This window comes from Schistocerca serialis, chromosome 2 (genome assembly GCF_023864345.2).
Source record: "Schistocerca serialis cubense isolate TAMUIC-IGC-003099 chromosome 2, iqSchSeri2.2, whole genome shotgun sequence".
NCBI lineage: Eukaryota > Metazoa > Arthropoda > Insecta > Orthoptera > Acrididae > Schistocerca > Schistocerca serialis.
The window spans coordinates 662515265-662803622 of NC_064639.1; the positions used below are offsets into that span (position 1 = coordinate 662515265).

The window sequence follows — 288358 nt, forward strand, 5'->3', positions numbered from 1 at the left end:
GCTGAGTTGGTGACAATTCGCTCTCAGCTTCAGGCTGTGATAGGTTCGGTTACACAGCTTGAGGCTGCAGTGGATGGACACCACTGTTGCGGGCCGGCCGTGCGGATCCAACGAACGTCAAGCGCGTCAGAGTCCTCCGATCGGTCCTCACCGGTGGCCAACCCAGTTACTGCTCGCACTGAGGCTGACCCCTCACCTTTGGTCGAGTGGGAGGTCGCTCCAGGGCGAAACTGGCGGCGAAAGACTTCCCAGGCAGCCCCACGTAAAGCCTCACCGGTTTGTCTGACAAACCGGTTCCAGGTGCTGTCTGTGGCTGACACTGTCACTGAGCCGGATGCTGTTGCCTGTCCTGTTTCAGAGGAAACCACTCAGCCTGCAATATCCGGGCAATCGCAGAGGGTCAGACTATTGGTAGTTGGGAGCTCCAACATTAGGTGCGTTATGGGGCCCCTTAGGGACGTGGCTAACAAGAAGGGTATGAAATCCAATGTGCACTCCGTGTGCATACCGGGTGGAGTCATTCCAGATGTGGAAAGGGTCCTCCCAGATGCCATGAAGAGCACAGGGTGCAACCAAATGCAGGTGGTTGCTCACGTCGGTACCAATGATGTGTGTCGCTTTGGATCAGAAGAGAGCCTCTCTGGTTTCGAGCGGCTAACGGAAGTGGTAAAGGCTGCCAGTCTTGCTTGCAAGATGAAAGCAGAGCTGGCCATTTGCAGCATAGTCGACAGAACCGATTGCGGACCTCTGGTACAGAGCCATGTGGAGGGTGTGAATCAGAGGCTCAGACTGTTCTGCGACCGTGTAGGCTGCAGATTCCTCGACTTGCGCCAAGGGTGGTCGGGTTTCGTGTTCTGCTGAATAGGTCAGGTGTCCACTATACGCAGGAGGCAGCTACACGGGTAGCAGGGGCTGTGTGGCGTGGACTGGGCGGTTTTTTAGGTTAGAGGATCTCGGGAAAACACAAGATGGGATTCGGTCACAAAGGGTGCAAGCTGAACACAGGAAGAACATAGATACAGGAACCATTGGTATAACGGTTATAAATTGTCGTAGCTGTGTAGGGAAAGTACCAGACCACTGATGCTCAAATCGTTATAGGCACTGAAAGCTGGCTAAAGCCGGATATAAGCTCAGCCGAAGTTTTTGCGAAGAACCAAACGGTGTTCCGAAAAGACAGGCTAAACACGGTTGGCGGTGGTGTTTTTCTTGCTGTTAGAAGTAGTTTAACTTGTCGCGAAACTGTAGTAGATACTTCCTGTGAGTTAGTAAGGGCAGAGGTCATTGTTGGCAACCGGAATAAAATAATAATTGGATCCTTTTACCGACCTCCCAGTTCAGATGATACAGTTGCTGAAACGTTCAAAGAAAACTTGAGTTTGATTTCAAACACGTACCCGACTCATACGGTAATAGTTGGTGGTGACTTTAATTTACCGTCGATATGTTGGCGAAAATACATGTTTAATTCCGGAGGTACACATAAAATATCATCCGAAATTGTGATAAACTCATTCTCTGAAAATTATTTCGAGCAGTTAGTTCATGAGCCCACGCGAATAGTAAACGGTTGTGAAAACACACTTGACCTCTTAGCAACAAATAATCCTGAGTTAATAACCAGCATCAAAACCGATACAGGGATGAGTAAACAAAGGGTTGTCGTAGCGAGTCTGAATACTGTAATCCCCAAATCCTCGGAAAATATGCGAAAAATATACCTATTCAAAAAAGCAGATAAAAATTCACTTGACGCCTTCCTGAGAGACAATCTCCACTCATTCCAAATTAATAATGTCAGTTTAGAGCAAATGTGGCTTAAATTCAAAGAAATAGTATCAGCAGCAATTGAGAGGTTTATACCAAATAAACTAACCAACGACGGAGCTGATCCTCCTTGGCACACAAAACGGGTTAGAACACTGTTGCAGAAACAACGAAACAAACATGCCAAAATCCCCAAGATTGGCGATCCTTTACAGAAGCTCGAAACTTAGCGCGAAGTTCAAGGTGAGACGCCTAAACAGTTTCCACAACGAAACTTTGTCTCGAGACCTGGTAAAAAATCCAAAGAGATTCTGGTCGTATGTGAAGTATGTTAGCGGCAAGAAACAATCAATGCCTTCTCTTGCGCGATAATAATGGAGATACTATAGAAGGCAGTGCTGCCGAAGCTGATTTACTAAACACAGCCTTCCGAAATGCCTTCACAAAAGAAGACAAAGTAAATATTCCAGAATTCGAATCGAGAACAGCTGCCAACAGGAGTAACGTAGAAATAAATATCCTCGGAGTAGTGAAGCAACTCAAATCACTTAATAAAAGTAAGTCTTCTGGTCCAGACTGTATACCAATTAGGTTCCTTTCGGAGTATGCTGATACTCCATACTTAACAGTCATATACAACCGTTCGCTCGACGAAAGATCTGTACCCAAAGACTGGAAAGTTTCACAGGTCACACCAATATTCAAGAAAGATAGTAGGAGTAATGCACTAAATTACAGGCCCATATCGTTAACGTCGATATGCAGCAGGCTGGCTCTACCCTCACGAGAGTATTACAGCCGTTGTTCCAGATTTCTGGAGAGAAACAAACTGCGTTCAAACTAGCGCAAAATACGATGACATTTCTGCTGTAGTTTGGCTGTAGAGTGATCAGCAGGTGCAGAAATAAATTCGGATGTGCCCCAGGAGAGTGTGCTGAGACCCTTGCTGTTCATGTTGCATTTTCATGACCTTGCAGACAATATTAACTTCTACATTTTCGTTGATGGTGTAGCTATTTATAATGAAATACTGTCTGAAAGAAGCTGCACAAATACTCAAATCCTGATAAAATTTCAAAGTGGTGCAAAAACTGGCAAGTTACTTTAAATGTTCAGAAATGTAAAATTGTGCACTTCACAAAACGAAAACACATAGTATCCTATGTCTACAGTCAGTAACAGTTGGAACCGGTAAGCTCACACTATTTCCAGTCTCCGTCATAGGTAAAACAGGTGCACACTGTGCTTCATTGGTAGAACAATAGGGAGACGTACTCTACAAAGGACACTACTTACAAAAGACTCATGAAACCCATCCTCCAATATTCGTCAATAGCATAGGACACTTACCAAAGAGTACTAACACAGGATGTTAACAGATACAAAGAAGGGCAGCACGAACAATCACAGGTTTGTTCTGCCCATGGGAGGAAGATGCTGAAAGAACTGAACTGCCAGACACTCGTGCAGAGGTGCAAACTATCGCAAGCAAACCTAGTTATAAAGTTTCTACACCCAACTTTAAGTGACAAATCTAAGAATATATTACAACCGCCTATGTATCGCTCCCTTGGGCATCGGGAAGACAAGGTTAGATTAATTACTGCAAGCAGAGTCATTTAAGCGATCGTTCTTCCCGCGATCCTTGAATAATCGGAACAGGAAAAAGCCCTTGTAACTGGTAGAATGAGATGTATCCTGTTACGCTCTTCATAGTGATTTGAGGTGTATACATATAGTTTATGATTTCAAAATTAAAGTGTGATAAGGACTTTGATAGAGTGATTAGAAAATTGATTCTGCTTTATGCACTTATGCCTTACTAATTCATTCCATATCGTGAAAAACTGTGCCATTAGTTGCAGCAGAAATATAATCCGCACTTATGGATAGTACATGTGTGTATGGGATTATTCGTAAATATCTCTGGGGCTTCAGAAGACGACTGTGCGGAGAAAAATGAATAGAACATCTGTCTCTGGTTTGGATTCATAATACGCGCTATGGCATAGCGACAAGAGTGTCAGCAGACGACGTAGAGAAATCACCCGCACTGTAGTGTCGCATCAATTTGGTTCGTGTCTGGAGATAGACAACCTAGTAAATAGTTTTCCAAAGCTATCATAGGAGCAGCAGCAACATCAATCAATTGCACGCACATGCTCTTCCTTCCCCGCACCCCTTTCTCCCCCTCAACACCATCTCTCTCAAGCAAGCACCTGTAATACGAGTTAAAACCTTGGAGAGATGTTCTGTTGTTTGATTTGGTATGTCTCTGTTTTACATCCGCCGATACCAAGGAGGAATTTTCAATTAAGATGCTCTACCCTGTATGGGAATCATACAGTGTGTGTACAAGTACAGGTTGTGACGCAGGAACGACGACATATTGAAGTTTTGATCTCGTTGTGAGGGGTTAAGGCAACTGCTCACTTTAAGTGGGAAATCCATTCATTGTCGTCACTCCCTTGTATTCGCAACTGTGAATACATTCGACGTATTTTAAGAATGTCTTACAGCTTTAGCGAAGTTGCCTTCTGAAACTCTGGAGGTTCTTATGAATAACCTTGTACTTTAAGACCAAGGAAATGTGTACAGTATGACATGTCATGGATTTCGGGAATAATGTTGCAAATGACTTTTCGTTCTGTTGGATACACACAGAAAATACATCTTCTTAATTTTGATTAATAAATTAGTCATAGTTATCTCTATCCATTTACAGGAAGAAAATTTCAAGACTAATCGCAGAATTCTTAACTCGTGTGAGGGAACTGATTAATCTTGATATGTGAAAGTTATCAAATCATGTATTGAAATATTGTGCTAATCTGATAGTTCTGTGCTTCAGACTCCGTTAAAGTCAATAAAATCCGGTTTGCAACTAGGAATAAAGAATACTACCTCTTGATGCACAGACTATCGGAAACGTTTTGGCTAACATGGCAGAAGACAAGAATTTGCAGTCGTACTAAGATTGTGTGTTCGCAGAGCAGAGTTCTACATGCAGTGATAAAATTACAATTACTATTCCTGCTTCACTTTCTACCTAGCTTAAACGTGCACCAAGACTGGAGCATAGAGATGTCTTAATTTTACGATGTGTGTTAAAGTACAGTGTCTGCTGACAGCTTCAATGAAGCTGTGACCTACTGTTTGATCACCAGCTGTTAAATACTGAGAAAAAATGCGACTGTGAAAGATTTCACGTTAAAGTCAATAGTTAATCCATTCTGTTGGTAAGTTGAGAATGAATTGCGCTGCCTGCGACGCAGCTGACTTATTTATACTAACAAATACATAACCAAATAAATATAACTAAATAGTGAATTGTCGAAACTGTCATCTTGACGTACTGAACAGTAACTTACAGCTTTAGGTTTAAAATACCAATTTCCATTTAGTTGTTCTGACTTGTCACCTTTTGTGTACACATTTTTTTATAAGATACCATATTGGATGAAATGAGTATGTGTTCTGGTGGAATTCCAGGACTGTAATTTTATTTATCATGAATTCGTCTAGTGTGTCGCATACAGTTTGTTTCATCCATGTCCTGACCAACTACATCTACCTAATCCACTGTTCGTATTAAGATAAATATATTTTTCACCTTCACGTGAGTTACTGTAGAGGTGTTCTTGCCGTCAGTATAATGGCACTGTAACATTGTCTTGTAACTTCTCCTTAAACTGTATGACTAATACATTTATGACCAAATTAAATAATTACTTGAAACAAAAAAGCAATATTTTCAAGATAATAGGAGACTAACGATTCTTTAGGCAACAAAAAATTTGTAAAGCTAAATGGAAAAATTATTAAGGAAATAGTAACTGTGGAGGTACAGCGATTAGAATGTTGTAGCAATTGTGAAATGGCAGTAACAAATACATGAATAGTAGCTCCTCACACTTAACCACATACATGGAAATCACCAGGAGATAACAGCAACAGCATGTAAACTGTATTCTATCTAAATAAAGGAACAGGAACAAAATTAAATCGAGTCTTTTATTTAACACTACATTAATAAAAAGGCAACCTAAATTTTGTGTAGAAAGACTTAAATCATGACACAATAAGGGAATACAGGACTTTGACAGTCAGCATGAACAACAGACCATAATCTTGATACACTAATAGAATGAATTACCAAAACAAAATGGAACATTCAAAAAAAGAATATTGAGCCACAAAGATCATTTGACCCAAAAAATATTGAATCGTGTAAGACAATGAAATAGAGATGGACGAATATATACTGCACTTGTTACAAAAAGTTAAAATGGCACTGAAGTACTATGCAGCAAAAGATAAGTATAAGATACAAATAACTAGTGAAGTTGCAGAAGGCCAAACGACAGGGAACAAGTACAGTGTTCAGAGCTGCAGTATCACAGTAAAAGATAATTGTATAAAACACGGCAAATAAAAATGTGGAACTGTAGGAGAGATGATATACTCTTAAGAAAAAAAATAAACGATGCACCACGAAAGCATTAATCAAATGGGACGGAAATCGGTAGATGCGTTGTACATTTACAGACAAAGAGATGATTACATTTAAGAAAAATTGTATGATGTATTCAAGAGAAAGAGCTTCACAAATTGAGTATGTCAATGGTATGTTGGCCCAGCCCTTATGCAGGCAATTATTCGGCTTGGCATTGATTAATAAGAACAGTAGGATCACCTCCTGAGTGATATGATGAACAAATTGTCAGACTGGTATGATAGAGTGTCAAAGTACTGAGTTGTTTGTACAGACCTTCCCACAAGGCTACAAACATTCCAAATTAGGGACACATCCAACGACCTTGCAGCCTGAGGTAGAGTTTGGCAAGCACAAAGACACGCAGTGGAAACTCTCGCCATGTGTGTGGGTGGGTATTGTCTTGCTGAAATGGATAACCAGGATGGCTTGGCATGAAGGGGGAAAAAAAGCATATCGACCACGTAGTGTTGTGCTGTAAGAGTGCCACAGATGACAAACCAAAGTGGTCCTACTGTTAAAAGAAATTGCACCCTCAACCAACATTCCAGGCTGTCAGGCCATATGGCTGGCGACAATGTGACTGGTATCCTGCCATTGTCTACGGCGTCTCCAGACACGTTTTTGGCCTATCTCATTGACTACAGTAGAATTGTCTTCAATGATGGGTCGCACATCTAATGGAGCCTCAGTGAACAGCGAACAAGTGGTAGTGGTGGGATACCAACCTGCCACCCACCAAACAGCCCTACAACCAGTATCCTTGGTCTGGAGTACCATTTGATTTCATCGAAGGACCCCTTTGGCTGTCACTCATGGCAACCCCATGGAATAGTGGTATATCTACATTATTATGCGCCAAGTTTTGTAGTCCTCCATGGCAAGCTATCCTGGAGTTACATTTCAGCATGATAATGCCCACCTGTACATGACGAGTTTCTACTGCTCGTCTTCATGCTTGCCAAACGACAATTTGGCCAGACAGGTTGCCAGACCTTCCTGCAATTAAGAACGTTTGGAGCATTATGGACAGGGTTCTCCAAACAGCTCCGGATTTTGACGATCTAATGCGTCAATTGGACAGAACTTGGCATGACATCCCTCAGGAAGGACATCCAACAACTCTGTCAATCAGTGACAAGGCGGATTACTGCTTGTATAAGGGCCAGAGATGGACTGATGTGTTATTGACTTGCTCAATTTGTGAAGTTCTTTCTCTTGAAGAAATCATACAATTTTTCTGAAATTGTGATCATTTGTTTGTCTGTACATGTAAATCACCCAATTTACATGCCATTTGGGTAACTGCTTCACGGTACGTCTTTTTTTTTTTGTCTCATGAGTGTGTATTCTGGAACTGTATGAAGAAAATTGTTAACACCTCCAGAGAAGTAAGACTATAATAACAATAAAAAAGAACAAATTATGTAAAGCACATCACCTTGGAATACTTAAATATCCAGACAAAATGCCTATAGAATATACCTTGACAGCTATTATGGAATGCCAAGATAAGACAAAAGAACAGATTAATGAAGCAATATGAATTTTTGGTAGAACTTATGAAATTAAGGTATCACCATAATGTAAAATGAAAACACTAATCATTGCTCAAACCATAGGAACCTGCCTGTAATATTATATTCTTAAAGATTTAACTGAAGGCTGTTAAAGAAAAAATAGCAACTAAAACTGACATCTTTCAGAAGACGAAATTTGCGTTTTGAAAGTGGAAGGCAGTAATAGTTATATAATAGAACTGGAGAGATCAAAGGTTGGAAAAGAATGTTTACAAAAAGCAGAGTATGCAAAAGGGATGAAAATACTCAAAAGTGTAAAAACAGTACTGCCCTCTCTGAACCTACCTACTTAATACTGATACAGACAACATAGTAGTATAACTAAAAAAACAGAAGGCTAAAACTTGGCAGTAATTTCATTTCACTTTTTGAGATTATTTTAGTGTATTGAGCAAAAGTACTGTTTCATACACCAAAACTGAAATATTTGCCACAGATAAATTAAATATCAAAGCAAACCTCAAAATTCTGACACACTTTTGTAAAACAAGTAAATGCAATGTGTTATTTGGACAGCACAGTAGCAAACAACGTTAGTCCAACATATATTAAAAAAGAGTTGCTGAGGCAAAACAAACTTTTTAGAAGCAACCTAATCTACTGAAACAATAGCCACAAACCAATAAATACCAAGGGGTATTGTCAGGAGAGTTGAAACTAGATAAGAGTCATGAACAAATACTATGAGATGTTTTAGGAGGGTTGTGGATATGAGTTGTGTACCCTTGGAAACAAGAATGGAAAATGAAAGTAATAGATATGTTACACTACAGAAGATTCCAATAAATATTTTGGAAGAAGTTAAAGTACAATGAGATAATTTGACTGGAAACTGACATGGAAGAGACACTGTATAAAACATTACCAGCATTTTCAGGAAAAGGTCAAGGCAAACCAGTTCATCCAGATCACTGCTACCAAGTGTGATTAGTAAAAGGAAGCACAGCAATATGATAATTCTGTTTTATTCACTGATCTGTTACATTTAATACACTTAAAAAACGTAAAATATGTAGAAAATTGTTAAAACAGTCTAATTAAAAAGATACAAACTTTTGCACTATAGTACACATTGCAGTAAATAATTAGATTACAGCAGTTTATATGAAATTACAATTTAGTGCAATAACACCATTTTATTTTTAGAAAATTTCATTTTTAACATTGTATCAGTCTTCACACATTCACCACTAGCATAAATTAACAATTATATACCTGCAACAACCAGTACACTGTCACTGAGTAGGACTGCATATGTATTATGGATAAACTCATTACATCAGTTGTTTAATCATCAATATATCGACCCATTCCATGTATTTTTAGACAGTATTGTTAAGCTCAAAAATAAAATCACATTGCAGAATTTGCTATAATATCTGGCAACTAAGATGTATGAGAATTGCTCTAATTTCTGCATGAACGAGACTTTTATAACAATTCAGAGCTGCTTTACGCATTCTTTCTTAATACAAGCAGATTTTATAAACCTCATCCATAGTGTTTCACCATCCACACTATGGAAATAGTGTCCATTAACTGACTCATTGTTTTGATATATAAGTGGTATTATTGCAAGTAATATTACATCACTCAGAAACGTCTATTGCTTTTTTTATGATTCCTGCAAGGTCATAAAACATTTTGCCAACAATGTAGCTTTAAAACTTGGAAAGTACCTTACTTTCTGTGTGGTTCATTACATGCTGCAAGCTGTTTGCTTCATTATGGCGTCAGACATGTATTTTTGGTGTATGTGATGAGTCGTTGAAAGGTGGCTACACTGAGCCACTGCGCCAGAGATTGCGCCAAAGAGTGTGATTTTCATCAATATAAATGAGGTAACTAACTCCGTTTGTTTTTAATTTCAGTATCCTAAATAATGGGTCATTACAGGTTCAGTCAACAAAGCATATGGCGTGTGTTCTTGTATTAGAGTTTAATCTGCTTTCCTTACGCAATTGTAGTATTTGTAATTTTCTTTTATCATGTCAGTAAAATTGGTATTTAAAAATTCTTGTCTTGTTGAAGAAGAACCGTGCCAGATGTGCGTTGAGTCATACTTCCACATACAGAACAGTTATACTTGTGCTTTGGTTTAGTAGGTTTTATAGTTGCTGGGGACTTAATTAATTAATTGTGTTAACGAAAAATTTCATTTCATTCTTGTTGTTGTTCTTTGCAGTCAGATAGCGTAATAATACTAGTCAGGGCCAACCGATTACGAGACACAGCGTAATCGGACTTACAGCTACTAAAAACAAAACAAAAATATTTTCAATCATATTTAATTAAGCCCCCATGCACGTGGCGACCGCTGCTTCGGATCGTCCCTTGGAATTCTTCTGATTGTAAAAATAGTAGACGGTAGTATTGTTGTAGTAATTTCTAGTTTAGTAATTGTAGCCTATTTTGCATGTGTAGATTTGGTAATTGGCATTCTTCTAATGGTATTTTTCAAAATTTATTTTTTTTGTTGTCTTGTCTACGGGTTTGACAATTTAGTGCAATTATTTCAATTGTGCGATTGATCGTGTTTGAGGGAGACATTGCATGTAAATGGTATTGTTGGAGATAAGGAGGCATTGTGTGTAATTTTCGCACAGTGACGAGTTTTGTATGTCTTGCAAATGATTACGCGATCGATGAAAAAGGCAAAAATGATGGATAGTGAGAATGACGAAATTGTTAACATGGCGAACTCGCCAACAGAGGAAAACAGTATGATGGATAATGAAGTGGAAAACAATGTAATAAGTCGGGAAAATAGTCCGGAACCATTTCAAAATTTTTCTCAATCAGAAAATTCACAGAATACGAGATTAACGATAGAAGATTCTGAAATAGTATCGAACACAGATAGCTTTATGGCTATGCAGAAGGAAGTTAGTTTTGCGGGAAATGTTCGGGGCGAAAAGAATTTTGAACCATTAAATATGGAGCAGTTGATGGGTGCAATATTAAATTTGGGATCTGAATTAAAAACAGTGGCAACACGTTTAGAAACAGAGATGGGAACAATTAAAACTGAGATGGGAACAATTAAAACTGAGATGGGAACAATTAAAACTGAGATGGGAACAATTAAAACTGATATGGGAACAATGAAAACACGGTTAGGATCTGAATTAAAAACAGAGATAGGAACAATTAAAACAGAGATGGGAACTTTGGAAACACGGTTAGATTCACGAATTGGGACATGTTTCAAAAATATGAAAGATGAATTAAAGAAAGAAATCAGAGAAGAAGTACAACCGATTCTGAATTCTCACAATAATAGATTAATTGCAGTAGAGATTAGACAAAGGGAACAGGATAGCGAACAGGAAGAAAGAGATCGCGTGATAGTACAGAAATTTTCAGAGTTAAATTTACAACATGCAAAAGATAAGGAAGAAATATTTGAGAGAATCGAGGAATTCGTACCGAATGACAGATTAAATAACCTAACACAACAGTATGAACAATTAACTACTAACTGTGTTAATACTGAAACCCGAGTCGCGACACTTACGGAAGTCGTAAATAAACAGAAAGAACAAATAGGTGATTTATCGGACAGAGTTGAGGAGATTTCAGACAAATTGACAAATCTTAGTTTACATGGGGACAGAGATTCGGATGATACAGCTCCATTACCATTTGCAGAAACCGAAGAGTATCAGAACATAAATAAGCATGTTGAGAATCAGGGAAAATTTAATGAACGCGTGAAAAGGGAATTTGAGGCATTAAAAAAGCAAGTCAAAGAAATTGAAGGCGAAATCGTAGGAAAAGACGGCAAAAGAAATTTGGAATCACAGATAGCAGAGGGGTTTGAAGAAAATAATTTGTTTCCTTTACGGGATGCGACAAGAGAGCGCCAGGCGCGCGAACTTGACAATAATCGTCATTGTGACTGGCACAGACGTGGTAGATCTTTGTCGCCACGAGGCGAAAACTTTGATTATAAACACTTTTTGACCGTTCGGAAATTTAAGATCTTCCGTAACTCTAAGAATGACATACATCCATGTGCATGGTTAGATCAATTTACGTACGCACTTCCGTCAGATGTGCCACTAAATCACAAACTTGAAATTATGTGCGGCTATTAGAGTCCTCAGGGGATTCACTACTCTAAGTGAATATGTGCCGTAGTGAGCATAGGGCCCCGAGCTGTAGTGGTGCTGTTTCTCTTTTAGTTTTCTGTACCGCTGCCTACTCTTTTACTATTCTTTGCATCTGTCAAAACAACTCTTCGACTATCAATCTATCTAGAGAATCGTTAAAGAATAACCGGATATGACTATTTTACCTAAAAGTGATTTCGGAAATTACCATTTGGACTTACTGTATCTTCAGCAGCATTCATTCGTAGCTTAAACGAAATTTTACCTGTTTATCTTCGTGACAATATTACTTCATATGTTGACGACATTCTTATTGCTAAACATTCTTGGAGTGAGCACAACAAAATTTTGGATTCATTATTACGTATTTTTGCACGAGTTGGCATTACAGTGAACTTGGAAAAATCTGAATTTGGTCGTTCTCAGGTGAAATTTCTCGGTCACATTATTTCTACAGAAGGTATTCTTCCTGATCCAGAGAAACTAGACGCTATTCGTAATTATGCTGTTCCTTCCACAAAACGTGATGTTCGTAGTTTCCTTGGTGTCTGTAATTTTCTAAGACGCTTTGTTAGATTGGACGATTTGGCCACACCTCGTTTATGTGAACTATCTGTAAAGAAATCTAATTGGTGTTGGGATGAGGAAGCTCAGTCAGAATTTGAACAGCTTCGTGATGCTTTAGTTGCTGCTCCACTTCTTTCACATCCGGATGTATCTAAAGAATTTTGTTTGGCAACGGACTCATCATACAAGGGCCTAGGTGCACATTTATTTCAAGAGATAGAAGAAAACGGCGTTGTAGTACAAAAGACTATTGCATTTGGAAGTCATGTTCTTTCTAAATCAGAAAAGAATTATTCGATTACGGAACTTGAAGCTTTGGCTGTTGTTTGGGCTTTTACAAAATTTCGCACATTTTTGTTTGGCAGACATACTAAGGTTTACACCGATCATCGAGCTCTGGAATTTCTTATGTCGGCAAAATTAACTCATGGCAGATTGTCACGATGGGCGTTGTACCTACAGGAATTTGACTTTAGTATTGTTTACATACAGGGTTCTTCAAATATTGTTGCTGATGCTTTATCACGTGCACCTATGGGTTTGAAACAAAGTGCTGAAGAGGACTGCATAGAAAACAATTATTGTTTGATGTATATTCAAGGTGTTGCGTTTGAGAACTTTATTTCGTCTTCGCTCCAGGACATCGCTAAGGAGCAAAATAAGGATCCAATCTGGAAGGACATTAAGGAGAAGTGGAGGAGAAAGGAAAGCGTAGCGATTAGACAGCATTATTTAGTTCGCAATGACATTCTTTTTAAACGAAAATCGGTCGACAACTTTGTTTGGTTAGTTTGTATCCCTGATGAGTGGGTTAATAAGCTGATTTGGTATACGCATTTCAGTTATGCACACTTTGGTCCCAACAAATGCTTTCATAAATTACGAGAAAATTGTCATTTCAGTAATATGGAAAAACGTATTCGATCTGTTCTGGCCAAATGCAAATTATGTCAAAAGGCTAAGCCGCCAACAGTTTCTCACAGAGCACCGTTGTTTCCTATCATTCCAGCGAAATTAAAGGAGATGGCTGCAGTCGATTTGTTCGGTCCAGTGGTTCGTTCTACTGATGGTTTTGCGTACATTTTCGTAGCAGTGGAGTTGACGTCAAAATATGTATGTTTTACACCTTTACGCAAAGCAACAGCTCGTTCAGTATCTAACGCTTTTATCAAACATTTTCTTAAAGAAGTTGGTCATGTTGATAAGGTTATATCAGATAATGGATCACAGTTTCGTTCTAAAATTTGGCTTCGTACTCTACAGCGTCATAAAATTAAACCAATCTTCATTTCATTTTTTCACCCTCAATCTAACGCTTCAGAGAGATGGATGAAGGAAATCAATAAATTGTGTCGTCTTTATTGTCATCAGAATCACAGAACTTGGGTCAGTATCTTCATATTTTTCAAAACATTCTGAATGAACTCCCTAATGATTCAACTTCTTTACCACCTACATTGACATTAAAAAAACAAGGCACCGACAAATCGCATATCTGAAATCGTTCCTTTTCCACCTTCACGGAAACTGCGGCATTCTGAAGTTGTCGACCTGTCTCTGCAAAATATTGCATCTGCGGCTGCTAGAAGAGAAAAATCAGCTAAGCGTCCTGGTCGTTCAAAAATCTTGTCAGTTGGTCAAAAAGTGTTAATTAAGTCTCATCGTTTGTCGCACAAAGGAAAAGGCTTGTGTCGCAAATTTTTTCTGCTTTATAACGGTCCATATAGAATTCGTAGAATTATTCATGATAACACTGTCGAAGTAGAAACTCTTAAATCTCGACGCTCTAAAGGAATACATCATATATCTAACGTAAAAATTTTTGTGGAATGACATACTTTAGAGAAACTAACAGCTAGATGTAAACATGCGGAGAGTACAAGGATACCGCGCTGTGTTTTGGCGGCGGCACATACTCAAAGCAACAGTCAAGTCTGCGCGCCGCACAAGGCAGTCGTTGACCGCGGACAATTGCTTCCTACGTCACGCGCCTACAGCTGATCGAGCGCTCGGTGCGAATGCACTGACAGCCGTAAACAAATACACAGTTTAATTTCTCCGATTAAATTCAGTATAAAGCTATAGTGACTTGATGAATTATGTTATTAACATTCAGTATTTTTCAGGATACGGTTCTATAAAATATTTAAGAACTTCAGGTAAATTCTGTGTGTCTCCGACGTTAAGAGCACTTACTATCGAGAAATTTTCAGGAAGAATGTAATTTCGAAGAAGAAACTAATAAACTAAAAAAGGGTAACTATTAATTGAGTTCATTTTTCAGGTGACATATTTCCACTTAGGTACGTACTTTAGACGTAATTTGCTGCTCGCGATTACGTGATTCATACTTTGTGCTAAATTTCATGTTCTATGAAATTACTTGTGAAGCGACGTGCTTGCGTACGTTAACTGATTTTGACAATGATTGATGATTGAACTGGGTTTAACTTGTGTATATTATGCATCGCTTGGCTGCTATGCTTTTTCACTGATGTCATATCTTTTTTATTATGTGCCTGCTGTGCTTATTTATTTAAATTATAATTGTAACCTGATTAATTGTGCTGACTGTGTTTATGTATGTAAGTTATACTTTGTGATTTATCTGCTTGCGCCTTCATGTTTACTTATTAAGAGGACATATGAACATTTATTTGCTTATGCTGATATGATGCTAATGACCTGTTTGCTGCTATGCGTATGGATTGCATATTTATACATTTCTGTTTGTTGTCGCAACTACTCTTTAATTTGGTATATAGCAATGCTGATGTACAGTGTACGAACATAGAGTTTAGGTCACACTATTGGATTAATTATAGATTGTTCGCTTGGCAGAGCCTCGTTGTAGGATTTGTGCTGCATCCACTTTTTGACATTCTGTTCTCTACTGGTATATTTACTCGCTATTGCTTGTTTTGCTTACGCTAAGTGCCTTATATTTTTAAGATAAGAAAATGAACTGCTGTAGTTCGACGAACGACATTAGTACAAGAAACTTCATAGAAGTCACATGAGCTGGAGGTTTTATGGAAGCTGTATAACTTTATGCTAATAGGAAGGAAGCTAAGGACATGACATACCATTACTAGGTTTCGTGAGCAATTGAAATAGGAAGTGACACTTGACACAAGAAATACTCCACATGTTTGCTTCTGTTTGCCATAATTCTTGAAGTGGTGTACACACTGTGAAATATTATGATCATTCACACTCCGTAATCGTACTTAATTACTGAGAGTTATTCGAACTAAGTCTGTTAGAGGTCATGTATGCATTTCTTTTGTTTATAATTCATAATGAGTAGAAGATTTGGGTCAGACGGATTACACAGAGGTTGTGTGTTGACAATGTGTCTTCAGATTGTATGGGATGATGAACTGAAGTTTGCACTAGGATTTTATCTGTACTTGTTCGAGGAGACTGACTAGAGGAAAGAGTTGTGTTGGAAGTGAGATGATATTGGCAATAAGGTTCATATGTATCGACGTATTGAAGAGGCATTATTGAGGTATTATTGAGATTATGTGAAGTTGATGATTATTGGAGTTTTGGTGGACAAGAGGTAAGGTAAATGCTATTAATAATAAGGTTTATATGTATCGACGCATCGAAGAGGTATTATTGAGGTATTATTGAGATTATGTGAAGTTGATGATTATTGGAGTTTTCGTATATAAGAGGTAAAGTAAGTGAGATGCATATTTTTTTTGTTGGTCTTATGGAACAAGGAGGATGAAGATAGCAGACTAGAACACTAAAGTAGAAGGAAGATAGTCTATACACACACTTTGGTAAATCACTAAGCAGTATATACTTTTTTTTTTTTTTTTGAAGAGAGGAAGTATTTGCATATCTTGGCTCACTGACAGTTGTTCAACAACAGTACATTTGATCTGGCTTGGCAAACATTGGTCTTGACATGATGACTATGACGTTGACCTAACTATTATTGACTGTTATACATTGCTGCCACTACTACTTGAGACACATGATGAACATCAGATTTTGACAGAATTACATTTACACAGTTAACACCATTCAACTACACAGTAGTGCTTAATGTGGATGAAAGATGAATGAGTGTGTTTTGTGTGTTTTCCTTTCCTAATCCTACCCACCTATCTCGTAAATATTATTTTATTTGTTTGTAGTGGCTTGCACTGACACCCATAAATATTATAGGTTTACTGATATTTGAGTATTTGTAATAGTTAATATGAAAATTATCTGACATCATTTGCGTGTTTGTTATGATTTGTATGTTTAGTGTAAAAGCATTTGTATGTGCATTCAAACTATTGTTCATGCCTGAACTGTCTGATTAGTGATAGTTAATATTATGAACTGTTACCTGCTCTTTTTCAACAATGTGTGACACTTAGGAATGATTAACTTCTGCTGGTGAACTGTGTGATCAGTGATAGTGAATATTATGGACTGTTACTTGTACTTTTTCTACATGATTGGTGCCACTAGGACATGTTTAATTTGTGCTTATATACTCTGATGAACAGTGTGATCAGTGATAGTGAATATCATGGACCGCTCTCTGGACCTGCTCATCATTGCTAGGTGCAACTGATGGACTACTTGTATGGAAATGAAGTCACTTCTTGCTGTCTGCACCTACTCAACATTGCTGGGTGCCACTGATGAACTGATTCTACTGAAATAATGTGACTTGTTGCTGTGTGTACCTCTTCAACATTGCTGGGTGCCACAGATGGAACTGCTTCTACTGAAATGATGTCACTTGTTGGTGTCTGCACCTGCTCAACATTACTGGGTGCACAGATGAAGCTACTTCTATGGAAATGATGTCACTTGCCGGTGTCTGCACCTACTCAACATTGCTGGGTGCCACTGATGAACTGATTCTACTGAACTAATGTGACTTGTTGCTGTGTGTACCTCTTCAACATTGCTGGGTGCCACTGATGGACTGCTTCTACTGAACTAATGTGACTTGTTGCTGTGTGTACCTCTTCAACTTTACTGGGTGCCACAGATGGAACTGCTTCTACTGAAATGATGTCACTTGTTGGTGTCTGCACCTGCTCAACATTGCTGGGTGCAACTGATGGACTGCTTCTGCTGAAATGATGTCACTTGTTGGTGTTTGCACCTGTTGACCATTGCTGGGCTGGAATTATCAACTATTTGTTTTTTTTTGAACAATTAAAAGTATTTTATGTGAACATTTGTATAAACTGATTTTTTGTGTATTGTGCAAACTATTATGTAAAGCCACATGTATGAAAAGAATTTGTATTGCCTACTGTATTTTATATATTAGGTTATTGAAAGGTCAGTGCAAAGCCAAAATTTTAACTAATTATGTGATATTTAGGTATTAATATTATCTTTTATTTTTGTCTGTATTTTTCTGGACGAATTTGGTGGTATTTTCACCACCAATGCTGGCAAAAATACCATCAAATTCTGGCCTGTGGAGGAGGGGCATATGAAAGGTGGCTACACTGAGCCACTGCGCCAGAGATTGCGCCAAAGAGTATTATTAAGCCGCCTCCACAGTGCTTGGAGATAACTCGTAGAAGTCAGTGCTTGGAGAGAACTCGTAGAAGTCAGTGCCTGTCGAGGTCTCGTGGTAGTCTGTGCTGAGATGTTGTAGCAGAGAGTGTTTGTTGAGATGTGCTATTAGGCAGTGCTTGCTGAGATGTGATATTGGAGAGTTCTGGTTGAGATATAATGTAAGGATTAGAGTGATTTTCATCAATATAAATGAGGTAACTAACTCCGTTTGTTTTTAATTTCAGTATCCTAAATAATGCGTCATTACAGGTTCAGTCAACAAAGCATCTGGCGTGTGTTCTTGTATTAGAGTTTAATTCTGCTTTCCTTACGCAATTGTAGTATTTGTAATTTTCTTTTATCACGTCAGTAAAATTGGTATTTAAAAATTCTTGTCTTGTTGAAGAAGAACCGTGCCAGATGTGCGTTGAGTCATACTTCCACATACAGAACAGTTATACTTGTGCTTTGGTTTAGTAGGTTTTATAGTTGCTGGGGACTTAATTAATTAATTGTGTTAACGAAAAATTTCATTTCATTCTTGTTGTTGTTCTTTGCAGTCAGATAGCGTAATAATACTAGTCAGGGCCAACCGATTACGAGACACAGCGTAATCGGACTTACAGCTACTAAATACAAAAAAAAAATATATTCAATCATATTTAATTAAGCCCCCATGCATCGTGTAGGCTGTAGTGTTGCACTTTTGTGTTGTTGTTGTTGATGATAATGGCAGGGCAGCTATAAAAGGAAACTGCTAGCATCACATAACATGTTCCTCTCGCATAAAAGAACTACTGCCTCAGCTAAAGTCCTCATCCTATGACAACATTAATGATACATCTGAGAGAAATTTTGAACTTAAACTAGGTCCTTTGGTACGATGTGTGGTGATAGTGAACTTTATGCCTCCATCTGTCTTTCCCTTGTCAGCCAAATTCTAATGATGGAAATTTCTTTCAGTTCCAGGATTTGAACCAGATAGCTCCTCACTAAACAGCACCACACACAGGAGCATTACCAAATGTGGTTATGGAGACCAGTATCTCTGATCCACTAATAAGCTGAATGAATAAAGCAGGTGACATATGTAACTGTAATTCACTCATAGCCATGATTTCCAAATAAAGCCTAATGTATAAGCTGAAACATACCAATACTGAAAATAGAAATCAATAACGTATAAGAATTTTATGCTATATAAAAAATTATAACTTGTATTTTATTGATTCTCAAATATATTTTAGTCATATTACAACAGTATGCTCAGTCTGTTTTCATTATTAATAATATTTGTTCCAAATATGAAAGAAAGTCACAACCAATGTGCTATCACAAAATAAAAGATTAAACTTTTCACAGAAAGTGTCATGTCAATTATATTATTTATGCACACCCCTGAATCGATTCCTTATGTATTCTTCCCATGCACACATACACAAATGGGGCAGATCAAGAGTATTGCATGCAGCACAACACAGGTGAAGCACTGTAAACTTAATATAAGACAAACTCACAACACAAGTCACACGTACAATAATTGTCTTACAATGACAGAAACCTCACGTGACATCTCTCAGGAATAACAACTGTTCACTTTAGCATGAGCAACAGAAATGCACACACACTTCATGTATATTTTAGTATGCTGTCAGACACTTCATTCACCAGTTCCTCTCTTAGCAGGGAATCTTGGACGCAGGAAATATCTTTTGGCCTTCAGCTTTTCAGCAATCCGAACACTTCGTCTAGGCTCACCTTCTCTCCGCTGAATCCAAATGTGGCGTGGCAAGCTAAAAGCAAAGGAAGCAACAAACCTAAATAGGCCTTTGTGGTCCCATGGCTCTCTGCTCCTCTTTACAATCGCTTTAGATTTTGTCGCTACTCCACTCAGTTCAGGTGACCGAGGATACAGTAATGACATTGAAAATTCAGGTAACTGCAGAGGAGAGTCTTGCCCCACAGCCTTAGGTGGAGATTGGACCTGATGCTCTGGTGATGAAAATTCCGGTAACTGCTGAGGAGAGTCTTGCCCTACCGCCATAGGTGGAGATTGGACCTGATGCCTCCCAGCAGGTGGACTAGCTGTGGGAGGCTGTGAGGAATTTGCTTGTGAAGATGGAGTAGTTGGGCTTGATGTTGAAGCTGATGACAGCTGTGTAGCTGATGTACTGTCATCTGAGACTTGATCCCTTTTTTTCTGCGTTGGGGATGGAATTGGTGAAACAAGCAGTTGCATAGATGGCTCTAGTGATTTATCACACACTGTAGTGATGGAAACAGATGGTACTGGCTGGTGCTCAGCTTGATCTAGAGGCAAGTCATTTGTCACTGCTGATGGTGCCGGCTGTACCAACGGTGAGTGTGGCAGTGCAAGCTGTATGGGCATAGGCTTGCCAGACAATGGCAGAGAGTTCGCGTTCTTGACTGCATGGTCCTTCGATACGGAAGTACATGATGGATTTGTCTTGATTGACGACTTTCGAGCAGATGACAAATCTGATCTCCCTGATGATGTGCTTGCTTGCACAGCTGGTGGTGATATTTGTGCGGTCTGTACATCAGGTCCTGGAGACTGTAGAGGGTTAGACTGTTTTTGTAACAAGTGTGGAGGTGATGCGTTTTGCTGTACATAAGCTGGAATTGGTTGCACAAGTAATGGTCGGTTTGCTTCAGGTGAGTTATACAGATCATTGGACAAAGTAGGAAGCTGTATAGATGGCGAGGATGCCTGTAAAGATGATCGTGCCACTTGTGGCTGCTCAGTGTGTCGCAGCTCATTTAGAGGCTGCGATTGTTCTGGAGGTTTATTGATAGTGGATGAAGTTGATTTTACTGTTGGGAAACACGATTCCCCAGGTGGAGACGACAGCCGTATTTGTGACTGTGCAGCTGGCAAAATTATTTGTTCAGATGGTATGCCCAGATGTTTAGGTGACGCTGCTGCCTCTGCGGGTGATGATGACAATTGCAAACCCTTAATGAGCACAACTCCCGATGGCCCAGACTGTGGTTGGTCAGTACATGACTGGTTTACTTCTTTCTGCTCCTGCAACTGGTCCCCATTTTGTGAATGTCTATTTTGTGCACCATCTTTTTCATCATTATTCGCGTCATGCATAATTTCTTTTCCTGCAGCAGCACATTCTGCATCACCGTTTTCTGAATTCTTTCGCACTGGTTCATTTTGCACAGCTTGGTAATCTATTGCCAGTAGTTCGTTTTGCACAGCTTCACCATCTTCTTGAAGTGGTTCATTTTTCAAAGGCTGGTAATCTATTGCCAATAGTTCATTTCGCACAGCCTCACCATCTTCTTCCAATGGTTCATTTTTCACAGCATGGTACTCTATTGCCAATAGTTCGTTTTGCACAGCTTGGCCATCTTGAATCTCGATGATTTTTGGTCGGTGGTTCTGTTCGAGCTCATCTTCATCAGACACATCACTGAACTCATATAGCACAATCTCCTCATGCAGGACGTTAGAACCTCCCTCACACATTTCAGGTTGCCAGACAGGGAATGCTAATGGGGTAACAGGTGGAGGGACTACTATGCTGTGCAAAACCACAAAACTTCCGTCTTCTCCAACCATTACTGCACTGGATTCGTGATATGACGGTCCCATTACCACAAATGAAGGATATCCTTGTGGTGGTATTTGCTGATATTGGTAGTTCTCCGTCATGTTAGGATCAGGACACGGTGTAGGAGGTCGCTGATTGCCATGGACGTCGTCCTTTAACTTATTAGAAACATTTGGCAGTTTTTTGGATGTCGGAAAATCAGCTGGATGGTCGTGATTGGAATCTTTTTCTGTTGCATGTACAGGTTCCACATCTCTCGGCACTATTTTTGGCAGTGATAAATCAGTTGGCTGATCATTTTCGAAAAATTCACCTCCACCACTGACTGTATTGCCAATCAGGGAAGGTGGCATGTAGCATACGGATCTGGACGATGTTTGGGTGCTGCTTCCAGCGATGGGAACGTCGAAGACAGAGCTATTGCGGGAAGAGTGTGCTCTGTTTAGATCATCCAGCGTCTGCAGCGGGCAACTGGCTTTTTCTGTACTAGGAAAAGGGGTAGCATACGTCGAATTTCGTGTACTGGGAGCAGAGCTCCCGGCCACTGGAGGAGGACCAGTCCATGCAGCTGACATCTCGGTGTCCTGTTGAGGTTGACCGTTTAGTATGGAGACGGTGGCGCGAAGTTGATTGCCGAACACAGACTCACTGGCACTGATGTTGAGCGGAGACGTTCCGCTGCCTTCCCCGTCGTCTGTGGTGGAATCTGGCTCCTGCGTCGACGCGTCTTCGGCGTCCTTGTCGCACCTGGGCGCCCGCCACCTGCTGCGGTAGGCCAGAACTCCAGTGTCGTCCGCTCCAAAGTCGCGGGCCTCCGAGGGCCACTCGTTGCCCGCCGTCTCGCGGAACAACAACAACAGCTCGTCGAAGCCCTCCTCCTTGTTTGAAGGGACCGCGTCGAATCTGGATCCCAGCATAGGCGATGTATGTCCTAAAACGCCAAACATGAAAAGCATATTAATGATACACTTTGGTATACTGACACGACAACTGATGTTAAGATGCGGCTACACGATGCCTTTTTTCTGTTCAGCTTTGCGCATGCGTTTACATTTCCACCAGCGCAAATACGAATAAGCATTTGTTAGAATTCGAAAGGGTGCCCCCCCAGGTTAGATGGCGGTCTCTCGCGCTGTTTAGCAGACGACGGGGTACTGGGGGCCATTTGTGTTGAGTTGTGTGTTGAGGTTACTCTTTAAGGTGATTTATGTGCAATGTCTGTTGACTCCAAAGACAGCACGCTGAAATTTATAGATGATAAGAGATAAAAGGAAGTCATACTAAAAGCGACTCCTCAAAATTTTTAAAATAAATATTTGAGATGTGATACCTTCAGCATCTAGTATTATATAAGAAATATGCTATCATATTACTGTATATAAGAAATGTCCCATCATATTACTGTAAAGAATAAGATAAGTCTCGAAGCAGTAAATATGAGAAGAAGCACACTATAAATGTGTGAGAAGTGTGTAAGAAAACTGTTGACTGTTGGAGACTTAACAGCACAGCTCTTAAGGGCCGTGACATCTGAACGAAAGAAAAGAAGGGGTATGTGCAACTCCTCAACAAATAACTACAAATTGAAATGATGCAAAAAATACAAAACTGGAAAATGCAGCCTCTATTCTAGTGGGTTCTGGGGTTTGTGACCCTCCCCAATTCGTTGAATCCGAGGATAGCAACATATATATAATAATGTATGATCAAATTTGTTTAAATAACTTTTTTACAAAATAAAATACAGATGACGTATTGGAAGTCTATTAGACTTTACGTAACAACTAGGAATCTTCGTTGAGTATTTCTCAGTTTCAGAAATAATCACTGAAATGCCTCGTTTTCAAATGCGAAATAAATAGTTCAAATTGGTATGTAAGTCGCCAGTTACCAGCTAATTACATGTTATTGCCAGCATTTTTGCTGCCCCAGTCAGAAAATTTCAAATCTCGTTGTGACTTCACTAAATTTTGAAGGAAAATTTGGCCGTCATTTGGTATTTCTCGTACTTCTGTTATTTAGATAATTTTCTTATCCACAGTCCCTTTGTGTTTTCTTTTTCTGTTGCCATTTAATCACACGAAATAGAGGACAAACGTCCGAGCAAAGAAGTGGATGCATAGCAGGCTGCTTGCGCAATAATGCAACGTGTGCACACGAGAACGCGCTTGCAAATGTGCGTTCTTTCCCACTAATTTTTATGCATGGTCTCTGTTCTGGTAGATGGTCCACAAGTTTCTGCAAGTGTATCATATCCAACTGCAGCCACTCATCTATAATTAGATCCCATGAAGTTACCAAATTGTGGGGTGGCTGACAAGTTGCAGCGCGGGATTAGCCGAGCGGTCTTCGGCGCTGCAGTCATGGACTGTGTGGCTGGTCCCGGGGGAGGTTCGAGTCCTCCCTCGGGCATGGATGTGTGTATTTGTCCTTAGGATAATTTAGGTTAAGTAGTGTGTAAGCTTAGGGACTGATGACCTTAGCAGTTAAATCCCATAAGATTTCACACACATTTGAACATTTTTTTTGAGCTGACAAGTTACATCCGTTGTTTCAAATGACCCCATGCATTTCCTGTGCGATTCAGATTGGATGATTTAGCGGGCCAGTAGCACTAACATTGTTCACTGAAATTAATAGAGTTATAAAAATTCTAAAAATACAAAAGCTCATGAGATGTTGACAGAATTTCAAACAGAATTCTGAAAACTTAATAGATAATTTCCTCAGTGGTGTGTGAAATGCACCACTGACACAGATAATTTTTTCAGAAAGGTTAAAATATACAGCTGTTAAACCTATTCGTAAGACAGGTGATAAGACAGTCTTAAAAACATTTATCGTCCAGTTACCTTACCGACAATTTTATTCCAAACTGTTCGAAAAAGTAATGTAAGGAAGAGAAATCTCACTCTTAATCAGATAAAATTTACTTAGCACATCACAATTTGGATTCCAGAAAGGTAGCTCGACTGACAACGCTCTTTATATATGACTCATCAAACAGTACATCACTCATCAAACAGTACACACCTTAAAAAATGAAATATCGCCAGTGGTATTTTTTGCGATCTTCCCAAGGCGTTTGGCTTCGCTGATAACGTTACTACCTCGGAAAAACAATAGTTTTATGTGATTTCTTCATACACTACTGGTGTGCATGATACTCAAGCAGAATTGGTGTTTTTTGCAGACGATATTAGTGTTATAATAAATCCATTTAGAGAGAAAGCAGTAGAAAGGATTGGAAATGACGTGTTCCAAAGAATTATTAAGTGGTTCTCAGAAAATGGACGCTCCCTAAAGATTGAAAAAGTACTCTATATTCAGTCCTGAACAACAAATATTCATACCGACAAGCAATGTCTTCGAAACTGCACCACTGATATTATGAATTGTACAACTAAAGACTTTCTCAGCTGTAGCAAGGGATATACAAATTTCGTCAGTATGACCAATACTTATTTTAAGACATTAGCAATCAAACTTGAGCCATTAGTACATATTTATTATGTAAAGTGTTAGCCTGCTTTTGAACTTAAGCTACACAGTAGTAGTGGAGCAAGGGGGCTCCCGCCCCAAATCCAATAAGGCGACCGTGACGCAAGTACTCGGTGTTACATGACGTCAACTGATGACGCGATTGACGTCAGCTGATGACGCGAGTACCGTTATCCAAACATGGCTGGAAGATAGGTCAACTGGGCTACATCCACTAACCCAAGTCACTCCATCCTACGAACTCACGAGAAGTTCGAATTTTTGGCACGAAGGTAGGTCAGTTGAGCTACCTAAACTGACCTAAGAAAATGGTGGGAAAGAAAGGGCACTTGGACTACCTCCACTAACCTGTCACATCGTCCTAGGAACTGGCAGGAAGTTTGAATTTTGATGGGGAGATAGGTCAATTGGGCTACCTCTACTAAGCTAAGGAAATAGCGGCAAAGAAACGGTACTCAGGATACCTGTACTAACCTAAGTCACCTCCTCCTAGGAACTGGACGTAAGTCTTTCTTTAAACAATTACAAGCAGTACCACCATCAATTTTACTAGCCATCCTCTTGGAAAATTTTGTTGAGCAGAGTTGCTATGCAAAGGGGTTCGCTACGCTTTCGACTACCTAGTTTCAACTACTTTTCAAGGTTATCCAACCACATTTCCTACATACATCGAGGGACGTATGTAACCTTGTTTATTACGCTGATACAAAACACTCACCCTGCCGGCGGTCTGGAGGGAGGGAAAATAGTTGTTAAAAACGAATCTGCATGTTCTGGGCTGCTGGAGAGAGGAAGGGGTGCACTTTATTTATTTTTTGGGTAATTTATTTAGCTACTAATTTCTCCTAATTTATTCATTACGCTCTTGCAAAACACTCACCCTAACATGCTTGGAGTCACAATATCCAGTTTACCGATCTCGAAAGTACTCCTAAATAACGCATTACGCTGATGTTCAGAGACGCAAACAACTTGTAAATTACGAGGTCGTGCAGTGGCTAGCACACTAGAGTCACATTCGGAAGACGCTGACAACGTTTAAACACCTGAAAATAATTCAACGCACAAACACTCAGTGCAAGTGAAACTTATCAACCACTCGAACTCTGATTCTACTGGGTGGAAAACTTAACGCCTGGAAACTCTCCAGATGCGGAAACTGACCCAAATGCTCATCCTAATTACATAATTAATCACAAAGGTCGGTCCTGATTACACAACTATATGCATAGCGCTGCATAAGGACGGCTTAAAATCGCAAAAACTAACTATACAACTCACCTTATCATGCTTTAATTACACAACTACATGCATAGCACTCCACAAGACCCGCAATACTTCGCAGAAAACTGACAAATCGTTTTCTCCTGTTTGGGAAAGAAATTATACAGTTCGAAACCAGCGACAGAAACTCTCAAACTCTACACTACATCTACAAGCTATGGGGAAAATATTCGACTCACTAGATCCTGCAGTTCGACTGAGACGAGTTCAAAAAAGTCTATTAGCTCCAAGCATATACCATCTGTCCCTGTTTGACGTCAGAGTTCACTACACCCGCCTACTAAAAAACTACCCTAACCGGAGCCAGTGGGAGATCCCTGTCCGAAAAGACTGCCTTCTCATCCATATACAATCACAAACTACGTGATCGAGCTACTACGCTAACAGTCTCGTGGTACCTGCCTCCCCGAAATGCCTCGCCGCGAAAGACCCGCTTTCCCCTTCAAGTGCATCCTGTTCGTCCCTAATACCTACGAAACATAGCTAGCACAGCCCCACAACGGCTCGCGTTCACAGGCTTTGTTTTTACGTCACGTAGTACGCTCGAGCAGAGCCGGACGAGAGTCACCGTTCAGCGTTCGATTATTATTATTATTTATTTAACAACAACTTCGCTCCTATGATAAAGCAAAACATTTCCGATCACAATAAATGTCCTAGGAAATTACCCAAAAAATAAATAAATTGCACTCCTTCCTCTCTCCAGCAGCCCAGAACATGCAGATTCGTTTTCAACACCTATTTTCCCTCCCTCCAGACCGCCGGCAGGGTGAGTGTTCGTGATAAACCTTTTGCATTTCCTTTATGTTATCGTCTTCTTTAAAGGCAAAGAGAGAAAATGAAGCGGTAGCACATCATAGAGTCTATGCCTACCGTCATGCATTTCTTACTTTCAGTTGTTAAAAAACAGAGGATTTTTTCTGGTACCAGTAGGAGGAAGGAAGGATTCGCGCTCAGCTAGTGAACGAGTGAGAAGCATGCCATTTTTGGCGAGTAATTGTAGACCGCCATTTTGGGGTCGCTATGAATAAGTGAGGAGTATGTATTTCATATGTGCACCGTTTAGAAAAATACGGTATTGTTTTATTAACAGAAAGGTCGTGTGAGTTGTTATTTCAAATAGTGCAATATTTACAAGAACTGAAGCCCACCTGTGTACTTTGGAAAATTACGAAGATCCGATAAGCTTGATGGGAACACGGTCAAGACTTCAAAGGTGATCACGGCGACCAAACGTAGCATTATAAAGAATGGTAAGCACAAATCTACAGCGGAGAAAGAAACTACTTCACCCTGCAAAATAATATGAACTAATACGAACTTATTTCCAGGCATAGCTCAGCTTATTGTGCTTGTCATTCATGCCGAAAAATTAATCTCATTAATTCAATACATTTTAAAAAGCCTCGCATTTCAACATTTTATTATCATCTATTCCATTATTTTATTATATTATAAAGTGGCGACAGGTGACAGGCACGATACGTAGTGGGCAAAACTGTGAGTACTAGTATTTTTAGGAAAATGAATATACATGTATGTTAACAATTTCTTTATGTTCCATGTACGCTGATGATGTGTCGGAGACGGTGATGTGATACTGAAGAAATACTATAAAAAGGAAATAATAAATAAATTAGAAGGAAGAAGGCGACAATATCAAGAGCACACAACAAAGCGCAATAGAGGAAGTACCATTTACAAGACAACAATCAGTTAGGACCGCGCAATGCATATAGAGAATGCGTTCCCAGTAGACCTATTAGAAGGCCCATCCACCTATTTCCTAAAATCCAGAACCTAAAGCTTCAGAGATTAACGCTATTGTAGTCAAGTAGAGATAATGACATTTCTTTATTAGTACGGAAAATATATTGATTGAAGAACAGTTGAGACTACAATTACATACAACTGTATATGCATTTTTTCGCGTGAGAAGTAGCCCGGAAGTAAAATCTTAAAAAAGAAAATTTTTATTTTGATAACTGCAGTGGTATAAGGATTTCTATAATGGAGGATCAAAACAATAAGGAAATGTCATTCGAAAATCAAATGCCAATGTAGTGGATGTTCATGTGCAAAATGCAACCATGAGTGGTTTGGAACCGTTTAGCGGTGATTATTTGGATGCTGGACGCGACATGCCATTGTTGCATTCGACGCCCGTGAATACAGAACATTTAATTACAAGCAATACGTTAATTACAGTAGATGTAACTAATGGCACCTCGAGGCAAGAGAATATTTTAAATGAGAGCAGTACGCGTAGTACGGACGCAGATGCTGACAGGCGTAGGCCGGAAGCGAATATGGAAGACATGCAAGCCTTATTTCGAGCCTTAACAGAATCCATACAAACAAGCATGAATGCAATGAAAGCAGACATAAACTCAAAAATGTCGGGTTTAGAGACTAAAATCCCAAGTTTACAAACGATACAAGCAGACATGACTAATATGAAAGCAGACATGACTAATATGAAAGCAGACATGACCACAGTAAAGTCCGAGATCGAGAAGGTTAATACAAACTCGACACACATTTCAGACGAGGTAAAAAAATTTGCGCACAGAACTCAACAGTCTGGACACGAAGTTCACACAGCAGATTTCACAAATCTCCACGGAGGTGGATAGGAAAATTAATGAACAAGTACAAATTTCGGTTCAAGATATGGGTGAGAAATTAAAAGGCATAATGGGCGAAAAATTTGAAACACTAACACACACGTATCGACAGGAGCTATCCGGAATTAGAGAAACCCAAGAGAATTTACACGCAATGCAAAAGAATACGCAGGTCAACTTAGACAATATACAATCAGAAGTAGCGAAACTACATTCTTTCTTGACGACCTGCCAGAAAATGTAGAAAAAATCACATTGGAGGTAGGATTACTCAAGTTAGAACACAAGAGGATCAACTCAGACATTGTGCAGCTTTATGAATCGGTAAAGAGCAATGCAAAGGACGAAAATACAACGTTCGCAGAAAAATGCGTACGTGAACAGCGTACCTATGTGGAAGCGGTAAAGGAAATAATTGGGGACAAAGAAGAAGAATTCTTAAAACGCGTAGGACATGATATCAGACAGTTAGAACAACGGTTAAGAGACGAAATAGTTAACCGCCTGGGGCGGTAAGCGGAGCGATAAACAGCCATCCGCCAATGGGAGAAATCAGTGGCGCGCACAACAGTGCCCAACCCACGCTGCGCGACCGCATGTCGACGGGCGACGCGAGCAGCGGGCAAAACTTTGCTGAAACAAATATACCATCACCGCAGGGAAATGCTTTTCCGCCGTGCTGGACAGCGTTGTTAATGGATGAGAGCTTAATAAAACATCGACAGTTTCCCGTATTCTCAAATGAGAAAAAGCGAACGCACCCGGTAGTGTTTGTCCGAGCCTTCAGAAATGTACTGCCCAGGACTTGTACAGAAGCTCAAAAGATTAAATATGTAGTAGGACACACCGAGGGTGATGCCCTCTTGTGGGCTACGGAGATGTCAGAACTTTGCGAGACATATGATCAGTTTGAGAATGCATTTTTAGATAAATACTGGTCAACAGCTATCCAGAAGAGGTTAAGACGAGAGGTATTTAACCCAGTACCATATCGTTCAAAATTCGGGGGGCTAAGATGCTATTTTGAAAAATACCTAAACAAGACCCGTTACTGGAATAATCCGATATCTCATGTCGATGTACTGAAAATCTTAAAGAACAAGTTACCTGCAAATGTTGGGGAAAAATTAATAACTGTTCCCGAATATGATCTCGAGTATTTTCTTTCAGCGCTCGACTCAATAGATCTGATTCATGAGGATGGGCAAGCCACGCCTAGTTATCGTAACGGTAATGGGCACAACCCAAACGGGAAGAACTATGGTAACGGCAATGGCTTTGGAAATTATAACGGTCGTGTGCGTATGAATGAATGGCATCCGTATGCACCGTCGTGCCACAACGGAAATCCGTACAATCGGTCTACCCATCAGCCACAGAGTGACCGAGGGTACGAAACTAAATATCAGCCCCATAGGTACGGTAATGGCAGAGACAATAGAAATTCGAGGGAAAACTTCGATAATAGGCGACAAGGAAATGCAAACTACCAGGAACGGAATATGCAACACCGGGATCCGAGAGATAACAAAATGGTTCAAATGGGTCTGAGCACTATGGGACTTAACAGCTGTGGTCATCAGTCCCCTAGAACTTAGAACTACTTAAACCTAACTAACCTAAGGACATCACACACATCCATGCCCGAGGCAGGATTCGAATCTGCGACCGTAGCAGTCACACGGTTCCGGACTGCGCGCCTAAAACCGCGAGACCACCGCGGCCGGCCGAGAGATAACAGGCAGCCCGTACAGTCACATCGAAACAACCGGGACACGAACTGGCGAGCACGCGAACATACGGTAAACATAGCAGAAGTGACGGCAGAAAATGAAACAATACCTTTACCGGCCCCAGGAAATAATAATCGAGCGTGACTAAAGGAAGAAGGTAATGAACTGTCAGTGTGCCACAGTACTAATATGAGCGACTTAAACACTAAAACGAACAGGAACGGAAAGGAGGAAGCAGACACTGAAACAAATCTACACATACAGCATATCCGGAATCTATTTTTAAGGTATGATAAGGACGCAGAAATGAAAGAAGACTTGTTTATCGAAGAGAAAGAAACAACACGCAAGGTAAGTGAAATTATTCAAACAACAATAAAGGTAAAGGTGGGAAACATATACTTACTAGTTGTTTTGGATACTGGCGCGTCGACAAGCCCAATGTCTACTAGCTTGTTCAAAGAGATAGCGAGGGAAGTAAATGTTCCCACACTACCTGTAGAGAACTGTAAGATCGTAACAGCGATGGGAAGTAAATCTAAAGTTATAAAATTACAGGCCAGCATACCCATTAGCATATGTGGTGTAATTTTGCAGTGTACTTTCTTGTTGGTAGACAAACTTATAGTGAATGTATACTTGGTATGGAGGTGTTCAGAAGATATCGGATAAAAATAGATATCGGCAGCGGGGAATGCCAATTTCATGTAGGGGAGCGCACACTGACTGTGGACTTAATAAGAACTACAATGACAAATCAGATTAGGCCGATACCAGACATTAATGTTAAACTTGTCTACCCTCAATCCTTAATGGCAAAGGAGATTGAACTTGATGACTCTGGTAGGGAGATCCTCGATGAGCAAATCGTAGACAGTAAAATAAGTCAATCCACTTGTCTTAACAATGAACAGCTAAGTGAACTGACGAAATTACTCTTCAAATATCATAACATTTTTCGTAAACAACCTAGTGTTATTAAGGGATATGAGTATAAAATGGAAGTATACCCGCATGAAACATATTGCAGAACGTCATATGGCACCCCTTGGGCAAAGAAAGAGGCAGTAAGAAAAGAAATAGAGCGTATGATTAGGTGGAGGGCTATTGAAACATCGCACTCACCTTACTGCAGTCCAATTCTCGCAGTTGGTAAAACTGACGGAACGGTGCGGTTGGTGTTAGACGTGAGGAAAATAAACAAAATCATCGTTCCTATAAGAACAAGGCCAGAGAATCTAGAAGAGCAGCTATTAAAGTTTCATGGCGTTAAGTATTTAACATCCCTTGATTTGAAAGCTTCGTACTGGCAAATTTTATTACATGAAGAGAGTAGAAAGTATACAGCTTTCATAAATGCCGGGAGGAGCTACCAATTTAGGGTGCTGCCTTTCGGATTAAATGTGAGCGCTGGTGTATTTATTGAAGCATTAGACAGGGTACTTGGACCGGAACTGCTTAGCCAGGTTACACTCTACGTTGATGATCTATTAATTGCAACTCAAACATGGGATGAACATGTAAGTATTTTGGAAAGGATTTTTCAAAAATTTGATGAATACAACGCCACAGTTAACTTTAAAAAGTCTGAATTCGGAAAGGAAAAAATAAAATTCTTAGGGCATATTATTTCACCAGTAGGAATTCTACCTGACCCCAGTAAACCAGATGCGATACGGAACTTCCCAACACCTTATACTAAGAAACAATTAAAAGGTTTTCTAGGAATGGCCTCGTTTTTCAGGAAGTTTCTGCCACAACAATTGTTGAACAGTAGTTCACTATTAAACTTACTGCGTAAAAACGAGAGTTGGTTGTGGACTAAAGAATGTGAAAATGATTTTCAGCAGATTAAGCAGGCGCTGATTAACGCGCCTATCCTGAAACACCCAAATATGGAATTGGATTTTTGTTTAAGCACCGATGCTAGTTATCAGGGGCTCGGTGCGTGCCTGTTTCAAATAATAATAAAGGATGGTAAGGAAGAAGTCAATGTAATCAGTTTTGCCAGTAGAACCCTCACAGAATGTGAAAGATCTTATTCCGTAACTGAGCTAGAAGTGTTAACAGTAGTTTGGGCGTTTCGTAAATTTCAGTATTACCTTTGGGGAAAACATACCAAAGTTTACTGTGATCATCAAGCTTTGTCCTTTCTTCTGACGTGCAAGTTGTTACATAAGAGAATAGCGAGGTGGTGCATGTGTGTCCAAGAGTTTGATTTTGAGATAGTGTACATAAAAGGGGAACAGAATGTTTTGGCAGATGCACTATCACGGTTACCTCACGGTCTTACCGATTTCCACGAGTTAGAGGAACAAACATCAGACTTCAAGGTGCTTTTAATAAATGATGCAACTTTTAAACCATATTATATTAAAATGTGCAAAAACATGCAACGTTTACAGGAGAAGACCCGAGATGGAGCAAGGTAAGGAAAAATTTGCAGGCTAGAACACACGAACGTTTAGAGCAGTATTACATTATACATTATGGCGTCCTCTTTCACAGAAGAGATCGAGGAATGGATAAGTGGTGTGTGTGCATACCTCAGGAATACGTGGAAAACTTAATTCAACACACGCACCGCACATGGGGGCACTATGGAGTGCCAAAGTGTGCCGCCAAAATTTCTACGTATTGTTATTTCCCTAATATGAGGCGACGTATAGAGCAAGTAATCAGACGCTGTGCGGTGTATCAAAAGGTCAAACATCAGAATAGGACATGTCTTAACGTACTAAACCCAATAATACCAAAGCAACCAAGAGATCTTGTATCTATTGACGCCGCAGGACCTTATCCCCAAGCCCGCGGTGGAGTTAAATACATCGTAGCCCTGTATGATGTTTTTAGTAAGTATCTCCAGCTGTACGCAGTCAAAACTGTTAGGTCAGGGCCAATTATAAGGCGAATTCTGGAAGACTACATACCAGGCATTGGGAAACCCCAAGCAGTCCTAACTGATAACGCCTCAAATTTTACATGTGACCAATGGAAATCATTTTTAAAATCACAAAACATACGTCATATTTTAGTATCCAAGTTCCACCCGGAAGCAAGTCCCGTCGAACGGTGCTCCCGTGAATTTAATAGGTTTATCCGCACATATATACCACAGAACCAAAGGAAATGGATAGAATACTTGAGTCCGTTTCAGCACATAGTAAATCACCTACCACACACATCAACAGGGCACACACCGGCCGAGCTAATGTTTGAAAAGGTGGAACTAGATGAATGGGCAAAACCGATACCTAAATTACGGCACAAAGACGTAGTCTTAGATGAGAAAGTACGGCGAGCGCTAATAACATTGGAAGAGCAAGCTCAAATAAGGAAAGGAATTTACGACAGGAAATTGAAAAACGTAACAGAATTCCAGATTGGACAGGAGGTACTACTAAGAACGCATCCGAAATCGAAATTAAAGGCATTGAATAAAAAATGGCAGTTGTTATATGTTGGTCCGTATATCATTGTTGACAAGCCACATCCGGGGTGCTACTTGATAGGAAATATAAAAAATGGTAAAATAAAAGGCATGTATCCACATAAAGATTTGCGGAAATTTATTAAATGAAAATTCAAATCTCATTCTGTCCTTATCTGTTGCATCAGTAAAGCGCAAGAAGGTAGGAGGTTTGTCGCTCTTTGACGAATAAACCGACTGGCGCTCGGTTCCTCTCCAGCTAGGCGGTACAATATTTATATTTCCGGTGCCCTTTCCCTCTTCTACTATCCTGCTTAGTCAATAAGGAATGTTCAATTTTCTTTTACCATCTAACATGCAGAGAGTGAGATGCAGCCTAGTGAAAATAAATTTTCCTTGTGTTTTGATATTGTACTTTCTTAAGACTTAATTCACAGCGCGCGAGCTTTAAGCGAGAGGCTTGAGCGATGAGGTATACTGAGCCGTGCTGCCGCGCTTAAAGCAGAGCGTACTTCAACAATTATATACGAAGCGGCTAACAGCTGATCGTAGGGGCCAAGTAGGCAAAAAGCAAGGTTGAGTTCAGTGTCCCCTGTACGATGCGCAAAGACACACTGCGCACAGCGACGGAAACCATTCTAGAATTTAAGCGAATCAGCATCCACACCGCCCAACCAGCTGGACAAAACGGAAGCGACACGAAGTGGGGTACCTATCAGCTAGTTAATCTGACGTAGATGAGCAACACAAACTAAACGAATAGAGACATTTATTCCTAAGTCGACGACTATACTGTAAAGAGCACTAATTTTAAGAGTATATCAGTAAGTTAAGCATATGCAGCTTTAAGAAAGTGAGCGCATTGACGCAAGTAAAATATAAGGATAGTAGAATATGCTATATTTGTGAACTTAACACAATCCATTGAACGTACATAGTAATACTTATTTCTCAGTATTCAACGTAAGAGAGAATAAACACAGGAAATGACCTATCCGACTATATACGACCTATCCGACTATATACAACAGGATTAAGACAAGTTGAAAAGGGAAGTAACAACATGTACACTTGAAAGAACGCGATTAGCACATAACTTAAGAACTAAGCGACTTACATAGAACACATAAGTGAGCGACGATGTGAAAGGTAGAATGAGATATAGACATAGAGAAATGCGTGTGACTGAGACGTAAACTATAAAATTACATATCGTACAAGATTTAGCGAGAGGAGCAGTTGTAAACTTATAGAACTACACTTCTTTACAGACAACATTAGAAGTAGTGAGCTTAATGTACAGGGAGAATACATATCCACAAATTTGTTATTACAGAACTCACCTATGTTATTTGCTATTAATTACACGATACCTTATAGTATAAGCAGCAAACTAAAGCTGTAAACATGAATTGAACAACACGCGGGAGATAAGCTAAGTAAATACAAAAACCAACCAATACGCACACAACTTAATTACATGAACTTAAAACAAAAGAACTGAGGTAAGTACTGTATGTTTACAAAAGCGATATGGAGAAATAAATGAAATTTCACTGCTGGATAATATTTTGAAGTAGAGAGAGTGAAAGGTTTTATTAGATTCGATTGAAGGTATTAATTAGTTAATCTACGTTTGTGGTGACGTACCGTGCATGGAGTGAATCTAGGAAGAGAATGAAAGTGTATTAGAGTAATACGAGTTTATTTATATTTGAGGGAAGAAATAAATAGGGCGGTGGCTCTAGTGTAAGAACCCTGTAAGTAGTACATGGGTATAAATGACGATTTATGTGGAAGATTTATAATGAATAATTATATGGGTATACGGGGATGAACATGAAGATTAATATTACAAGAGTACCTAGGAAAGGACCACGAAGCCGACGTAAGAAAGAATACACTATATTGTTTTATGTCTTAGAATGAATGGTTGTATGAGTGTGTAAAGCAAAGTATGATGATACATGTACGGTAAGTAATTATGAAAACGAACATCACGAAGAAGCAGTGAGGAGTATAGAAGAAACAGTGAAGTCGATAGTAACAATGGTACATGATAACATTTAAAACACACCACAGCACAGTGATTTGCTACACAGACGTCAGAATGTAAAACAACCTAGTATGAAAAATATTTCCTTAGAGACTAACTGTTACAGCTCGAGAAACTATAAGGTTAATATAAATGAAAATATGATACACGATTCGTAATGAGGAATGAACACAAAATGCAGTGAAACAATGTTTTCTACACAGAGTTCTTGACGCACGCAGGAGCGAAAGCATTACTTTATCATAAGCGCGTTCTTATTTAGTGGTAATGAATTATGAGTGGAATTGCACATGACAAAAATACGGTAAAATTATCGGTTACACATCACAAAGGTAAACATGTACGTGTCGTCGCATCAATAAGGCAGAAATATGGCTTGAAATACGTGTTTACGAATGTGGAATATTATGACGATTGCCGGCCGCAGTGGCCGTGCGGTTAAAGGCGCTGCAGTCTGGAACCGCAAGACCGCTACGGTCGCAGGTTCGAATCCTGCCTCGGGCATGGATGTTTGTGATGTCCTTAGGTTAGTTACGTTTAACTAGTTCTAAGTTCTAGGGGACTAATGACCTCAGCAGTTGAGTCCCATAGTGCTCAGAGCCATTTGAACCATATTATGACGATTAACAAGGAGTGATGAAGTCAGGATTGTCAAGGGATAAAACATCCCCCACACTCGCTCACAAACGAGCACTTGTAAATATTATACATAGTATGAAGATTCATCAAATGCCAAGAATAGAATAAGTACACTAACGACGCACTACAAATAGCAATCCTAGAAGTAGCTTGATCTGTGAAGCAGACCTTAGCGAATCCTGTTTTCCATGTAGTGAGTAGTGCTGGAACGTATTTTCCATGTGTATTTGTGATGGTAAAAACACGCAGGTGGTTGGGCCTGCAAGTCAAGAGAAAAGCAAAAATTCAGAACAAATGAGAGATTCCTTCTAATTTACTTATTAGTGTGTAAGATGGATGATGCCTAACATGGAACCCATATATTAAATGTGAATGTGACTTGTACATTTATGTGTCAACTTTACTATTGCCAATGTCGATGTCTATGAAAATATGCGTGTAGTATTTTCTATTGTATTTGTGGAAGTAAAAACGCGCAGGAGGTCGGTCCTGCAAGACAAGAATAGAAAATGCCAAAACAAATGAAGGATACCTCCTGATTTGCAGATGGCTCTGAGCACTATGGGACTTAACATCTATGGTCATCAGTCCCCTAGAACTTAGAACTACTTAAACCTAACTAACCTAAGGACATCACGCACACATCCATGCCCGAGGCAGGATTCGAACCTGCGACCGTAGCGGTCACGCGGTTCCACACAGAAGCGCCTAGAACCACACCGGCCGGCTCCTGATTTACATATTAGTGTGTAAGAGGGTGCATGTCATGGAGTCCGTATATGAAATGTGAATGTGGATTGTAAATTTATGTGTCGACTCTATTATTGTCAATGTTTATGTCTATGTATGCACTATTATCAATTTTATGTGAGATTTTATACTTGAAGAAGAACAACTTATGTATGTATGTGAAGAGCAACGCGACGGACGAGTAAAATACCCGCACGTGTGAAGTGATACAAAAATATTAAGGCCTAATAATATTGAAAATAACGGCTCAGCCGTAATATGAGTAAACTCTACAGTCTAGCAAAGTGAATACAGAGAGTGTGATGCGTGTGCGACGGAGATATCAGAGGAAATCCGTATAACCACGAGTTGAGGTGTGAGAACCGCTGAACTATAATGCACGACGGAAGATAATGACATATCCTGCAGTGCGGCTCTCTTAACAATACCTTCCAGCTACCGATCCTAGACTCTTGTTGGCTTGGTTGATTTACGTAAAAATACCTCGAACTCTATCCGTCTGATGCTACATTACGCATAAAAAAATCACCCTTTCCTAGTTATTTTCCTTCTTGACGGTCTGCTGTTAGATCACAACACTTTCAAATCTGTTACTGTACATTGATAAAGAGTGGTAACCTCCTCGACATGGACACATCTCGAGAAATCCTGTACACTTGGATGTGCGAGGGCTCAGCGAGCTCCAGCCATTCACGAGACGTGAAATGTAGCTGACTACTTCTGGTCGGTTGCATATTAAATAGCTAGCAGTGGCGCAGGGCGGGTTGGTCGATGACAGCATAAGACTGTGCGGATGCTCTGTGACTCTCATCTGCGTAGACACAGATCGTAAATTAAGCAATATGCTGTAGGTGTTAGAAATATGTAGGGTACTGTCTAATATACTTTAATGATGTATGTGTTCGAGAATTAACAATGAACGGTCGTACAGCATAGTCATATGTCCAGACTCGAAAAGTGGAGAAGGGGTGGTTTAACTATGATACTGAAATTGGGAAACATGCTTTCACATGACTGGTCGGAGTTGAAATTAATTTAGAATTGGTAAAATTCTTCATATAATCAATTGTAATGCTTATTATTTCAGTAGATCGTCGGTGTCTTTTCCGTCCACTTGCACGTTGTTGGTTACCACACAATGATTGACTGACAACCCTTGTTCGAGTTGGGGAAGCAGTTTTGTTATGGGGCGACACCTTCCGGGGGATGCTAACACTGGATCAGTAACCGCGTGTATGACTGCAATATGAGGAATCAGTCGAAACAGGATGCATAGCACTCAGATTCGGACTGTAGTTTGCAAACCCTCGCGAGTGCGTTAAAACTATTCCTATTTCGTTGTCTTGTAAGTTAATTTTATTTAAAAATCATCGAGTGTGTGTTTTAGTAACAGCAGTAAAAAATTTATTTACGCTGTGCGAAGTCTAGGGCTGTCCCAACTGATTTATCTAACCTCCAAAACTCAAACTTCCTGCAAAGGGAGGTTTGGTAGGGAGGTGCGGCACTCTCCCGTGGCCTTGGATAGTGGTACTCACGTCATCAGCTGACGACAATCGCGTCACTGCGGGAGGTCTAATTTTCTGCGATAGACTGTTTTAATGTCAGTTTAGAACTTGAGATAGACCTCGAAGCCGCGGTAGGGAAAAATAAATAAAATGTTTGAAAGTGTACAAAGCATGTTAGAGCAGAAAAATTAATGTTTCAAACAATGAGACAGGGCCACAGGATGCATCTCTTGCGACTTACAGTATCATTGTCCTACGGTACAGGTGGTGAAACTTTAAACTGAGGTGTGCAGTTGATAAGACCTTGTATATTTAATAGGATAGTGGCATCTGCTCGATGACTGTACACATGCAGTACTTGATATTCGATATATGGTAGGAGAGAGATGTGGTGAAAATCTTATCGAGTTGTCTGTTGGATGAAGCTAGTGGAGCTTTTATAGTTGGTGACATTTCTTTGTTGGATGGTACAGAATAACGAAGATAGATGTGAATGGATGCGGATCTGTAGTACTTGTACATGGTTTGAGAGGGCACGGTAGAAAAAATCATTGTCCTTCTAGCAGTTCCGGTTTCCATTGAATGGTTAAAACACTGTCCTGTCGCAGTAACACAGCTTATCTTGTTTCTACACAGGTTGCAGAAGGTGGTAGATATATTTTCCCCACGACTCCTACTCAGTTGCGATTTAAATTGGAACGATCAGATTCGTAAAGCTGGAGAAATGGCTGCAGTTGCATGGGAGCTAACTAAAACGAGATTGGGTTTTAGCTGTAGTAGCCGGCCGGAGTGACCCAGCGGTTCTAGGCGCTACAGTCTGGAACCACGCAACGGCTACGGTCGCAGGTTCGAATCCTGCCTCAGGCATGGATGTGTGTGATGTCCGTAGGTTAGTTTCGTTTAAGTAGTTCTAAGTTCTAGGGGACTGATGACCTCAGAAGTTAAGTCCCGTAGTGCTCTGAGCCATTTGAACCATTTACTGTAGTAGATCGGCTCGACAAAGGTGAGTCGTTTCGAGATATAAGAGTGATAGGAATATGATTCATTAGTAGCTGTAATAAAGGACGTCTCCTTAGCCTCCTACGCAGGTATGTGCTTGAATGCGAGGACTTGATTCAAAATCGGATACTGCATTTCTAGCGTAAAGTGTAGCACTACAGATCTGAAAAGCTAGTGTACATTTCTTCCGACGTCATCCACTGCTTGCGATCCTTCGCAATCAAGCACCGCCTGTAACCCAGTCGATATATCATGGAATCTCTGACATGGAATAGAGAGAGAGAATGCTTTACATATACTGGATAAATATGTAGCCGCCGTGGTTTGAGGAGTTTGAAAGTACCGGTTTCATAACACGTTTCTTAGCAGAATAATTTTCTTAACTGGGAGCATCTGGTTTATGAAGTATGTGCTTATGTTCTGAGATGTTTGTAAAGTATATGACTATGTCCAGTGGTAAGGAAGGCTTGGATTTGAAGTGGAATACTGTGATAGCAAAATGTCAAGTGATAAGAAGGGTACAGATATTTCTATTTCCAGAGCCATAAGCAGGGTGTATTACGGATACTTAGCTCACTGTCGAATGTCATTCAATTGTTGTTATAGCGATGAAATATATATGTGTTCGACTTGGTTGGATGATTCTGTCCATGTGGGGTCTGTGTTGGGGATGATTCAAGTTTCCTGCTGACAGTGAGAGGCCATCCGAACGGAGAGGGCTGTTGCGGGAATGTATTTGACTTAACTGTGTAGTCGTCTAGATGGCCGATTAGCGAACTAATACTTAGTATGTGCTGGACAGCTTTCGTGATCAAGTGGTAATTTGACAAGATTGAATATGGATGTGTGTTTGTGTTGGGACTTTATTCTGTTATCTTGTCAATTGTTCGGTCGAGTGCTTCTTCGCATTTGACTTCTTTATTTAGTTGAGAGGAGGTCGATTGTGGTGCGTGCATCTAGCAGGTGGAAGACACGTTTGCCGGTTGTCTAGATATGAGAAGGACGTTATTTGACTTAGTAAATTACAGGGCGTGATTTGGAATCTGCTAAGTCACGGAAATCTGTATTCGTGAGTGGATATATCGGTTTAGATGTAAATGTGTTCAAAGAGGTTATGAGTTTCTAAGTCCAACGTGAGAAACTATATAGATTTTTGCTCGCAAAACTGCACTTTGTCTATTTTCGAGAAAAATAGGACGTTTATTGTGATCGGAAATGTTTTGCTTTATTATAGGAGCGAAGTTGTTGTTACATAAATAATAATAATAATCGAACGCTGAACGGTGACTCTCGTCCGGCCCTGCTCGAGCGTACTACGTGACGTAAAATCAAAGTCTGTGAACGCGAGCCGTTGTGGGGCTGTGCTAGCTATGTTTCGTAGGTATTAGGGACGAACAGGATGCACTTGAAGGGGAAAGCGGGTCTTTCGCGGCGAGGCATTTCGGGGAGGCAGGTACCATGAGACTGTTAGCGTAGTAGCTCGATCACGTAGTTTGTGATTGTATATGGATGACAAGGCAGTCTTTTCGGACAGGGATCTCCCACTGGCTCCGGTTAGGGTGGTTTTTTAGTAGGCGTGTGTAGTGAACTCTGACGTCAAACAGGGACAGATGGTATATGTTTGGAGCTAATAGACTTTTTTGAACTCGTCTCAGTCGAACTGCAGGATCTAGTGAGTCGAATATTTTTGCCATAGCTTGTAGATGTAGTGTAGAGTTTGAGAGTTTCTGTCGCTGGTTTCGAACTGTATAATTTCTTTCCCAAACAGGAGAAAACGATTTGTCAGTTTTCTGCGAAGTATTGCGGCTCTTGTGGAGTGCTATGCATGTAGTTGTGTAATTAAAGCATGATAAGGTGAGTTGTATAGTTAGTTTTTGCGATTTTAAGCCGTCCTTATGCAGCGCTATGCATATAGTTGTGTAATCAGGACCGACTTTTGTGATTATGTAATTAGGATGAGCATTTGGGTCAGTTTCCCGCATCTGGAGAGTTTCCAGGCGTTAGGTTTTCCGCCCAGTAGAATCAGAGTTCGAGTGGTTGATAAGTTTCACTTGCACTGAGTGTTTGTGCGTTGAATTATTTTCAGGTGTTTAAACGCTGTCAGCGTCTTCCGAATGTGACTCTAGTGTGCTAGCCACTGCACGACCTCGTAATTTTCAAGTTGTTTACGTCTCTGCACATCAGCATAATGAATTATTTAGGAGTACTTTCGAGATCTGTAAACTGGGTATTGTGACTCCAAGCATGTTAGGGTGAGTGTTTTGCAAGAGCGTAATGAATAAATTAGAAGAAATTCGTAGCTAAATAAATTACCCAAAAAATAAATAAAGTGCACCCCTTCCTCTCTCCAGCAGCCCAGAACATGCAGATTCGTTTTTAACACCTATTTTCCCTCCCTCCAGACCGCCGGCAGGGTGAGTGTTTTGTATCAGCGTAATAAACAAGGTTACATACGTCCCTCGATGTATGTAGGAAATGTGGTTGGATAACCTTGAAAAGTAGTTGAAACTAGGTAGTCGAAAGCGTAGCGAACCCCTTTGCATACCAACTCTGCTCAGCAAAATTTTCCAAGAGGATGGCTAGTAAAATTGATGGTGGTACTGCTTGTAATTGTTTAAAGAAAGACTTACGTCCAGTTCCTAGGAGGAGGTGACTTAGGTTAGTACAGGTATCCTGAGTACCGTTTCTTTGCCGCTATTTCCTTAGCTTAGTAGAGGTAGCCCAATTGACCTATCTCCCCATCAAAATTCAAACTTCCTGCCAGTTCCTAGGACGATGTGACTTAGGTTAGTGGAGGTAGTCCAAGTGCCCTTTCTTTCCCATCATTTTCTTAGGTTAGTATAGGTAGCTCAACTGACCTACCTTCCCGCCAAAAATTCAAAAACTTCTCGTGAGTTCGTAGGATGGAGTTCAAAATGGTTCAAATGACTCTGAGCACTATGGGACTTAACATCTGAGGTCATCAGTCCCCTAGAACTTTGAACTACTTAAACCTAACTAACCTAAAGACATCACACACATCCATGCCCGAAGCAAGATTCGAACCTGCGACCGCAGCGGTCGCGTGGTTGCAGACTGTAGCGCTTAGAACCGCTCGGCCATTCCGGCCGGCTACGATGGAGTGACTTAGGTTAGTGGAGGTAGCCCAATTGACCTATCTTCCAGCCATTTTTGGACAACGGTACTGGCGTCATCAGTTGACGTCAATCGCGTCATCAGCTGACGTCACGTAACGTCGAGTACTTGCGTCACGGCCGACATATTGGATTTGGGGCGATAGACCCCCTTGCTCCACTACTCACAGTTTCAACATTAACTACTTAGTCAGGGGTCCCAATAATATATTTTTTCCTCGCAGGTACCTTCAAAAATAAGCTGTGGAACCATGTGCAACATTTAGGGGATTGAATCGAATCTTCCTCCTGCTCAACTTCGCTGATTTCTCGACTAAAGTTGAAGATGTATTGCCACCTTTCACTGGCACGGTTGGTTTCTGCTATTTTAGTTATGTTAGACCTACTTTTGTATTCCTCGGGTTCATTGTCAAGGAAGAACCTCTTCTGAGGACTACCAACGATCTCTACAGCAGATGATACTGCTCTACTTCTGTGTCTTTTTTTGTAGGGTTGGGATAGGGCAGATATCTTATGGGCCTACTGACATTCCTATAACTGGCTTGTTTTGCAGGAGGTGAAGAACTAAGGAATGCATAATTTTTATTAGTTTTTCCTCATTTTTATGAGAATTCTTAACTTGTCTGTCCACTCATTTCTCGTTCCTCATTTCTAACTTCTGATTCTGGATTGGATTTAGTCGCCACGAAGTCCAAGTCCCGAAAAATGTGTGGAACCAATGGCCGGATTCCAGTTTTGGAGAAGCCACTAGTAGCTGTTTGCTCGGTTGCAGCCCTACCATAAACTCTGCTAAAAGCTGAGCAATACTTGTCTGACTAATATTTCTGTCAGGGTTTGAGCAAAGCCATCTGTGTACTGTTTGGCTGTAATAAGCTACAAGTGGCTTCGAAATTATAAAAATTGTGTGTGTGTGTGATTTCCTAAGGGACCAAACTGCTGAGGTCATTGGTCCTTAGACTTACACACTGCTTTAAGTTATGCTAAGAACAACACACACACCCATGGCCGAGGGAGGACTCGAACTTCCGGCAGGAGGGGCCGCGCAATCCGTGACATGGCGCCTCAAACCACGTCTTATAAAAAGTATCGTGGCTGTAGTCTGTGAGTGGTGTGCAGAGGCAGCCAAAAAAACGATTGCACTATTATTATTGGCTAAAGTTACAACTCATAGATTTATTTGTCCCTTGCATGTGCGCCTAATATGAGTAGCATCCTTCTGTTATAGAATCATTATTTACAGTTCGAAAAGCTGCCCCACCCCGTGAAAAAACAATTCGCTACTCATCCTAATCGATGGCAGATGCAGCTCCAGGTGTTAAATAATAAGAAACTCGTTTTCTCTTTAGTACTTGCACTGGTGGCATATACACGCCAGCAGCATCGAAAAAAGAAACACATTGTCCTTACTTCTGAATTTGCCGAACTCGGTGCTTCCCTCTTCTTGTAACGACCTTTTCGGTCCCTGCACTATGGATAGGCTGGTTTCGTTCATATTAAATATCTGCATAGCCTGAAAACGATGTTTGTCCACTGAATCGTAGAGAAAAACCAAATGTTCTAACTGAGGAAGAAACTTGTGGTTGGTGCAGAGTTCGTTCAGGATGCCGGAATATGAAGCTATAATACCATAGTTTACCTGTCATCCTACTTTAAAATCTATGTGTAACCCTATTTACTACTGTCAAATCAAAGGTTATCTTTTGCGTTTCAGCTTGGGAACTTCCAAACATGTGGGATCCAAGCAGCGGAATGTCACCCAGCAGTTCGTCCGTTAGCTCCACAAGTAGGTGCGTAACAGAACTAAATTTCGTCAAATCATCACGTAATTTCACGTTTTTATTCTCCAGGCTTCTCTTCAAAGTGGGCTTCGGAACGCCGTACATCCTCCACATTTCGTTTATGCCACTGTATACATTTTGGAAAGCATTAATAGCTCTCTCAATGTGTCCTTGGGACCAGAAAACAAATTTCTTAGGGGACCCTAGCTGAAAAAAAAACCTGATAATTTTCTAAGAAAACTGGTAACCTAACAACTATTAATAAAAATACCAACAGTAATATTTGTATTTACTAATTAACTCTAACTCCGTCACTGGGGCTCTAGTAGCTAAAGAACAACGTTTTTATTCCGACTACAAAGTCGATAAATTTCGTACCCACCCTTTATTTATTTGCTAGACTGCCAACTAAAATGTCTTACGTTTAAGTGTTTCAATAAAATGATGCAGCAAATGAAATGCATTGAGACAATATTTGAAGACTGTAATTATACACTCCTGGAAATTGAAATAAGAACACCGTGAATTCATTGTCCCAGGAAGGGGAAACTTTATTGACACATTCCTGGGGTCAGATACATCACATGATCACACTGACAGAACCACAGGCACATAGACACAGGCAACAGAGCATGCACAATGTCGGCACTAGTACAGTGTATATCCACCTTTCGCAGCAATGCAGGCTGCTCTTCTCCCATGGAGACGATCGTAGAGATGCTGGATGTAGTCCTGTGGAACGGCTTGCCATGCCATTTCCACCTGGCGCCTCAGTTGGACCAGCATTCGTGCTGGACGTGCAGACCGCGTGAGACGACGCTTCATCCAGTCCCAAACATGCTCAATGGGGGACAGATCCGGAGATCTTGCTGGCCAGGGTAGTTGACTTACACCTTCTAGAGCACGTTGGGTGGAACGGGATACATGCGGACGTGCATTGTCCTGTTGGAACAGCAAGTTCCCTTGCCGGTCTAGGAATGGTAGAACGATGGGTTCGATGACGGTTTGGATGTACCGTGCACTATTCAGTGTACCCTCGACGATCACCAGTGGTGTACGGCCAGTGTAGGAGATCGCTCCCTACACCATGATGCCGGGTGTTGGCCCTGTGTGCCTCGGTCGTATGCAGTCCTGATTGTGGCGCTCACCTGCACGGCGCCAAACACGCATACGACCATCATTGGAACCAAGGCAGAAGCGACTCTCATCGCTGAAGACGACACGTCTCCATTCGTCCCTCCACTCACGCCTGTCGCGACACCACTGGAGGCGGGCTGCACGATGTTGGGGCGTGAGCGGAAGACGGCCTAACGGTGTGCGGGACCGTAGCCCAGCTTCATGGAGACGGTTGCGAAAGGTCCTCGCCGATACCCCAGGAGCAACAGTGTCCCTAATTTGCTGGGAAGTGGCGGTGCGGTTCCCTACGGCACTGCGTAGGATCCTACGGTCTTGGCGTGCATCCGTGCGTCGCTGCGGTCCGGTCCCAGGTCGACGGGCACGTGCACCTTCCGCCGACCACTGACGACAACATCGATGTACTGTGGAGACCTCACGCCCCACGTGTTGAGCAATTCGGCGGTACGTCCACCCGGCCTCCCGCATGCCCACTATACGCCCTTGCTCAAAGTCCGTCAACTGCACATACGGTTCACGTCCACGCTGTCGCGGCGTGCTACCAGTGTTAAAGACTGCCACGGCAAACTGGCTGACACTGACGGCGGCGGTGCACAAATGCTGCGCAGCTAGCGCCATTCGACGGCCAACACCGCGGTTCCTGGTGTGTCCGCTGTGCCGTGCGTGTGATCATTGCTTGTACAGCCCTCTCGCAGTGTCCGGAGCAAGTATGGTGGGTCTGACACACCGGTGTCAATGCGTTCTTTTTTCCATTTCCAGGAGTGTAGATTTAACATTATCTGTTTCGTCTCGTGACTGAAATTATAAAATGTAAGAAATTCAATCGTCGATATGTAACCTGAATTACGAGGGTAGTTCAATAAGTAATGCAACACTTTTTTTTTGAATCCAAGTTGATTTTATTCAAGATTCCAATACTACACATTATTCTCCAGTCTTCTGAATACAAACCCCTATTTTTTCAACATAATCTCCGTTCAATGCGACGGCCTCACTCCACTTTACTGGGAGCAGGGTGCACAAGAAATACGGCCTGCTACGAACTTGCGACGCCATCTAGTCGGTTTGTCCGCCACACTTGATGAACGCTCGGCTCCGAACAGGACCCATGGGAAAGCAATATTTAATTGAAACGGTAACCCCTGGAGGTCTTAACTTTGCTATGTATTGTCGAGAGCTTGCATGCATTCAAACGCGCAGTCAAGAATTGTTAAACTCTTCTGAAATAGTTACAATCTCCCCAAGGTAAATGGCAGGTGGTACTCGTAAGACGTGCAGTGTTACATGCTGTGACGTAAGCACCACGGCTTTTCTTTCTCGTGGGCCTCGTTGGGAGGATCTTTATGCCCGTATGGTTCCATACTGGTGATCGACGTTGGAGCCAAGTTTTGCTGCATCAATAACCTCACCATCATCCAAGTACTGTCGTAGGTCAGTGTTTCGAATTCTAAGAGAATCTTTTAGACATTCGATCTGCTGCGTCTCTGTGTTTCTTTCTTTCACGACCTGTTGTGGGTTTCGAAATGTGTCATAAACTTTTAGATATGCAGATGTTCCGATTTTCCCGTCCTTGCTTAGACACCAGTTTGGGTTTCTCATTGTAGAACGGTGCTTCTAAAAGTGAGGAAAGTAGAAAGTAAGTGTCTTAACATCCCTGACTCCAGCAGCAAAAATAAACTAATCCTCTAAGCGTTTCAGAAAAGCGATGAGCACCACAGTAGTTGTAGCACTCCGCAATTTTTTTCCTGTCTGACAGTGGCTCCAAAAAGCAGCTGAAACCTGAAAAATGGGGGAGGGGGGGGGGGGGTGGCGGGAAGTGCGGTGGGGGTTGCTGTAGTATAGTTTTGAGCACTCTCTGATGGCGTTTTCGAGAACTAGAGCAGTGTGTCTTCAAACTTCGAGGCAAACGTACACATCTGCGATCGGAAAAAGTGGTGGCGGAACGTGGGGTGGAGGCAACAGAATGTGGAGGTCAATCCACCAACAGAGATAACGCCACCAAGAAGACATTTCCTGCCAAAATAAGTACCTTATGTCCTTCCTCTCCTGCAGCTCAGACACACTAAGTCTTTTCCCGCCGAGCCGGCCGGGGTGGCCGAGCGGTTCTAGGCGCTACAGTCGGGAACCGCGTGACCGCTACGGTCGCAGTTTCGAATCCTGCCTCGGGCATGGATGTGTGTGATGTCCTTAGGTTAGTTAGGTTTAAGTAGTTCTAAGTTCTAGGGGACTGATGACCTCAGAAGTTAAGTCCCATAGTGCTCAGAGCCAATTGAACCATTTTTTTCTCGCCGATTCAGAAGTAGGGAGGGATTGAACGGGGTGGGTGATGTCATAGGAGTGGAGGAATACCTGGGGGGAGTTAGGTTAGTGAAGGTAGTCGAAAGACCTATTTCCCTCCAAAAATTTCCCGCCATTTCCAGGTGGTGGAGGGGGACGTGACGTCATATTATGCTGTCAGACCACCACCTTCTCGTGTAGTGCAGCAACTATATGTGGCATGGGCTCGACAAGCCATCGGATGTCCCATGCGGGTATATTTAGCCTCGCTGCCTCCATAGCCGTCCATAATTGCGAAGGTGTTGCCAGTGCAGGATTTTGCGCACAACTGACCTCTCGATCATGTCCCATAAATATTTGATGGGATTCATGTCGGGCAATATGGGTGGCCAAATGAGTTGCTCGGACTGTACAGAATGTCATTCATACCATTTGAAAACAGTTGTTGCCCGGTTACATGAGCATAAGAAGTCCATTGTTGTTTGCGAATGTGAAGTCCATCAATGGCAGCAAATGGTCTCCAAGTAGCCGAACATAACCATTCCCATTCAATGATCGGTTCAGTTGGACCAGAGGACCAGTCCATTCCTTCCAAACACAGTGCGCACCATTATGGAGCCACCACCATCTTGCACATTGCCTTGTTGACAACCTGGATCCATGGCTGGGTGGGGTCTGCGCCACACTCTAACCCTCGGACTCATCTGACCAGGCCACGGTTTTCCAGTGTCTAGGGTCCAACCGATATGGTCATGAGCCCAGGAGAGGCGCTGAAGGCAATCTCGTGCTGTTAGCAAAGGCACTCGCGTCGGTCGTCAGGTACCATAGCCCATTAACGCCAAATTTCGTTAGCACTGACCTAACGAATACGTTCGTCTACGTCCCACATTGATTTGTTCGGTTACTTCACCCAGTGTTGCTTGTCTGTTAGCACTGACAGCTTTACACAAACGCTGCAGCTGTCGGTCGTTAAGTGAAGGCCGTCGGCCATTGCGTTGTCCTTGGCGAGAGGTAATGCCTGAAATGTGGTATTCTTGTCACACCCTTGACGCGGTGCATCTCGGAATATTGAATTCCCAAAGCATTTCCGTAATGGAATGTCCCTTGCGTCTAGCTCCAACTACTACTCCGGGTTCAAAGTCTGCGGCCATAATCACGTCGGAAACGTTTTCACAAGAACCACTTGAGCACAAATGACAGCTCTGACAATGCACTGCCCTTTTATACCTTGTGTACGTGATAATACTGGTACCTCAGTGTATATGAATGTTGACAAGTTTCATAAAGCAATTGATTGGTAACAGAGATACATTTATTATGTTATAAGTTACTGTACACATTGAGGTATTCTTGTCGCTTGAACATAAAATTTTGAACTGCTCCATGCAGTGTAAAAAATGTTAAGTAATTTTGCAACTTGTCTTTGTGTACCACCGAAGTTTCAGTGCCAACATTTGGCGTCAGTTGTCACAATTAACGCTGTTCTCAGCGTAATGTAAGATACTGCCAACAATTAATTCAGATTCATCAAGCTGTTCTGTGGCTTCTTACTTAGTCAGGGATAAGTAACATCCATACTGCACCACAGGTTTATAGTGAAGCAGATATATCACGTCATATTGCTTCTTATGCCATATACGAATGGGGGTACGATATATCGGTGTTAAGAACATCATCCATGATGTATGAGAATAACAGTCAAGCTTCTCGACATGAATTTCACTGAAGTCTCCGTGAACAGTGAGCTTCAGGAAAACTGAATCAGAATTCGAAAGGATTCAAATGGCTCTGAGCACTATGGGACTTAACTGCTGTGGTCATCAGTCCCCTAGAACTTAGAACTACTTAAACCTAACTAACCTAAGGACATCACACACATCCATGCCCGAGGCAGGATTCGAACCTGCGACCGTAGCGGTCGCGCAGTTCCAGACTGTAGCGCCTAGAACCGCTCGGCCACTCTGGCCGGCTCAGAATTCAAGGCATAACAAATGAACACTATACAACTTCGAAAAGTTAATAGGAGGTCCATCCGTTGTTGTATTTCTTTTTTCATGTTAAGAGTTAAGTCTTCCTCCTTACAGAAGATACAAAAAATGCAAAATTTCCACTTGCATGCCTCAATAAACAGACACTGTTGAAGGTAGAAAGCCTAGCCGTCTTAAATTACTTCCAAATAAATTCGGTAAATGTGGAAAAACCATCCATTTGTGACATATGAAAATTTGAGCCGGATCGGGGCTCGAATTCAGATTTACCGCTATCGCGAGCAGTCGCCTTAACCATTAGGTTATCCGTGCACACCTCCCAGACCGACGCAAACTTCCATTCGTATAGCACAGAATCCTACATTTATCAGTAAATGCTCGCATCTGTTCTCTGTATTCCTGTAGCTGTGAGAATGAGACTATGAGAAATCGAGACCTATGGTGTTAACGTCTTTTCGCGCTTCTATATTTACTTGCGCATCTGGATGAACAGACACTGTTGACGATTGACAGTCGTCAGAAATTCATTTCGAAGTCAAAATGCAAAAATTACTAATAGCATAACGCTACGAGGCTACACTGAACAATAGAACAAATTAAGAAGCCACCATAACTCCATAACGGTCTCCTAGTGATGCTCATCACAAGTATAACTATGGCTTACGGTTAATGTGCTCCAGATAAATATCTAAGAAATTTTCCCATAGTTAATGTTTCCATTAAATATTAGTATTATTAAAGAGTGCTACATATCACGCTGTCATGATAAGTCGTATAGTAACATGCTGTGCCGCGCGGGATTAGCCCAACGGTCTCAGGCGCTGCAGTCGTGGACTGTGTGGCTGGTCCCGGCGGAGGTAGGCCAAACATATGGAAGTCGGAGTGTGCAAGATCCAGGCTGTAAGATGGATAAGGAAGGACAGTCCAATGAAGTTTTGTTAGGACTAGCAATAGCGACGCCCAGCTGCGCAGTGAGGTGCTTGATTGTGACACTCGATCACCTCGAATGAGACTGTCCGCACGTTCCAACATGCAGCAGTCACAGCTGTGTGCGTCCAGCTGGCACGCGGGGGGTAGGACAGGTCTGCGCGACCTTGTTGCGATGATGTCAGACGCTCCACCGCGCTTTTCTCCACTGCCAGGTCCGCATAGACATTTTGCAAGCGCCTATGAAAATCTATGGCGCTCTAGTTTTCCGCCAAAAGAAACTCAATGACAGCTCTCTGTTTGCAACGGATCTCCATTACAGACGCCATTTTGATGGCTACATACAACGCCGCCACTGAACTCCATAAAACTGTAGGGGCTGAAGTGGGAATATGCCATGATGTCCCACAACAAACCCGTATTTTTCCACCGACACAGGCCGAGAAAAAATATTTTTGCATTGCTTGTGGAACGCCCCTCGTAGGTGTCCTTTATTTACACTACTGGCCATTAAAACTGCTACACCAAGAAGAAATGCAGATGACAAACGGGTATTCATTGGACAAATATATTATACTAGAACTGACATGTAATTACATCTTCACGCAATTTGGGTGCATAGATCCTGAGAAAGCAGTAACCAGAACAACCACCTCTGGCCGTAATAGCGGCCTTGATACGCCTGGGCATTGAGTCAAACAGAGCTTGGATGGCGTGTACAGCTACAGCTGTCAATGCAGCTTCAACACGATACCACAGTTCATCAAGAGTAGTGACTGGCGTATTGTGACGAGCCAGTTGCTCGGCCACCATTGACCAGACGTTTTCAATTGGTGAGAGATCTGGAGAATGTGCTGGCCAGGGCAGCAGTCGAACATTTTCTGTATCCAGAAAGGTCCGTACAGTACCTGCAACATGCGGTCGTGCATTATCCTGCTGAAATGTTGGGTTTTGCAGGGATAGAATGAAGGGTAGAGCCGCGGGTCGTAACACATCTGAAATGTAACGTCCACTGTTCAAAGTACCACAATCCGAACAAGAGGTTACCGAGACGTGTAACCAGTGGCACCCCATACCATCACGAAGGATGATACGCCAGTATGGCGATGCCGAATACACGCTTCCAATGTGCGTTCACCGCTATGTCGCCAAACACAGATGCGACCATCATGATGCTGTAAACAGAACCTGGATTCATCCGAAAAAATGACGTTTTTCCATTCGTGCACCCAGGTTCGTTGTTGAGTACACCATCGCAGGCGCTCCTGTACATGATGCAGCGTCAAGGGTAACCGCAGCCATGGTCTCCGAGCTGATAGTCCATGCTGCTGCAAACGTTGTCGAACGGTTCGTGCAGATGGTCGTTGTCTTGCAAACATCCCCATCTGTTGACTCAGGGATCGAGACGTGGCTGCACGATCCGTTACAGCCATGCGGATAAGATGCCTGTCATCTCGACTGCTAGTGATACGAGGCCGTTGGGATCCAGCACGGCGTTCCGTATTACCCTCCTGAACCCACAAATTCAATATTCTGCTAACAGTCATTGGATCTCGACCAACGCGAGCAGCACTGTCGCGATACGACAAACCGCAATCGCGACAGGCTACAATCCGACCTTTATCAAAGTCGGAAACGTGATGGTACACATTTCTCCCCCTTACACGAGGCATCACAACAACGTTTCACTGGGCAACGCCGGTCAACTGCTGTTTGTAAATGAGAAATCGATTGGAAGCTTTCCTCATGTCAGCACGTTGTAGGTGTCGCCACCGGCGCCACCCTTGTGTGAATGCTCTGAAAAGCTACTCATTTGCATATCACAGCATCTTCTTCCTGGCGGTTAAATTTCGCGTCTGTAGCACGTCATCTTCGTGGTGTAGCAATTTTAATGGCCAGTAGTATATGTTTTAACAATCGGCAAAAGGTGTAATTGTATAATTATTAGATCAAATCAATTCTTAAAACCTGTGTAGTGAAGTTTGTTTTAAAACTATATGGAACTTGGTGGTACAATGCGTGAGAAGACGCCATACTATTTAAACTTCCTTTATACGGCACAGAGGCTATGATTTCAAATACTTCTAAGATATATTATCATTGGATATGTGTAGTATTATGCTCTATAAATTACAAGTAGGCTGTACGAGTACGTACCTGTACGAGTGCACACGCTTAGCTTCGAACAGAAATATCTACTTACTCAGAGCACAAGGTAAACTTTAGCCACTACACGTCAAAATTCTCAACGACCCAACGAACTCGTTGTGTGCAACAGCTAGATAGAAGCCTATACACATTCTTTCTAACAGGCGACGTCACCGTGCAGAAGATTTGGTAGATATATTAGTGGTACGATTTAAAAAGCGATACAATTCATTAAGACTCACCCCTATTCGTCATGAAGACAGGGCCAAAAGGGATCACCGAGAAGCTTCAAATAAACATCCTGGTTAATGTCCACGATAATCGTAATGAATATGCGAGTACCCTAGTCATGGTGCAAGAATCATTATGTAACCACTTTCGATATAATTGGGGAGTGTGGAAGCCCGGCGGCTTGTACCGTTGGAAATGAGGCAATTAGACGGCTCCGCCCACACTACTAGTTTCTATTCAAGTATTGTCCACTTTCTGTGTCGTTTGGCCCACTGAAGACGTGCAACTTTCCGTACCGCTGTCTGCAACGGATGCTTGCGAAGCACTGGAACTACAAATCAGGCGTTCGGGAATAGATAACGATAAACCACACACTGAGCAATATTAAGATTTGTACGCTTTCCATATCTGCTAGAGGAGGGAAAGCGATTGGTGTAGTAGAATTTGAAGAAAGTAAGAGAAGGCAGCACATCCTTCTGTTGTTATGTATTGCACCAAAACACAGCACGCCGTTTTTGTGTTGTATTGTGGTATGCCACAGCAAGACATCGTCTTCCAGAGCAAACAGCGTGAGCTATTTCGATAAAAAGAAAAAGAAGTATGGAACCGATACGGAAGGTGACTGTTTTGATGGTGAATCCTCGTGTAATAATAGGGTTGTAGCTGTGTATTATCGGCCATATCCATATGATATTGCATCACCGTGGGAGGTAAGCATCAACAAAATGTAATCACGTGGCCAACAGCATTACAGCATGTTACTAAAAATGTTCAAAATGTGTGTGAAATCTTATGGGACTTAACTGCTAAGGTCATCAGTCCCTGAGCTTACACACTACTTAACCTAAATTATCCTAAGGACAAACACACACACCCATGCCCGAGGGAATTTTCGATGTCCTACCACTGCTGGTCTGGTGATACTTTAAAGCCACAATGGTGGTTGGGGGACAGCATCTCATCCGTCTGAACTAGAGGAGGCTGGTCTACCTGGACTTGTCTCTGAACACTTGAACAAAGAAAAGATCACATGACTCTCTGACTCATGGAATTTTCCGTAGATGCCTTGTTCTGCCCCCGTCTTGTTCAAACCAGTCTTTAGAGACCGTTAGAGGCAATATGGCTGCAATATCATGGATACACAGAACGTTCTCTCCTTGGCTCTCATGCTCATAAATTAAGGATAATTGCAGAATGTGGTGCCACACAACGTGGCACTACACAAAACTGGCACTAATAGCATAGGCACATGGGGAACACACACGACACAAATCTATAAGTCCACGGTACTGGTGATAAGTTGAGAAAACCGTCCAGAAACACATGTGCTACAAAACGCCACTGTTTCCTGCACATGTACCCCGACATCAATATGGGATATAATCATCATGCACATGTGCAAAGGCCGCACAATGGGTTGGCATACTCTGGATCAGGTGGTCGAGGAGGTGCTGGGTTATAGCCTCCCATTCTTGCACAAGTGCCTGTCGGAGCTCCTGAAGTGTCCTAGGGGTTTGAAAACGTGCAGCGATACATCGACCGAGAGCATCCTAGACGTGCTCTGGAGAACAGGCGGGCCTCTCCATTCGCCTGATATCTTCCTCCACGATGGCAGCTCGGTGGGGCCTTGCGTTATCATCTATCAGGAGGAAGGACAGACCCACTGCACCCCTGAAAAGGCGGACATACTGGTGCAAAATGACGTCCCGATACACCTGACCTGTTACAGTTCCTCTGTCGAAGACATCCAGGGGTGTACGTGCACCAATCATAATCCCACCCCACCCCATCAAACTACGACCTCCATACAGGTCTCTTTCAAGAACATTGAGGGGTTGGTATCTGGTTCGTGGTTCACGCCAGGTAAAATCCCAGTTAGAATCATTGGTCAGATTATACCTGGTCTCGTCCGTGAACATAACCTAGGACCGCTGTTCCAATGACCATATACTGTGTTCTTGACACCAGGCTTTACGGGCTCTCCTGTGATCAGGGCTCAGTGGAATGCACCTTGCAGGTCTCCGGGCGAATAAACCATGTCTATTCAGTCGTCTGTAGACTGTGTGTCTGGAGACAACTGTTCCAGTGGCTGCAGTAAGGTCCCGAGCTAGGCTGACTGCAGTACTCCGTGGCCGTCTGCGGGCACTGACGGTGAGGTATCTGTCTTCTTCTGGTGGTGTACACTGTGGACGTCACGTACTGTAGCGCCTGGACACTTTTCCTGTCTGCTGGAATCGTTGCCATAATCTTGAGATCACACTTTGTGGCACATGGAGGGCCCATCCTACAACCTGCTGTGTTTGACCAGCCTCCAATCGCCCTAGTATTCTACCCCTCATAACGTCATCAATATGTATTCTTTGAGCCATTTTCAAGAGACAGTTACCATTAGTACGTCTGAAAACGTCTGCGCACTCACTCGCTGCACCGTACTCTGACATGCACCAACACACCTCTGCGTATGTGGACTGCTGCCAGCCGGCCACGGTGGCCGAGCGGTTCTAGGCGCTTCAGTCCGGAACCGCGCGACTGCTACGGTCGCAGGTTCGAATCCTGCCTCCGGCATGGATGTGTGTGGTGTCCTTAGGTTAGTTAGGTTTAAGTAGTTCTACGTTCTAGGGGACTGATGGCCTCAGATGTTACGTCCCATAGTGGTCAGAGCCATTTGAACCATTTGACTGCTGCCAGCGCCAAGGTGCGACGACCGCAGGTCAGATGCACCGCATGGTCATACTCCGAGGTGATTTAAACACGCAGACCGTCCACCAGAACTTTGCTTCACCATGTATCAGCATTATCCTTAATTTATGAGCATGAGTGTAGATGCTCACATGTTCTTTTTGGACTGCCGACTGCGATGTACATTGCTGTACAACAACACACATCGGTGATGTCTTTCCAACCCTCTCGTCCGCGGAAGAGCTATTGATTACTACATTGTGCCAGACGCCTGTGCTTTACAACATTTATTTGAGAGAGTCTTTGTGGGATGCAGCACATTCCAGAAGCGCTGACTGAAAATACCTGCAGTGTATTCAGGAATCTGACTGGCTGGAAGACCTAAATGTAAAATAATTTCCTAGAGCTGAGAAGAATCAAGACACATAGCGGTGTGAGTGGGAGCATACATTAATTTTTTTCTGACGCTACAGACATAGAAACGATAATTTCTCTGCTTGTCTGAAATGTGTATGTGTTGGACTGTAAAGTTACTGTGGTCAGTGTCAAGACATCTGCAAAGAAAATCATGTGGGTTAGGGAGTATTGATTTGACATGTAACATTGCGATTTAGGACATTGATAGCTGCAAGTGGTCTGAAAGATTTTACATGGAAAATTATGCCCAGTCATAACGAGAATACAGATTTACGTGAGAAATTGGTATTTCCAGTCATCAGGAGGAGCTATTTCCGATACTTCGCTCATGGTCGAATGTCACCATATTGGCACTGTGATCATAATATTTTATTATATTCATACAGATAAATATGTGGCTGGTTTCCTAGGACGACTCTGCTTTGCATCCAGGCGACTGGCGGCGGTAGCCGGTGGCCGGAATGAATGGACATATCCGGCTTGAGGCGCAAGCCACTGCTGAGCCTCGCGAACTGGACAGGTGGTGTACGAGGGTGCAGTTGACCTAACCGTGTCGCCCTCTGGGTGGGTGAATAGCGAACTAATACTCGATATATGGTGGGCAGCCTTCACCATCTCGTGTGTTGTTAGATCTTCGATTTTTTTGTGAAAATTTGAGAAGACTGAATAAGGCGAATGTTTGCGCTGAACGATTATTCACCCCATGTAAATTGACCAACTGTATGCTTGGCAGTCGTGGTAACAAGTCTCTCCTGCCTCTGAGCGTTTAATAGGGCTGGATTCTGAACAGGAAAGATTATTTTCAGTAACCAATAAGATTCAAACTTTGCAAGAAAGTTCCAGAAAAACTTGTTCGACTGTGAGGTGGTGTGATCCATGATGTCACACTTCTTTTCGGGGTGGAAACTGCACGGAAACAAGTAATTACAACTCTTTCTCTTTGGTGACGCCAGTCCAACTGGACCGAGAATTCCAGTGCCTCTTTTTCGGCTGTGAGGTATATTGCCATTCTACACATTTCCCGTCTTTATTTGGTTGAGAGGTTATCGATTGCGATATGTTGTTTGCATCAGAATAGTGAAACATCAATGGAAGAGACATTTGCTTGTTCTCTAGACATGAGAAACACATTCGATTATGAGTGTTAAAACCTTAGTTGACTTTGTAAAGTACAAGGATGATCTGGAATCTTTTATGTCATTGACATCGATACTCCTTAAAAAATATGAGTGGAACTACTAGTTTCCTCAGTTTTCGAGTTTTCACGTGGAAACCTTTGCAAACGAGATATGTTTCTAGTTACTCAATAGTTTGCAGCACATCCCACGCAATGACATCACTGAAGTTTTGGCTGTCTGTAAATATAATTTCCACTTTCTATCTTCGGAATTATACTCTGCTAGCGATCGGTAAGATACTGCTAAGTAGTTGATACTGGAATGAATCGAGTAAATGGTACGATATTCCGACAAACCATGTGAAAACAGATGAAATTCTGAAAATGTTCAGATGCTACTCGATGATTTCAGCATAGAAGTGTTACTAATATCATCGTTTTTGGCGTGTAAAGTAGGATATTGCAGCTGATCTCCGTTTCGGGATCAGTAAATTAATTTTAATTTGTCAAAGCATTTCTCATCGACAGAGCTCAGAAAGTAAATATTCTTGTTATCCCAGAGTCTGGATATTGTCGCAACTCGTTGCAGAAACTATGGTACCAAGCAGGCCAGACCGGAAACAGTACCATTCGCAGATATCTTTGCACCAGAGGAGCCAGCCCAGCCTTTGTACACCAGTTCAGTGAGTAACCGCTGTCTGCAGTGGGTGCCCCAATCACTCATCAAGCCAGCGCGTGCGCAGGGTTGCAGCTGTCTCGTCACCACTGGCGGCTGTGAATAACAGACCGACCTCATGGGGGATATCTAGCACTGCGACAATATACAGTGAATGTGCTTCTGATTTTGAGATCTTTGTGTTTTTGCGATATATGTATGAGTGTCTCGTGATCGACAGCCATATGCATGCTGCAGAAGAGATAATTTCATATCGTGTAGAATACGAATAACGTTTACTACAGCGATGTGGTATAGTGGTTCAATCGCTGTGGTGGTTCGGCCTGGTTCTAGACCGGTTTCACGGCGAAAAGTTCAAGCTTTCCTCGACAGTAGCAGGGCAATATGACTAAGGGCCTTTGGCTATAGTTTCTGTACTTCGTGACCTGTGGACCACTTTTGCAGGGTTTAACTGTCAGTGCAATATGACTGCTGTATGCTTTTCGATCGGTATAAAAATAGTTTTCCGCTGAAATTCTCGTAATTTGTCCGACTGTAGAAAGTGGCAGAGAGTGCTCCCCCACCGGCAGCAGCATTTTGGCAGGTGGAGGAGCATCTGCAAACTGGTTCGAACAAGACAGGGGCAGAATAAAGCATCTATGGATAGTTCTGTGATGTCAGAGAGTTACATGATGTCTTCATTTTCAAGTGTTCAGAGACAAGTCCAGGCAGACTAGCCTCCTCTGGTTCAGACAGGTAGGATGCTGTCCCCTACCCGCCATTGTGGCTTTAGAGCGTCACCATCAGCAGTTGTAGAGCATAGAAAATTCCCGCAATTTTTTTCATCTGTAGGGTAGTGACTCGAATTCTGAGAGATCTCAGACATCTGATCTACTGTGCGTTTGTGTTTTTTCACGATCTGTTGTGGATTTCGAAATATGTCATGAACTTTTAGATATGCCATTGTTCTGATTTTCCCAACTGTGCTTGGACAACAGTGTATGTTTTCCATTATAGAACAGTGCTTCGAAAAGTGAGGAAAATAAAAGTAAGTGCCTTAACATCCCTGATAGCAGCAGCGAAAATAAACTAAGCCCACTCAGCGTTTCAGAAAAGAGATGAACACCACAGTAGAACTAACACTCTGAAATTTTTGCTCTCTAACAGTGCCTCCGACCAAGCAGCAGAAACTCTAAAAGTGGTAGTGCGGAAGGGGGTGGGTGGGGGTTTGGCAGAAATCGTGCGCCGGGGGTGACGGATTGTGGAAAATAACACCACTAAGGACACATTTTCAGCCAAAATAAATAAATAAATACCTTATGTCCCTACTCTCCAATAGTTCAGCACTGATTGAGTCTTTTCTTGTCAATTCAGATGTGGGGGAAGGGGTGGAGGGGGTTGGTTGATGTTATAGGAGTGGGGGAGGGGAGGGGTGGGGTGCGTTAGGTTAGTGGAGGTAGCCTAACTGACCTATTTCTCACAAAAAAAACCACCATTTCCAGCACGTGGAGGGGGATGTGACATTATGGTCAATAGGGGGAGGGGAAATCTAGCCACCATTTTTAATAAATTATTTGGGCTCGTAGCCGCTTATCCCATGACTTTTGTCATCTCAGTGTGTGTCTCCTCTAGAATTTACTTCATGTGGCTTACCACTATGTAGCCCCGAACATCCAAAACTCAATTGCATGCATTCGCTTCGCAGTGTTTGTTCGGAAACGGTTATTCAGTCACAGCAGCAACTGCTGTCTGTCTTTTAGTCGATTGTTATTAACGGGGCGGGACACTCGCCTCCAGTCTCTGTTGGTTATCGTCTCTTTACGACCGCTGTGCTTAAGCCGTGTTACATGGCTGCGAGTGGTGCACCATAACTTGTAAACATGTTGGTAGACCAAGTAATCGGGCAACTTTGTGTATGTGTGTGTGTGTGTTTATTTCTATTTATTAGAAACCTGTCTATTAACAAAAGAGGCTATTGTTTTTAAGCATGAGTTACTAATAATGTCATTGATCTTTTGTGTTTTAAATTCGTCGGAAATTATAGAAAAGATGGATTGATTTTTTCAAAGGATACGTAGCACCGTTAATATCGACTGGCTGCATAGATGTGACCAGAATCCAATAAATAAATAAAATTACGCAATTTCATTCACGGCGTGTTCGTGGGCACGAACAAACGCCGTAGCTTCCTTCTGTCGTCCTATCACATCTCCACGTTTACCAATCTGACTGCTCTAGTGTTCACATCTCGTGGTCTAGTGGTTTGCGTGTCAGAGGGTTCCCTGGTCGATTGCCGGCCAGGAAAATCCCCAGAAGGCTTCTTCCGGCCAGTATTGCCACACGATCATTCCATTTACTGCATTAATTCCATACAACCAAGTGGCAGATGTACATCTCTTTCCTGGTGGTACTGACGTCAGAGGTGGAGCGTTACATGCCCGCCTGATACAATATCGACACTTTCTACACTGATAGAAGGCGAACAGTGTGTTCTGTTACGGAAGTGGCTAATATTCTATGCAGTGAGCGTATTTCTTTCTTTTTAATGGAGTGAGAAGGTGTTGTTAATACGTATGATACAGGAAACAGTGGTACCCAAACACTGTGAGTTAAGCAGGATGATGGACTCCCAGTCTTCCTCGTTCTCAGCTAGTGTTTACCTCCGATATTGTCATAAATTCCTTTCTGATTCATCGACTTGATTTGCAACATTGCAACGCACATTTTCTCTCATGTGTTTGTATGTGTGTTTCTGTATATCTTATCAAACAAACACCGTTTTGCTTAAATTTATATCGTTGGAAGAAAAGATATACGGCTTAGCCACAGTCTAGGGGTTCTCACCGGAACGAAACTTTCCTTTGTACGCAGCTATGTAGAAGTATTGTAGTGTATGGAACACAACAAGACAATAACTATTCAAATAAAAAACTTTTTAATTTAACTTGGACAATTTAAAACGATAAACGTGTGTACATGCAATATATAACGGTAAGGAGGTGAACTGTTCATGCCGGCCGGAGTGGCTGAGCGGTTAAAGGCGCTACAGTCTGGAACCGCACGACCGCTACGGTCGCAGGTTCGAATCCTGCCTCGGGCATGGATGTGTGTGATGTCCTTGGGTTAGTTAGGTTCAAGTAGTTCTAAGTTCTAGGGGACTTATGACCACAGCAGTTGAGTCCCATATTGCTCAGAGCCATTTGAACCATTTTTTTTGAACTGTTCATGCATCAATTACGTATTGCATGTGCTCCACGAATTTCGTTTTAAATTCTACGAGTATTTTCATAGCTATTAAAAATTCCAAGAGCACAACTTTTTAGGTCTCTATGTATTGGGTTAGGAATCGGTACGGATATATCAGCAATTATTTTATAATTTTAGTCAGTTTTAAAACGTGTTATATTAAAAAAAATTATGTAAGTAATTACTTTTTGCTTTTTAGCCTTGTATGTGTCAAATTTTTCAACGGACTTCAAACGTTTTGATGAGATCTCAAAAGAGAGATGTGGTAAACTTCAGGATTCTCTCAGTTTCTCTTCGCCTGTGTCAACCAATACATGGCGTCTTCCTACGAAAAGACCTCGAAGGTAAACATTAGAGAGAAATGAGCTCACAGGGGGACTTAACCAACAACCGTACTTACCTCCAAACATCTGCAAGTGTAACATGAAAAGGGGAAACTAGCAGTGGTACATAAAGTTCTCCCCACGACACACCAGACACGGAAGTGGGTTATTATTGAACTGTATCTAGTTCTGAGCTTCTTCTCGGGAAGTAAGTTTAAAATCAACTGCAAAATTTATGTAGCCTCTGAAGACCTGTATACAGCACGGGTGGGCAACAAGTGGCGAGCAGTTGATTTCAGAAATACGTGAGAGGGAGAGGGGCGCTCGCATTGTACTCCCCTGTGAAGCATTTTCAGATACTCGCCATTCTGTTGTTCACATTTTGTCAGTTTGGTTTCTGTATAATGCGGCCGATGTATACTAAGTTCAAGCGATCTAGGCTTTCAAACTTTTTAAAGTGAACGAAGAAATGATGGCTTAATTTATTTAGTGCTACAGAAAAAACCCAGGCTTTTGGGATCAGTTATCAAACGTATTTGTGGACAAATAATTAAAAAATTCTTACTAATAGCTTTTGTGGAAATTTATACATTAAATTTCAAAAACTACAAAGACGTGCCTGTGGCGAAAAATCGCAAAATTAGTACTAATGGTTTGTCGACTAGGACCGCCTGTCTCATTGCGGGTAATTTGTTTGTATTTTGTATTAACATTACTTACTAATTTTTACCGATTTTAGATGTATTAGAACACTGCAAATGTTGAAACTGAAGCTAGTTTAAACAGCTGCAAGCAGCTGTTTTTTTGACTCTTGTTTTTCCGTGACGACGTTTCAAGATGCTTGGCACTCCATCTTCAGGTGTCTACATTTATTTACGTGTCGTGAACATTTTTCACTAACGACGCTGCAGAATTTTGCGATGGAAGTTTTTAAGACAGCTATTGCAAAACGTCGTAAGTAAAGAAACCATGTTTATAGATGGGTAGCTCACATAACTAATGAGGAAGTACTGAATAGAATTGGGGAGAAGAGGAGTTTGTGGCACAACTTGACTAGAAGAAGGAACCGGTTGGTAGGACATGTTCTGAGGCATCAGGGGATCACAAATTTAGAATTGGAGGGCAGCGTGGAGCGTAAAAATCGTAGACGGAGACGAAGAGATGAATACACTAAGTAGATTCAGAAGGATGTAGGTTGCATTAAGTACTGGGAGATGAAGAAGCTTACACAGGATAGAGTAGCATGGAGAGCTGCATCAAACCAGTCTGAGGACTGAAGACCACAACAACAACAAGAAATAAATGTAAACATCTGAAGATGGGATGGACATGAATAAACTCTCAAAAACGCGAATTTGAAGGCATAATTTGTTGGCGTAGCATGTCGAGAAAGAGATGTCGATCATATTGGTGCGTTATTCAATAAGCATTCAAGTCATGGACTCTGTGGTTTTGACTTTACGTGCTATGAGCCCTGGTGTAGTGTCGCCTGACGAGCCAGTCCGCGAGCTTAAGTAAGTACACAGTCCGCGAGCTTAAGTAAGTACACTGACGGAAAAAAATCGAAACACCAAAAAATAATTAGAGTAATGAAATTTCTGGAATACATTTCTTCAGGACACACATTTTAGTGGTTAATATCGCAAGATCAGAGGTTAATGTAAGATCGACACACGCCACTGCAACTAAAATGCTGGTACATCACTTACGGTGTAAGCGCCAGAATTTTGAAAACAGGCATCTAAATGTGAATGCACTGTGTTGTAAAGGCGCCGTATGTCAGTTCACGGGATGGTGCTCCATGTTTGTCGCAGTCGGTCGGTCAATACAGAGACGGTTAATGCTGTTCGTGGATGACGCTAGAGTTGTCGTCCGATGATGTCCCATATGTGCTCGACTGGCGACCGATCTGGTGATCGAATAGGCCAAGGCAACTTTCCGACACTCCTTTGAGCCTGTAGGGTTACAACAACGATACGTGGGAAAGCGTTATCCTGTTGGAAAACACCTCCTGGAATGCGGTTGGTGAATGGCAGGACAACAGGTCGAATCACCAGAGTGAACTACAAATTTGCAGACACGGTGCGTGGGATAACGACGGCAGTGCTTCTGCTGTCATACGAAGTCGAAGCCCAGAGCACATCTCCACGTGTAGGTCCAGTGTGTCTAGCACACAGACAGGTTGGGTGCAAGTCCGCAACTGGCCTTCTTCTAAACAACACACGACCATCACTGGCACAAAGCCAGAAACAGCTTTCACCAGAAAACACAAGCGACTTTCACCCTGCCCTCCAATGAGCTCCAGCTTGACAGCAGTGAAGTCGCAAATAGTGGCGGTTCGGGGTCAGGGAATGCACGCCACACGGCGTAATCGAAGCGACAGAGCCATACGCCGAATACGATGGTCTTCACTCTCGGTAGCACCACGTACCGTCCGGTCTTCTTGCTACAGTGCATTCCGTGACAACCGTTGCCAGCAGTCGTGTACAGTGCCTACATTCCTGCCATGTCTTTCTGCAATAAAGCAGAAAGAACATCTAGCTTCTCATAGGCCTATTACACGATTTCGTTCAATCTCACTGAGAAGTTGATAGTGATGTCTTTGTCACCTTAAAGGTATTCTTGACTGACATCAACTCTCCAAGTCCAGTCTCAAAGGGACACTACTGGCCGTTAAAATTGCTAAACCAAGAAGAAATGCAGATGATAAACGGGTATTCATTGGACAAATATATTACACTAGAACTGACATACGATTACATTTTCACGCAATTTGGGTGCGTAGATCCTGAGAAATCAGTACCCAGAACAACCACCTCTGGCCATAATAACGGCCTTGATACGCTTGGGCATTGAGACAAATAGAGCTAGGATGGCGTGTACAGCTACAGCTGTCCATGCAGCTTCAACACGATACCACTGTTCATCAAGAGTAGTGACTGGCGTTTTGTGACGAGCCAGTTGCTCGGCCACCATTGACCACGCGATTTCAATTGTTGAGAGATCTGAAGAATGTGCTGGCCAGGGCAGCAGTCGAACATTTTCTGTAGCCAGAAAGGCCCGTACAGGACCTGCAACATGCGGTCGTGCATTATCCTGTTGAAATGTAGGGTTTCGCAGGGATCGAATGAAGGGTAGAGCCACGGGTCCTAACACATCCGAAATGTAACGTCCAGTGTTCAGAGTACCGTCAATGCGAACAAGAGGAGACCGAGACGTGTAACCAATGGCACCCCATACCATCACGCCGGGTGATACGCCAGTATGGCGATGCCGAATACACGCTTCCAATGTGCGTTCACCGCGATGTCGTCAAACACGGATGAGACCATCACGATGCTGTAAACAGAATTTGGATTCATTCGAAAAAATGACGTTTTGCCATTCGTGCCCCCAGGTTCGTCGTTGAGTACACCATCGCAGGCGCTCCTGTCTGTGATGCAGCGTCAAGGGTAACCGCAGGCATGGTCTCCGAGCTGGTAGTCCATGCTGCTGCAAACGTCGTCGAACTGTTCGTGCAGATGGTTGTTGTCTTGCAAACGTCCCCATCTGTTGACTCAGGGATCGAGACGTGGCTGCACGATCCGTTACAGACTTGCGGTTAAGATGCCTGGTATCTCGACCGCTAGTGATACGAGGCCGTTGGGATCCAGCAGGGCGCTCCGTATTACCCTCCTGAACCCACCGATTCCATATTCTGCTAACAGTCATTGGATCTCGACCAACGCGAGTAGCAATGTCGCGATACGATAAACCGCAATCGCGATAGGCTACAATCCGACCTTCATCAAAGTCGGAAACACGAGGCATCACAAGAACGTTTCACCAGGCAACGCCGGTCAACTGCTGTTTGTGTATGAGAAATCGGTTGGAAACTTTTCTCATGTCAGCACGTTGTAGGTGTCGCCACCGGCGCCACCCTCATGTGAATTCTCTGAAAAGCTAATCATTTGCATATCGCAGCATCTTCTTCCTGTCGGTTAAATTTCGCGTCTGCAGCACATCATCTTCTACATCTACATCTACTTCTATACTCCGCGAGCCACCTTACGGTGTGTGGCGGAGGGTACTTATTGTACCACTATCTGATTCCCCCTTCCCTGTTCCATTCACGAATTGTGCGTGGGAAGAACGACTGCTTGTAAGTCTCCGTATTTGCTCTAATTTCTCGGATCTTTTCGTTGTGATCATTACGCGAGATATATGTGGGCGGTAGTAATATGTTGCCCATCTCTTCCCGGAATGTGCTCTCTCGTAATTTCGATAATAAACCTCTCCGTATTGCGTAACGCCTTTCTTGAAGTGTCCGCCACTGGAGCTTGTTCAGCATCTCCGTAACGCTCTCGCGCTGACTAAATGTCCCCATGACGAATCGCGCTGCTTTTCGCTGGATCATGTCTATCTCTTCTATTAATCCAACCTGGTAAGGGTCCCATACTGATGAGCAATACTCAAGAATCGGACGAACAAGCGTTTTGTAAGCTACTTCTTTCGTCGATGAGTCACATTTTCTTAGAATTCTTCCTATGAATCTCAACCTGGCGCCTGCTTTTCCCACTATTTGTTTTATGTGATCATTCCACTTCAGATCGCTCCGGATAGTAACTCCTATGTATTTTACGGTCGTTACCGCTTCCAATGATTTACCACCTATGGCATAATCGTACTGGAATGGATTTCTGCCCCTATGTATGCGCATTATATTACATTTATCTACGTTTAGGGAAAGCTGCCAGCTGTCGCACCATGCATTAATCCTCTGCAGGTCCTCCTGGAGTACGTACGAGTCTTCTGATGTTGCTACTTTCTTGTAGACAACCGTGTCATCTGCAAATAGCCTCACGGAGCTACCGATGTTGTCAACTAAGTCATTTATGTATATTGTAAACAATAAAGGTCCTATCACGCTTCCCTGCGGTACTCCCGAAATTACCTCTACATCTGCAGATTTTGAACCGTTAAGAATGACATGTTGTGTTCTTTCTTCTAGGAAATCCTGAATCCAATCACAAACCTGGTCCGATATTCCGTAAGCTCGTATTTTTTTCACTAAACGTAAGTGCGGAACCGTATCAAATGCCTTCCTGAAGTCCAGGAATACGGCATCAATCTGCTCGCCAGTGTCTACGGCACTGTGAATTTCTTGGGCAAATAGGGCGAGCTGAGTTTCACATGATCTCTGTTTGCGGAATCCATGTTGGTTATGATGAAGGAGATTTGTATTATCTAAGAACGTCATAATACGAGAACACAAAACATGTTCCATTATTCTACAACAGATTGACGTAAGCGAAATAGGCCTATAATTATTCGCATCTGATTTATGACCCTTCTTGAAAATGGGAACGACCTGCGCTTTCTTCCAGTCGCTAGGTACTTTACGTTCTTCCAGCGATCTACGATAAATTGCTGATAGAAAGGGGGCAAGTTCTTTAGCATAATCACTGTAGAATCTTAAGGGTATCTCGTCTGGTCCGGATGCTTTTCCGCTACTAAGTGATAGCAGTTGTTTTTCAATTCCGATATCGTTTATTTCAATATTTTCCATTTTGGCGTCCGTGCGACGGCTGAAGTCAGGGACCGTGTTACGATTTTCCGCAGTGAAACAGTTTCGGAACACTGAATTCAGTATTTCTGCCTTTCTTCGGTCGTCCTCTGTTTCGGTGCCATCGTGGTCAACGAGTGACTGAATAGGGGATTTAGATCCGCTTACCGATTTTACATATGACCAAAACTTTTTAGGGTTCTTGTTTAGATTGTTTGCCAATGTTTTATGTTCGAATTCGTTGAATGCTTCTCTCATTGCTCTCTTTACGCTCTTTTTCGCTTCGTTCAGCTTTTCCTTATCAGCTATGATTCGACTACTCTTAAACCTATGATGAAGCTTTCTTTGTTTCCGTAGTACCTTTCGTACATGATTGTTATACCACGGTGGATCTTTCCCCTCGCTTTGGACCTTAGTCGGTACGAACTTATCTAAGGCGTACTGGACGATGTTTCTGAATTTTTTCCATTTTTGTTCCACATCCTCTTCCTCAGAAATGAACGTTTGATGGTGGTCACTCAGATATTCTGCGATTTGTGCCCTATCACTCTTGTTAAGCAAATATATTTTCCTTCCTTTCTTGGCATTTCTTATTACACTTGTAGTCATTGATGCAACCACTGACTTATGATCACTGATACCCTCTTCTACATTCACGGAGTCGAAAAGTTCCGGTCTATTTGTTGCTATGAGGTCTAAAACTTTAGCTTCACGAGTTGGTTCTCTAACTATCTGCTCGAAGTAATTCTCGGACAAGGCAGTCAGGATAATGTCACAAGAGTCTCTGTCCCTGGCTCCAGTTCTGATTGTGTGACTATCCCATTCTATACCTGGTAGATTGAAGTCTCCCCCTATTACAATAGTATGATCACGAAACTTCTTCACGACGTTCTGCAGGTTCTCTCTGAGGCGCTCAACTACTACGGTTGCTGATGCAGGTGGTCTATAGAAGCATCCGACTATCATATCTGACCACCTTTGATACTTAACTTAACCCAGATTATTTCACATTCGCATTCGCTAATAACTTCACTGGATATTATTGAATTCTTTACTGCTATAAATACTCCTCCACCATTGGCGTTTATCCTATTCTTGCGGTATATATTCCATTCTGTGTCTAGGATTTCGTTACTGTTCACTTCCGGTTTTAACCAACTTTCCGTTCCTAATACTATATGCGCACTATTTCCTTCAATAAGAGATACTAATTCAGGAACCTTGCCCTGGATACTCCTGCAGTTTACCAATATTACGTTAACTTTTCCTGTTTTTGGTCTCTGAGGACGGACGTTCTTTATCAACGATGATAATGTCCTCTCTGGTAAGCCGTCAGGTATTTTATCGTTTCGCCCAAGGGGGGGTCCCTCTAACCTAAAAAAACCCCGTGTGCACGCCACACGTACTCTGCTACCCTAGTAGCTGCTTCCGGTGTGTAGTGCACGCCTGACCTGTCTAGGGGGGCCCTACAGTTCTCCACCCAATAACGGAGGTCGATGAATTTGCAACCATTATAGTCGCAGAGTCGTCTGAGCCTCTGGTTTAGACCCTCCACACGGCTCCAAACCAGAGGACCGCGATCGACTCTGGGCACTATGCTGCAGATATTAAGCTCAGCATGCACTCCGCGTGCGATGCTGGTTGTCTTCACCAAATCAGCCAGCCGCCGGAAGGAACCAAGGATGGCCTCAGAACCCAAGCGGCAGGCGTCATTCGTTCCGACATGTGCTACTATCTGCAGCCGGTCACACCCAGTGCGTTCAATAGCTGCCGGAAGGGCCTCCTCCACATTACGGACGAGACCCCCCGGCAAGCACACCGAGTGCACACTGGCATTCTTCCCCGACCTACCCGCTATCTTCGTGGTGTATGTGTTTTAATGTCCAGTAGTGTAATTAAAGCGCACGACCGTTATAGTATGTATTTAAAGCAAACCTGTTTTGGATTATCATATTGGCGCTACTAGCGCTACTCTTATGCGACTAGCTCGAAATTTCAATAGATATCTACCAACTTCCGTTAATGTCGCGCGACTCCTTTTTCGTGTTGCAATTCTTTTTCCGTCAGTGTGTACGTAGTAGGCCCGCGGGTCACCAAAGGTTGGCCATGCCTGGTGTACAGAGATGCTACCCCTGGCAGAAACACTGTCCCCAAGTCGGCAGAGCGTCAGGTCGAACGTGTCGGGATGACATGGGTACGTCGTTATATGTTGCTCTGACTCTATGCGACAGTTCCCCGAGTGGTGGCGGGCTGATCTCTCGGCAACACCTGGCCACATGCTTTTAGCGGGCAATGAATCTCGAAAACATGTTGACCAGGTCTAAAGTTGAGCACCCTTTGTAGTGATGTAGGCCAAGGCAGCTAGAAAAATGTGGCTTAACACGTCACGTCTTCTGTCTAAATTACCGGCTGTACGAACCAGAGATGATCGTACTGTATACCCGGTTGCACTCAATATTATCACGCCAGGCGCTGGCCCCGCAAGGTGATGACGCATGTGACTGGCGACGTTCATTTTACCCAGCTGCCGAGTACTTCAGCCGTGATGCTGTACACAAAACCATGTTCGTCTATGTGGACGACATTGTGTCACTTCCTTGTGCGGTGTTGTTGGGCACACCACTGTCGCAGCGCCTCTGTCTGCAGCTGCGCCAAGCGAAGAGACGACAATGGTCGTCGTGCTAATATTGCATGGGATTCTAGACGCGAACCACGGCGAGAACTTACTGATGGGACAACAAAATGTTTTCAACAACTGACTGGCCAGCTGATTGATCTTTCGTACAGTTTTTTTTTTTTTTTTTCAATCGAATGAAGCTGGAATGAAACTAGCCTGTGGCCGTACCACTACTGACGCCTAACGGCAAATCATGACACTAACGCTACTAACATCGCATCCTGCAGCGCACTATCTGACGAGTCGGCCCGCGAGCGTAGGTAAGTTCACTGACGGAAAAAAGTCGCAGCACTGAAACATAATTCACGTAAAATAATGAAGTTCCTGGAATACACTTGCCTAGGTAACATATTTAAGTGATTAACATTGCAAGATTTCATGTACATGTAAGTGCGAGTTACGTTACTGCAACTGTGAAATACTGGTACGTTAATAACCCGTGTAGCCGCCAGAATGTTGAATGCGTGCATGCAAGCGTGCATGTACTTCTTATACAGGTGTTGGATGTTAGTTTGTGGGATGGAACGTTGCATGCTTGTTGCACTTGGTCAGTCAGTACAGTCACGGTTAATGCTGTTTGTGGATGCCGCTGGAATTGTCATCTGGTGGTATCCCATATGTGCTAGACTGGAAACTGCTCTGGTGATCGAGCAGGCCAGGGAAAAATGTCGACACTCTGTAGAGCATGTTGGGTTACAATAGCGGTATGTGGGCGAGCGTTATCCTGTTTGAAAACCCCTTGGAATGGTGTTCATGAATGGCAGCACAACAGATCGAATCTCCAAATTGACGTACAGTTTTGCAGTCAGGATGCGTGAGTTAATCTCTACAGTGCTCCTACTGTCATACGAAATCACATCCCAGACCATAACTCCAGGTGTAGGTTCAGTGTGTCATGATAGAAGGATGCCCTATTTTCAGCTGATCTGCGCATCCCCCACCATTAAATCCTAGCAGCCAATAAGATTCATTCTCTTTCCGAGCGGCTAGCCAAGAGTTACAAACTAAACTGCGCTGTTGCCGTATTTTGCAACAATGCTGTTTCATTCACAGAGCAACCGAATTATTCATTCAGATATCGATGTCACTTTCTTGTAGCAGTATGGCTGTTAATCTGTAAACAGTCTAGTGTGATTTCCAAATGAAAACGTCATGTGACGGCGATAAACGTGAAGTTCCATACAAGCAACTTTAATTAAACTGCGTGCCTATTCAGTAGTTGTGCGACTGGATTCGTGAGTTCCTGTCAGAAAGATCACTGTATGTAGCAATCGACGGAGAATCATCTAGTAAAACGGGAATTATATCTGGCGTTTGTAAGGAAGTGTTACAGGCGCTCCTCTGTTTCTGATATAATAAACGATTTAGGAGACAATCTGGGCAGCCCTCTTACACTGTTTGCAGATGATGCTGTGATTTACCGTCTTATAAAGTTATCAGAGATTAAAGAAAATTAGAAGACGACTTAGACAAGATACCTGCATGGTGAAGAAAGTGACAATTGACTCTAAATAATAAAAAGTCTGAAGTCATCCACATAAGTACTTAAAGGAATCCGCTAAATTCGGTTTACAGGATAAAACACACGATTCTAAAGGCGGTAAATCAACTAAATACTTATGGATTACAACTACATATAACTTAAAATTCAGCTATCACTTGGATAACGTTGTGTGGAAAGCAAACCAAAGACTTGGTAGAACACTTAGAAAATTCAGAAGGCTACAAAGAGACTGCTTACGCTATGCTTTTCCGCCCACTTTAGTATTGCTGCCAGGTGTGGGATCCACAGCAGATAGGACTGATCGAAAAACATCAAAGAAGGGCAGCTCATTTTGTATTTTCGCGAAATAGGGGGAAGACTGCCATGGATATGATAGATCAAAAGAAAGGCGTTTTTCGTTGTGGCAGGATTTTCTCATGAAATTTCAGTCGCCAACTTTCTCCTCAGAGTAGGAAAATACTTTGTTGGCGCCCACCTACATAGGGAGGAAAGATCACTATAATAGAATAAGAGAAATTAGAGCTCGCACGGGAAGATTAAAGCGTTCGTGTTCTGCGCGCTGTCCGAGAGGGGAACGGTTGAGAAATAGCTTGAAGGTGATTCTATGAACGCTCTGACAGGCACTTAATTGTGAGATTCAGAGTAATCATGTAGATGTAAATGCTTCACAAGAAGTCGAGGAGTTTTATGTCTCGCATTTATAACTTCTTCGAATGTGAATCTGAAAGCGATACCTCTATTTCTGACATTTTGATGACTCAAGAACGAACTGCGGAAGCACGTGTCGGCAAAAGAACTGTACAGAGAATAGTAAACAAAAGTGTCGGAGCTGTAGAAACCTCAGGAAAAATTGTTTTCGTGTCGCCTGAAAATCATCGAAATTCCAAGAAACCTGTATCACAAATAGATGGTTTTGACAACGATTTTTTAAAGCGCTCCGTCTTTGAAATATGTGTAAAAAGGGAATACCAAACATCACAAAAACTTGTTACAACTATGGCTGAGCAAACTAGTTTCAAAGTGTAGCGCTTCATCAATGCAAAGAATTTTAAAATATGTAGGTTTCAAATATGTTAAGAAGAGAGTTCTTAGTTGAAAGAAGCGACACAGAAGTAGCACAAAGCTCGTCCGTTATAAAGATGCACGATACAGAAGAAGGAGGTATTCTCAGTCTATTACCTTGATGAAACGTTAGTGAATCAGAATCATTCCATGAATACCTGCTGGAAAATGAGTGATGGTAATGACGGTTTTAAAGTTTCCTTAGGAAAAGGTTCTCGGATAAAAGGTTCAAATGGCTCTGAGCACTATGGGACTTAACATCTGTGGTCATCAGTCCCCTAGAACTTAGAACTACTTAAACCGAACTTACCTAAGGACATCACACACATCCATGCCCGAGGCAGGATTCGAACCTGCGACCGTTGCGGTCGCGCGGTTCCAGACTGAAGCGCCTAGAACCGCTCGGCCACACCGGCCGGTTGATTCTCGGATACTTACTCTGCATACTGGCTCTTCTTCTGATTTGGTTCCTGAGAGTAAACTTGTATTTAGTTGTAAGAAATACGGTACTGACTACCATTGTGAAATGAACGCTGTTACTTTCAAAAGTGATTCACTGAACAATTCTTGCCGTACCTAGCTTCGAAGTCGGTCATTGTAATTACCGTGCCAGTTATCATTCAGCTGTTACAGAGAAATGATCAAGTACGAGCTCCGACTGAAAAATAAAAATATTCCGGACAATATAAGCCAGACCCTTGCAGAACTCCTGCAGCTCCTTAATTTATAAAAGTCACGCGACAGAATGTAGAAATTTGACTTTCTTCCATGTGAATATGGTCAGACCATTTTGCTTTTAACCATATATTACTGCCAGTATAATCCAATAGAACTAATTTTGCGCACAGGCTATGTGAAAAAAAAACAATTAAGATGACAGACACTGAAAGGCATGTGCATGAAGCAATAGACAGCATCCCCCTTCAGCGTGGGCACACTGTGTGTCACGCTGAAAAGTTTCAGAAATAAGGCTTTCACAGAGCCGTGAAGATGGACAAAAGCCTTGAACGTATCATCCTAAATTTACAATCAGATTGTTTGGACATAGACTCAGGTAGCAGATGGTATTACGCTGTAGACTTTGAAACAAAGTAAAGAAATTATCTGTCTTGGTTTTAAAGACACGTAGTTTAAAAACGTTTTTTGTCAATATATCAATTGCATACACTGTACTGGGGAACTTCCTCGCTTTTATTGATTAGGAAAATGTAGCCTGTGACGCATTCAGACTATAATGCTCAACCCATTTCCCAAGGAGAAATTAAGCTTTCCCCAGCCTGTTATATTCCTCGCGAGAACGCGCTTAAATAAATTCGTCAAAAACTCAAGTATTTTAACACGTAAACCCCTGTCATTTTCATGGCACGAATTGGAAAATGCCTTAAAATGAAAGGGAGGGCTACCTGTCGAGATATCGGTGGTTTTCGACGTTATCGGTCAGCATTCCGTCGAATTATTCACAGCAGATGGCTATTATTAGCTTTCTCAATGGAGCATAAATGCGTACTCCCGTGGACAAAAACATGGAAAAAGAACAACATGTTACCATGCATAAACGAATGGAGGAAAACCGCTGGTATTCTAAAGAGCATGCTGTCGTTTCGAAATGGATAAATACGGATCCTCTATGGTTTTTAAGACAATCTCATACCACTCTTCCTGCAAAATAGTGGCGAGGTCAGGTAGATACGATACGAGGTGGATAGCAACCATGCACCCTTCTCTCCAAAGTATACTACAAAGGATCAGTAATTCCTCATGCCTACAAAACCAGTCCTCGACGATGCGAAGTGCCTGAACAGGGGTTGTGTCGTCTTGAAACACACCATCACCACAGGGGAACAGACACTGTACCATGGGATGGACCTGATGAGCCACAATCGTCACATAATCTTTGGCAGTAATGTGATCTTGCAGAGCACCCATGGGGTCCCCGGGATACCACGATATGGCTGCCCATATCATCATCGAATCCCCGCCATGTTTCACACTTGGAACATTAACTCGGCCAGAAATTAGAAACGGTGTGCAACAAGACACGTCCTTCCAAATTATTTTCTTCCATTCCTCCATAGTCCAGGTTTTGTGACTTTGTCACCACGCCGGCCGCTGTGGCCGAGCGGTTCTAGGCGTTTCAGTCCGGAACCGCGCTGCTGCTACGGTCGCAGGTTCGTATCCTGCCTCAGGCATGGATGTGTGTGATATCCTTAGCTTAGTTAGGTTTAAGTAATTCTAAGTCTAGGGGACTGATGACCTCAGATGTTAACTCCCATTGTGCTCAGAGCCATTTGAACCGTTATTTTGCCACCACGTTTTCCTGAAACGGGCATTTCCATCACTCATTAGTGCTTTTGCAGTTACAGCTCTCCCTTTAGTTCTCTGAATCCTCTTCAATGCCTCTGTCACTCAACACATACTATTGTCCGCGTTGTGACTTAGTGGTTGGTGTTTTTCCGCTTTCCCTGTATGCAATACAAATCTTCGATATAGTGCCTCTAGAAACACCAAACACTTTGGCTACCTCGGGTACGAAAATAACCCCCAAAAGGCACCAACAATTTGCTCATGTTCGAATTCACTTAGCTCCGACGTAATATACTCAGAACTTCACTTAACTCTGCTATGACCGCGTCTAACACTTGCGACGTTCTGAGGAATTGCACAGGTCACGTTCGTGGCCGAATACAGCAGCGCAACCTGCGGACTTGGCTAGCATCTGCATGGCATGTTCAGGCAAGCATTTCTCGCTGCGTATCCATACTTTTGAACAACCGCTCTATACGAGTATAGCTTGAGGCATCGCAACTCAGCGCATACACAAATCCAGTATATATCCACCCTCAATTTGGAAATGAGAGCTCTCAGTGACTTGCAACAAATTTTGCTCATAATTTTTAACCTTTGCGAAACATTTTCTCGCTGACAGCTCCCAAAAAATGATGAAAGGAATAAAGTTCATCGCTTATTACATTTTCGCTGTTCACGTAATAAAAGTGCCGCATCAGGCATGACGTTTTAATTTATAGCTTCATCTACATCTACATCTACGTGATTTCTCTGCAATTCACAATAAAGTGTCTGGCAGAGGGTTCAATGAACGACCTTCAAGCGTTCTCTCTATCGTTCCACTCTCGAACTATGTAGCAAGTGCTAACAGAATGTTTTCGCAATCGGAGGAGAAAACTGGCGATTGAAATTTCATGAAAAGATCCCGTCGCAACGAAAAACGCCACTCCAATTCACGTATCATATTTGTGGCACTATCTCCCCTATTTCGCGATAATACAAAACGAGCTGCCCTTTTTTGTACTTTTTCGATGTCATCCGTCAGTTCCACCTGATGCGGATCCCACACCGCACAGCAATACTCCAGAATAGGGCGGACAAGCGTGGTGTAAGCAGTCTCTTTAGTAGACCTGTTGCACCTTCTAAGTGTTCTGCCAATGAATCGCAGTCTTTGGTTTGCTCTACGCACAACGTTATCCATGTGATCGTTCGACTTTAGGTTACTTGTAATAGTAACCCTTAAATATGTAGTTGAATTTACAGCTTTCAGATTTGTGTGACTTATCGCGGATTTCTTTTAGTTGTCATGTGAATAGCTTCACACTTTTCGGCATTCAGGGTCAATTGCCACTTTTCACACCATACAGATATCTTATCTAAATCATTTTGCAATTATTTTTGGTCATCTGATGACTTTACAAGACGGTAAATGACAGCATCATCTGCAAACAATCTAAGACGGCTACTCAGATTGTCTTCTATGTCGTTAATATAGATCACGAACAATAGAGGGCCTGTAACACTTCCTTGGCGAACACCGGATATTACTTCTGTTTTACTCGATGACTTTTCGTCTATTACTTCTTCACTACTTACTGTACTCATAACGCATTTTGCAGAAAATCTACGTATACCACTGAATGTACCTGCAAAATTATATCGTCCTACGACACATAGTTTAGGAGGTATGACATCATGAACATAGAGACTGGTTTAGAACAAGCTTTTAGTTGTAAACTGTACATATGTGTTAGGCAACAGTCCTAGACTATTAACGCAGTATTTGAGAACGAGGGAAATTATTGACTTGAAACAAACTATATACATAATTTCAAACATTTTCTCGCCAACACCGCCCAGAAAATGATGAAAAAAAATTAATTGATTAATTCATATTCGCTATTCCGCAATATGATCTTGCTCTCCGTTTCTAGCTGCGGGAGCGCAAATTACCTAGAATATATTCATGCACGGTTTGATAACGAGAGCACTTGGTAACTTTGAATACACTTTAAACATATCAATTGAAGACCCAAAGTCTGAAAATGAGTCCGTGATCACATTTTTGGCACTTTATTTTACAGGTCCTTCTTGATCACACAGACTTTTACATTTCACTATTACCGGTTTCGGCTACTGCCATCTTCAGATCTGTTACAAACAAAAACAGTGTGTTCAGTTTGTTTACGTTAAATCTATAAAAGTCCTGGCGCTACACAAGAAAGATAAAAAGTCTTTACATGGTTAACAGCATACATACCATAAAATATTCTGGTGTAGTATCGACGTCAAATTAAACATGTAGGTACACAGTAAGTGGTGGTCATGATGAGAATGCGCCTATTATTTATACAAGCAAACTGAGGCCAGCAGAGAGCACTGTAGATAGGGTACACGATTAACCAGTATCCCAAATGTAATGATTAAAATTGATACTACATGAGAATATTTTATGGTATGTGTGGCCGGTATACATGGCTGTTAATCATATAAACATTTTTTGTCTTTCTCATGTAGTGCCAGAACTTTTATAGTTTTAGCGTAAGCAAACTGAACACACTGTTTTTGTTTGTAGCAGGTCTGAAGATGACAGTAGCCGAAACCGGTAATAGTGAAGACTAAAAGTTTGTGTGATCAAGAAGAACCTATAAAATAACGTGACTTTAAACATATTTACAAACCTTTTCTAAACTTTGCCTCACGTACAACGTCAAATGTTTAATACATTAACTCATTTGTAAAGTAATCAGAGATTGGAAGCTTTTTTATGTATGGTAGTTTGATTCGTTAAGGAATAATGCATTTACTGGTCTTTTATAATCAGTTATGCCCTGAGAAGTGGCAGGGTGTAGGCACTCAGCAGCATTCGTATGTAATGTGTGTTGCCAATCATTCAGTCTCCTGCTCGGCATGAAATGGGATACGTCGAATGGTCCGAGCCACTCATACTTAAGGTTTTCTTGTTAGAAAATCACTCTATCAGTTTACTGGGATGAGTGCTATACAAATGCAGCACTCCTCATAGTAGACCCTGCTAGTTCTGTGAAATCTCTTCATCTCGGGGCCGGCAACTTCAATAAAACGACACGTAGTGTCTGGGAAACGTCAGTGAACATTTTGTCTCTAACAAAATGATGTTCCTCCTGTCGTGATGTATCACCTCCAGACGTTTGATGTAAAGACTTTGAAATACCCAGTATATACAGGACGTAAATGGTGTATGTGAATATATTTCTAATGTTAATTGGGGACGGTGTACTGAACTACGTTACTAATTTTAAGTCGGTTAGTATCTCCAAGTATGTATGGCAAGAGCAAGCCATTAATGCGTATTTTCCCAGGTCAGGTGTTGAAGTGTGGACGCGAGGGCGCAAAATGGTTAATCTGTACAACATTAGTAGTACACCTAGTGGTGCGCCTACGACTGTGCAGGAAACCTCACGTCATAAAGTTTGTGACCTGTTTGTAGTAAGAATGTTCGACGTAGAGGAAAACAACCAACACCCTGATATGTGTGCGTATTAAGTGACCACATATCAAAGTAACTGCACTTATAGCCGTTACTCCCTGCATAACTAGTGACCTGCCTTGGGTTTGTACGGGTAGTACTAAACATCTATGACCGGACGACTTGTCTGTTGTAAACATTTTCGGTCGTATACACCAACGTATTTCCACGTCGACGAAAATAAAAAAAAAATAAAAATTAACACACGGCAGTTACTGAACCCTGAAGCCCAGTCGGGTCAGTCAAGCACCATAGACCTTCGACTACCTCTTTAATGCAAACATCATTGCCATTTTCATCAACGGTGCGTAAATTTATGTCGTTCATTTTCTCTAGTTCTTTCTGTCAAATTTGTTTTTGAAACAAGTTGTAATGTACGAACAACATAAATAGTTTCAAAAATGGCAGATTAAATCAGAATTGTAAGAAAGAATGGAGCATAAGAATAAAAGCGGTCGGTGATTTTCTTATCCAGACTTCAAACGGAGCGTATTAGGTAGCAGATTCACAACAGTGCTGTTACATCGTTAGTATGGAAGTCGCTGTTTCGTTTAGTTAACGTGAACTGGGTTCCATTATTCTGGGTTCATCTTCCGTAAAAACACATCAGTAGAATTCTGTCCGCGTCGCGAGAATATCCACGCGATTACTTCCACCACTGCAATCACGTGCGCTCGCAGCTGCCTTGGTGAGCTGCCTACGCATCATTCTCTGTATATAATGGCTTGCCGCCATTTCTGTTCGAATCTTTCGTCTCTCATGCTCATAAACAATATCTCCTGTACGTTTCTTACGATGGTTTCGCACGTTTCACTAATTAGAACTTACTCGGGGCTGGACGAACATCTACTTCTGGATGGACTGTTGTTTTCTTGTTAGTTATATTTCCTGCCGGCTATCCGACGAGTAGTCCAGAATTGTGATTCGCAGCCGTCTCATGCTGCACCAAGGCAGTCTCGCATTTAAACTTGCTTTTGAATAAAATTTTCCTACTGTCTTTTACGAGTTTGTGGCATCACACTGTCCCTCATCATATAGGTTAATTCAGCTGCCCCGATGTCGTTTTATGCAACCCCACAGACATAACAGTATTGTTGGGCAGATCGCTCTGGAGATGCGAAGCACACTGTCTGCATGTCGCAGAACACCTGGTGAAGTATACGAAGTCACTTTACACCTATTGTACAAATTTTGTAGACACTTGGATAAGTAAGGCAGAAGTAAGGTATATCGTAGTCCAAAAATACCGTGTAACTCATTGGTCCAAAAATACCATGTAACTCATCGCCAATCCTAAATTGTATTTTTCACAGTATAATTCCGTCTACTAAAGTCGCCCAAAGCTCTGAAAAGGAACTTATATCGATTACATGCCTATCGCTTCTCCGGATACAGTTCCTAATACAGATATAGTGTGGGTTGCATAAAACGACATCATCAGGGGCAGCTGAAACACCCTGCTTAATTATTTCTGGCGGAAACACCTGCTGTAAGGTCGACCCCCGATGCTACCATGGTCAGGGGACAGAAGACCTGCAGGTAAGAATTCTTTTACAGACAGGACAGTTAATTTTGTGTAATTGTTCTCCACTTCGACTTACCCCTACCACGCTAAATTAAAAAAAATTAAGACGTGGGTCCTTGAGATTTCGTAGTAAAAACATTACACCTTACATTAACACAGTCCCGCAGACAACGATGTTGGAGTGCTCTTTCTGCAGTACAGCTTGTTATCTTAATGGAGTAATAGCATTACGGTACTTTTATTGTACTTGATTTCATAGTCAAGCTCTACCCAGTAAACATAACAGAAAATTCGTGTGTGACGCAGCCAGCAGTGAACAGGAAAACTTAGTTTGCTTAATTTTGACAATTCAGCTGAACCCATTATCTTCTGTTTATCTAATTAATAACTGCTTTCTTTACCACTACGGGTATAAGATGAGGAAATTAGTTTAAATGCAAACACTTCTGCGCGCTCGTCGTTTATTATCTGTCGTTTTAGGGTCGTTGTTTAAAACAGTGCAGGCTGGTACCTCCCAATTGCTTTTTTGCCCCCTATTAACAATTATTTTTTCAGTCATGTTTAAATATTTATTCTAATATCTACGACATACTTGAATAATACGTATTAGAATTAATCAAAACTTTAATTAGAGTTTGCCTCATTTAAATTCGTTATCTAAGATTTTCTGTTTAATGCGCTGATTTCTTTCTCTTCCTCTACCCTCGCGAATTAGGTAGTTCACCTGATCCAGTCAAAGAAGTCCAGCCGTATCCTCTGCAGCCTTCCCCTCTGGCTGTCTCTGTACGTTCGTAGTCAAGAGTTTGTTTCGAAAGTCTATTTTCAGGCATTGTATCTACATGTTCTGACCGTGTGTTTCTGTTTGGACCTATTTTCTTGTGCACTGAATCAACCTGTAATTCATTCCTAACGTCTTCATGTCCAAAGCGATCTTCCCTGGTACACCCTTTAACACAAACGGAGAAAACTCATTTCCGCAGCCTGTATGCTGCTCATAACTTTTTATGTTAGACTCCAGATATCAAATCCATAGAGGTTAGTAGGTACTGCCGTGACTACGTAAAACTTCATCTGTGTCACTCTCGTGTCTTGCTTTTGTAGCTTATTTTTAATTGTTCCAAAAATTGCGTTAAATTTTATGATCTTGCTGTCAATTTCATGGTCCAAATTTAATACCATGTCACAGCCCCGATACTGAAAGTGGGTTAACTGTTCCAATATTTATTGCGGTTTTCGATCGTATAGGAGATTTTCCCTTAAATGCCATTTGCAGAAACGGTGACATTTATTGTAAGGTATCATTTTTTATTTTTGACTCAATTTTTTTACGATACTGACATAACCTGTTACAGCCTGCAGTGACATCTTTGGTTTCACTAATGGAGATTTTCGTGTTATATTTAGAGGCCAACAGATCGAAATGATGGCTCTTTGGAGATTACCTTCATTTTCTTTAATTATTGTTATATCTCCTGCGTACAGTACGATAACATTTCTCTCTATTGATTTTTATGTCGTAGGTAATATTAGTGTAATTAATTTGACAGAAAACAGAGTTTATTAAAAGTTACTAACAATGAATACTTTACTATAGTTAGCGACAGGGAACTCTGACTGAGCTAAGCAGTCGAACAAGGTTATTTGATACCACTCGTCAGAAAGACCAACATTCATACTTTATGATAAGATACTTTGATTTCCCTGAAACTCATTAACCTGAGAGATAACTTTAGTCAAAGTTCGAATACACATAAAATTACTTTTTCCATTTGTACCATTATACCTGCAAGACTCCAGTTTTTTATCATTCTAACGTTGTTGCTCTATTTTTTCCGAATCAGGTGACACCTTTCAATAATTTATTAAGCCATTAATTAAGAATTTCCATAAATGTGCATCGATGATTCTAAATCTAACAATGGCACCTGTACACGTAAATTTGTCATTCCAAACGGGGGCGCATCAAATGGTTTCATGATCTTTTGCATTTTCCTAAAATAGTAAAAATTTGCAACCCAAGTAACTGTCCTAACGTAACAGCTCATCCAAATTAACAAAACCTAACATTTCCGTTTTTGTAGTTTCTGAAGTTACGATATGTTCTTACGCCAATCTTCATAAAAAGAATCCCAACCCCAAAACAGCCAGTCCCGAACGAGCTAGTAAACAAGCGATATCTCTGGCGGTATCCGTAGTAATGTTATAAAGTCTATGGCCTCAAGCAATCGCATAACACCATATATGTAAAGTCTTTGTATCTGAATATTAATGTCATTTAATTACATTTGTCGTATTTTTGTGAACCTCTCTGGCCCAAGTTTAGTTCGCACTTATATACTAATCGTGCACTACGTCTGGACTCCCGTTTGCTTATAATCTATTAACGTTCAGTGTCAACCAACTCATCGTGAATCTTACTGTGCAACCTAAAGCCAACTTTGATATTCAACTGTACGCTTTCGCAGATAAAAGTGCACTGTCACTGTCAAACCACATTCAAACTGTTTCGTAGGAATGGGGAAATATCTACCCGTAAAACAACTGATACATGTGTAAACTGGAACTGGGCGTTGTTCTGCTTATAGAGACAACGAAAGTTGGAAAAGTCGCATTAATAACAACTTGTAGGGTGAATATTATTGGAAACTAGCCTGTAATTCCAGCTTTACAGCCACTGAACAAATTTTCTACAATGAGACAGAACGCAGAAGAATGTTTAGCAGGAAAGTCATCCCACAACCTCCACAACAGTGCATTTCCGACCTGTGATTATCTGGTGCGACGTCTGCTATCCTGCTCCCACATTAATTATCTAGTTATTTTTCTTCACCCTTTATACACTGACGTAGGTTTCGTGAACGAACAGAGCTTGCTCTGCTACACACCATTGGTTCTAGCTGACTACGTGTTGAATATTACGGAGAGAAGTTTCTCTGGTTCCAAGAAAGGCCATGGCAATAGTAAACTCGTATGTGCAAAGTTATCAGTAATGTACGTCTCACCACTCGTCACAGAAGGGAGCGATTGTAACTAGTACGCCAACAGGCACGTCTTCCGTGATGCAAACAGAATGTCGTTATCTTTGTAACTGAATTTCAGTTCAGGTTGAAAAATGAAACCTGTTTCCTGTAGATCGAGAGGTTGGGAGGTAGGGAGCTATCCACATTGTACATGAAGGTTTATTATCCCTTGACCATTGTTACGATATTTGTAAAAATATCTTCTTCAGAAATAATGGTCCTAAAAATGGATACACCAGTTACAAAATAATTTTTAACAACATAATAAAATATTAATAGAAAAATATTTGTGGAGTAAACGTACTCACTTATTACACACATGATGGCACAATAGATTAGATGAAGTCCAGCAGCTCTTTGCCATAAACGAAAAGGATGAAACAAGAATTATTGCAAGTCGTGGCTTAATGACTACTCATTAGTAAATGGCCGCAGGTAGAGGCTCCTGTCAACACATAAATGTAATAGACGTCACAGGATAAAATATTTGCGGAAGTTACATGTGCCATATGCCAGAGACTAAGGCCAACTCCTACAAATATACAGGCTCAAGCGACCAGTAAAAATTGGGCTACAGAGGGCGCTAAACAAATGCGTGTAAGAACTGCGCCTTGGTTGTGTTGAACAACAGCTTTTTATAATACAATAGGTACGAAATTTCCTCTACAAGGCTATTAAAATGTAATAATTTCGCAAGTGTACATTACGTATAAAATTATTAATACATTTGCTGACTGAGTAATATTGTACATGAATTCAGCGTGCAGAAGGTAGAGTTCTGTTTACAAAAGATCACTGTTACAAATGCGTGCGGAACGAGGAGCAAATATAAGCTAAAACAACTTCACTAACAGGAAAAAAATTCCGCTTAACAGTATGAAAGCTTAAGGGATAGGACAAATGGGAAAGCAGTGGCCCCTATATACATGCGCGTAAACACTGCGTCTTGCTGGTGTTGTTGTTGTTGTGGTCTTCAGTCCTGAGACTGGTTTGATGCAGCTCTCCATGCTACTCTATCCTGTGCAAGCCTCTTCATCTCCCAGTACCTACTGCAACCTACATCCTTCTGAATCTGCTTAGTGTATTCATCTCTTGGTCTCCCTCTACGATTTTTACCCTCCACGCTGCCCTCCAATACTAAATTGGTGATCCCTTGATGCCTCGAAACATGTCCTACCAACCGATCCCTTCTTCTGGTCAAGTTGCGCCACAAACTTCTCTTCTCCCCAATCCTATTCAATACTTCCTCATTACTTATGTGATCTACCCATCTAATCTTCAGCATTCTTCTGTAGCATGTTAAGTATCATAATTTTACATTAAAGCAATATGACAATTCGTTATAGATGGACACTAACAAATGCAACAATTTTAGAGGTATACATTAAATATGAAATATGTAATACATTTATGTAGCACAGTGATATTGCGCATAGCTTTAGTGTGCAGAAGAAAACAGATAACAAAGCTTACTTCTGTTACCAGAACAGTGGAGGACATAATAAATGGATAAAGTTATATTACGACATAAATAGTTACATCACAACATGAAGTTACATCACAACATGAAAAAGAGAATCTTTTGTTAAACCATACCAGTACCATTTTTTGGAATATCAACTGCATGAACATGTATTGATAAGGCCACGAAAAATGAAACCCAGTGACAGGAAATGTCAGGAGCTCAACAGCACAAAAAATATAATTTGAGGAAAACGGCATGTTCACCGACATGGTGTAGATCGTATACACATATTATGTGGCTGTAAGCAGCGGTTTATATCGATCAAGGAAGTGCTTACTTGCGAGTTGCAACTGATCGTTCAAATTGTTACCGTCTCCCTCGGCATAATGTTAATAAATTTCTAATTCTTCTAATAAATCCAATTTCAAACCTTTTTTCTTTACGTAAAACAATGGTTTCTTCTAACACTCTCATAGAATGGTCAATAAGTAAATATTCAGCAAATGAAGAATTATGCACATATCCCCCTTTCTTACCCAACAGGGCCATTTTCCTCAAAATATGTTTTTTCTACTGTTGAGCTCCCGACATTTCATATCACTGGGTTTCATTTTCCGTGGCCTTATCAATATATGTTCATGTTCATGCAGATGATATTCCAAAAAATGGTATTGGTATATCTTAACAAAAGATTCTCTTTTCCATGTTGTGATGTAACTGTTTATGTTGTAATGTAACTTTATCCATTTATTATGTCCTCCACTGTTCTGGTAACAGAAGTAAGCTTTGTTATCTGTTATCTTCTGCACACTAAAGCTATGCGCAATATCACTGTGCTACATAAATGTATAACAAAGTTTATAGTTAATGTATACCTCTAAAATTGTTGCATTTGTTAGTGTCCTTCTATAAAAAATTGCCATATTGCTGTAATGTAAAATTATGCTATTTAAGAGCAGCAAGACGCAGTGCTTACGCGCATGTATATAGCGGCCACTGCTTTCCCATTATTCCTATCGCTTAAGCTTCCGTAGTGTTAATCGGACTTTTTTTTCCTATTAGTGAGGCTGTTTTAGCTTACATTTCGTCCTCTTTGCCCATGCATTTGTAAAGTTATCTTTCGTAAACACTTCTGCACGCCGAATTCATGTACAATATTACTCTGTCAGCAAATGTATTAATAATTTTGTACGTAATGTACACCTGTAAATATATTATATTTTTAATAGGCTTGTAGAGGAAATTTCATACTTTATCATAAAAAGCTGTTGTTCAACACAACCAAGGCGCAGTTCTTACGCGCATGTGTTCAGCGGCCTCTCTAGCCCAATATTTACGTCACTTGAGCCTGTATATTTGTTTCTGTTGGCCTTAGTCTCCGGCATAAAGTACGTGTAAGTTACGCAAATATTTTATCCTGTGACGTCTATAACATTTATGTGTTGACAAGAGCCTCTACCTGTGAGCATTTACTAAGGAGTAGTCATTGAGCCATGATTTGCAATAATTCTTGTTTCATCAGTTTCGTTTATGACAAAGAGCCGCTGGACTACAAAAAAATGGTTCAAATGGCTAGCACTATGGGACTTAACTGCTGAGGTCATCAGTCCCCTAGAACTTAGAACTACTTAAACCTAACTAACCTAAGGACATCACACACATCCATGTCCGAGGCGGGATTCGAACCTGCGACCGTAGCGGTCGCGCGGTTCCAGACTGAAGCGCCTAGAACCGCTCGGCCACTCCGGCCGGCCGCTGGACTACATCTAATCTATTATGCCATCATGTGATGTAATAAGTGAGTACTTTTACTTCACAAATATTTTTCTATTAATATTTTATTATGTATGTAAAAAATATTTTGTAACTGGTGTATTCATTTTTAGGGCCAGTACTTCAGAAGAAGATATTTTTACAAATATCGAAACAGTGCTCAAGGGATAATAAGCCTTTATTTGCAACCGGTTGGCTGATTTTTCAATCTCTTCAGAATTACATAGTTGCAGTTGCTTTTTCGCAGCCGTGTTTAAGACCTGTGAAAGACATGTTAACGAAAAACGTAGCGGCTGTGTGTAGGTGTGTGGTGTTCTACATCTTGTCACTCCGTTTTACTGTGCAGATCAAGAGATTTGTTTTCCCTGTTGCTTGTGTATTCTCTTACACCGGTGCAGTACGTAATGATTTCATCCTGCAAGACAAAAGCACTCTACCAAGGTCTCACTCCTGTTCGAATATATTCAGACACCAAACTAATCAGTACATGGAAATGTCAACTCTATTTCCCGTCTTCCAACATGCTTCATGTCTGGCATGCACTGAAGCAGCTTTGCGAGCACAAAGGTCGTCAGAAAGAACATCAGAGATCGCTGTTATTGTTTTACAGGTGCTCCAGGTAATCACATTCCAGCGATCGTACTTTAGTAATATGATACACACACATTTGTTTCCTATCCCTCAGTCCTGTTATAAAAATTCGAGAAAAATGCTATCTCTGTAACATTTATTTCACGTTTCAATTGTGCCGTTTTATTTTCTCCACAGTAAGTTTAATTGCATTTGAGGCAACACTTTTGCAATTATTTCTTCTTGATTTATAGAAATTTTGAGACATGTGACTGTAGCTTTTGTAAAACTGATGTATGCGGAAATCACTGCGAAACAACCTATTATTTACCCACGTCAAAGAAACAAACGAACGGTCTGAGAGCAAACAGTGAAAAACAACAGAGTCTGAAAGCTGGCGGGAGCGATTTAAGTTGACTGTCGGAACATGCCGTTGAGCGTGCCCCGAGGCGGCTATAACTGCCTTGGAAATGTATTGTGCCGCCGACATTACGGGTGCGGGGCTAAGAGGGAATGACGCGCGCCTTGGCGACCGTAAACGGACCGGCAACGCCGGAAGCAACCGGCAGTGGTCGAGCGACTGCTTGGCGCGATAGCAGCGCCCCAAGCGGGGGAGCCGGCCTGTGCGTCAGTACAGAATGCAAACAAAGCAGACGCTAACGTTATACGGCGGAAGCCATTAGAACCTTAACAAAAAAATCTTAAGTTCTTTACAATCCAAACACTCTGATTATGTTGGAAAGTTACACTACCGAGTCAGATTATTATGAATACAAGAGAACTCTGATATTTATAATACAACGTCCGTGATGCATTTTACGTGATGTGCACTCATGAATTACAAAATCTTGTACATGGCTGCACGTTCAGAGACCGTGAATAGTTAGAATCGAAAGAAAATCAACCCTCGGTCACTATTTTTAACAAATTAACCTAGTTTCGACACTGCTAGGAGTGTCTTCCTCAGAATTTAAATCAAAGAAAGGTCTATATTCTATAAGATGGTCACAGAATTATGACTAAAAACGTATGGTAGAATATAAGCACGGAATCGTGTTGAACGACTGGCAGTACTTATATATCAATTATAAAATAATAAATATGCCAAAAGTGCATTAGTCGTACAGAAATTTAATACGACTAATGCCCTTTTGGCATATTTATTATTTTATAAATGACATATAAGTACTGCCTGTCTTTCAAGACGAATCCGTGCTTATACATACGTTCTTAGTCATAATTCTGTGACCATGTTATAGAATATAGACCATTCTTTGATTTAAATTCTGAGGAAGACACTCCTAGCAGTGTCGAAACCAGGTTAATTTGTTAAAAATAGTGACTGAGGGATGATTTTCTTTCAGTTGTACTCATGAATTAGATATGCCGCATGTTTCAGAAGGAATGATAAACATTTCAGAATGTGGTTGTATTTATCACAACGAGGTATAAAGTTTTTGTAAATGAGTCCTGTGATATTCCGGTGGTCGTTTGCATGCTTTATGTTGACGCATCAGGGATTTTCACCTGCCTCGAGATGACTGGGTGTTGTTTTGTCGTCTTCATCATCATCATTCATCCCCATTACGGTTGGTGGAAGACAATGGCAAACCACCTCCAATAGGACCTTGCCTATTACGGCGGTGCGGGTCTTCCGCATCGTTCCCTACACTTTATTGCGGAGTATGGGACTTCATCATCATCATGTTGACGCATAGAGTCGAAGACAGTAGCGACTGAAGCGAAGCCTGTCTCTTAAGCTTATTTCAGGCATCCGTACCGGACCTTTCATAAAGCGAATGCTACGCAATGTAGTAGACTTCTGGAATGGTAGCTAAGATAGCCTTAATTTATCACGTGAGAATTTCCATTCATTTCGTGCTGCTGTTTCCGAAAAGCGGAACAATATTTGATTAATAATACTTTTCTCTTCAAAATCTCAGCGCGTAATTATAAATACACGAAATATTTTTAGAAAAATGCATTTACTTTAACGAATTTTTGTCAGGTATCTGTCTACTGGTCAGTCATTTAGAAGTCAAGCGTTTTATTTTCGTGTTGAGGCAGCAAATGTTGTAGAAATAATAAGCGAGCTAAATAAAGTTGTAGGAGAAATATCAAAAATTAAAATTGCAGACGTCGACGATTTCCAGCAAAAGTTTACGAGTAGCACAATATTCCGAATTTTCTGATTAGCTAGAAAGGGCAGATGGAATATGCATTTTAACTGTTTGCTCTGCCCATTCTGGCTTTATGTTAAAAAACAACGAACAGCAAATTCTAATGTGTCACGAGTGCTCATTGCTGATTATGAGTTTGTAAACATTTATTTTGACGGTCATAGAAAACAAAGCCGATCTACTAATACCCAGGTTGTTCATACTATACGGAAGGCGTCGATTAGATGCCGAGAAGAAAACCTCAACATTTAGTTATCATGAGCTCTAACAACACTGTTGCGCGTTCATTTGCCGTAGCGTATTCTCAATGGGGAATAGCGGCCGTAACAATACAGAGGCCTGTAGATCTGGCTGACAATATTGTTAAACCCATTTCCTTTCTACATAATTTGATAATTCCCAAAAAAGATAGTGAATGTTACGAGAGGAAACAGTTTCACAGCCAGTAAATCGGTCACTTAACCAAACTTCTGCAATAAGACTATATCAAACGGCAACAAATATTCGTAGTCTCTTGAAAAATTTGTCGCTGTCGGAATATAATATTTCTTATTTAGCTTCAAAAAGTATCCAAAATGAACTGAATTAGTGTGGTCTGCGTCTTTCTGGGCCCGCTATGCACAACTCGCATGTATTTCACCAATATCACTTATGACATCCATATTCGATGCCAGCGAAGAAAACTCAAGCAGGAATTATAGACACTCTTATTTCATAAGCAGCGTTCACAGCGGCAGCGACAAGGGCCGCCAGACCTCGTCGGCACGCCCTGTAACATCGTCTGACACCTTGGTCACAGTGCGTCCGATCTCTGTCAGTTTTTTGACAGGAGCTTAGGTTATGTTAGGGAAGATTAGAATCAATTCTGTCGAGGAGTTTAGCATCTCTGTCCTCAGTTTTTGGAATAATCAGACAAGTATTAGGAACATATGAGATGAAGATGGAAACTTTCTATTACAAACTCGAAATCATTCGTGGTGACACTGAGAAGCACACTCCGCACAACTTCAAAAAAATTCAGCAAGAGAGACATACGTCAATCAAACTTCAGTGATGTCATTTAGCAGACTAGTGAAAAACAAACAAATTTTAGAATATGGTACTCTGAACAACTCAGCCATTGAAATGTGGAAACACACAGCTACATTTGCAGATCACCTCTAAACAGAGTCACCACCCTACTGGCATAAAACGCAGATAAGCAGCAATAATAATTCGTGGATAGTTAATACCCACCACCACACCGAAAAAAAGCTAGAGAAACATTAAGTACCATAATGGACATACCTCATCCTTCTCACATTGAAACGTCTCCATGTGAGTGGTTTCATTGGTTTCGTTTAGCTGACTTAGATTTTCCTACAATTCTTAGCACCTATGATTTTCGGTGCTCTATGCTTTAAACTTGAGAGAAAGATGAACAGCACAGTGATTTATTTTGATAGCCATAGTGTCATTTCATTACACAGATCTTGTGATTTTCGTGATTCACACTCCCTTTCCGACTATGTGTTTCTGTACTTCAAAAATCAAATTTGTTATGTACTTCTTAATCTATGGATCGATACCTTAAGAAGTTAAGATGATTATCGTTGCCTTGTCATCATTTTATCTGTGCATTATTATCTTTGGGAATCAGTAATGTACTTGAAAATTGGCTTATAACCCGAACCCTGGGTTGTGCAGTAACATCGATAATAAAGTTGTGAAACGAGGCAGAAAACAGTGTTTGTTTAGTTAGTATCTTGTTTCTTTGTCTTTACCCTCTGCCGTACTGCATCTTAGCGATGGGAAGGTGTTTTAGCCAACCTGTCTAAATTCAATTAGTTTGTGACCTTTATGTGTGAATGCGTTGCGTGTTCTCTTTATGTTCATGCAAGAATTCTTTTTCTGTCGTTCGAGTTCATAACATTTCCCGGGTTTCGCGTTTCTTGTAGCGTGTAAGATCGTGTGATCGCATTAACGCGCTTCTTATATGATGTACTGGGCCCTGAGCTCCGGTAATCCATCTCCTTTTTCTGTGGCCGTTGTAATAACCTTCCGTGTGAGTGTGGTTCCATTTAATACGAGTATCTTTCGCGAGTTCAATGTTTTCTTAACTGAGTTAGACTACGTGTTTTCCCGAACCGTGGCGAGCTTTCAACACAATATGATCATTTCTTGCTTGCTCTGAATATTAAAAGCATCTTCTCTGTAAATATGTTTCTGATAGTATTTAACGACATATGAGTGTTTGTACACGAGTTTACTGAAGTAGGACTTTGTTTATTGCTGAATCGTATAGTTTTTGGTGTATTAATTTTTTCGTTTCTTCTAAATCATGTATCGTGTGTCAAATTACTTTTGTTCACGATGTTTATGTATTTATCGTATTCCCGAAGTTGGGAATTTCTATGTTAAGTTTCTGATAATGTGGTCGACCATTAAACCTAGTTACTTTCTGGTCCAAAGCGTAAAGTTTGGTATATCGAGCTATCCCTATAGTTTCTGTTCTTCTTTCTATGTCGACTGTTAGTATGAATGTACGTGTGCGTATGATTTGATGAACTGCTTCTTTTCTTATCCTACGTATTTCAAATATTCCGTATAAGCTCCCTGAGCTGCTGTAAAATTGATTATTTACGCAGTCAGTTTCAGTCTATTGTCCATTATCAGGTTCATAAAAGTATTCTCCGCTTCGTGTTAGGGGAAATATAAAATCATTATCGTCAAATGATAAAACCACGAATTAGAAACTGTTGCGCCATAATGTAATATAAATTACATTGTCAATCTATAGAAACTATATGTACTCATTTATTACAAATGTAATCGGCGTGAAGAGCTTACACTATGTACTGCAGACTGCACAGCTGGTTAGTGTTTACTGTTTATGACGTGATAAAAGTGTTTAATTCATGGTTGTATCATCTGACGATAATGATTCTATATTTCACATAACGTGAAACGGCGAACACTTTTATGAACTTGATGACGGCCAGTTGACAGAAACTAGTTGTGTAAATAATGAATTATACCAGCAACTCAAGATGGTAATATTAAATATTTCGAATATGTAGCTGAGGGGCACCACATCCTGGAAATTATCCTACATACTTTACATGTGTTGAGGCACAATTCATGAGATACTTGCTGTATTGTGTAGTAAGTATGAGGCACCAGCATTCCCTTGCGATTAAAATTTGATATCTTCTGTACTTTGAATAAAATAACCAGAAAGTAAATACAATTATTTCTTAACTGCCATTCTAATGTCAGTTCAAGCAATTTACCCCACCTTTCCAGTTCGGGCTTTTACAAAGTCATTCACTTATCAGTTCCCACCCTCAATGCCACCTATATGAATTTAATTTTTTTATGTGTTTGATACAATAGTCTCTATCATGATTTATAATACTGTCAACGCTAATCAACGAGGTAATGCTGCAACAGTTCATTTTAATTTTCATTGAATTAAGTATTCACCTTTTGTTTGAGACTCATTCAGACTAAAGAGGCACCAAGCTTTCCTTCATCGTGACCAATGAGTACAATTTGTTAAGTGAAATCTGGTCAGTATGGCTTTAATAGAGAATCATTTGACTTGAATATATAATTTATTGACGTTATAATCTAGACCTAAAATATCCGATACAGATTTTGCTGTGTTGCAGATGATGTGCTGCACTACGTATAGCTAGACATGAGGCTGAAATGGATAAACACCCACATAACATGCATATGTAATATAAGGTAACGTTCAATAAATTATCATTAAATCTGTGGGTTGTTCGAAACTTGTGGTTTCCTATGAAACAATGGTTTCAGACCACAGATTCAGAAACTGACCCCTTCTATTCTCTTTCTCTTCCTCAGGATGAAACAAACTCCTGCTTCTTGCATTACACTTAAAAATTTCTCACAATCCATGTTTTGCGTAAAGCTTGGCTCAGAGCGGTGCTTCGATATGCATGCTGCACCAGGTAGAATGGTCTGTATTCAGGGATACGACAGGAACGATCATTCGAACCAAAATGAGCTCTAAAATCTTAAGATCTATGAACACTTGTTCATCTTCACTACTGTGAAACACATCTTTTCCAGTGAACAAGTGCTCATAGCTCTTCAGGTATACATTTTAGAGCCCAAGTTTACTAAACTGTTTTTGATTCGAATGATTGTTCATGTCGTTTCCCTGAATATTGGCGATTCCTCCTGGGACGTACTGTAGACACTGTTGTTGACACTTTCCGTCGCTACACTAGTATTATTTTTCTCTTCTAAGCTAACCATTAATCAATTTTTTTTACATTTTTACATGATGAATTCTTGCTCATGGGCTTTGTAAATGAGACGCTGTTCCGGCTGTAAAGATTATCATACCGGAGACAGGCACAAGCTGACGGGTGGAGTAAGAGGAATAATCGCTTAGTCTCCGTTCATACTTTTAGGCGGTACCATTATACGGGTATCACTCATGCTTCACAGGATAAGGCACTACAAGATCACGTACGAAAACTGCTACCGCCAGTCCACTATGCGTTACATAACTGCCGTGTAGATTGCTTGGCGTGTTATTATTTTCTAGACATTCAGTGTAAGCTCCTGTGGAATAACTGGTAAGATAAGATATTTGGTTATTACTTGTACACACGTGTATGTTACACAGTCTACGGTTCACAGTCGTTATTTATTCAAGTCTGATCCTTATTTATCCGACTAGAAAAATTAAACTATTTTAACTTAAGGGCGGTAGGACGCGAAACGGACCGACTTGGAGCAGGAGAGGCACCACAGGACATTTTAATTTACACTGTGTATACTTTTACAAATAAATTCATAAAACTTTGCTAGCATGACCAGGAAGGACTCAGGATTCACACTCATAGCAGAGGAAGTTCAAAAACATAACAAAACAATTCCTTTTCACATGTGAAATTTCATCATTTTTTCACTTGGTATTGGCTGCATTTGTTGCTGTAGGTACACTTTTATCCATAAGTAAGAGAGATTCTTCGATGAATTTTGCACAGCATACAAACCATACTTACAGGCGTATGAAACTCTAGAATTTCCCAAATCTGTTAAAAACTGTGGTAGAAATTGAGATAATTAACTATAAAATTCGAGTTTTCTCTAAACACGAAGTTTAAAACGTAACAGCCCATTCATTTTTCCATAGATTAAATAAATTGTAGAGTTTCATACACCTGTAAGTATGGTTTGTAAGCTGTGCAAAATTCATCGAAGAATCTCTCTTACTTATGAAGAAAAGTGTACCTATAGCAACAAATGCAGCCAACAGTAAGTGAAAAAAATCATGAAATTTCACATTTAAAAAATATTATTTTTTCGTGTTTTTGAACTTCCACTGCTATGAGTGAGTCCTGAATCCTTCCTGGTCATGCTGACAAAGTTTTATGAATTTATTTGTAAAAGTATAGACAGTGCAAATTAAAATGTCCTGTGGTGCCTCTCCTCCTCGAAGTCGGCCCGTTTACGTCCTACCCCCCTTAACCGACTAGGGCAAGCTGACTGGGAAAGTCATGACTTCTTCGTCTATTCAGCACTGCACGTATGGTTTCAAAGGAAGCTTGATCGAATCGTTTGTTTTTTTATGAGCATTATTTCTCTGTGGCGAAAACCACAGGTTGTGTTGTGACAATACGCCTGCTCAGGCTGCAGGGAAAGGTTAACCTGCAGGAACGTCTAAGTAATCTTCTGATGAACACCACGTTAAGCATAACGAAGAATCAGGACCTTCCAAAACTACTGCTCTGTCTAAAGAGAGGTCATGTTTGAAAAAAACGGAGAAGTCTCAATACACAAGGCACCAGTGTTTTAATAAGCTTACCAATGAAACAGATGTTGACTGATATGGGAGCATAGAGGGTAGAACAGGAGCATTTAAATTAACAAAGAAAAACTTCTAAGAAACGTTTAGTGCGGTATCCTGCATGTGATTAAATCTGTGTTGACCCTCCAAGAGAAGTCTGGGTGCAGATGCCACTCATGATGGGATGAGGACTGTTCAAATCTGTGTGTATTTCTGTTAATGAGTAATACTTATATAGAATTAATTTTGAACAGAATAGTTCTGTCAATAAATACTATCCAATAACAAATACGCAGCAATTATTTTCTAAGAATAAAAATATTTTCAACTTTTATCAGTATAATCATATTGCCCTGTGGTCAGTCATATTGTCCTGTACAACATAGTAAAAGGCTAGTGGCAAGGCGGCTGAGACCACGCGGCTACTGCGCGCGGCAAAGGAAAGAGGACGGCAGAGAGAGGAGGAGCAGATGGATGGGGAGAGAGGGAGCAGGAGTTTGACAGATAGATGGGAGAGAAGAAGATGGATAAAGAGAGAGATGGAATTACATGGGGGGAGGAGGAGATTAGCAGATGGAGAAGGAAATGGACAAAGGTGAAAGGAGCAGATGGATAGAGTGAGGGGGGAGAGCAGATCGACGGAGAGAAGGGTAAGAGGAGATGGACAGAGAGAAGGGTAGGAGGGATGGACAGAGAGAAACAGAAGAAGATGGACAGGTAGTGGGGGCTGGAGGAGGGGGACAGAAAGAGGAGAAAGGAGGAAATGGACTAATGGAAGATTGGAATAAATACTTACCCCAGCAATGCCATTAGTCAGCTAGCTTCTCTATATAGTACCACAACAGACCAAGGATCCGTTGTGCATACAGAATCAGAAAATACCCCCACCAACATCCGATTTTCTGCTGGTGGAGTTTTTGGTCACCCTCTATAAGCTGAACGAAGGAAATATCTTAAGATACCCCTTAAATGGGCGCTATAGACGGTGTAGAACTGGTCCCGTCTTTCATCTTACTGTCCACCGTCACTGACATGTCGTGTCACTGAAATGGTGTGTCTGTGTGTGTGGAGCGATGGGGGTGATAGGGGCTGGGGTGGGGGGGGGGGGGGGGTACCAGTCGGATGTAGGTAATCAGCACATTAAGAAAAGTCGACATGGAGGTACGACTGAATAGCAGAAAGGAACTGCAGTGTTTAGAGAGTTTCAACATGCCTATGTACACTGTCCAGTCACATTCACTGGACTCGAATTCGGAAGGATGACGGTTCAAACTCACGACCGGCTATCCTGATTGAAGTTTTTCGTGATTTCCCTAAATCGCTTCAGGCAAATGTCAGAATGGTTCCTTTGAAAGGGCACAGCCGACTTCCTTCCCTAATCTGGTGGGACCGATGACTTCGCTGTTTGGTCCCGTCTCCCAAATGAACCAACTAGTCACATTAATGTGACCATGCACGATGTTCGACGTCAACGCGCAGTAACCACTAATAGACGATGGATGGCAGCACTAACAGTGAAGGGTATGTAAAGCTTGTCGTGGGATGCTGAAATCTGCGCCGTCGTTGTTATGATGCGAAAACAGAGCGATTTATCTGATATACAAAAGTACGTCTTGGAATCTCCTACATCCAAGTGCAGGGTACATTTCAAGTTAGAAGGTTCCAAGTTATGCTTCACTCGTCACGTAAATGTAAACAATGGCACAAATGTTCATTTTAACAACTGACAAGCGGCAGGGGAGTGCTACATGGGTAGACATGCCAAGTTCCACGGAGTGCATTTTAGGTGTGTATATTTTTACTTTTGACAAACCCGTTTGTAATTTTATTTTTGACAAACCTATGTGAAATGTCCAAAATATATTAACATGGCATGAGTAATGAACACACAATGGGGCATGACATACGGCCAAAATATTTTTTTAAGATCTGCTGATTACAGCCTTATCTGTCGAAAACGGTCAATAAAACGTAACTCTGAACGCGAAGTTCGCTATAAAAACCTTATTTGAAATACACACACATCGCTGCTTCTTACTTCTCATTATTAGAAACTGGAGTATAATCGTTTTGTTCGTATCACAGCACTTTTTTCCTGCCATATTGGTGAAGTCATGTGTGGTACATTTGATCCGGTGAATGGTGCCCCTGAAAGGAATATTTTTAAATGTACCTATGTTCGATCTGCCATGAATAGTATAATGGGCACAGTAAGATGCCCAGTGAAATGTCCCTTACCTACTGGCGGTCTTGAAAATTTTTGTCGCTCCCCCTTCCCTAGTACAGCAAATCGTCAGCTGCGAGTCACAATTGGACGTTGGAGAAGTGATCTGAAAAAACCGTAATTAATTCTCTGTAATATTTTTTTAAGATTAATTTATGTCTGTTGGCTTCATAATTTGATGCCAAGCTTAAGTGACCTGTAGGGAAGGTGTCTGAAAGCAATTAACACCTCGAACGGACTCAAAGCGACAGGTCTTCAGCGACAAACATGATGTGTCTGTTCAGTTTTCAAAGCTTTTCTGTGATCCTGGCTATATTATGAGTGCGGATCAGTCAGACTACGAACGCTACTCATCCCGAGGTGGTAAGGCCGGCTGCGTGTACTTACAGGACCAGACTCATACAGACTCGTAGTCCCTGCTCTGATGCTTGGAAGCTGCTACTTACCAACCGGCAAGCAGCAATTCTGGTGCGCCAGGCACAGGATACACACTGCTCCAAAATCACCAACATATCAAATCGTCGCTCGCTCCGCTATGGATTCAGTTTCCACGGTGTAAACGGAATTTTTCTGACAAGGAGACCATCAGTATGACTATTTTCGAATGATTTTGCATGAGATACTATTTAATGATATTCTGTACGACGAAATTTTTAAAAAAAGGTATAAGGGAGGGATTTGAAGCCGCTTGGCAAAAAAATCTTGGCAAAAAAATAGTTTGGAAAGATATGTGTTGTGCAGCAACATTACGCTACACATTTTCATATTAAGATACGCTGCATTCGTATTACGAAAGTATAGATTCGACACAGCACGATAGTTTCTGAAGCACTGAAATCGAGATCAACATGCGCTTATGTAAGTCAATCATAGCTCATCTCACGTGATCTCGCAAGCCAATGACAACATATATTAAGAGCATAGAACACGTGACGAGGTCAGCCAACAAAAACATCATTGTTAAGTAGTGTGAACACACACATATGAAAAGTTAATAGTTTAAATTAATGTGCATAGTGTAACTACAAGAAAAGTTAAGCTTTGACGTATAATATTGGTCTTGAAGATTAATTAGCTCTGAGAAAAGCTAAGTTTTCACATATAATATAGGTCTTTTTTGCGTGTGTTACACTTTAAGATACATCGCATAAATGTGCAAGTAAAATGACCATGTCTGGTCTTCTAGGCTCGAATTTCATCTAAGTGGTTAATCCTCAATGTGTTAATTTTTAAATGAGAGTCAAAAGCACTGTGATTTAAGAAATTCATTGCACATTCGCACACGTAACATAATTTACCTAGCGTAAAAGGAAATTTACTTTGAAACTGACGCTTTTCAAAGTACCATTCACAATATTTTCCCGTGACCTGTAAGAAATAGCTTCGTTTCAGCAGTTGCCAGAGAGAGCCAGAAAACAGGCGTTACTGCGCATGAGCAGCTACGATGGCGTAGGAAGGCCATAAGTTCGTACATAATAGTATTAAGAGATCTTATATGACCTCATAATAGAAATAGGATACTCCAAGAGCATCGGAATTTCGTAAACTATACTAAAATGCATAATTTGGCTTAAAGTGCAAATTCTTATGCTCAGATTCACAATGAAGTGGGCCCCAACCCGATAAGCTTTCCAGTGATGTTTTCGGGATGCAAATTTTCTTGAAGTACCACTGCTGTATTATCTCGTGTTTGGTTCTTTATTATGGCATAATGCCATACATGCCAGTAAAATGAAAATGTGCACTCGAAATTCAATGAACAGTTGAAACTAACCAATAGTGCAGAATAAAACACTTCGCGTCTAATATACTGACTGCCTCTGGGGTACAGATTAATAAAAGCCACATTTATTTAGCAAACCGACAAAAATAACTTCATTGTTCTGCAAGGCGACTGACTGACAAAACCGTGGAAATAAAATAAAATCAGAAAAAAAACTAATAACATATGTTAGCCTTCCGTAATTACATGAACGTATTTTAATTCACTTGATAGCTCCCAAACACAGAAATCCGTTTTGTTTTCATTTTATGTGAGAACTGTAAACGAAGAGGAAGCAGCAAAACCACTAAACGTAAATGCATGTTACGTGGAGGCTAACACCCTCCTAACTACAATCCTGACTGGTTTGCGCATGCGCGAATTTGGCAGCTTGGGCGCGCCAGAAAAATTTTTCCGGGTAGCATCTGGCTGCTTGTTGCTACTTCTGATACAGCTAACGGCCACACTTCAAGTAGCCGGAATCGTGAGAAGGTACTGCCCATACGCAGCTCAACTGCGCATGCGTGTGAGCCCGCGGGCAACTGTTCAAACGAACTTAATGTAAACAGTTGTGAAATCACGCTCGTCGGCAGCATTTTATTGGTATGAAGTAATAAACAGTCTTCTTCCTAAAGCCTTTGGCACATTTATCATTTCTTACTAGTCAAAATTACAAAAATTTAACTGAAGACTGAAACAACGAAAAATTCCCGGAATTCTAAAAAAATCTTGGATTTCTCCCGGATATCCCGGTTGTCCCGGAGCTTATACACTCTGATAATGTAGGGATTTGGAGTCACGAAGTCCTGGCGTCATCTTAGAACGTGAAGAACACTTACGGAAACTGAATGTGTTGTGTCGTATCTGTACACAAAGTTTAGGTACCTTTCTGTTTTGTGGAGGAAACCGCGACAGGAATGGAGTGTCATACCTGGACATGCTGTAAAATTGGTTGCTTCCTCAACTTCACAAAGATTCCAATGCTTTCATAGTTATGGATGACGACGGCACGCCTCACTTTCACCTTCTGGTGCTGCGTTATCTTAGCAACAGCATCCCACAACGATAGATTGTAGGAGATGGAAATCAAGATCTTGTTTATTGCTTTTAGCCCCCAGGTCACTAGACCTCGTACCTTGCCATTATTTTGGGGGATACGTAAAAGAGAGTCTTTTTACCAACTACGGCAGCTACTCTTCAACAGCTGACAAATAGAAACGTCGAAGCTGTCGATTAAATAAACAGGGACCTGTTGATTCACATTATGCACATGTTGAGTGTCTGTGCGAACATTAAATTCTAAACCTTCCTGTACCCAGTGTAATATGTTTCTGTCTTTGATAGTTTGTCTGTCATAGCCGGCCGACGTGGCCGTGCGGTTAAAGGCGCTGCAGTCTGGAACCGCAACACCGCTACGGTCGCAGGTACGAATCCTGCCTCGGGCATGGATGTTTGTGATGTCCTTAGGTTAGTTAGGTTTAACTAGTTCTAAGTTCTAGGGGACTAATGACCTCAGCAGTTGAGTCCCATAATGCTCAGAGCCATTTGAACCATTTTTTGTCTGTCATAAACAATTGAAATCTGTCCTTTCTTTTTGAATCACCCTGCATTTTCTTCATAGCGGGCACAAAAGCATTGAATTTATTAAAAGAATGTGACAATTACCACTTTTGCTATATACATTTTATTTGTTCACAACTAGTGTCAACCTTCTACGCCATTCTCAAATGGTTTTGTGGTTGTACTGAAATGGCAATGTCTTTAAACGCAACCACAAAATCACCCGTGAATGGCTCAGGAGGTCGAAAGTAGTTGTGAACAAATAATATTAATATAAAAAAGTGGAAAATGCCACCTTATTTTAAGAAAAAGATTGGTTAACTCTTCCTAATATAAATTCCGTTTTCTCTACCAGCTATTGTACCCGCTTGTGCATACTTCCGCTAGTGTTAATGGTTTGACTTTGTGCCACTATTTGCTCATTACACTGACAATATTGTAGAAGCACGCGGTTTGTTTCTTGAGCTACGCTAGAGGTAGACAAACTTGTAGGTAGGGCAACCATATTTATGAGTTATCATCTTGGGTATTTCTTTGTTTCATTTCCCTTCCTGTACCCGAGGAGTTTCCAAAACTTTCCTCTCGAGAACTCATTGCTAATCCTGGTACTTTGATGGAACACCTTGTTTACTTCGAACTTTAACGAGATTTTAAAAAAATGAAAAACTCTTGTTTTTTCATTGATTACTTCAGTTTTAAATCTTATTTAATAACAGAGAAATCATAACAATTCCTTTAAGAAAATTAATGTGGTCTAAATGTCGGAAAAATCGCCATATTACGAATAGTTTATTGCGGAACACTTGTTCATTTACAGCGGAACATCTGAGTTCCGCAGAACACTGTTTAGGAAACACAGCTGTACAAAACCTTTAACTATTATTACGCTGGTCAGGTAACTATTCATGGATGAAAGAGAGAAGCAGCGTATGACGTTAACCACGAAAGGATTTCATGGATCATGTTATGGCTCCAAAGAAATTTTGCTGTTTGGCCCGAGATGCGCTAGTCGCAGCCCACTTCTATGTATATTTACGTATTCCAAAAGGAATGAATGTACTGTAGCTGGATTCTAGAGGGTTACAATCACCTTGAAAGTATTTTCCGTTGCGCAGGTAACGTCAAAAGATGCCCCGTGAAGGAATGAAGCTTGGCATGCAGTTCTCTAATGAAATTTACTTCAATATCTCGCAGAGATTTACTGGGAAAGACCATTCAGGTAACTCTTATCACCGTCAGGTAGATCAGACAGTGTAAGAGAAATACACTCTAAGAACAAAAACATTGCACCACGAAATAATTATCTGAATGCCGCAAATCGGTGGATGCAATGTAAGTATACAAATAACACTTTCAGAAAAACTGGATGATATATTCAGAAGAAAGAGCTTCACAAACAGAGCAACTCGAAAACGCGTTGGTACACCTGTGGCCCTTACGCAAGCAGGTATTTGGTTTGGTATTGGTTCACAGAGTTGTTCGATGTCCTCCTGATGGATATTGTGCCAAATTCTGTCCAACTGACGAGTTAGATCGTCGAAATCCCTAGCTGATTGGAAGGCCCTTCCCATAATGCTCCAAACGTCTTCAATGGGGGAGAAATGGTTCAAATGGCTCTGAGCGCTATGGGACTTAACATCTGTGGTCATCAGTCCCCTAGAACTTAGAACTACTTAAACCTAACTAACCTAAGGACAACACACACATCCATGCCCGAGGCAGGATTCGAACCTGCGACTGTAGCAGTCGCGCGGCTCCGGACTGAGCGCCTAGAACTGCGGGACCACCGCGGCCGGCGCAATGGGGGAGAAGTCTGGAGTCTGGCGACCTTGCAGCTCCAGGGACGGGGGTGGGGGTGGGGGTGGGGGGTTGGGGTTGGCAAGCACCAAGACATACAGTAGAAACTGTCGCTTTGTACCGGCAGGCGTTATCCTGCTCAGGATAGCTTGCCACGGAGCGCAACGCTGTGCTGTAAGGATGCCGCTGATGAAAACCAAAGGGGTCCTGCTACGAAATTAAATGTCACCCTAGATCATCACTCCCGGTTGTCGAGCCGTATGGCAGGCGACAGTCAGGTTGGTATCCCACCGCTGTTTGTGGAGGCCTTTTTGTTGCCTTTCTTTGTAAGCCATCCTGGGTTTACTCTTCAGCAAAATAATGCCCGCTCACACAGTTTCTACTGCTTGTCTTCGAGTTTGCCAAAAGCTACCTTGGTCAGCAAGGTCAACCACCTCGAGATTTTGGAAACCTAACGCGCCAATTGGACAGAATTTGGCACGATATCACTTAGGAGGACATTCAACAATTCTGTCAGTCCATTCCAAGCCTAGTGGCTGCTAAAATAAGGGTCAGAGGTGGACCAACGCATTATGGCTCAAGTTGTGACGCTCTTTTTCTTGAATAAATTATCAAATTTTTCTAAAATTTTATTTATTTGTCTGCACATGTACATTGCATCTACCGATTTACGATCACGGGTAAGTTCTTCGTAGAGCGTCTTTTGTTTTAGAGTGCACCTTTTATCATGGTGACTTGGTGGCTCAGTGGTTAAATGTTAGCATTATGCAGCTTAGCGCGGGCCGCGCGGGGTAGCCGTGCTGTCTAGGGCTTCTTGTCACGGTCCGCGCGGCTCCCCCTGTCGGAGGTTCGAGTCCTCCCTCGGGCATGGGTGTGTGTGTTGTCCTTAGCGCAAGTTAGTTTAAGTTAGATTAAGTAGTGCGTAAGCTTAGGGACCGATGACCTGAGCAGTTTGGTCCCGTAAGACCTTACCACCAATTTCCAATTGCTTAGCGCGGAAGTGAAACGTGGACGATAAACAGTCCACACAAGAAGAAAAATTTTTGAATGTGGTACTACAGAAGAATGCTGAAGATTGGATGGGTAGCTCCGGTGAGTAACGATGAGGTACTAAATCAGAATGGGGAAAAAGACATTTGTGACAAAATCTATGTGACTATGTAAAAGAAGGAACGGATAGGACATTTCTCGAGGCACGAAGGAATCGTCTATTCGGCAACCGACAGAAGTGTGGAGGATAAAAGTCGTATCAGGAAGCAGAGATTAGTATGCAGCAGGCAGGTTCAGATGGGTGTAGAGTGCAGTACTTCAGTAGAGACGGAGGCTAGTACAAGATAGACCAGCGCGAGGAGCTCCTTCAGACCAGTCTTCGGTCTGGAGACAACATCAATAAGATAAACATCACACAAAATTATTGATAAAAGCCATATAAATCGGTTGAAACAACTTTGTGGTTAACGTTTGAGCGTATTATGTGATAGGGTCAGGCGCCATCCTATCGCAGGTGTTTCGCGCTTCATATGCTCGCTGCTTCCCAGGCACGTGCAGAGCCACGCAACGCCACCTGCCAGGAGGGGCAGAGTACTTATATACTGCGCGGAGGGAGGGGAAGGCTAAACGCAGAGCGATATTGATCACATGAGCACGTGGAATGCCGTGTGAAAGACGACAACACCAACCCTACCCCTGGCGTCTATCAGTCACACAGTTATATTATTTGTTAATATTAATAAGAAACCACCACACACGTTTATTACGCCAAGAGCAGTTTCTTTCAAAAGGTTGCCCTGTCAACAGTATTCAAAACAAATCCTCGCAGAGTTGTGCCAGCATCATGACTCAAGGAATCTAGCTATCTTATGTAACACTATGTAAGATAACTAGACTTTTTAAGCCGTGACACAGGCGCAACTTGTTAGGTGACTGTTGGCAGGGTAACCTGATGACGTTATTTTGAAGGAAACCGGCCGTGACGCAGAAAATGTGTATCACTGGAGCTCTGCTCGCTTCTTATTAATATTATTAGTCCGCCGCTCGTGGTCTCGCGGTTGCGTTCTCGCTTCCCGAGCACGGGGTCCCGGGTTCGATTCCCGGCGGGGTCAGGAATTTTCACCTGCCTCGAGATGACTGGGTGTTTGTGTTGTCCTCATCATTTCATCATCATCCAGGAAAGTGGCGAAATTGGGCTGAGCAAAGGTTGGGAAATTGTACGGGCGCTGATAACCGCGCCGTTGAGCGCCCTACAAACCAAACATCATCATCATCATCTTATTAATATTAACTAGAATCACCTGTGCAGGTCAAGATAGTCAAGATTTTATTCAAGTGGCTCTGAGCACTATGGGCCTTAACATCTGTGGTCATCAGTCCCCTAGAACTTAGAACGACTTAAACCTAACTAACCTATGGACATCACACACATCCATGCCCGAGGCAGGATTCGAACCTGCGACCGTAGCAGTCGCGCGGTTCCGGACTGAGCGCCTAGAACCGCTAGACCACCGCGGCCGGCAAGATTTTATTATTCGAGCTGCAACAGACAACACTGTTTACCAATTTTCTGACGCTAGGCAGTAAAAGGTATTTGTGCAGGAAGAGTACACCGAAAGAAACCCTGTATCAGAATTTTAGCTGCTGAGAATTATTGCAAGTACTTAAAAATGATGTTGGAAGCTGTCAAATTCTTGATTCGCCAGGTGGCTGGGGGAATGTACGTACACCCCTGCCGTAGCTGTGGCAGATGGCGTCTTGGTAAACAGATAACACGGCACAATGTCATCGTAGTTTGTTCAGTTTCCCTTAATAGTTTCTCTGACTCAGACGTTCGCAGTTACTAGTCTCTTGAATCTGCAACTATCAAATCAAATGGTTCAAATGGCTCTGAGCACTATGGGACTCAACTGCTGTGGTCATCAGTCCCCTAGAACTAAGAACTATTTAAACCTAACTAACCTAAGGACATCACACACATCCATGCCCAAGGCAGGATTCGAACCTGCGACCGTAGCAGTCGCACGGTTCCGGACTGCGCGCCTAGAACCGCGAGACCACCGCGGCCGGCGCAACTATCCATAATGATAATCGCTACATTGGAGATAAAACTGAATTAATTTTCTTTGGCCGCGCGGGATTAGCCTCCCCGCGGTGGTTCGAGTCCTCCCTCGGGCATGAGTGTGTGTGTTTGTCCTTAGGATAATTTAGGTTAAGTAGTGTGTAAGCTTAGGGACTGATGACCTTAGCAGTTAAGTCCCATAAGATTTCAAACACAAAGAAAATTTTCTTTGTTTTCTTCGTATATGCTAGCAAACAGCATTTGTCTTTGCGGAGGTTCCAGAATTTAACAATACAATGGATTCCAGTTAATATTGTCAACCTTGCAAAGATGAAGGATGAAAACGTGGTATGCGCTCGAAATTACCTACTTCTCCTGAGGACCTACGTATGTGTTAGTTGTTAGTTAATTTCATGGACATTCATTCGAACGATGCCGAAATTTGGTTCGGAATTGTGGAAACATTAGAAGAAACAGAAATAACTCTGACGATTCTGTGAGTTGTGGTTCGAACTATGGTTGTTGTGCTAATAAAAGTCCAGAACGAAACACAGTATCCTTCTAGACCGAGCGAAACGTGTACGGTAATGGCGTTAGTGTCAAGAGGGAGAAGACGTTTAAAGTCAAGCAGTGTGCAAAGACAGTTCCGTTTTGTAAAATCTGAAACTGAATTGTATAAATGGGTCAAAGATTTACATGACGTAAGAAATACATGCCAAAATGAAACAGCAAAACTGTGAAAGAAAAACCATTTGGAAGATTTAGAACTGCTCGTGAGAGTCAAAACACAGTTACTGAGGGAGATCTAATTGACAAAAAGAAATGTTCTGCGGTTGATTGCAAGAATTGAGCTTTTTATGTCAAAAAAATCATTTATTTATCCTCGTGGTCTCCCATAACGATCAACGCGTTTTGACCAACTTTGCCCAACTTTCCACTGCTGAAGTGCGTGACTGAAAGGTCTGCAAAACATCCATCTACGGCTGTCATAATCATATCAGTGGACTCTTGAGTTTTGCAGTACCAAATTTCTTCACACGAGAGAACAGGGGGATGTCAGAAGGTACTACTACATGTGGAGAATAGGGTGGTTGTACACAGAATTCGCATATCCTTCCGCAAAATCATTTTTGCTGTGATAAAAAGATTACTTCTTATTTTTGAATCATAGGTTTTTAATTTTCACGCAGCTGATGTAGACGAGTTGCATAGTAATTATTCGTTGCTGTTTTGAGGGGAACACACGTGTCTGTCACATGAAACCAACAGTGAGTCCGCAAAAATTTATCCACGAGGGGCAAAATTCTAAACTTGCCGTTTGTCATGTACGGTAACTCATTCGTTCAATTTGGAAAAGTGTCGTGCCCCAAGCAGCTCTAATTTTGACAGAAGGTTTGCAAAACTAACTGTACAGCACTTCAAACGACTGATTATTATTCAACAAATACTTGTGAGGTATATTACTCTAACACGTCAGTAATATGCATACTTCAATAGTGCACGCAATCTTTTGGTATGCAACAATCTAAAAGTATACCATACATGAAAACGTCCAGGGTAACCAATGACTTAGACACAGGTAGAAAATAGGCACAAAATATTTATTACTATTCTACAATGTTAGGCTCACACTGAAATTAAAAATCTGAAATGTAAAAATTCAGGTAGTTTGAGAAAATCCTGTTGGATATCAACAGAAATTACCAACAAAAAGTGCCCCATTAATGTTCTACGAAGCGAAGAAACTCGGAATAAACATTAAATACTACTTACTCAAGGTTGATAGCACCTGGGTTTATAGATAGCACTTTCTTTTATTATGAAACTTTACATCTGGATTTATTACATTACTTTCATGTTTTCAACGATGACTGACGTAGAACTGAATAAAACTTGTTATGAAAACAACGTTTTTTGAGCTGGTTGGAAAAACGGTAACCAAGGACCGTGATTCGACTGGATGAATGTGAAAAGTCTCCGAAAACCAACCTCAAATTGTCGGGTAGAATCGACTTTTAACAGCCTAGGACTGGAAGAAAAAGCCAGTCCTCGAGTTTGAGAAGGTCCCACTCCCTGTAGAGAAAGTCTTTTTCACCTTGACATTTCACACTTTATTTCTTTTCTGCTATCGCAGACAGCGGTATTGTCGTTTTCCGACCGATGTATTTAACTCCTAAGATCAAATATCAAAATAAACACCTACATTACAGTAGTCCTTCCGTGTGAAAACTGAATGTATACTCAGCAAGTCACAAAGCGTCTCCGTCGTCCACAGAAAAAGGTCAACTGCTGTTGTGTTTCCAACGTGCAGCAAACGAGATTTTGGGAGGTGGATGACGGGCACATATAGGTCTTCTGCTGCCATGTATATGCTGCTCTGGGGACTGGCACCGGGATGCGTGCGCCAGGGCAATCTGGAGTTCGATAAGGGTTCCACGAGGAAGTGACGAAGAAATAATTTGGCACATTGTTTCGCCACTATACTGTAAAGTTTCACATACATCGTGGCTGCAGAACAACATCGAAATCACCACCGCATCTATAGTCTCACAAAAATTACTTGATAGTTGACACCTCACGCGTTGGAGCTGGTGTCCTCCAATCAGAGCGCTCAACGTCACGCCCGAACCGTTCGCCGTTGCCGAACCGCCACAACAATTGATCAGTTCACCTTGTCCAGATTACTTTCATGTTGTGTTGGTATCATGAATCCTAGATCAGGCCCTTTAATTCCGTATTTCGTCACACATGATGACCATAAAACAACACACACACACGCACACACACACACATACACACACTCATTCACTCACACACAGACAGACACACACACACACACACACACACACCACACGCGCTCGTGCGTTTCATACGCAGCACTAACCAAACACTACGACAATCCTTCCGCACAAGAAGCAATTCAGCGTGATACATACTGTTAATAATCACAGAGATCGACTTACATTAGGAAAGTTTCGCCCGACATTACGTGATATCAAAATTTTGAGGCTACAAATCATCGTTGCTACTGGAATATGAGTCAGGAATGTAGTAACTGCATCCATGGCAGTACCGTACCGTAGCACATTAAGCCGGCCGGTGTGGCCGTGCGGTTCTAGGCGCTTCAGTCTGGAACCGCGTGACCGCTACGGTCGCAGGTTAGAATCCTGCCTCGGGCACGGATGTGTGTGATGTCCTTAGGTTAGTTAGGTTTAAGTAGTTCTAAGTTCTAGGGGACTGATGACCACAGATGTTAAGTCCCATAGTGCTCAGAGCCATTTGAACCATTTGGACCGTAGCGCATTAACTTGTTGTGTAGAAGATGTCGGTTCGAAACTGGTGAAGGACAAAGAATTTTGTTGCTTCTAAATCTAATAAAAAAACTTCGGTTCGAAACTGGTGAAGGACAGAATTTTTTATTTGTAAATCTAATCAAAAGACTTACATTATTATTATTATTATTATTATTCATTTAACGGATTGAAATATATTTTTTAAATTTGTAATACTTCGACGTGTCGTTTTCATTATCATATTGAATTTTTTGCCCTTATTCTATCATTTTTTATTTGGAAGCCGCCAGTATCGTCTATAACCTAAATCCAAGTGCCAAACAGGATTGCTCAACGGTTGGTAAAGCGGCAGATCGCGTAGCCACTGCAAGGACAGTTTCAAGTAATTAATGAATGACAGTGAGAAAGAAATACAGTAGAAGAAGAATGAGTAGCTTTGAGTGATGAAATAGTGAAGGTAGCAGAGGATCAAGTAGGTAAAAAGACGATGGCTAATAGAAACCCTTGGGTAACAGAAGTGTTATTGAATTTAATTTACGAAAGGAGAAAATATAAAAATGCAGTAAATGAAGCAGGCAAAAAGGAATACAAACGTCTCAAAAATGAGATCGACAGGAAGTGCAAAATGGCTATGCAGGGATGGCTAGAGGACAAATGTAAGGATGTAGATGGGCATATCACTAGGGGTAAGATAGATACTGCCTACAGGAGAATTAAAGCGACCTTTGCAGAAAAGAGAATCACTTGAATGAATATCAAGAGCTCAGATGGAAACCCAGTTCTAAGCAAAGAAGGGAAAGCAGAAAGGTGGAAGGAGTATATAGAGGGTCTATATAAGGGCGATGTTCTTTAAACAATATTATAGTAATGGAAGATAATGTAGATGAAGATGAAGTAGGAGATATGATACTGTGTGAAGAGTTTGACAGAGCACTGAAAGACCTGAGCCGAAACAAGGACACGGGAGTAGACAACATTCGATTAGAACTACTGACAGCCTTGGTAGAGCCAGCCCTGACAAAACTCTACCATCTGGTGAGTAAGATGTATGAGACAGGCGCAATACCCTCAAGAAGAATATAATAATTCCAATCCCAAATAAATCAGGTGTTGACAGATGTGAAAATTACCGAACTATCAGTTTAATAAACCACGGCTGCAAAATATTAAACGAATTCTTTGCAGAGGAATGGAAAAACTGGTAGAAGCCGACCTCGGGGAAGATCAGTTTGGATTCCGTAGAAATGATGGAGCACGTGAGGCAATACTGACCCAACGACTTATCTTAGAAAATAGATTAATGAAAAGCAAACCTACGTTTCTAGCACTTGTAGGCTTAGAGAAAGCTTTTGACAATGTTGACTGGAATACTCTCTTTCCAATTCTGAAGGTGACAGGGGTAAAATATAAGGAGCGAAAGGCTATTTACAATTTGTACAAAAACCATATGGCAGTTATAAGAGTCGAGGGACATGAAAGGGAAGCAGTGGTTCGGTAGGGAGTGAGACAGGGTTTTAGCCTATCCCCGATTTTATTCAATCTGTATATTGAGCAAGCAGTAAAGGAAACAAAAGAAAAATTCGGAGTAGGAATTAAAATCCATGGAGAAGAAACAAAAACATTGAGGTTCGCCGTTGACACAGTAATTTTGTCAGAGACAGCAATGGATCTGGAAGAGCAACTGAACGTAATGGACTATGTCTTGAAAGGAGGATATAAGATGAACATCAACAAAAGCAAAACGAGAATAATGGAATGTAGTCGAATTAAATCGGGTGATGCTGCGGGAATTAGATTAGGAAATGAGACGCTTAAAGTAGTAAATGAGTTTTGCTATTTGGGGAGTAAAATAACTGATGATGGTCGAAGTAGAGAGGATATAAAATGTAGGCTGGTAATGGCAAGGAAAGCGTTTATGAAGAAGAGAAATTTGTTAACATCGAGTATAGATTTAAGTGTCAAGAAGTCGTTTCTGAAATTATTTGTATGGAGTGTAGCCATGTATGGAAGTGAAACGTGGACGATAAATAGTTTAGATAAGAAGAGAATAGAAGCTTTTAAAATGTGGTGCTACAGAAGAATGCTGAACTAATGAGGAGGTACTGAATAGAATTGGAGAGAAGAGAAATTTGTGACACAACTTGACTAGAAGAAAGGATCGGTTGGTAGGGCATATTTTGAGGCATCAAGGGATCACCAATTTAGTATTGGAGGGCAGCGTGGAGGGTAAAAATCGTAGAGCGAGACCAGAGATGAATACACTAAACAGATTCAGAAAGATGTAGGTTGCAGTAGGTACTGGGAGATGAAGAAGCTTGCACAGGATAGAGTAGCATGGAGAGCTGCATTAAACCAGTCTCTGGACTGAAAACCACAACAACAACAGTGAGAAATTACAGATCTTTTTTTAGCGCCGAAACTGAAATTTTTCTGTCCTGAGTTTCCTAGTAGAACAAGGTGATGGTGATTTTAGTTCTGCCGCTGGTCGTTGAACGTTTATATTGCTCATCATTATGTTTTGGTTAGGTCGGGACATGAGTTTCAATTCAGGCTACAATCTGTATCGTCTGCTGCAGTTCTTTTGGTGGTCACTTAAAATTTGCTGTCGAAAGGGCATCTCACATTTCCGACACACCTCGCAGCGGCCGCTACCAACATAGTTTCACGGTACACCGTAACAGCACTTGTGGCGTGATCCGCAATGTTTCTGTGTTAAGAACAAGCGACCGGTAGCCGGCAGCCGATGTGGCAAGTGACAGACGTCATCTATCAAGTAATTTTAACCAGACTCTAGGACTGGGCACAATTTCCCAACTCCATGATACGAATGTCGTACAGAGACTGATAAAGAGTCACAGCATTTTGCCTCTGGCTCAGCACCTACAGTTCTGTAGAGTCACTTATAATCTCTCCCAGAAGTGCTTGAGAATTCTGTAATGAATAAAAAGCCTGTTCCCAGATTCCAGGACGCGACAAGTGCTCCCTTCCCTCCTCTTCTGCGGACGCCTATGCTGCCTTCTTATGCACGGATACACTAGCTTCCACTCACTGCTTTAGCTGCTGTTTCTTTCGTGTATTGAGTGTTTGTGAGGTTTGTGAAGTAACAATGAACAAACTATAGCGGTTGCATGTAGCATTGTTTAATATTCGCAAGGCAGGCACGCTCCCGATGCCCCCGTAACCAATCAGACGTGACCAAATTCCTCTCATCTAGCCACGGATTTGCCAAACAAGCCCGTACACGTACAAACAATTTTTGTCAACGTAACCTCACTTTAGAAGCAGAAGCTGTTCGTGCTTGTGAGTATTTTGACAGTAGTGAGAGTGGCCACAAATGCTTGTAAAGTAGTCCTGTCATTAACTTTGGTACTGGGTTTAAAAAAAGGAGAAGATGATGAAGAAAACAAGACGCTGGTCGAGGGAATGGATGGAAATGAGAAATTAACCCACGAAAATCTGCTAAAGGAAATATCACTTTCAGAACATGATGATTACATCGTCTTCGAATGGACAACGAAACTTTCAAAAACTCGTTAAGGGCCTCGCAAAACAGGAAACTTATCTGTCAAATTCGGTTTTATATAGTCGCTGATGTATCAAACAAGCGTTACACATACCAAGAAAACTCGTCAATTTAACTTACTTAAGTAGACGCTTTTCGTGTGTGCTGGATTTTGGCCCTAGAAGGAATGGCTACAAATTCAGGCACTACGTTTAACGAATAAGAAAACAAGACACTGGTCCCGCAAATGGTTTAAAATGAGAAAAATACACATGAAAACCTGTTAATGAAAATGTTACACTCAGAACCTTGTGTGTGGATGGAAAGTGAAACGTTAGACAATTCGTCCTCGCAATAAGAAAGGAGACCCAAGTACTGTATGCAAAGATTTCTCTTCTACTTGACAGTTCATTAAAATATCACAACGTGGGAACATACTCAATACAGCGTCCGTGAAAGAACCGGAGAACTTCGATTTCTTCTATTTCATTGCCCTCCCGCTTGCATGTTATGCGTAAAACACTGATAGCTTATAAACTCTTCCTGCCTAACGTATGGCCGGGAAAGATGTGATACCTTTATCGTTTTGGTAACTGCCATTGCTGTATTGTCTTTGTCCTCGGTCGTACTTTCCATAGTTGTAGAACGTCACGATATAGTGAGATAAATGGTAATAAAACAATTTTGTATGCAGCGTATCATTGACACAAACAAACATCTTGTCAAACTTTCTGTCAATTAAAATTTCTCGCAATCACTTCAAACATGATCTATGCTAGACAAACACGTCAAACAACACCGTACACAGCCAAATGTTTGGCAATCATTTTTTAAGTTTGACAGAATGTTTGAGGCGTCCTGTCACGGGATGCGCGGTCACTCCCGCCGGAGGTTTGAGTCCTCCCTCGGGCACGGGTGTGCGTGTTGTTCTTAGCATAAGACAATACAGCAAGTTAGTTTAAGTGGTGTATAAGTCTCGGGACCGATGGCCTATGCAGTTTAGTCCCTTAGGAATTCACACACATTTGAACAGTTTGAACAAAATGTGTGTTTATCGGCTCTTAACAGCCCTTTAGTACGAAGCCGAGACTCGCTCCTCGGTGGCGCTTCCGCTGGCGAAGCTTTGCTTTAAACGTGTGCCTACAGGCATGCATATCACGGCGCTTCTGTGGCGCCACTGGGCCACCGCTGGCGGAACGTTGCTTCCAACGGCGGACTTCACACGACGCCAGTCGATGGCTCTGCTAACCGGCCAAGCAGCGGTTAATGCCGCATATTAACAATTGGCTCGTGATACGAGTTGCCAGATATTCGGTTTTTTACCGATCTGTTCGATATTTCAGCCCCCTGCTCGGTGTTCAGTACTGAAATATGAACGATTCGCCGGCCGGTGTGGCCGAGCGGTTGTAGACGCTTCAGTCTGGAACCGCGCGGCCGTTACGGTCGCAGGTTCCAATCCTGCCTCGGGCATGGACGTGTGTGATGTCCTTAGGTTAGTTAAGTTTAAGTAGTTCTAAGTTCTAGGGGACTAATGACCTCAGATGTTGAGTCCCATAGTGCTCAGAGCCATTTGAACCATTTGAACTAATTTATTTACTGATTATCAAAAGAATAATGCCGGTTCCATAGCAATGTCTGTGAGAAAAGAGTCATGGGTCACATGAATCATTTATGCTCTGGTTCTAGAAACGACATGAGTGTCGATATGGTAAAACTAGAATAAAGTTTTCGTTGTCATTTGAAGTTTGCAACATACAACGACTTTTGCTACGGAATTAAAAACAACAAAAATTTGATGTAAGCTGTAACATGCAGTAATATACATAACATTTAATGTTCACTCAGTGTTTTATTGTGTTCACCGCCAGCCGCCAGGTCAGCCAGGGAATGTTTGGAAATTTTGTCATTTTAATCTATCAACTTTACTCGTGACGTATTGAGATTGCTGTGTACTGGTATTTGGCAGTACGGTTGCGGAGGTCATACTGTTGGCTAGATTGACATCAATGTAGAAGATTTCTTGTGTCAAACTGAAAAACATCCATCGACATGCAAAATGGTGTGTAAGGAATATTCAGATAAACTGCAGAAAATGGGTAAAAGTTCTTTAGAGAAGAAGACGGTTGGTGAGTATCACTAACATCTATTCCCGTTTGTATAGGATCTGTCATGTAACACACAAGTATGCAAAGTGTCTTCAAATCTGTATTGTCTCTATCACGACCAAATTTGCGCAACACGCAGCAAGTTATTACAATATCTTAGGCAAGCTCTGGAGTTACAATGAAAAGCTGAAATTCTGCACTCTGTAGCAAGAATGCTGACAGTACATTCATCATATTTTCCATCCCTACAGAGACTGTATCTGAAAACTCTTACAAAAGAAACTGTGTCCGAATAGAGTAAGGCGGGAGGCGTGCCAGAGATAAATCCCTGCAGTCGCGCTATCCTCTGTGTCCTCGGTGGCTCAGATGGATAGAGCGTCTGCCATGTAAGCAAGACATCCCGGGTTCGAGTGCCGGTCGGGGCACACATTTTCATCTGTCCCCGTTGACGTATGTCAACGCTCGTAAGCAGCTAATGGTGTTCATTTCATTGTAATTTCATTCTAACGAGCTGCATGGTCACCGATTGTATCTGTTCTTTCGGACATATCCGAAAGGACAGATACCATCTTAGTATATATATATAGTTAAAGCTTACCGGCCACTTGACCATCTTCTCCTGTGCGAATGCACAAACAGTGCCGAAGTCTTACGGGAATCGGCAACGCGCCGCGAGTAATGAGTATAATGGGCAGGGGCACTACGAATGTAGTCCGGGACAATACGTTGAGGATGTGGGTTTCGCGGGAGGCGTGCCAGAGATAAATCCCTGCAGTCGCGCTATCCTCTGTGTCCTCGGTGGCTCAGATGGATTTGCCGGCACGGTAGCTCAGCGTGTTCGGTCAGAGGGCTAGAAGCCCTCTATAACAAAAAACTGAGTAAATAGTCCAACGACGAACGCGAAAGCGTGACATGGGACGTCCGCCCCGAACAAATGGAACGAACAATAAAGAACAAAATGAGAAAAAAAGATGGACAGAACGTCTGCCATGTAAGCAGGAGATCCCGGGTTCGAGTCCCGGTCGGGGCACACATTTTCATCTGTCCCCGTTGACGTATGTCAACGCTTGTAAGCAGCTAATGGTGTTCATTTCATTGTAATTTCAGAGTAAGAAAGATACCGAAACGTTAATCAATAACGATGACAAGAGGAAAGTAATCACAGCCATTATACAACTGTCTGCTCTGAGTATATTTAGTTTCATTGTCAATTAACGTCTTGTGAAGCGACGAATCCTTGAATACACATCAGTTTGGCGCTCTTCTGTTTGCTCCAAAGTCAGTGAACATTAGACTGTGGTGGGAATCACACATGTGGAGTTACAACATAGATAAAAAGATTTTGTTGTTGTAATAAATTGACCCACATTCAGCAAGCTAGATGGCACATATATGTTTACCTTCGGCAGCCGCCACTTAGTAGAGTAAATTGGTTTCCGTTTTAGTAGATGTTTAACTATCTTCCTTCGAGAAATTGTGGCACTCAGGATTTTATTTAAAATTCAGTAACTCTTTTTTATTTTGTAGTTCACTAAGAGAAGTGAAAGAGATGCATTCTGCTCATCACACTCCAAGACGGAATCGAAACACGGCGCCGCGGTAGATCGAAGCGGCGGCAAACGAGCCGCTTCTCTTTCGAGAAGCGCCGCGCTGCGTAGTGACGTCTGAAGGCTCTGTGCGCTACAGAGAAGCGCTTCTCTATATGACGGGGCCCTGTGGGCCTTTACACGGCACTGCGCTACTGGAAATAGAAGCGGCCCCTCTATCGCCGCTTTGATCTGCCGCGCCGCCGTGTTTCGGTGGAATGTGATGAACAGGTTGCATCTCTTTACTTTTCTTACTGATTAACAAAATCAGAAAGCGGTAACCAAAAATAAGTCCTGCGCGCCCATAGGAATAGTAGTTAAAGGTTTTTCTAAAAAGGAAAGCAATTTACCCCACTGCATGGCGGCAACAAATAGTAAATAAATTACACTGAAGGCTCCCACAGTATTTTTATACTTGTTGTACAAGCTTATAATGTATGTATATTACCAGGGTCACTCCAAAAGAAATGCACACTATTTTTGTAAGAATACAGTTTTCATTCTGCGTGTGTGAAAGTTTTACAGTGTGTAGATACATCCTTCCCGCTTGTTTTCAAACTTAGTTCAACCTGTTCCCGTGAGTGGTGCCGTCACAGCATGTCTTCAAGGTGGCTGCTACACTTGACGTTCGTCAGAAGCAACGTGCTGTCATTGAATTCCTGTGCTGTGAAAACGAGACAGTGGGAAACATCCACAAGAGGTTGAAAAAGGTGTATGGAGGTGCTGCTGTCAATCGCAGTACAGTTAGTCGGTGGCCAAGCAGGTTACGTGATGAAAGCGGGCACGGCAATATTGAGGATTGTCCTCGCAGCGGCAGGCCTCGTACTGCACACTCTCCAGACAATGTGCAGAGTGTTAACGATTTGGTGACTACCCCGACTGGTGCATCACAGTGAACGAATTGTCATGCTACGTTGGGATAGGGGAAGGAAGTGTTTGCAGAATACTGAAAGTGTTGGCGTTAAAAAAAGGTTTGTGTCAGATGGGTTCCCAAGATGTTGACAGTGGCTCACAAAGAAACAAGAAAAACGGTATGCAGCGAACTGTTGGAACAGTACGAGAATGATGGAGATGAATTTCTTGGAAGAATTGTGATAGGGCCGGCCGCGGTGGTCTAGCGGTTCTAGGCGCTCAGTCCGGAACCGCGCGACCGCTACGGTCGCAGGTTCGAATCCTGCCTCGGGCATGGATGTGTGTGATGTCCTTAGGTTAGTTAGGTTTAAGTAGTTCTAAGTTCTAGGGAACTTATGACCACACATGTTGAGTCCCATAGTGCAAAAAAAAAAAAAAAAAAAATTGTGACTGGTGATGAAACATGGCTCCATCATTTTTCACCAGAGACGAAGAGGCGATGAATGGAGTGGCATCATGCAAATTCAGCCAAGGGGAAAAAAAACCAAAGTCACACCTTCTGCTGGAAAAGTCATGGCTACGGTGTTTTTCGGTTCCGAAGGACTCTTGCTTGTGGACATCATGCCAAGCCGAACCACCATAAATTCTGATGCATATGTGACGACACTGAAGAAACTTCAAGCTCGACTGAGTCGTGTTCGACCACATTGCCAAAAGCAGGATGTTTTGCTGTTGCACGACAATGCACGGCCACATGTCAGTCAAAAAACCATGGAATTGATCACAAAACTCGGATAGACAACACTGAAACACCCGCCTTACAGTCCATGTGACTTTCATCTCTTTGGGAAACTGAAAGACTCTCTTCGTGGAACAAGGTTTGAAGATGATGACTCCCTTGTGCACTCTTCCAAACGGTGGCTCCAACAGGTTGGTCCAGAATTTTACCGTGTGCCTATACAGGCGCTGGTTGACTGCAGCGCCTAGAACCGCAAGACCACCGAAGCGAAGAAGCCATTGCTGTATACTCTGTGGAATAGAGACATTACAAGTGTACTGTTGTCTTCCGATGGTCACTCTATTTTTTCTAAATCCATCTTTTATTCTACATGTTTGAAAGTTTTACAGTGTATAGATACATCCTTTAGGAACACTCTTTTCATTTCTCCACATAATTTCCATCCCTCTCAACTGCCTTACGCTATCTTGGAACCAGCGCCTGTATAGGCACACGGTAAAATTCTGGACCAACCTGTTGGAGCCACCGTTTGGAAGAGTGCACAAGGGAGTCATCATCTTCAAACCTTGTTCCACGAAGAGAGTCTTTCAGTTTCCCAAAGAGATGAAAGTCACATGGACTGTAAGGCGGGTGTTTCAGTGTTGTCTATCCGAGTTTTGTGATCGATTCCATGGTTTTTTGACTGACATGTGGCCGTGCATTGTCGTGCAACAGCAAAACATCCTGCTTTTGGCGATGTGGTCGAACACGACTCAGTCGAGCTTGAAGTTTCTTCAGTGTCGTCACATATGGATCAGAATTTATGGTGGCTCGGCTTGGCATGATGTCCACAAGCAAGAGTCCTTCGGAACCGAAAAACACCGTAGCCATGACTTTTCCAGCAGAAGGTGTGGTTTTAGTTAGGTTTAAGTAGTTCTAAGTTCTAGGGGACTTATGACCACAGCAGTTGAGTCCCATAGTGCTCAGAGCCATTTGAACCATTTTTGAAGCCGCCAGTATCGTCTATAACCTAAAACCAAGTGCCAAACAGGATTGCTCAACGGTTGGTAAAGCGGCAGATCGCCTAGCCACTGCAAGGACAGTTTCAAGTAATTAATGAATGACAGTGAGAAAGAAATGCAGTAAGTAGTTCTAAGTTCTAGGGGACTGATGACCTAAGATGTTAAGTCCCATAGTGCTCAGAGCCATTTGAACCATTTTCTTCGCTTCGTATTGCAACTGTTATTTATTTGCTGCCCCTCCCTACATTTTACAATTGTTGACACTTTTTTTATTCTTAATTATGTAATGTGTATGACCTCATATTTTACTTGTTGCGCATCATACAATAATTTATGCCTGTTCCCGTCTTAATTCTGTTATTGGTTAGCATATATCTTTCTTCAAAGAAGATGATGCGTTAGCATGTATTTGCTCAATATTAGAGGCATGTATAGGATTTGAGAACATTGTTTTGGAATTCCTACATATCGAATAATGCATTATGTAGCGAATGTTGAATACATATTGTAACAAACTGCTCTTCTTTTAGGAGTATGATATTGATTTACACACGTTTTATATTTTGGTGTTTGTTTACTTTATGTGGCCACATAACCCTTCTTGTTTTGAGCTTCTTTCTCCTCTTATTATTGTTATTTCCCACGTTGTTTCTCTTTATATTGAACCGATTCCATCGTTTTTTACTGTGTTTTATATTATGAATCTATCATACACTGTAACTCATGGAGTATTTGATGTTCACAATAGTGGTTGATATCTTTTATGACGCAGGTGACATTTGGTTGCCACCCTTTCTCGCATCATATATTGGTTGTTACTTAAAAAATAAAATAAAAAAATCTGTGAGTTATCTTTGTGTACAAATAGTCAGGTCTGGCTTCTGTGTGTCTAGAAATAGCCGTCAGACACTGATGACTTACGATATAAGGCAGTCGTTGTACCTGGCACGCCAGCAACTGATGCAGTATTCTATTTCATTTATTTGTTGAATTTTGTACGTACTTCATATACACATTTTTTGATATACCGTTTAAAATAATGTACTTTGTCTGGGGTTAAGCCATGTATTGTATACAATATTTTATGTCCAGTTGTACGTCCTTAATGTATTCTTTGCTCCCTGACTGTTACACAAGACAGCAACTAAGTCTGGCATGCCAGCAATATATGTAACATGCCTATGATATGTGCTATCGAGAGTCTTAAAGTCTCTGGATGAATATGTATCTGTGACAGCAAATTACCAGCTCCTGTCCGTTACCATTTTGTTGTACAAAGAGCAAAGTTCATAAAACGATCTTAAAAGGTGTCATTTTAGTGTGGATCCTTCGTAAAATGGCGGAATGTAGCTACTTTTTACTTGTAATGAAGAGAGATTTGAAAATGACATGAAATACAGATGTTACAAATGTAAGAAAGAAATCTGTACAGTAATGTTTTATCTTAATATGGTGTGTGTAAAGTGTTGTTTATACGTGGCAGTGTATGCAAACTTTTCCATGATGCTTTCATAGGCGACGATTAGTCGAAGTTAGCTAATCGCACGATTAAATGAACCTCGCATTACGGCAAACAAAGGAAAATAATTTAAGTTTAGTAAGTACGTGTATACATGTTGTCAAGGCAGCTCACTGTGGGTCGCTTTATTACAGCAACAAAAACATTTTCTCGATATTGTTGCTGGCCACGTGTGACTCTCACAAAAGACTCACGTTCACTGACGCTGAAGCAAATAGACGATCGCCAGACTGATCTGTGATCAAGAACTCCTTGCTTCACAAGAAGTTAGTTGACAATGAAACTAAATTTTTCTCAAACCAAGCCGTCATACGAAGACTGTGGATTATTTCCTCTTGCTATCGTTTGTGATCAAAGATGTCATCATTCTTACTGCGTTAATACCGAGACAATTTTTTTTCTAAGGGTTTTCAGATACAATTTCTGTAGGGCTAGAGTACCGTGCGGTTGTTTTCTGCATTTGCAAAGCAACAACGCTGCAAGAATGCTGCATCGGTGAAAGTGTACGGCAACGTGCATTATTCGTCGGGTGGCGCAGACGCATCCATTGTGATAAATAAAAGTCTGAATGACAAATAACGAAGGAATGATGGAAGATTGTAGAGTTTTACGTCCCATCGACAGCGCAGTCATCAGAGACGGAGCCGCCCCGCCTTTTTCCCAGGGTGATTTAAGAAAATTATGGAAAACCTAAATGTCGAATGCCGGATGAGGATTTGAACCATCGTCCTCCCGACTACGAGTCCAGTGAGCTAACCATTGCGCCACCTCGCTCGCTACTAAGCTTTAGCCACCTGATCACTGTCGACGACTGCTGCATGTATCACTGTAACAATAAGGCAAATGAACAACGCGAGACATGGAAACATGTGGATTTACCACAGCAGAAAATGAGAAAGATCCAAGCACTGTAGAGCAATGTGATGCTGAATGTTTTCTGGTACTTCCATGGTGTGGTGCTAACAGATTACGCACATAAGATCAGCCGTGCGCTCTTCCGGTATGTAATCGAACGCGCAGTTCGACCTCTTTACCCGTAGCTAAGCAACGGCCTGCTTAGTTTCCCGCCAGGGGGCACACACGTGATCTGCCGCATCGACTTAACGCCACCCCGGATCAGCTCCGTATGAGTTGTTACCGAGCGGTAACAGGAGGATGGCTGTTACAGTGTCATGGACGCTGCAAGCAACTGCAGAAATGGAATAACACTTTCAGCCAACACCTTCATTGCCAATCTGTCTATTTACATGCCTGGGAGACGCGACGCAAAAATCTGGCGGAAAAAGATCTTGATATTACGTCTGCTGTTTGGTGTCCGTGGAAACTGCAGTCAAAGTGGAAATGCTCAGACATCTGCAATCTCTTAGTGAGCATCTTAACGTGCAGTTATCAAAATGGTTCAAATGGCTCTGAGCACTATGGGACTTAACTTCTGAGGTCATCGGTCGCCTAGAACTTAGAACTAATTAAACCTAACTAACCTAAGGACATCACACACATCCATGCCCGAGGCAGGATTCGAACCTGCGACCGTAGCGGTCGCTCGACTTCAGACTGTAGCGCCTAGAACCGCACGGCCACTCCGGCTGGCTTGGAGTTATCCACTGTATGTGGTGTTCTTATACTGTATGTTTTATGCTTCAGTTCACCCCAGTTTTCCTAAGAGGCGTTTTGCAATAGTTACACGCGTAAGTTTGTTTTGCTTCGCATTTATGGCTGTCTGTCGGTTGCCTTTGTGCTCTGTGGGTAATTCATGTGGATGATTCATAAATGTTGTGTGTCCTGTAGTGTGTACTAAGAGTAAAGACAAGTTCAATTTTCCTGTCTTAAATGAAGCCATGTGCGCATTCTGGTTCAGATCACTATATTAGGTTGGTTCACAAGTTTGTAGAGTTTTTCCATACGTTTAAACACAACATACATGTAACAGAGACTTTAATCGTCAATAATATTTCCTCTTCTACAATTTACAGCCGGCCGCTATGACCAAGCTGTTCTAGGCGCTTCAGTCCAGAACCACGCGGCTGCTACGGTCGCAGGTTGGAATCCTGCCGCGGACATGGATGTGTGTGCTGTTCTTAGGTTAGTTAGGTTTAAGTATTACTAAGTCTAGGTGACTGATGACCTCAGATGTTAAGTCCCATAGTGCTTAGAGCCATTTGAACCATTTGATCTATTTACAGCAGTCCACTAACGCTGGGGAACTTTTCGGTTCTGTGGCTGTAGAAATTGTGCTGGCGTAAGCTATCGCCAGCACACCGGCCGCCAATGCCCTCTCAACTACAAAGATTTAGACCGCCGCCGCGGAACGGAGGGGTCAAAATAAAACGAGAAAATAATTTTTCCGCTGCGGTCACCCCTCTACTGAACTCAGAAACAAGAATATATCAGAAATGTTTCGATTTCTCAATTTGGCACTCCATTTTCTGGCGCCCACAGCTCCGTTCACTTGAACTACAAATAAAAAATTAAAATCGATAAAGAAACCCATATATCAACCGTAATATCAGACTGCAAAACAAAAACGGTACGGACTTGTGCACGAACCTAATATTTATGTGCTTTTGTATGAGGGTTTCTCTCTGTTTAAGTTACAAATATTCCAGTTTATTGAGTTCAACGCTGATTTCTAATTTAGGTGTGTTATTTGGACACGCTGGGTTAAATGTATTATTATTGGTTGTAGGCAGCTGGGCGCTGTTCCTTAAATTTATGTGCACATCTGTTATAGCTACTGATTTGTTTCATAGTGTTCCTTCATAGTGGTGCCGACCGGGGTGGCCGAGCGGTTCTAGGCGCTAGAGTCTGGAACCGCGCGACCGCTACGGTATCCTGCCTTGGGTATGGATGTGTGTGATGTCCTTAGGTTAGTTAGGTTTAAGTAGTTCTAAATTCTAGGGGACTGATGGCCTCAGAAGTTAAGTCCCATAGTGCTCAGAGCCATTTGAACCATTTTGAACCTTCATAGTGACTCATTGCCTGCTCTGAGCTAATACTAACTGTCCATTCATTTTAGTTTATTGGTATGCAACATCTGCTAAGAGAAATGTTTTTCTCTGTGTTTTTGTTAATATTGTGCTTATTAATCTATACTGAAAAGGAACCACTGGAGTGTAGTGAAGCTTAATAGTTTATTCCCTTCAGCTAAATTGTCTAGTTTCTAATTCTGAAACTACACTGTTAATTGACTTTCATTTGGCGAATCTTAATAGTGTGTTATCTTCGGTCAGATTGTTCTAGTTACAGTGCTAAAACAGCAATGTGCATTTGTTTGCATTATTGAAGTTCCCAGAATTACTAACAACGTGCTAAAGAAATACACAAATATTTGCAGCGCAGTTTGATAAGTAAATTGTCTTTCGTGATGCACATGCTTTCTTAGTAGTTAGGTGCTCGCTAGGCACAGCCTTCCACAGCTACAGCAAAGAACCATAGGTGTCGAAATCTGCTGACGAGATTACGGAAGGCTGTCAAAACGAGGTGTTACAGAAAGCTGTTGGGGGTTGCGGACCACAACAATTCCCAAATTTTCTGGTCGCATTATACGGCGGCCTGCTGAAACATTCATCCGATTTTACAAGATTTCAACCTACATGAATCATGGTTGGGGTGGATTTTAATTTAGACACAGGATTACAAAGTTTTATATTCAAAAGAAACATCCCTTTTTGCAAAGGTCCATTTTTACATGCATACACCTAGTACCTAGATGTGCACTTGACAAGTAGGTTTACAATCAAAGTTTTCATTTATTTTTCACAAACGGGTATTGTGCCATCCAACAAACGCACGGCAAACATCCTGATATCAGTCAAACTCGTTACACACTTTCGTCAACATGGCTGGAGATAAATGCATTTCGCCGGCCGGAGTGGCCGTGCGGTTCTAGGCGCTACAGTCTGGAACCGAGCGACCGCTACGGTCGTAGGTTCGAATCCTGTCTCGGGCATGGGCATGGACGTCTGTGATGTCCTTAGGTTAGTTAGGTTTAATTAGTTCTAAGTTCTAGGCGACTGATGACCTCAGAAGTTAAGTCGCGTAGTGCTCAGAGCCATTTGATAAATGCATTTCCAGCTATTGTTATTCTCACAGCAGTTGGAAGGGGAGACAAATGGACAGAGTTCGCTCTCTTGGTGGTTGTGGTTCAATTAACGATGTTCCAGTTGCTGCAGTGCGGGCTGTATGCATCGCAGGACGCTGAAACATCGTAGGCATGTTCATTAATAGGTGTGCTCGCGGAGTATGTGAAAATGTGGCACTGTTAGCAGTCAGAATGTGCTGTGGGTGCAGGAAATGGGGAGGAAAGATCAAACACGTGCTAACGGTGGTTCTGATACGTTTATTGCGATTTGGTCACAAATTGCAACAAGTGTTCAGTATTGTCTCCGATTCAGCATCATGCTGCATCCTTAGATAGGCATGCTCGACATTTGGTTGCAGCATATCCGGTTTAGAGCGATATCCCGTCTTTTGATATCCTTCAGATAAAGAGTCCTGATACATCCGTGATAGCCTGCCGCGGTGGCCGAGCGGTTCTAGGCGCTTCAGTCCGGAACTGCGCGACTGCTACGCTCGCAGGTTCGAATCCTGCCTCGGGCATGGATGTGTGTGATGTACATAGGTTAGTTAGGTTTGAGTAGTTCTAAGTTCTAGGGGACTGATGATCTCAGATGTTAAGTCCCATAGTGCTCAGAGCCATTTGAACATTCGTGATGGATACGATCTTTCATGTTGTTGTTGTTGTGGTCTTCAGTCCTGAGACTGGTTTGATGCAGCTCTCCATGCTACTCTATCCTGTGCAAGCTTTTTCATCTCCCAGTACCTACTGCAACCTACATCCTTCTGAATCTGCTTAGTGTATTCATCTCTTGGTCTCCCTCTACGATTTTTACCCTCCACGCTCCCCTCCAATACTAAATTGGTGATCCCTTGATGCCTCAGAACATGTCCTACCAACCGATCCCTTCTTCTGGTCAAGTTGTGCCACAAACTTCTCTTCTCCCCAATCCTATTCAATACTTCCTCATTAGTTATGTGATCTACCCATCTAATCTTCAGCATTCTTCTGTAGCACCACATTTCGAAAGCTTCTATTCTCTTCTTGTCCAAACTATTTATCGTCCATGTTTCACTTCCATACATGGCTACACTCCATACAAATACTTTCAGAAATGACTTCCTGACACTTAAATCAATACTGGATGTTAACAAATTTCTCTTCTTCAGAAACGCTTTCCTTGCCATTGCCAGCCTACATTTTATATCCTCTCTACTTCGACCATCATATATATCTTTCATATATCCCCATAATTAGAATGCACACGAATCTAGGTCGAGCGATCCTTAAGGCCATACACTTTGAAATTATCTAGAGGTGATAGGGTCGGTACCGAAGCTTTCTCAAAGCAAATCTTCAGCACGCAAGCGACGCGTGGTGTCGCCCCATCTTGCATGAATGTAGTGGTGTGGACACAGTCGCGTTCTTGCAAAGCTGGAATCACATGCTGCACAAAACGGTCCTTATAACGTGGCGTTGTCTTTGTACACGAAACAGCCCGACAAGGTGTCTTCCCGAAGAAAATCGCATCGAGAATGAAGGAGGTTGTGATACCACACCGCAGTGACATAAGCTCAGTGCATTGGATGTTGCTGCACCGCATGGGGCAGAGCAGAACCCCATACGCGACAGTTCTGTGCATTCACGTCGCCGTGCAGAGTAAAATGTGTCTCGTCCGTTCAAAGAATATTCCCCGGCCACATGTCATCCATTTCCATGCGTGACAAAAATACGAAGGGTAATGTCAGAGCGTTGTAGCTATCTTGGGGCATTATTTGGTTCATATTCCAAATCTTGTAGAGGTACCAATATAAAATGCGCCGCAAAATCTTTCGAACTATTGACCGCGGCACAGACAACTCCCGTGACACAGCTCAAGCAGTGGCTGCAGTATGTGAGACCTGTACTGCACGATCGACCATAGCTACAGCAACTACATAAACAACTTCCACGGGTATGGGCAGCTTCAGGCCCCCCGCTGCACCAGCTAATTCACCTGTTTTCTCAGATTTCCCTATCATATTCTTTAGCCTATTCACTGACATGAGGCTTCTTCGCGGCTGTTTCAGTCGGCGATATTCCCGCAGTGTAGATCTGCTATTGCTTCCATTCTGATAAAACAACTTTTCCAACAGTCCACGGTCTTTCTTCACAATAGCCATTGCGTTTCTTACAGAAAACTTTAACCTTCTTAACCCTTTTCACCGACAGCCACTTTGCAGAAGAAACCGACTCGTGTCGTCAAGCGACAAACAGTGTATTGACGTCTGAACAGGAAACATATGTGGATAAAAATCCTACGTCAAGATGGCAATTTTTCTTTACTGATTACTGATTTCGGCTCATTACCGAGACGTCTTCAAATCAATCTACAACTTGTTCAGCGTGTGCCACTCCTTACATATCGTCGTATTTTTTAGAGCTAAGTCGCCCTACTCAAATAAAAAAAACCTACAGAGAAAATCTTAGCTGGTCATGTTAACTGACTAATGTAGTGATTATCTTTCTCAGTTTACATGACCAACTACGATTTTTACTTTAGGATTTTTTATTTAATTAGGGCGACTTATTTCTAAAAAAGTACGACGATGTCTAATGAGTGTCACACACCGAACAACATTTTCAACTGGTCTGAAGATGGTTCAGTAATGAGCCTTAACCGGCAAACCGTAAAGAATAATTGCGATCTTGACGTAGGATTTTTATCCACACATGGTTTAAATCAACACATCGCATATCTCCCACCGCTGACATTGTCAAAGAATAATAAAAACTGTAAACATTTCACATTCTGACTGCTCACAGCGCCATATTTTCACTTGGTGGCAGAAAGTGTAACTACTATTTTTTCAGCATACTCCAGTAGCGCACAGATTAATGAACATACCTACGATGTTTCAGCGTCTTGTGATGTATTCAATCCGGTCTGCGGCACTCGCAACATCGTCAGTTTAATTCTAACTACCCGATATAATAATAATGACAACAATCATATGCTGTACTTAGACAACTATGGAGACCGACACATTACCCCGTGGGGCTTGAAATCAGTTGTGACTGAATTATATTTCTTGGAAATGGGGAACGAGAAACGCCTTTTGTTCCTTTGTTATCGCCATCTCTGCTCGAGGGACATAGCGAACGTGCGAACTGCATTGCTGCACCAGCTAACTATATTCCTACCTGCAAAAAAATGAGCTGGCGCCAAGGTAAAAGTTTTTGTTCGATGTGTAAGTCAGAAACAACTCCAAGTTTCAACCGTCATTTATGTGGAAAATATTGCCATATGAATTCATTTTCTCCGATTAGAAATAACTTCAAGTAACTGTAAGGCATTTCTGGAAGCCTTCTTTGCAGCCAGAAAGCGTTCCATTGTTTCTCCGACCAGCTGTATTCTCTCTTCTGTCCAACCGATGCTCTGATTTGCCCATCGTCGAAGCCGATCAAGTCGCTGATCAGTGATTTGAACTGTGATCGGTAGAAATTGCTTCCTGATTCACTCCAGTGCTGTTGACGCCTTTCTTCACTTCCTTGAACTATTCATCACAGATCTTAGGCCTGTTGCTTAGTATGTTGATAATCTGCTTCGTTAGTAGGGCTGCATCCATCCCGAACAGATGTCTATAGAATTTCAGTCGTCGTTTCCTTATTGGTTCCACCTGCCGTTCATTATCTCTACACAGCTCCTCTCTCCCTCGAAGTCTATACTGTTCGTATTTGTAGTCTTATTTGATTGCCTTTTGAAATAACAAAGTTATTCTTCAGAATCTTGCAATTCTTTATGCTGTCTCTTGTCTGATCCTCAAGAATACATCGCGTTATTTGAGGCAGAAGATTTCGTACTAATGGATCATATTTATCTGAGAGCCAGATTAAAACAAAAGGAGACATCAGAAACATTCAACTTGCTTTTGACGATTGTTATTCGGAAACTTAGCCGTAAATTCAGCTCAGCAGTATTTTCAAGAAGTCTGAGTCAACTTTTGTAAGGACGAAAGCATTTTAGTGCACGGATCACCATGAGAGCCACATATCAAGTTTTGAATCTCGCGTTGTGGCCAGATAAAATATTTTCTTAGAAATTAAAGAAGGAAACTATAGCGAAATTGGTTGTTCACTAATAAAATATTCAGTAAAAGCCTAAGACACATGTTGTGCTATTTAGTACACTTAGTGGGAGATTTCTCTCTGGAAGCAAAATTTTGTCAGATTTTGGCTATGTTGTATGAACAAAATACCTCATAAACGTTCGTCACTTAGGTTACTCCTTTATTTAGAATTTGTAAATTTCAGTAAAGAAAATGGTTCTTCACAGCAGTAGGTGGTACCAACTGCAAATAACAAACTTCGTGCGAAGTCTTTGATCCTGGTGGTTTTCTTCTGGAAAAAACTTTTTATTTTCTTTAAATTGTCCTCCACGCTGTCATCAGCTTGCATATCAATGACTTCCAGTTAAAGAATACGGATTCTGAAAAATTCGAATTTCCTCGGAATGAATATCTAAATCTGGGAACCCCGAAAAGAATTCTTTCTTCAAATCGGTAAACAAGAGTGGAAATCTTTAACGATTCTGACCATTCAACGAATGGAAATTGACAAAGTTAGAGAAAATTTTCTGTCTGACGTTGTGTTCTAAAACCGCCAGTTTTTGTCTGCAAGCTTTACCACGCGTGTGAATGTCACAAATACTATTGTGGTGTCCTCGAAGTTTACTATTTACTTCATTCGACACCAACATCAGTCAAGAAAGCTATTTTCCGTGGCAATTCTTTGTTCGATAGGACTTCCAAAGTACTAGTTTTCTTATTCTGAAATATTTCAGTCTCCGCTGTCAAAGAAAAAAAGCTTCACAAAATTTTTCCGCAGACTGACCACCTTATTGCCATGTAGTATAGAGATAACTTGACAAAGATTCTGTCTCATCTAGGAAAGACTTTAACTGACGGTGTTTTAAGTCCACGACATCGAGTGAAGTTGAGTGCAGAAATTACGTTCTTCATCAGACGGTAGATGGCCAGTTATCCACTGACTATGCACAAAGTGCTCCCTGATGAAGAACGCAATGTAATGTCAAGGGGTCGGTAACGCAACTGGCTTCATAGTCTCTGTTTTGTCTTTCAGTGAAACCTGCATTTGTGCAACACATTTCATCGGCGTAGGAGGAAAGTTGTACTTTTCAGCCACAGTTAACTGTACCCCTGGAAAACTACCGTAACCTGTTGTTGCAGCAGACAAGAAACTCTGATCCTAGTTCTTCATAAACGTCGGAGTCTGTATTAACACCTTTAAATAACAACAAGGGTAGCGCAGTATCAGAGATGTGCTTAGGTTCATCGACGGTTGCTGAGTACCAAGCACACTTAAACGCCTTTTCTCGTGACTGATTTGGTAAATTAAATGAAATGTCTTCAGCATGACGCTTCACTGTATTTGCTGAAAGAGTAACTGCTTAGACTATTAATTTTTGTCAGAAAGGAGTTTTTCAGCTGTAATTAATATGCACTTCTTTTATGTAATGAACGCAGAGAAATGCTTGCCTTGTTTGGAGACATCATTGGTAATTCGTAAACTTACTTTTGTAATGGCATCGTTTTCCTAAACCCTTTTTCAAATAATATTTTGTTGTAAACTAAGTCCACATTTCAGTTTTTGAGTTTATGTTCATGTACCTTGACCATGAACTTATCAAACTGTGCATCAAGCTTTTTATGGCAGTGGTGAGGAATACTGTATTCCTTAAGAACTTCGCTACCGACGACACACATTGGTTTGTTGTCTTTCTCTGTAATGAAATGTTTCCCAGTCCGCGTTGTACTGAATACACGACACTTACTATCTAGTTTTCTCTTTCTAGTTTCTACGAAGATAATGTACACACGTTCGAAAGAAAGAACACTTAAAATAATAACACAGCAAACACAGCCAGAAAGTCGCAGTCCCTGCAGGCAGTGCGCCCCTGCTGACATCTCCATTATTTATGAATAAGTGAAGGCAATATTCTTAGCGGCCGCTCTTAAAGTTAAACGAGCGGAAAGAATCACGCGATACTCCAAAAAATTTTCGCTCAAGCGCGGGCGTGATTGAATCCGTTCGCGGAGCGGATGCGTCCAGCAGGCCGTATTTCGGAGACCCCTGATTTTGAGAATAGATGTAGTACCTTCACTTAAGAGTCAAAAAGTTTCTATTAATTTAATTTTGATGTGCATAGAGACTTTATAAAATAATGCAAAGTTACGTTAACATCCGTGTTGAACCAGCGAGCTGTAACTCACCAGCTACCCTAACCGCCAGGCTATAGAGGAACGCAATGACAAAAAAAAGACCAAAAAAAACTCTTTCAGGGGACTCATTTGATTTAGAGAAAGACAAAGCACTTCCTTGCGATGTTGCAGAAATTGGCGGAAGGCACCAACTAGTTAATCTCCTATTCAGAGAAGAAGTGCAGAAAAATATTCTTAAACCAAAGAGGGAGAAAAGCTGGAATTTATGATTTAAACGATCCCTTCTCACAGAGAGAGCATGACGTTTATCGAACGAATTCCTGCTGAGGTTGTAAAAGTGTAGAGTTATTGTCCTGAGAAGGAAGAAGACATAGTATTGCTTGAGTAAGTGAGACAATACATGAGAAATTTTTGGGGTAAGGGCAACAGCTGCATTAAGCGTCATCACACTGGAATCTGTACGGAAAATTATGGTAGGAATGCGACCGTCTGCCCCACTTGCAATGCAACATCTCTGTGAGAAACGTCTGACCGCGACGGTTAACGTTGTAACATCTTTGTGGTCGGCCCCAGTTGTCGTTTCAAAGAACTATGTTGTCCATAGAGGCTTTCCAGGTTTCTCTGAACAAATGGAGGCATTATAAACGAACAACAGCGCTTCGCGTTCAGTTTCTAGCTAGGTACAACACGAAACGACACCAAGAGCCATAACTACAAAGCTATTATGAGTTATTATTAAACCACCGCCTCCAACAGCTGTACGTCCCTACTCCGCAAGCCATCTTACAGTTAGTGGCAGAGAGTGGTATGTGTACTATTATATTCTCCGTACATCTCTGCTGCAATCGCAATCAGTTTGCAGGAAGAATGACTGACGGTAAGTCTCTGTATTTTTCTTCAGGACCTTTTATCGAGATGCAAGTAGTGTTCTCTTTCTTGAACGTACTTCTCGCCCTTATTAAAGAACACGAGACGAAGCACGCTGCTCTTCTTTGGATCTTGTATATTTGTGCTGTTAACACTACAACAGCGGCGGTGTACCGATTACTAACTTTCATGGAGGCCAAGACTGTTAACCTGAAAACAGACTGGCATGATGAACTAGATAATCAGTCTTAGCCTTGCGATTGGTCTTGAAAATAAGATCCGCAATTAACAGGGAAGCTATTGTCACTTTGATTTATGAAATGCTTTTGATTTGGTCAATTGGAAACTGACGATTACATGAGAACGAAGTCTTTTGCGACGGACTGACATGTAAAACATTCTCAAAGTTCTTGCCTCGTCAATTTGGGGTAAAATCTCGAGCTTTCGACGATAGCCCCCATCGTCATAGTCAGGAGCAACTGACTGTCTTCACTGCTGCTGTGATGGCCTCATATAGCCCGTGGACGGCTTCTGATTGGTCGGTTTGTTATTGGTCGGCGATTACGTACTGCTGTTGCATACAACACCCTCAGTGGCATTGTAGTGAGAAGGAAGTACTTCTCTGGGCGGTATCACTAACCTGGTGTCTCGCTGCTTCGGTTAAGTTCCTCGTAGCACAGTAGTAGCGCTCAGTCGCCAGGTTCCATGTAGGTGGTGATCCTGCTGAAGTGGAGTGTTTAGGGATACCAGTTGTTAATTGTCAACAACGTTTGTACTATACTTGTTTTAATACAGAAATTGCTTTGTCACACACATCACAGAATCAGAATTTGCAGTATGACGGCTCTGGACTACGCCGTTGTATTCGACCCTTTACAACACATTAACACCGTTTTCTGACTTGATATAATGATAGACACTGCCCATGACACGTGGCGTTCATACTAATAACTTCACTTTATATCTTGTATAACAGCTGAAATATGTACTCGCGACCGTTCTTTTAGAACCGCCCCGGTTACTCGACCGTGCGTTTTGAATGGCTCCTCGCGACTAACTCCCCTGTCTAACCCGAAGGACAAGAGAGACTTCAGCCAATGGGCGTTCAGATCGCTGTTGCTAGGCGGATCTGACGTCACCTTTGCGGATATTGTGACGGAAGTTTGTCTCGGGACACTGTCTCAGATTGTAAGATCCTACTCCCGAATAGTCGGATTTCTCCCTACTAAGGTTGCACAACATTGTCTCCCATGATTTTATCACTAACGCTCCTTGCTGACACTTAATTGTTAAATGTACATGTAGCCCGCCTGCTAGTGAGCATTCCCGATCGCATAAATAAGCATAATACTTGGCTTAAACACGTGAAGGGAATGCACATATGCATTGCACGCAGACGGTGTCAATGTCTGCGCTGGTAGTGCCACCGCTTCCGTGGGAACGTAAACACTGGAAGGAATGCTTCTCTGCATCGAGCGCTCGTTTCCATGCACCGCTCAGATAATATCCGGTATCACGCTTAAAGTTCTTCTCGCTCATTCTTATTTCAACAGCCTCCTTAATAACATCGGTCGCTGTGCAGAGCACCAACGGCATACTAAAAAAAAGAGAACGAGAGAAATCGGCAATTGCGAAGCACAGGCTCACTAACAAACATAAAATACTGTTTGAGGAAACACACACTTCGTTCCATGCCTCCACATACTGAGATTCTGTTATTAAGGAGGTTGTTGAAAAGCCGACCAATCAAAAGCCGTCCACGGGCTATATGAAGCTACCACAGCAGCAGTGAAGACAGTCAGTTGCTCCTGACGATGGCGATGGAGGCTATCGCCGAAAGCTCGAGATTTTACCCCAAGTTGACGTGGCAAGAGCACCGAGAATGTTTTACATATGACGATTACATCTATGAAGGATGTAGGCATTTATTGGAATGATAGAAGGTTCATTAGGAAACTGTGTCAGCGTGGTCCAGACACTAATTGTGTGAAAGAATTGTAAAAATCAGGGCTGTCCGCTTTCACTGTACATACGAGTATGTAGCGTGTATATTAATGAATAGCAAAAACACTGAAAAAGTTTCACTGATAACATTGTAGTTACATACTTAGAAAAGGACGTGAACATGATGCTGCGTGTTCAAACACTTCGTCGCAAATAATACCGGCTGAAGGTAAGTGCAAAGTAGAGAAAGTAATAAGCAAGAGCCACGCAACAACTAGTACAAATACGAGATGCTGGATAACTTAGAAATTGATGACCAAGTGAAACAGGCTTTTCTAAATTTTGGAAACATCATTTCTGAAGATAACAAAAGTATTTCAGAAAGTAAAAGAAGAGCATTCCCTAAGCGCATCTTCCAGAACAAAAGAAGCTGGTTAACAAGCAACCACACAGTCATTAGGCCAAGGAAGATTTCTGGAGTGTTGAAGTGAAAACTGAACTATAGGCAAAGAAAGACAGATAGCCCGGAAGCAACAAAAATGTTGATGATTAGCAAAGTAAGAATCAAGACAGGCAATAAAGAAGTTCTAAAATACGTCAGGAACAGGAGTTAGTTAAAGAAATTGAGCTGACGTGAACAAAGCGATAGAATACGCCTTAGTCATAACCCCTTTCTTACTAAACATCCCGTACGAAAAACTATTAGCGAAAAGCCTATACTTAGTTCATCATAAGAATAAACCTGATGTAAACAAACACAAACGCAATGATTGGTTAGCAGCCGTAGCGCAGGTACACCGGCGTTGTCACGCTCTTGGAAGTAGGTCCAACTTACGTATTAGATATCTTACTACTGTGTCACTGTAAATTAAACTTTACTATACAGCCATCAACGTTTTTCTTAGTCATACTTCAGCTATGTAGTTTGTATTTCAAAAATTCTGTACTGTCGCAGTCCTGTAAACGCTAGTTGTGCTCCGAGTGTAGCGCCGTTAACAAGTACTGTGAAAAATGGCTCACACTGTTTCCTTCTTCGTAGTTAAACACTTGCGCAGAACGCCGTTAAAAATGGCGACAAACAAGTTGTTCAAAATAATTATCACAAGATTACAGAAAAAATCAGCTCTGAAGTTTTATGAGAAACTGTATTTACTAAAATAAGGTACTCGTTGACATGAGATGCGTGGCGTAATCGCTGGCGCTGGATCTGAAAAACAAATATCCGGTGGTTCGTGGGTTCACGTCTAGATGTGGCCTTTCTTTCCATAGTTCATTTCGAATACCGATACCATTTAAATTTGAGATTCATCAAGTATTTGCTAACTGAAACATACTGAATCATCATTTTTTTGAAAAAATCCATGTCTTCTTGTTTCTAATTACATGTCGCACTCAAAATTCCAGTTTTCTTTGCAAATATAAATTCTTAATTATCGATATTTTACAAAAGATTATTAATAAGGATTTTTTTCGTTAAAAAACGCAACTAAGTTTTTGGGTGAAAAATGAAGATCAAATACTCTATATTTGGACTATGGCCATTGTTTTATACCACAGATGTGGTCTCACACGAGGAACAGCGCACAACACAGAAAACAGCAATTCTCGCGGTATCGATCACACCGTACAATAGCAATTTTACTGTTAGCACCGTACCACTGCGATCTGTACCCAACTGAATTGATCTGAAGCCAAGCTAAGGGATCTGTAGTGTGAAATAACTGCCAGACGTACTTAAACTAATGCACGAAGCTTTGTCATACATCACTGCCGAACGCTGGCGAAATTCAGAACAGCTCGTCATAATAGAAGAGAAGAAAATGTAGTTTTTGGGGGATTGATTGATTGATTGAGGGGAGGGGGGTTTATGGGACTAAACGGCGAGGTGTTTTTTGGGTGGCTCCATGGTTGATCGCCTCGTTATCAACGTAGAAATTGACAGTTCCAGTACTGAAATGTACTTCTCGCATTCGGGTATGGAAGGAATTCAGAAATCATCAGACGACTGACCGTAAGTGCTGCCTTCAGTATTAAACTATACGATGAAATTCCCGCTATACGCTTTTAAGTCACACCTGGCTCACGCAGAAAAATTACCCTGGTTTAAATTGGGAATTTTTATTGTTCTTGTTTTTTCATTGCAATAATATGATAGCTAAGAACGAGAGCATATTATGTTTTCTGTTTGGCAACCCAAGAAGCGTTCAGCCGAAATTTTCCATAAAATTACATTATTTCATTCTGTTTACAAATTAAATTACATTCGAAGCTATATTGCCTCTGCGCTCATCTCTTTTTACGTATTAACTGCAACTGCTCACATCACTGCAGGTTACTTGGAACACTTGGCTAGCCAGTGCTAGCAAAGGTAAATGCACCGTTAAAGCTGTTGCTCCGTATCATCGCTTAGTCGACGTGCGCGTAACATACAGCGTAAAATGTATTCTTATTATCGTACTTGACTGTACTCGAGACAGCGTAGCTTCCGCTCAACGTGGAAGGAAATCCAATGAGATTCCTGCAAATAAGTCATGGTTGCTAAATACTAACGCGAATTCTTCACAGACGAATGGAAAAACTGGTAGAAGCCAACCTCGGGGAAGATCAGTTTGGATTCCGTAGAAATGTTGGAACACGTGAAGCAATACTGACCCTACGACTTACCACCTTAGAAGATAGACTAACGAAAGGTAAACCTACGTTTCTAGCATTTGTAGACTTAGAGAAAGCTTTTGACACTGTTGAATGGAATATTCTCTTTCAAATTCTGAAGTTGGCGGTGGTAAAATACATGGAGCGAAAGGCTATTTACAATTTGTACGGAAACCAGATGGCAGTTATTAGAATCGAGGGGCATGAAAGGGAAGCAGTGGTTGGGAAGGGAGTGAGACAGGGTTGTAGCCTATCCCCGAAGTTGTTCAATCAGTATATTGAGCAAGCATTAAAGGAAACAAAAGAAAAAAATCGGAGTAGGAATTAAAATTCATGGAGAAGAAATAAAAACTTCGAGGTACGCCGATGACATTTTAATTTTGTCAGAGACAACAAAGGACCTGGAAGAGCAGTTGAACGGAATGGACAGTGTCTTGAAAGGAGGATATAAGATGAACATCAACAAAATCAAAACTTCTTTCTGTTGTTACTTACAGAAAAATGGCTCTGAGCACTATGGGACTTAACATCTCAGGTCATCAGTCCCCTAGAACTTAGAACTACTTAAACCTAACTAACCTAAGGACATCACACACATCCATGCCCGAGGCAGGATTCGAACCTGCGACCGAAGCGGTCGCGCGGTTCTAGACTGAAGCGCCTAGAACCGCTCGGCCACCAGCGGCCGGCTGTTACTTACAAGTCGTAATTCCCTTTTCTATCACTAAGTAGCTAAACTGTTTGCAGAAAAAGCACGTAGAAACCTCGTAACTTTGGCTAACACTCGTATAACACACGTAGAGCTTCGTCTTTACTCCTAGTTTGTGACGTCACCAGAGCATCAGCCAATAACGGAGCGGTTTCGATCACATGACTTAATCTTGCTATGTAATGATTTTTAAGCTTTACTCACATAAAAAATATATTTTGTGTGAATATCGACCGTGAATGCAATTTAATTGTTTCAATCAATCAGAATAACAACAATCCGAGTCATGTTTTGAACATATGACAATAGCCTATTGTACCTCTCAAGCGCCACATGCTCCTCGTGTTGCCTGTTGTGTAAGTACATGCAAGCCGTATCAAGCTTTGCCCGCTGCACACTAACACTGTCCACCGTCACTGCAGTCAGTGAGTCACGAAAGTTATTTCATTCGAAGAACAGTTGACGCCAAGAGAACGGTGATAGTCAGGGACTGTCAGGGTTATAGACTACGATGCAGGAGACACAAGACGATGGATGACCTTTCGAATATGACAGGATATTGTCGGTGGAAAAGAAAATTGACGGTGTATTAGAAGGCTATCAATTTGGCTTTAGGAAAGGTAAAGGCACCAGAGAGGCAATTCTTACGTTGCGGTTGGTAATGGAATGGAAGCAAGACTAAAGAAAAAACAAAACACGTTCATAGGATTTGTCTACCTGGAAAAAGCGTTCGACAACGTAAAAAGAAGTAAAATGTTCGAAATTCTGAGTGAAACAGGGCTACGCTATAGGGAGAGACGGGTAATGTACAGTACGTACAAGAGCCAAGAGGGAATAATAACAATGGACGACCAAGAACGAAGTGCTCAGATTAGAAAGGGTGTAAGACAGGAATGTTGCCTTTCCCCCCTACTGTTCAATCTGTACATCGGAGAAGCAGTGATGGAAATAAAAGAAAGGTTCAGGAGTGGAATTAACATTTAAGATGATATAAGATTCGCTGATGAAATTGCTAGTCTGAGTGAAAGTAAAAAAGAATTACATCATCTCCTGAACAGAATGAACAGTCTAATGAGTAAAGACAATGTACTGATAGTACATCGAAGAAAGACGAAACTATTGAGAAGTAGCAGAAATGAGAACAGTGAGAAACTTAAAATCAGGATTCATGGTCATGAAGTAGAGGAAGTTAAGGAATTCTGTTACCTAAGCAGCAAAATAACCAATGACGGACGGAGAAAGCAGGTCATCAAAAGCAGACTAGCACTGGCAAAAAGGGCATTCCTGGCCATGACAAATCTACTATTATATAACTTCGGCCTTAATTTGAGGAAGAAATTTCTGAGAATGTACGCAGCACAGCATTGTATGGTAGTGAAGTATGGCCTGTGGGAAAACCGGAAGAGAAGAGAATCGATGCATTTGAGATGTGGCGCTACAGACGAGTGTTGAAAATTAAGTGAACTGATAAGGTAAGGAATGAGGAGGTCTTGCGCAGAATCGGAGAGGAAAGGAATATATGGAAAACACTGACAAGGAGAAGGGACAGGATGATGGGATATCAGTTAAGTCATCCAGGAATGACTTTCATGGTACGGGAGGGAGTTGTAGAGGGCGCAAACTGTAGAGAAAGACAGAGATTGGAATACATCCAGCAAATAATTGAGGACGTAGGTTGCAAGTGCTACTCTGAGATGCAGGAGAGCAATTCATGGCGGGCCGCATCAGACAAGTCTGAAGACTGATGACTAAAAAAAAAAAAGTTTTTTAGCATCTATTTTCATATAATCTGTTTCTACACATTCCCATGAGAGAAACTTATTATGTTTAGGTTACAGAACTTGAAAATATGAGATAATAGCTGATTTCAAAACCTGTGCCTGTCAGGCTCATGGCGTCTGAACACAGGGGTTCCAGAATGGCGCCTGAGAGAGGGTTAATGGTATTGGTCACATACAAAGCATTCGCAACCCGAAGTTTTCCAGTTTTTGCCACTTCAGAAGGAAAGAGTCCAGTAATCTGGTGGTTTACGAATATAATTTATTCATAATTCTATAAAAAATGTTGTTAGAAAAGAGCAGTACCAATCATCTCATTGGCTCATTAGTTCGTGGTTTAATGAAATAATCATTTATCTTTCGTTATTTTAAAAATGAAACTGTTCAGAGAGAAAATTATTTTTCAGTATGAAATTTAGTTAGGTTCTAATACTGATGGTCGTGAGGGCGGGGTTTGCAAACTTGTTTTTCTATTCGGTCTTACTTAGTCGCTGATTTATCAAAGAAGCCCCTACACGTACGACAGAAGTTTTCCAGTTTAACCTTACTTAGAAACAGACGCCGTTCTTGTTCGTGAGTATTTTGACAGTAGTGAGAATGGTCACAAAGTAGAGACTACGCATTCCTGGCATGGACTTTGACACACTGTTTAAAGAAGATGAAAAGAACAAGATGCTGGTACAGGGAATGGCTCAGAATGAGACAGATTTTACTAAACGTAACATTAATGTCAGAGCCGATAATTACATCAACTTTCTTCGGTTGGACGATGAACCTTTCAATAACTTGTTAAGACCCTCATGAAAGGGCAAACTTGTTTATCAAATGCGCTCTTATCTAGCCACTGATATGTCAAATAAAACTGAACATGCAGCAACAAAACTTGTTAATTTCATCTTACTTTTGAAGCAGACGTTTTTTATGTATACTGTATTCTGACACATTACAAAAACAGATGAAGCATTTCAGTACTGTCTCTGGCACGACACTTAAGAAGAAGAAGAAGAAGAAGAAGAAGAAGAAGAAGAAGAAGAAAACGAGACACTGTTCCGGGGAATGGTTTAAAATGAGAGAGAAATATACACATGCCCCTGTTAAAGGAACTGCAACACTCAGAACCTGATGATTACATCAACTTCGTACGGATGGACAGTGCAACTTTTAATAATTTGTTGAAGAATTGTTTGGCCGCCACATTGAGAAAGAAGATACAAATATGCGAAAATTTATTTTCTTCTACTTGGTGCTCTTAATGACAGTTCATTAAAATCCCACAACATGGGAACATATAAGCCACATTGCATTGCCTATGGAAGAACCAGAGAACTTGGATGTTTTTTATTTCGTTGCACTTCCGCTTGTATGTTACGCGTACGATATCGATTTTCTCCGTAAGTTGTTGCTGCATAATAAATGGCTGGGAAAGATGCGCCACCTCTAGCATACTGCTAATTGTCAGTGCTATTTTGTTTTTATCCTTGTACGCAGTTTCCCATAGTCATGTAAACTGACGATACACGTGAATCGTCGACACTGACGGCGTCCGCCATCTTGTCAAATTGTCCGTCTACCAAAATTCAAATGGCTCAAATGGATCTGAGCGCTATGGGACTTAACATCTGACGTCATCAATCCCCTAGAACGTAGAACTACTTAAACCTAACTAACCTAAGGACATCACACACATCCATGCCCGAGGCAGGATTCGAACCTGCAACCGTAGCGGTCGCGCGGTTCCAGACTGAAGCGCCTAGAAGCGCTCGGCTACACCGGCCGGGCTACCAAAATTCCTGGCAAATACTTGTAAATGTGCTCTATATTTGACAAACACGGATAATACCCTCTATATTTGACAAATACGTCAAACGGCACTTTACGCGGTCGTTAAGACTGACAAAATATTTGATCGTGCATGGAGGCCTCATTATCTGATTGCAGTCAAGGCTATGGTCTCAGAAAGGTTGGGAACCTCTGCACTAGGTGAATATCAGGCTGATACTCACGTCCCGCCTTAGATACACGCTACACAAACATTTAGAAAACTTTCTCACCCTTGCATACAAAATTTACTGGAGACACAACAGCTGCAGTTCACTGATTCCGTCCTGGCGGGGAGGGGAACGGGGAGAGAGAGTAGGAAGGTGATGACATAACAAGTTTAGTCTCCTTAAAACAGTAATCAGCAGCAGCATAACAGCGCAAATGTCGACGACAAGCGCTGTGCGTCTTGTTTGAAAAGGAAATTGTTCCATTCACTGGCGGTGCCTGCTGTTGACAAAAGCCCACTTTTGTCTTCGCTCTGAAGCTTGCTTCCGGTACTGCTCGCTTCTATCACGGGCCTGGTTTCTCCGGCAATGTTCGCTATACGTTAACAATGATACACTGAAGTAGGTATTGGTTTACTGATGTAGAATTGGCCGATATGAACCTTGAACATGGATTCACTGAATATTATGTAAGAGCGGCGGCCGAACAATCACATCACAGTGCAGTGTTTCATTTGAGGGTTGTTGCATTAAACTATGTTTTATACAGCACACCTCGGTGATACCGTACTACAAGAAGTTTCACTGTTGTGAAGATATTTTCATAGAAAAATAGGTGATCGGCGCAACAAACAGAATGAATCATAATTATATTACTACTCTCAATCGAAACCACTGGAGCCCAAAGATCTTTTATACTAAATAAATAGTCAGAAAACTAGCCCTGAAAAATATTGCCAACTGAGTTAGAAATGACCTTGTAATAGTGCATTTTTTTTATGTTAACTTTGAATCAATAACTAGTCCTATAAACGTTGCGATAATTTTCCGTGACAGCGCTGTTCCACTTGTAACGACTTTTATATCTTCTTTCAGTCTTGTTTATGTAAAACATGGCTTCAGCTTTTATGAAACTTTTCAGCGCAGTGGCCATTTCTAGATGTCTGCTAAATTTTCTTGCAGTTTGCGAGCGATATATCTTGATGTATGACTGCTTGTGCAACGAGCTCTATCGTCAGCAAAGAACGCTGGTTACTGCAGCATGTTATTAGTATAGACCATATAGAGTGAGTTGGGACTTGAGGAGGCACCATCAGGTTTTGCAGAGACGAGATCCCAATGACTCCTATTGGCACAGCCCTGCACAGCATAACGTTAGTGCCAATGGAACCAAACCGTGTTCGCATACGCGTCGCCATAGAACTGCAGATTACGTGAGCACGAGACCACCATAGTGAACTAACTTCCCCACTGACACTGCACTTCCATGGACACCCAAATCGTGTTTTCCGCAAACCAATTTATCAATTCCGCCTCAGGCTCCAATACTGGTTGTGGCAACGCGAATGTAACTGCCGGGTTCTATGTCTCATAATCGACATCCGCTCCATGTAAACACTCTTCCGCATTTGAGTTGTAATTTTATCGTACGTTTCCTATTTTTTTTAAAATCTGTCCTCGTGGCACAAGCAGTTCTCCTGCTGGGAAGATATCAGGCACGAAGGGATACTGGTGGTCCACATTCTTTCCTTAACTGTGTATTCTTACACGAACTTCCTCATAGCACAATCAATGAAAAGCAAGAGAGGTCGATTAGTCGCAAATTTTTGCACAGAGCTTGGAGTGTCATGAAGAGCATACGAAAAATCCTGCCCGGTGGTTTGTGAGCGTTGAGGTGGGGATGGGTTTAAGGGTCACTGTTTTATGAATTTCTCGAGTAACTCGAAAACAACGGCTTCTAGCGAAAATGTTTCCCGTTACAAAATTAAACTCTATTATATTCCTTCAAAAATGCTGTTTTCATTTTTTTCTGAGATTAATAGTTTCCGCGTTTAGAGGAATGGTAAAGTGGGTGATTATTTAGAATATTTTTCTAATGGTAGAAAACCGATGTTTATTCTTAAATTACGTGTTTTAAAAACAAGTATTAAATGTACGTCCCACATCTAAGTGGAGCACAGCCTGTTTAGGGATAACTTGTGTCCTACGCAAGGTGCAGGGGGCAGATGTGTGGGGTAGAAGCGTGACGGAAGATAGGTTGCCGGATTGTTCTCATGCGCTTCCCCTCCTTCATAGGGCTGCAGATTTAAAGCTTCCCCATTCTGTCTACGCCACTGCGTGACAAGTAGCAACTGCAGAGTCTTCCACAAAATTACGCAGGTCCTCGTCAGTGTGTCTTATGAATCATTCGAGATGCAGGGTGCAGACATAACCGGGGAGCGTTTAGTTTTCACAAAATGCGTTAACACTGCATGGAATTCAGATATGAATTACTAATAACACAACGCAGGTAATGCATATGGATAGAATCTAAATAAATCTCTGCACACTGTGACCTAGAGGAGAAAATCCTTCTTAGTCATCCTATACGGAAGCTGTAATGTTCTTCCGGAAAGGCAACTTCCCCACCATGAGCGTTGCTCGCTTCTCAGTTTACAGTCCATACCTCACTAGCACTTCCTGTCCAGTGTCTGACAAAACAAATCCACTGCGCTCATGTTTATGTATTGGAGCTATTTTCAGTTTATTATGTACTTATTTGCAGTTGTTAAGTGAACTATTATGTAAAAAAAAAAAAAACACAACAGCCGGAGCTGTGAGCTGTCTATCACACTGAAAAGCCTGTCCAAAGTGGAATATACAATCAATATGTATTTGACAATGGTCATTTCACTGTCTCCATTATCTCTGTCTGGAATACTTTTCGCAGCATGAGGGGTATCAAATCGATCACCGTAGCCTCATCTCTCAAAATTTGAAGAGACCCAGAGACTTAAATTGTCTCCCTCTGTATCAGGAGTAAGTCACCTAGGTGTTGTACAACTTAAGGCATTTCAACGTACGACTTCAGGCACTTCAACGTAAGTAAATCAAAGCATTACAGCAGATCACTGTTCGAGATTTAAACATACCAGTCCCATTCCATCAGAATATATTCACACCCACCTTGGAAGATATACTGTGGGTGGATTGTAAGTGGCTCCAATCACTGCCGTTCACTCTACCAGAGCCAGCAGATCCGAAATGGAGAAGATTTATGCAGCCTACCGTAACACAGTTAATGACGACAGACTAGCAGTAACTTTTTGATCATTTATTAATTCACGATCAAATGACTAAAACATGGCTTTAAAATATGCTGTAAACTATGCAACGATAGACAGCAGTTTTGCGCCACATTTACAAACCCAATCAGTTTCCCGCGAACACTACGTACGTTACTGACAACATCACACCTAAAAATTAAACACACGGTAACGTATTTTACATAATAGCTCACATAGCAACTGCAAAAAGTAGCTCACTGTATTAACATGAGAGTAAGTTATATTGGCTACATACACAAAATTACTATACAGGAACTGCCAGTGAAGGATAGTCTGCCCATAAATTGAAAAGCGACCACCGCCCATGGCAAGAGAAGCTGCCTTTCACGGAAGAACGCTACAGATGCCATACAGGATGAGTAAAAATCAATTTCTCCTCTAGCCTTGCAGACATTTACGTAGGTTATGTTGATGTGCATTATCTGTGTTGTTTTATTAGTTAACTCAGATTTGAATTCCATGTAGTGTTAACGCATTTTGTGCAAAATAGACACTCCCTGGTCATGTCTGCGCCTAAGGCGCAATTTAGAGGGACTATATAACTTTGTGAAACATCCTGTTGTTGCTTCTTGTGACGTAATGAGAGAGGCATAGTGGGGAAGCTCCTGCTCGACTTTCAATCTGCTGCCTTATGAAGAAGGGAAGTGCATAAAAACAATCCTTCCCTCGCACTTCTAACCCCCCCCCCCCCCAATCCCTTCCCAATGTTCTCCTACACCTCCCGGAACACAAAACACAATATATCGCTTAATACGGCTTTGCTCCACTTAAGATGTGATATACACATATAATATTTGCTTTTAACCCATTTCATTTAAAAATGAACATTAATTTTATACCGTTAGAACAATATTTTTAATAATCTGCGATTTTTCCATTCCCTGAACGCAGAAACTGTTAGTACTAGAGAAAAAAAAAGAATACAAACTTTTTTGTCGGAAATTTAATGTAGTTTAATTTTATATCGGTAATATTTTCGCTGGAAGCCGCGGATCTCGAGTTATTCGATAAAACCATAAAAAGTTGCTTTTACACCCAACTCCCCCCAACGCCCACACCCCACTGGCAGGATTCTTAGTATGTTGTTCATAACACTCCCAGCACTGTGCAAAAATTTACGACTACACTAATTTCTTCCCAAAATTTTCCTTGTTGCCTGGACTATAATGCCTCTGATTTCAGCTTGTAAAGTACAGCAGATATTTGGATCTCTTCTCCTGACAGTGGGACAGTGGTTTGCTGCACTGCTATGTTGTTACTATTTCATCATGTTCCACATACGTTACTTAGTTGAAGTCCTCCAAGACTCTTGCCAGTGCCACTGAAATAATGTAAATAATCCCATTTAAAAATAGCAACTTCGATGTCATAAACGTTAAAAAGTAATTATTTATGAAGTTCACCATATTGTTCGTCTAGTTAGCGAACATCCTACCACGATATATTTTCTTGTTTTAGGCATATCTGAGGTTAACACTCTGATGCTGGCGCTGGATCGCACAGATCCACTAGGTAGTGTTTCTGTGCCTGCGTCTCTACGCCTGCGGTGTTATTTACACCCTTCCGTCTATATCCCTGACTCGGGCATTCACAACAGGCAATAGTGTGTTTACTTGCGCAAGAACAACGCCTTATCTACACAGGAGCGACGTATCGCACAGATACCACGCCAGCATCCCCGTAAGTATTCTTGATTCACTGAATTTTCCTCGTAACAGTAACTTGATTATTGAACTCGCTGGTTAGAAATTTGTATCAAACTACGATATTCGAGTCTCGGTCCGGCACACAGTTTTACTGTGGCAGGAAGTTTCACATCAGCGCACACTCCGCTGCAGAGTGAAAATCTCATTCTGGATACATTCCCCAGGCTGTGGCTAAGCCATGACTCCGCAATATCCTTTCTTTCAGGAGTGCTAGTTCTGCAAGGTTCGCAGGAGAGCTTCTGTAAAGTTTGGAAGGTAGGAGACGAGATACTGGCAGAAGTAAAGCTGTGAGGACGGGGCGTGAGTCGTGCTTGGGTAGCGGTGATAGTAGAGCACTTGCCCGCGAAAGGTAAAGGTCCCGAGTTCGAGTCTCGGTCCGGCATGCAGTTTTAATCTGCCAGGAAGTTTCACATCAGCGCACACTCCGCTGCAGAGTGAAAATCTCACTCTGGAAACTACGATGTTATTGTTTCCGTGAATCTTCGGTTTCGATAAAACATCTCTCTACTTTGGAATGAAAAATTGGAACTTGGCAGAAATGTATAGTCATGGATGAAGACTATTTACAAAAATTGTTATAAAAATGTTGAACTGCTATTATACTACGCTTCCCAAAATATCGGGCAAGTAGTTCTATAGCGTATGGTGGAGCGTACTTGGTACCATTATAGGGGTGTCTCCTTCTCCCGCTCCACGGGCGAATGGATTATAGGAGAAATGATTGTCTCTCTTAACATTTCATAAACAGAGACCCTTTATAGCGTACGTAAGTATGTTACTTAGTTCATTAATGAGAACTTCCCTCTTTCTTCCTTTCTTCATAACATTCCAAATGTCACAATATCAATTTCTACTATTATCTGCCTGAGCTTCAGTATTTAGCAAACGGGAGGTTATGGATAAGTCGATTGTTATTACTTTACGAACGGACCACACTCACTCTCTTTTCCACAGTTACCGGCTATTCATTATTGGATGCAGAACGTTTTAATACAGCTTTTCGCTGGGGCTTTGAGTAGCGACGCGAGGAGTGAGGAAGGAATTATATTGCAGATCCAGGAACAGTTCTTTTCTAAAATTCTTTTTCCTTTTTTACATCCTTCTGATGAGGGGTGAAATGAAATTTTCTGACGGGTAAAAGCAGCTGGTTTAATTGTGTTTCAGTCCTGATACTAAATTATTTTTCTAAAATATCGTTACTATAATCAGTATTTTGTAAGACTGTAATGTTGATAGCATAAGTTACTAATAATTGCATTTTTTCCCAAATATAGCATTAAGGCGTGACACACGCGGGGGGGGGGGGGGGTCTACAGCTTCTGAAACTAATCGTTCTTATCTGCTCCATTAAAACCACACGTATTTTGTACCACTCATCTGCGACAGTAAAATTGAGGCATATACGAGTATAAAACAAAGACTTAAATATTTCATAATATGCCTTCGTCGAGTTGAACATAGTTCTCGCAATAGAACAGTAGTTGCTTCATTATTCTCTTCACATCAATAAACGAACAAATTGACTACAGATCTGAACAGTAACTATGCAATAGCTGCTGCGCTGCTGTATGACCTACACAATATAATAACAATAGTAATAATAATAATAATAATAATAATTACTGGCTGTCATCAGACATATTGCATTGGAAGCTTGGACTCTGACAGCTATTGCCAGTTCTGAAAGTAAGGAGTCCAACAATCAAGTGATTTGCAAACAGTATATATAGTGCACACATTTTAACTTGGTTGATTTTAAACAGGGATTGAAGAGTGTGGGTGAAGCAAGTGGTGGTGGGGAGAGGAAGCACATTCTGTAAGAAGTGTTTGTCATCAGTGTAGATAATAATCTTTTGTCTAAGGCAGAGTTATAGATAGCACTCGCGATGCATTGAGAATTGCTTATCATTCCATAAAAAAAAAGATTGTTGCAAAAGATCACCCACAAAACTAAATAACATTTATCTTTTGTCATTTTAACAATAAATGTTACGAAAGAAAATTATTTTTCAAGGAAGAACCGTGTGTAAATCGTTTAAACTTCATTCTGCGTGCTTTAACAGCTAGCGTGTCATGATCATGAAGCGGTACTCTTCAAACCATTGCGCATCGCGTGGCAGAGTGTACTTACTATTCTACGAAATATTGAGGTTCTCGCCGTTCCTTTTGCGTATGGAGCGCGCAAAGAAGGCCACTTAAACGCCTCTGTGCATCCTGTAGCACGTCTAATCTTGTCTTTGCGGTCCCTAAGGGCTCCTGCCTAGTGGACTGTATTACACTGCTAGATTCTTTACTCGATGCTGGTTCCTTACACTTTGTAAGCAGGCTTTCAAAGTAAATTTGGTGTCCGTCTTCAGGGATCTGCCAATCCAGAATTTTCAGTATTCCCGAGACGCTCTCCCAAACAAGAAACAACCCTGTGACCATTCGCGTTCTTCTTCTTTGTGTGCGTTCAGTACACCCCTGTTACTCATGTTAGATATAGATCCTAGACGCGTAATCAGTATTCTTGAGTGTCTCGTCCGAGTGTCGTTCTGAACGGAGAGAAATCTCCAGACGTTATAGTAACTTCGGGTGTCCCCCAAGGGACTGTTATGGGACCGTTACTTTTCACAATATACACGATGTTAGGGGCATAAGTGCAAATATTTTTATTGGTGACTGAGGGCAGCGTACTGAACAACAGTACATCAGTATTTACTTCATTTACAGACTAATAATTACAGCTATTAGGAGTAGTTTGTTTTTAGAAATGATAATTAAATCAAGACCCTACACTGTCGACAGGCGTTGATATACATCAACGGAGACAGTTGAAAATGTGTGTCCCGACCGGGACTCGAACCCGGGATCTGCTGCTTACATGGCAGACGCTCTATCCATCTTAGCCACCGAGGGCACAGAGGATAGAGCGACTGCAGTGATTTATCTCTTGCACGCTCCACGTGAGACCCACATTCCCAACATAATGTCCACACACTACATTCTAGTGCCCCTGCCCACTACACTCATTACTCGTGACAGACAATCTGACCGAGCCCCGTAAGAGTTCGGGCAATGCATGTGCTTCCGCACAGAAGAAGAAGATCAATGGCCAGTTAACCTTAACTGTATATGGAGATGGTATCTGTTCTTTCGGGACATGTCCGAAAGAACAGATCCCTTCTCCATATCTAGTATGTTTTTAGGCTGGTTAGTACCTCTGGGCACACGAGGCAAGAGCAAGCCATTATCAATCCTTATTTTCCCCCGAGCAGCAGCTTAGGTGATGAAGTGTGGACACAAAACTGTTAGTCTGTACTGAGAGGCACAGTCTACTTACTGATGCAGTTACGGCTGTGCAGAGAACATCAGGTACGAAATTACGAGAAGTGTTTGCGGGAAGACTGTTAGAAGCAGAGAATAAATTTGCCAAGATCCTTTTAGAACTCGCGCACTTGGGTGTTCTGTACAAACGTAATTATGTATATAGGCAATCCTTCCATTCCCGGAATCGAAAATCCCGATGATTTTTGCCTGTTACTACATTGCTACTGGCGAGATTTTGGTCCCAGGGATTCCAAGACTTTCGAGAATGTTTTAACTTCAAGTTTGAAGTCGGATAACAAATGGCAAAAGAAATATTTTTTCGTGTGATATAATTACAAATAAACAGTTTTTAATTTTTTTCCTTCGATTGTAGTGTGAAATCTTGCTTCTCGGCAAATTTCATGACTAGACTAGCGGGAAATACACTGTAGGTTTAGTGAGTAAGGTTTCGAGTATCTAAATATGTGTCATGGCCATATCGTTTGACTGTATTGAGTTACAAGCGTCACTTTTTGACATCGCCAAGGTAGCGTAGACGTTAATATGTGTCATGAATTTCAATTTGATACGTCTACGAAAAAGCGTTTTGAAAAGACAGACAGACGTACAACAAAGTGATCCTGTAAGGATTCCGTGTTTACCGACTTAAGTACGAAACCCTAAAATCAACTTACACATTCAAGTGGGTACGTATTTAGGTACCACTGATCACAATATCTGAACCTGTATCCTTAACACCCGGTATATGATTGACCTAGCGGGCAACGTCAGAAGTTCCATGAGGCTTTTCGCGGACGATGCTGTTGTGTACAGAGGAATCGCAACGCTGAAGGATTGGAGTGAAATGCAGGAAGACCTACAGATGATAGACAGTTGCAGGGAGTGGCAGTTGAGCCCTAACGTAAACATACCTAACATACTAGGTAACATACACAGAAAGCACCTTTACTGTATATTACATACCCGAAGAACAATCACTGTAAGCAACTACTTCCATAAGCTATGAAATGAAATGACCACACAGAATTAGATGCGGCTGAGATACGTTGGAAGAATACGCAGGAAACGTAGTAGATCAACAAAGGGTGTATTGTTCGACCAATACTTAAATATTGCTCGTCATCTGGGATCCGTATTACAAAGGACTGAAAGAGGAAGTAGAGAAGATCCAACGAAGAACTGCACGCTTCGTTAAAGGTTCATTTAGTAAGCGCGAAAACGTCACAGAGATATTCAGCCAACTCCAGAGACATTTAGCCAACTGTATCTCGGTGTGGTCTACTAGTAAAAGTTCCGAGAGCGTACTTTCCTAGAAGAGTCAAGCAATATAGGTCTGCCTCCTACGGATATCTCACGAAAAGACCATTAGACAACATCAGAGAGATTCGATCTCATGCGGAGTCTTGCAATCGTACTTCCCGGGGATAAGCGATTGGAACGGGAAAAGGAGGAAGTGGCAGTGTGCACAAAGCACCCTCCATCAGAAACTGTAAGGTAGTCTCCGGGGTAAAGATGCACATGTTTTGTTAGCAGGCTCCTAGACTGACGGTTCGGCACGCATCTAAAAGGCTGTGCAAAACCGCTTGAAAACCACTCTCAGGATGGTCGTTTTCCCGAATCATGGGACGACGAGTAGTTTCGATCTGAGTCTGGTTCACATCTCCGTCTCGAAAACCAGCACTCTAGGCGTTCATACTCCGTCTGACCATGTGTGTTAATTTTTCAGACGTAAGACACGCCCAAACTAACTTTCTATAAGGATGCTCTTACACGTATTCCTGTCGTAGAATGAAGGAACTGTTCACATTTATATCGTTGAAGTACATTTTCGTCGCTCCTTGGGGGAATAATTTCGTATTTATCAACGGGAAACCCGATATTATGAATGTTCCACTTTACATTTAACAATCGCTTTTGATGTTAAGGTCCTCGTCAAGATGGATGTGATATCACGTGATAAAGGTCGAATAAATAGACAATAGTCTCAAAATATAAGTAAAATACAAAAATGAGTAAACAGTGTTGTTATACACAATGTTGATCCATACGCGCATTTGGATTAAAGACAGCTACTAGGCTACGTGAAAATTACTTCGGAATGAAAATTCATTTTTCAATTTGCTAACCTGTGTACGAACTTATCTACATGCTGTCAGGCTGATTTGTTCTGAATAATAGTTTGGGAGTCAGCCGCGTTTGGTAAGTGATATTGTAATTCCTCTGTCCGATGAAAATTCAAGATGTGTGATTTTCTTACGTGAGAAATAATGTATTTCAGTACTGGGTAGCGGTATTCACATAAATGGTTGTTAAACCACAAAAAATATTTCTAAAAGAAAACACTTACAGGGAATGTAGAGATTGTTACAAGAAACAACGACCACCGCTGAATGACCAAGAAAGTTCAGTTTATCATGTGGTATCACTTGTGTTAAAAAGTGACCTTTGAAAAGAAGGAAAAACAGCAGAAATAAAAATAAGAAAACAGATACAGTGTTTCAAGATCAGCGAAGAAGAACGAGCAAGAGAGACAGACAGAGGGAGAGAGAGAGAGAGTTCAGTACTAAAATTATAATTCAATGAAAGCTTTGTAGGTCTTAACATATCTGGATATGGCGCGAGTTCTCGTCCTGAAGAACAAATACTGTTTCTTGTTTTAGTGAATTGTGAGGTAAAACGGACGTCTAATTTTTTCTGTCCACAGTAAATCTGCTTTAGCGTTTCGTTAAACACGGGGCATTTCTAAAGCCACAGCAGAAAGAATTAATTAGGGCCAAGTACTGGAAGGAAATATAGTTTAAAAACTGCAGCTTACAAGTCAAGGAATTTTGTGCTAGTAACACGACATTTTAAACAGACACGCACAATATTTTACCTATTTAAATGGAACTAGTTTCAGGGCTACACCATTTGAGATTTTTAGGCGAATGATTATGTTTTTGAGTGATGCAGATGTACATTTTGTGGCCAAATTCTGTTTATATAAAAAAAGTTAAAGAAATTTGTTGGACGAAGTTCCCAAGACGAAAGCAAACAGGCTTTGCATTAACACCGTATTTGTTAGTCAATTCGTCTGACACGCTTTTCTTGCAATACCATCAGCGCTGAACATAGTCGTTCATTTACTGCGAGAGTATAAACTGAAGCAAGTGGAATGCCTAAAACCATCAGTGACAGTCACTGAAAACAGGAGCTGTAGCTCCGAAACACCTTGGCTTTAAAAAGGAAAAATAAGATTTACATTAACTTGCGATTTAAAACTTGCATATCTGATTAGTTTTACCTCAACAACATTATTAGACTTATGCAGTACGGTGATTAAAAAAAATGGTTCAAATGGCTCTGAGCACTATGGGACTTAACTTCTGTGGTCATCAGTCCCCTAGAACTTAGAACTACTTAAACCTAACTAACCTAAGGACAACACACACATCCATGCCCGAGGCAGCATTCGACATCTCATAACGCAAAGGCGCGCAGCAGTGCGAGTTTGCAGGGCGGTTCAGAAAACCGATATGAGATTCGCAGCGAGGGCGCGGCGCGGCGCGGCGCGGCCGTGACCCGGTGGCAACTCTTGCCACAACCTACCTCAACTATAGCTGCAGGAGCACGGACCGCGGCTGTGTTCGCAGCTCTTCGTACGCTCTGGAATCTGCGTTGGCCTGGCGCAGGTCTCCCCAATTGGCTGCAACAAGTGGCTGCTGTAGGCGGCTGCTAAGCGTCGAATGAGGTGCACGTCGTTGCCGCTACTGCAAGCCGCCGTTTCCTGCACCGGCCGCCTGGGGCGCTGCAGTCGCAATCGCTGCTGCCGCCCGCTGTCGTTCAAGCCTCTCCTACTGGTGGGGCTGAATAGTGGCTGCCGGGTTGCAGCTCCGTGCAGGCGCTTCCCAGGCACGAGACCTTTCTCCCTGGTCCTTGCCCAGGAATCTTGAATATAGAATACAAGAACAACCGTTCACTATTTCGCTAAATAGGACAAACCACAATTTCGTTAGAAAGGAGGTAGCTTTCGCAAAATGTTCAGTATGCTTGTGGACTAACGCGAAGAAACGAGAACGTTTGCGAAGTCTGGACAAGGAAAGTGAAGACTCTGAAGTTAATTTGTTTTTGATAACGAAATACGATATGTAAGAAATGACGTTTAGTGCCAAATTAGTAAACAAAGATATCTGAGCATGTTTTGTTGTCACTTAAAATAATGGAAAGAAGGCCGAGAATATAGCATCTGTGAGGGCAATCATAAGGTTTTAATTAACTCCTCGATAAAATAATGTAATTAATTTTTATATGTATGTTTCTGCAGTTCTTGTACACATATAAATCCCTGCGCCACTGTACCGTAGCACTGTGAAGAGAAAGTAGGGTGTCGTCCGGTAATTCGTTTTCTGCGTTTGAAGGGAAAACAACGGTGCAACAATCCAGACTGAATCGCCTAGAACCGCTCGGCCACACCGGCCGGCACTGAAAGTCTACAACGGAGCACCATTATACCAGAGTACCATCGTATGGCCAGCGGTTGGTTGGTGAATCCGCTTCCGGTGTTTAAAACTGTTGCCAGACTGAGATTCATAGGAAGAATCTTAAAGAAAAGTAATTGATCCACGAAGGAAGTGGTTTATAAGGGGCTTGTTGGACTGGTACTTGAGTATTGTTCATCAATAAGGGATCCTTAGCAAGGAGGACTGATAGAAGAGAGAGAGAGAAGATTCAACGACAAGCGGCGCTTTCGTCACGGGATCGTTCAATCGGCGCGAGGCCGTTACAGAGATGCTCAACAAACCCCATTGCCAAACGTTACAAGAGACGCGTGGTGCTTCACCGGTAGGTTTGCTATTGAAATTCCGTGAGAAAGCTTTCCGGTAAGATCAGGACAAAAAAAAAAGTGCGAGAAATTAAGAGCTAATGCAGAGGCTTACGGCAGCCATTCTTCTTATGCGCCGTTCTCGAGTGGAACAGGGAAGGCAGGGGGAGGAGATCAATAAGTTGTACCAGAGTACCCTTCGCCACACACCGTTAGGTGGCTTGGGGAGTATGCTGTAGATCTAGATCCTTAGCCACCTATCACCGTGGACAAGTCCTTGGTTTAGTTAGTTACATGTTGCGTACACGATTTGAATAAGTCTTGTATCGTAATGATGTGGACCGAATCAGTTTACAGGATATTTACACATGATTAGTATTAAGATTAATAAACATATTATTTTTTTATCTTACTCATCAAACTGAATTTTTTCTTTACTGGCTACTAGTTTTTAAGTAGAAATTCGTCTATGAAATAGAAGGAGTTGTACAGGAGAAATGATTTTAAATTAGATTTAAAACTTGTTTCGCTACCTGTCAGATATTTTATGTTATTGGCAAAATGATAAAAAATCTTTGTTGCTACGTACTGAACGGCTCTCTGAGCCACTGACAGTTTAAACAGCGGGTAATGAAGGTCATTTTTCCCTCTAGTTTTGTGGGTATGTACCTCGCTATTCTTCTCAAACTGGGATGGATTATTAATGATGACTTTTAGTAGAGAATATACAAGGTGTTTCAAAATTACACCGACAGACTTCGAGAGGATGCAGAAGTTCTCTACAGGAACAAAATGAGGCTAGGAACCCGTGTCTGGAAACGTCATCCAACGACACAACAGACCGTCGAAGATATGATCGCCACCACCTGTATGACTCCGTTATAGTGTTACAAACTTCCGTGGCCTCTAAAGCCATACGTTAAAAGCAACGAAAAGTTGTTCATCTTCAGTACTGTGAAACATATCTCCTCTATTGAAAAAGTTAAAAATGGTTCTGAGCACTATGGGACTTAACATCTGTGGTCATCAGTCCCCTAGAACTTAGAACTACTTAAACCTAACTAACCTAAGGACATCACACACATCCATGCCCGAGGCAGGATTCGAGCCTGCGACTGTAGCAGTCGCGCCGTTCCTCACTGAAGCGCGTAGAGCCGCTCGGCCATAGTGGCCGGCATTTGAACAAGTGCTCATATATCTTGTTGTTGTTGTGGTCTTCAGTCCGAAGACTAATTTGATGCAGCTCTTCATGCTATTCTATCCTGTGGACGCCTATTCATCTCCGAGTTACTACTGCAGCCTACATCCCTCTGAATGTACTTACTGTATTCATCTCTTGATCTCCTTCTACGATTTTTACCCCACACGCATCCCTCCAGTACTAAACTGGTGATACCTTGATGTCTCACAATGTGTCCTACCAACCGATCCCTTCTTGAGGTCAGGTTGTGCCACAAATTTCTCTTCTCCCCAGTTCTGTTCAGTACCTCCTCATCAGTTACGTGATCTACCCATCTAGTCTTCAGCATTCTTCTGTAGCACCACTTTTCAAAATCTTCTATTCTCTTCTTGTATAAACTATTTGTCGTCCATGTTTCACTTCCATACATGGCTACACTCCATACAAATACTTTCAGAAGTGGCTTCCTGACACTTAAATCTAGACGCTAACAAATTTCTCTTCTTCAGAAACTCTTTTCTTGCCGTTGCCAGTCTGCATTTTATATCTTCCCTACTTCGACCATCTTCAGTTATCTTGCTTCCCAAAAAGCGAAATTCATTTTCTACTTTAAATGTCTCAATTCCTATTCTAATTTCCTCGGCATCACCTGATTTATCTCGACTACATTCTATTATCCTCGTTTAGCTTTTGTTGATGTTCATCTCATATCCTCCTTTCAGGGTAGTGTCTATTCCGTTCAACTGCCATAGGTTTGTCTGGCCTCTCAACAGAGACCCTTCCATTGCGGTTGCACCTACGCTACGGCCATCTGCATCGCTGAGGCATGCAATCCTCCTCACTATCCACGGTGCAGGGGTGGGGGGTGTTGGGTGGGGGGGGGGGGGGGGGTAGGCATTTTAGAGCCGATCTTTGCTGGACCGTTTTGTCTTGTTTTGATCCATAATACCAACTCCGAATGGTGCCTACCCTACAATCTTAGCAACACCATTACATATACATCCATTCCACTGTCAGAGCTGTCACAACTGTTTCCGCCTATAACTTCCGACTCCTTCGTTCGTTACCTCCGATTAATATATTTATCCTTCTCCATCATCTCTGAAAGTTTGTAACATCATCACGGAAGCAAGTCGTTTATACATACATACACAGGCGCCGATGCTATTGACTTAGATGCTCTTTAGCATTGTTGGATGACGTTTTCGGAGAATTGTTTCTATCCTCATTTTGTTCCTCCAAACACCTTCTATATCCTCTCCAAGTTGATCGGTGTATTTTTGAAACACCCTGTATGTATTGTGACGTCTCAGTTAAATTGCCTAGCGCCTTGAACAGATGTCTACATGACGTCCGTTGGTGAACATTACATTTTATTCTTACTGCTCGCTTTTCACTTTGCCCCCTAGGCAAAGGAAAGTGGAAACTAGAGGACTCACCATCGCTGACAAAGGCGAAGAACCAACCATAATCGGAAAATGAAATTGTGGATGATTTTCGAGACTTCTATGGTACGGTGCTAACATTATGCCCGGAAGGGGCAAACCGTTACGGGAGTGTACTATCGAAATCTCTTATCAAGATTTCGAAAAGCTGTCGTCGGAAACTGTCGAGGGAGTGTTTTTGCTCGACACAAACGCGCCAACTCATTCTTGGCAGCACACGGTCTGGTTCTTTGGGCAATCAAATGCAACCTTTCCCTGATTATACTCTTGTCGTGGCACCTAGTGACATCTCCCTCTTTCCTCGGATGAGCAGGCATTTCCAATTTTCCGACGAGATAAGGTGGAACGTTACCTGCAGACTGGTACAACCAAGGTCTCTGCCACGTCATACATCGTTGGCAAAAATGTGTTGCATTAAAGGGTCAATATATAGGAGAGGACTGACAGCATCAGAAAGTTTCATGGTCACAGCATGAGTTTTTGTGATGATAATTGAAAGTTTATGACTACCCGTAGTGAATATTTGAGGTGGCACTAGAGTCAGGAGGGCGAACGCTGTTTAAAAGTCAACGAATCTACAGCTCTGAATGGTCAGTGTTGTTGAGCGACTAAATACGTAAAACTGTAGCTCAAACTCTGTTATCTAACTATAAACGATGTGGGATTTATCTTGAGTATCCCACATAGCTTTTTGTCCACAACCCAAATAAAAACGGATGGTCCGCACCTGAAGGCAACTTTCCTTCGCGAGGTATGGGAGCTTTTTTTGTAAGTGTATCTGTTAAGGCGAAACTCCACCCTAAAACGTCAGCTTTTTTGAATTTTAATGGTTATTTCACATCTTTGGACTGTCTACTCTTAGACCTCAAAACGATTTGGCTGTATTAGAATTACAAGTACGTCTAGGAAATATTTGGTTTGTGGACTGCGCGAGGGGCCGTGGCACACTGATAACTGCCAAAGTGATCAAGACAGTACCTGTCTATCCGGTACTTGCTTCTGATGCGCTTCTGGCAAGGTACTCTGATGGCAAGACGCAAAATGCAAATGAAAGTTTGTTCAGTGCCATTTGGTCGCAGTGACCCAAGAAAAAGAAAGATAGTTATGGGTCTTGTAGAAGCTGTCTCTCAGTTCAGTCTGGGATGTTTGAAGACTGAAGAAAGCAGGAATGCCAGCACTCCTTCGTCACCCTCCTAGTTCTTATCTACAGTCCAATGGCCGACCAAGCAGTCCACAAGATACTTCATGGAGAAGGAAAAATTCGAGAAGAATGCTACCGTAGTTTTCAAATTATAAGAAGCCTTACAGGAGCAGGAAGACAAAACGTATACTGCTAGTGAATTTTAAGGGGTACGTGTCTTGTACTAGCACTCAGATTTTAATAAAATTTTAAGCTTCATTTGCCCGTAAGTTTGTTTTTCCAAGTTCAATGCCAAGCTTTTTCCTATATATTAGCTAGTCTCAGTGAAATTTTTGCAGGAAGTAGTTTAGGGGTATTTGCATACTTCTATGCACTAATATTATCGAAAAGTTAGTTTACTGTATTATTACCACGTTTATATACCGATAATTAAAGAAAATTTATATTTGAAAACTGAAAAAATTCCGAACATAAATTAACAGCATTTCTCATAAAATTAGTGGCTAGAACTTTTGTACATGTCTTGTGAATGTACCTAAAAATTCTGGTACGCGCAAGCTGAGGTCTGAGTACCAAAAGTTGATTTTCAAAAATGCCATTAAAATAATATTACAAACTGATAAATCGAAAACCAGTGAAGTTCTTGACTTCGAACGTGCGTACTGCTATATTTTATATGACAGACATATTTTTAAAATTCGGTTGAAATCGCCAAATTAGAAAAAAAGTTAAATTTTTAGGTGGAGTACTCCATAAGTTTAGTTAACTATAAGGTCTGTGTGTGTACTGTAGCGTGGTGTTCGTGCTGGAGATGATGAGAGAGGGGAGAGGGTGAATCCCAGTGCTGGCACACAGCTTTCTCCTCTCGAAGAGCGCCGAGGCGTCTGCCAAACTTAACGTCTCCGTCCCAAGGACTGATCGCCATTAACAGCGTCTCATGCACTCATTTCAGGAGATACTGCGGAGATGCTTGGAATTTAACTCAGGACATTAGAGTAAAGACTGCTGATACAGAACCTTGTACCACCACCCCATCCCTTCTGTCCCCTCTACCGCAAAGGTAAAGGAGGAAAAAAAAAAACCATTACGCGACGTAGCCGGACGTTAACCTATCCAAGTGCTGGCCACGATCGACGGTGCTTTAACCTCGGTCATCTAACGGAAACCGGTGTATCCGCCTCGGTACACACGTTGACAAAACGCGTAAAGTAAATGTTGTTTAACTACCAAGGGCATTGCCGGTTTGATAGCCTTCCCTGTAACTTCATTCAGTTAGAACAGCCGTACTTATTTTTGAAATAGCACCCCATATTTTTCATTCGATATTCCACGTACTCTGTTCAAGAACGTATAACAGTGTACAATTCACTTGAACGTGACATTATTAAAAACGTAACATAACACGTAGGAACACGCGAGGCAATACTGTCCCGAGGACTTCTCTTAGAAGACAGGTTAAAGAACGGCAAAGCAAAGTTTATAACGTTTATACACTTAGAGAAAGCTTTCCAAAATGTTGACTGGAATACTCTCTTCGAAATTCTGAAGGTAGCAGGGGTAAAATACAGGGAGCGAAAGGCTGTTTACAATTTGAACAGAAACCAGACGGCAGTTATAAGAGTCTAGGAGCGTAAAAGGGAAGCAGTGGTTGAGAAGGGAGTGAGACAGGCTTGTAGCATATCCCCGCTGTTATTCAATCTGTACATTGAACAAGGAATAAAGGAAACCAAAGAAAAATTTGGTGTAGGAATTAAAGTTCAGGAAGAAGAACTAAAAACTTCGTGATTTGCCGATGACGTTGTAACTTTGCCAGAGACAGCAAAAGGCTTGGAAGAACAGTTGAACGGAATGGACAGCGTCTGGGAAGGAGAACATGAGATGAACATCAAAAGCAAAACGAGGATAATGAAATGTAATCGAATTGAATCAGGTGATGCTGAGGGAATTAGATTTGGAAAAGAGGCATTTAAATTAGTAGATGAGTTTTGCTTTGGGCAGCAAAATGACTGGTGATGGCCGAAGTACAGAAGATTCTGGCAGTGGCCAGAAAAACGTTTCTAAAGAAGAGAAGCTTGTTAACATCGAATATAGATTTCAGGATCAGTAAGGCTTTTCTGGAAGTATTTGTGTGGAGTGTAGCCATGTATGGAAGTGAAACATGGACAATAGACAGTTTAGACAAAAAGAGAATAGAAACTTTTGAAATGTGGTGCTACAGAGGAATGCTGAAGATTAGATGGGCAGATCACGTAAAGAGAAATTTGAAGTACAATCTGACCAACCTGACTAGTAGAAGGGTTAGGTTGATAGGACATATTCTTGGTCTTCAAGGGACCATCAATTTAGAACTGGAGGGAAGTGTGTGGTCTGTTTGTGTGTGTGGGTGGGAGGGGGGGGGGGGAGGGGCGTGAGATGAATACAGTAGGCAGGTAGATGGCATGTTGCAGTAGTTATTCGGAGATGAAGAGGCTTGCACAGGATAAGGTAGCACAGATTGACTATATACAGTAACTGAATCACATCTATATACAAGTGAAGCTGTAGTGCTAGGAGCAAGGAACATATTATGTAAAAGCATGTAAAAAGTATGACTAGGGTATGAAAAGAAGTTGTATATAATACATTTGAAAAAACGTGGCACGTAGTTCTGAGATATGAAAGGAATGAGATCACTTTCACATTTTATTAGAGATGCTATGCAGTCAAAACAGTTCTCTTTTTTTATATAAGTTAGTCGTTCAACAAATCTTTTGAAATTAGGTGGGAATATTTATATATTTCAAATTCCCCTAAAACATTTATTTTGTAGCCCTTGTCAATTGTATGCGAAATTTCCATGTTACGCAAGGGTTGAGGTTGAAGAGTGGGTTGCTGAATTTTCAGATATTCGGCAAAAGTTGACTTTTGTGAATTCTCAGCGTCTTTGTTGAGCTAGGAGGTTAGTGTGGGGGTAAATAGCAGTTGGTGTTACCAATATACTGATGCTACTGATGAGCAGCCATTGCTACGGTCTAAAACGCATACTGCATCAGCAATAAAAGAAGATGGCTTTTTTCAGAGTTCGAGTTTCGAAGTCTGATCCATTCCCTGCTAATCACAGGGAACAAATAACATTTAATCAAAGAATTTTTAACATGTTACAGCCCTGTCAGCAACTGTGATAAATTAATATGCCAAAAATCCGCCTCAGTTGCGAAATGTTACTGGTCTTTACCCAGGTTTCAGCTATAGTAATCTAGCCTTTCTCATAAGCGTAAAATAAACTAATACATGCAAGAATAAGGCACGGTCAACCATAAAATTTTTTATTTTATGCTTCTGAAGAAGCCTAGATTACTCTAGCTGAAACCTGGGTAAAGACCAGTAACATTTCGCAACTGAGGTGGATTTTTGACATATTAACATTTAATCAGTTACTCAAGAGAGTGGAGGAAGTTATAATACGATTCTGAACAGGCCCTGATGAAATGTGGATTACCAAATAAAAAATGTAGGGTGCTATTTAAAAAAATAAATACTGCTGATCACATCTTCGCAACGAACAAGGTTATGAAAAAGGCAGTCTTGCTAGGTAAGTACCGCTGGTAGTTAAACAACATTTACTTGTTTCAGGACATGAAGTTGCTTGGGCAGGTTGAGGTAAATGGAACAACCTGTTATAAGGATGATACTTATGAGTGACGTGCATAATTGTAATCTGTATTACTAAGCGTCTATAGAGGAATCGGAACTGAATTCCAGTTGCAGGTTGCCTATCTAACGGCTTACAGGAGTAACACTAATTCCATTTTCAATATTTCACGTAATTATTGACCGAATCAAAAATTTGAAATTCTGTAATGATCTGCTCATTAAGAGCTACAATTTTACGTTAAAAGTTTAACACAATCGGACAAATACTGAAATTAGACTCTGTGTGTTTCACTTGAAGGAACGTAACTGAGGTGGGCAGATACCCAGACTTTATTCATCCAGTATACAGGGTGAATCACCTAAAATTTGCACTGGAAATATTGCGGAAATGGAAAGTGCTATTGATACACGGTTTTCGTAGATTGTATTGGTAGTCAGGAAAAAAATGGTTAAAATGGTTCTGAACACTATGCGACTTAACTTCTGAGGTCATCAGTCGCCTAGAACTTAGAACTAATTAAACCTGACTAACCTAAGGACATCACACACATCCATGCCCGAGGCAGGATTCGAACCTGCTACCGTAGCGGTCGCTCGGTTCCAGACTGTAGCGCCTAGAACCGCACGGCCACTCTGGCCGGCGGTAGTCAGGAGCTCGTATTGTTAGCTGTTGTAATAATACTTAGAAAAGTGTATTTTTGTGCATTCATACACTTCTTTTTAAATTGAATATTACCTACAAGCATTAACAAACTGAAAGTACGGTAAACTACACTGAAGAGTCAGAGAAACTAGTACACCTGCCTAATATCGTGTAGGGACCACGCGAGTACGCAGAAATGCCGCAACATGACGTGGATGGACTCGACTAATGTCTGAAGTAGTTCTGGAGGGTACTGACACCATGAATCCTGCAATGCTGTCCATAAATCCCTAAGAGTACGAGCGGTGGAGATCTCTTCTGAGCAGCACGTTGCAAGGAATCCCAGATATACTCAATAATGTTCATGTCTGGGTGGACTGGTGGCCAGCGGAAGTGTTTAAACTCAGAAGCGTGTTCCTAGAGCCACTATGTAGCAATTCTGGATGTGTGGGGTGTCACATTGTCCTGTTGGAATTGCCCATGTCCATAGGAATGCGCAATGGACATGACTGAGTGCAGGTGATCAGACAGGATACTTACGTACGTGTCACCTGTTAGAGTCGTATCTAGACGTATCAGGGGTTCCATATCATTCCAACTGCAAACGCCCCACACCAATTCAGAGCCTCCACCAGCTTGAAAAGTCCCCTGCTGACATGCAGGGTCTATGGATTCATGAGGTTGTCTCCACACCCGTACACGTCCATCCGCTCGATACAATTTGAAATGAGACTCGTCCAACCAGACAACATGTTTCTAGTCATCAACAGTCCGATGTCAGCGTTGACGGCCCCAGGCGAGGCGTGAAGCTTCGTGTCGCGCAGTCATCGACGGTACACGAGTGGGCCTTCAGCTCCGAGAGTCCATACCGACGATGTTTCGTTGAATGGTTTGCACAATGACATTTGTTGATGGTCCTGCATTGAAATCTGCAGCAATTTGCAGGAGGATAGCTCTTCTATCACGTTGAATGATTCTCTTCAGTCGTCGTAGGTCCCGTTGATGCAGGATCTTCTTCCGGCCGCAGCGATATCGGACCTTTGATCTTTTACCGTGTTCCTGATATTCACGGTATACTCGTGAAATGGTCGTACGGGAAAATCCCCACTTCATCGCTACCTCGGAGATGGTGTGTCCCATCGCTCGTGCGCCGACTGTAACACCACATTCAGACTCACTTAGATCTTGATAAACTGCCATTGTAGAGGCTTTAAACGACACTGCGCGACACACTTGTCTTATATGTGGTATAGGCATTGCCGACCGCAGTGCCGTATTCTGCCTCTGTACATATCCCTGTATTTGAATATGCACGCCTACGCCAGATTCTTTGGCGCTTCAGTGTAGAATATCCGTGGCGTTCGTTGCAGTAGTGCAAATCGTTTACGAGATGTCGTATTCTGCAAAGTTTCCACACCTACATTTGTTTGTGCATTTCAACCAGCGTGCTAGTGGTTAAGTGCATAGCGACTTGCTAGTCAGTTAGTGCGGAACAGTCCAAGCTGTGAGTAGAAGGTAGACGATGGGATTTACCAATGCAGAAAAGCCGACATGCTCATGGTGTATGGAGAGTGTAGGAAGAATGCAATCCTTCCTTGTATGGTATATAGGGCAAGAGATCCCAATAGCGGCCAATCATCTAGGTGTTATGTAACAGCCTTTTCAACCAGCTAAGTGAAAATGAGAACATAACAGAAGGGAATAAGTGACGATAGAAGAGGGGAAATTAATGTTCTTGCTGCTGTTGCAGTTGATTCACCCGTTAGCTCCAGCGCAGTCGAATCAGAAAGAGACACAAGTCAGGCATCTGTCCTACACATTCTCCATGGGCATAGGTTCCATCCCTATCACATATCTCTCCATCAAGACCGGCATGAAAACGATTATGAGAATCGTGTTGACTTCTGTACATGGGCAAATGAAATGACACAATTTCAGAGACTTCACTGGTCTCATACAGAAATGATTTTTCTGTATATAGACTGAAGTGGCGAGTGAAAATTTGTACCAAGGAAGGGACTCGAACCCGGGGCTGCTGTTTAGAGGCAGTCGCGTTAACCACTAAGCCACCTTTGCACAATGGTTCAGACAGCTGCACAGAGTACCCTAGCGCGCCTCCCTCCCAAATTTTCACTGCCACCCCAGTTTCCTTTAAATTTCCCCTTACGCACGAACAGAACTGCTGAGGTTCTACATGAACCGAATAAAGTCTCTGTAATTGTGTTATTTCATGCACCTGCATTTCGGGCTGGATCCCCATTTACAATCGATACTGAGGTGATACACCAGAACATGGACAGCCTCGGCAAGTATGTTCGTGTGTAAGCAGGGAATTTAAAATAGACTTGGGTGGCAATGAGAATTTGGATTGAAGAGAGGGATGTGGCAGGGTTATCTGTGCGGCGGTTGTGTGAAGCACTGCGCCAACTTGGCTTTGTGGCTAACGCACCTGCCCAGTAAACAGCAGACCTTGGTTCAATTCCCAGCCTAGGTAAAAATTTTCAATCGCCGCTTCAGCCTATATACATAACAGTCAACATTGGTTTGCCGACAACCCCCTTTGGCATCGTCAGATGGAACGTCAGCGTGCATTGAGGGCAAACATATGGCGTGGGATAGTGAAACATCGGCTCATAGGCCCGTTTTTCATAGAGGGAACACTGAACGCGCACAAGTATCGCAGCCTGCTAACAGACCATGTTCCACGTTGTCTTCTAGAAGACATTATTCTGCAGACTAGGAGAAACATGTGATACCAACATGGTGGCTGTCCAGTCCACAGTGCACGAACTACTACATCATATCTTTGAGAATTTTATCCAAATCGTTGGATTGGACACAGAGAACCTGTACCTCGGCCGGCCCGTTCCCTGGATTCGACGCTTGTAGACTCTTTCCTGTGGGAAAATCTGAAAGATGCTATCTATAAGGTCACATCAACTACACCCGATGATATTCAACGACGTACACTACTGGCCATTAAAATTGCTACACCAAAAAGAAATGCAGATGATAAACGGGTATTCACTGGACAAATATATTATACTAGAACTGACATGTGATTACATTTTCACGCAATTTGGGTGCATAGATCCTGAGAAATCAGTACCCAGAACAACCACCTCTGGCCGTAATAAATGCCTTGATACGCCTAGACATTGAGTCAAACAGAGCTTGGATGGCGTGTACAGGTACAGCTGCCCATGCAGCTTCAACACGATAACACAGTTCATCAAGAGTAGTGACTGGCGTATTGTGACGAGCCAGTTGCTCGGCCACCATTCACCAGACGTATTCAATTGGTGAGAGATCTGGAGAATGTGCTGGCCAGAGCAGCAGTCGAATATTTTCTGTATCCAGAAAGGCCCGTACATGACCTGCAACATGTGGTCTTGCATTATCCTGCTGAAATGTAGGGTTTCGCAGAGATCAAATGAAGGGTAGACCCACGGGTCGTAACACATCTGAAATGTAACGTCCACTGTTCAAAGTACCACAATGCGAACAAGAGGTGACCGAGACGTGTAACCAATGGCACCCCATACCATCACGAAGGATGATACGCCAGTATGGCGATGATGAATGCACGCTTCCAATGTGGGTTCACCGCAATGTCGGCAAACACGGATGCGACCATCATGATGCTGTAAACAGAACCTGGATTCATTCGAAAAAATGACGTTTTGCCATTCGTGCACCCAGGTTCGTCGTTGAGTACACCATCGCAGGCGCTCCTGTCTGTGATGCAGCGTCAAGGGTAACCGGAGCCATGGTCTCCGAGCTGACAGTCCATGCTGCTGCAAACGTCGTCGAACTGTTGGTTCAGATGGTTGTTGTCTTGCGAACGTCCCCATCTGTTGACTCAGGGATCGAGACGTGGCCGCACGATCCGTTACTGCCATGCGGATAAGATGCCTATCATCTCGACTGCTAGTGATACGAGACAGTTGGGATCCAGCACGGCGTTCCGTATTACCCACGTGAACCCAGAAATTCCATATTCTGCTAACAGTCATTGGATCTCGACCAACGCGAGCAGCAACGTCGCTAAACGATAAACCGCAATCGCGATAGGCTACAATCCGACCTTTATCAAAGTCGGAAACCTGATGGTACGCATTTCTACTCCTTACACAAGGCATCACAACAACGTTTCACCAGGCAACGCCGGTCAACTGCTGTTTGTGTATGAGAAATCGGTTGGAAACGTTCCTCATGTCAGCACGTTGTAGGTGTCGCCACTGGGGCCAACCTTGTCTGAATGCTCTGAAGAGCTAATCATTTGCATATCACATCATCTTCTTCCTGTCGGTTAAATTTCGCGTCTGTAGCACGTCATCTTCGTGGTGTTCAATTTTAATGGCCAGCAGTGTATTACACAACCTGCTCGGAAATTTCCGTTGGAATGTTAGTACATGTGCAACAATCGTTCCATACCCGACTGTCTCGTTAGTGGTGAGAATCCACATAACTAGTGTATGCTCTTGTGTTAGTCCTCTTTGTGTGCTGTCACAGGTATTGTAGAAGCGTCAGTTTGGGAATTTTTCAAAATAGGATACCTCTTAAACGACTCGCACTAGATTCCTACACCAAACACCACTGACATTCTAATTTACCATACTTTTATTGCGCTGTTCCGTTTAAAAAAGTGTATCTTTGCACAAAAATACACTTTTTAAGTATATTACAATCTGTTGACTGCCTAACAGTACGAGCCCCTGAATAGCAATCCGTTCTGTGACAACCGCACGTCAACAGCACTTTCCATTTCCGCAGTATTTGTGGTGCAAGTTTTAGGTGACCCTCATTGTATACGGTATGAGAGCACCTAGCGACGTCCAGCAAACTTTACACGGAACTTTAAACCTTTACAGACCTTTTTCTCATCGACAATTCCCGAAAAATGATGACAGGAAAGAAGTTTTTCGCTTATTATATTTTCACTGTTCATGCGGGAAAACTTCATCACGAAACATGATGTTTTAATTTATAATTTCTTTACTATCGATTCATTCCCAATGCAGTCTTCAGACAGTATCCACGTATACCACTGATAGTACCTACAAAATTATATAATTGTGCGGCGCATAGCTCAGGAGATGTGACGTCATAAACGTTCAGATGCGAGAAATACTAGCTTTAGCTTAACAGGGATCACAAATCACCTACGTTACTTTCTTATATGGATATGGTGTCTGTTCTTTCGGACATGTCAGAAAGAACAGACACCATATCCATATAAGTATATAATTCTGGCAACACCGGCCATCACCTTCTTTTTCTGTGCGGATGCACACGTATTCCCCGAACTCTTACAGATCTTGGTAAGTATGTCTTCCACTAGTAATGAGTGTGTTGGGGTGGGACACTACGAATGTAGTGTGTGGACATACAAGATGAGAATGTGGGTCTCGCGGGAGGCGTGCGTGAGAGAGTCCCTGCAATCACGCTATCCTCTATGCCTTCGGTAGCTCAGATGGATACAGCGTCTGCCATGTAAGCAGGCGAACCCGGGTTCGAGTCCCGGTCGGTGTACACATTTTCACCTGTCCCCCGTTGATATATATCAACGCCCGTTAGCAACTGAAGATATTAATATAATACTAATTACGTTACATTCATCCAGGGCTTCATGATAAGAGCACTTGTAGCAAACTTGAAGGATAATTTCAAAACCTTTTCGAAACTTTTTCTCACTTAGATGCTTAACGTTAAATATTTTACATATTAATTCGTTTGTAAAGCAATCAGATGCGTGAATCCGTTTCATACATGGGTGTTCGATTATTTAATCAATCACGCGTTTACAGGATACTACAGAAAGCATGAAGTCTTTCACCAAGAAGGAAGATGTTAGGAAGGAGGAGTATTAAGATTAAACTTCCCGTGAACGTCGAGATCACTAGAGGAGGATTGCAAGCTGGGAACAAAGAAGTATAGAGGATTGAAACCGAAATTTGTCTATTTTTCTCTGAAAGAAACCGTCCCGGAAGCTTTCTTAGGTGGCTTAGGGAATCCACGGAAAAATCTAAATCCAGATGTGAGAACAGGGATATGGACCGCCGTCGTTCCGGATGCGAGTACAGTGTCTTACCTCTGCACCACCTCACTTGTTACTAACACGAAGACTGGAGAAAATCGAAAATGGCTGCCTGCACGAATGTCAACTACAGATCACGTGTCCATCATGAGGCAGACATTATAAACCAACTGTTTATTCTGATAATAAAAGCTGGCACAACGAAAGGAGAGCGAGAAGGCAAGGCATATGGTTTCAAAAATGGACCAGACGGGAAATAGTGCTATCTCGGGGATATTCTTCGACACTTCACTGGAGAAACTGCCAAAGCAAAATAAGTGCGAAAGCGAAGGTGTCACTGCATCGAAACCACTCACACACTAGGACCTGCTGAAATAAACATTACGGGATAGACTGAATCTGAAAAAAAGGAAGTGTGGGCTGTAGAAGACTCGGTGTTAATAGCAAGGAACGTTGCCCTGAGTTAATTAATGGTAAGAGCAAGCCAGAATCAACAAACTAGCGCTCTACACGTCGGCAATATTTCGCACCCGCTTCTGGGAGTAGAGGTCGTGGTAGCGACAGCGCTCACCTCTAAGAAATTGCGTTATGCAGCGACAGGCGTGGACGTAAGGCCGGTACTACACTACCAAATTTTCTTTGACAAAGACATGTGATCTAATATTCGTCATATTTCTATTGACAAAGATATTTGGCGCGGCGCAAATAGGGGTAATTCATTGCCATCAAATTTTCTTTGTCAAAAATACACTCCTGGAAATGGAAAAAAGAACACATTGACACCGGTGTGTCAGACCCACCATACTTGCTCCGGACACTGCGAGAGGGCTGTACAAGCAATGATCACACGCACGGCACAGCGGACACACCAGGAACCGCGGTGTTGGCCGTCGAATGGCGCTAGCTGCGCAGCATTTGTGCACCGCCGCCGTCAGTGTCAGCCAGTTTGCCGTGGCATACGGAGCTCCATCGCAGTCTTTAACACTGGTAGCATGCCGCGACAGCGTGGACGTGAACCGTATGTGCAGTTACGGACTTTGAGCGAGGGCGTAATGTGGGCATGTGGGAGGCCGGGTGGACGTACCGCCGAATTGCTCAACACGTGGGGCGTGAGGTCTCCACAGTACATCGATGTTGTCGCCAGTGGTCGGCGGAAGGTGCACGTGCCCGTCGACCTGGGACCGGACCGCAGCGACGCACGGATGCACGCCAAGACCGTAGGATCCTACGCAGTGCCGTAGGGGACCGCACCGCCACTTCCCAGCAAATGAGAGACACTGTTGCTCCTGGGGTATCGGCGAGGACCATTCGCAACCGTCTCCACGAAGCTGGGCTACGGTCCCGCACACCGTTAGGCCGTCTTCCGCTCACGCCCCAACATCGTGCAGCCCGCCTCCAGTGGTGTCGCGACAGGCGTGAATGGAGGGACGAATGGAGACGTGTCGTCTTCAGCGATGAGAGTCGCTTCTACCTTGGTGCCAATGATGGTCGTATGCGTGTTTGGCGCCGTGCAGGTGAGCGCCACAATCAGGACTGCATACGACCGAGGCACACAGGGCCAACACCCGGCATCATGGTGTGGGGAGCGATCTCCTACACTGGCCGTACACCACTGGTGATCGTCGAGGGGACACTGAATAGTGCACGGTACATCCAAACCGTCATCGAACCCATCGTTCTACCATTCCTAGACCGGCAAGGGAACTTGCTGTTCCAACAGGACAATGCACGTCCGCATGTATCCCGTGCCACCTAACGTGCTCTAGAAGGTGTAAGTCAACTACCCTGGCCAGCAAGATATCCGGATCTGTCCCCCATTGAGCATGTTTGGGACTGGATGAAGCGTCGTCTCACGCGGTCTGCACGTCCAGCACGAACGCTGGTCCAACTGAGGCGCCAGGTGGAAATGGCATGGCAAGCCGTTCCACAGGACTACATCCAGCATCTCTACGATCGTCTCCATGGGAGAATAGCAGCCTGCATTGCTGCGAAAGGTGGATATACACTGTACTAGTGCCGACATTGTGCATGCTCTGTTGCCTGTGTCTATGTTCCTGTGGTTCTGTCAGTATGATCATGTGATATATCTGACCCCAGGAATGTGTCAATAAAGTTTCCCCTTCCTGGGACAATGAATTCACGGTGTTCTTATTTCAATTTCCAGGAGTGTATTTGCATAATAGCTTTTCAGAATGGCCGACGACGGCTTGTTACTGTGCTCTGCAGTTGCGTCTACGACAGCTGCATCGTATTGTACATTTGGAACAGGAGCAGAAGACAAGAAAAAAAGAAACGTACTTGGAGCAAGCTGTGGGTGGGTTATACGGCGAGATGATGAACCATGCAACAATATCTGTTACGGGAGCTGCAAGTCGAGACTTAACGTCGTATGAAAATTACTGGCGAATGGACGAAAGTACCTTTCAATATGTGCTCAAGAAAGTGGTCCTCCTATTACGAAACTGAACACTCCCATCAGAAATGCTACATCTGTAGAAGACAGACCTATCGTAATTCTGCGATTTTTTGCAACAGCAGAAAGCCACGGGTATTCTAGTTTATGGTGTAGCACTCTAATATCAGAGTGCACATATGACGAAAATAATACTGAAAACTTGTAAAACTACTTATAAAGCACTACATGAGGAATACCTGAAGAAGAATAATTATTTAGTCCACAGTACATATTTTCATTTCAAGAGAAGTTGTAGGTTTTCTCCTTTGTATCCTAGGGGGCACATTCTGGCCGTATTTCAAGGCTAACAGTCTCCGCAGATTATATATATAGCTCCATCTTTTTTTTCTGTGTTAGGGGTGTCGCAAGTTATGCAGTGCTTCATCTGCCTCGTACATTTCTATCAATTTCGTTGTAGAGGCGACGCTCCATATACACCACTGGCCACTAAAATTGCTACACCACGAAGATGACGTGCTACAGACACGAAATTTAACCAACAGGAATAAGATGCTGTGATATGCCAATGATTAGCTTTTAAGAGCATTCACTCAAGGTTGGCATTAGTGGCGACATCTACAACGTGCTGACATGAGGAAACTTTCCAACCGATTTCTCACACACGCAGCAATGGACCGGCGTTGTCTGGTGAAACGTTGTTGTGATGCCTCGTGTAAGGAGGAGAAATGTGTACCATTAGGGTTTCCGACTTTGATAAAGGTCGGATTTTACCCTATTGCGATTGCGGTTTATCGTATCGCGACATTACTGCTCGGGTTGGTCGAGATCCAGTGACTGTTAGCAGAATAAGTAATCGGTGGTTTCAGGAGGGTAATACGGAACGCCGTGCTGGATCCCAAAGGCCTCGTATCACTAGCAGTCGAGATGATAGGCATCTTTTCCGCATGGCTGTAACGGATCGTGCAGCCACGTCTCGATCCCTGAATCAACAGATGGGGACGTTTGCAAGACGACAACCATCTGTACGAACAGTTCGACGACGTTTGCAGCAGCATGGACAACCAGCTCGGAGACCATGCCTGCGGTTACCCTTGACGCTGCATCACAGACAGGAGCGCCTGCGATGGTGTACTCAACGACGAACCTGGGGGCACGAATGGCAAAACGTCATTTTTTCGAATGAATCCAAATTCTGTTTACAGCATCGTGGTGGTCTCATCCGTGTTTGACGACATCGCGGTGAACGCACATTGGAAGCGTGTATTCGTCATCGCCATACTGGCGTATCATCCTTCGTGATGGTATGGGGTGCCACTGGTTACACGTCTCGGTAACCTCTTGTTCGGATTGTGGTACTTTGAACAGTGGACGTTACATTTCAGATGTGTTACGACCCGTGGGTCTACCCTTCATTCGATCTCTGCGAAACCCTACATTTCAGCAGGATAATGCACGACCGCATATTGCAGGTCCTGTACGGTCCTTTCTGGATACAGAAAAAGTTCGACTCTGCCCTGGCCAGCACATTCTTCAGATCTCTCACCAATTGAAAACGCGTGGTCAATGGTGGCCGAGCAACTGGCTCGTCACAATACGCCAGTCACTACTCTTGATGAACTGTGGTATCGTGTTGAGGCTGCATGAGCAGCTGTACCTGTACACGCCATGCAGGCTCTATTTGACTCAATGCCCAGGCGTATCAAGGCCGTTATTACGGCGAGAGGTGGTTGTTCTGGGTACTGATTTCTCAGGATCTATGCACCCAAACTGCGTGAAAATGTAATCACATGTCAGTTCTGGTATAATATATTTGTCCAATGAATACCCGTTTATCATCTGCATTTCTTCTTGGTGTAGCAATTTTAAGGGCCAGTAGTGTAGATTTCTGAAGTCACATTGATATACATCAGATGTCCACTGCAACGATGCTAGCGCTCCGAGCTGTTAAAATTCTGCATGCAATAAACAGAAGGCAGTCACTTTGTACTATCAAATCGAAGCGGAGACGCTAGATTTGATCCAAGAAAATTTGACCAATGCCTAACTTTGACAAAGTTATTTATTACACTTTCTAAAAGAAAATTTCTTAGCATAATACCAGCCTAAGAATGTGTCCATTAATTACATGAGGATTGTTTTTTAAAATTTGGACAGTCCCTCCTCCCTTTGTGAGATTTGGTGAGATGTAGTGGACCCCCTTCCCTCACGTGAGGTTTTCTCCGTCGTCAGGTAAAACTACCTAAACATGAAATTTTGTAATTTTGTCTTAAGCACCGAGTAAAACTAATAAAAATATGTTTTATTGAGAAGGTGTATTAAACGGTCTTTTTACCATATGTTAAAAACATTGTTTTAAATTGCCAACCCTAAAGCTGCACGAAAACGGTATTAAAACAGACTTTTTATTCATATATTACAAGCATTAAATGTCATTGAACCCTTAGTTACTTTGAACTGTATCATTATATAGCTTTTCAAACTCTTGATGTATATGATCACTAAGAGATTTCTTGATGAACTTCAACTTAGCTTCCTCACATAAGCGATTAACTTCTTGCTGGCATGTGTGCTTCGGTTTTTCGGCACGCCACTTAACATAGGCACTGTAAAAATTTTGATACAAACTAATGTCGAAGACAATAACATCGGCTTCATATACGTTGCAGAGTATCACGAGTGACTCAGTGACTGACATGCAGTGATGTCAATAGGCATGGCAGGGAACTCTCCGAATGAAATCTGACACTTGTGTGGCACTTGTTTCAAATTGAGGAATCCCAGGCATATAAATGTGTAAGTCATTCATTACAGTTCAGGTGGGCCATAAAGCAGGGGGCACTGTAATTTCGTCTATGCTCGGGACTAATTTTGTAATTTTTATACACCCACTTCAAATGAGATTTGGTGAGATTTTTCTGAATACCTCCCCCCCCCCCCCTCATTTAGAGCTCACGTAATTAAGGGATGCCCCCTAAGATCTGTCCATCAGTGATAGTGGTTTTGTAAAATAGAGACACCAGTGGCAGTTTCATAACGTCTAATAAACAAGTAAATGATCTAGCAGCCAATTAAAGATATGGAACCCTAATGTAATATGTCAGAACCACTGATTAAACATGTAAAATTTAAAACTTTTGCAGTGCTTAGATTGTTCCATGAAATATCAGGCGAACACAGAAAATTCGAGGATGAAGTTTGTTGATACATTTAGATTCATGGCTTCAACACTTGACAGACTTTCATCAGATTTGAAAAAAGAGTCAAATGACGAATATTAAAAAGCTTTTTCTGGAAAATCTAGTCAATCTAGTAATGTAGGAAGATGTCTGTCCCTATGACTACATGCATAGTTGGAAGAAATTTGAAGAAACATAGTTTCTATAGAGATAAGAATCTTATAATAAACTGAATGACTGTGAAAGAAGCGATGAAGATTACAAACACACAAAATTAGTTTGGAAAAAATTTTATATAAAAAATCTTGGTAAGTATGTGATCTATACGTAAAACTGATGTTTCTGATGTTTTTGAAAGGTTAGAAAAACTTTCATAAAAGTATACGATTTGAATGGAACTTGGGGTATTACTGCACCTGGTTTATCTTAGGATGGAATGATAAAAATGACTGGACAAGCACTAGAATTATGTCGATCCTCTTCTAATGGTAGAAAAAGTAACAAGAAGTCATGTAACCCAGTGGTGTAAAAGTGTGTGAAGTAAGTAAGAAATATATCAAAGATTATTACACAAAAAGATATAAAATTAGGGAGCATACTTAGATACAAACAATCTGTATGCCCATGATATGAGTCAATATTTATTGTATGCTAGATTTGACTGGGTTAACCCAGGATCTTTTGATTGGAGAAAAAAGAAAAAAGTGAGGTATCAGGTACTTCTGGAATTGGATTCATATTTGAAGCTGATCTAGAATATCCTAGAGAAGTGCATGATTTACATAAAAGATGTAACATTAGTTCCCAAAATAAGATTTTGCCTGGAACTAAAGAAAGTTAGTTGTTGACTGCTCTAGGTGACACAGATAATTACATCATTCACTACAGAAATCTGAAGCAGTATCTGTCTCTAGGACTGAAGATAACAAAAATACACAGAGTTTTAAAATTTAAACAATCTGACTGATTGAAACAATATATATATATATATATATATATATATATATATATATATATATATATATATATTTGAATTCAGAATTGAGGATGAAAGCAAAGAACAACATTGATGAATCATTCAGTATTTAAAGAAAAGGTGGAACATATTAACAACATAGTGGATGTAAAATTAGTTTCAGGTGGAGACTTGTGGCAAAGCCAAGCTTCAAAGGAAGAACAACATTTCATGAAAATCTTGCTGTGATTTGCATGAATAAAACTAAACTTATGTTTAATAAAGCAGTTTACATTGTTATGAGTACACTTGACTTATGTAAAAAACTGATGTATCAATTCGCTATAGCGGTATGAAACCCAAATAAGGTGAAAATATTGAACTTTGCTGTGGAGATATGAACAGTTATATCTACAACACATGGACAGAAGTTTTACTTGAAGACATGAAATTAATGATTGATAATTTTGGTACTAGTGACTATCCAACATATAATATATACAAAATTCCATAAGTAAACAGACAAGTTGTAGGAAAAATGAAAGATGGTTTTAATGGAAAGATAACAGAAGAATTTTGTGGTTTGAGAGCACAAATGTATGCTTATAAAGTTGGTGACAAAGAGGAGAAAAAATCTAAAGGAGTCAAGAAATATGTTTTTAAAAATAAAATAAAGTAGGAGATTATAAAGATTGTTTGTTTAATAATACTGAACAATACAAAAAATTAATTTAATATGAAGCATCAAACAAGAAATTTATTCAGTCAAGGTAGATAAAAAACTATTGAGCCCTCATGATGATAAAACATACACTTTGGAAAACAAGATAGATGCATTGCAATATGGACAGTATGCACTGTTGCTGTAATCTTCTTCTTCATCATTATCAAAGTCAAAATCTGGGATCTCTTCTTCTTCATCATCTTTAAAAAGTGAAAAAGTGAACTTCAGGTTTATTACATATCATTTCTGTAATTACTGCAACTGTATAAATTCTTTCGGTTTTTGTTGTTGTTTCCTGAGATTTATATTTATAAAATTTAAATTTCATTAATAAAATTTTGTATTACAGATGGAGCCCCTACTCAGAAAGCTCAATAATGTAAGTATTCCTGATTTGCTAATGAAATTAGTGTGCTATAAGTAAATGTTTTATATAACATTACTGGATATAAATATTTTAATACTTGATGTGGAGAAAAACTTTGTGTGGAACTTAGTAATGAGTTTAAGGTTCTTTTACCAGACAGGTACTTGAAATTAATAACTAGTTGGTATTTTCATTTTTTTCAGGATGGCTAGGTTCAATTGAGATACAATACATTTAAAAAAATGAAAAGTATTAATAATGAATTATACAATGAGGAATTTTTAGTTTAATTGACTTTTTTGTTTGTGTCATTATTATTGTTATTATTACTCACACTCGCTGTGCACTAGCGTCCAAGTGCACTCAATGTTCCCACTTACTACTGACATAAAGGAATATATAAAATAAACCTCAAATTGGTCATTTCCCTGCTTATTTACTTTTTTGTTCTTCTTAAATTGATGTAAATGAGCTGAAAGAAAGTAAAGATTGAGATGAATGAGTTGAAAGAAAATTGGGAAAGTAGATACAATTTGTAGGTTCCTGGCTCATTTTATTGTAAAAAAAAAAAAATATTTTTTATAAATATTCTAAGAATAGAAAGTCTATCTCAATTTTTCCTTAAAATGTTTAAGTGCGATCTTTATTTTTTCTTATAATAAAATGAGCCTAAACCTACAAATTGCATCTATATATACTCACTATCTAGCGCTCTAGTATATATATAAAACCACACGTGTATTAGAATGCAATGAGGATTCAAAATTTCAAAGTACTCGCTGAAGAACATTCGTATTCTAAGATTTTAACCAAGCGAACATGGGATTTTTGCTAAAAAAGTATCTTCGTCATTCTTATTAACGTTTAAATAGACCCAAAGCGAGGTAGACGCCACAGCGACAAGTAATTTAGTGTAAAACACATGGGGCTGCAAATGTCGGGAAATACCTTAAAACTGGATGAAAAATGTTGGACATGTGACATTCGATGACGTACCTCACCCCACGTCCAGCGGATGGCCTTGTCAGTCCTACACACGTCGGTAGGCGCAGTGCTGTACATTGCTGCACAATGGTGCAAATTTCGAACAGCTTTTGCAGATGTGATATGTTGTAAATGTCGAACTTACAAAATTACCGACCTTGCTGCAACCAAGAGAAAGCTATTCTTGTTCTGTGTTTCTTTCATTTTCCCCTTCCTTTTTGTTTACAGACATTATTTAGTAAAGGAGACGTGGGCCATTTGCTGGTAACGACGAGATTAGGAAGCTTATATTCATTTTCTTGTGACACAATACGGCAAGTTTTTGTTGTACTATACTTCGCAATAAACCAGTGGGGATCGCGAGACCGGCAAATAAGATAAGATATCTTGCTAAATGCATACACACAACTGTCTAACGTAATGAAAAAATACTGCTCGCTAGCAGTAAGACTCGAATCCTGAACCCCACGCACTAAAGTCGCTGACGTAGGCATGGAGCCATACCGACGCGAATACTTGGTTTGGGTTGACGTGATCAGGTTCGATAGACTAACAGGCTCAACCTCTTCACGTCATCTGGCGAAGTTAAAGTACGTTTACACCTGGGATTTGTATCGTCACAAGTGTGTGCGACGTGTATACGCGTCTTCAGGAAAGGTATCGTGACGTGTTGAGCTCGCTACGTGCAAGTCATACATGTATGATCGTTCGTTTGCACCTGCTGATTTGTATCAGTGCGTTTGGTGGTGCAGAGCTGCTCGAAGTTTGTGATGGCTTTCCAGAATTGTGTGGAAGACTACAGATTTTTATATGCTGGTGTGCTTGCTCTTTTTGATGAAGAGAGGAAAGAAAGGCAGAGGAATCGTAGGTGGTGGCAATGAGAGTTTCTTCGTAGACGCGCTACCATGGAGGTTATACAATGCTCGTTCAAGAATTAACTCTTTTAAGATGGGACCTGTTTCAAAATTTATGTTAGGTTGAGCATTGATTTCGGTAGTTTGCTGACTCTTGTGGCTCCTCTTCTGTCTTGAACCAAGACAAACTGTTGGGAAGTGATTCCATCACAGGATCAGTCGGCAGTGACCCTCAGATTTTTGGTCACTGAGAATTCCTTTTTACACTTTAATGTATCTGCATAGAACATCAAAAAGCTCAATATGCAATATTAATCGGGTTTGCGAGGCCATTGTGCTAGTTTTATCTCAGGAAGTGAAGGTAGGGCAGATGTTACTAAATTCTTAATTTGTAAAAATATATAATAATAATAATATAACAATATATACTATGTTTTACAATTCTTTAACTTACTCTTATCAATTTTTGTACACCTGCCACACATATCTTGCCCTAAAAATTCCCCAAATTTTGCTAACAATCAGATACTTTTTAGTGCTTTAAAACGAATGGATCACTTCAGTCAGTAATACAGTATCAAATTTCTGAAAACACTTTCGTGATAGTAAACATATCAAACATTATTAATTTGTATTTCAATTTTTTCAATCTCATTGAAACACAAAACTCGTGGACAGCAGTTAGCGTTAGTAGAAAACAGAATTATATTGTAGGAAAACCGTAAGAATTCTGAAATTTGCATATTAGGTAGACTGCAGTTTGTCGCTGGGTATAGCAAAGACGAGCAAGACAGTCGTTGTATCACTTTTATATGTTTCCGTTTCATTTCAGTTAATCCAGTGAGCTACTATATAAAAACTTTGCTGTTAAACTATGTAAGTTTAAGAATATAACGTAACCTATACATTACTGTCAGTCACCACATTCATCAATTCTTCATTTGCCTCCTCGAAACATTTGTAATTCTATTTTTGAAAGTGGACATTTTTCTTGTATGGTCATTTTCAAACAAAAATCTTAATTTGTTGGTAACTAATTCTCCTAAATGGGTAAATTGGTTCAGTTTCCTGTAGCTAAAATTTCTCCTGCCTTCTTTAATACTTGTATCAAACCTTCTCTGTCTTCTTCCATTTGCTTTCTTGATGTTTTGCGGCCACTTGAACTACCGCTTCGAGTTGCACATGCACTGCCACTTAAACCCGCAATTTCCTGGTCCTCTGCGCTGTCAAATGGATCTGTTTCAACTTCCACAATTTCTTCAAAAGTAACTTTATCCACCCCATGATCCTCAAAAGGGAAAATAATTTCTTTTCATTCTTCTGCGGGTGAAACTTCGATGATCTTTAAAATATATTACACATTTCTAAGGCAAAGTGAGCTATACATTACATACATCATAATCAACAGATCTTAAAGCATTCTTTTATTGGGAGAGTCCATACACATATGAAATTTAAGTAACAGTTTCCTTTCCGGCTTCCTGCTAGTGAAAAGGAGTGGTTGAAAATTGCCAAAGTGTACGAAGAATTATGGAATTTCCCCAGGTATTTGGAATCTGTAGATGGGAGGCGCAATGGGATTGTGGCAGCACCCAGTAGTGAAACAGTGTATTTTAATTATGAAGAGCGCTTCAGCATCGTTTTGCTAGTGATTGCTGACACGAATTATAAAATAATTTATGCTGATGTTGGCACACAAGGGCGGATTTCAGATGGTGGTGTGCTTAAAGACACACATTTTACAGTATGTCAGAGATCAAAACGCTACATATACCACCAAGGGCTCCTCTTCCTGGCAGAAATAAACCTGTTCCGTAACACTCCATGGCAGACGAAGCCTTTCCAGTTCTGCAAGATAGTTGGCAACATACTTATAAGTATAGACTGTTTAGAGCAAGAGGAGTTATTGAAAATATGTTTGGTATTGTAAGCTCTGTTTTCAGAGTTTTGAGGATACAAATGCTGCTGAGTCCACAAAAAGCTGTGGTGGTGACACTGGCTTATGGATTTATTCACAATTTCCTTCAAAACAGTAACTCTCAAACGTATGTACCACCAGGAACATACGATAGCGAGGGAGATGAAGGGAACTTAATATCTGGGTCTTGAAGGAAGATTCCTAGTTTGATGGAACCACTGCCCAGAACTGGTAGAAGAACGTCATTGTTAAATGATGAAGGAAAGAATATGCTGATTTTTCCTGCAGTATTCAGGGCAGTACGGAAAATAATTTCTTTATGTAATGCAATTATTGTAATATTTGTAATTATGTAATATTGTACTAATGTAACATGGTGGCAATATCATGTAAAATGCAAAATACTGTAACAAATTTACTTACTGATACAACATCGTGAGGGCTCCAATGAGAGAGTGGTTTGTAACTGTCCTTCAGGAAATGAAGGCTTTCAAATGAGGACTAAGTGAAGTGTTACACATTACTAGCACTGCTGCCAGTTCTTCTGCTACTTTTTCGCTTAGCCAGCTACTAACTGTACTGACTTTTATGTTATGTCATTTATCTTTGCACCATTTCCTAGACACATTAAATTATTTTGGAATCTCTTCTCATTTGTCAAAACTTTTTTGGGAATTTTACAGTCCATGGACTTCACATCACAAATGTCGAAATGTAAGAACGTTGTTTCAATAAAATGAAGAGTGTTCTGTTTCATCCAGCAGTTCAGCTCAGCTGAACACTAATTTCCAAAATCAATACGAAGAATGCTTCATTCACAAAGGGTGCAGGCCGAACACAGGAAGAACGTAGATACAGTAACCATTGGTATAAAAGTTGTAAATTGTCATAGCTGTGTTGCGAAAGTACCACAGCTCTAGGCGCTAATAGAAAGCACTGATGCTCAAATCGTTATAGGCACTGAAAGTTGGCTAAAGCCAGATATAAGCTCAGCCGAAATTTTTGTGAAGAACCCAACGGCGTTCCGAAAGGATAGGATAACACGGTTGACGGTGGCGTGTTTGTTGCTGTTAGAAGTAGTTTGAATTGTCGCGAAATTGAAGTAGATTCTTCCTGTGAGTTTGTATGGGCAGAAGTCATTGTTGGTAACCGGAATAAAATAATAATTTGATCCTTTTACCGACAATTCAGATGATACAGTTGCTGAAAGTTTCATGGATACTAGAGCAGGCGATTTGCAATTTTTAAAGGATAGTTGGTATGTACTGACAATGCAAACCGAGTTGGGCGGGAATTTCTCAGACATCATATAGACAAATTATCTGTGTATATGTGCCGAGCCGAGATGTGTATACACTTGGTGGTCGTCTTCATCAACAAATGCTCAAGTTAGCATAGAGTCAAATAACAGCACCAGGACTCAGTGGACCGTTAGTTAACAATAATTTGAAGATTACGTGTTACTGGCTGGATGTTAATGCCTGCGTCTGAACTTCACGGACACTCAGACATGACACTATGCAGATAAAAGTAATTTTCACTAATTGATGTTCGTCATTCGTGTGAGTTTCTCACTTCCGAATCCAGAACCACTTATGTTTTTAATTTTTAGTGATAAACTCAGCCGCCGAGAGCGTCGAAGCTGACGCCAACCGGAGGGAGGAAAGGAAATGTTTGAGTAGCGTCTAAATGAGGAAGGTCCAGAGGATCTTTCTCAAATGGAGCTTTACACTGTGCCACTAAATCACCAGATTTGTATCTACATGAACATCATTACTGTTTAAAATTCATACTTAAGTATTTGGCGGACAGTTCACAGATTAACTTCCATGTTTCAAGACAATCCATTCTCAAATGGCACACGGGAAAAAGCAATCTGATGTCTTCCATCAGTCCTATCTGCTTAAGGACAATAGCATAACTAATAGCAAATGGGCGGGGGGGTGGAGGGGGGGGGGTGGAGTGGGTCCGCATCAACTACCGGCTTCGTGGGTGTGACGAGACATTCGAGACATTCTGTGGCACGAGTTGTAAAAAAATTTCAACTGTCGTTTCATTCCTGACACTCATGGGAGCGGATGTGCAACTAGAGAGCTTATGGATTTGCTGTTACAGAGTCTAACAATCTCATTGAAACCTCAGTGGTGGAACTTTCCACGATCTTAAAAAGCATAGCTGACAATTAGAACGAGATTTTTTGGGTTGGCATCCTTGCAGAAACTTAACGGCTAATAATGTTTCCGCAAGCTGCGAAAGTTCCAAGAGAAGAGTTTCTTGGTCCGACATGTTTACGATTCTTAGGGTTTGTAGCTGAATATGAATTTTTTGAACCTCTTCCAAATCTCATTTTCGCGTTAAGATTTTTCTTGACTTTGTGCGTTTCAGTAGCGCCATGTGATAGGGGTTTTTCAAACCGTACACTAATTAAGAATCATTTTAAGTCCACTGTGAGGCAAACTCGACACGGTAGTTTGGCAATTTTATCAGTTCAAAATAATGTTGCCGAAGACTGGATTTTGTTGGTGTAATTTCAAAATTTGCAGCAGAAAAATTTAAAGCGAATAGCTTCTAAGCTGCATATTAAAATCACTTACCACTAACAAGATCTTTGGTTGTTTGTGCTGCTTCATTAATAATCAATTAAGCTGTGTCATTTATAAAATTGCGTTTTCCTTATTTGTTTCCATTCGTGAAAAGTGTTAAGAAGAGTAAACATTATATCTTGCTTACTTGACCATCGCTATCAAAAAATTACTTCCTCCCAGAAAACTATTTCATGTCTTTGTGGGGATGTTGGGGGGAACGGGAATGATATGTCAAAACGCCGAAAGGGTGCCAAACTACCCAGCTACGCCACAGTACTCCAGAAGAGGAAGAACAAGTGTATTATTATACGTGATCTCTGTAGTAGACTTTTTGCATCTTCTAAGCGTTCTGCCAACAAAACGCAGACTTTGGTTCGCTTTTACCACAACATTTGTACTGAATTATTCCAATTTAAATTGTTCATAATTATAAAGCATGGGCATTTAGTTGACTTTGCAACCTTTGAATTTGTATGATTTATCGCGTGACTGAAATTTAACGAAATTTTTTTGGTACTCATATACAGGATCATACATTTTCCTTATTCACCGTCAATAGTCACTTTTATACCCTGAAAATATCTTATCCAAATAACTTTGCAGTTCATGTTGACCTTCTGATGACTGTACTAGACGATAAACTTCAGCGTCATCTGCAAACAATCTGAGAAGGTTTTTCCGATTGTCTCCTTAATCGTTTATAAAGATTAAGAGCAACAGAGGCCCTACAACACATCCTTTGGGAACTCTCAGATATCACTTCGGTTTCACTACATGATGTCCCCTCATGGTCATAACGGTCTTGTGAGTACAGACTTAACATGGAGGGAGCTTGCATAGCAGCTGATTTTGCTGCACTTAATGTTATGGTACTGCAGAGAAAATTTTTCACTAGGTTGTGAAGCTTTCTCTTCAACGTACTAAATGGCAACAATAGACTGAATCTATTAAAATACTAAATATGGGGGATGTAGCCTTGAATCTGCATCTACATTTGCAAACCACTACTGGATCCTCTACGTTATCCAATGTTCTTTGCAATAATTTTCTCCCAGATTCAATCGTGTCTGCTGATTCTTTTAGATTTTTACCGATAATTACTTAAACATCCATCTTCCACTCGGGGAAGAAAAATTCCACCGTGATTTCTATCACTACTCGAAATGGGCTGAAGCTGTTCCTCTATCGACGTACACCGATCCCGAGACAAAATTTTCCAACACTTTCCCTCGTACAGAAATTCACGCAGAAAACTATTTTTCCCCAGTGCTGCAACTCTTTCTTAATTATACCTTTACCTATCACTTCGTAAAAATCCCACAGTACAGCTACAAATGTTGTTTTTGCGGTCTTCAGTCTGAGGACTGGTTCGGTGCAGTTCTCCACGCTAGTCTATTCTGTGTGAGACTCCTCATCTCCGAATAACTACTGCAACCTACGTATATCGTTTTGAACCTGCTTACTGTATTCATCTCATGGTCTCACTCCACAATTTTTTTCCCCCACGCTTTGACCCAGTTCTAAATTGATGATACCTTGATGGCTCTTACTGGATCATATCAGCCGGTCCCTTCCGTCAGTCAAGTTATGCCACAAATTTCTTTTCTCCCCAGTTCTGTTCAGTACCTCCTCATTGGTTACATAATGTACCCCCTTCATTGAGTAAATGACGGCAGTTGCTTCTTGCACTTAAAACAGCTCCTCACATCGTCTCTACACGTCACCAATGGTGACATTACTGGTTTGATGATGGTCTGTATACGGCTGAAGCTGGTTACCGTACCATGAAACTAAAAACCATTTGCGATCTGTATTGATTGTTTTTGTTACATACGATATAGTATCACTGATATTCCAATTACGAGTTCAAAATTTATTAGGATTTCAGTGCCCCCGAGCAATTCAACCCGAAAAAAAAGACATATTGTTAACTCGACCGTGCAGGAACATACAGCCACACCACCAACTTCGGTTTCCTTGTAGGAAAATAAGTATCCAAGGGGACAGTACAACTACGTCAGGAGCACCACAGACTGACAGCACGGCTAGCACAGTCACGGCTTTTCTCGGCGGGGTAGCAGAGGGATCCGCGCCGACTCAGTACCTGACGTCAACACTGGACACACGATTCCCAACACAGCATCTTTTCAGATTTCTGTACACAGAATTACGATGAATTATTCGTGTGTAGAGGATTCGAGGACATCGAATATTGCCAGATTGCATCCGTCGTCGTCATATGGTCCAAGCACTTGGCTTGATGGCGTAAGATACCATTAGGTGTACAACGCCGTCACGTCTGATTTGTTGATAATTTGGCCCTGCGTTAGAGCTCTCTGTGACGTCACCTTTCAACAAGATAGTGCAAGACCGTATGTTGCTCGTCCTGTCCAGCCGTATTTAGATACAAAAATGAAATTGTCATAAGACATTATTGGCCAGGAGACCCCCAACTGGGGTTGTTGGGCTGCTTACAGCCAAACTTCCAGATGTCCGACACTCGGATCGGTACCATATGTTATAATAGTTCATGTTGTGTACTGTCGTCCAGTAGAATATGCGTAAACGGCAATTAAAGGTAACACTACAAGTACGAAGCACAGGAAAGGCGTGTCTGTGAATGATAGTACTGCAGAGCTTGCGTGGGTAAGTTGGTGGAGCCTGAGGTTTCGTGTCAAAAGTCCCCATTTTCAAACCCCACAGATGACAATTTTTTTTAACTGTTCACACGTGAAACAGTTATATGGGAGAACATTCTCTTTAAATGTAAATGTACTTTTCCGAGTTTGTAGCAATGGTCTTTTGGCAGTCTGCTTCGCAGTCTGCATAGTTGAAAATAGCAAATCTGTAGAGTACATTTGTATAGATAGGGGTCGTGTTCTGACTGACATGTGGGGTGTGAATACAGGACCCTTAGTACAACGCTCTACCAACTTCCCTACGGAAGCTACACATATTAGTTACACACAGTTATGCTTTTCCTGAACTCCGTACTTCTGGTGTTACTTTTAATGGACGTTTACGCCCGTTCTTCTGGACGACACAGCACAGTACGAACTAAATCGGAGATTTGGTTGATACTCTGTCGACATACAACGTATGGTAGCAATCTGAGTGTCTGACATCTGGAGGTTTGGGTGTTGGTTGAAGTGTTTTAATTTGACACCACTTCAGTGACTTGCCCATCGATGTTGATGAAGCACAACACCCAGTCCCCAAGTGGATAAAATCCCCCAGTCGGCAATCGAACCCGGACCTCCCACTTGGCAGACAAGTGCGCTGACCACATTTCATTCTTTTTTGTTTCTTCCTTTTTCGATTTTTTAAATCTGTTCTTGAAGTGCCAGACCGAGACTCGAGCTCAGAACCTTTGCCTTTCATGGGAAAGTGCTCTACCAAACGTTTTTTTATCACCTCAGCAAGAAATAAAATTTAATCACATGTACTTCGTGCGTCCATCTTCCAACACAAATGTGAACCCAGAAAAATCTAAGAACATATAAGCGTGGAAATTGCTGCAGCTATAGCCCTTAAACAACGACCACAAAGGGAATCAAAATAATGATGAAAAACAATGCTACACCCCATCACATGTGCGCTTTCCATCTGCGGACAAAGTTTATTGATATCAAGTCGATAAACTTTTTGCCTCGTATCAAAGTCCATGCCTGGAACTCCCCAGTTGTGAGAGGGTTTAGCATGACGCTGCGCAAATAATTTTTGAAGAGCTGTTGATAGTGAGGAGTGTGCTCAGGTGTGCTATGATTACCTTAAGAGATGTTGACAACACTCAAGAACCATCTTCTCATTACCGCGGAATGAGTAGTAAATAGACCTGTCTTCAAACTATGTGAGAGTATGAGTTTTTTTCGGTCTGGAAGTAGGTAACGTCCGGGAATAGGAGGAGTTCGAGGTCAGCTGTGTGAGGTGGGGCGCGAAGGTAACATGGGAGGATCTTCTGTAACAGCAGCCATACGTAAAACGCTGTTCCACATGTTAAATGTTGTTCATCGGTGTCCGGGAGGTGGAAATCCTTGCAGAGCGGAGAATCCGTCGATAGTGTGCAGCCTGTGTCTTGTCACGTATTTCCGGTTGCCTAAATGGTACCACATTGCTCGTACCCAAGTAGGCGGGAAGGACTCTTGGATTGCTCTCCACACCACCGGCCATAGTGTGGCTGGGGTTTTATTCTCAATTACATTGCGAGGCCTGGATCTCAGCAGCAAACGATAGATGTCTCTCACCATTGGTGCACGAGTGGTGGGGAGATCGGTGTGCATATAAATATATTCGAGTGTGAATGCCCAGAAGTGTGAAAGAGAGGGTGTGATGTGCGCAGTCATAAGAGTAGCACGACGGATGCCAGTAGTATCAGTTCTCCTAAGAGATTGACCATAAGTGAAATAATTATGTTGATGGGTCCACAGTCTTGCCATTGTGCAAAAATATAGGGCTGCAGTCCTCACTCATGCGTTTATGAGTCCCAGTCCACCATCATGCAGAGGGAGGGTGATGTGTTGTAGCAGACTTTAAATATGAATCCAGCAGTAAGTAATATCCAGACTCTGCCTGCAGTGTGCGTGCCATCACTGTCGATAGTGGGAGGAGAGCCATGTGTATCAACTTGTCAACCACGTGAAGGTTAATATACTCGACAAACTGCAGGAGGTCCATGTGTTGAAGTAGGTTGTGGCAGACTTCTGTACGTATCTCCTGCAATAGACGTCTGTAGTTCGTGGCAGCCAAGCAATGGGTGTCCCTTGTAAATGTATTGACCAACTGTCTGATCACATCCGCCTTTGAGAGGGGCGCAGTCCTCCTGGAGTCCCCTTCCACTATGCATCGCCGCTGACTTAGCTACATTCATGTGGCTTCTCGTCACCAACCCACAACACTTCATCCATTCAAGCACGGAGCAACAGGAGAAGGTCATCAGCATACGCTCTGCAGTGAAAAGTGTGTCCCTTGAAAGTAATCCCTGTACGTCTCCGTTTCAGCCTTCCTAATAGTGGTTCCAGTGCGATCACGTAAAAAATCATGGAGAGTTGGCATCCTTGCGAACCGAATGCCGGATTGGCAAAGGGACCCAACGTACGTCCATTTACCAGTGCATAGGATAATGCTACACATAAGAGGTGCAAAACTGCATCGAGGAAGTCATGTGGAAAGCCTGCGCTGGCTAGAACTGACGTAAGAAACTTTTTGCGCTTTTTATCAAAAGTGTGTTCAAACCACGGAACTGTAGAATCGGACACATCGATGCAGAGTCGCTGATTGTTGCCGTGGCCAGCACGTTCTCCAGATTTCTTAACCACAGAAGACATCTTGTTATGAGTTTCTGAGAGAAGCGCGTTACCACTACAGGTGATTGGAACAGACTTGATGCAGCATGGAATAACGTGCTCGAACTGTTATCCAAACTTAGCTGGACTCAATGTCCAATTGGGTTAGTCATTTTTGCTGCCAGAGGTAAAAGCTCTAAGTAGTAAATGTTGCACCCTCTATACCACAAGATCTTCTTCCTGCATTATTCATGTTGTAAGTAATATTTCATTATTTGCTGTCCTTCTTAGCGTTGCCACTTTAGTGGCCAGCAGTGTATTAAAACTATGGACCACGCTACAGAAGTTTGCTATCATCTTTTTAGTGGAATACTACCGGAGTCTTTGTTTTTGTTACGGAAGTGTTGTCTTGTTTGATCCGGAGGTTACTTTGTAGTTTGTCTTTAAGCATTATGTAGACTGTTTTGTCGGCTGATATGTTTAGTTTATCGTTGTTACACTAATTGTTTGCCTGTTCTATGTTTGGTTTACTTTCTAGGTGTGCTCTTGAAACGAACATTACTGTCAGCGTAGATCGTCTGCTTAAGCAATGACTACATTGGAGTGTTCACTTCCGTCTCCAGTTCTACTACCGGTCCAGGGCAATATCTCAAAATATTGGCTCTACATGTAGGCCAGACTTTTGGGCTATTGCCTCTGGACGACTACAACTGGTAGAGCGAAGTGAACACACCAGTGGTTTGATTGTTTATGCAGAAGATTTTCATAGATAGTAGCGCTCGTCTAAAGAGCGCACCTAGAAAGTAAATTAAACGCAGCATTACAACAGGTAAACAATTGGTGTAAAGAATATAAATTAAACAAAGCAGCCAACAAAACAGCCTCCAGAATGCTGGAAGGCAAACTGCAAAGGAACCCTGTGATCAAACTGGGCAACTGAGTAGGCTTTCCTGGAGTAATAATTTCTGCTGGTCTCCTCGGGTTTGCTGCCGGATCGATTCATGCTGATTTTAGGGGTAGCCAACAAACCCGAGGAGACTAGCAATTTAGATTGGGGGGGGGGGGGGGATTAAAGGGACCAAACTACTATGGTCATCGGTCCAGCAATTTAGACAATACTTACATTACACATAGTAGAAAAACATGATACCTTGACATATATTTTAGGATTCACCAAAAAACTCGAGAACACTACAAATTTCCATAACAAGCAGTATAAGAACTACCATACCTTCACATATGCAGTGATGAAGGTTAAACATTCATAAGCACACACAGTGTCCAACGAGACTGAACGAGAGTTATACAAACTAGCCAGGGTAATCACTGAGTACTTTAGATTAGCACTTGTCACATTGTGGTCGTATCACTATGTTATCTTTCAGTCGATCATATGCTTTGCAACCAGTACATGGCACACGGCCTGAGCTTTGTTACTGACATAACAGCTCGTGTGGTCTTGAGAATCTACCCGATAGACTACACCACCAAATACCAGCCCACAGCGAATTGGCTCAATTTGCAAACACTGGACAAGATAACCACCATAGCAGAGGAAGAAAGAAAACGCAAACGTCGCTTAAAGAGGTGGCGATCAGGCAGCTGGTATGGGGAATTGGATAGTAGTAATAATGGCACTAGAGTTTATCCTTTATCCGCTAACATTAGGAAATGGTTAGGAGTGTGACATGGAGAACACGGCAGAGGCATGGTCCATTTCTTGACTGGATATGGGCCTTACCCAATGCATTTACACCGCATACACCTCAACGGAGGGGAAGGATGTACTTGACTGGAGGGATATGCCCCAGACCACGTCGAAATGCACTGCACACTTCACATACAGGGCAGATTGCTGTCTGGGGCACACATACAAGGACTTAGACATTGCGATTAGAGGCGAAACAACATGGAAAGAAATCGATCGGCAGACTCGATCTGCAAGATCCTGCACCTACAGTTCACGAAAGAACGACAAAATGGTCCTGTCTTAAGTCCCAGAAAGAACAAACAGTTAACATGAGTGACATCTCAGAGGAAGATGGCGAAACTGGCTTAAGCAACAATACAGGGGATGATGACGATAACTTCCACTACCACATCACCTAGTAGAGAGGCCGCCGCGTGGAGTGGCTGCGAGGTTTGAGGCGCCATGTCACGGATTGTGCGGCCCTCCCGTCGGAGGTTCGAGTCCTCCCTCGGGCATGGGTGTGTGTGTTGTTCTTAGCATAAGTTAGTTAAAGTAGTGTGTAAGCATAGGGACCGATGACCTCAGCAGTTTGGTCCCTTAGGAATTTACACACATTTGAACATTTTTGAGAAGTCATTACAGGTTACTACTGTACCTGGTGACCTAAAACCTATGTGCCAAGTTATCCCTCGCCCCCCCCCCCCCCTCCCTGTCTGCTGGTTTTTTTCACACGAATCTACAAGAAACCTCTAATCTTATCCTATCATCTTTAAGCTTCCTTAAAACAATTTGTTGTAGGTCCTTGCACGACAGTGCGTAGTACCAACACATTCCAAAAAGCCCGCGCGAAAATGCGATTTTGCAAGGGGTCATATCTCGGTTTCTGTTGTGCATTTTATACCTATCAGATGAACTTGTTAATTTCACATGTCCTATAGTACAGAGTCAAAATTTGAACATCACACACTTCATGCACCCATGGAAACTGAACACACCGTTTGTTTCTTCTGCATTAGATGCGGCCTCAGACGCCTTGCAGAAGCACTATTTGTTCATGGGGAGTTCCCGAGAAAACCTTGAAAAACCGAAATATTTGGGCACCAAAAGTACCCGCTGTGTGGATGGTCATTTCTATAACCTCCATTCATGGCAAATAGTCGAAATTTTTGTGAAATGTTCTTAAGGTGATGTTCTCGGCGAACCTTGAAACTTTTTCCAATATTATTACCCATTACCGGGATCCAGTGGTTCAAAATTACTGCAGGTAAGCACGTATAATATGGAGGTCATGTTCTTTCTGAGGTTTAAACGTGGTTTTAACTGACATAGTGATCACATGGCAAAGGTTCTGGGTCACCGTAGGGGCTAGTCACCATTTTTCACCAATAAAATTTTATGTTGCGCTATCTCTCTATAATAGGTACCGCACACCTATACCGGTTGTCTTAACGTGGGAATTATACGATGGTGTTAAGTGAGCGGCGCAAGCTCCTTTTAAAAAATTATTTTGTCATACGAAATTGTTTATACTTGCGAACTAAACGTTTTGGTATACTGTACGCCAAGTTTAGCCTAAAAATATTGAGCATTTTTTTGTAAAGAGGTGGAAAGTGAATTTGCATTGGATGGGTGACGATTTTGATTTAACCCTACATTATGCATACTTACTTATTGTCTATGTATGTCAAAGTATGTAAATGTGTCGAAGTATATAAATGAAGTATGAAAACTTTACTGGCCTACAGAATTCGTTTTATACAAGCAGCACACCCTGTTTTAATAGGGAAAAGAAGGAACCAGATGAAAAATGCACTCGTTGGGACACAAAAAGGTCGAGTATGATCCTCTTTATAAGACTCTGATAACAAGTGGGGACCACCTGCCTCATATCTCATCCGCCTTCCTCACCAAAAATTTCGGCGTGGGAACATATTTGCCCTTTTTTGTGCTGAAAAACAAAAGCAGAATGATAATGGAGGAGAGAGCAGACAGTGCCACTAGGAGAGAAAGAGAGAGAAGAGAGAGGTAGCGGAAGAGAGAAAGTGGTAGTGAAAGAGGAAGAGAGATGGATGAAGACAATAGCAGCATGAGCGAAAGAGAGAGGAGATCGTGATTATCAGTGAAAGAAAGTGTCAGTAAGAGAGAAAGAGAGATGGACAGAGATGATAGCAGGGGGTACAAAAGGGAGAGGAGACAGAGGAATTGTAAAAGAGCGAAGAGTGGAGACTAGGCTTAGATTTGAGTGGGAAGGGGGAGGGGGAGTGGGGTCGGGACTGCCCCTTCCAGGCGAGTGTACATTAACATGAACAAATTTTACACTTTCCCAATACCAGCGTGTTAAAGCTTCCTGGTCTAGGGGTCAAGAATCTGGGTAAATCATCCCTACGTAAACTGTAGAGTGGAAACAACGGGGGGCTGAAGAGAAAGACAGCAGAATGTAAGCGAGAAAGAGAGAGACTGTGGCAGTGCGAGAGAAAAGATGGGAAAAAGACAATGGCAGTGGACAGGAGACAAAGAAAGAGTATAGAAGGAAACTGTGATAAGGAAGAGAGAGAATGGGATGAAATGACAGTGGCAGAGTGAGATACAGGATGAAATGCCAACAGAAGAAAAAGGAGAGCGTAGGAGATACTTATATAGACAATGGAAGTGAGAGGGAGATGCTGAATATCAATGATTTACTAAGAAGAGAGACTGGGTGATAGAATTTAGAATATTCTGTGTTAGAAGAGCGCAAATATGTTCATGTGACAGAATTTTTGCTAAGGAATGCGGAATGAGGAAGGAGGCAACTGGTTCTCCCCTTTTCATGCTTTGGCACGAACATTTTTCGGCTGGTATATGATAATTTAGAATTCGGAGCCAGTGAAGAATGAATCATCCATACTGAATTGAAGAAGTTCAACGATTACTTTATTCCTTAAGTAAATGTAACGTTTGAAAGGTACTTATCCAACTCCATACAACAAAAACTTGGCGAAACGTTTGGCAAATTTTACACTACTCTCGTTAAGGAAAGTAAATCTTACGAATGTGCAGCTTATTAAGTAAAAATTTGCGAGTCAAAACCGTCACTAATATGTATAGTGATGAAATTAGAGAAAATATATTATTGACGCAGACAGCTCTCACATTAAATAAAGTAATTGATATTTGTAAAACATGATGCAGACGACTATTATTAGCTCAGAAACGGAACATACAGACATATAATAAATGCTAAGTTAACAAACGACATGAAAAAGTATGCTAATGTAAAAGTAAGTATAATAAAACATTGTACAAGGTGTGGTGGCATTGAACATGTTAAGAAATGTTCACATTTTGAAGGAAACCTCATAATTGTTGCAAAATGGGCCATTTTGTATACAAATGAAAGAGTAAAGTAAAAACAGGAAAAAATGTAGCTGTCAATGAAATTCAGTCTTCCAATAAAGAGTCCGAAATTTTTATAAATGCTCTGACAAGAACTGACGTGAAACTGTATTATTGAAAAATAATACAAAAGCCAAACGTGACACACCTGTGCAATGTAATATCTTAATCAGAAGTAAAGCACACGAAGCAATTACCATAGAATCAGATTCAGCAAGAAAAAACTACTTACCTGTAATACAAGCAAACGAATGTTTTCGGAGAAGCCACACTCTTCTGTAAGATTGGGAACAGGCAAATATGAAGTTTTCAGTGGGGATGAAGTGACTTTTGAAGAAAGTCGGCTGTTAACATCATTTTGAAGCTACACCTACGAAAATTGCTATTTGGTTTCTCGGTCAGAAATAAAGAAATACGTGTTTCAGCATTTTTGGAAAATCAATACCTGTGAGGGTGAAATGGTGGGTGAAAGGTGTTTTTGAAAATATATAATTATTAACGAACTATGAACACTGGTATCGCACTTCTCCATTACAAATAGGAAAGGGTGTTCGTGTTTCTGAAAATTCAGCCCATAAGGGGGCGAAATAGGGGATGAGATGTTTTGTGAAAAGGTTTCGCTATGAAAGCATTTCTAAAGCTAAATCTATGAAAATTTGAATTCGGCTTCTCAGTGAGAAATAAAAAATACGTTTCGTTGTTCTTGAAAATTCAACCCCTAAAGGCGTGAAATAGGGCCAGACTGATTCTGTGACTCATGATCGCCCAGCCTAAACCACTAAGGATAGAACCCGAAATTTGGAGATGTTGTGGATCTTATACTGTAGACATCGTTTACGAAGAAATTGTTCGAAATTCCCCCCCTTAGGAGCTGAAATAGGGCATCAAAGGCATTTTGCAAGTATGTCGCTATTAAGGCAATTTTTAAGCTAGAGCTACGAAAAACGATATTTGGTTTCTTAGTCAGAAATAAAAAAAAGTGGAAATTCAACCACTAAGGTGTTAAAGCAGTCGGTGGAAGTTTTTTTCCAAATAAATCATTATTAATGAACAAATAAAGACTTTTTAAAGCCACATATATGAAATTTAACATATGAGTTAGAAAAAAATTCGTGCTTCACTGTTTTTGAAAATTCAACCCCTAAGGGGATGAAATAGAGCATGAAATTTTTTAAGAAAAAATTTCGTTACATTAAAAAAATTTTAAAGGTAAATCTATGAAAACTGGTGTTTCAGTTCCTACTTAGATATAAAGAAATATGTGTTACAGGATGAAAGTTTCTATCAAAATATCTCCATAAGAACACGAAAGGCATGTTTATCAAACACCTTGGACTCTAACAACCAGATTTGCTTTTTGGTCAGAAGTACTTTAGAAGTAGACTATGCTTCTATGGCCTTAAGTCATGGTCAAAGTTTGGAAGTTGTTTCAATTTGTGAACAACATAAAAACTCGATTAAAGAGAAACGAAAAAACAAAAAAATAAAAATCAATCCAAGTCATACAGGTTATCCCAGCGAAGCAGCGTGCGCTAAGCTAGTGATAAGTGAACCTGGGAAGTTACTAGTTGATGGTAACCAAAGAGCTATTTGAACTCTTCTATTTCTGGGCAAACAATCAGTTGTGTATGCATTGTCACAAGCTTAACAGTTATATACACAAACAGAAAAGGAGACCATTGCAGTTAAATTTGAAGACGAGAAGTTTCGTGAATATATTCATGGAAAAAGGTTGAACATTGAAACTGACCACAAACCACTGGAGACCAATTTTAAAAAGTCAGTGGAAGATGTATCTGCAAGACTACAATTCACACTTTTTGAAATTTTGTCCTATTCTCCTAAATTAGTTTATACTAAAGGGTCTCTGCTTACAACCTCTGGTATTAATATGTATCAATATATGAATATCCGATGTTGTAAGTAGAGACTGCAAGGACCAAGAAGATCAAGCAGAAATGGTATAACTAAAAATACTGATGATCTTACTAGTTAGTGAAGAATTCCAGACTCAACTGAAAGAAGCTAAATTTAAAAATAAAGAATTGCAGTTGTTTCTACCACAAGTAATGAAAAGATTTTCAAATACAATTGTAAATGCAAAAATTGTCACTTTCTTGGACCTTTAAGAAATGATTAGCTGTGCTGTAGGAACTTTTTTCAGAGGACAAAAGATACTCACACTAGCACAGTTAACTCAAAGGCAAATGAAATCAATCCATGAATGACACCTTGGCAGAGAAAGTTGTTGCAAGAGAGCAAGGGAATATGTGTACTGGAAAAATCTGATACAAAACATCAAGAATTATGTATCAAGATGTAACATATGTCAACTGCATTCATGAAACGAGATACATGAATAGTGAAATCAATATAAAGTTATTCGGGACAAGTATTTTCTGCAGATTTATCTTATTTGAAAACATGAAAATTTACTGATGGCGTACAGTTACTCTAGATTTTTTGAATTATGTTAGATGCTGAACACTACCACTGAAGAATTTTTTAATAGGTAACTGGATCAGCTTATTTGGAATACCTGTGGGGTTTGAAAGAGACAAAGGACTGTCCTTCAGTTCTACGAAATTTAAGGATCAGCCAGTTGTTTATACCATTCATCACCAGATTTAAAAGACCTGGATTTCTTCAAAGTGATGGCATTGCTGAACTGATTAGAGTACATTAGATTTAGTTTTCGTTCCATAGACCCAAATATGAGATGATTCTCGTAGGTGTGGACATAAAACATTTGAATATAATACTCGCTACCCTGATCTGAAGATAGTCAAAATAGGTGAATACATTACATTGCATTAATATTTGTTCCATGAATACAACATGTCATAATGATGTGAAACATGCCACTTTAACAAAGTTTTCTTTACACAATATAATTAATTTTTTTTACTGTTACTTCTTCATATATAACAATTCATCTATTGAGTTGAAGGAGGTGTCATTTTTAAATGTTGACTGGCTATCTGTCAGACTTTTAATGCTATTTGGCAAATGACAAAAGACTTTGGTGGCAGCATAATTCACCATTTTCTGTACCAATGTTAGATTTAACCCTGAAGAGTGAAGATCATTCTTTCTTCTAGTACTGTACCTATGTACTTCACTATTATTTTTGAATTGGGATGAGTTATTAATAACAAATTTCATATGTGAATATATGTATTGTGAAGGTACTGTGAATATGGTTCAAATGGCTCTGAGCACTATGGGACTTAACTTCTGAGGTCATCAGTCCCCTAGAACTTAGAACTACTTAAACCTAACTAAGCTAAGGAAATCACACACATCCATGCCTGAGGCAGGATTCGAACCTGCGACTGTAGCGGTCACGCGGTTCCAGACTGAAGTGCCTAGAATTGCATGGCCACACCGGCTGGCATTACTGTGAATATCCTGAGTGCCTTAAACAAAACTCTGCCAGGTGATCTGCTTATGAGGTTTTTGCAATGAAAACTTTTTCCCTTATTGATGAATTACCCCAAAATATGATGCCATGCGAAAGTCGTGAATGAAAATAGGCATAGTACGCTAATTTACTAGTATGTTTATCACAAAAATTTGCAATAACCCTAAGAGCATAAGTAGCTGAAACTAACAATTTCAATAGATCATCAATGTGTTCCTTCCAATTTAATTTCTCATCAAAGTACACACCCAGAAATTTTGAGTATTCTGCCTTAGCAAGAAGTCTTAGTCAGTATTTATCAATGGTGTTATGCCATCTACTGTACAGAATTGTATATACTGCATTTTCTCATAATTTTGTGAGAGTTCATTTGGAGAGAATGACAATGATATTCTGAAAGACATTATTTACATATCATCAGCAAAAAGAACTAGCTTTGCATCTTCATGAATAGAGTGGCAAGTCATTAATATATATTAAGAACAATAAGAGGCCAAGACTAAACCGTACGAGGCACCATTCTTTATACCTCCCCAGTTAGAGGACTGCTGATATTTGCAGACTATCTGTACTGTTAATTTTGACCTTCTGCATTCTTCCAGCTAAATATGAATTACACCAATTGTGCACTGTCCAATTCATACGACAATACTTAAGCTTATCTAGAAGAATTTCATGATTCACACAGTCAAAAGCCTTTGAGAGATCACAAAATATCCCAAAGGGTGATTTTCAGTTATTCAAAGCATTTAATATTTGATTGGTGAAAGCATATACAGCATTTTCTGTTGAAAAGGCTGTCTGAAAACGAGACAGACATTTTGTTAGTAGTTCATTTTTACAAATATGTAATGCGACTCTTAAACACATTATTTTTTATTAATTTTGGATCAAGCTGTCAGAAGTGAGACTGGGTGGTAGCTCTTAGCATCAGGCCTATCCCCTTTTTTATGCAATGGTTTAATAATAGCGTATTTCAGTATGGAAAAATGCCCTGTTTCATTGAGCTACTACGTATGTGGCTGAGAATCCTACTTATCTGTTGCGAACAAGCTTTTTGTACTCTGTTGGAAATGCCATCAGTTCCACGTGAGCTTTTACTTTTGAGTGAATTTGTTATTTTCCTAACTTCAGTAGGAGAGATGGGTTGGATTTCAATTTTATAAAATTGTGTAGGTATGTTCCAACAAGCAATAGTTTATTGTCAAAGTATTCAACAGATAAAACACACTCCTCAATTACCGAAACATGCCACATAATAAAGAGTTAGGGTCACCTACCAGAGATCATTTTCAAGGAAACCTAGAACCCTGGTACCTGTGGATTAGAAGCTTTCTGTCCACAGGCTATAAAACAGCAGCAAGTTAGCCACAATTTGGAAAATCAGGGATACCAGCAGAAAAGATACATAGATCTGCAATATCCCCAAATATTCCACAGGTAGGTGACAAAGATGGAAGGTAATCTGTCATAGAAACTGAAAAGGAGGAGAAACTTTGAGACTAGCAAATCCTCTGATATATGTTGTGTTTGAAAGAGATGACTGGAAGCTGCACAGACATTATATACCATATGTTTGATTGAAAGAAATGTCCATCACACCAAAATCAGTTGCCACGCCTGCTCCAGTAGAGTGGGAGTACCTCACAACTGAGATGACACCGGATCACTGTTTCCGAAGAGAAGATCACTGAACAGTTACGCTGGACAAGAGTATAATGAGGGAACGTGATTACAAAAGAATTTTACAACATACAAATATTTATTATTATAGCATCAAACACAATACTGTACATAAGTATTGACACATATATATACCTCAAGAAAATTGCAATACATTTTAAAAATGTAATAACCTGTGGTGTATTACATTATGAAAAGCGTGATACGTTTAAGTCTTCTTCCTTCTTTCCAAATTAGCAGCTGAGAAAACAACTGCAACTGCTACAGTATAAATCTAGAAACCAACAGTGACAAAATTAATTCACACAGATCATCCCATATATTGTGGCTATTACACATTTACCTGTCTACCACTAAATTAGAAACGTTAAGTGTAAATACATCAGCTATCTGAACACATGTTTACATTCTTTGGCATTATTTGATATCAAAACACACATGTTATCTCAGTAATACGCTACAGACAAAGATATGACTGGCGATTTCTGCGCCAATGCTAGTTCAGCATCAGCCGCTTCTCTGATCTGATGCTGAATTTCAAGACAGTCTCTCACGTAGGACACATGTTTTGACTTGTTTCTTCATGGCAATGCGCATACTCCGCCTTGGCTGCCCCTCTTCACGTTCAATCCACACATGATGAGGCAAGGTAAAAGCATTGAGAGCAATAAAACGGAGAAGACCTTTGTGGTCCCATGGTTCTCTGCTCTTCCTCTCGAAGGCCCTGACATGTTCTTCACCCACATCCTGCTGTGCAGGGGCCTGGCGGGAGAAGAACGCTACCACGCTTCGGGATGTCCCCGGCATGGACTCTGATTCCAATGGGGGTGAGCGTTGTGGTACAGGTTCCGGGAACAACGCAGATGGTTCAGTCACAAAAATCGGCTCCATGGGATGATCATGTGAGGAAGATGACAGCTGTGCAGGGAGTCCTGAGACTAGCTCCGCTGATGGTACCGCAGGCCCTGGTCCATTTTCAGCTGATTCTTCTGTGTTGCTGTGCTGGACATGGGAGAATGGTTGAGGTGAACAGAGCTCCATGGGAGACTGTGGTGGGAGTTGTACGACTGCCTCTTCTGATAATGCAGCTGACTGCACACCTACTTCATTGAAATGAGTTGGTAACACTAATTCCTCTGCCGGCTTGGGAGAATTGTGCACAGCAGGTGTGCAAGCCTCAGCGCCCATTGCCGGAGGCTTTTCTGGTAGCGAATACATCGCTCGAGGCTTTCCAGGCTGCATCTGGTCGACGTGTAGCTGGATGATGGCATTCTGCTGGAACTGTTGCTCCTCAGGCGGTGACGATTGCTCAGGTGCCTGCTGCTTTTCCTCCTGTGATCCTGCCGCGTTCTCCTCGTCATCATGAGAATGATCTACGATTTCATGTTCGTCGTTGAGACTTCTGAGGTGCTGTTCATCGCGAGTTACTTCTCTGGTCACGGATTGGCCTCTGTCTTCACTGATGTTTCCGAACTTTTGAGAGACAGATGGCTGTGCGCCGTTGGAGCTGTGAAGCTCACGGACGAAAGCCTTTCCCGATTTAATATTTGGTGTATTGTCGTTCAGTCGAGCTTGCAATCTCGACAAGAGTTTCGATAACTTGGTTTTCGGCAGTGTCTGGGTCAATACCTTGAAAACGTACTCTTCAAGTACTGCAGTAGAAACGGTACTGGGCGTGTCATTTGTATGGTGGGGATGATTTGCAAAAAAATAGCTGAAATTAGGTAAGGGTTGTCCATGTGCAGTCCCGATCGGTTTCCACGTCTTGGGATTAGGGTATGAAGCTGCTGGTTGTTTTTTTCCACCTGCATCATCTACTGAATCATTAGAAACGTCCGACAAATGAGTATAGGTTGGACGTCGGATGGGTGAGCCTGGCCGTTCCTGGCTAGATGGCTGCACAGGGGTGCCGCCGCCGTCGCCATCGCCGTCGTCAGAATCGTCAAGTTCTGAGTCCGAGTCTGTGTCTCTGGGGACATCATTGTTGCCTTTAGGCATAGGCGGCTCAGTTGGCTTCTCGCATTCTGGAGAAATATCTGAAACGTCGCCGGCCATGGTATTAGACAGTGGGTGTGGCTGCACAGAAAGTCCAAAAAACTGATGGCTAACATGTCCTCCATAGAGACTGGAAGGTGGCTCCCTCTTATGGTCTATTGTGTTCTGAAAGGAGAGGTCCTCTTGTGGAGCGATGTTATCTGAGCTTGTGTCCACTGGCATTTTGCAAAGTGAACGCACTGAGAGGCTGGCTTCGTTTGTTGGTACTGGCTCGCGGAATATGGAGAAGGTGGCGCGGATTTCACTGTTGGCAGGTGAGGCTCCTCCAGTGAAGTCATTCAGGGGACCGTGGCGCGCTTCCTCGTCCTCAACGGACGGGAAACTCCTGGCGGCCGGTGGTGACGAAGACGCGTGGTCCACGACAGGAATTCTAAGTTCGTGCAACGGCTGGTACGCCGGATGGCCGCTTTTCTCCGCGGCCGCTCCCATTGCCTGTGACATCCACTGGCAGTGCATTGTCCTGCAGTTCATGGAGAACAAGTTGTCGGAGCAGATTTCCATCCTAGAAAATGTTGCTTCCCCTCCCCTCGCTTGGAATGCTCTCAGGTGTCCTGAAATGCAAAATATACAAAATTTTATTTTTTATACTTTTTATATTATGGAATGTAGTCGAATTAAGTCGGGTGATGCTGGCGGAATAAGATTAGGAAATGAGACACTTAAACTAGTAAAGGAGGTTTGCTCTTTGGGGAGCAAAATAACTGATGATGGTCGAAGTAGAGAGGATATAAAATGTAGACTGGCAATGGGAAGGAAAGCGTTTCTGAAGAAGAGAAATTTGTTAACACCGAGTTTAGATTTAAGTGTCAGGAAGTCGTTTCTGAAAGTATTTGTATGGAGTGTAGTCATGTATGGAAGTGAAACATGGACGATAACTAGTTTAGACAAGAAGAGAATAGAAGCATTCGAAATGTAGTGCTACAGAAGAATGCTGAAGATTAGATGGGTGGATCACGTAACTAATGAGGAGGTATTGAATAGAATTGGGGAGAAGAGGAGTTTGTGGCACAATTTGACAAAAAGAAGGGAGTGGAGGGTAAAAATCGTAGAGGGAGACCAAGAGATAAATACACTAAGAAGATTAAGAAGGATGTAGGTTGCAGTAAGTACTGGGAGACGAAAAAGCTTGCACAGGATAGGGTAGGATGGAGAGCTGCTTCAAACCAGTCTCAGGACTGAAGACCACAACAACAACAACAACAACAACAACATATTATTCTGTCACAAATTTTATAATTACCATTTGTATTATTAATTCTATTATTTGTATTTTATGTAATTTCTGTACAACATAATTTTATGAAAATTACTTTTATCCACTTTATATCGTACATAGAGCTGTTACAGCCTTGTTCGTGCCAGACCTTGTTTGTATACACACTTAATCAGTTCTTGGAGTAGGTTGGTGTTGTTCGTTTCCAATGGATACATATCTCGTAAGTGCCTGTTAGCAACTGTTTTTCCTACACATGGCGGCTGAGCATCTTTCCTAGCGTTAGAGGTTAATTAATCGCACTGAAAGACCTAATCAAAACAAAGGACCTGGAGTAGACGACATTCCCTCAAAATAGCTGAGATCCTTGGGAGAGCCAGCCACGGCAAAACTATTCCACTTGCTGTGCACATACAGGCGAAATACCCGCAGATTTCAAGAGCAATGAAATAATTTTAGTTCCAAAGGAAGCTAATTAACAGTGCATGACTGCAAAATACAAATACGCGTTATATACAGATGTTTAGAAAAAGTGGTAGAAGCCGACCTTGTGGAAGAACATACAACTCGGGTTCCGGAACACGTACGATTTGTCTTAGTAGAGAAGATAAAGGAAGGAAAGCCTACGTTTATAGTATTTGTAGAGTAAAAAACGTTTTAGGCACTGTACATGGGAACAGATTCCTTGAAATTTTGAAAATAGCACGGATAAAATACTCTGATTGTAAGGCTACTCAGAACTTGTACAGCAGCCAGAGTGAAGTGCTAAGAACCGAAGAATACGAAAGGGTTCAAAATGGCTCTGAGCACTATGAGACTTAACATCTGAGGTCATCAGTCCCCGTAGAACTTAGGACTACTTAAACCTAACTAACCTAAGGACATCACACACATCCATGCCCAAGGCAGGATTCGAACCTGCGACCGTAGCGGGCGCGCGGTTCGCGACTGCAACACCTAGAACAGCTCGGCCACACCGGCCGGCAATACGAAAGGGAAGCAGTAGGTTGACAAAGGAGTAAGACAGAATTGATCCCTATACCTTACATTATTTAATATGTACATTAAGTAACGAGTAAAGAAAATGGAGGAGAAATTTGGAAAGGAGACTAAAATTCAAAGAGAAGACATTGTTTGCCTACACACTGCCATTCTGTCAAAGATAGAAAAGGGCTTCGAAGAGCAGCTGAACGGAATGGAAAAGCGTTTCTGAAAGGAGAAATTTGTTAATATCGAATATAAGTTTAAATTTATGAAGTCCTTTTTGAGGTATCTGCAGCCTTGTGCAGAAGAGGGGCATGTACGATAAACAAATCAGGCAAGAAGAGATTAGAAACCTTTGAAATGTGCTACTTCAGAAAAATGCTGAAAGTTAGATGGGTAATTAGAATTATTAATGAGGAGGAGGTCAACTGAATTAGGGGAAATAGGAATTTATGGTGTAACCTAAATAAAAGAAGGGATCGTGTGATAGGGCACATTCTGGACCGGAGAGCGTTTGTTAATTTTCTAATGGAGGGAAGTATGGAGAATAAAAATTTTAGAGGATACCGAGCCGGCCTCTGTGACCGAGCGGTTCTAGGCGCTTCAGTCTGGAACCGCGTTCCTGCTACGGTCGCAGGTTCGAATCCTGCCTCGGGCATGGATGTGTGTGATGTCCTTAGGTTAGTTAAGTTTAAGTAGTTCTAAGTCTAGGGGACTGATGAGCCATTTTTTTTAGGGTACTGAGAGTGACTGTAGTCAGTAGGTTCAAAGGGATGTAGGTTGCAGTAGTTATTCTGACAGATGAAGAGACATAGACAGGATAGACTAGCGTGAAGAACTGCATCAGACCATTATGTGAAATGAAGATAACAACGACATCGACACCAGAGCAGCTAAAACTGGCGTTCCAAGCGTCTGCTCATGGTTGAACTTGATGTATCTGCGGGATCTTTAGTTGTCTGTGAGCTTTGGCGCTCACATCAGCGGAGCAGCTTCTACTAAACATAGAAATTATTAAGTCATCATCATTAAACTTTTCATAGTTCATTCAGTGCTGTTGGGGCAGTTTACGAGAAGTATCACATACTACACTCCTGGAAATGGAAAAAAGAACACATTGACACCGGTGTGTCAGACCCACCATACTTGCTCCGGACACTGAGAGAGGGCTGTACAAGCAATGATCACACGCACGGCACAGCGGACACACCAGGAACCGCGGTGTTGGCTGCGCAGCATTTGTGCACCGCCGCCGTCAGTGTCAACCAGTTTGCCGTGGCATACGGAGCTCCATCGCAGTCTTTAACACTGGTAGCATGCCGCGACAGCGTGGACGTGAACCGTATGTGCAGTTGACGGACTTTGAGCGAGGGCGTATAGTGGCCGGGTGGACGTACCGCCGAATTGCTCAACACGTGGGGCGTGAGGTCTCCACAGTACATCGATGTTGTCGCCAGTGGTCGGCGGAAGGTGCACGTGCCCGTCGACCTGGGACCGGACCGCAGCGACGCACGGATGCACGCCAAGACCGTAGGATCCTACGCAGTGCCGTAGGGGACCGCACCGCCACTTCCCAGCAAATTAGGGACACTGTTGCTCCTGGGGTATCGGCGAGGACCATTCGCAACCGTCTCCATGAAGCTGGGCTACGGTCCCGCACACCGTTAGGCCGTCTTCCGCTCACGCCCCAACATCGTGCAGCCCGCCTCCAGTGGTGTCGCGACAGGCGTGAATGAAGGGACGAATGGAGACGTGTCGTCTTCAGCGATGAGAGTCGCTTCTGCCTTGGTGCCAATGATGGTCGTATGCGTGTTTGGCGCCGTGCAGGTGAGCGCCACAATCAGGACTGCATACGACCGAGACACACAGGGCCAACACCCGGCATCATGGTGTGGAGAGCGATCTCCTACACTGGCCGTACACCACTGGTGATCGTCGAGGGGACACTGAATAGTGCACGGTACATCCAAACCGTCATCGAACCCATCGTTCTACCATTCCTAGACCGGCAAGGGAACTTGCTGTTCCAACAGGACAATGCACGTCCGCATGTATCCCGTGCCACCCAACGTGCTCTAGAAGGTGTAAGTCAACTACCCTGGCCAGCAAGATCTCCGGATCTGTCCCCCATTGAGCATGTTTGGGACTGGATGAAGCGTTGTCTCACGCGGTCTGCACGTCCAGCACGAACGCTGGTCCAACTGAGGCGCCAGGTGGAAATGGCATGGCAAGCCGTTCCACAGGACTACATCCAGCATCTCTACGATAGTCTCCATGGGAGAATAGCAGCCTGCATTGCTGCGAAAGGTGGATATACACTGTACTAGTGCCGACATTGTGCATGCTCTGTTGCCTGTGTCTATGTGCCTGTGGTTCTGTCAGTGTGATCATGTGATGTATCTGACCCCAGGAATGTGTCAATAAAGTTTCCCCTTCCTGGGACAATGAATTCACGGTGTTCTTATTTCAATTTCCAGGAGTGTATTTGCTTAAGGGGGCGTCCCTGTATCGGTATCAAGTGTATCGCCAGACTATACATATAAGTCTATAACATGTTTCAATCCACATCTCCAAAAACATGGAAATCGCATGGGGAGAGATCGGATCTGTATGGAGGACGTGTAAGGGAATTCCAGGGAAATTTCTGCAGCGTAGCCGAAACAATCTTGGCAACATATGGCGCCGCTGTCGATTTGCTTCAGAAGATGAGGTGCACGCCTGGGCACAGTCATGGTTCCGTAGGTAACCGCAAACATTGACCATCTCGTCTTACAGTGAGATAAATAATGAGTTGCGACGATTACTTTTGAAATAATAAACAACCTACTTACTTTTTTCCTTTTGTCTCGCTTTCATTTGACTGCCGCTCGTGAAAAGGCTAAATGCCGTGATACGAGGCTTGTTGATGTTTGGCACGGAATACAAAAAGTCCAGAATTATATATGTAAGGTGATTCCGTGATGGTGTTAAAAACTTTCAGGGGTGATGAAGACGTATAAATACATCAATTTTAGGTAAGGAACCCTGTTCTGTAAACGACCGACCCAAAAGTTATAAGTGAAAATCTTTCTTAGACCTCCGTTGTTGCTAACATTGTAGGATAGACAACTTTCTGAGGCAGTGGTACGCGCCAAAACAAGAAAAAAATATTTGCCTATCATGGCTCTAAAATGCACTTTTTCATCTTCGGTACTGTAAACCACATCTCCTCTGTTGCTAGCTGTTTGCTTTCCATATTTCTGAAAAAGGTATTATGGATCAAAACAAGAAAAAAAGTCTAGTAAACGAGGGCTTCAAAGTGCTACGAATAACTGTTCACCTTCGTTACCGTGAAACACATATCTTCCACTGAACAAGTGCTGATAGCCATTAAAATAAGCATTTTAGAGCTCATATTGACTGGGCATTTTTTTCTAGTTTTTATCCGTAATTCCAACTCTGGAAGTTTCCTGCCCTATAATCTTAGCAACAACAGTACCGATACTTGCATTCTACATTCAGAGGTCTCAGAACGAGTTTCATTAATAAATTTCGACTCGGTGATTTACAGATCAGGGTTTCTACCTTCTTCTGTAGCTTGTTTTCCTTTCCTATTGCAGGGGCGTGCATTTTGTGTAGAAACATTGTAAATCAACTCCCAGCGATAAATGAAGCAAGTAGCAAAACTGTAATAAAATGGAGCAAATGTTTGCTTCACAATTTTACAAAGAGAATTCGCTGCCGAGTTTGTGAAGAGACAATAGCAAGTTTAGCCTCCACTCTCTAACTCTCTTTCTCGGCGTTGTATACTGCGACGGAAATGATAATCAGAGACGATTACTGCACTTAGTACTCTAAAGATAAAGATGAAAATTAAATATAGTTTGCGGCATTACTACTTTTACTAACTTCGAAAGATTTGCGTTTGAATAATAATAAACTGCTTGAAGTAAGATATCATGTGTCAGAAACAATTGATTATTTTTCTTGGGGCCGTAGTTTTTTGTAAGTAATTTTTAGATATGCGTAGTTTACGTGAGGATCAGTAGAGCACCTCGTTCCAGCAATATGAATTTTGCTTGAGACTCTCAGATGGCGACATTTAGCGAGAGGTGTATCGGAGTAGTAGGAACGCTTGGATAATACCCGTGTCCACAAGGTTTGACACCAGCTGACTCTTTATGCGACGTCATGAGAAGAATTTTGTGTGAAATGTGTTTTGCCAGGCTTATTTTCCGCGGGATTCATTAGCGCCATAGCACGAATCTTATTGTTTTGAGATTAACACTCGCTGAGGCGTTTTCGCGGGTTCATCTTAGACGCTGTTATCGAGGAAGTAAGCATAGGCTCTACCGATTAGCCTGAGAGAAGTCAACACTTAGTTAATCACTTTGTATTCGAGTTCAAGTGTTACCAGATACTTTACCTTCAGAATTAGCTATGACAGGAACGACCATTCGAAGCAACAATGTCTAGTAAACATGGGCTCTGAAGCACTTGCCATAAGAGCTACGAGGACTTGTTCATCTTCGCTATTGTGAAACACATCTCTTATACGGAAGAAGTGCTCCAATCTCTTAACGTGTTCATTTCAGAGCCCATGTTTACTCGAAAATTTTTTCTTGTTTTGGTCCATACTAACTCCTCACAAAATACACTCCTGGAAATGGAAAAAAGAACACATTGACACCGGTGTGTCAGACCCACCATACTTGCTCCGGACACTGCGAGAGGGCTGTACAAGCAATGATCACACGCACGGCACAGAGGACACACCACGAACCGCGGTGTTGGCCGTCGAATGGCGCTAGCTGCGCAGCATTTGTGCACCGCCGCCGTCAGTGTCAGCCAGTTTGCCGTGGCATACGGAGCTCCATCGCAGTCTTTAACACTGGTAGCATGCCGCGACAGCGTGGACGTGAACCGTATGTGCAGTTGACGGACTTTGAGCGAGGGCGTATAGTGGGCATGCGGGAGGCCGGGTGGACGTACCGCCGAATTGCTCAACACGTGGGGCGTGAGGTCTCCACAGTACATCGATGTTGTCGCCAGTGGTCGGCGGAAGGTGCACGTGCCTGTCGACCTGGGACCGGACCGCAGCGACGCACGGATGCACGCCAAGACCGTAGGATCCTACGCAGTGCCGTAGGGGACCGCACCGCCACTTCCCAGCAAATTAGGGACACTGTTGCTCCTGGGGTATCGGCGAGGACCATTCGCAACCGTCTCCATGAAGCTGGGCTACGGTCCCGCACACCGTTAGGCCGTCTTCCGCTCACGCCCCAACATCGTGCAGCCCGCCTCCAGTGGTGTCGCGACAGGCGTGAATGGAGGGACGAATGGAGACGTGTCGTCTTCAGCGATGAGAGTCGCTTCTGCCTTGGTGCCAATGATGGTCGTATGCGTGTTTGGCGCCGTGCAGGTGAGCGCCACAATCAGGACTGCATACGACCGAGGCACACAGGGCCAACACCCGGCATCATGGTGTGGGGAGCGATCTCCTACACTGGCCGTACACCACTGGTGATCGTCGAGGGGACACTGAATAGTGCACGGTACATCCAAACCGTCATAGAACCCATCGTTCTACCATTCCTAGACCGGCAAGGGAACTTGCTGTTCCAACAGGACAATGCACGTCCACATGTATCCCGTGCCACCCAACGTGCTCTAGAAGGTGTAAGTCAACTACCCTGGCCAGCAAGATCTCGGGATCTGTCCCCCATTGAGCATGTTTGGGACTGGATGAAGCGTCGTCTCACGCGGTCTGCACGTCCAGCACGAACACTGGTCCAACTGAGGCGCCAGGTGGAAATGGCATGGCAAGCCGTTCCACAGGACTACATCCAGCATCTCTACGATCGTCTCCATGGAAGAATAGCAGCCTGCATTGCTGCGAAAGGTGGATATACACTGTACTAGTGCCGAGATTATGCATGCTCTGTTGCCTGTGTCTATGTGCCTGTGGTTCTGTCAGTGTGATCATGTGATGTATCTGACCCCAGGAATGTGTCAATAAAGTTTCCCCTTCCTGGGACAATGAACTCACGGTGTTCTTATTTCAATTTCCAGGAGTGTATATAAAACAACGAGCGTGCAGTAGAAGAAATTTGTTTCACACTATCGAAGATGAAGTGCTCATAGCTCTTAAGGTATGGATTTTGGAGCCCATGCTTGCTTCACATGAACGATAGTTCTTGTCACATCGCCGAATGCTGACCAGTCCTCCCGCGATATCACACGCATACTTTTCGCTTCTTTGCCCGTGTCTCTTATCAATGATTGAGATGGCAGAGTGGTTACGAGACTGGGTCCGCATTCGGCAGGGCGACAGCTGAAATCCCCGTCCAACCATCCAAATTTAGGTTTCCCGTGGCTTCCACACATCGATTAAGGCAGATGCTTGGATGGTTCCTGTGATAATGACACTGTTGATTACCTATCTCATCCTTCCTGTGTCGCAGTTGTGTTATATGTGCAGTGATCTGGTCGTCCATTGCTCCCGGGACATCCATTATAAAATTTCAGTTAAAGAACAACTAAAAAAAAAAGTATATGGAAATTATATGAAAATAAGAAAATGGGAATGTAGAACGTAATGCCCAAATCTACTAAACATAGAAATTATTAAGTCATCATCATTAAACTTTTCATAGTTCTTTCTTTGGATACAGAGAGAGACTTTTTGGTTATTCATTTTACGCCGTATAGTGTGACACGAAGTGGCCTAGAGAGGTTTCCTTACCTAAAATACATCTTGGGATAGTGGAAAAAATTGCGCGAGCTAAGTAGAAAATAGAATCGCTGTCATTTGTATGTCAGTGACAGGCTATGTGCCGCGTTGTTTTGAGGCGCCATGTCACGGACTGCGCGGCCCCTCCCGCCGGAGGTTCGGTTCCTCCCTCGGGCATGGGTGTCTGTGTTGTTCTTGGCAAAAGTTAGTTTAAGTGGTGTGTAAGACTAGTGACCGATGACCTCAGCAGTTTGGTCCCTTGGGAATTCACACACATTTGAACGTTTTTATAAGCTATATGGGCACCAGTACTGCTAGACGAGCGTGTGAGCTAAAATTGCTCTTTCGTAGTTGTGTTTATCTCGTTGACGAACATTGTTAGCTGTTCCCGCCTGAAAAGTGTTGAAGCTAAGCAATGACATAGTCTTGGAATGGAACATAAATAATCGTTCTGGGAGACGGTATGCAACTGATCTGGTTTCATGCGAGAACACTGCAGAGTATCAGATGAAAGCCAGTCACGGAAAATCGTAATTTCCACAAATATCACAAACTTTTAAAATTTTTGTGTCTTGAATATTTCAGGCTAAGTACTTTGAGAGAGGAGATCATAGCTTAAAATTAATTTCTTGATTTGCCGACATCACATTACTAAAGAACTATTCGTAGACAAAAAAGCAAGATACTAAACTATTCAGGCCTGGAACACTTTTTGATATTTGACTGTTAAAGAAACTGGGCTTACTTGTCCATTAGCTTCCCGTGATAGTAAAACTGTCCCGTCTCATGGTCAAAATTTGGATCACCTGCGCGAATGAGTACCGCTATCATTGAGAAAACTACTTTAATTCCGTGAAACTGTGTTTAATAAACGCCGTCGCACAAACCGCATTTGTTTATTTCTTCTGCAACGATTCAGTAAGACACTTAATTTTACTGTACTAAGAAGATGCAAAGCTGGTACTTTTTGCCGATGATACAAGTATAGCTATCACATCCAACAGACAAGAATTAACTGATGAAATTGTAAACGATGTTTTTCAGAAAATCGTTAAGTGGTTCTCTGCAAATGGGCTCTCATTAAACTTTGACAAAACACAGTATATACAGTTCCACACAGTAAATGGAAAGACACCATTAATAAATATAGACTTCGATCAGAAATCGGTAGCTAAGGTAGAATATTCAAAATTTCTAGGTGTATGCATTGATGAGGGGTTGAAATGAAAAAAAAAAAAAAAAACACACTGAAGATCTGCTGAAACGTTTGAGTTCAGCTACTTATGTTATTAGGGTCATTGCAAATTTTGGCGATACACAGCTCAGTACATTAGCTTACCACGCCTATTTTCATTCTCTGCTTTCTTATGGCATCATATTCTGGGGTAGCTCCTCATTGAGTAAAAGAGTGTTCATTGCACAAAACCGTGTAATCAGAATAATTGCTGGCGCTCATCCAAGATCATCCTGCAGACACTTATTTAAAGAGCTAGGGATCTTCGCTGTAGCCTCACAATATATATATATATATATATATATATATATATATATATATACACTTATTAAATTTGTTATTAACAATCCGAACGGATTCAAAAGTAATAGCAGTGTACACGGCTACAACACTAGGAGAAAGGATGATCTTCACTACTCAAGGTTAAATCTAACTTTGGCTCAGAAGGGGGAAAATTATGCTGCCAGAAAAGTCTTTGGTCACTTACCTAATAGCATCAAAAGTCTGACAGATAGCCATATAGCATTTAAAAGTAAATTAAAAGAATTTCTTAATGGCAACTCCTTCTACTCATTAGATGAATTTTTGGATATAGTAAGTGGGTAATTTACCCACTCCCACAAAAAAATTAAAAATATTAAGTGTCATGTAATATTTTGTGTAGTGTAATATATTGTATAGACACCTTTTATTAACCTGACACGTTCCACATCATTACGAAGTGTCGTATTCATGATCTATGGAACAAGTACCAATCTAATCTAATCAAAAGCACGTACTTCTTCCAGACATTGGAACTACACAATCGTATCGTGTTCCTACTGCACAATTTCTCTGTGATGGAATGGTTACAGCGCATCAGTGAGCTCCGATTTGTAGTTAACGTGAACACATGATTTGCCTTGCGATGATGAACCCTTATGCAGACGCCAAATCAAATTCCAACAAGAATCAAACAAATAACAGCATATTCTTGTAATGTATACTTCTACATAAAAACAAGTCGGTGTTTAATGTTGTTACCAGAAATCCCGATAAGTTCTTGCCGATGTAGTTCAAATTTTTGCAGGGGTAACGTTGTTATTAAGTAACTCGAAAAGTTCTAGACCAATTTACTTCAACTTTTTTATTTATACATGACACGCTAATAAACGTTCGGACAAGTATGGGCCACATATTTTTAATACTTACGGTACATAAAGATGTAAATAAAATCTGCAGCACTGTATAAAGAACAAGTAGTTGTTTGAGATTGTTATCAAAAATATATGGATGTAGAGTATCGCGTAAAAAAAGAAGTAAATCTGCCACACTTTTTTTAAACAACAATGTATTGCTTTTCTATTACAACGGCTGCAAGAAAGAAAATTCTGTGCTACGCTGTTCTGTGAATTTGACAACAATAGCGATATTACACGACTACAACACTAGAAGAAAAATGACATTTTTAAACCTCTCGGTGGCTCAGAAAGAAGTTCAATATGCATCACCAAAAATGTTTGATCATTTGCACAAAAACATTCAATTTCAAAATACCAAAGCAAATTTCAAAATTGACCTACAATCATTTCTTTTGGACAACATCTTCTATTCCATACACGAATTTTTATTTAAAAACGGGTAAACTGTTAAAAAAACTTAATGTCGTTGCAAAGTAACACATGCATGTACACGTCGAAAAATAGTATGGTATTTAATGTTAAAACTAACATGTACACACGTCGTGTAAAATGATTTGTTCCACATCAAATCGATAGCGTGTTTCCCCAGCCATGTAAGAAAAATTTTATGAAAGTAAAGAGAGCTTCTCTGTAAATTAAACGTAGCCAAACGTTATCATAAGAAGAGCCACGCGGGAAGCATTCAACGAACTCGGAAGTAAACTCTATCCACTGACTTGACAGAAAATCCTAAGCAGTTTTTTCTTACGTTAAATACCATTCTACAGTCTACGCGAAAGAGTCAGCTCCTCTTCCAGTGGCAGTGTACGATAAGTCGCTGCGGAGCGAAGCGTTCCTACTGATAGCAAAAAAGAGCCTATCATTTCCGTTTTCAAGAAGGATCGTCGAACAGGCGTACAAGGCAGTAGATCTATTATCTATGACGTCAGTCCGGTGTAGAATTTTGGAACTTGCTTTATGCTCACTTGTCATGACATTTCTGGCAGACCGAAAAATCTCCTACGTAGAAATCAACATGGGTTCCGAAAACAATCGTCGTGTGAAACCCTGCTTGCTGTCTTCGTCCACAAGCTCCAGAAAGCAGCACGTACAGGCGCCCAGGCGGATACCGTGTTCCCCGACTTTCGGAGGGCGTTCGATACGGTTCTGCACTGCCGCCTAATGAACGAAACATGAACTTTGGGAATATCAGACCAGCTGTATGATAGGCCCGAAGAGTTTTAGCAAAGAGGACAGAGCATGCCAGTCTCAAAGGAGAGAAATTTTCAGGCGTAAACGTAATTTCGGCCGAATACCAAGGGAGTGTTATGGGACCATTACTTTCCACAATCCATACGTATTATAAAAATGGATAAACGTATGTGCGTATGTTCCACATCTCCTCCTAAACCACTGGACCGATTTCAATCACACTTGGTAAACATATCCCTTATATTAGGCAACAATCGCTCTGGGGGTGACAACGACATATCTACAACAGTATAGGAGACATGACATCATGAACAACGAGATGCGTGTAAAACTGCCGCATCATACATAACGTTTGAATTTGTTAACGAAACATAAATTCATAATCTGTGATTAAATAACAAAGAATAGAAAGAATATTGTTAATCACTGGTATACTTCAATATGTCGACTGTCCAGTGACGAATTTCAAATTTTTAAATATGAGAAATAACTTGTGATATATTGATATATCTCTGTAATTGTAAATATTGTGCATTTTATTTTTAACGAATTAAGAATTTACGAGAAATATAATCTAGACGAGACAGTCTGGAAAACTACATTGTGTGCTGTGAGTTGCAGTAAATCTCAAGTAAGAGAGGCATTACACAATAGTGTAATCGTACACTAGTCGATTTCTTCGCCTATTTCTATACGTAATGGAAGAACGCAGTACTTCATATTTTCAATCACGTCTCAAAATCAATTATAAGACAAAAAGAATATAAAATCAACATATGGAAAAGAAAGTAATGCAAACTGGTAATGAAGAAAGAGACACAGTTTATGAAATTTTGTCTTTAGGACAGCTGAAGACAGTGACTGGGTGGGCAGAACAGTGAAAATTTCACGCACGGTCGTTGGTGAAATACAGGTAAACAGAGATTCTAAAACGAAGCTCCCCCTGTGTCCCATTAATAACACAACCGAAGACTGACGAAACCAGTTCAGCTGTGTTGCCTCTGTGACTCCTCCGCTAAGCTTTTGTTCAGTAGCTGTAGAGAGCTCTGTAGGCATAGGCAACTGTGGAGACCTGTCGATACCGAATGTACCAACTCCCCATATGCCCAGCTGCTGCTCGGTAGTTTTTAAGGGTACTAGCAAGTCCTCATAATAATGCTACTCAACATTTTATTAAAAAAAAGCACTCCGTCTTCAGGCCACGAGTGGCCTACCGGGACCATCCGACCGCCGTGTCATCCTCCTAGAGGATGCGGATAGGAGGGGCGTGGGGTCAGCACACCGCTCTCCCGGTCGTTGTGATGGTATTCTTGACCGAAGCCGCTACTAATCGGTCGAGTAGCTCCTCAATTGGCATCACGAGGCTGAGTGCACCCCGAAAAATGGTAACAGCGCATGGCGGCCTGGATGGTCACCCATCCAACTGCCGACCACACCCGACAGCGCTTAACTTCGGTGATCTTATGGGAACCGGTCTATCCACTGCGGCAAGGCCGTTGCACTCAACAGTTTATGCTAAAGCAAAATAAATAAATAAAAAATAGAAATAAAAAATAAAAATGTTCTCATAAATGTAAGACACAACTGTTGCCTCAGATTATAGCGAGATATAATTAATCGCATCAAAGGAGAGAAAGCAAAAGTTGAAATCCAGTCCCTCTGTGCTACTGTCAGAGGTGGGCAGAAAAACCAAGCACCATGAAGGAAGTATCCCAATGGCACTGAAATCAGTCGTTGTGATATTTCAGAAAAATTAGATGGTTATTCAAGAGAAACAGCTACACAAGTTGACCAAGTCAATAACGCCTTGGCCTGTCTTTGGCCCTTATGCAAGAGGTTATTTGGGTTGGCATTGATTGACAGGTTTTGGATGTCCTCCTTCGGGATGCTGTACCTAATCCTGTCCAGTTGGCGCTTTGGGTCCTCATAATTCCGAGGTGGATGGAGGGCCCTGCTCATAATGCTCCAGTCGTTCTCAGATCTGGTGACCTCGCTGTCCAAGTTGGGGTTTGACAAGCACGGGGACAAACAGCAGAAACTTTCGCCGTGTGCAGGTAGGACTTATCTTGGTGAAATGTAAGTCCAGGATGGCTTCCCTTGAAGGGCAACAAAACGGGGCGCAGAATATCGTCGACATACCGCTGTGCTGCAAGGGTGCGCGGATGACAACCAAAGGCGCTCCGCTATGGGGGAAAAAAAACGGCATCCCAGATCATCACTCCTAGTTGTGGGGCGGTATGGCAAGTGACAGACATACTGGTATCGCAGCGTTGTCCGAGACGTCTCTAGGAACGTCTTCGGCCTGAAATCTCATTGACTGGAGTAGAATTGTCAGTGTTGAGTCTCGTTTCGAACTGATCCCCGATGACCATGGAAGTCGTGTCTGGATACACCTCGCACAGTGGTGGGACACCAACCAGACTGTCGCCCGCTATGCAACCCGACAATCAGTAATGGACTCCTTTGGTTGACATTCGCGGCACCCTTACAGCACAGTGCCGCCTAGACGATATTCTACATCCCCTTTTGCTGCCCATCATGACAAGCCATCCTTAGATTACCTTTTAGCAAGATAATATCCACACCCACACGGCGAAAGTTTCTATTCCTTGTCTTCGTGCTTGCCAGACACTGCCTTAGCCAACAAGGTCCTCGGAATTCTTCCCAGAACGTTTGGAGTATTACAGGCAGGATCTTCCAAGCAGTTCGGGTTTTTGACGACCTAATGGACCAGTTGCATAGACTTCGGCACGATATCTCTCAGGCAGACTTCCAACAACTCTATCAGTCACTGTCAAGTCGAATAACTGCTTGTATATGGAACAGAGGTGGACCAACGCATTTCTGACTTGGTCAATTTTTGAAGCAGTTTGTCTTGAATAAATAATCCAGTTTTTTCTGAAATTACAATCGTTGTATCGTCTATGCATGTACATCACAATTACCCATTTCCGTCCCATCCGGTTAATTTCTTCGTGGTGCGTCGGTCCTTTTATTGTTTTAGAGCATATGTGTATAATCACTCATGTGAAATTCTTGAAATATACTTTACAATAACATTAGAATATTGGAATCACAACCAGAATATTTTATTCGTATTTCGATTCTACTGTCCATACCACAAACTCGACAGAATGTTTATAGAGAGAGCATTAACTGTTGGAAAACTATAATTTTCAAGTCACATCTGCGATTGTATGTAGTTGATTAAGGGCTGTCTTCATATGTTTTCAGATTGGTTGCATTTAGATACATCAACTTTGTCGGCGTGTCTTAATCCTCAGACAGCGATACACGGCATAAAAGCTGACGTATCAAGCTATAACTAAGCTCAAAATTTCCGAAGATGGCACTTGACGTCCGAAACAGGCACTCGCCTGGATTAAACCTTAACCCTGACTGTAACAAGTAATAAGTTATAACAATATACTGCAGCGGACTGTCCACTTTACTGACTGATAAAAACTATGAGCTGAAGCGATAGGGAATATGAAAACTTCCAGCTCGATTCCCCATTCGAGTTATCAAGGCAGACCAAAAAATATTTTGCTCACAAGAATAGGACAACTGACGGCGTAATGCTCCTACTCAAAGGACCTCACGACAGCTGCCGCTCGGTGTAGCCGCGCGGTGTAGGGCGCCTTGCCACGGTTCGCGCGGCTGCCCCCGTCGGGGGTTCGAGCCCTCCCTCGGGCACGGGTGTGTGTGTTGTCCTTAGTGTAAGTTAGTTTAAGTAGTGTGTAAGCCTAGGGACCGATGATCTCAGCAGTTTGGTCCCACAGGAACTTACTACAAATTTCCAAAATTTACCAACAGTTTTCTGGGATAAATTCCAAAATTCCACACACGGATGCACCACATTGTGCCAGCGAAATGGCGCGACAACCGGAGAAGGATCCAAAGCTGAAGTACGCGGGACAGTTAGATTCTTGTGAGGAAAATGTCTCATAAAATGACATTTTTTTTACAATATGGATATTTATATATGTGTTTGGAGAGAGAGAGAGAGAGAGAGAGAGAGATTGATTTTTGATTGAGATTTTTACTTTAAGTCGTTAACTAGTACCTGAATTTTGGTTGCTGCCTCCTTGAATGATCAGCTTCTGCACCAGTTGGGGACATATTACAATTTGGAGGAAGTTATTGTTCTTTAACGTTTAAAATACGACTCTCTTAGTTACTTGGCCGTATTGCGGATAGCTTTGAGCCCAAGTTTTCGTAGCTTTTCATACCTAAGGGACCGTTGTTGTAAGTAAATTAGATCAAACAGCAATCTTCTTTTCGTGAGAAAAGGAGATTGCTTAGCACACAAACTTTCTTCAAACTACACGTCCTGCTACATCAAAATTGGTCAGTGGAGTTCAGCACCATAATTCTGTCGATTGATAGACGGCGACGACAATGACGCTCACCTCCTTTTCCAAAAACAAGATATTTCTATTCTTCACTTCCAGAAAATTTGTATACATAAATGTTTGGCAACTCGTACACATACTTTACTCGGTTTTATCACTGAAATATCAATTTTCATTAAATGTAACAATACGTTCTGAGCGACGGCTTAGCAAAACGTACTCTTTGCACAAGGTACAGATTAACTGTTCTCTTTTTTATATATAAATCAATTGTCTTTTTCTTTTTAGAGTCCATACGCAAAAATTCACAACTACTATCGCTGCGGGGATTGCGCGCTAAAGAGTTTGTTGCTGTCCAGCTGCGCTTTACTGCACTTCAAGTACTTTTTGAATCAAATTTACATTTAGAGTATTTACATACATTACTGAGCTTCTCAGAATAAAATGAGACACAAATTAGTTTAAAAAAAGGGGGCAGTGAGGCTCACGTAATTTTACAGTCTAAATTGCACACAGATTCACCTTGAAATTCTGACTATATATGGAGCAAATGTAATGAGATCTTCAGCCGTAGTGAAAATATGCCAACAATTTGACGAATACCGCACAGTCGTGAGTGATGTTGATCAGGACGTCCAGATAATGCACAGTTCGACTTCCGTCTTTCCGGCAAGCTGAAAGAGCGCCTTGGGGAAAGAAATTTTTCAACGATGAGGGCGTTCGTTCACACAGCGCTTCTGGAATGGCTCTGCGACCAAGGAGCAGATTTCTGTCGACGAGAAACTAAACGATTAGCAGAAAGTTCTCAAACTGTTGTTTAGAGAGACTGGGTGATTATGTTTAAAACTAGTGTTATTTACCTGTGTCTCTCGGAAGCGTAGTACAGCATTAAATACAAGTTACTTGACCTGCCAAAATAATGTAAAATTTACTTTTTGTAACATCCTCTTGTTTTATTTCTACTATTGCCGTATTTCCAACGCCGTGTTGGGAGTGTTGTAGACGATGAGTGAGAGAGAGAAAGAAGGAAAAGGATGAAATCAAGCTCGGGCACGTGATCTACCTCTTGCGAAAACCGCAGAAAGGCTTGATACTGATTTCTCCCAGACAAGACAGACAAAACGATACAGACATAGAGCTGCGAGGGCAAGAAGGAAAGTGTTAAATGAAATGGGAGAAGCAGTCTGACGTAAGGGAAGACGAAGGAAAGAAAAATAAGGAGGGAGTATATATGTGAGAATATCTTGCACTGTTGGATTGTGAGAAACGTCGCTCGTGCTTCTTCTTAAATGCCGCTTGAGACTGGATCAAAGGTATATTGCGAGGAATTGGTAGCCACACGTGGATAGAAGCCCAGATCACGTAAGAAACGTGATCTGGGATAGAAGTCACAGGTCTTCGCCTTCTGTTTTTGTATTGTTGTGTCTGTCTTGTTCATGCCCATTGTTGCTCTACTCAACAACTCCATACAAGAGCGTACCCAGGTCTGAGCTCTGTGCAGCGCAATGATTCCCAATATGGGGGTTATCACCCCCTGAAGGGTAAAATGAAATTTTGTGAGGAGTAAAAACGTCAGAGTTCAGTTGTGTTTCGGTCACGAAACTAAGTTATTTTTAAAAGGAAATTACTATTATCACCATTTCGTAAGAGCGTGATACAAATTACACGAACTACTGATAATTAAAGCTTTTTAAATACTAGTATTAACATGTGACACTACGTTGTGGAATTACAGCTTGCGAAACGAATGTGTCAAAACATTTATCTCATAGTCCACCCACTACATACATTACATTGTACGTTGTACCACGCGTTTATGGCAGTAAAACTGACACTATATGTCACATATGCTTAAACAACTCATGAAAATTCCTTCTCTGAATTCTAGGTAGTTCCCGCAATAGAACTGAAATGTATTTTATCATTCGTGTGGCAACAGTAAGTGACGTAACTGACAGCACAACGCAACATTAGCTGTAAGGCACAATCAAATCAAAACGAAACGGGCAGAGAAAGAATAAATGTGTACAGCTACAACCATTATGGTAGACAAACAGCCGTTGCATTTAATTATTTGCAAATATTTGATGTATGAAGCGAGTAAGTGAGCGGATTGTATGCTAAGAAACTGGATAGACAACTCAAAGTCACGTTGCTTGTCTGGAAGCATTCAAGTTATTTCAAAGTGTAAGGTACTAACGTCGTCAGACAAGCGAAATTTGGAGACATATCATTATGGCTGGCTGTAGTAGAGGGACGTTATCATTTCTCTAGTCTCTTTTGACTAAAAGTCTTCTAGAAGCAAAAGTTTCACTGAATTTCCTATGGGCGTAGAGGAAGGAGGAGGTTTATCTGGATGTTAAAGTAGTGGTTTGTTCCCAATTAGGCCTTTGGTTTATGATTCTACAGAGTTTTTCAACGTGGTAATAGGGTGTCATCCGAGAGAAACGAAGTAAATCCGCACGGAAATGAAAGAGGAATCCTGTTTCTTCCCCGAGCTGTCCAATTCCACCTGCCTAATTTTGCTGGGCGAATTACTCACTGGCCTCGTAAACAGAACGCGTTGCCTCCTCAGTGGCTCAGCCCCACCTACTCAGTCCCTCCTGGATGACGAGAAAAGTTTTGATGGTCTTCCAGTCCAAATTAGGCGTTCATTCGCAGGCTCCACGTTCTCGTAACGCGTTTGTTTCCTGCGGACACCACACAGACAGCTACATAAACTAAAAATGGAAGAAAATGAGATTACAGTCCATGGCGTAGGTTTATGGAGTGGAATGGGAAAGGCCGTAAGGTAAGTAAGACATGAAGTATCCAATACAAACCTCTTTCTGTAAGAGGTGGCTCTCAGTAACTCTATATTTGCTAATCATTTTAATGTAATCAGAATCAGAAGAGATTATGTTTGTATACAAATTATACATAAACACTTGTTGGGGTCTCTAGACCGTCCCTCGCGAGCTATAGCTCTCCCAGAATACGATAGCTGGTGCGCAGTGAGCTGTTTTCGTCCATAGTGCTGGGCGAGTTCATTTGCTTGTTCGGAAGGGGAGGCCGATAAGTATTTCCCACCTTTAGGCCGGTCAGCGATGGCAGAACCAAGGCGTACACCCAGCAGTCTTTCTCAAACGACTTTATTCCGTTAAAAATTTCACTTTTGATTTACTTATATCTTTATGTGTATGGTTCATGATGATGTTCCTATCATTTCGTTAACGGTCATAGTTATTGTGACATTTACGTGAAAGTAAAACATCGCGCGATATTCGGAAAACTGTGCAATGGGAAGTAGAGGTCGATATGATTTTGCGTTTGGTGCATATTACATAATATGTTGTTCTGTATGAAATTTAGATAACATATTGAATTTCCACCAATCACCAGAAAACTTATCTGATGTAACAGTCTTATTTGTGATCGCGCCGCGCCAACGATAAGACCAGAGTGAAATATTCACAACACTGCTCATATTCAGATATTCAGATATCCAAATGAGATTTTGGAAAATGATAGCACGCAAAGAGGAGAGTATTTTACCAGATTGTTATTTTGTAAAACTTCCTTATCTACCGTCTTATTCCAGTAACTACAGACTCTTTCGACGACAGAATGTGATTTTGAAGGGCCACTGATAGCTGGTGAAACGAGAAATGCTATGGATTTTGGAACAATATATGTGAAGATATTGCAGTTCTTTTGTACAGAGGCCATGCCTTTTCATAAGCCACTGACTTTACTTTTCCTACGTTCCTCAACAAACTTAATAAACCACTATTTCAGAAATCTCCTGCAATTGTGTCTTCACATGTTAGTGAGGAGAGACTGTGTAAACTCCGCTGTGTTTTAGCAAAAGAAGAAAATTTTTACTTGGCTGCAAGAGAAATGTGTAGGTTTTGTTCAAAATGCACCACTCATGACGCTTCTGTGAAAGTTACAAATGGTTAACGAGCCAGACGAAAATTAGTCGCTGCATTTACGGTAGAATTCTCCCTACATACGAACGAAAGAAGAAGTGACAGTAGATCAATTTGGATGGTCACCATGCAAGTGTGGGCTTGGAAGAGCCCCGCTTAATACGAGGGTGGTTTGAAAAGTTCTCGAAATCACCATGAGAGGTCAGCGCTAATGCAGCGAGTTGTTCACATGATATTAATTGGACCGTTGCCTGTAAACACATACCACAGTGAACAGTCAGTGCTCTTGGAAGAGAGCTGTGGCGGTGACGTTGCTCTGTTGTTGTTCCCGCGTAGTGATTTGTGAAGATGGGAAAAAATCGAGATTCGAGCAGTGATTAAGTAGAATGAGATATTCTGCCAGAAAGTTTCAGTGATTAAGTACTTCGTAAAGAAAGGTATGAAAGCAATGGACATTCATGCCGATTTCCAGAATACACTGGGGGACTCTGCTCCTTCGTATTCAACTGTTGCTAAGTGGACAAATGAATTTAAATTTGGTCGGGAGAGCTTAGATGATGATCCGCGCCGTGGTCGGCCATGATGTGTCACTACTTCAGGAAACATTTCAAAAATGCACAAAATGGTCATTGAAAGTGCGTGAAATTGCTCACGCTTGTCAGAAGTCATCTGAAAGGGTATATCACATTTTAACTGAAGAAATAGAAATGAAAAAATTATCTGCAAGATGAGTGCCGCCACATGACAATGCGCGCCCGCGTACATGTGCCGTCGCTATGGCGAAATTACACGAACTAAGGTATGAATTGTTGCACACCCGCCTTATTCACCTAATACGGCTCCGTCAGACTTCCATCCCTTCCCAAAGCTGAAATTTTTTATTGGTGGACGAAGATTCACTTAAAACGAAGAACTGATAGCTGGAATTGACAACTGCTTTGCATGCCTGGAGGAAACTCATTTTTGAGATGGGATCAAGGCAGCCGGCCGCGGTGGCCATGCGGTTCTAGGCGCTGTAGTCCGGAACCGCGCGACTGCTACGGTCGCAGGTTCGAATCCTGCCTCGGGCATGGATGTTTGTGATGTTCTTAGGTTACCAGAATGAGATTTTCACTCTGCAGCGGAGTGTGCGCTGATATGAAACTTCCTGGCAGATTAAAACAGTGTGCCCGACCGAGACTCGAACTCGGGACCTCATTCTGGAAACATCCCCCAGGCTGTGGCTAAGCCATGTCTCCGCTATATCCTTTCTTTCGGGAGTGCTAGTTCTGCAAGGTTCGCAGGAGAGCTTCTGTAAAGTTTGGAAGGTAGGAGACGAGATACTGGCAGAAGTAAAGCTGTGAGTACCGGGCGTGAGTCGTGCTTCGGTAGCTCAGATGGTAGAGCACTTGCCCGCGAAAGGCAAAGGTCCCGAGTTCGAGTCTCGGTCGGCGCACAGTTTTAATCTGCCACGAAGTTTCGTCCTTAGGTTAGTTAGGTTTAAGTAGTTCTAAGTTCTAGGGGACTGATGACCTCAGATGTTAAGTCCCATAGTACTCAGAGCCATTTGAACCATTTTTTTGGATCAAGGCACTGGAACATCGTTGGACCAAATGCATTTATCTACAAGGAGCCTACACTGAAAAATAATAAAAAGTTTCACTGATTTAAGTACTTTTTTCTATTCCTTCCCGAGAACATTTTTCAGAAAAATGGAACGTTAGGTTTCAGTTGAGACGGCACTTACGCTGCAGCTCTCGGAGTTTTCCCTGCAGCGCTCTGACCGACGCTCCACTGCTGCCGCTCTGCCCACGCTTCTCCAGCCGACTGCGCATCTAACGGCCACGGCATTTTGCGCGCGCACGGTATCTGTTTTCTTCGTATTGGACAAAACGTGTTCGCAGGAATGTGTCAATTTTTACGATCCTAAGTTTGATGAAGTTAGTAATCAGCGAACAGAGGAACAAGTCAGTGGTATACATCAAGAAGTAGACGTAAAAGACGACAATTTTGTAATAGCTACTGATCACAAGCCTGCTGACGAACGAGAGTATAATTCAGAAGAAGAAATTCAGGACAATGGTGTTGGGCACCTTCTTATATCTCCATTAAAACACTTAAAATGTTAGTTAACATCGAAGTTATTCTGAGTGGTAGTAAAGGAAAATGTAGGTCCCAGCAGTGAACGTCAGTTTTGCAGACTTTCTTTTTGTTCTACCTGGGACAGTTTCTATTTTCAAGTTCAAATACTGTAATTTAGTTTTAAGTGAAAATTTATCTCCCACAGAGATAAAATAAATTTTCACAATGTAAACTTCGGTTCTCTAACAATTTGTCAGTCTCTTTATATGTACCGTTTAAAACACCTACAAAAATATTTGATTTTGTGTGATAAAAAGTAAAATACTGCAGGATTTATTTGGTGTAATAAAATGAACATGGAGTATTTAAACAACACTGAAATTATTACAAAATAAATGTTACATATCTTAAATGAATAATTTCGAAAGCTTTGTCCCCTAAATCTCAGTTTAAACATTGGAGTGCCAGTTAAAAATGATTGGGAGGAACAGAAGAGAGAGATGAGAATTCTCGATAATTATGCAGTCACATAGGCGGGCGACAGGTACGGCAAATTTTCTGTGAAACGATACTACAATAACGTGCAGAAAAAATTTAAAGATTTAGTTGACAATGAAAGAGTGAAAAATTTCAACGATCGACAGACAGCACTCATTTTCCTGTACATCAAGAAGCACTTAGCGTTAAATTTGCTGGTATGCAGCGTGTGAAGAAATTGGTGGTGTCAACAGCAAAATTTCTGAAGTCGCATACGTTATTCCAATGTCAGTTTTTCGACGATTTTCGACGAAACTGAACGAAGAGTATGGAGACTTTATACATTACTTCAGAGTACGTTGGTTAAGTCAAGGGGCATGCCAGGAACGATTTTCGATTTAAAACTCGCTACCGTTGAATTTATGAAAGAAAAAAAGAGTGCAGGAACGAAACCTAGAACATCCAGAATGGTCCGTAGATCTTGTATTTTAAGTGGACTTGTCTGTACACAGCCCACAACATGACACTGCAACGTGAGAAACAACTTCTTTCTGACTTGATGGGGATGCATTTAAGAAGAAACTCGAGTTACAGATGGGACACATTCTGACAAACACGGTCCAGTTCCCTAATCTTACTGCCGTTAAAGAAAACGAGAGATTTGATGAGTTACTCCTAGTGGCCTTTAAATAATTATAAGGATAGTTCCCTAAATGTTTTCAGGACACTGGCAGTCTTATAACTGTTTTCGTGTTGTTTTCAGGACCGTCTGCCATTTTAGTTGAAAGTGCCCCCGTGCATGTGCAGATGAAACTGATTAACCTGTAAGGTAATTTCCATTTCGATGACAAATCCTTTTGCGTTACAGCTGTCCAGGACGTCTTTCTTCAGGTAGAATTTCGACGTCTCCATAACAAGGTTGCAAAAGTGCTACAATATTTTGATTGGCGGACCTTGTTCGATTATGAAACTAAACAAATCACGATTATTTGGCAACCTGAGGGCGAAAATCTGAATACTGAAAATTTGTTTTGTTTGTTATCTGTGTTGTCGAGATATGAGGAATATGAAACAAAAACATAAGCGTTGGGCCTGCACAGCCCTTTGACTGCCCCTTATACATCACAAACTGAAAATAAATTATACAGGCAGCAGAATTTGCACCAACCAGAAAGCCGTTGATATAATGTATCGCGTCCAGCTTACTCTTGTAAATCATAAGTGCCAACTAGCTGATATGCGGCCAGAGAACGATTAGTAAAACAGCTTCGCCTAATGAAGCTAACATACACTAGATGGCGTGAAATAAACATTAAACGTATGGCATATACTCGAGTGTTCTTATATTCAGTTGTAAAATATACACATGTATTTCTTGTAAATACGTGAACACATGTATTTTTTTCACGACAGTGGCATATGATATACGTTAGCGCCACCTGCGGTGCTGTTTTCTTTGTCATTCTATTGGCCCCGTTCGAGCCAGTTTACTCTTACGCTAAGTAATAGTAGGTTGGTGCGATACTTTGTGTCTACAGCGTTCTGGCTGGTGAAAATTGTATTGCCTGTACTATTCGTATTCAGTTTCTGATGTAGGTATGCTTCTCATTGTGTGCTTCTGCTTGTAAGTCCAGATCCTTTGGCAGTGGTGAAGGAAGAAATAATATAAGACAGTTCTTTAGACAAGAAAAGAGAGTTTCATTGTAAGTGGAGAACGTAACTGCCACGTTCTAGTAAGCTTTCATGCAATTATGTATCTAATGCTTCATTTTTTAAAACCTGCTTACTTACTATAATGTTAAAAAACGAAAAAAAAATAAATAACGGTAGTTACATAGGTCGTTGGAGGGATGGGGGGAAGGGGGGGGGAGGCTGCAGCCTTGGATGTTCTGCCACGTGAAGAGGAGTATCACCTTTGTACGGGTCTGCTACTGACACCACAATCCGAAATGCTAAATAGTGTCATAATTTCCTTGGACTCGTTTTTAAGTTCATCCCTAAATCGTTCTTCGGCTAAATCAACCAACTTCGATCTCTTCTAAAGTTATAGTAACACAGTAATTTTTCGTCAACCTTTTATGGAAACGCTGTGTATCTGCCTCTGGGAATTTCGCTAAAGAGGTGATTTCACGTACAATGATCAGTATTTTCACTCCTCTAACACTGTTGCCTGATTATTTCTACAATTCCTCAATCTCTTTTTTCCTGGCGGCGCATTACAAAATATTCTCGATAATTCTGCAGTGTATCTAGAGACTTTCACAGACAGCATTAGGGAACGATTGCCATGAACAGCGGAAAGGGATACAGCAGAAGAAGAATGGGTAGTTTTTAGATGAAATAGTGAAGGCAGCAGAGAATCAATCAGGTAAAAAGACGAGAACTAGTAGAACAGAGTAACGGAAGCGATACTGAATTTAATTGCTGAAAGGAGAAAATATAAAAATTCAGTTAATGAAACAGCTGAAAAGGAATACAAACCTCTCAAAAATGAGATCGACAGGAAGTGCAAAACGGCGAAGCAGGGATGGCTAGAGGACAAATATAAGGATGTAGAGGCATATAGCACTAGGGGTAAGATAAGACTCCCTACAGGAAAAGTAGAGAGACCTTTGGAGAAAAGAGGACCACCTGTATGAATATCATAAGCTCAGTTGGAAAACCAGTTCTAAGCAAAGAAGGGAAAGCAGAAAGGCGGAATGAGTATATAGATGTACTTGAGGACAATATTATGGAAATGGAAGAGGATGTAAATGAAGATGAAATGGGAGATATGATACTGCGTGAAGAGTTTGACACAATACTGAAAATTCTAACTCGAAACAAGGCCCCGGTAGTAGACAACATTCCATTGGAACTACTGATAGTCTTGGGAGAGCAGGTCATGATAAAACTCTACCACCCGGTGAGCACGATGTAAGAAATAGGCGAAATACCCTCTGACTTCAAGAAGATTATAATAATCCCAATCCCAAAGAAAGCAGGTGTTGACAGGTGTGAAAATTACCTAACTATCAGTTTAATAAGTCACGGCTGCAAAATACTAACGCGAATTCTTTACACATGAACGGAAAAACTGGTAGAAGCCGACCTCGGGGAAGATCAGTTTGGATCCGCAGAAATTTTGGAACAAGCGAGGCAATACTGACCCTACGACTTATCTTAGAAGATAAGTAAAGAAAAGGCAAACCTACGTTCATAGCACCTATAGACTTTGAGAAATGTTTTGACAATGCTGACTGAAATACTCTCTTTCGAATTCTGAAGGTGGCAGGGGTGAAATACAGGGAGAAAGGCTATTTACAATTTGTACAGAAACCAGATGGCTGTTATACGAGTCAGGGGGCATGAAAGGGTAGCAGTCGTTGGGAAGGGAGTGACAGGGTTTTAGCGTATCCTCGATGTTATTCAATCTGTATGTTGAGGATGCACTAAAGGAAACGAAAGAAAAATTTAGAGTACGAATTAAAATCCATGGAGAAGAAATAAAAACTTTGAGGTTCGCCGATGACGTTATAATTCTGTCAGAGACAGCAAAAGACCTGGGAGAGCAGTTGAACGGAATGGACAGTGTCTTGAAAGGAGCATATAAGATGAACATCAACAAAAGCAAAACGAGGATAATTGAATGTAGTCGAATTAAATCAGGTTATGCTGAGGGAATTAGATTAGGAAATGAGACAATTAAAGTAGTAGATGAGTTTTGCTGTTTCGAGAGGAAAATAACTTATGGTAGTCGAAGTAGAGAGGATATAAAACGTAGACTGGCAAAGGCAAGGAAAGCGATTCTGAAGAAGAGAAATTTATTAACAGGGAGTATAGATTTAAGTGTCTGGAAGTCTTTTCTGAAAGTATTTGTATGGATTGTAGCCATGTATGGAAGTGAAACGTGGGCGATAAATAGTTTAGACACGATGAGAATAGAAGCTTTCGGAATGTGGTGCTACAGAAGAATGCTGAAGATTCGATGGGTTGATCATGTAACTACTGAGGAGGTACTGAACAGAATTGGGGAGAAGAGGAATTTGTGGCACAACGTGTCTAGAAGGAGGGATCGGTTAGTAGGACACGTTCTGAGGCATCAAGGGTTCACTAATTTGGTATTGGAGGGAAGCGTGTAGGGTAAAAATCGTAGAGATGAATTCACTAAGCAGATTCACAAATATGTAGGTTGCAGTAGTTACTCAGAGATGAAGAAGCTTGCACAGGATATAGTAGCATGGAGAGCTGCATCAAACCAGTCTCAGAACTGATGACCACAACAACAACAGCAACATTTCTCACCCAGTCTTTAGTTTTCTCCTCTGTTCCTGTCACTTGTCACTATTGTTTCGTTATATTTGTGATAAGAATTAACATGCCAGAACAAAGTGAAATTCTCTGCCTACACGAGTTTGTGTCTAGGTAGAAAGTGCACTTACATTATCTGATCCAAAGTATCCGAACATCCCATCGTAATGCGAAACTTACTACCACATGTCACGAAAGGCGGGACCTGCCTGTAGAAGAGGAGGCGGGAGGTTTTGTGTTGTCAGTAGAGAAGCAATAACAACAGATTAGGCCGCTCTGAAGTGTTCAGTGGCTTCGAACGTGGACTAGTCACAAGAGTAACAAGTATACAGGTTGTTACAAACAGGTACGGCCAAACTTTCAGGAAACAATCCTCACACACAAATAAAGAAAAGATGTTATTTGGACATGTGTCCGGAAACGCTTAATTTCCATGTTAGAGCTCATTTTAGTTTCGTCAGTATGTACTGTACTTCCCCGATTCACCGCCATGATTTCATAAGGGATACTCTACCTGTGGTGCTAGAACATGTGCCTTTACAAGTACGAAACAACATGTGGTTCATGCACGATGGAGCTCCTGCACATTTCAGTCGAAGTGTTCGTACGCTTCTCAACAACAGATTCGGTGACAGATGGATTGGTAGAGGCGGACCAATTCCATGGCCTCCACGCTCTCCTGACCTCAACCCTCTTGACTTTCATTTATGGGGGCATTTGAAAGCTCTTGTCTACGCAACCACGGTACCAAATGTAGAGACTCTTCGTGCTCGTATTGTGGACGGCTGTGATACAACACGCCATTCTCCAGGGCTGCATCAGCGCATCAGGGATTCCTTGTGACGGAGGGTCGATGCATGTATGCTCGCTAACGGAGGACATATTGAACATTTCCTGTAACAAAGTGAAGTCACGCTGGTACGTTCTGTTGCTGTGTGTTTTCATTCCATGATTAATGTGATTTGAAGATAAGTAATAAAATGAGCTCTAACATGGAAAGTAAGCGTTTCTGGACACATGTCCACATAACATATTTTCTTTCTTTGTGTGTGAGGAATGTTTCCTGAAGGTTTGACCGTATCTTTTTGTAACACCCTGTATAAGGAACATTTGAACCATTCATAAAGCTGGCCAAGTGGACTGTTGGTGATAAGATTGTGAAGTAGAAAGGCGAAGGACCATTCATTGCCAAACTAAGACGAAGCAGACTTCATTTAATGGGGAGCAGGGACCGTCAAGCACTGCAGACCGCATGAACCAAGCGGAAGGAATCGCTTCTGAGTTCCAAAGCGCTAAGAGCAGTCCAGCTAGCACAATGACTGTGCGTAGGAAATGGAAAAGATTAGGGTGCAGCGGTCGAGCTGCCATCATCAGAAATCGAATAGTTTGAACTTGCGAAACAACGGTCAGTGTAAATATTAAAATCTATACCTTGCCTTGCTTTGCAAGTCCAAACTTCTTGGTATCTAATGATGGCAGATGCCGAAACGTCGTAATAAAGAAATACAATTTATTTTGCGATCTAGGCGGTTTTGTTCCTAAGATATTCATGATTATCGCGGACTCATACCGGAAAGTCCTTTCCTTTAATGTAAGTTTACACACGTGCGGGCCACCGAGCGAGGTGGCGCAGTGGTTAGACACTGGACTCGCATTCGGGAGGACGACGGTTCAATCCCGCGTCCGGCCATCCTGATTTAGGTTTTCCGTGATTTCCCTAAAACACTCCAGGCAAATGCCGGGATGGTTCCTTTGAAAGGGCACGGCCGACTTCCTTCCCTAATCCGATGAGACCGATGACCACGCTGTCTAGTCTCCTTCCTCAAACCAACCAACCAACATGCGTGCGGTTAGTGATTTCACTCATCTTTTGAACGACTGTAGTACATTCTCAAGTGCAGCAAATGCTGCTCAAGTGCCACGCGCTTCTCAAGCGTTTTCGAGAAACCGAGGTTCCGTGTTTCACGTGTGTGTTGTAAACCATGCGTGAGCACTAGCCATCTAGCAGCGGCCTTAGGGCAGAGTAGAAGCGTGCTCGTGTTTCACTCGAGGCTCGTCTGCTTCTTTTTTCATCAATTTCCCACCAAACACTGGCTATTACGAATACTTAATGTTCCTATGGAAAGTAATAATCAACAATAACAATAATAACAATCTACATCTACATATACATACATAATCCGCAAGCCACCGTATGATACATGGCGCAGGGTACTTTGTATCAAGACCAGCCATTTCCTTTCCTGTTCCAGTTGCAAATGGAGCGAGGAAAAAAAGCCCGTCTATACGCCTCCAAACGAGCCCTACTTTCTGTTGTCTTATCTTCGTGGTCCGTAAGTGAAACGTACGTTGGCGTCAGGAGACTCGTTCTGCAGTCAGCCTCAAATACCGGTTCTCAATAAATTTCTACCATTCGCTGAAAGGACATGCTCTTCCCTCCAGGAATTCTCCTTTTAGACCATGCATGCTGATCGGACCTACCGGTAACAAATCTAGCAGCACGCCTTTGAACTGCTTCGATGTCTTCCTTAAATCCGACCTGGTGGGGATCCCAGAGACCCAAGCAGTAGTCAAGAATGTATCACACTAATGTTCTACACGCTATTCCTTTATAGATGAGTTGTACGTTCCTAAAATTCTCGCAGTAAACCGAAGTTGGCAAATTTGCCTACAATCCTTGCATATTTGTTCCATTTCATATCGCTTTGCAACGTTCTGTTATGCCTATGTTTTTAGTCGATGTGACTGTGTCAAGGATCATAGTACTAATGCTGCATTCGAACATTACAGGATTGCTTTTCCTCCTCATCTGCATTAACTTACATTTTGCTACATTAAGAGCAAGCTGTCACTCAATACGACAACTACAAATTTTGTCTAAGTCACCTTGTATCCTCCTACAGTCACTCGTCGACGACACGTCCCGTACACCACAGCATCATCAGCAGTGAGCCATAGATTGCTGCCCACCTTGTCCGTATGATGATTTATATGTACATAGAACAAGGCTGCTCCTATCACACTTACCTGGGGCACTCCTGACTACTCTCTCTCTCCAATGTTGAGGCAACGAACTTAACAAGTCTTCAAGCCACTCACATATCTCGGAAACTAATATGTACGTTCCGATCTTTGTTAACAATCTGGAGTGGGCCATCGCGTCAGACGACGCTTTCCAGGAATCTAGGAATATGGAATCTGCCTGTTGCAATGCATCGATGCTTCGCCGTATGCCATGCGAAAAAAGGGCAAGCTGAGATTTGCAGAGCGATAATTTCGAAACTCTTGCTGATTTATGCAAAGTTGCTCTTCTGTTTCAGGGGAAATATACTATATTCGAAGTCAGAATATGTTTAAGAAATCTGCAGCAGACCGATGTGCAGGATACAGCAGACCGATGTGCAGGATACTGGTCTGCAATTATGTGGGTCGCTTATTTTACCCTTCTTGTACACGGGAGTCATGTGCGCTCTTTTCCAGTCGCTTGGGACTTTGCGCTGGGGAAGAAACAGTAATAACTGTGGTACATACATGGCGTGTTACACTCGAACTATAATACGGCATCGTGATGAAATCATCACTTAATTAACGGAGCAGTGAATAACATATTTTATTAACTGTTGTTACCACTTTTGATATAATTCTATGGCAGTCTCTATCAGGCAATAACTTGTCGTCTGTGGCACGTTTCACAGCTTACGAGTACGCAGTTAGCTGTCCTGCACAAAATGCCCCGTTTTATCATCGTATCTTTTCTACACATACGATGAACTATTAAAATGCCCATAAAACGTGTCTTCTTTCAGATTTAACACCAAAGTACCGGACATTTGCTACCACAGGCATTATCCAGTTTGTTTTGTTAAAACTAAGGTGTTTGTGTGGAGTCTTGCCTTGTATGGAAGTGAAACGTGAGCGATAAGGAGCTGAGGCAAGAAGTAAACATAAGTTCCGTAAATGTGGTGCTACAAAAGAAGGTTCAAGATTAGGTGTACTTACTTGTTTCAGTATACTCTGTATGTGAAACTTGTTTTATGTCGGAGTCTGCCCTTTGTTAAGCCTCTGTAACTTCGTACATGTTACTGCTTAAACTAACGTATACTCTGAATTGTCAAAATAAACCGTTGTATAACATTGTTGGTATGGCTGTATGGGCGCGTTCCGAAAGCCAATAAATTTAAAAAAAATAGATCGGTAGGTAGAGCGGAGAACTAATGAAATGGTTCAAATGGCTTTGAGCAATATGGAACTTGACTGCTGAGGTCATCAGTCCCCTAGAACTTAGAACTACTTACACCTAACAAACCAAAGGACATCACACACATCCAAGTTCGAGGCAGGATTCGGACCTGCGACCGTAGCGGTAGCGCGGTTCCAGACTGTAGCACCTAGAACCGCTCGGCCACTTCGGCCGGCAGCTAATGAAGAAATGCTGGATGAAATTTGGGAGAAAAGAAATTTATGAAAGGATTAAAAGAAGGGATCGGTTGAGAGGGCACATTCTGAGGCGCCGAAAAACTGTCAGCTTTGTAACGGAGGCAAATATAGGGGACAAAAGCTGTTGTGGGAAACCAAGACGTTGACTGCGGTAAGCAGATTCATATGAATGTATAAGGGGCAATCAAATAAAAACGAGACAAATGGCTAAAAGGAAGTAAACTGTTCATTATTTCAAAAGTAGGGGCCATAACTGCACTTTGTGCCACCCTGAGACATGACGGCCAATGCCTTCACGGAAAATGTTTGTGGTTGTGAGCGGGACCATCTCTGTACCCAGATTTGCCTTTCGTCCAAAGCAATCAACGATCACGAGTGTCTTTCTTCATGGCTGAAAAATATGGAAATCGGTTGGGGAGAGGTCGGGACTTTATCGAAATATGATAATTGGAAGATAAGTGAATTTAATTTACATCAGTGGCACGATATAGGTCTAGTTCATTCGACAAGAATTCGCGTGTATCGGGGTTAAATTCTGGTGCTGACATCCTCATTTACGTTCCCAAAGTTTGTAAGTTCTTTGGAGCTACGCCTACGACGTAACAGCTTGTCTTGTCTCACTGTCACTAAGGACCATGCCGTCAAAAGGAATAATAAATTTCCATTTTCATTAATGGTTACAGAAATATTTCTATGACACTTTGCCCCAAGCAATAACTCGTCGTCTGTGACACGTTTTCATAGGTTACACGTAACATAGCTAGCTGTCCTCTACAAAGTCTTTTCTTTCATCCGTCGTATCTTTTCTAGATATATGAAGAGCCACTAGACTACACATAAAACGAATTGCCTTAGAAAAAAGTCGTCTTCATAATACACCCAATGCCGCATTTTAAATACTTAACCTGGAAATACATGCAGTCTATCTGCCCCAGTGTTTCGAACAGGAAGTTCCGAAACTGATTTATATCTGTTTTTTGCTGCTGTGATATAGTTGTTTGGTTGGTTTGTGGGGGTTGAAGGGACCAGACTGCAAAGGCCATCTGTGGTCTAGTCCGAATACCAGTTTGGTGGAGCTCAACGAATTACTCTGTCCAATGTAAGCCACTTCATCTACGTATAGCTGTTGCTATCCATTAGGGGCAGTCAAATGAAAACGAGACAGATCGAAAAAGTAAGTAACCTGTTTATTTTTCCAAACGTAATCATCATAAATGTTAATACATTATCCCACTGTGAGAAAAGACGGTCAAAACCGTCATGGGAAAATGTTTGCGGTTGCCTAGGTCATGATAATACCCAAGCATGCACCTCTTTGTCTGAAGCAAATCGACGGTCACGAATTACTTTCTTGAGGGCTCAAAAATATGGAAATTGTATGGGGGAGATCGGGACTATATGCAGGATATGTAAGGACTTCCCAGTGAAACTTTTACAGCATAGTCGAATCAACCTTGGCAACATGTGGGCCATTACACGTCCTCCATACAGTCCCGATCATTCCACTAGCGATTTCTATGTTATTGAGCCCTCAAGAAAGACATTCGTGACCGTTGATTTGCTTCGGACGAAGAGGGGCACGTCCGGGAACAATCTCGGTTCCGTACGCAACCGTAAACATTTTTCCATGAAGGCATTGACCGTCTTGTCCCATAGTGGGACATATGTATTAACAATTATGGTGTTCACGTTTGAAGTAATAAACAGTTTACTTTTTCCATCCTTCCAACACTCAGGCATAGAGTAACTTGTTGAGCTCCACCAAATTAGTATTCGGACTAAACCACAACAACTACAAAGTTAAAAATCAGTATCAACTTATTTTGAAGACAATACGTTTTATTTGCAATCTAGTGGCTCATCGTATGTTTAGAGACGACGGATAAAGCAGTAGACTTTGCAGAGGACAGCTCGCTATGTTACATGTAAGGTATGGAAACGTGTCACAGACGACAAGTTACTGCTTGGTGGAAAGTGCCATAGAAATGTTTCTCGAACCACTAATGAAAATGTAATTAGAAACAGTGAGGCGATCAAAACAGTTAAGATATAGCCAAACCCCCCCCCCCTTCCCCCCTCTTAAAGGACTTACGGACCTATCCGTAGTACTCGAATTCGCGTCGACTGAACTAGCTCATCTCGAGTCACTGATGTAAATCGAATTGACATATCTTTCAATAATCCTATTTTTTTGCGTACTGTGTTCAGCTTGTAACATACCTATAATGACAGGTCTAATATACAGACATCTTTCGGGAAGAAGTTGCATCCGAGTTTTTTTGGGGGAAAATTAGCTGTAAGGACTAACTTAATGGTGAATCTGAAGCCATAGAAAACGAAGCGAGTTTTAATTTACCAAAACGAAAATTGTCCAGAGTGTAGTTGAACAGACCTCTCAAAAAATTTTTTACATTGCACCAATTTGTTAACACTACCAAGAAGTTTCCCTGACGCTAACGACTTCAGAAACTCGTAAGGGAGGAAACAAACATTTTGCAGCGTACTTGATATACTTAGCTCTATGCTTTTCGTTTACTGTAAAATATGCTCAAGATGCGACGGCTGGCTTACTGAATACGACCTCCCACTTTATTGCAGTACCTAGGGCAGTTTTGATAATCATGCATTCCCAAAAGACCCTTGGCGAGTCAGTTGAGGTTCCATTCTTCTAGCTGGCAATGAAAAATTTTAAATTACAGCTGATTACAAAGAAAAAGTAAATCATTTATAAAATGGCGAAAACAGATATAAAATGTATTTTTTTTTTTGAAATTTCTAAACAAAAATTTGGTTATAATGTAAAATATGCTTTTTAATGCTACATTTCCAAAAAATAAAAAAAAAACACTTGCATTTTAAATATGAAGTGTAAGAAGAGATTTTTCTTTTCTCCTTACAACTGTAAAAGGTATTTTAAGCACTGCACTGAGTCACAGTTTCTCTCCTTAAGCAGTATTCAACTTGTTGCTATAATCAGTTCAACAGACCAAACAAGTTCTTAGACAAACAATGTTCATAGATAATAATTTTTGAGCAACCAGTTACTGTGAAATAGACCACTGTCAGGTATTAAAAACTGACACTAATTACAAGAAATTGCATCCATTAATTATGGTACACATCGTTTTTAATTTTTTTCGTACCTGAAGATTGTCTGTCGTTTGGTCGAAACGTAATTTTAATAAAATGACACACAGCTATTGAACCAAATCATAGTTTTTCAAAATATTTCGAAGCAGTAGTCATCTTCGCCTTAAAATGGCGTGCAAGTAATAATTTCACAATTACTAGGTCTCTTGCATTTTACACCAAATATGAATAAAATATGTTAAGGTTTCTATCATCGTTTCGTTTAAATTTCGGTTCTCAACAGATTACGTGCAAAGTGAGGTTCACCATTCCCATCACCACTAAGTGTATGTCTGAAGTGCATTTTGCCCGAAAATACTGGGATGCATCTTTCTCCAGGTGGAGGGCTGGTACTGGGAAGTACTTATAGCGAACATTACAATAATGTGCAAGAAATTTTCAATAATATAGTCGTGACACAGCTGCGCAGTTGTAAGATCAAATAAGCAGGATGGATTAGTATTCACCTGTCCACAAATAAACACTTTATTGCAGTATCTGAAAACATATATACATTCACAAGACAGAAATTATTCTTTACTTTGCTACAATTTGTTTTTCAGTAATCACCATGTTGTTGATAACATCTAAATTGCCAGCCATGGAAGTAACCTGGTAAAATCCATTACTATCATAGTGTGTTAAATGCCAGTATTAGAACGCAGAGATCAATGGATCCAATGAAAGTGCCTCTCAGAAACGTACTTCCATCACAATGAATCCAATTTTTCACCGCGTCGCTGCCTTTGACAACATTGTTTTTGTCACTTAGGTTTTAAGTTATTTTTAACTAACATTTTTGCTATAGTAGTGACAACTAATTTTAAGCTGTACTATCAACATATCTGAAAGATTTTTGTCAAGTTTTTTAAAAACACTTATAGCGAAAACGTATAATGCAACATATGTTTCAAGAAGTTCTTTGTTATGAAAATACTGTCTCTGTATGCTTCTTGCAAAAAAACGCGGTAAAATACGTGGTGTTTCCGCTCAACTCCCTTAAAACAGCTTAGTGTACTTAGGGCGTGCCGCAACCTACCTCACAGTAGGGATGCAGACGCGCTCCTCTCTGCTCAGAATTGTTCGCGAGCTTCGGAATAGGTGTTTGGATGGATGCTTCTCGGCCCAGCTGCCGTCGGCAAGTGACGCTTCTCAGTCGCACACAGAGATTCAGATCGTCGTGATTCCTCACAGCGCTGCAAGAGGCGCTACTGTCGGAGTGCTGCCATCTGTAGCGCAGAAAAGGAACTTCTATGAAAGCAATAGTGGCGGGTTATCTGCTTTCTTTTCACCAGCGTCCCTCTGTGTAGAATAACAGATTGTTAGCAATAAAACCCTGATTCTTGAAAGAATGAAACTCCCATGTATGAAATAGCTTCAAACGGCTGGTTGTTTTACAAATGAGTTAATGCGCTAAGTATTTGACGGCTAGCATGCAAGTACAAAAGATTTAGAAAAGATCTGAAATCACGTATATAGTTTGTTGGAAGTAGGTAGCGCTCTCATTATGACACACTGGATTAATATTGTCTTGATAATATGTGCTCCATATTAAGAAAAAGCTAGTTGTTCGTGCATCTCCTCGTTTGCAACGTAAATATATCCCGAAGTACGCGTCGTACAATGACATCATGGGTGGTATTTGTGGATACCGTCCGCAAATGTGCCGAATGTTATTAGCGATAATGTTTTCTTTTCATCATTTTGTGGGGGGGGGGGGGAGGGTCGAGAAAAAGTTTCATAAAGGTTTGAAATTATGTTTAAAGTCTATTGCAAGTCGCTGCTCTCGTTATGAGACAATGGATGAATAAAGACCATCTAATTTGCGTTCCTTTTTAAGTAAAAGCTAGTTTTTCACGCATCGTACAAGGGAACCTCCTCATCGCACCCCCCCCCCCCCCCCCCCCAGATTTAGTTATAAGTTGGCACAATGGATAGGCCTTGAAAAACTGAACACACATCAATCGAGAAAACAGGAAGAAGTTGTATGGAACTATGAAAAAATAAACAAAATTTACAAACTGAGTAGTCCATGTGCAAGATAGGCAACATCAAGGGAGTGGAGGGGTCAGGAGCGCCTTGGCCCGGTGGTTAGCGTGAGAAACTACGGAATGAGAGGTCCTTGGTTCGAGACTTGTGAAAACTGTAATTTTTTATTTTCAGTCTGTGACAAACTCTTACGTTTTCATCGCTTTTTGGGAGTGATTACCACATCCACAAGAAAACCTAAATCGGGCAAGGTAGAAGAATCTTTTTACCCATTGGCTAAGTGTACAAGTTAGGTGGGTCGACAACATATTCCTGTCATGTGACGCACATGCTGTCACCAGTGTCGTATAGAATATATCAGACGTGTTTTCCTGTGGAGGAATCGGTTGACTTATGACCTAGCGATCAAATGTTTCCGGTTCCCATTGGAGAGGCACATCCTTTCGTCTACTAATCGCACGGTTTTGCGGTGCGGTCGCAAAACACAGACACTAACCTTATTGCAATGAACAGAGACGTCAATCAAAGAACGGGCAGATCATAACTTTGCGAAAATAAAGAAATTAAAATTTTCACACCAGGGAGGACCAGAACCAAAGACCTCTTGTTCCACAGCTGCTCACGCTAACCACGGGACCACCGCGCTGCCGATCTTACACTATCCTTGATATGTTCCACATGGACTACTCAGTGTGTATATTTTGCTTATTTTTTCATACTTCCACACAACTTCTTCCTGTTTTCTCGACTGATCTGTGTTCAGTTTTTCAAGGCCTATCCACTGTGCCAACTTATAACTAAGTCTGAGGGGGGTGCGATGGGGAGGCTCCCTTGTTAGAGTTTATTACTTCACATCTCTAGAACTATGTGTCGTACAGTACTACCATTTTGGAGGTACATTCAGCTGTGTATGTATATGTTACTGTAAAAATAAGATGATTGGTAAATCGTAGAATTAACTGGTGAAACCTAAGACTTACTATCAGAGTGTGGTTAAAGTCCGAAATTTCTTATTATATGCAGAGATTTCGAACTTTTAACAAGAGACGTTGGTAAATCTTAGGATGTACCCATACCATTGGTATGGTAAACCATATTCATTACAAAAAATCAGCTTAGCAGTTTACTGAAATAGTTTGTATTTATTGTAAATTTATGCATTTTAATCATTCTTGAATTCCAATGTGATTATAATGAGCAATATTCCATATTAGTGAAAAGTGTTGCAAAAAATGTTACCTTGTGAACGTTAATTTTTGTTAGAAGAAGGCTCACTATTGGGGCATTTCGAATTACATAATATAGAGGACGATGTACACAAGCATTTTTTAGTTGAACACTTTTTTAAGCAATTGTAATTTTTGAACCCTTTTTCCCCAACAAAAGATTGTTTGGAATTTCTTCTCTTGCTACTTCTTCAATGTTGATAAAATTTTCCTTGCACAATGTAAATTGGTTCCTAGTGCGCAATGACTTCAGTTTACCAGCTCTGATACCAAGTTGATAAAATTCGTCATCTGAATATTTATCACTACTGCTTCTATAGATCTTGCGTCAATTTTTGCCCTGTCTACATCTGGTACTTTATTACTCACATTCTGTCCAACTGAAGGTTTTGGAATTTTATTACATGAGGCTGCTTTCATTTTCTTTGCCTGCAATTGAAGACCTTCTTTGGCAGCTTCTCGGACTCGTTTCACTTCATTAACACTGCTGGAAGTTGTCAGCGTCTCGTCACAACCATCAGCTGGTGCCAGTGTTTCATTGTTCGCTGTCGTCAAATCCTGTGTCTCTGGTGCTTCCTCGCCTGCTGCAGCCTCACTTTCTACCTCTGTTCCTTCTGTTCCAGTATCTGATTCACTGGCATCAATTCCTTGGCCGTTATTTTCAATTTTCTGTGCGTCAGTGGAAGTGGTGTTTAACATTGTTTCAAAGTCTTCTTCAGTGTTTATATTTTTTATTAAATTGCATGGAAGAACTGCGGTCACAATGCCCATTTTCATTGGAATCCCAAACATGGCTTCGTAAGGTGAACATCTGATCCCTTCATGATAAGCCCTATTTTTTCATTGCTTGCACAAACCTCAGCCCTTCACACCATTCTGAAGTTTCATTTGTTTCCATCCATATTGAAAACAATTTTCGACATCTTGATTTGTTTTCTCGACTGATCCCCGAGACTGACTGTGCCTCAGCTTGCCGTGGACTATCTTTATATTACTCCACAACCCGCATAAACTTTGAATGACTTGGTTACGAAACTCTCTACAATTATCAGAATGAAGGATACTTAGGGCACCGAAGGTGGTAAAAATGTCCAAAAGATGATATACTACATCATCAGCCCTTTTCGAAGTTAGTGCGTGGAGGATAACAAATTTTGTCAAATGATCTTGGTATACAAGTATGAACTTTGACTTGTTATCTGGGTTTGCCTGCATGTCGATAAAGTCAATTTGGCACCGTGTATTCACTTCATAGTGTATGATAGGTTTCACTGCAAGACCACTTTCCAACGTTTTTCTTTTTTTTTTTTTTTGCTTTTTCTGACATGTTTCACATAACCTCAAATAAGTAATGGTTGATTCAACAGTCATATTCTTGTACTTACGATTCAGTTCAAATCATCCGCCTTCGGCCGCCATGGCCTATAGCAATGTGGGTCTCATATAGTATGTTAAACAGTTCATCCAAACGAAAGTAATAATGAATTTCTTCTTTTCCAGCAGACACTGGTGCTATGAGTTTCTCTTCGCCTCCGATGTTGAGAACATCATATCGCTTCAGAAGTCTGTAGTGAACGGATTATTTTTTTGGAAACGATTTTTGTATTTTTCATCTCACTTAACAGAATATTATATTGCTCAGCAGTAAAATAAAAGTTGTTGTCCTTCTTCTTATTCACTGATTCATTTAAAAGTTCGTACGATCTGTTGCGCATAACATCACTCATTCTGACTCAAAGCTGCAGAAGAAACACAACTAAAACGAGTCGCAAAGAGACCATACGCACGATGCTCGACACTGACCGAAACTACACAGTGAGTGGACTGAGAACTCACAATTGCCGACAAAGAAACTTATCTGAACACAAAACTGGCAACAATGAAACTTGTCTGAACCTGCACGACGGAGGCGGGAGCCTACGATCCAGCGTTTACCAGTAGACCGGGTGACCAAAAAGCCAGTATAAATTTGAAAACTGAATAAATCACGGAATAATGTAGATAGAGGGGTACAAATTGACACACATGCTTCGAATGACATGGGGTTTCACTAGAACCAAAAAAATACAAAAGTTCAAAAAAATGTCCGACAGATGGAGCTTCATCTGATCAGAATAGCAATAATTAGCATAACAAAGTAAGACAAAGCAAAGATGATGTTCTTTAGAGGAAATGCTCAATATGTCCACCATCATTCCTCAACAATAGCTGTAGTCGAGAAATAATGTTGTGAACAGCACTGTAAAGCATGTCCGGAGTTATGGTGAGGCATTGGCGTCGGATGTTGTCTTTCAGCATCCCTAGAGATGTCGGTCGATCACGATACACTTGCGACCTCAGGTGACCCCAAACTCAATAATCGCACGGACTGAGGTCTGGGGACCTGGCGGGCCAAGTATGACGAAAGTGGTGGCTGAGCACACGATCATCACCAGACGACGCGCGCAGGAGATCTTTCACGCGTCTAGCAATATGGGGTGGAGCGCCATCCTGCATAAACATCGTACGTTCCAGCAGGTATTTATCAGCCAGGCTGGGGAAGATGCGATTCTGTAAAATATCGGCGTACCTCTTACCCGTCACGGTAGCAGTTACAAAACCAGAATCACGCATTTCCTCGAAGAAAAAAGGCCCGAAAACGATAGATGTGGTAAATCCAACCCATACCGTGACTTTCTCGTCGTGCAATGGAGTTTCCACGACAGTTCTAGGATTTTGGGTAGTCAAATTCTGCAGTTGTGGGCGTTGACAGACCCTTGGAGCGTGAAATGAGCTTCGTCGGTCCACAACACGTTACTCAACCAATCGTCATCTTCCGCCATCTTTTGAAACGCCCACACCGCAAATGCCCTCCGCTGCACTAAATCGCCAGGTAGCAGTTCATGATGCCGATGCATTTTGTACGGATAGCATCGGAGGGTACGCGTAAGTGCCAACCAAACAGTAGTGTATGGAATGCCGGTGCGACGTGCGACTGCACGAGCGCTGACTTTCCCGTGCATAGACGAACCCGCTTCAGTCTCCATTTCTCCCTGAACTGTCTCAGCAGCATTATGCCTTGTGCTCGGTCGGCCACTACGTGGTCTATCATCTGAACAACCAGTGGCTTCGAACTTTTCAATCATTCTCGCCACAGCTGCATTTGTCAACGGACCTTTACCCATTCGAATCCCCTTCCTATGGCGATAGGATCGTAACGCTGAACTAGCACATTCCCCATTCTGATAACACAGCTTCACTAAAAGCGCCTTTTCAGGTAACGTCAACATGCTGCGACTGCTGGCGCATCTGATTCTCTCTCTCATTACAGCTCCTTTTATACACGATTGTCATGCGCATCACTGACGTTTTGTTGTCCAGCGCCATCTGTCGGACATTTTGTGAACTCTGTTTTTTTTGTTCTAATAAAACCCCATGTCATTCCAAGCATGTGTGTCAACTTTTACCTCTCTATCTACATTATTCCGTGGTTTATTAGGTTTTCAAATCTATACTGACTTTTTGATCACCCAGTACATTGGTAAATCCTAAGATTAACCAATGTCTCTTGGTAAAAGTTCGAAATCTATGCATATAACGAGAAATCTTGGACTTTCACCACACTGTGATTGTAAATCTTAGGTTTCACAAGTTAATTCTAGGATTTACCAATTATCTTACTTTTACAGTAATATATACAGTATATACTATATGGAAAGTGTGTTTCCCATAGAATTATTAGTATATGTGTAATAAATTACAAGGTCGTGGCTGATGTTTAAGTCCTTATAAAGCAAAAACTAGTTTTTCCCGCAGCTCAATGTTTACAACGTCGTATTTCCTGAACTGTGTCTAGTGCAATGATATGCTTTTGCTTGTACATTCAGTGGTATATGTGGATTCCATATACAAAATGTGTTGTGAATACAGTCAGTAGTAAAGAAGTTGCAAATTAAAACGTCATTGCCAATGCTGAAATCTTACTCCAAGAACAGCGAAAATGTATTAAGTGATAAAGTTTCCTTCCTTTCGTAATTTTGTGTAGGATGTCAACGAAAATAAGTGTCATAAAGGCTTGAAATTACCTTTAAAGTCTGTTGGAAATTGCTGAATGCTATCATTCTCAATTACTGGATGAATATAGTCGGGGTAATTCGCGTAGTGAGCTGTGCTGCTCCAGGACAGATAAACAGTTTCTAATTCTTGTCTTCCTGTGTTCAACCTTCAACATAAGATTATATCTCTCACTGAGTAGATCATGACAGAATTTTAAATTTTTAAATTCCGTCAATAACATGTAAAAACGAAAACATTCTACGATCTCAAAAATTTTATTTTATCAGTGACCAGTTTCAGTCGTTATGATCGCCTCCAGACTGATACACCAGTATCTTCAAGGTGACCATGTTCTCCTCATTAGTGAAACATTACTAGAAATACTAGCGAACTCCACAATGCTTCAAAATTATTGTTAAATATGTATTGGATATATGTGTTCTCCTTCTCCCTCTCTCTTTATCTATGTCCCACTCCCTTTTCTTTGTCCACCTTCTCCTTGTCCTCTCTTTGTCCCTCGTTCCGTCTCTCTCTGTCCACCTTCTGCCTCTTCCCCTCTCTCTGATCTAAAGCCTTGATTATTGTTATTGCAAACAAAACTTGACAGGAAATTGAAGTAGCTTAAAATGAGTGGGTAAATAGATTGGGATCATCGGTGTAAGAGTTTGAGGGAGATCTCTCAGCTGCTGGATATGTAAGAATATTAACAGTAATTTATCTGATCGTAATCTGCAAATGGGTTGGATTAAAAAATTTCAGATGATTCATATTCCACAGTAGTACCTGAGCATACGCCGATAAGCGCTTGACGCAACTTTCCTACTTTGTTCTGTACTTTCTTCTGTACGAAATTTTTGTACGTGTACCGGTATGAAATTTGCGTATTTTGTGAAAATGAAACACTAATTTTGAATTGAAAAGTAAAAACACTTTATTCAAAGTACTGACCATTGCTTTCTATACATTTTGACCACCTTTCTGGCAATTTGTGGACACCATGCCAATGGAAATGTTCGTCTTTTGAAGCAAACCAATCAGACACCCAATTTTCGATTTCTTCGTAGGAATCGAAGTGTTGGCCAGCCGCGGTGGTCTAGCGGTTTAGGCGCTCAGTCCGGAACCGCAGGACTGCTACGGTCGCAGGTTCGAATCCTGCCTCGGGCATGGATGAGTGTGATGTCCTTAGGTTAGTTAGGTTTAAGTAGTTCTAAGTTCTAGGGGACTGATGACCACAGATGTTAAGTCCCATAGTGCTCAGAGCCATTTGAACCATTGAATCGAAGTATTCCTCAGCCAATGCGTGTCCCCATTGATGAAAACAAATGGTAGTCGGAAGGGGCCAAGTCTGGTGAATACGGCGGGTGGGGTAGCAGCTCCCAGCCAAGTGTTTTGATTTTATCCTGAACCAGTTTAGCTTTGTGTGCAGGTGCATTGTCGTGTAAAAAAAATACTTTGCCATGTTTTCTGGCCCATTCTGGTCTTTTTTGATCAATGCATAGTTCAAATTGATCATTTGTTGTCTGTAGCGATTAGTATTCACAGTTTCACCGGGTTTCAGAAGCTCATGATACACCACACCTTTCTGATCCCACCAAACACAGAGCATTGTCTTCTTGCCGAATCGATCTGGTTTTGCAGTCGATGTTGACGGTTGTCCCGGATTGACCCATGATTTTTCCCGTTTAGGATTCTTAAAATAAACCCATTTTTCATCGCCAGTAACAATTCAATGCAAAATTGATTTTCTTTCATGTCTTTGAAGCAAATTTTGACACATGGTTTTTTTTTTTTTTTTGCACGTGGCACCAATTTTCCAGACTTTTGGATTTTTCCCATAGCTTTCAGACGGTCATAAATTGTTTGTTGTGCAACATTTAGCATTGCTGCCATTTGCTTCTGACTCAAAGTATCATCTTCATCCAACATTGCTTGCAATTCGGCGTCTTCGAACTTTTTTGGTGGTCTTCCACGTTCTTCATTTCTTACATCAAAATTATTATTTCTGAACCGTTGAAACCATCTTTTGCATGTTGCTTCTGATAGAGCATGATCACCATATGCCTCGACAAGCATTCGATGCGACTCTACAGCGCTTTTTTTTTTCAAATAAAAACAAAAAATTAATGCTTTCCGCAAATCATCACTTTCTGGTACAAAATTTGACATTGTTAACACGATGGAAACATATGATGTTGTTTGTCCCATGACTTGATGTATACTAAATATCTTTGACAGATGTCATACCAACCAAACAAAACAAAATTAAGGCTCGTTCAAAACAAATGCTCCCTATCGTCACATTTATATCTTAACGCTCATTTCATACCGGTACACCTGGTATATATGGCAGAAACAATTTGTCTACTGGGTTAAATACCCTGCTATCGTAGTTGAGACTGACTGTGAGAAAGAAAACTAAACCTAGCATTTTCACAGCACAGAGCAGAATTTTCTTCTTCGCAGTCGGTTTTAACAGAAAAACTTGTAAGTTGTTGTTTAAAAAAATCCTATGTGTGTCCAAATGTCTATTAGAGCCTGGTGTAAAAAGTAGAAGCGAATCGCTCAAGAACACACCGCGCGAAGTGGCGTCCATTGTGGACGCGGCCTGAGCTGCCACTGTTTTCCTAAAACATTTTGTTCACAACCCCTGAAAAGAGAGTGATAACTTAATTCACAATGAAAAGGATATGAATAACAGTAGTAACAAACAGCTTAAATTTCGTGAACGATGCGGTCAGTCACCGAGAAAAGAACAGGTTTTGTTTTAGAAATGACACTACATCGAGACAGTGTGATCATTGGTTACTTTATTCAGTGTCGTGGCTCTTCATGTGGTATGCGTTATGAAGGTAAATCTTGCTGCTCGCTATTGGGTTTTTGACGGGAGACGCCGCTAACACTGTCATAGGAGTAGCCAGTGTCGACACTCAACAATGCCCCTTCAAATTAAAGAAAATGTGGGGACGTAGAACCACTGGCTCTACACCCCCCCCCCCCCCCGCTCCTCCCCCCAAAAATATTGCTGCCCTACCGCAGCAAGAACAACTGTGTCTTTGCCACATCAGTTCTCTGTAGTTTGCGCTCTAAGCTACACGCGTTGTGCATACGCTGCGAGAATAAAAGTATTCTTAGTAAGTGAAGGGAGCGCGAGTAATTACTTATCGTCGTAATTACCACGCCCGCTCCCCACTACGTACAAAAATTGCCATTTGTTCTAGTAGACGCCCGACTGGCTGGCTGTTCAGTTTGATTTGTATTTCAATATTAATTAAAGTGAGTGACACTAGAAGAATGTTAAAGTGGTTCTAAATAACGGAAACTCGCGAAAGAGAAATCAAAAAGGAAAGTGGAAATTGCGAGAAAGGGTGCAAAAATCGATGTGCTATTTAAAAATCTATCACAATCAGCTAGTTTATAGTCTAAAAACGTCAGATGGGAATAATGTGGTGAACTGAACCAAAAGCAGTGCAGCGTGTGGTTTATCTGAGACAAACATATCCGGGATTACAATGAATAATCAAGGAGTAGATTAGATAATTCAGTGGACCCAAATGCCGCATAAAAAGCGAATAATGCTGGTGATTTAGTTTCTGACGATCCTACGAACTGTGTAATAAATTAATTCCTTCGCGAACATATAGCTAAACGAGATCATGTGGCACAGAATATGGATTGTGATTCAGTAATTCATGCATGCAATATACTGATTTGACAAGGAACTTAAATAACTTTTTTTTCTCAGAACCATGAGGACTGGCGAGAAACAACAAGCTCTCATTGCAAGGGTATTGTACTTTGTGTTCCACGTTTATTGTTTAATGAAAAATCACAGTTTGAAAACCCTAATGACCGTTTTAAGTAGTGTAAAAACGGTCGGTCTCTATGAACTGTCCACGAAATTTCACCTGAACAAAAAAAGTGTGTGTTAACTTTAAAAACTAGTGTCAAATCACGGGGAGAATAGAAAAGAAACTAACATCTCAACTTGAGACAGAACTAAAATATTAGAGAGACGTTCTAAAACGAGTACTTTCAGTGCTCAAGAACTTTTCTATACATTTCTATACATTTAGGATCACATCCAGGCCCGGATCTAGGTGTGAGAGGGGGGCGAGGGGTGAGGGGCAGACCGGGATATCTGCCCCCGGCGGCTATTTCAGGGGCACCGAATTCATATTATTGAAGGAAAAAAACCTTGTTTCACAAAGCGCCTAGCGTCCATCGCACGTCTGTCTCGATTATTCATATGATTTTAAAACGCATTCCAGTTGGTTTTTGAACGTTTTTGAACATATTCTAAGTTGATTTCTAAACGAATCATAAGTTGATTTTTGAATGCGTGCGTAGGTTGAAAGGTGGCTACACTGAGCCACAGCGCCAGAGATTGCGCCAAAGAGTATTATTCAGCCGCCTCCACTGGCAGTGCTTGGGGAGAACTCGTAGTAGTCAGTGCTTGTTGAGAACTCGTGGGAGACAGTGCTTGGGCAGAACTCATAGTAGTCAGTGCTTGTTGAGATGTGCTAGTGAAAAGTGCTGGTTGAGAACTCGTAGTAGAGTGCTTGTCGAGATGTGGTAGTTGTCAGTTCTTGTTGAGATGTGATAGTAATGAGTCGGTGTGGAAATATTGTAATGATTAGAGTGCTTTTCGTCAATATATGAAGGTAAAAGAAAAAAAAATTTTCCTTTTCTTTTTATTATCTCACTGTCTTAAATAATGTGTCATTACAGGTTCAGTCGACAAAGCATCTGGCTTGTGTTCTTGTATTAGAGTGTAATTCAGGTTTTCTTGCGCAACTATAGTATTTCAAATTTTTTTTATCACGTCAGTATAAATGGTATTTAAAATTTCTTGTCTTGTTGAAAAAGAACCGTGCCAGATGTGTACGTTGAATCACACTCCCACACACAGAACAATTACACTTGTGTTTTGGTTTCGTAGGTTTTATAGTTGCTGGGGACTTAATTAATTAATTGTGTTAACGAAAATTTTCTTTCATTCTTTGTTGTTGTTCTATGCAGTCAGATTGCGTAATAATACTAGTCAGGGCCAACCGTTTACGACACAGCGTAATCGGACATACAGCACTTAAAAATGATTTTCAAATTTAATAATTAAGCCTCCATGCACGTGGCGACCGCTGCTTCGGATCGTCCCTTGGAATTCTTCTGATTGTAAAAATAGTAGACAGTAGTATTGTTGTAGTAATTTGTAGTTTAGTAATTGTAGTCTATATTGCATGTGTAGATTTAGTAATTGGCATTCTTCTAATGGTATTTTTCAAAATTTAAATTTGTTGTCTTGTCCACGGGTTTGACAATTTAGTGCAATTATTTCAATTGTTCGTTAATCGTGTTTGAAGGAAACATTTCGTGTGAATGGTATTGTTGGAGATAAAGAGTCATTGTGTGTAATTTTCGTACAGTGACGAGTTTTGTATGTTTTGTAAATGATTACGCGATCGATGAAAAAGGCAAAAATGATGGATAGTGAGAATGACGAAATTGTTAACATGGCGAACTCGCCAACAGAGGAAAACAGTATCATGAATAATGAAGTGGAAAACAATTTAATAAGTCGGGAAAATAGTCCGGAACCATTTCAAAATTTTTCTCAATCAGAAAATTCACAGAATACGAGATTAACGATAGAAGATTCTGGAATAGTATCGAACACAGATAGCTTTACAGCTATGACGAAGGAAACTGGTTTTGCGGGAAATGTTAGGGGCGAAAAGAATTTCGAACAAGTTAATATGGAGCAGCTGATGAGTGCAATATTAAATTTGGGATCTCGGTTAGACTCGCAAATGGAAACAATGGAGCAGTTTCGATTTGAATTTAAAACAGAGATAGGATCAATTAAAATTGGTATGGGAACAATAGAAACACGGTTAGACTCAGTGGGATCACAAATAGGAACAATTAGAACTGAGATGAAAACAATGGAAACATGGTTAGATTCACGAATAGGGGCGTGTTTCAAAAATATGAAAGATGAATTAAAGAAAGAAATTAGAGAAGAAGTACAACCGATTTTGAATTCTCACAATAATAGATTAATTGCAGTAGAAATCAGACAAAAGGAACAGGATAGAGAACAGGAGGAAAGAGATCGCGTGATAGTACAAAAATTTTCAGAGTTAAATTTACAACGTGCTCACGATAAGGAAGCAATGTTTGAGAGAATCGAGGAATCCGTACCAAATGACAGAATAAATAATCTAACACAACAATATGAACAGTTAACTACCAAATGTGTCAATACTGAAACCCGAGTCGCGACACCTACGGAAGACGTAAATAAACAGAAAGAACAATTAAGTGACTCATCGGAAAGAGTTGAGGAGATCTCAGATAAATTGACAAGTGTTAGTTTAGCAGAGAGCTTTGAAGAAAATAATTTGTTTCATTTACGGGATGCTACAAGAGAGCGCCAGGCGCGCGAACTTGACAATAATCGACATAGGGACAGGCGCGGTAGGTCTTTGTCGCCACGAGGCGAAAACTTTGAATATAAACACTTTTTGACTGTTCGGAAATTTAAGATCTTTCGCAATTCTAAGAACGACATACATCCATGTGCATGGTTAGATCAATTTACGTACGCACTTCCACTAAATTGGCCATTAAGTCACAAACTAGAAATTATGTGCAGCTATTAAAGTCCTCAGGGGATTCACTACTCTAAGTGAATATGTGCCGTAGCGTGCATAGGGCCCCGAGCTGTAGTGGTGCTATTTCTCTTTTAGTTTTCTGCACCGCTGCCTACTCTTTTACTATTCTTTGCATCTGTCAAACCAACTCTTCGACTATCAATCTATCTAGACAGTAGATAAACAATAACCGGATATGACTATTTTACCTAAAAGTGATTTCGAAAATTACTGTTTGGACTTACTGTACCTTCAGCAGCATTCATTCGTAGTTTAAACGAAATTTTACCTGTTTATCTTCGTGACAATATTACTTCATATGTTGACGACATTCTTATTGCTAAACGTTCTTGGAGTGAGCACAACAAAATTTTGGATTCATTATTACGTATCTTTGCAAGAGTTGGCATTACTGTGAACTTGGAGAAATCTGAATTTGGTCGTTCTCAGGTGAAATTTCTCGGTCACATTATTTCTACAGAAGGTATTCTTCCTGATCCAGAGAAATTAGACGCTATTCGTAACTATGCTGTTCCTACCACAAAACGTGATGTTCGTAGTTTCCTTGGTGTCTGTAATTTTCTTCGACGCTTTGTTAGATTGGACGATTTGGCCACACCTCGTTTATGTGAACTATCTGGAAAGAAATCTAATTGGTGTTGGGATGAGGAAGCTCAGTCAGAATTTGAACAACTTCGTGATGCTTTAGTTGCTGCTCCTCTTCTTTCACATCCGGATTTATCTAAAGATTTTTGTTTGGCGACGGACTCATCATACAAGGGCCTAGGGGCACACTTATTTCAAGAGATAGAAGAAGACGGCGTTGTAGTCCAGAAAACTATTGCATTTGGAAGTCGTGTTCTCTCTAAATCAGAAAAGAATTATTCGATAACGGAACTTGAAGCTTTGGCTGTTGTTTGGGCTTTTACAAAATTTCGGACATTTTTGTTTGGCAGACATACTAAGGTTTACACCGATCATCGAGCTCTGGAATTTCTTATGTCGACAAAATTAACTCATGGCAGATTGTCACGATGGGCGTTGTACCTACAGGAATTTGATTTTAGTATTGTTTACATACAGGGTTCTTCAAATATTGTTGCTGATGCTTTATCACGTGCACCTATGGGTTTGAAACAGTGCTGAAGAGGACTGCATAGAAAACAATTATTGTTTGATGTATATTCAAGGTGTTGCGTTTGAGAACTTTATTTCGTCTTCGCTCCAGGACATCGCTAAGGAGCAAAATAAGGATCCAATCTGGAAGGACATTAAGGAGAAGTGGAGGAGAAAGGAAAGCGTAGCGATTAGACAGCATTATTTAGTTCGCAATGACATTCTTTTTAAACGAAAATCGGTCGACAACTCTGTTTGGTTAGTTTGTATTCCTGATGAGTGGGTTAATAAGCTGATTTGGTATACGCATTTCAGTTATGCACACTTTGGTCCCAGAAAATGCTTTCATAAATTACAGGAAAATTGCTACTTCAGTAATATGGAAAAACGTATTCGATCTGTTCTGGCCAAATGCAAATTATGTCAAAAGGCTAAGCCGCCAACAATTTCTCACAGAGCACCGTTGTTTCCTATCATTCCAGCGAAATTAAAGGACATGGCTGCAGTCGATTTGTTCGGTCCAGTGGTTCGTTCTACTAATGGTTTTGCGTACATTTTCGTAGCAGTGGAGTTGACATCAAAATATGTGTGTTTTACACCGTTACGCAAAGCAACAGCTCGTTCAGTATCTAACGCTTTCATCAAACATTTTCTTAAAGAAGTTGGTCATGTTGGTAAGGTTATATCAGATAATGGGTCACAGTTTCGCTCTAAAATTTGGCTTCATACTCTACGGCGTCGTAAGATTAAACCAATCTTCATTTCACTTTTTCACCCTCAATCTAACGCTTCAGAGAGATGGATGAAGGAAATCAATAAATTGTGTCGTCTTTATTGTCATCAGAATCACAGAACGTGGGATCAGTATCTTCATATTTTTCAAAACATTCTGAATGAACTCCCTAATGATTCAACTTCTTTACCGCCTATATCGATATTAAAAAATAAAGCACCGACAAATCGCATATCTGAAATCGTTCCTTTTCCGCCTTCACGGAAACTGCGACATTCTGAAGTTGTCAACCTGGCTCTACAAAATATTGCATCTGCGGCTGCTAGAAGAGAGAAATCAGCTAAACATCCTGGTCGTTTAAAAATTTTGTCAGTTGGTCAAAAAGTGTTAATTAAGTCTCATCGTTTGTCTCACAAAGGAAAAGGCTTGTGTCGCAAATTTTTTCTGCTTTATAACGGTCCATATAGAATTCGCAAAATTATACATGATAACACTGTTGAAGTAGAAACTCTTAAATCACGACGCTCTAAGGGAATACATCATATATCTAACGTTAAAATTTTTGTGGAATGACATACTTTAGAGAAACTAACAGCTACATGTAAACATGCAGAGAATACAAGGATACCGCGCTGTGTTTTGGCGGCGGCATATACTCAAAGCAACAGTCAAGTCTGCGCGCCGCACAAGGCAGTCGTCGACCGCAAACAATTACTTCCTACGTCACGCGCCTACAGCTGATCGAGCGCTCAGTGCGAATGCACTGACAGCCGTAAACAAATACACAGTCTAATTTCTCCGACTAAATTCAGTATAAAGCTATAGTGACTTGATGAATTATGTTATTAACATTCAGTATTTTTCAGGATACGGTTCTATAAAATATTTAAGAACTTCAGGTAAATTCTGTGCGTGTCCGACGTTAAGACGACTTGCTATCGAGAAATTTTCAGAAAGAATGTAATTTCCAAGAAGAAACTAATAAACTAAAAAGGTAACTATTAATTGAGTTCATTTTTCAGGTAACAAATTTCCACTTAGGTACGTACTTTAGACGTAATTTGCTGCTCGCAATTACGTGATTCATACTTTGTGCTAATTTCATGTTCTATGAATTTACTTGTGAAGCGACGTGCTTGCGTACATTAACTGATTTTGACAATGATTGATGATTGAATAGGGTTGTTATTTGTATATATTATGTGGTTATGTATGTAGGTTACACTTTGTCATTTATCTGCTTGCGCCTTCATGTTTACTTATTAAGATTACATATGAACATTTATTTACTTATGCTGATATGATGCTAATGACCTGTTTATTATGTTAGATAACATATTTGCTGCCTTGCTTATGGATTGCATATTTACACATTTCTGTTTTGTTGTCATAACTACTCTTTAATTTGGTATATATAAATGCTGATATACTGTGAATGAACATAGAGTTTAGGCCACAGTATGGTGTTAATTATAGATTGTTCGCTTGGCAGAGCCTCGTGGTAAGAATTGTGCTGCATCCACTTGTTGACATTCCGTTCTCTACTGGTATATTTACTCGCTATTGCATGTTTTGCTTACGCTCAGTGCCTTATATTTTTAAGATAAGAAAATGAACTGCTATAATTCGACGACGACATTAGTACAAGAAACTTCATAGAAGTCACATGAGCTGAGGTTTTATGGAAGCTGTAGAAATTTATGCTAATAGGAAGGAAGCTAACGGCATGACATACCAAAACTAGGTTTAGACCATTGACAGTTATTACACTGCATTTTTCGTGAGCAATTGAAATAGGAAGTGACACTTGACACAAGAAATACTCCACATGTGTGCTTCTGTTTGCCATAATTCTTGAAGTGGTGTACACACTGTGAAATATTATGATCATTCACACTCCGCAATCGTGCTTAATTACTGAGAGTTATCCGAACTAAGTCTGTTAGAGGTCATGTATGCATTTCTTTGTTTATAATTCATAATGAGTAGAAGATTTGGCTGAGATGGATTACACAGAGTTTGTGTGTTGACAGTGTGTCTTCGGATTGTATAGGATGATGAGGTTTGCATTAGGATTTTATCTGTACTTGTTCGAGGAGACTGACTAGAGGAAAGAGTTGTTATGGAAGTGAAATGATATTGGTAATAAGGTTTATATGTATCGACGTATTGAAGAGGTATTATTGAGGTATTATTGAGATTATGTGAAGTTAATGATTATTGGAGTTTTTGTGGACAAGAGGTAAGGTAAATGATATTGATGATAAGATTTATATGTATCGACGTAAGAGGTATTATTGAAGTATTGAGATTATGTGATGCTGATGATTATTGGAGTTTTGGTGGATAAGAGGTAAAGTAAGTGAGGTGCATATTTTTTTTTTTTTTGTTGGTCTATATGGAACAAGGAGGATGAAGATAGCAGACTAGAACACTCAAGTAGAAGGAAGATAGTCTATACACACACTTTGTTAAATCACTAAGCAGTATATACTTTTTTTTTGAAGAGAGGAAGTATTTGCATATCTTGGCACACTGACAGTTGTTCAGCAACAGTACATTTGATTTGGCTTGGCAAACATTGGTCTTGACATGATGACTATGACGTTGACTAACTATTATTGACTGTTATACATTGCTGCCACTACTACTTGATGCACAAGATGAACATCAAATTTTGACAGAATTGCCTTTGCACAGTTAACACTATTCAATTACACAGTAGTACTTAATGTGGATGAAAGATGAGTGAGTGTGTTTTGTGTGTTTTCCTTTCCTAATCCTACCCACCTATCTCCTAAATATTATTTTATTTGTTTGTAGTGGCTTTCACTGACACCCATAAATATTATAGGTTTACTGATATTTGAGCATTTGTAATAGTTAATATGACAATTATCTGACATCATTTGTGTGTTTGTTCTGATTTGTATGTTTAGTGTAAAAGCATTCGTATGTAGATTCAAACTATTATTCATGCTTGAACTGTCTGATTAGTGATGGTGAATATTATGAACTGTTACCTGCACTTGTTCAACATTGATGTGTGACACTTAGAAATGTTTAATTACTGCTGATGAACTGTGTGATTAGTGATGGTGAATATTATGGACTGTTACCTGCACTTTTTCAACATAATGGGTGCCACTTAGAAATGATTAATTTCTGCTGATGAACTGTGTGATTAGGATAGTGAATATTATGGACTGTTACTAGTACTTTTTCTACATGATTGGTGCCACTAGGACATGTTTAATTTCTGCTTATAAACTCTGATGAACAGTGTGATCAGTGATAGTGAATATTATGGACTGCTCTTTGGACCTGCTCAACATTTCTGGGTGCCACTGATGGACTGCTTCTACTGAAATAATGTCACTTGTTGGTGTCTGCACCTGTTCAACATTACTGGGTGCCACTGATGAACTGCTTCTACTGAAATAATGTCACTTGTTGGTGTCTGCACCTGTTCAACATTGCTGGGTGCCACTAATGGAACTGCTTCTGCTGAGAAATGTGACTTGTTGCTGTGTGTACCTCTTCAACATTGCTGGGTGCCACAGATGGAACTGCTTCTACTAAAATAATGTAATTTTTTTTTGTAGGGTTTAAGGGCGCTCAACTGCTGAGGTCATTAGCGCCCAGTCACTGGTGTTAGAGCACATGGAATCTGCTAAAACTCAAGGGGATGGGGGGACATCAGAAGGACCTGACAAAGATGCAGATAAAATTAGGAAAAAGGTTAAATGTCTTTGGACAAGCCAGTTAAAGTTATAAAACGCAGAATACGAGCAGCTGCTCGAGCGTCATCAGCTAAAACATCCGGTAAAGTAGATGGCAAGGACAGGATAACACGAAATTGACTAAAACGGGGACACGACAATAAAAGATGGCGCACTGTTAATGTCTGACCACAAGGGCACTGCGGGGCTGGGTCACCGGAGAGCAGGTAGCGGTGGCTAAACCGGCAATGCCCAATCCGCAACCTGGTCAGAAGGACCTCCTCGCGCCGAGATGGTCGGGAGGATGTTGTCCAAGCAGTTGGAAGCGGTTTTACTGCCCGGAGCTTGTTTCCTTGGAGGGATGACCAAGCATCCCACCACAACGACACGAGCCTCTTACATACATCCCCACGAACGTCAGATGACGGGACACAATGGGAGGCTGGCCGAGGCAGGAGGACTGCAGCCTTGGCTGCAGCATCCGCAGCCTCATTCCCGGGCACTCCTACATGTCCGGGAACCCACAGAAAGCTGACAGAACCACCATTATCAGCGAAAGAATGGAGGGACTGCTGTATCCGTTGAATCAAGGGATGGACCGGATAGGGAGCTCCAAGGCTCTGAAGAGCACTGAGTGAGTCAGAGCAGAGTACATGCGATGAATGGCGGTGGCGGCGGGCATACTGAACGGCCTGATGGAGAGCAAAAAGCTCGGCCGTAAAGCTGGAACATTGGTCGAGGAGCCGGTATTTAAAGGTGGCGGCCCCGACGACAAAGGCACAGCCGACACCGTCGTCAGTTTTGGAGCCATCGGTGTAAATAAAGGTGTGACCGGCAAGTCGAGCACGAAGTTCGACAAACCATGAGCAATACACTGCAGCCGGAGTACCCTCCTTCGGGAGTGAGCTGAGGTCGAGATAAATAGGAACCGGAGCCTGGAGCCAAGGTGGTGTCGGGCTCTCACCCTCTCTGAAGGTGGTAGGGAGGGCAAAATCCAATTGTCGAAGCAGGCGACGGAAGCGGACTCCGGGGGGCAGAAGGGCAGACACATACAACCCGTACTGACGGTCGAGAGAATCGGCGAAGAAGGACTCGTAAGAGGGGTGGTTGGGCATAGACAACAGCCGGCAGGCATACCGACACAGCAGTACGTCGCGCCGGTAGGTCAATGGTAACTCGGCAGCTTCAGCATAAAGACTCTCGACAGGACTAGTGTAGAAGGCTCCGGTCGCAAGACGTATCCCCTGATGGTGGATGGAGTTAAGCCGGCGTAAGAGGGATGGCCGAGCGGACGAGTAGACGAAGCTCCCATAATCCAGCTTCGATCGGACTATGGACCGATACAAGCGAAGCAGGACAGTGCGATCCGCTCCCCAAGATGAACCGCTAAGAACTCTAAGGACATTAAGGGAACGTGTACAACGGGCCCCCAAATAAGAGACATGTGGAGACCAACACAGTTTCCTGTCCAACGTGAGCCCTAGAAACTTAGTTGTGTCCACGAATGGGAGAACAACGGGACCGAGATGTAAGGATGGCGGAAGGAACGCTTTATATCGCCAAAAGTTGATACAAACCGTCTTCTCTTCAGAGAACCGGAAGCCATTTGCCACGCTCCATGAGTAGAGGCTGTCTAGACAACGCTGAAGGCAGCGCTCCAGGAGGCATGTTCTCTGGGCACTGCAGTAGATCGCGAAGTCATCGACAAAGAGAGAGCCTGAGACATCAGGTGGAATGCAATCCATAATTGGATTGATCGCGATGGCAAAAAGGGCGACACTCAAGACGGAGCCCTGAGGCACTCTGTTCTCCTGGAGGAAGACGTCGGACAATACGGAACCCACACGTACCCTAAACTTTCGATCCGTTAAAAAGGAATAAATAAAAAGGGGCAGGCGACCGCTTAGGCTCCACCTGTGCATAGTGCGGAGGATACCTCCTCTCCAACAGGTATCATAAGCCTTCTCCAAGTCGAAGAACACGGCTACCGTTTGGCGCCTTGGCAAAAAGTTGTTCATGATTAATGTCGACAAGGTCACAAGGTGGTCAACAGCGGAGCGGCGGCGACGAAAGCCGCATTGGACATTAGTAAGTAGTCGTCGAGATTCAAGAATCCAGACTAACCGAGCATTAACCATGCGCTCCATCACCTTACAGACACAGCTTGTAAGAGAAATGGGGCGGTAACTAGAAGGAAGGTGTCTATCCTTCCCGGGTTTGGGTATAGGAACAACAACGGCGTCACGCCAACGCATGGGGACTTTACCTTCAGTCCACACGTGATTGTAGGTGCGAAGAAGGAAGCTTTTGCCCGCCGGAGAAAGGTGTGCCAGCATCTGAACGTGAATGGCATCTGGCCCCGGAGCAGAGGACCGGGACAGTGCAAGCGCACGTTCGAGTTCCCGCATAGTAAAGGGGGCATTATAAGTTTCCAGATTCAGCGAGTGGAAGGAAGGTCGCCGAGCCTCTTCTGCCTCTTTCCTGGGAAGGAAGGCAGGATGGTAATGGGCGGAGCTTGAAACCTCCGCGAAAAAGCGGCCAAAGGCGTTGGAGACAGCCACAGGATCAACAAGGACCTCATTACCTGAGGTCAGGCCAGGTACTGAGGAGTGGGCCTTAATGCCCGACAGCCGGCGCAGGCTACCCCAAACGACGGAAGAGGGAGTAAAACTGTTAAAGGAGCTGGTGAAAGAGGCCCAACAAGCTCTTTTGCTGTTTTTGATGACTCTACGGCATTGCGCTCGGAGTCGTTTGTATTCAATACAATTCGCCAACGTAGGATGGCGGCGAAAGGTGCGTAAAGCACGTCGTCGAGCACGGATAGCGTCCCTACAAGCCTCGTTCCACCAGGGGACGGAAACGCGACGTGAAGAAGTAGTACGGGGAATGGAACGTTCGGCAGCATTGATGATAACAGCCGTGAGGTATTCGACCTGACTGTCACAACTGGGAAAATCGTGGTCCAGAAAGGTCGCCAGGGAGGAGTAAAGTCCCCAGTCAGCTTTCAGTATGTTCCAGCTCGAAGGACGTGGGGATGGGGTGTGGTGCAGGAGACGAACGACACAGGGGAAGTGGTCGCTCGAATAGGTGTCAGAAAGGACATACCACTCGAACCGACGGGCAAGAAGGGTAGAACAGATCGAGAGGTCCAAGTGGGAGTAGGTATGAGTAGAGTCTGAGAGGAAAGTCGGGGCGCCGGTATTGAGGCAGACAAGATTGAGATGGTTGAAGACATCCGCCAAGAGTGAGCCTCTTGGACAGGATGCAGGAGAGCCCCAAAGGGGATTGAAGTCGCCAAACAATAAGAACGGCGGGGGAAGCTGAACGATCAGGTGCATCATGTCAGCCCGACTAACAGCAAATGACGGTGGAGTGTAGATGGTACAAACTGAAAAAGTAAAAGCAGAAAGAGTAATGCGGATAGCTATTGCTTGGAGTGGGGTGGTCAATGGGATGGGATGGTAATAAACATCGTCCTGAACGAGCAACATGACCCCACCATGAGCTGAGATACCGTCCACAGGGGTGAGGTCATACCGCTCCGAGGTATAGTGGGTAAAGGCAATATGGTCAGTCGGGCGCAACTTGGTTTCCTGGAGACCAAGGACGAGCGGACAGTGCAGGCGGAGGAGCAGTTGTAAGTCCTCCCGATTAGATCGAATACCTCTTATGTTCCAGTGAAACAACGCCATCGCTAGTCAAAAGGTTGGGGGAACGAGACGGGGGAAGAGCTGGTCACCTCGACGGCCGCGGAGGGCCAGGTTGCGAGGGAACAACGCTACAACCGACGGGAGGCGGATCCGGTTCCATCGACTCGTCGCCAGCCGCGGCCGCTGTCCCTGGTTGTGTAGGAGGGGCCGCATCATTTGCCGACGAAAGGCCGGCGGAGCACCTGGCAGCAGAGCGTCCCGGCGAAACTGAGGACGGCCGGGAGCAGCGACTCACGGATGGAGCGTCAGACGAAACGCGACGGGGTGGAGAGGGGGATAGAGCCTTCTTCTTGGAGGCCTTCTTGGAAGGCCGAGGAGGCACAGGGATGGTGGGCTGGACCCGAAGAAGGTCCTCACGCGCGGGGTCCGTTTTGGAACGCCGGACCTCGGAAGCTGGGGTCCGGAACGTTTCCCCGATGGACACCTGAGAAGAGGATCGCTTCTCAGGTGGCGTGGGGGGAGGAGGAGGAGGAGGAGGAAGGGTGGCCCCTGGGGCAGAGGGGGTTGGGGCCACGGGGGAGGAGGATTTGGAAGGGAGGGATTTGGGAGGCGGAGGCAGAGCCCCCTGATGGGCGGAGGAGGCGGAGGGGGGACAGGATAGGGGTGAGGATACCGCGGAAGGAGTGGACACAACTGAGGCAAACGAAGTGGTCAATGGCACGGGATGGAGGCGGTCGTACTTCTTCCGGGCCTCAGAATAAGAGAGCCGATCCAAGGTTTTGATTTCTTGTATCTTCTTCTCCTTCTGATATGCGGGGCAGTCTGAGGATCTAGGCGAGTGGATGCCAGGACAATTAACGCATCGAGGTGGTGGGGTGCATGTATGTTCCTCACGAAGAGGACGTCCACAATCGCCACAAAGGGGCTCAGCCTCACACCAGGACGACATGTGCCCAAAGCGCAAACACCTAAAACAGCGCATAGGAGGCGGGACGTAAGGTCGCACGTCACACCGGTAGCACATCACCTTTACCTTCTCTGGGAGAACGTCCCCCTCGAAGGCGAGGATAAAGGCCCCGGTGTCGATGCGACGGTCTTTGGGGCCGCGCTGGACTCGCCGGACGAAATGCACGCCTCAGCGCTCCAGGTTGGCCCTGAGCTCCTCCTCAGATTGTAGCAGGAGGTCACGATGAAATATAACCCCCTGCGTCCTATTTAGTGCCAGATGTGGGACAATGGTTACTGGGATGTCCCCTAGGCGGTCGCACGCCTGGAGGGGCCGCCGACTGTGTGGCGGAGGTGGTCTTGATAAGAACAGACCCCGAACGCATCTTGCTGAGAGCCTCGACTTCCCCGAAGACGTCCTCAATGTGCTGAACAAAGAACATGGGCTTGGAGGTGGCGAACGTCCCCCCATCAGTTCGAGAACAGACCAAATAGCGGGGGAAGTACTTCGCCCCAAGCCGGCGGACCTGTCCCTCCTCCCATGGAGTGGCCAAGGGGGAAAGGGCAGGAGAACCAGAACTAGAAACGGTACCTTTTCTTTTGAAAGACTCGGCCGCAGGGCGACCTGATACATGTTGACGTTTCATCTGCGAAACGTCCGCCCCGATACCACCCACTCCGACCAGGGTCTCTCCCCACGGGCGCCACCCAGCCGCAGCAAGGGCCACCTGGCAGGATGACCATTGCCGGGAGTCCTGATGCCCCAAGGAGGCCGGCATCTACTCCTTGGCCAATGTGGGGAGGGTGCAGCTCAGGTATCGGCAGTACGATCCCTGTGTTGTCAGGGGGCTACAACCTAGAGGGTACATGACGACCCCACCACAACGGGCTGGCTACCGTGCTGGATTTCTGGTGCCATGGAAAGTCCATCATGATCGCTGGTGCAGATGGAGATGCACTATGGGCGTAACTTGGACAACCCCTCAGGCGTTTAGGCCCAATTTGAGGAATAGTGGGTATGGTTACAACGCCAGTGCAATGCTGAGTGCCAAGGTCTTAGTGCACTTAGGACCAGTGGTACACCATGAAAGGTGTCCTTCCCCAAAAGGCTCGTACTTCTGTAGAATTTTGAAAAATGGAGGTCAAACCCCAAGGGGGACCATCACATAGAAGGCCGAAACGGTTGAAACTCCTTTTAGTCGCCTCTTACGACAGGCAGGAATACCTCGGGCCTATTCTTACCCCGGACCCGCAGGGGGGTGAAATAATGTCACTTGTTGGTGTCTGCACCTGTTCAACATTGCTGAGTGCCACTAATGGAACTGCTTCCACTGAAATGATGTCACTTGTTGGTGTCTGCACCTGTTCAACATTGCTGGGTGCCACTGATGGAACTGATTCTACTGGAATAATGTCACTTGTTGCTGTCTGCACCTTCTCAACATTGCAAGGTGGCACAGATGGAACTGTTTCTACTGAAATAATGTCACTTGTTGGTGTCTGCACCTGTTCAACAATGCTGGGTGCCACTGATGGACTGCTGCTACTGAAAAGATGTCACCTGTTGGTGTCTGTACTTGCTCAACATTGCTGAGTGCCACTAATGGAACTGCTTCTGCTGAATGATGTCACTTGTTGGTGTCTGCACCTGTTGACCATTGCTGGGTGCTACTGCTGGAACTAATCATTAAAAGCATTTTTTGTGAACATTTGCATAAACTGATTTTTTGTGTATTGTGTAAACTATTATGTAAAGTCACATGTATGAAAGAATTTGTATTGCTTACTGTATTTTATATATTAGGTTATTGAAAGGTCAGTGCAAAGACAAAATTTTATCAAATTATGTGATATTTACGTATTAATATTATCTTTTATTTTTGTCTGTATTTTTGTGGACGAATTTGGTGGTATTTTCACCACCAATGCTGGCAAAAATACCATCAAATTCTGGCCCGTGGAGGAGGGGCATATGAAAGGTGGCTACACTGAGCCACAGCGCCAGAGATTGCGCCAAAGAGTATTATTCAGCCGCCTCCACTGGCAGTGCTTGGGGAGAACTCGTAGTAGTCAGTGCTTGTTGAGAACTCGTGGGAGGCAGTGCTTGGGGAGAACTCGTGGGAGGCAGTGCTTGGGGAGAACTCGTAGTAGTCAGTGCTTGTTGAGATGTGCTAGTGAAAAGTGCTGGTTGAGAACTCTTAGTAGAGTGCTTGTCGAGATGTGGCAGAAGTCAGTTCTTGTTGAGATGTGATAGTAATGAGTCTGTGTGGAAATATTGTAATGATTAGAGTGCTTTTCGTCAATATATGAAGGTAAAAGAAAAAAACATTTTCCTTTTCTTATTATTATCTCAATGTCTTAAATAATGTGTCATTACAGGTTCAGTCGACAAAGCATCTGGCTTGTGTTCTTGTATTAGAGTGTAATTCTGGTTTTCTTGCGCAACTATAGTATTTCTAATTTTTTTTATCACGTCAGTATAAATGGTATTTAAAATTTCTTGTCTTGTTGAAGAAGAACCGTGATAGATGTGTACGTTGAATCACACTCCCACACACAGAACAATTACACTTGTGTTTTGGTTTCGTAGGTTTTACATCTACATCTACATCTACATTTATACTCCGCAAGTCACCCAACGGTGTGTGGCGGAGGGCACTTTACGTGCCACTGTCATTACCTCCCTTTCCTGTTCCAGTCGCGTATGGTTCGCGGGAAGAACGACTGTCTGAAAGCGTCCGTGCGCGCTCTAATCTCTCTAATTTTACATTCGTGATCTCCTCGGGAGGTATAAGTAGGGGAAAGCAATATATTCGATACCTCATCCAGAAACGCACCCTCTCGAAATCTGGGGAGCAAGCTACACCGCGATGCAGAGCGCCTCTCTTGCAGAGTCTGCCACTTGAGTTTATTAAACATCTCCGTAACGCTATCACGGTTACCAAATAACCCTGTGACGAAACGCGCCGCTCTTCTTTGGATCTTCTCTATCTCCTCCGTCAAACCGACCTGGTACGGATCCCACACTGATGAGCAATACTCAAGTATAGGTCGAACGACTGTTTTGTAAGCCACCTCCTTTGTTGATGGACTACATTTTCCAAGCACTCTTCCAATGAATCTCAACCTGGTACCCACCTTACCAACAATTAATTTTATATGATCATTCCACTTCAAATCGTTCCGCATGCATACTCCCAGATATTTTACAGAAGTAACTGCTACCAGTGTTTGTTCCGCTATCATATAATCATACAATAAAGGATCCTTCTTTCTATGTATTCGCAATACATTACATTTGTCTATGTTAAGGGTCAGTTGCCACTCCCTGCACCAAGTGCCTATCCGCTGCAGATCTTCCTGCTTTTCGCTACAATTTTCTAATGCTGCAACTTCTCTGTATACTACAGCATCATCCGCGAAAAGCCGCATGGGACTTCCGACACTATCTACTAGGTCATTTATATACACTCCTGGAAATGGAAAAAAGAACACATTGACACCGTTGTGTCAGACCCACCATACTTGCTCCGGACACTGCGAGAGGGCTGTACAAGCAATGATCACACGCACGGCACAGCGGACACACCAGGAACCGCGGTGTTGGCCGTCGAATGGCGCTAGCTGCGCAGCATTTGTGCACCGCCGCCGTCAGTGTCAGCCAGTTTGCCGTGGCATACGGAGCTCCATCGCAGTCTTTAACACTGGTAGCATGCCGCGACAGCGTGGACGTGAACCGTATGTGCAGTTGACGGACTTTGAGCGAGGGCGTATAGTGGGCATGCGGGAGGCCGGGTGGACGTACCGCCGAATTGCTCAACACGTGGGGCGTTAGGTCTCCACAGTACATCGATGTTGTCGCCAGTGGTCGGCGGAAGGTGCACGTGCCCGTCGACCTGGGACCGGACCGCAGCGACGCACGGATGCACGCCAAGACCGTAGGATCCTACGCAGTGCCGTAGGGGACCGCACCGCCACTTCCCAGCAAATTAGGGACACTGTTGCTCCTGGGGTATCGACGAGGACCATTCGCAACCGTCTCCATGAAGCTGGGCTACGGTCCCGCACACCGTTAGGCCGTCTTCCGCTCACGCCCCAACATCGTGCAGCCCGCCTCCAGTGGTGTCGCGACAGGCGTGAATGGAGGGACGAATGGAGACGTGTCGTCTTCAGCGATGAGAGTCGCTTCTGCCTTGGTGCCAATGATGGTCGTATGCGTGTTTGGCGCCGTGCAGGTGAGCGCCACAATCAGGACTGCATACGACCGAGGCACACAGGGCCAACACCCGGCATCATGGTGTGGGGAGCGATCTCCTACACTGGCCGTACACCACTGGTGATCGTCGAGGGGACACTGAATAGTGCACGGTACATCCAAACCGTCATCGAACCCATCGTTCTACCATTCCTAGACCGGCAAGGGAACTTGCTGTTCCAACAGGACAATGCACGTCCGCATGTATCCCGTGCCACCCAACGTCCTCTAGAAGGTGTAAGTCAACTACCCTGGCCAGCAAGATCTCCGGATCTGTCCCCCATTGAGCATGTTTGGGACTGGATGAAGCGTCGTCTCACGCGGTCTGCACGTCCAGCACGAACGCTGGTCCAACTGAGGCGCCAGGTGGAAATGGCATGGCAAGCCGTTCCACAGGACTACATCCAGCATCTCTACGATCGTCTCCATGGGAGAATAGCAGCCTGCATTGCCGCGAAAGGTGGATATACACTGTACTAGTGCCGACATTGTGCATGCTCTGTTGCCTGTGTCTATGTGCCTGTGGTTCTGTCAGTGTGATCATGTGATGTATCTGACCCCAGGAATGTGTCAATAAAGTTTCCCATTCCTGGGACAATGAATTCACGGTGTTCTTATTTCAATTTCCAGGAGTGTATATTGTGAAAAGCAATGGTCCCATAACATTCCCCTGTGGCACGCCAGAGGTTACTTTAACGTCTGTAGACGTCTCTCCACTGATAACAACATGCTGTGTTCTGTTTGCTAAAAACTCTTCAATCCAGCCACACAGCTGGTCTGATATTCCGTAGGCTCTTACTTTGTTTATCAGGCGACTGTGCGGAACTGTATCGAACGCCTTCCGGAAGTCAAGAAAAATAGCATCTACCTGGGAGCCTGTATCTAATATTTTCTGGGTCTCATGAACAAATAAAGCGAGTTGGGTTTCACACGATCGCTGTCTCCGGAATCCATGTTGATTCCTACATAGTAGATTCTGGGTTTCCAAAAACGACATGATACTCGAGCAAAAAACATGTTCTAAAATTCTACAACAGATCGACGTCAGAGACATAGGTCTGTAGTTTTGCGCATCTGCTCGACGACCCTTCTTGAAGACTGGGACTATCTATTCTCTTTTCCAATCATTTGGAACCGTCCGTTCCTCTAGAGACTTGCGGTACACGGCTGTTAGAAGGGGGGCAAGTTCTTTCGCGTACTCTGTGTAGAATCGAATTGGTATCCCGTCAGATCCAGTGGACTTTCCTCTATTGAGTGATTCCAGTTGCTTTTCTATTCCTTGGACACTTATTTCGATGTCAGCCATTTTTTCGTTTGTGCGAGGATTTAGAGAAGGAACTGCAGTGCGGTCTTCCTCTGTGAAACAGCTTTGGAAAAAGGTGTTCAGTATTTCAGCTTTACGCGTGTCATCCTCTGTTTCAATGCCATCATCATCCCGTAGTGTCTGGATATGCTGTTTCGAGCCACTTACTGAATTAACGTAAGACCAGAACTTCCTAGGATTTTCTGTCAAGTCGGTACATAGAATTTTACTTTCAAATTCACTGAACGCTTCACGCATAGCCCTCCTTACGCTAACTTTGACATCGTTTAGCTTCTGTTTGTCTGAGAGGTTTTGGCTGCGTTTAAACTTGGTGTGGAGCTCTCTTTGCTTTCGCAGTAGTTTCCTAACTTTGTTGTTGTACCACGGTGGGCTTTTCCCGTCCCTCACAGTTTTACTCGGCACGTACCTGTCTAAAACGCATTTTACGATTGCCTTGAACTTTTTCCATAAACACTCAACATTGTCAGTGTCGGAACAGAAATTTTCGTTTTGATCTGTTAGGTAGTCTGAAATCTGCCTTCTATTACTCTTGCTAAACAGATAAACCTTCCTCCCTTTTTTTATATTCCTATTAACTTCCATATTCAGGGATGCTGCAACGGCCTTATGATCACTGATTCCCTGTTCTGTACATACAGAGTCGAAAAGTTCGGGTCTGTTTGTTATCAGTAGGTCCAAGATGTTATCTCCACGAGTCGGTTCTCTGTTTAATTGCTCGAGGTAATTTTCGGATAGTGCACTCAGTATAATGTCACTCGATGCTCTGTCCCTACCACCCGTCCTAAACATCTGAGTGTCCCAGTCTATATCTGGTAAATTGAAATCTCCACCTAAGACTATAACATGCTGAGAAAATTTATGTGAAATGTATTCCAAATTTTCTCTCAGTTGCTCTGCCACTAATGCTCCTGAGTCGGGAGGTCGGTAAAAGGAGCCAATTATTAACCTAGTTCGGTTGTTGAGTGTAACCTCCACCCATAATAATTCACAGGAACTATCCACTTCTACTTCACTACAGGATAAACTACTTCTAACAGCGACGAACACTCCACCACCGGTTGCATGCAATCTATCCTTTCTAAACACCGTCTGTACCTTTGTAAAAATTTCGGCAGAATTTATCTCTGGCTTAAGCCAGCTTTCTGTACCTATAACGATTTCAGCTTCGGTGCTTTCTATCAGCGCTTGAAGTTCCGGTACTTTACCAACGCAGCTTCGACAGTTGACAATTACAATAGCGATTGCTGCTTGGTCCCCGCATGTCCTGACTTTGCCCCGCACCCGTTGAGGCTGTTGCCCTTTCTGTACTTGCCCAAGGCCATCTAACCTAAAAAACCGCCCAGCCCACGCCAGACAACCCCTGCTACCCGTGCAGCCGCTTGTTGCGTCTAGTGGACTCCTGACCTATCCAGCAGAACCCGAAACCCCACCACCCTATGGCGCAAGTCGAGGAATCTGCAGCCCACACGGTCGCAGAACCGTCTCAGATTCTGATTCAGACCCTCCACTCGGCTCTGTACCAAAGGTCCGCAGTCAGTCCTGTCGACGATGCTGCAGATGGTGAGCTCTGCTTTCATCCCGCTAGCGAGACTGGCGGTCTTCACCAAATCAGATAGCCGCCGGAAGCCAGAGAGGATTTCCTCCGATCCATAGCGACACACATCATTGGTGCCGACATGAGCGACCACCTGCAGATGGGTGCACCCTGTACCCTTCATGGCATCCGGAAGGACCCTTTCCTCATCTGGAATGACTCCCCCCCGGTATGCACACGGAGTGCACATTGGTTTTCTTCCCCTCTCTTGCTGCCATTTCCCTAAGGGGCCCCATTACGCGCCTGACGTTGGAGCTCCCAACTACCAGTAAGCTCACCCTCTGCGACTGCCCGGATCTTGCAGACTGAGGGGCAACCTCTGGAACAGGACAAGCAGCCATGTCAGGCCGAAGATCAGTATCAGCCTGAGACAGAGCCTGAAACCGGTTCGTCAGACAAACTGGAGAGGCTTTCCGTTCAGCCCTCCGGAACGTCTTTCGCCCTCTAACAAAGATAATGGTTCGTCAGCTTCTGATAGTTGTTGTAACTGAATTTTCTGATGACTCAAATCTGCTCGTTGTGCAAATGGGATGAAGTTCCTTACACATTGTTCTACATCACTGTGATGCGTTTTCCACCAAAATCTTTCAGCTACACGTCTGTCAGTTGTCCATTTTCCTTCATGACCCTATAATATACGGTCGTGTGCTTGACTTAATACTTCCAGTCTCAGCACTACAGTGTGAGGTCCGCACTTTGTGGATCTGCATAGCGAGCCTTCTTGCGCTTCAAACTGAGGCTGTGTTCGAAACAATTGACTTTCACGGTCAGCTTCTTGTTCCTTTATCCAGTCTGTCTGGCTTTAACCTTAATAACCATTTTAAAGATACGTGGTCTGTACCTACTTCGAATTTACGACCGTACAAGTAGCGATGAAAATAAGAGATCCTGCGTATAACTGATAATATTCCTTTTTCAGCTGCTGAATAATTAGTTTCTGCCTTATTCAATTGTCTGGACGCATATACCACCAGATGTTCTTTTCCATCAACATTCTGACTTAAAAACACAGTCCAAAGCGTTGGTGGCTGCATCACATGCATGTATGAAATCCTGTTCAACGTCAGGAAATATTAACACAGGATCTGATATTAATATCTCCTTGAGTTTCTCAAACGCTTTTTGGTGTTGTGACGTCCACTGAAAACTAACACTTTTTCATACCAGTTTATTAATGGTCGTGCACTTTCGACGTACGCCTTCAAGTGAACTTGCGATAACGCTTGCGTAACCCAACGAATGGCTCTAACTGTTTAGTAGTTTGTGCTATTAATAAATAACGTACGACGGAAGTAAGTCGAGGATCCGTACTCACTCCGTCTTGACTGGTAATACGCCAAAGATAAGTTACTTGTGTCTCAGCGAAATGGCATTTCTCCACACTTAGTGGAAGGTGTGCTGCCCTCAGTCTACTAAACACTTCATACAGACGTTTAGGGGGGGGACATTGATGAAATTGACCAAATATGTCAATTTTTGATTTATTTTTTATTTGTTAGTTCAACTCATGGACAATAAATTTCCAAAGTTTCAATGTTGAAATCGCATCCGAAGTGCCTAAAAATTAATTAAAAGTGTGACGCGGCCTGCCTACCACGCCCACGTTTTGAAGCAGTACTTCAGTACCAGCTCAGTGAACATCGATTCTGTGCATTACTTTCGACCAAACGAGTGCGGGATACATCTAGAAGGCCGTGATACATACTCTTTGGTTTTATAGATCATCTTTGGCCGATCCTGCACTTCTCAAAAAGTGTGTTCGAGGCAAAACCCAAAATCCAAATGAATCTCTAAATGTGTTCCTGGCAAAACCCAAAATCCAAATGAGTCTCTAAATTCACTAATGTGGAAACGATGCCCTAAAAACACTTCTGCATCTGCTACAGTTGTCAAAATTACAGAGTATGATGCAGTTATTGTATTTAATGATGGGGACGTCGGGAGGATGAAGCTATTAGAAAGAATGGGCTTGAAGGTAGGAAATTTTACTCAAGACATCCTGAGAAAAATAGATTTACAGCGCATCTCTGCAGCTTAAAAGTCAGTTGAAGACCTGGTAAAGGAAAGAAGACAGACAACAAGAAACCAGAAGAGAAGAATTGAAGGGAAAGACGACCCAGGGTACAAATGAGGTGCCTTCTGAAGAAGTGACATAAGGAAAAAAGGTTGAACTTTAAATTGCGTTTCCTGGAAAGTTTGTTTTTTAAAGTTTATGTACCTTTTCCTCAGATTCTATGAATGCTAGAATTATGAAATTTTGTACACGTATTTCTGTAAACATAATAAACGTTGTCTCAATAGCAAATTTTGAAATTCTGATTGCAAGCTGAGATATGGGGTAAAGTGCTTCGAATTTTGCATGAATTTGAAATTGTACTTGTGAATTATAATTAAATATTATGAAAATTCTCCTATTTGACATATTACAAAAACCTCATGAGAGAAGCTTACAACATATAAAGAGATGAAACAGAGAAATTTTTGAAGAAATCTCTTGAATACTTTCTGAGAAAAAGGAACATATATTACTTTTTGAAAATAAAACTTCAAATTTCATTCAAATAAAAGTCGAATATTTATAATCAAAGGATTTTATATGTAAATGTGTTACTTTCATGTAAAGCGTGGTACAAAATTTCATTACCATAGCTCCAAAACTTTGGATTTGGTGCATTTTTGAAATAGTGTGTGTTTTTCATCAACATCCCCCCTTAATATGATTTATAGTTTTTGAATAGGCGACCATATCGTAAAGATATACCACACAGATTTTCGGCGTTAATCGAAGAAGTACACCATCTAATAGTCGTTGGAAGGTAGGTGGAGCATTTTTCAATCCAAATGGCATTCTTAAGTATTGGTAACGAATTTCCTGTGAAGAGAGTTCTGGGCTTGTCTTTAGGAAACACTTCTGTTTGGCGATAACCGCTTCTAAGAGAAATATTTCCTCTCAGAGAGGTCACGGTTCGTAATGATTGTTGGAATGTTATTGAGTTAAACGGAAGAGCTTTCTGCCGTTCCCCAAGGTAGTGTTATAGGACCTCTGCTGTTCCTTATCTATAAAAACGATTTAGAGACATTTTGAGCAGCCGTCTTAGCTTGTTCGCAGATGATGCTGTCGTTTGCTGTCTAATAAAGTCATCAGAAAATCAAAACGAACTGCCGAACGATTTAGATAAGATGTATGTATGGTGCGAAAATTGGCAATTGACACTAAATAATGAAAAATATGAGGTCATTCACATGAGTGCTGAAAGGAATCCGTGAAACTTCGGTTACATGATAAATCATTAAAATTTATAGGCCGTAAATTCAACTAAATGCTTTTGTGTTAGCAGAAGAGTCAACACCGTGTTACGAGTGGAGGCCGAAATGCACGCGTTTTAGCTCACGCAGGCTGGCGTGAGGAGGAAGAACTATACTGACGTGAGGTCTGGAACATGACAAGGAATGAGAATTCAGAAAGCGGACGTAATTAGTTTGATACTTAACTTTAATCCATTAATGATGAACGTCGCTCTTGACGGTACATGATTCACAATATTATCTGTTTCAGAATACATTCTTGAAGATAGTATTTATAGTAACTGAATATGGCGCCTTGCTAGGTCGTAGCAAGTGACGTAGCTGAAGGCTATGCTAAGCTGTCGTCTCTGCAAATGAGAGCGTATGTAGACAGTGAACCATCGCTAGCAAAGTCGGCTGTTCAACTCGGGCGAGTGCTAGGGAGTCTCTCTAGACTAGACCTGCCGTGTGGCGGCGCTCGGTCTGCAATCACTGATAGTGGCGACACGCGGGTCCGACGTATACTAACGGACCGCGGCCGATTTAAAGGCTACCACCTAGCAAGTGTGGTGTCTAGCGGTGACACCACTAATACCTAAGAATTACAATTACCAAAAACTTAAATTGGAAAGAACACACAGAAAATGTTGTGAGGAAGGCGAACCTAAGACAGTGTTTTATTGGCAGAACACTTAGATGATGCAACGTATCTACTACAAAGACTGCCTACACTAGACTTGTCGCCCTCTTTTGGAGTACTGCTGCGCTTTGTGTGGTCCTTACCAAATAGGATTAACGGGGTACGTCGAGAAAATTCGAAGTAGTGCAGCACGTTTTGTGTTACAGAGAAATAGGGGATAGTAGTCACGGAAATGGTACAGGGTTTGGGATGGAAGTCATTAAAACAAAAGGGTTTCTCCTTGCGGCGGGATCTTCTCACGAAATTTCGATCACCAGATATCTCCACCGAATATGAAAATATATTGTTGACGCCGATCTAGATAAGGAGAAACGATTATCATAGTAAAATAAGGGAAATCAGAGCCCGCACGGAAAGATACAGTTCTTCGTTTTTTCAGCGCTCATTTCGCGAGTGAACTAAAAGAGAGTTAGTGTGAAAGTGGTTCGATGAACCCTCTGCCAGGCACTTAAGCGTGATTTTCAGAGTCGCCACGTGGATGTAGACATGTATATGGTATAATGTATGTTCCCCTATGGTGACGCTGTGTTCCCAGACGACAGAGACGCTGTTCACAAAGTTCACATCGTCCAGAACTGGTTTTGCGAGCAACGAGGATGAACTGTCGCATCTCCCCTGACCACCACAGTCGCCAGATCTCAGTATTGTTGACCTTTTTTGGACTGCTATGGAGAGGAGAGTGCGTGATTGTTATCCACTTCCATCATCGCGTACTGAACTCGCCATTATTTTGCTGAAATAATGACACGAGATACCTTTGAAAAGTGTACAGGGCCCGTATTTATCGCTGCGAGACAACTGGAAACTGTTTTTAAGGCCAACGTGCCCACACCATAGTAGGGATGATAACGAGTTGTGATTTTGGTGTTTCCCTATTTTTGTTCACCACCTGTACCTAACTGCGAAGTGGGGGCTCCAGTCCAGACATACGCCCGAGAGAGCGGGGTGCTGACCAAGTGCCCCTCCGTATCCGCACCCGTTGACGCCTGTAAGCTGAGGATCACATGGCGCCCCATCAGAACCGTTGGCCCTTCGTGGTCTGTTCGGTCGGAGTTTAGTTTAGTTGTTGTATCTGCTTGTGGCGTTTCCTGGATTCTGTTTTGAAGTGCACAGACTATGTTTCGTGAATGACTTCGAAAAGGGAATTTCTATAGACTTAGATAGTTTATGCGGAGAGGTTGTTTATGTCTGTGAGAACTCGAATGTAAATACTCGATTTAATATAGTTTATAGCAACTGAGCTATCCAGATGTGAAATCAGTTTAAGTGTACTCGTATATCCGTCTACGTGCGTGCAGCAGCATTACTCTACCCTTCAAAAGCATCACCTACCAATAAATTAAATGTGACTCTGTAGTGCTGTTGCTTGTTCAGGATTCCCAGTGCTGTTAATGGTACTGTTGTCATCGAGGAACAGACATATTCCACTTATGAATTTTGTTGTTTTTTGAGAGTGGATCATAAGCCCTTTTAATAAAGGTTTCCAGAGAGGTATACGAATACGTAAGTCAGTACTGCATCTGTGTATTAACTTAAAAGACATTTGTAGGTTTGTAGAAAAATATTTACTTGTACAGTGTTGGCCGGAACACATTATTTGAAATTCTAATGGTAGTTAGGATAAAATACGGGGAGTTAAAATTAATTACAACCGGTAAAGAAACCATACTTCAGTTATAAGTGCTGAACTACAGGAAAGGGAAACAATAGTTGAGAATGGTGTGAGACAACTAGAGCCCCATCTCTGAAGTTATTCACTCTGTACTTTGAGCAAAAAGTTAAGGAAACCAAGGAGAAATATGGAAAGGGAATGAAAGTTCACGAAGAAGAAATAAAAACTTTGAGGTTTCCTGACAACATTGCAATTCTACCACAAACGGCAAAGGACTTCGAAGAACAGTAGAACGGACTTAATAGCGTGCTTTGCGATGGACATCAATAAAAGAATCCAACGTTAATTTAATACATTTGAATTCAATCAGGCAACGATAAAAGATTTATGTTAGGATATGAGACACAAAAATTAGTTGTTGAGTTTAGCTATTTGGGCGGCAAAATAATAGATAATAGGTGAAATAGAGAGAATATACACTATGTGATCAAAAATATCCGGACACCTAGCTGAAAATGACTTACATGTTCGTGGCGCCCTCCATCGGTAATGATGGAATTCAATATGGTGTTGGCCCACGCTTAGCCTTGATGACACCTTCCACTCTTGCAGGCATACGTCCAATCAGAGGCTCGAAGGTTTCATGGGGAATGACAGCCCATTCTTCACGTTCACGAAGTGTTGCAGTGAGGAGAGCTGCCGATGTCGGTCGGTGAGGCCTGGCACGAACTCGGCTTTCCAAAACATCCCAAAGGTGTTCTGTAAGATTCAGGTCAGGACTCTGTGCAGGCCAGTCCATTACATGGACGTTATTGTCGTGTTACCACTCCACCACAGGCCGTGCATTATGAACAGGTGCTCGATCGTGTTGAAAACTGTAATCGCCATCCCCGAATTGCTCTTCAACAGTGGGAAGCAAGAAGGTGCTTAAAACATCATTGTAGGCCTGTGCTGTGATGGTGCCACGCAAAACAACAAGGGGTGCAAGCCCACTCCATGAAAAATACGACCACACCATAACACCACCTCCTCCGAATTTTACTGTTGGCACTACACACGCTGGCAGATGACGTTCGCCATGCCCTCACCCTGCCATCGGATCATCACATTCTGAACCGTGATTCGTCAATCCACACAACGTATTTCCACTGTTCAATCGGCCAATTTTTACGCTCCTTACATCAAGGGATGCGTCCTTTGCATTTACCTGCGTGATGTGTGGCTTATGAGCAGCCGCTCGATCCTGAAAACCAAGTTTTCTCACCTCCCGCCTAACTGTAGGAGTATTTGCAGTGGATCCTGATGCTGTTTGGAATTGGGGGTGTCCGGAAACATAATGTAAAATACGGATTGGCATTAGCAAGGAAAACATGGCCTGGATATATGTCTGCCTATTACACATTACGGCCCTCTTCAACTGTCGGCGGTCTCTGTCAGTCAACAGACGAGGTCGTCCTGCACGCTTTTGTGCTGTAAGTGTCCCTTCACGTTTCCACTTCACGATCACTTCGGAAACAGTGGACCTAGGGATCTTTAGGAGTGTGGAAATCTCGCGTACAGACGTATGACACAAGTGACACCCAATTACCTGACCACATTCGAAGTCCGCGAGTTCTGCAGATCGCCCCACTCTGCTCTTTCTCGATGTCGAATGACTATTGAGGTTGCTGATATGGAGTACCTGGCAGTAGGTGACAATAAAATGCACCTGATATGAAAAAAAGTATGTTTTTGGGGGTGTCCGGAAACATAATGTAAAATACGGATTGGCATTAGCAAGGAAAACATTTCTGAAAAAGAGAAATTTGTTAATCTCGAATATTAATCTATGTGTCAGAAACCATGTTCTGAAAGTAATTGTCTAGAGTGTATCCTTCTACAGAAGAGAAAATTGGACAATACATTGCTCATTCAGAAAAGAATAGAAGCTTTTGAAATGGGTGTTACAGAAAAGTGCTATTAGAATGATAGATGGGAAACGTAATGTGGTGATACTGAATCGAGCTGAAGAGGCAATTAATTCATGGCACAACATGAATAAAAGAAGGGATCAGTTGATAGTTCTCGTCCTCAGGCGTGAAGAATAGTCATTTTGGTAATTGATGGAAGCATGGAGGGTAACTATTACATGACACGGTATTTTTCAAACGTAGAACATGGAGGTTCGGATTACAAGTTTTGTTAATTTCAAGTGTGGAAATATTGTATTTTAGGTCAATCGTTTTGTATATCACTTCAAGGAAAGCAAACTTTGGTTGTTTACAGTAAGCAAGAGACAATTGTTTTAAATGAATTTTATAATTACTGGAAGATAATTATGCAATGTAATTTCTGGAATTAGAAATACTTTAAATAGAGCCAGAGATTATGGTTTACTTTCTGTATCTCACCATGTGGTGAATGTCCTCTGGGAAAACCCCAAAATAAAAACCATGGACGAGGTGTTATACTTCTCAAGTTTACAATTATGGCAGACTGATTTTTTCTTTACATTTTTACTGTAGGTGTCACTTTTAGTTGGGTTATATTCTTAAAAATAACACGTTACGGAGTATGACATTAATACTCTAATGGTATGCAAAGTAATTTCAATTTGTCGAAGTATGAGAATGAAATATATGTGGGTGGGTTGCTATTTCCTTAGCGGGAGCCTCCCCAGGTGGCGGATAGGGGAACTCTCAACAGATATTATGGATAGGAAGGAGATAACACAGCAGGCTTGGCTCAAATGGCTCTGAGCACTATGGGACTTAACACCTGAGGTCATCAGTCCCCTAGAACTTAGAACTACTTAAACCTAACTAACTTAAGGACATCACACACATCCATGCTCGAGGTAGGATTCGAACCTGTGACCGCAGCGGTCGCGCGGTTCCAGACTGTAGCGCCTGGAACCGCTCGGCCACTCCAGCCGGCAACACAGCAGGTCCAGGCAAGATGGTATCCAGAGTTTCCTGGTCAGCGTTTGTCCATCCAGAAGCGCGGCTCCGAATGAATGCCCCAGGAACTAATACTACCTGGTTATAACATCCCAACGGAACAACTGGACCAACAAAATTATGAACAACCATGACTCTTGCAAGAAATAACGTCCATACCCCAGTTGGTAAACAATTCACCCGTCAACAGACTGCAACCAGGAACTGGGATTCTGGGAAACTTGGACATTCACGATCACAGAAAAAGTCGAATTTCTCTGGCGAAATTGCACACTGAAATTCTACATTTCTTGGAGCCTTCAACATAAACGCACTGATGCAACAAGGAAAAGTGTACAGCCTAATATTAGAGGTCAGTAAACAAAAGATAATGATACTGGCCTTGCAGGAAAAACACATAACAGACGAAGATTCAATGTATTGTGGAAACTACCATATTTTCAAGATCAAGACAGGGAAACGGTTCGCCAGGGGTGCCCAACTTCTAGGCATGTCCTTCATGGAACACAAGAAGACAGTCAGTTCAATCAGAGAAGCTACCCCATAAACAACATGCTAATGACAAAGCATCTTCATCTACATTTACATCTACATGATACTCTGCAAATCACACTTATGTGCCTGGAGGAGGGTTCATCGAACCACCTTCACAATTCTCTGTTATTCCAATCTCGTATAGCACGTACGAGCTCTAATTTCCCTTCTTTTATCTTGGTGATCGTTCCTCCCTATGTAAGTCGGTGACTTTCGCATTCGGAGGAGAAAGTTGGTGATTGGAATTTCGTGAGAAGATTCCGTCGCAATGACAAACGCTTTTCTTTTAATGATGTCCATCCCAAATCCTGAATCTTACAATGCTCCGTTCAGTGAGTGGGAATTCCAAAGTGCCCTACCCACTTACCCTGATATGGCTCCCGGGCCAGATCGCATCCACTGTCGGATGCTCAAGTACCTCACGGTGGACTGCATTCGACACCTCCTAGACCTTTTCAACCACATCTGGGTTGAGGGCGAGTTCCCGTCGCAATGGCGGGAAAGTATCGTAATCCCCGTTTTGAATCCTGGTAAGAACCCACTGGAGGTGAACAGCTACCACCCCATTAGCCTCACCAACGTTCTTTGTAAGGTGCTCGAACGCCTTGTGAGCCAGCAGTTGACTTAGCTACTCGAATCTCGGGGCATTCTGGCTCCGTCTCAGGGTGGTTCCGTAAGGGCCGCTCTGCCGCCGATAATCTGGTGAGCCTGGAGTCTGCCATCCGTACGGCCTTTGCCCGCCGGCAGCAGCTGGTCGTCATCTTTTTGACATGCGGAAAGCATACGATACGACATGGCAACATCACATCCTCTCTACACTTCGTGGTTGGGGTCGTTGGGGTCCGCTGCCGATTTTCATACAAAATTTTCTGTCGCTTCGTACCTCCCGCGTGGAAGTTGCGGCCTCCCATAGTTCCTCCCGAGTTCAGGAGAATGGGGTACCGCAGGAATCTGTCTTAAGTGTCTGCCTCTTTTTAATTGCAATTAATGGGCTCGCTGTGGCCGTGGGACGTCTGTCTCAGCTTCCTTGTATGCTGACGACTTCTGCCTATACTATAGCTCCACTGGCATTGCAGCTGCTGAGCGGCAGCTGCAGGGCGCTATCCCCAAGGCGCAGTCTTGCGCTGTAGCGCATTGCTTCCAGTTTGCGGCTGCCAAGACCTGCGTTATGCATTTCTGCCGCCGACGCACTGTTCACCCTGAGCCACGGCTTTATCTTGACGGCGAACCTCTTCCAGTGGTGGAGACGCATCTGTTTTTGGGGTTGGTTTTCGATGCCTGGTTGACTTGGCTGCTCCATATCTACATCTACATCTACATCCATACTCCGCAAGCCACCTGACGGTGTGTGGTGGAGGGTGCCTTGAGTACCTCTATCGGTTCTCCCTTCTATTCCAGTCTCGTATTGTTCGTGGAAGGAAGGCTTGTCGGTATGCTTCCCTGTGGGCTCTAATCTCTCTGATTTTATCCTCATAGACTCTTCGCGAGATATACGTAGGAGGGAGCAATATACGAGGTGTGGCTAGAAAAAAACCGGACTAGTACTGGTGAAACAATAAAACGAATGCAATAAGGCTGAAAGTCGCGTGGCCTGTCACGTGACTCTCGCTCCGCCTACTGCTCGAGTTTCATCTGCCTCCTGCACTCAGTCTGCCCGTGGCGTCTGTTTTAAGTAGTTGACGTTTTGTCTGTGCGTCGGAAAATGTTGAGTGTACAGAAAGAACAGCGTGTTAACATCAAATTTTGTTTCAAACTAGGAAAATCTGCAAGTGAAACGTTTTTAATGTTACAACAAGTGTACGGCGATGATTGTTTGTCGCGAACACAAGTGTTTGAGTGGTTTAAACGATTTAAAGATGGCCGCGAAGACACCAGTGATGACACTCGCACTGGCAGACCATTGTCAGCAAAAACTGATGCAAACATTGAAAAAATCGGTAAACTTGTTCGACAAGACAACAAGTCAACTCCTGTTAACTCAGACACTGCTCTGATTGTTAAACGGCGATCTTGTCGAACAAGTTTACCGATTTTTTCAATGTTTGCATCAGTTTTTGCTGACAATGGTCTGCCAGTGCGAGTGTCATCACTGGTGTCTTCGCGGCCATCTTTAAATCGTTTAAACCACTCAAACACTTGTGTTCGCGACAAACAATCATCGCCGTACACTTGTTGTAACATTACAAACGTTTCACTTGCAGATTTTCCTAGTTTGAAACAAAATTTGATGTTAACACGCTGTTCTTTCTGTACACTCAACATTTTCCGACGCACAGACAAAACGTCAACTACTTAAAACAGACGCCACGGGCAGACTGAGTGCAGGAGGCAGATGAAACTCGAGCAGTAGGCGGAGCGAGAGTCACGTGACAGGCCACGCGACTTTCAGCCTTATTGCATTTGTTTTATTGTTTCACCAGTACTAGTCCGGTTTTTTTCTAGCCACACCTCGTACTGCTTGACTCTTCGATGAAGGTATGTTCTCGAAACTTCAACAAAAGCCCGTACCGAGCTACTGAGCGTCTCTCCTGCAGAGTCTTCCGCTGGAGTTTATCTATCATCTCCATAATGCTTTCGCGATTACCAAATGATCCTGTAACGAAGCGCACTGCTCTCCATTGGAACTTCTCTATCTCTTCTATCAACCCTATCTGGTGCGAATCCCACACGGCAGCTTAAACAGACATGCTGGCAGCATCTTAATGCCCTTCGTTGCTTAAGCCACACCAGCTGGGGTGCCCCCCTACGGCTGTACCAGGCATTAATTCAGTCCCGACTAGATTATGGGAACCTGGCTTATGGTTCGGCGTACCCTTCTGCTTGCGGTTGCTGGACCTCATCCTTAACAGCGGGATCCGACTCGCCACTGGAGCTTTCTGGACAAGCCCTGTCAACAGCATACTTGTGGAGGCAAGTGTCCCTCCACTGCGGATCGGCGCCAACGATTGCTGGCTGCTTATACTGCACACATTTGTAGCTTGCCCGGGCGTCCCAGTTATCGCCTCCTGTTCCTTCAGTCTGTCATCCATCTTCCCACACGGCGGCCCCGGTCAGGTTGTACAATCGCAGCTCGCATCAGGGCTCTTCTCTATGGACTTGAGGTTTTCCCTCTTCCACCTCATTTCTGGGCCCCTCTGCATACACCCCTATGGTGCGTGCCCCGCCCATGCTTCGACTCGATTTGGCACAGGCTCCGAAGGACTCAGTCCCTCCTGAGACCCTCCGCCACCACTTTCTTTCAATCCTTGCCGCATTTCAAGGCTCTGACGTTGTCTATACTGATGGTTCGGTGGTTACTGATCGTGTCACTTATGCTCGTAGTCTAGGGGATCATTATGAACAACACTCATTGCCGTATGGCTGCAGCGTTTTCACTGCCGAGCTGGTCGCCATCTCTCGCGCCCTGAGTATGTCCGCTTCTGCTCAGGTGAGTCCTTCATTATCTGTAGTGACTCCCTGAGCGGTTTACGAGCTATCGACCAGTGTTTCCCTCACTCTCGTCGCGTGATGGCTACCCAGGAGTCCCTCCATACTCTTGCCCATTGCGGCCGCTCTGTGTTCTTTGTGTGGACCCCGGGTCATGTCGGCATCCTGGGAAATGAACGAGATGACACGCTGGCCAGACAGGCTGTCGGTGCACCACCTTGGCGATTGGCCTTTCAGAGAGAGACCTCATGTCAGTTTTGTGGCAGAAGGTACTTCGCACCTGAGGTGAAGAACGGCGCACCCTGCCTTCGCCCAACAAGCTTCGGGCCATCAAGGAGGCTACCGGTGCGTGGCGCACTTCCTTGCGGCTCTCTCGCAAGGAGTCTGTTGTTCTCTGACGGCTGCCCATTGGCCACACCCTGATGACGCACAGCTGTTTATTGCACTGTGAGAAGGCACCTCTATGCTGCTGAGGGTCAGCTTTGACGGTCGTCCACATTTTGTTGGCCTATTCCCTTTTAACTGCGCTCAGGAAGATGTTTGTCCTGCCTGATATGCTCCCTGCACTTTTAACAGATGACACTGCCGTGGCAGGCTTAGTTTTGCGTTTTATTCCAGCAGGGGGCTTTTATCACTTGATCTTTTTTCCTTGTTTTGCGTTGAGTCTGGCCTCTGGCCTACGATTTTCGACTGAGTTTTGTAGTGTGTTTCTTGGTGGTTGGCTTTTCCTTTTTTGTCTCTATGTTCGGCCAACCACTGTCACACCCTGTGTGATTTTAATTCCTTTTGTCATGTCTCTGTCTGAGTCTTAATTGTCCTGTGTCTTCTCTTGTCGTCTCCATTGTTAGTTTTTATTCTTTGTGGGTGTTTCACGTCTGTGGAAAAAGAGACCGATGACCCTAGCAGTCTGGTCCCTTCAGTCCCACAAACCAACCAACCTATTCATTGCCAATTGTTGCTACCATTTCAAGTGTCACAAACGTACCAAAAGCCATGTACATAATAGCAGTTGCCGGCCGTGGTGGCCGAGCGGTTCTAGGCCCTTCAGTCCAGAACCACGCGTCTGCTAAGATCGCAGGTTCGAATCCTGCCTCGGGCATGGATGTGTGTGATGTCCTTAGGTTAGTTACGTTTAATTAGTTCTAAGTTCTAGGGGACTGATGACCTCAGATGTTAAGTCCCATAGTGTTCAGAGCCATTTAATAGCAGTTTGCAGGCAGAAGACTCCCTGAAAGCTTTGTAGACTGTATTTGTCCAATGCTATTGCTCTCAATATTCTAAAAAAAAAATACGTCAGCAGCCCTGTTCACATTGTTAAATACGTAATGTGAGTATTCGATCTGTGCAGTTGCATTTCCGCACCTTATGGCTTGCAAAAACAAACACCTGTAACCAACTACACAACCACAAACACACAAGCAACACAGTTGTCATATTATGAAAGAAAGGAGAGAGGAAGGTGTTTTTTGTTACAAAAATTTTACTTATACAACGCAAGAACATGTACAGCTGATAAACACAAGACCAGAGGTGGTAACAGTGGTAGACGCGACCTTTCCTAAGACTCTCATATCAGAAAAAGCTACTTACCAAAATATATTGCGAGACATCTCACACTTAGCAAGCACAAATTAAATATTGGCGCAACAAAATTTTTTGTTTACCTCATTAAAATACATGTTTGTCGCAATATAAACAAAATCGCTACAAAAGTTCGATTTTGTACGCCTTTCAGATAACACGGATTAAAGTGACGCTATTCTCTATAATGTACAGATATGTAAATGTAGATGTGGAAGTCATCATGCTCTAAAAGTCAGTGGATCACAAACAAAAACGATTTAAGACATTCTACCAGCCCATGACGCTGCCTCAGCTGTAAGATAATTTTAATATCAAGTCGTCAGCCATGCTAGGACTTCCAAAAAGCAAATCTTAAATAAAATAGCTGCAAACATTAAGAGGTGTAGTTCCTCAACATTGCAGTACGACAGCATGGCAGTACTGGTTTGTAGAGACGAAGGTATATACATCGTAATACGCGGAAAATAATGTGATTACAGTGGTAGTAGTGGTGTGGAATTACGAATAATTGCTAACCTGACGTACTTATATTCCACAACAGGGTACTTGAAAGGTCATCAAGTACATACCTAAAAAGTCTTGCTTTGGGTAAAACACACAACACATTCTGCAGTTCTCTCTAGCCAGGTAATACCATTTCCAGTCACACGCCTGGTCACTTTATAAAATCTGTAAGATGGTTGCCTAAAAAGTTGCCCACTGCTGGGCTTGTGATTTGACGTATATAATCATACTACACAGTTTTTACTCAACAGTTGAAGGTGTCCCACGTTAAACAGTCATTCCTTATTGTGTGGTATAAAGATAGGTGTCGCTGTATATGTGGGATGTCATCTCCAACCAAACCCCGTGCAATACCCTGGATAAATTTTGTAGAACTGCTGAAGTAGGGTGGTTCCATTAATTAAGGTTTATAGTGTAATTATGTGAGATAGAATACCTGTGCCGTATATAAATTAATAGCGTGATAGCATATTCCGCCAAAAAAGATGGAAGTGAATAACAATGAAACGTGATAATTTAACGGTAAATACCGCGATTTGTGTGACATAGTACCAAATAGCGACGGACAGACTGTACTGCCGATGATATTGTGGACAACAAAGCTTCCTCTGTTTTAATATAGCACTCCTGTCAGAGCCAGAGAAGTTTATTATAGCCGTATGGAGATATAATATAGTGGTTAATGGCCTGCCTGTACGCCAGTAAACAAACAGCAGAGGCGCTTCCAATCCAATGCTACGGAACTGACAGAATTAAAGCATACAAGTGTGGTAGACATCACCCAACTGGGTGCTCGAATACAGTGAGTGAAACCCACACATAGTGCTCTCAAACCATGTCATTCTTCACATAACACGTCAAGAAGTTCGCAGATGCAGCACTTTAGCAAGCCTATCAGCTTATGTAACTATATCGTCATATTCAGGTGGCGGTGTAAATACTACTTGCTAGTCTGACTGTTGCTGTATGTCATTAAGACAGTCTGTGTATTACTTTTGCATGGGTATATACATATACAGCGTGTTACAGGAAGGTACGGCCAAACTTTCAGGAAACATTCCTCACACACAAAGAAAGAAAATTTGTTATGTGGACATGTGTCCGGAAACGCTTACTTTCCGTGTTAGAGGTCATTTTATTACTTCTCTTCAAATCACATTAATCATGGAATGGAAACACACAGCAACAGAACGTACCAGCGTGACTTCAAACACTTTGTTACGCGAAATGTTCAAAATGTCCTCCGTTAGCGAGGATACATGCAGCCACCCTCCGTCGCATGGAATCCCTGATGCGCTGATGCAGCCCTAGAGAATGGCGTATTGTATCACAGCCGTCCACAATACGAGCACGAAGAGTCTCTACATTTGGTACCAGGGTTGCGTAAGCAAGAGCTTTCAAATGCCCCCATACATGAAAGTCAAGAGGGTTGAGGTCAGGAGAGCGTGGAGGCCATGGAATTGGTCCGCCTCTACCAATTTATCGGTCACCGAATCTGTTGTTGAGAAGCGTACGAACACTTCGACTGAAATGTGCAGGATCTCCATCGTGCATGAACCACATGCTGTGTCGTACTTGTAAAGCCACATGTTGTAGCAGCACAGGTAGAGTATCCCGTACGAAATCATGATAACGTGCTCCATTGAGCGTAGGTGGAAGAACATGGGGCTCAAGACATCACCAACAATGCCTGCCCAATCGTTCACAGAAAATCTGTGTTGATGACGTGATTGCACAATTGCGTGCGGATTCTCGTCAGCCCACACATGTTGATTGTGAAAAATTACAATTTTATCACGTTGGAATGAAGCCTCATCCGTAAACAGAACATTTGCACTGAAATGAGGATTGACACATTGTTCGATGAACCATTCGCAGAAGTGTACCCGTGGAGGCCAATCAGCTGCTGGTAGTGCCTGCACACGCTGTACATGCTACGGAAACAACTGGTTCTCCCGTAGCACTCTCCTCCATACAGTGACGTGGTCAACGTTACCTTGTACAGCAGCAACTTCTCTGACGCTGACATTAGGGTTATCGTCAACTGCACGAAGAATTGCCTCGTCCATTGCAATTGTCCTCGTCGTTCTAGGTCTTCCCCAGTCGCGAGTCATAGGTTGGAATGTTCCGTGCTCCCTAAGACGCCGATCAATTGCTTCGAACGTCTTCCTGTCGGGACACATTCGTTCTGGAAATATGTCTCGACACAAACGTACCGCGCCACGGCTATTGCCCCGTGCTAATCCATACATCAAATGGGCATCTGCCAACTCCGCATTTGTAAACATTGCACTGACTGCAAAACCACGTTCATGATGAACACTAACCTGTTGATGCTATGTACTGTTGGGCTTGATGCTAGTACTGTAGAGCAATGAGTCGCATGTCAACACAAGTACCGAAGTCAACATTACCTTCCTTCAACTGGGCCAACTGGCGGCGAGTCGAGGAAGTACAGTATATACTGACGAAACTAAAATGAGCTCTAACATGGAAATTAAGCGTTTCTGGACACATGTCCACATAACATCTTTTCTTTATTTGTGTGTGAGGAATGTTTCACGAAAGTTTGGCCGTACCTTTTTGTAACACCCTGTATAACACGTTATACAGTTTGTGGGTTGTCTATGAATTGCATATGTAAACTTGCTTATAGAAAAGACATTTATTGTACTTTACAACAGATACATATTAATTTGTGAACTGTGGAGATTCACATATTGCATGGGCAAAAAATTCACTGTATGCTTATATGTCTTACTTACACTGAATGAATACTCTAACTGCAGACGCTATAGGCTCCCAAGATGCAACATGTGAGGAAATGGGAGTGCACTCTAACACAGATAATTATTGTCCACATAGAGGCAACATTGCACCCACCTCGTTCTGGAAGTAAATTTTTCGCAAACGAGTGCCCTCAACCTCATTCTGCTCAGATGACACTGTTCAGAATACCTGCCTCAGGTTTAATATTTAACACATCATTTGTTGTCATTATCGCATTTTTAGTTCGACAGATAGTATCCTTTACACGTATCAGGAACTTTCATTTGGTGAACCACAAAGTTTGTGATATTCATGAATCATGCTTTTCATGCCAGTGCTTCAAGTCACCAACGTACTGTTCCACCAGAATAACCAATCTCAAAGTACCACACACCACATATCCCATCCAGTCATTGCTTAGTAGCAAGAGGCCATTGCTAAAATGGTGCTAATCTAGCCTCCTGCACGGTACATTTAAGGCACACTGGTCCCAGCATGATTTCAGCTGAACTGTATTGAGGTGTTGGTTCTGGAAATGAGTTTGGACTATTTACACTCTGTGCAGGTACACCTCCTACACCTATATAAATATTCAAGACGGTTACATACTATCATCGATCTGCAACTGCCTTGAACAATGCACATAGTTGCACCACGAGCAGCTGCAATATTGCACAACTGAGACTCAGCATAGTAATACTATGCCTGCTGCTACCTGCTGGTGCAACCTGAGAGACAGGTCATGTCTATAAGGCTCTTCTTGGTATCAGCTAAGGTGGTGAACCTGAGAACCGACGATATGCCACTGTGCAGGTGGGACCTCCTGGTGCAGCTAGAAAACAGGCGTGTCTTCCACTTAGCAGCGACACCTGTGGTGTCCCTGCCGGAGACATGAATGCCACGAAGCAAGTTCACTTTCCGGACCCTGTATGCACGTCAATTTACGTATTGGACGATTGGGATTTTACAGTATACAGACAGGCTTTCAAGGAACTCAAGGTTTCAAGCAGCAGTCGACTGCTGGCCCTTTGACTGTTGTATTGACAATGTCTCCATAACTAATTCCGCCATTCTTCAAGAGGAGCACAGATTATGTATGTTAAATACTTACCTGAAGCCTGTAAGGGACGTGGAGGAAAAAAGAATGTGATGTAACTGTACACAAAGTTATATTTACAAAAAGAAAGTATATTGGTGGATGTGTAATTTGTACAACCACTGTTACTAACAAGATTGTTCATGTTATCAAGTAATAATCAAAAGATAAAGTGTTCTTTGGTCCTCCCTAACTGTTGAGGGATGCTTAGCACATTGGAGGAAGACATTTTAACACTTTCAAGTGTAAGAAAAGGTTCCTTTTACACTCCGAAGATCGAAGATGGTAGTACTTCTGAAAACGTGATCTTCTGGTCATTCCTTTTAAATTTGCTTGTACTTTCAGTCTAAGTGTAAACTTGTAGCTCAGTTGTGCATCAGTCGATTTCTTGCAGGGCTGTCAGATATCAGGCGTTATTCATCATGTGTCAGGTATTAGGCATCAAGTGACATACAGTGTAGGTCACATGTTGTGTAATGTGCAGGTGTCTGGCAACCAACAGCGCACTTGTTCCAACCTATGTACTGTCAATGATAGAGAGTAAGCAACACCTCATCTTGGAATGCTGGTACAACAGGTTATAATCAATGGTGCAGCAATATAGGCATAATGTGGGCGTAGAAGCAAGGCACATGATGCTATGCACAGGTATCCAGATCCGCCATGCAAATTTCTAGTTTATGATCCCATGATCTGCAGTTTCCAAGGCTCAGGATATAGATGCAGGCACCTATCTGTAACATTTGATTATACCATGACACCCATTCAGTCTGTGGTTCCCTTGATGTGTATGTGGCTATGGACGCTTTAGATAGGGCATGTGTTCTACACAAGTGTCGTATTATCATCTAGCAGCCAACAAGCATCTATCTGCATCTTATGATTTTGATGTTTAATTAAATTATCGTTCAGTGATACTTTTTTTAGTGTATGTTATCGGTGGCATTTCCCACATGTTTCAATATTTATCCATTCTTTACATCTTAAATATTTAAATGTACAAGTAGAAATATGATCCTATTGCTTACATAACCAGGTGCCGTTTGCTAAGCTACACATCAATATATTAATGTATATGAGTCACCTAATTACCCAGTGCTTGCAACATAACCTTAAGTTAATGACCATGTGATCAAAATAGTAGCAGAGGTATTGCTGTCTGTAATGCTTGAGATATAGATGCAGGCATCTACCTGTAACATATGTTAATACCACAATACCCATATAGTCTGTACTTTTCTCAATGAGTATGGAGTTTGGCGTGCTCGACACTCCCTCCAACGATGATGGTGGCATCATTGGTGACAACAGTGGTGACAGTGATTAAAGACGTCTCAAGAGTCTGTCATCTCATGTTAAAGAAACATTTGGTAACGTTCTTGTCCTTGTACTACCTTGGCTCCTGGATCTGAAGATGGAAATAATTCTATAATGCACATTTTGTGATCAACAGTGATTATTCACCTTCTGTATGATGTTTTATTCAATGTTGCCAGCTTAACAACAGATTTACGCGTAATTACACACTTTAACACTGATGCATGATGTCCATCCTTATAGTAATATCACATTCTGTGAAACATCATGAGTTCTTCAGAAAATGAACGTACATCTTTCATTTTATAAAGTAATTGTAATAATTTTCTGTTGCTTATGACTGCTGGAAGAGGATTCTATAGAATTTATTAAGATTTTTGCTATTCTGCATTGAAACGTATTGTAAAATCGTAGGTAATCGTTAATGGTTATTGGTTTTCCGTAATATGTTTCTTTGTTTAACATGTCTCCATTTTTGCTTCTAAGTGCGTAGTTTAACGCTACTTGAAAATTTTATCATATCCTGCCATAGATTCACGAGAAATTTAAGGATATGAACTCCTAAACTTTTCTGTTCCTCTTTGCACAGACACTGTACAAGAAGGGGTTTATGAGAAAATGAAGTCCACGTGTGAAAGACTATGCGACTTTTCACTCATGAGTTTTTCAAAACAACTAACTTGTCCCTAGAGAAGGCATGTTGAAGGAAAGCATCTTAAGACTGGCGTCATTTTGAAAGGGCAGATCCCTGATCAATAAAAACCAAGTGGTCAAACGTTATGGAAATGATGGTTCCAGTTGAAAGATTGTCATGTATGGTGCCCATACATGAGTGTAGACATGATGACAGTGTGGTCTGTTAGAGACAGATGTGTATTGCACACAACAGCACATTGTGAGTTAACAGACCTGTCATCTATGGATCATGCAAGAAACGAAACAAAACCAGTCTATGTTTATGCCAAAGACAAATAATGACTCTTGCCAGAATCCTCTGGTTAGCATTTCAAGATTTTCAGGATCTAAACGGTCAACAAGAGACATATCATAAAATAAATATTTCGTCCTTCTGTTGAGAAATGATAAGTGTCTCTTTTTACCAGTTAGTGATCAAATGTAGACCAAAAAGCTTCTAATCTATACTGAAAGTACCCAGGATGGATTTTCACTCTGCAGCAGAGTGTTCGCTCATCTGAAACTTCCTGGCACACTGAAACTATCCATTGAACTGATATTAGAATCCAGAGCATTCACCTTTCACTAGCCAGTGATCTGCTGGGTATCCAGGGACGACCCACTGTCACCTATCACAGTTTCACTTCCTCAAATACCTCGTCTCCTACCTTCCAAACTTGACAGAAGTTCTCTCGCATTTCTTGTAGAACTAGAGTTCCTTACATAGCTGTCACTCTATTGTTGGCAAAATCGAGAAAGTACCTTTACTGTACTTACTATCACTCAAACAGTACATCTAAACACACTACCCAAGTCACACTTATGTGTGATCCCTTTATCGCTGATCCATTTAAATGTTGCAGTGTACCAATTTCGTTGAAATATCTGTGAAATTCTGGATATAATTTGAGGTCCATTGAAGTGCAGTCTATTTAATGAATAAATTTTGTATTAAAATTTGTTGCTACCACACGCATTATATATTTATCTGCAATAGCATTTACCTGATGTCCTCGATGTTTTACTAGGGTACTTAGTTTGGGGTTTATTTGCATTTCATTCTGATTAATCAGTCAGTCTCTTAATATTCCAGCTTAGTACTCGAATTGTAATTAGCTACTTCAAAATCTGGTAATTTGTTTTTATAGCATTTATTAGGTTCTGTCAGTGAACACTTTGTTTCTTTTGATCATCTAAAGTTTTTGTATTTTAATTTTGAAGAGAGTCAATAGGTTTACATGTTTTGTTATCTCTAGTTAATATACTACTCTGCCCAGAGATTGGGCCTTCAAATCTGTTTCCTCGCCTCGTTCATTAACATACTGAATGCATGATTTAAAATTTCCTGTTTTTTTTTTCATTTAAGTACGGAATATATGATCCAGCAGAAAGTGAGGGAGATTCTCTCTATAATGTAGACAGAGTGCATGTAAAAATGATGTCAATTTTTTGGAAATGCAATTGCCATGCCTTATGTAATACAATGAATTTACTTCAGCCTTACTTGTTACAGAGATTACAGCTTCTAATTTCATTTTCAGTGCTCTTTTAAGACGGCCAGATTGCTGAGTACATATTTGTGAAGCGCCATTTTGGTCGTAAATATCATGCTAACTCAATATCCTAGGCTTCATATACACTGTTTTTTTCTGTAATGTCCACTCCTCACTCAGAAGACAGTAATTTCATTTGTCTTCTCTGTCAATGAACTCTAAGTTGCATCTGTCATATTAGCATACCGTCATAGTACTTCACATGTTTTGCTAATAAACCTCTAAATCAACATGTTTCCACTTCTAATTTTATTTTTCATTTTGTTCTTTGTCCACCTCGCATCAGATTCTTCTGATTACTCTTGCCTAGCCAGGTAAAAACCATACATATACTTAATAATCCAAAAGAAAATCTTCAGAAATCTTTTGCATCAAATGTAGACTAGCATTTGAGAAGAGCAGTAATTTGTTATAAAACATACACAGTTTCTGTGTCGCAACCTTATTTTAACATTTTCTTTCATTCCATTCCACACACTGCAAACTAATATCGCATCTACAGGAGACTCTGGATGTCTGGTGGGTTACAAATATTTTTATAGACAATAAAACTTTTTGCAGTTTTAGTCTCTACTTTATTAGCTGACTTTTTATGCACATAGTATTGGTCGGACATAATGAAAGTTCAATATTGTATATGACAATAATTACATATATTATTTCATTACTTTACTTCAAAAAGAGTAGGTAAAAGATTCAAGAAGTGCACATAAAGGCAAATTTTATCTGTATTACCAAATTAACTTTTCTTTCTCCATATTTCCGTTTTAGTTTACCGACTCACACTATCATACCAATTTGATATTTATCTTGCCATCACATCACATTTGTGTAAGCCGTATATTATTTCCCTTTCAAGTTCATATTAAACTATTCTAAGTGCACTGTCTGTTACAATTGCTAATTCTTCAATTACTTACCAGTTTATTTATTACACATGTTTTTTTTATTTAACAACATCTGTGTATTCATATGGATTGCTCTTGTGGTTTCCAATGATCCATCTTCAAAAGATCCCAAACCTGCTACTGCTGGAACTACAAATCCACTTCCAAACATCTTGAACACTATATTTGTCTTCCTTTTTTGTAA

The 288358-nt window shown here is 41.9% G+C and overlaps 1 protein-coding gene across 2 annotated transcripts; it reads right to left on the reverse strand.

Annotated features, from left to right (window-relative positions):
* Positions 1-19316: 19316 nt before the first annotated feature.
* On the reverse strand, positions 19317-235165 carry LOC126457740 (uncharacterized). 2 transcript variants are annotated; one of them, XM_050094285.1, is made up of 3 exons: positions 235070-235155; positions 152073-152411; positions 19317-22580 (listed from the first exon to the last, which is right to left on the reverse strand). In XM_050094285.1, exon 3 carries the CDS (start codon positions 22564-22566, stop codon positions 19723-19725), a length of 2844 nt encoding a protein of 947 aa, XP_049950242.1. In that variant the 5' UTR covers positions 22567-22580; positions 152073-152411; positions 235070-235155; the 3' UTR covers positions 19317-19722. The 2 variants fall into 2 exon arrangements, with proteins under 2 accessions (XP_049950242.1, XP_049950243.1); XM_050094286.1 differs by lacking the exons at positions 19317-22580; positions 152073-152411 and adding an exon at positions 196944-199406 and having other exon boundaries at positions 235070-235165.
* Positions 235166-288358: the final 53193 nt, after the last annotated feature.

Excerpts from the sequence above, each read along its gene's own strand:
- LOC126457740 (XM_050094285.1), bottom strand. The coding sequence starts at position 22,566 with ATGCTGGGATCCAGATTCGACGCGGTCCCTTCAAACAAGGAGGAGGGC.